The sequence below is a fragment of the Lineus longissimus genome, chromosome 11 (assembly GCF_910592395.1).
Source record: "Lineus longissimus chromosome 11, tnLinLong1.2, whole genome shotgun sequence".
In the NCBI taxonomy this organism is placed as follows: domain Eukaryota; kingdom Metazoa; phylum Nemertea; class Pilidiophora; order Heteronemertea; family Lineidae; genus Lineus; species Lineus longissimus.
This window is the reverse complement of record NC_088318.1, coordinates 13,627,135-13,862,987: the sequence shown is the minus strand read 5'-3', so window position 1 is coordinate 13,862,987 and position 235,853 is coordinate 13,627,135. Positions and strand designations below refer to the sequence as shown.

General features: G+C 40.9%; 8 protein-coding genes across 18 annotated transcripts; 3 read left to right on the top strand and 5 right to left on the bottom strand.

Moving 5' to 3' along the window:
• Positions 1-2,286: 2,286 nt before the first annotated feature.
• Positions 2,287-105,131, bottom strand: LOC135495495 (uncharacterized). Its single transcript, XM_064784209.1, has 7 exons — positions 105,019-105,131; positions 89,094-89,347; positions 86,722-86,810; positions 50,387-50,448; positions 9,491-9,637; positions 8,682-8,906; positions 2,287-8,380 (listed from the first exon to the last, which is right to left on the bottom strand). The coding sequence occupies exons 1-7, from the start codon at positions 105,113-105,115 to the stop codon at positions 8,100-8,102; spliced, it is 1,155 nt and encodes a 384-aa protein (XP_064640279.1). The 5' UTR covers positions 105,116-105,131; the 3' UTR covers positions 2,287-8,099.
• Positions 105,132-106,390: 1,259 nt separating this feature from the next.
• On the top strand, positions 106,391-122,890 carry LOC135495547 (protein fantom-like). Of its 7 annotated transcripts, none has more exons than XM_064784323.1 (38): positions 106,391-106,471; positions 107,177-107,368; positions 107,799-107,946; positions 108,244-108,314; positions 108,529-108,626; positions 108,802-108,882; positions 109,003-109,091; positions 109,349-109,420; positions 109,590-109,839; positions 110,020-110,166; positions 110,430-110,503; positions 110,617-110,756; positions 110,970-111,076; positions 111,191-111,308; positions 111,475-111,695; positions 111,930-111,998; positions 112,303-112,383; positions 112,732-112,847; positions 113,074-113,143; positions 113,467-113,596; positions 113,714-113,808; positions 114,024-114,183; positions 114,481-114,635; positions 114,943-115,161; positions 115,441-115,725; positions 116,570-116,675; positions 116,955-117,032; positions 117,854-117,964; positions 118,281-118,379; positions 118,638-118,757; positions 119,428-119,472; positions 119,719-119,741; positions 119,935-119,968; positions 120,208-120,347; positions 120,475-120,673; positions 120,793-120,877; positions 121,248-121,381; positions 121,671-122,890. In XM_064784323.1, exons 2-38 carry the CDS (start codon positions 107,272-107,274, stop codon positions 121,766-121,768), a joined length of 4,365 nt encoding a protein of 1,454 aa, XP_064640393.1. In that variant the 5' UTR covers positions 106,391-106,471; positions 107,177-107,271; the 3' UTR covers positions 121,769-122,890. The 7 variants fall into 7 exon arrangements, with proteins under 7 accessions (XP_064640393.1, XP_064640392.1, XP_064640396.1 ...); XM_064784322.1 differs by having other exon boundaries at positions 116,537-116,675; XM_064784326.1 differs by lacking the exon at positions 116,955-117,032.
• A 1,957-nt stretch (positions 122,891-124,847) lies between these two features.
• LOC135495926 (pre-mRNA-splicing factor ATP-dependent RNA helicase PRP16-like) lies at positions 124,848-134,688 on the bottom strand. Its single transcript, XM_064784953.1, has 23 exons — positions 134,036-134,688; positions 133,671-133,879; positions 133,324-133,497; positions 133,008-133,170; positions 132,598-132,710; positions 132,271-132,485; positions 131,902-132,087; positions 131,417-131,575; positions 130,919-131,077; positions 130,587-130,667; positions 130,102-130,263; positions 129,741-129,887; positions 129,292-129,502; positions 128,867-129,085; positions 128,571-128,718; positions 128,280-128,442; positions 127,792-127,956; positions 127,466-127,614; positions 127,132-127,321; positions 126,714-126,839; positions 126,446-126,541; positions 125,941-126,056; positions 124,848-125,533 (listed from the first exon to the last, which is right to left on the bottom strand). The coding sequence occupies exons 1-23, from the start codon at positions 134,335-134,337 to the stop codon at positions 125,449-125,451; spliced, it is 3,738 nt and encodes a 1,245-aa protein (XP_064641023.1). The 5' UTR covers positions 134,338-134,688; the 3' UTR covers positions 124,848-125,448.
• A 211-nt stretch (positions 134,689-134,899) lies between these two features.
• Positions 134,900-141,739, top strand: LOC135496170 (leucine-rich repeat-containing protein 69-like). Of its 2 annotated transcripts, XM_064785321.1 has the most exons (8): positions 134,900-135,083; positions 135,504-135,630; positions 135,917-135,989; positions 136,293-136,488; positions 136,877-137,050; positions 137,651-137,691; positions 139,000-139,138; positions 140,761-141,739. In XM_064785321.1, the coding sequence occupies exons 1-8, from the start codon at positions 134,907-134,909 to the stop codon at positions 140,869-140,871; spliced, it is 1,038 nt and encodes a 345-aa protein (XP_064641391.1). In that variant the 5' UTR covers positions 134,900-134,906; the 3' UTR covers positions 140,872-141,739. The 2 variants fall into 2 exon arrangements, with proteins under 2 accessions (XP_064641391.1, XP_064641390.1); XM_064785320.1 differs by having other exon boundaries at positions 139,000-140,876.
• A 941-nt stretch (positions 141,740-142,680) lies between these two features.
• On the bottom strand, positions 142,681-151,418 carry LOC135495842 (gigaxonin-like). The gene is made up of 5 exons (XM_064784823.1): positions 151,200-151,418; positions 150,122-150,427; positions 148,439-148,795; positions 147,893-148,038; positions 142,681-147,609 (listed from the first exon to the last, which is right to left on the bottom strand). Exons 1-5 carry the CDS (start codon positions 151,397-151,399, stop codon positions 146,753-146,755), a joined length of 1,866 nt encoding a protein of 621 aa, XP_064640893.1. The 5' UTR covers positions 151,400-151,418; the 3' UTR covers positions 142,681-146,752.
• Positions 151,419-153,271: 1,853 nt separating this feature from the next.
• LOC135495815 (dual specificity protein phosphatase 3-like) lies at positions 153,272-156,503 on the bottom strand. 2 transcript variants are annotated; one of them, XM_064784780.1, is made up of 3 exons: positions 156,308-156,503; positions 154,655-154,878; positions 153,272-154,200 (listed from the first exon to the last, which is right to left on the bottom strand). In XM_064784780.1, exons 1-3 carry the CDS (start codon positions 156,445-156,447, stop codon positions 153,920-153,922), a joined length of 645 nt encoding a protein of 214 aa, XP_064640850.1. In that variant the 5' UTR covers positions 156,448-156,503; the 3' UTR covers positions 153,272-153,919. The 2 variants fall into 2 exon arrangements, with proteins under 2 accessions (XP_064640850.1, XP_064640849.1); XM_064784779.1 differs by lacking the exon at positions 156,308-156,503 and adding an exon at positions 155,575-155,971.
• An 846-nt stretch (positions 156,504-157,349) lies between these two features.
• On the top strand, positions 157,350-162,105 carry LOC135495686 (cilia- and flagella-associated protein 418-like). The gene is made up of 6 exons (XM_064784535.1): positions 157,350-157,599; positions 158,950-159,016; positions 159,701-159,768; positions 160,146-160,211; positions 160,401-160,549; positions 160,931-162,105. The coding sequence occupies exons 1-6, from the start codon at positions 157,466-157,468 to the stop codon at positions 161,035-161,037; spliced, it is 591 nt and encodes a 196-aa protein (XP_064640605.1). The 5' UTR covers positions 157,350-157,465; the 3' UTR covers positions 161,038-162,105.
• A 4,316-nt stretch (positions 162,106-166,421) lies between these two features.
• LOC135495749 (core-binding factor subunit beta-like) lies at positions 166,422-214,281 on the bottom strand. Of its 3 annotated transcripts, XM_064784633.1 has the most exons (8): positions 214,130-214,281; positions 213,886-213,972; positions 204,976-205,098; positions 191,292-191,408; positions 190,454-190,573; positions 188,232-188,267; positions 183,762-183,810; positions 166,422-170,480 (listed from the first exon to the last, which is right to left on the bottom strand). In XM_064784633.1, exons 1-7 carry the CDS (start codon positions 214,265-214,267, stop codon positions 183,796-183,798), a joined length of 636 nt encoding a protein of 211 aa, XP_064640703.1. In that variant the 5' UTR covers positions 214,268-214,281; the 3' UTR covers positions 166,422-170,480; positions 183,762-183,795. The 3 variants fall into 3 exon arrangements, with proteins under 3 accessions (XP_064640703.1, XP_064640704.1, XP_064640702.1); XM_064784634.1 differs by lacking the exon at positions 188,232-188,267; XM_064784632.1 differs by lacking the exons at positions 183,762-183,810; positions 188,232-188,267.
• Between the last annotated feature and the right edge of the window lie 21,572 nt (positions 214,282-235,853).

Genomic DNA, 235,853 nt, shown 5'->3' with positions numbered 1-235,853 from the left:
ATTTACACCATTTGACCTCTGTGACCTTGAAAAGGAGGGCAAATCAAAAACCCGGAGGATATATGATGCACCTTTGCTAGAAGTACCTACCATATTTTTTTCAAAATTTCCCGACTACTATTAAGGGAGATATTGCATATTTTCACTTTTAACGTTTGGCCCCCTGGTGGCCAAACCATGAAACGAATCGGACCGAAACTTAGTCTCCAAGGTGTCATTACATAAGGGTACATGTGTACCAAGTTTCAACTCAATAGCTCTAACAGTTACGAAACGTGCCCTGCTAACGGACGACGGACGACGACGGACGACGACGACGACGACGACGACGGACGACGGACGCCACGGTATGGGATAAGCTCACCTCTGCTAAGAGGTGAGCTAAAAATGGTGAAAACTTCAATGATACTAGTACTTACTAGCCATTTATTCACACTCTTCATTGCCAAACTTCTTTTTGAAAGAATTCAGTCAAAAAAGATTAATTTAAAACTGGCAGTACTACTCGATTAACACCCTGTAGTAAGTCATGATGTGGTTCATTTGATTTGTTTGTTTTCAACAAGATACAGCTTTTGTTAATACATTAAAGATTCTTTTGGGGATTAATATCTTGGATTAAAAAATTACATGATAAATTACAAAATAATATAATCAAGAGCCACAGAAAGAATTAGAAATTAACCTTAACTTGAGCGAAACCAAAACTGTGTCGTACAACTCATGTTAATGTGATCATCTGAGGGATATGGATTCATACTGGAGATAAACTCAAGTTAATGTGGTCATCTCAGGGATGAATTAATGTTGTAGATAAACCAGAGTACTTGAATAGTTTAACTCAAGCATGAATCAATCATTCCTCTGATTACTGAAATAATTTGCCATCACATTGAATGGTTCATCTCCAGCTTGAATCCATCACTCAGATGACCACATTAACTTGAGTTACCATTGAATGGTTCATCACTAGTATGAATCCACATCCCTCAGATGACCACATTAACTTGAGTTCCCATTGAATGGTTCATCACCAGTATGAATCCACATCCCTCAGATGATCACATTAACTAGAGTTCCCATGATTGGTTTATCACCAGTATGAATCCACATCCCTCAGATGATCACATTGACTTGAGTTCCCATTGAATGGTTCATCACCAGTATGAATCGACATCCCTCGGATGACCACATTAACTTGAGTTCCCATTGAATGGTTTATCACCAGTATGAATCCACATCTCTCAGATGACCACATTAACTTGAGTTCCCATTGAATGTTTCATCACCAGTATGAATCGACATCCCTCGGATGACCACATTAACTTGAGTTCCCATTGAATGGTTTGTCACCAGTACGAATCCTTATCTCCCAGATGACTGCACTCACTAGAGTTCCCATTGAACGGTTTGTCACCAGTATGAATCCTTATCTCTCAGATGACTGCACTCACTTAGAGTTAGCATTGAATGGCTTATCATCAGTATGAATCCACATCCCTACGATGACCACATTTACTTCAGTTTACATTGAATGGTTTATTACCTGTAGGATTCCATGTACCTCAGATAACGACATTAACTTGAGTTCCCATTGGATGGTTAATCACCTGTATGAATCCATATCTCTCAGATGACCGCACTCACTAGAGTTAGTATTGAATGGTTTATCACCAGTATGAATCCCCATCCCTAAGATGACCGGTGACATTGGGTGAAATGAATAAAGACTGGCAAATGCTTTTATCTAAAACTCCATGTACATTTACACTAGGCCTTTCTGTACAAAATTGAAGTAAACGCATTTGCTAGTCTTTATTCATATCACCCATTAACTGGAGTGATCGGATGGTTTATCACCTGTATGAATCCACATCTCTCAGCTAGATGATCACACTTGATGAGTTCACAATTGAATGGTTTTATCACTGAGTATGGCTTAATCTGGCCACCAAAAACCCAACTCTAAAATTCCCCTAAGACTACTCATCCTGACAATATCAGGCCATTTCACTCGCTACATACTTACTGCGATCTGAGGACTGGACCTTGGTGGCAGTCTGGTATCAGGGACCTAGGGGGGGGGGGGACTTCAGCCAGTCCATCAAAAGCTGTCTCACCAGGGGTGTAACTAGCGGAAAGGGGGCAGCAGGGGTAAAACCCCCCTTGCAAGCTTTTTGCCACCCCCGATATCAAAACGATAGCTACGCCCCTGTGTCTCTTGGTTTAGAATCATCATGTTATAACATTACAGTTCAGCTACAAAGTAACCAAAAACAAACCACGTTATTTTGACAAAGTTTTATTGAAATATGTTAAAACCCGAATTCATTATGATACATACTCTGCCATGAAACAAGTAAGGTACAGCGCACACGGGCGACACAAGTAGTCGCCAAGCCACAGAAAATATAGCTTTTGTTGATATTGCTGATAAGTCTTCTGAAGAGTTTTCTGTCTCAGATTGTAAATTTTCAGTTGCTTCAACTGTTTCACCCAAGTCGCCCGTGTGCACAATATTTTATGATCATGAGGATAAAACTGTGATTATTACGAGATGAAATTAGGACACAACATTCATGTAGTTTGAACATGATTAAAATTTTTCACCAATCGAAATGAGAACAAGTTTTAGTAATCTTAGTGGTAATGGAGGGATGAAATAGTCGACCAAACAAAAGACACAAATGCAGTTTAACCCCTTCAGGTCGAGGCTGTGAGAAAAAGTCCAAAAATTCCCAATGCGGATAGCCTGCCTTTTGTCTCTTTCTCTGCCAGCTAGAGCAAAGCATCTTGGCATACAATGTTTTGATGACATGGACAGTAAACATGGGGTTCTTAGCATGGTGCAAGGTCCCTTATGAAGTGACACAGTAAAACGCTGAATTTTCCTGGGCGTTTTATTTTTCGCGATAATTATTGCAAATACACTACAGAAAAACACACAAAAAATTGTCTTTGGCCTTGAATTCTTAAAAATTCTCAAACTGAGATTATATCACCGAAAGTATCCACCTCAAAAGCAAAAATCTTCTATATCTTTTGTGGTCGAATGTGAAGTTGGCAAGGAGGGACACGTAATAAAAAGCAAAGTAAAGCCACTGACAGACTAGCCCTGAGGTATAGTAATGCATAGCAGGCATACAGAGAGAGAGGGTGAAAATGAAAACTCCCTATTTGGCCAAGCTAACTTTGTAGTTTCTGCGCTAGTCTGTCCGCGGGTTAAGAAACCAATATACTGCTAGCATTATATACAACAATAACGAGGGATTGTCAAATACACTTACTATCATAATGAGGTGAACATCGAATATGATTATCATCAATAAAGTTAAAGGGAAATAAGCAAAGCAGGTCTTGTTTAATACAAAGTGACCCAAACAAACATCCGAATAGAAGTTCACATGCCCAGAGTGAAATCCAGAGCAGCTTGATTTCAGGTACAGTATGGAAGTTCTTTGTGAGCACTACTGTAAAAGCGGTCAGGATCCGTTGAGGTGGTAGCGTCTGGATTATGTAACAACATACCATTTCAGATGTAGAAAGGTGTGGCTGCTTTACAGTAATTGTGTTTTTAATTGAGGCAATAGGCCAAATAATGAAAAAACGTCCAGACCGTTGATGGTTTTTCAAAAAGCAATTAATTGCTAACATTACAAACACTACTGAACACCATATTCTCTTAAAGCAAATAATACGACTGTGATTGTCAGACATTTAAACTTTGAAACATCAGAATAACCATAAATTCTGTCTTGAAATACACAGTGAATGTACAATTTACACAATAGTTTGCCTGTCGATTGACGTCAGATTATCTTCAAAACAAGACTTCACTCCTTAATTAGATGTTAGCCTAGTCCCTAAAAGGATGTGATGAAGGGCATCACAATAATGCCCCTTTAAAAGCCAATAAATTCTTCTCTCTCAGAGACCACATCCTAGCTTCCTTTCTGAAAGAATACTTGATCTGCCTTAATTTCTCAATCAAATTGTTTTCAAACTCATAGTCAGAGAGCACATCATAAAGTAACTTGCGAGTCTCTCATGCTGATATTCGAGGGATATTTGGTATGGTACCTCAGTCATCAACAGGAAAACAAATGGACGTGGCTGTTGCTCAACTATTTTTGAAAGATTAATACCACCCTGTATACCCCCTAGAGTGCCGGAGTACAAGAGAAAATGAGAAAAACTCCCAACTTATGTTTAGCAACAACCATTTCCAGGTCGCTGACGGAATTCTACAAAGGTTTTGCCATTGAATTTCTACTCCACATCTGGTAAATAGTCACAAAGTGACAAAAACTTTGCGTCCCGGTCAGCAAAGCCAGTGGAAAACGACTAATCTGTACATCGACTAAATGGATAAGCCATTGGCAAGGAATCCGAAAAAACTCAACATAAGAGCTTAACTGTAACCAATTATAAACTCTTTTCAGCCATTCTAAAACAAAAACCTGTCACTGAATAACTTAAATAGTGGAACAGTACTTTCAGAGACTTCTTCATAAAGTCAAGAGTTTTTTTGCAAAATTGCTCATACAAGTCATGAGTTGCCATACAGTTGCTCATACAAGTCATGACTTGCCAGATTATTGTTCATACAAGTCATGACTTGCCAGATAATTGCTCATACAAGTCATGAGTTGCCATACAGTTGCTCATACAAGTCATGACTTGCCAGATTATTGCTCATACAAGTCATGACTTGCCAGATAATTGCTTATACAAGTCATGAGTTGCCATACAGTTGCTCATACAAGTCATGACTTGCCAGATTATTGCTCATACAAGTCATGACTTGCCAGATTATTGTTCATACAAGTCATGACTCGCCAGATTATTGCTCATACAAGTCATGACACAACAACTTTATTTCAGATTTCTTCTGCACAGTTTTCGAAAAGTCTGTATGTATGGAAAGTATGGAAATTTATAGGTCAATAGGAAATTCTAAATGACAGACATAAAATGGCTGAAAAGAGGTAACATTAACCACACATACACAATTATCTTGAATATTGTTTTAAGTGAACCAATATACAATATTCTTCTCTATGAAATTAACAAAATGTACATTATCTTTTTAAATGCGAAATTGCAGAGCGAACATACAACATACAGTGTGACAAGATTGAGTCTACGAGTCGCACACTTAATTAGCAGGGACTGACATGATGATTTTGCTAGGACTACCAATTATATAACCCTACACTGGGACAACTGTAACTTCACTTCTGATGCTGGTGCCCTGTGAGAGATTTCCAACAGATGGTCATGTTTTTGGGTTTCTTCCGTGACCCTCACTTAGAACCAGCATCTTGGTTCCAAAATCATGTCATCAATACTGAAAGCTGCCAAATTTTTGTGACATTCCATTTGAGTGGATTTCCCAAATGACCTCAATTTGACAAATAAAGTCATCGAAAAAATATTTTTGATTTAAGATCTTTAAAACTTTTGCGATCTTTTAGAATTTTTTTTCGAAATACCCGTGAAAATTTGATAGTTTACAGTAGATTACCTTGACATCAGACATGAATTGACTTATTGTTATCAACAAACGTATGTCTATCATGCTATCTGATCATGCGCAACTGCTAGATCAATCGTAGAAAAAGACGCTCACACCCTGCAATTCCAGTTGTCGATCGCCACCAAAACAACCATGTCATATCCCGAAAAGCTACCATCTACAGCCATTTTACAATACCCTGTAGGCAAATAACTACAGCAGTTCAATTCAATTCAACAGTATAAATTAGATCATTTGCTATGTACAATATATGATAGAAAAGCAACTGCTATTTGAACTACATAATAACACTAAATGGTAACCGGCCACGTTGACTTGGGAGTCGCCAGAAGACTATGAGGGCAGTTGCTGAAGAAAAGTAGGTCAAGGTCAAATGTGAAAGTAGGTCAAGCTCATCTTTCTAGCACAATGCTCAGATGCTTTCATGATACACATCTGGTAACCCAGCAATAACATTTGGTTGATGTTTTTGTCTGTTGCAATCCTGGTTATGTCACGCTTTTTAAGATTTTAATTTCTAGTTTGGATTCTTGTCATTGATCAAATGACCTCCAAAATCATATCATATACAAAATGCCAAATTATGTTGCCTTCTGCATTAAATTTGAATCAAAAGGAAAGAAAAAATTTGAAAATGCACTTTTTTCATGACCAAAAACTTTCATCAGCAACTATTTGCCCAGAGCGTCCAAAAACTACACAGACAAGCCAAGCATTTTGTAGCCAGTTCGTCCATCCTGCTCTAATACCCTGACGTCCAACATTAGATTTTTTTACGCTTGAGCAACACACTGCAATATATAATTCTATACTACAGGAACAAAAAAATTGCACATAATGCGAGAAAAAAACATAACCGACTAAAGGCCACGTCACATAACGATCATACTGGATGTGATTGTCTACATTTTCCACTGTTTAAAGTGTTATCTCAACTTTGCCAACCTAACCACACCCAAATATGATCACTGGTATGAGATGGCCTCTATCAAAAGAATGCCGACTGCAAGATATTGTTCTTGGAACTGGTTTCAATATTATGCAAGTGTTCGGATAAACCAGTTCAGGACAGTTTCAGAGGGAACAATAATTTTTCAAGAAGAACAAAATACATCCTTCCAGTTTTACGACGGACAGCCTAGCAGAGACTGTTTTGGCAAAGGCAGGGCTGAAAAGTATTCGCTCCGTTATGAAAAGCACGAGAATATGAACTATAGCCCTCCATTAACAGTGATGTGAATTTACAGAGACAAGGTTTCATCTAAAATATTCACCACACATACAAAGTGTTATTAAATGCGTGTATTTACAGTGAGTGCGAAGTTAGCTACCACTGCACATGGAAGATGATAACAGTCAAAGAATTAGTCAACATTCAAGGCAATGACAGCCATGTCAAAGGGAGAATCCTAAATGTCATGCTTGTACAGACATGTAATGCAAATAAGACTTCTGTAGACAGCTATGAGAGACCTAAGGTGTAAATTAAGACACTTCCTCTGATCCTATAGTTTTCGCCAAAAGCGAGATCATTTGGCAAACTCTGCTAAATCTTCCTATACTGGTGTGAGATAATGTCTTGACAATGCAATCCCCATTATCTAGATCAAGAGAATCTGGAAAATAGTATGGTGTTTTTAAAGGTTGACCTGATAGGCACTGCAAATTTGGCTAGAACTTGAAATCCGAAGGCAATTAGAACTTTCAAAATGAAATCTGCCAATGTCAAGGTTGGGAGTCTGCTCCTTTTTTCCCGAAAGTCTCCCAGGTTTTTATGTGCATCCACTTCATTTTGAAGAAGTTCTAATTGCTTTAGGATTTCAAGTTCTGGCCAAAATGGCGATGGCTTTGGTAAACCCTTAAACGTGGATTGCTTGCAACGTTTTCCTGAATTGCATCAGTTACACAAAATGAAGGCTGTAGCAAGAAAAATGACCTAAGTCCTCATTAACCATATGACTTTTAGGGAATTTTGCCTAACAGTCCTTCATATGATCATCCAATTAAAGTGAATTCAAGTAATGAATTTTGATGCCACGACAAAGGAGAGAAGCGACCAATATGAAAAGAACTCTCCCAGTGCAAATGAGCTTCTCATACAATATTCTTCCCCGCACTTTCCAAAAGTCCATCCAGCAAAATACACAGGAAATATGTAATTTTTTTCATGCAGATGCACTATGACACAGTGTCATGTGCATATGATCATATGGCAGCTATGAAACGTTTGCCGTGAGGGATGTGATTGCTGATTTCAGGCTTCTGATCCTTAACCCTGTCCTTAACCTTAAAGTCAAACTGACACTTCAGTTAGTATGGTTGACCCTGATGCTCCTGTTCAGTGTGGTAATGACCCTGACACTCCAGTTCAGCGTGGTTGATGCAACACAAACTCATGCTATGGCACACAAATCATTGCGGCTATGGCACCTTAAGCCCTGGTGACAACGACGACTTGGGTTACGAATCTTGGCCCAGATGGTTATGGATTGGCCCAAAAGAAGGCAATCACATCCCTCACGGAAGAAAACTTAAAGAGTCTCTATCTCCAACTCGGATCCTATACGTGGACTGGAAATGTCACTTTTTCGTGATTTGAATTAAACTGGACACTGTTGCTCTGATTTGATCCGGGGTTTGACCGATTTGATTTCGCCGACCGACTACTCGTCGGCGTGTATGACCGATGGTAAGATGGCGGCGGGTTCGACTGTGGCGTGTACGTTTCGCGTTGCGGTACGTATGGAGAATGGGAGTATGTGGTGCTCGGCGTGTTGGGGTAGACTGGTTGCATGGGATGATAGCCTTGATGGGTGTAGACAGGATTATACTGTACAGTTTCTGAAGAGAAGAAAAGAAAAAAACCCTGAGATTGGAATGTCATCAGAAATTGCGGAACATTTGAGAGGAGAGTTTGATGAGATCAAGAATTATTAAAGTCTTTATCAAATCTTGGTGAGACTCATGGCTGTGCTGTCTTAACAGAAATACACAAATAGAGAGGTGTCCTGATAAGAGAGGTCAAATTGAATGGAAACTTCCTCTTTGGGACCAAAACTAGTGTCTTCAATAGAGAGGTCCTTTATAGAGAGGTGTCCGCTAAGAGAGGTTCCACTGGTTTCTAAACAAGTCTAATTCTTACCTTGTTTATTTTGGTAATTATGTGACGTCCCATTTTGTACGACGTGCGTCGCTGTCGATGTTGTACCAGGAGTCGTCTGATCGAGCTGATTGGGCTTCCGACAACCTTTTATGCAAAAACAGGCTACGCACGCCACACATACCACAAAGACGACTATACTCCCCACTGAAATGGCTATCGTAGCTGTTACCCCCAGGGATAAGAATTTTGTAAGGATATTATTTTCTGGAAGAAAGAAAGAAAATAAGCTTATATTAATTTAGAAATATATAAAACTGAAGGAGTTGGTTCAACAGATTTGGGATAGATGGCACTGCCGGAAAATCCATCCCTCTTCAATTTGATATTGAGTTCAGCATCAACTCGGGCCACAGTAACCTCTTCAACCTACCGTGACCTATATACAAACTCACTCATCTTGTAGAGAGTGAAATTAATGTGTTCACAGGACTTATACATTAATGACTCCCAGTGGAAGAAAAGTTTTACACAAATGGGATTAAACAGTACAGAATGTCCCGAAAGAGTTGGATCGTTATCGACTGATAAATGGTTTATCGTAAACGAATTAATTCTGCATGAAATTTACAAGGTCAATGCACAGCTGTTGTCACTTCCATTTTGTTTATCCTTGCATGAGGTAATTAGATAATGATACATTGTAATTGGCAAAATAGAATGGTGTAAGTATGTACACATGTACGTACGTGTGTGTGAGGGGCAGGGTTGGGTTGCTGGCTGTATTTGAATCTGCAGTAGGTGACAATCCCTGGATTCCTAAACAGAACATGGCTGGTTCAAATTCTTACCTTTGATATCACATGAAGCACCGCTAAAAGAAGCCTCGTCTGAGTAATCGCCACAATGGTCGATTTTGTCACATTTTAAATCCTCATCTATACATAAGGTGTTGTCGCACTGGAAGTTGGCACCACATGAACTGTGTACTTTATAATCTGAAGAGAGAAGAGGGAACACTGGTTAGAGAAGAACACTGGTAAAATGAAACTACCTAGTTGACCTGCTAGCTCCTGCCTATAGTTCCCCTTTAACTGATAACAAGCAACAACAGCCTCCCTCACTCTGCAATGATGGGCAGATGAATTGCTTTCGCTGTCAAGCTGTCATCTTTTTCTGGTGGAATCATTGAAAAAGCGTCATCTTATCAGTAACTTGCTCAATTCCCAATCGATCCAGATATGACTGATCCAGTTACGAGAAAGATATCGCCATGACGGTTTAGGGTGGTTGCTTTCGCATTGTGCTTCGAGCAAATTGGTTCCCACCATAGTTTGAGGATTGTTTCAGATTTTTCAACGCTGTACATCCAGTGGGGTCTTTCTGCTTCTCCGTTTATTCCAGTGACTGTTAGTCGTGAGCAACTTAGTTTGTGCACCAGTTTGAGCTTTAGGAGACTCCTGGGGCAGCCCATTGCCTCTCCTTTTCAGACTCTCTCATGGACTGGCCCAAATGGTAGCAATTGTGGCAGCTTGATGATAAGTAGAAAGGCGTTGCTGAAGGGAAACTGTAGAGACATTTTCTGACACCGAATCAGAATGTGCGATGTATATTTCTTCGTAATGAATAGAAGACAATATTTCCCTATATATCTTTTAGGCATGGGGGCAGGGCAGATATTGAAACCGGAAAGGCTGCCGAAGGCAACCAATCGAGAAAAGGAACCTGGGTCAATGAGTCCCCCATGAATATAAAACCAGCAAAGATTGCTGATGATGTGTTTTCATGGCTCGTTTCTCTTGCAATAGTTGCAGTTGTCCTATCATACATATTTGATGCTTGGCTGAGTCAGGCGTGAGACTGGATTGAGTAAAAAATTGCAAGGACGGGTTGAATAGACTTTGCAGAGATGTTGTATCAGACTTGCCAAAGGGTCATTTGTGTCTATTTTATGTTCCATTTGATGGGTTTGCAGGCAATTACTGCTCCGCTTAACACTTGCGGTCTTTTAATTATTTAAATTGAAAGAGGTGTTTCGATGGCTGGTTTTTCACTTTTCTTTGGGTAAGAAAGTTCTGACAAGCATGAAATGCTGCGGATCTCATTGTGAAAGGTATGATGGTGTAAATAAGAAGATTAATGCTACTATTGTTGTTTTAGACAATGGTTTAAATCCAGGAAAGCTGTCATTCGTGATACCATTTCGGGGGCAAAGTAAAAATGTCATAACATGCCACACCTGGAGGACAATTTCATAATATGCTTACAAAAGGAAATGAGAAAACTTGAAGTAAACAGAGCATGCTGACTATGGAAATGTCGCTGCAAATCCCCAGACTATAATCCGACACCAAAAAGAATCATCATAAAGTGTTGCGATCGGGTGCACACCTGAGAATCTTGGAAAAGTTACCCTCTATTCTGTTGCCCATGAGCAACTTCCTTTTATTTGCGCCTCTCAGAGTAACCTTTTAACGAGGAACTGAATAACTTGAGGCGATCAGAGCATACTGACTTCGAAAATGTGCCGAAATCTTAAATCCCCATAGTATTATTTGACACCAAGAAGCATCGTCATAAAATATTACAGTTGGGCGCACACCTGAGAACTATCGGAGGTGATGGGAGTCGCTACAGGTGAGATTAAATGAGGTGGATAAATCGTGTGCTAATACTCAAGGGTGACAAATGAATAATATTTGATGACACCATGATCTGGTGAAGCTGAGATAGATTCATGAGGAACAAGATGATAAAAGTTTGAAAAAAAGGGACCAAGGTAAGAAAATTAACAAAGCCTTGACGCGGCTTTAAAAGGGGGCAGTTTTGACAAAATATCTGAACACATTTGATCAACCAAAGTTGAAAATGATTTGGCAGATGGAGGGAGGCTTACAACCTCTTGCTTGGGAAGCAAAGGTCATCAGTTACTTTTTACTCAGTTTCAAATGAAACGCTATTGCAAACAGTAATTCACATGACCATATAACATTTTGGTACTCAACGTGATTCTGAGAAACAACACAATGCAACACAGCAACAGTATAGAAATTTTATATAATGTTGATGTTTTTGCTTCCGAAATCAGTATGTTTGTAAACATCTGACCGCATGACACTACAGGGTGTGGCCAGCGATGGTTTTCTATTGGCCTCATACTCCGTTACCATGGCAGCAACGTCCACCCATAGAATGTACCCAGCCATCCAAGATGACCACCACCAACCCTAACAAGAGGAGTAAGAGAGTGTGAAGCACATGTAATGATAACTGACCCCTGGCCATTGCTTGCCTACACAACATCAGTCGCTTTTTCACGGGCATACGTGCCAACAAAGAATAAACATGGTGGGCAATTGATCATGTCGGTTTGCAGTTAGAAAAAAATTAAAGGAACACCCCTTCTTTGCCTCAACTAAAATTTCTGGCTCTCAGAATCAGACAGTTGAAGCTATTTCCCATATTTTGGAAAGTTCCCCTTTGACCTTACGCCATGTCTGAAACGAAAGCAGCTTAGCCCTGCGCATTGTGTGATAGTGCGCTCCGGTGAAAGTGTCACCTCTGATAATTAACATGGCTAACAAACCGTGAAATGAGTCCTAACAAGATCTGGGTGTTGCCCATATCGAAGGCACAGTGACCTTCAGATGATATCATAAGTATGGATGTACATTGCCGTCAGAAACTTTGGAGTTGTATCAGGTTGATGACGAGAGTAGAGTTATATAAATCTGCAGGAATGCCGATGAGCTAAGGCAAGAAGTATGAAATGGTTTTCACCAGTAAAAATGTTGTCCTTCACTCAGCACTCACTTGCACAAAAAGGCCTATCAAATGCGTATTTCTGGTCCAATCTTCAAAATTCAAAGATCCACAGAGAGTCGAGACAGAGATCTTTCCACTCTGGCTGTTGAATTTAGCATCTAGTAAGAGAAAAAGTCTGAAATCCGCTTAAAATTGGAAATTTGACATCCCTGAATCTGCAGATTTCACTTCTCACTTTCATCTTTGACAAGTTTCAACTTCTACTCAAATACTGTAAAAGGCTAAATTTCCACAAACATTACTTTTTACTCAGATCATGAAATTTCTTTTCCAATCAAAATTTTGCTTGTTATCTGCGTCATTCATGTAATCTGAAAAATCAACCCCCCTAAAACCAGTTCACAGTGTACTACATTGGACATATCATTACCAGCCTCGCGAGGAAAGTTTCAGTCTGAAATGAGTGATATCTCTTGGGGTTGGAGCAATATCCCTCACCCATCAAGAGACTCCTTCATATCACCTGAGTGTGGAGTGCATCAGTCAATTAGTGATAACCCTCTGAACTTTCGACGTCATTCAGAGCAACCAGGGCATGAAATCAGCTCAGCTCAAACTACTCTCCTTGGAGAACAGTTTAAATGGCACTGCATTTAGGAGACATGTAGATGGGAATTTACTGCCTACGCCACGCAATAAAAATTTGAAATTTGAAGCCGATTTTAATTTTGAGATTTTTAAACTAAATAGACTGCACTAAATATTAATTTCAACATTGCTTCTGTGTGCACTGTTACAGATATACTCTACGGGTCAATTTTCATCACGTTGACATGTACAACCCCCCCTTCCCCCCCAAAAAAACTATTTCTAATCAAAGGTCAAACTAACTCCAAAACCTATATTATGGACACCATTAAGGGTTAAAATCTTCTTCCTGTCCAACTTCTGGATACATCTTATATTGACTAAACACTTTTCAAGCACATCTGAGAGTTTCATGAAGAAACGTATTCGTCTAAAACCTTTTTCAATAATTGCTTTTAGAATTTAATAAATTCTTGCGAGTCTCGATAAGTGCTTTTCTGTGGCAGTATCACATGCAGGTACAGTTTGAACCAGAGCTTGCAGCGTATCACTTTGGAGTTATGAATATGTCAATATGTACGAATGAGGAAACACCAATAACATCATAAAACATGTTATTACGACTCTTGGAGTTGTAGGGATGTTAATTTAACTTCAGGAGGGCATCGCGCATTGCAACACAAGAGTGCTGGAAGATGACATGTGTGTGTAAGGCTGGAGTTTCATAAGACTCTCGTTGTCACTTTTCGAGCTTCACTTGTCACAATTAGCTTCACTCGTCACAAGATAACAGACTTAGGCTTGAAAACATGATGTGAGGGTGAGAGGTAGACATCGTGAATCGTATGTAGCCCGCTCTTTTGAAAAGCTATGTTCGTTCTTTATTTCATGGATGAAAAGTCAACAATGTGACACGTCTCTGTGAACTCTATATAACCACTGCCTTAGGAGATTGCTGATGAGCCGCAGTGCCAGAGGATATTGCTTTCGAATCCTAGGCAAATTTTCGCCAGAGCTATGTACGTTGTCACGATATTGCCCGCAACATTCCCATTACCATGTTCTAAGAAGTAGGAAGTGTTTGTTTGAGATATACACTTTTCACCGCCTGAGCTCTCACCGTTGGTTCTCATTGGAAAAGCATCACAACTAGCACCAAGGGATTTTAGTGTGTTGACGGAAAATTACATTTGTGATATGAAGTTCCCGATAGGCTCCAAAGCAATATCAAGATACCCATATGTAAGTTTGTATGTACAACATCGTAGAAATTGACCTCTTCTCTGTAGGGCTGGCTGATTCGTTTTGTCCAATATCGTCAGATATGAAATATCATTGCTATGGCAATACATTTGGAGTAGAGTCAGTTTCGAAGGTTTAGTCGCTGGTTGCAAGGACTAAAACCGCTTGATTTCGGGATACTAAATGAAAATCATTGATTTAATAAGTCTCATTCAAGTAAGTTAAGTCTGACTTGCCAACATCACTAGGGATGTATTAGAGTTGGCGGGGTTTCAACCCACAATATTCAAGTCACAAAACAGATCTATCCTTATCAGCCATGATGATGATGAAAAAGACGACACAGTTCCCATCCCTAGCATTAATAAATGCATAATACTGGTTTATATCGTCACGATATAGGAGTCAGTGAGCTATGGTAGAGAATTAATTTAAACCTTCTGCGATGACAGGACTGATATGATGGTTAATGCTCTCGGTAATCATAGCGATTGGTGTGTGACGGACTTTAGCCATCTCCGCAGAAGAACGACGAAGTTCAACAGGTCATCTCGATCTTCTCTCGATACGATCATCTATTGGATGAATAGTTTCGTCCTGATAATTGGTTCTCAGGAGTTTTATAAAGTATAATTAAGACGTAATAACGGACCACGTTAACTAGTGATCGGGGATGAAATTATTGGATGCTTTTCCCCTGATTGACGTTGAGTTCTTTTGACATCGTCTTGATTGATGACTGCGACAGGAATCGTTGATCGCTTGAGTGCTCCTGCGCTAATGGACACTGAACAGCGGCTTGCTTACTGGAGTAACCACCGTTCATTGACTTACATGGGTGTTGGCAATGTTCTCCCTAAGGATTTCGAACGGAGTGAATGAAATCTTCGTCAATAACCATGGAGTCCTTGAATCGGGAGAAAGCAGGTCAGGCATCATGTTTCACTGCTTCTGCTCTTCTGAGCCATTTCAGTTCCTGTAACTGTCGTAGTTCCATACTTCTAGTTCCTTCAATACCCAGAAATACATGTAATATGCCTCAGGGCCTGACTGAGGAATTCATTGCCACTGTTTTGCCCTTATGAGAAATGCCTTTCATTTCGTCACTCAATCGAGGCTAATGACCTTTTTCGGGGAAATGGCAGTGAATTATCAAGTCGTTCCGGCTTCGGTGAGTCCATCAGGACTGCAGTTGTGATAGAAACACATAACAAATCATCCTGATAATAATAGCGTTTGACAGAGCGAGATGGTATCATGTCATACTCATATCATATTCAAGAACAACACGCATAATGACTATTTAGGGATCTGCGATCTATCCTTTGAATCACTCGTCAACAGCTCGGGGAGATGGTCAGCGTGAAGCGTTGATTAACATGGACAAGATAGTCGTTAGTCATCTGACAGGAAGTGGTATTGTTACGTGACATGACCAGTACTGCAAAACCCCAAATTTTCACACCTCTTTTTGCAATTTGCGGAAATTTTAGAAAATGTAACTTTTCCGTTTTAGTTCAGCCAACCCTAGAATAAAAACTGCCGACTACAATTTAGTTAGGGAAATGACTGTTGAGCAGCGAAAGTTGCCAAGTGCCATTACATGAGTACCAAAATGAGTATCGAACATTCCATGAGTATCAACCTTCTGAACATGTCCAATCAATCCACCATTGATAACATCCACTCCGTATCATCAGTCGGAGCGACAGTCATAAAGACCGTCGTCAAATGAATGGGCTGCGATGCCGATAATCTTTGATGTGGGAGGTGATGTCATGCTATAACCAATACTGCCTTTTATTACTCCAGGCTTCGCTCGTCAAAAGGTAATAATCATCTTCTGACGATGGTGACTGTTTTGACCCACGGTCAACATTCAGTGAGCCAATATTGACATGGACAGCCCGTGCTGTGTTAGGATGAAAACTTAACATTCACCAATTTGCTACATTCACTTTATTAGTTCATGGGGGTCAGCCCTGCATGGTAAACGACTTTCCAAATGCCATTATCCTTTTCCTCTACAAGCGTAGAGGCTTTTTAGCAACTACTCAAACAGCAGATTTTCAGATAAACCAACTGGACTTGACAATTCTTTAATTCTTTCTTCTCTTTTCCATGACTTTCAGTCATAAAACCAGAACAGGCTCTAAATCTGGTCATTCTTGTCATTGCCACGAAATATTTCCTCTGTAATCAGGACACTTCTCCAATAAAGACATCATTCATCAGTCCAAACGGTGTCCTCATGAGCAACGTTCAACTCTATATGGCCAGTGCACTTCATACAAATGATAAAACGATATGAAATTGTGATATTTTGTTGCCTATGTTCTAAATAACTGATGTCTCTGGGTAGATCACAAATAACCCAATGTCCGGCAAATGGACAAAGCTCAACATGTATGTATGGTATAAAGTATATTGGAATCCCCAGCTACAATATCAATAGACCAGAGTGGCTATCTCCATTATTTCATTAGCTGTTGCTGAACTATAGCTTGTTTTTGTCAAGCCGGTCAAATGAACGCATTGGAGCAAAGTATGATGGCTAATGGATGTCACCAATTTTGCTTGATAGAGAAAGGTACTGCGGTAATGTAAAAGGAATGTAAAAAAGACACAGAAAAATTTACAACCTGCTCAATGTGAAATCGACTGGATAGAAGTAGTAACACGTGTTCTCTGGTATATAGGCACAGTGAGTGGACTGGTCTGACCACCGTGTTCAAACCCATATCAGCTGAAGTCAGAGATGCGACACTGCAAGCCCGTTGAATGCTCTCTGGAGTTTCCTTTACCATTTTCTCTGGCCCCCAACCACTGCCGCAAGGCTAACCTTGTTTCAACTGTATCAGAGTCCTACGACTACAACAGGTACAAGAGGGAGGTAGTTTTCTTGCAGTGTAGAAGCTGCTTTTACCAACACTTTGAGAGCTCAAATCATGTTACCTATGGTCAATCATTATAACTGCTTGTACTGGAGGTTGAAAGGGTTACCATCCTCACGACAGTCTTACTCTAACAGTGTGTCTTTCAAGCACAAGGGTGCCCAAAACCGAATCATGACCACATTCGCCACTTCAAACAACTAAAGAAATGGATCCAAATAAAATCTGCCTGCTACGATCCCAGAGTTATCTGCAAGAACTGCGCTCTCATCGAGCTCGTAAACAAGATTAAGCAAATGTACTTACAGAAACAGATATTGAACTAAGGGATTTGTTACTCGGCTGTTGTGCCGCGCAACATGGCCAGGGGGCTGATGGGTAATACGCCAGAAACAGACGGCATATCCTGTGGAATTATGGGATTAGGTTCAATGGTCATTACGATGATAGGTCAGCGCCTGTCAATGGTAATGTTGATTTATGTGCTTCTTTAATGCACGCATATTTCTTGCATTCTTATGCGGGAATGATTCAACATGTGGTTCAACATGTGAACAGTGTACCCCTTTAAAGTGATACTATGATGTGATTTACAACTTTGCGGAAATACGTCCGTTTTTAATTGTCGATCACAAATGTAAAGCTCAAATTTTCCATTTTTGATTAGATTTATTATATAAAATCGCTAAATGTAAACCACCGCGACCGCGAAAATGTTCATGTTGTGACGTCATCAACGAAAACGGCATCGAAGCGAGCCGTCCGGGCGGGATTAAACCATCAATTTCTAGAAAATGTGCATTTCGATTCGAAAACCTTACCGATTTATGAGAAAGTGACGTAGTCATTTGTCAAAAACAGCTAAAACATTATATGGTGAAATTTGACACGAGTTACCCTTTAACAAAAAAATCTTTATGGACACTGTGAATGAAGATCAGGAAAACAGTTAAACAAACACCAAGACTGTCCTTCAAGATTCTGATGACAAAAAGACTTGACAAACAGCACCATGTAAAACAAGCGGATGACAGTGATAGCAACAAATGAGCGGAAATCAACGACAAAAACCACACTGACTGCATGCGTTATCTATTGATTAGGCATCTTCTGCTCGGGGCTATTGTCGTCTGCTCGCGCATCATTCACAGGCCTTGATTATTCATTGACAAAAACAGCGTTCAACGAGATTAGTCATGTTGAGCAGTGAATAATAGCTCATTACATCACAGGCAATATTTTAATGAGCCGTAAGTGAAGTTTGACAGTGTAGCGAATTAATTGGTACTCGATAATTAAATGTTGAGAATGGCTCGAGTGAGTTTGCAGTAGTTTGTGATGTCATTAACCATTTGTTTCATCGCATCGTCATGATCAAGGAGTGACTGAGAACTTTAAAGAATTTTTTATAGTGTTACGATATCAACAAGCTGACATGAAAAGAACGGAATTAAGTCTACCTCACCACACTCTGATTGCCGAAGCATAAATAAGTAGCGCGTATTGAAGTTTGACAATATCAATTTCACTCAGATTCAGTTAATTTACATTTTTATACGATCTAATGCGAACTTGTCATATTCATTTACCGCGGCACAGAATTATTTTGAGTCATCTGCGTCAAGTTGATCTCGGGATATCCCGCTTGTCAACATCTCAATAACGTGCGATTTTTGCATCATTGTACACTTGGGCTCGACCCTAAGCAGGCTTAATTAGATCAGAGCCGAGCCACTGCAGAAGAAAGTGAAACTCATCCGCTATATTTGATGACTCTTACTTGTTGGTGGCAAGCTATTTTCATTGGTGCATTGTGAAGTCCTCGGGAGAGCATTGCCATAATGGAACGTTACCACATTGTTGGAAATTCAATTTTGATAAAGTGTGCCCCTCTTCTCCAGGGGAGGCACAAGTAATTACTGTTATTGCGGTCGGGGAGTTGGTCGACAGCTTTGTTGTTCCCGCTCACAGTCGGCAATGGCTTGATCCGTCTTGGCTCGGCTGAGGCAGAACTCGATAAAAACGTTATTTCTCTGTTTGAAAAACACGCTGAGGAAATGACGGATGTGGTCCATGACAAGAAGTTGAGGCTGTGAAGTAGATTTGAGGGGATAATGGATGTTATCAACGTTCGGGAAAAAAACCAGCTATGACTATGTGAACTCAGAGGCCACAAGTCATTTCCTGTCTGACTAGATCCGCCCCTTTCCTAGTGCATGTACATTATCCTCTGGCCATCTAAATATCACATCCAAGTTCTGCTGAAAGGGTGGATGTCGTCCTGGGTGCCGACAAATGGTACCCAGGTTCGAGATCGACTGGACAATAAGCACCCTGGGTGCCATTACACTAGACAAACAGCACTCAGCTTCTTTTTGCCTGGCTTACGGATCTTAGGGACGAGGACGTTTCTTGCAATCTCGTTTAATCTCGGGCCGTGGTACCCAGGACGACATCCACCATTTCAGCCCAAGTTCTCCTGTAAAAAGAGTTAATCTGTCCATCACCTTGTTTAATACAATGGATCAGTAAACAAGGCGCTTTCATATTGTCCCATCGACAAAACCTATCAAATTCCCCAGCTAAATATTGACTTAACTTCAATTTAGATTTTGATATCGCGGGAATGATATAGTATGTGCGAAGCTGCAAAACAAATGAGTCATACGTAATATGATCACATTACCCGCCATACTGGATATTATCGAAGGCCTTATGATGCTAACAATAGCCATATTGTATAAAATTGCAACCTTTTTAGACTTCTGAAGAAATCTCACATTTTTGTCATTGTGCCGGCAAACCCCCTCCCCTGTGAGAGATTACTTTGAGCTAAACTCCTTTAATCGGGAAAAGAGAAAACACACTGAGCATACACATGTATATCATATACAAGTATGATCACGCAAAATTTTAAAAGGACATTCTCTATAATTTTAACTCTCTTCAGATTTTTTAAATTCCTTGAAACCAAAATTTTAATATTTCTGCCAAGAGAACTTTTTTAACTCCTTAACAACACTTTAGTTGATTGAATTACGTGCCACCACCTGGGTTCAACAGGTTAATAATAGCCATTTGAAGCTATTTCTACTTAATGTGATTTCGCCAGACCATATTCCCGATTCTCTAAATGAAAACTGACAAGCAACCATACCGGTAGCCGTTAATATGATTAACGTTTTAATGTGAAGGAATTCTAAGAGGACGTGAGAATGATGATGAGGGCCTTAGGACATTTCATGAGTCTGCATCGATTCTCTGTTGTGTTTGTATGACGGTTTACTATTAAGGGGATCTGTATTTTTGGTGTTCCTTGGTTTTTCACCTTTCACTCACCAAAGTCGTTTTTTTCTTCTAAAATTGGAAATTTTTGATAATTTTCCAAATTTCTATACCTAGTTTCAGCCCACTGACATAACCATTCATTGGAAAGGTCTCACAAAGCCCTTTCTGATGGTATTGATACTGGTTCCCTCTGTGCCAATTTCTTGATCCGCGCAGTATCAATCTTGTGATTTTTCTCTAAAAGCCACTTCATGCGGTAAAGCAAAGCCTTCAGTTAGTTTCCAAGTTAAGTGAATAATTAGAAGTGAAGGGTTGAGTTCATATCTCGAAAATGTAACAAGTCTACTATCTCCCACAAGACTCATCCGATAGAACCTGTTACACCAGAGATGCTTAATGTGTCATATCACCATGGTAACGCAATGCTTTCTAATTTAATGGGGAACCAATTGACCCAGCTGCTGTTTTCTGCAATCGTTTTTTTTGTGCGGAGGGATGTATGGAGAGTTAGGGAGCACGCAACAACCTGTGACAGATGTTATCAGTGAGAGACACGCGACTATTGTCAGATACTTCTTCTTCTTCTTCAGTGTTCGCTCTGCACCTGCAGGTGATTTTCTCCAGGGAGCATTCCTTCTCGACTATAGGTTGGAGGTCAGAGTAGGGCAGAGACAAGCATTGAACAGTTCAAGAGTCAGTTAAAAATGCTACTTTTCGACGTGGAGAGGGGCGCTTCGAGCGTGGTTTAACCACGGAAAGGCGCGATACAAATGACATTTATTATCATTATTATTTATTACACAAAGTCCCCAATATGATTCTCTCCTATCTCATAGTACATTGAAACCATTTCCGCTTTTACGATGAATATAATTATCACAGAATCAAACATGACCCAGGCCCCTAACTGTATCAACCAAAGACTACCAATTTCACCCACAAACTTCTACACCTTTTGAGGAATAGGGGTAATATTCCATCGATAAGGGCAAGCAAATTTTTAATTAATCTGGAAAGGTTACAGGTGGCAACTGGTTCAGAACATTGAAGTTAGAACTATATTTGGTAATTTGTAGGAGGAAACCAGTTCCGCCAGAAAGTTCAGAGACCCTAACAACCGTGACAGATGTTATTGGAAAGATGACCCGCGAACATCAGATGGGTGATATACCGATTAGGCAGATAGTCTGAAAACTAAGAGCAACCTCTTGTATCCAAGATATAGTCGTTCCTCTCTCATGCGTCACGTACCCAATACTTCTGAGATGAGATCTAGTTGCCGTATCAGATTGGTGACGACAGGTGACAGTTTACCCTTTTAAGGGCTAATTTTTATCGATAAGGGCAATACAATTTTTAGCAATTTGCAAAGGTTAGTGGAACATTACTAAATATATTGAATCGGAGCAGAGAATCGGTATAAAGGATATTATCAGCTTTGAAGAGAGTATTAGCCCAATACTAGCCAATACCGATTGCCTAGCAGAGAAGGCGGTCAAGGTTAAAGTGTTGTTGGTAGCTCTCTCCGATCTGCAGTCCTTGGTTAGCCGCCAGCTAGTTAAATTAAGGGTACAACTGCCTCCTGGCCAGGTGCCTGGCATTAGAGATAGGAGTTTGGAAGTAAATAGTGTCTCATGATAAGAATACTGCCTTCAGTGTCTGATCCCAGCCATCAGATCGCACTAGTCGATTTCCTCCTGTCTCAGAAAGCAAAAGTACCAAAGTTACCATGATCATGACGATACGAACCAGAGACCTCTCAGACGAAATAATTCCCATCTCTACCCCATCATCTGAATTGATTGCATCTTGAGGTTGGTATGGTAACAGACCATAGCGAGCGCGTGAAATCAAGTGTATGATGACAGCGGGTAGCTTTCACCAATCCCCGCCATTATCTCGCTAACAGGTTGTGTGTTCCTCGTGATAGAACCTCATGCCTGACGACGCACAGTCAATATCCCAAATCTGAACGCATTTTCAAGCAGCAGCCAAGCGTAAAAGATGGCTACGCCACATGCAACGACCTGCTTGATACGGACAATGCAGCAGTCTTCAGAGAGATACAGAAGCCATCATATGGCATCTGAAGAAGGAAAGCCTATTGAAAACCCATCACAAAACAATACAAAACAACTTCGCCAAGATTGAGTATGCTATTCACACTAACTCATGGGAGAAAAACATCTTGAAAAATCATCCAAGTATTTTGCTTGTCAATTTTCCAACTTGATGAAATCTTTTGAACTCAAGTCGACTATACGGAAAGTAGGTGACAGCACTTGAAAAGAACTCTCCATTACGTTTTCTTTCTCGTTTCACTGGGTTTCATCGCGGTAATTTGTCACTCTAAGATCATTTGAGCGATATTGGCTTGAGAGGTGACTTATGAATTGGAGAAATTCCACCACAGAATCCACCTGAGAAGGAATCCATTTGTGAATTGAGGAACATGGATGAACACTTGATTGGGAACATCTGTTGTAAATTTACTATACACTTGATTGGGAACGTCTGTTGTAGATCTATGCACTTGATTGGAAGCATCTGTTTTAGATCTATTATACACTTGATTGGAAACATCTTTCATAGATCTATACACTTGATTGGAAACATCTTTTGAAGATCTATTATACACTTGATTGGGAACGTCTGTTGTAGATCTATTATACACTTGATTGGGAACGTCTGTTGTAGATCTATGCACTTGATTGGAAGCATCTGTTTTAGATCTATTATACACTTGATTGGAAACATCTTTCGTAGATCTATTATACACTTGATTGGGAACATCTTTCATAGATCTATACACTTGATTGGGAACATCTTTTGAAGATCTATTATACACTCGATTGGGAACATATTTTGTAGATCTATTATACACTTGAACATCTCTTGTGAGAAATGGACCGTGCCACATGAATAAGTAAATTTGGGACAGGATTTTCTGATAATATGTTGCATGTACTTATTTTATGACTGGGACTACTGCAAGCGTCAATATTAGTGCGATTACTGATCATGGCATCAAATCAATTTTCAGGATCCAAAATCAGCCACAATGAATCGATTTGACGGTCTCTGCTCGGTATAAGGCGTCAGCCAGAAGGGTAGATTTTGAACGATTTAGATGTCTAGACGTTAATTGCCTCGGGCTCCAGCATACATTTCACAAATCACCTGGCCAAAAAGTCTGAGTGAAGACAATTATTGACGGATTTGACCTGATTGGCTGTCTTGAATGTAATTTAAACGTGGAGTGGGCCAGCATTTGAGTGTAATCTCGAACAGATCCTTTGGCTGATTACATGTCCACCATGATCCCGATGTTGTCTGGACAATACCCGGTTGATCGAGCTGAAGCCCGATGCCATGGACTTTGGATAATGGGATTAAACTGGATTTGTGAGGGAGGACTCTGTCTGAAATTCATGCTGCGAGATTTTTTTTAGAAAGGTCACTTTTGGCAGTGAGACTCATTTTTTTTATATCCCTTGCCCGTCAATTTTGCAAGAGTTGTGTAAAAAATCATATGCTGATCAACAATAACTGCGCACTTTTGGTTGAGTCTATGACCATTCATCACGCATCCAAGCTAGAATGTTCGCTAATGTAGGAGGCTGTGGTAGCAGGTGCCTCGAGCAGTAGCACTCTCTATTACAAGTCTTGTCAATTGCATTGCCCTCCGAACCACCTGAACCTGTCAGCTAAAATGGCATGTCGTGGATGGAACAAAAATAGATATGTATAAGAAATTACCCATCAGATGTAATAATACAGCCGATCGTTCGTGACCATCATGGAATGGATGGTAATCGTAATGTGACGTGTTGATACTGTAGGGTTTGATTGGAATCGTTGTAATTCGGCGATCGTGGTTTAGATTAACAGGAACTCTGTCTGACCAACACTTTCTAATCCAATGAACAGATCCCAAATTAAAATGGAACAGTTTTCACAATTCATTAAGAGAAAACACCACGTTAATGAGGCTAATACAAACACTATATGTACCCAATGTCGTTGATGATTTGCGTCAAATATGGGCGGGCATGTTTCTTAATGAATGAAGATAGTAACATTAACAAAGTCAGTCGACATGTTTGGTCATCAGTCCTGATGATTATTAGACGCTGACGAGATTTGTTTTCTGGTTGGGATTAGACGATCTAAATTAGTTTGAATTTGAATTGATCGCCAATTTCCGTTGTTAGAGCTGTTTGTTAACTTAGAGGAAGAGGTACGTGCTTTTTATTCACGACTTTTTAAAAGACTGTTGCTTGATGGATGATCAGTGGGAAATCATTGTGGGGTAGATTCAAGGAAATCTTTTTCAAATACATAGTTTTGGGTGACTTGGCTGGTCTGGCAATAATTACGAAAGTTGGTCTTAACTCTGCCCACAAGAGTCAGTAAAGTACAACAATGAACAGAGGTGATTTCCCTAGACTTGGCTCCCCGCTACAGCAGATGGCAATGAACACAAGACCCTATTTCATTAATCCAATTGTTCTGGCTCCCGATCGTGAACATGGTCTCGAGTCGCTGCGAGTTTGATTGGCAACCTGTCTCAGCGGAGATGACTCCAATCAACTATCCATGATAGTATAAAGATTAACTCCGGCTTAACCGATCTGGTCCCGTGGACGTCCCTTCCTTCATTAAATGGAGAGTTCCACTCGTCTGTGTGTCTCCCTCTTTCCGCTTCATAGACCTGCATGTATGTCAGATTATGTGTGCCGTATGTACAGCTTGGCTGTCATACTCGCAACAGTTCATAGACTATTGAAAATATGATATGCTGCTTACTCACGCGACAGTAAAGCTCTTTAGAATATCCGAATCCCGGAGTTGCCAGGGTTCATATACAAGGTCGATATCCCATGGTAGTCGGATATACTTAACCCTTTTACACAAATTTTCTTTATAATTTGTATTGTCAGTTAAACTCGGTCTTACCCAGGCATACCCCTCAAAGTGTTAATTCATGAACATTAACAGGAAGAAGAACATCATTTTGAGTCGATAATTCCTAAAATAAAGATGTAATCTCCGTAAATTAATGGAAACATGCCAACCCACTTTGGAAAATCTGACGCCCACCCTTTGTAAAAATTAGCAACAACAATTCCTTGCACATGATGCTTTAGAATGAGATGTGAAAGGATATGAAGATTAAAATTACGACTCAAAACCATGCAAGATTATTTCTGCAAATGGGTTACTTTCCTGATGAGGTTGATGACCTTCACGCTATTTGTGATCGCGACTTGATCCGTTGTGCGAAATTCACAAAAATAAAAGACATTTAAAACTGCAGACGTGTTCGTCTGAAGTGGTGGCAAAAAGTAAAATAAACATTTAGAAAAATATTTTTGGGTGACCAGGCGGTGACTAGAAACAAGTTTTGCTTTTTTTACCCGGTCTAAAGAGTCAACAGGTGTGAAACAGTAGAAAGAACTTCCATTCCCTATTCTAAATCTCAATTTCCGCAACAGGAAACACGAACTTGGGAGCAAAAACTGTCTCCCGTTCCAGCATGAATCATTGGTATTACCAAGTAATGTTTTTATCGAGGAGGCCTGATTTCTAGGTGACAGGAGCGCCCTTTGAAGACAGATGCACCTTTTCTCGCAGGAAATTACGATTGTCACCTTTTTCTCCTGCTCGATTAGGCGAAGATGAACTCGGAGGATACGGTTACCTCAACAGATTTTTGCCATTGGATGAACGGGGGAAATTGAGACAACTTTGCTAATCTGGATTGATGGGCAGGATAGGGCAAAGGGGGCAATGTAGGCTATCCCCCAATACTTCTTTGAGGAGTCTTTATGGTTGTAGCTAGCTTTTTGGCTCCCCAGAGAGCAAAGGGCATTCTGATGGGGAGGCAAAATGATACTTTAAATCCCTGTGTGTGGGGTGCTTTTTTACAGCATTAAAGAAGTAACATCACCCTATCGTGTGTGAGCCAATCTGTCTAAATTTAGTGCCATTACTCTCGGTGCAGACAACATTTCAGCTAATAGTATGCATATCGTGAGTGCAAAATATAATGAAGTACCACAAATGAAAAACATCAAGACATGGATCCATTCGTACAATGTCAAGTGAGTGACTGACTTAATTGTTTTGAACAAATAAGTCCAGAGTAACTACATTGTAGCTCCCTGCCCCCCACCAAAAAACAATAGAATAGAAATTGTTCTGTTGCAGATTTCTTTCCAAGGTGTCCTTTTCCAACAGACACTCGAGCGACCTTGACCATGACATCGCTTGTCAGCAGCTGTTGCTTGGAGCATCAAGAAGCAACAAGGCCATATCACATGCAAGCAAATCTGTCTCAATTTGACTCCATCCCTTTGCGAGCAGATGACATTTATGCAATAGCGTGTGTGCATTATTCAATGAATCCACCACAGGATGTTCACACACTTAGTCTTAACAGAAAGTGCATTAGGTGTTACACGATGCATCATCTGCTAATTTGCGTACATTTAAACTAATTGTGCACTACAGTTTTTGCTATATCTGATGGTTGATGTTTTCAGAGACCTTTAATACAGACAAAAGCACCTGTAAACGAATCATGTTCCAAGATGCCCCAATAATGGTGTCTGGGAATCGACAAGTGGTACAAGTTGCATAAGTCATGCCAACCTCAACCGACCAAACCTTATTAATCTCTTCCTGCCCTGATGCTGGTGGTATCATACGATGGCATCAGAAGATGCCTATAGTCACTGGGCAAAGACAACTGATACTTGATATGCGTTTATCATGTGATGGGTGATAGCATCATGTGATTCGCTGACAAATCGCTCGAGATGGAATGACACATGATGAGTTGGTTCATCTGGTCCGACCAAACAATCTCACACCAATTTGACATTTTACGAGACAACACCATAACTGTTAAGCAGTACAAGTTTCCATATAACGGCACTTCTAGCGTTGTATGACAAACTCATTTCGGCTTTCTCTGAAATGTAATCGCTTATGAAGACTAACTGGCTACAATTGGCGAGAAACCGATACTGCATTTGAAGCAATTACACATTTAATTACAGTGATGAAATTTTACTCCCAACAGTTTCTTCAGATGTGGTCAGTTTAGTTTTGACAGTGATTGACACCTAGACAAAATTATTAATCCAGCAAATTAATTTTCCAATTTCATCTCAGGATTTTCTGGGATTAAATAACTTGACGAAGAAGAAAACAGTGTTGCATGACAAAGTAATACAACTTGTGTTTTTTTCTTCGTTGAGACATGTAAAACATGACTCAATGGCACCAATGTTCCACGACGCTTTCTTTTAGATTTGGAGAATAGAACAAATAAAATGATGAGTCTGAGACCTGTCAATCTACTCATCAATCAACTGTCACAGAAGTGTCAAAATCCAATCAAATGCCAACAACTTGTTGAAGATTCAACTAATTATAATTCCACCGCTTGTTTTTCATCCAGTTGTGTTTTTTTGGACCAAAAAGTGGTCGAATCGTTTTAATGCTTTGAGGATTAGCAAGTTTAACATGACCTAAATACCCATTACTTAACTGTCACAAAGTGCTTCTTTCCTCACAAGAGAATGTGACACAAGTTAGTTCCCGATAATACAAAATGTGATGAGATCTAGAGGAAGTTGCAATTTGCTTCCGAACAACTTTTTTCCTCATGGACAAGATGACTAAGATAGTTCTGATTCTCATTCTAAATGAGTAACACACCCATGTGGCTTATATGCTAATACCAAGGGACTTTCTGCAAGAAATGAAAACAAAAAACTTTCCCGGCTATAAGACATGTTAAGACAATTCTGAATATTTGACAAACCACAGGCGCTTGTGAGCAAGACAAAGCCCGCCCTTAACCTAATGGAATTTCTGTGTTGCTCTCAAGCGTCAAGTGAGATTATCCCAGTGCAGGGCATGTAATGCCCCCACTCCGGGCAAGCCATCTTATCTACTCATCCTTCGGTGAAGATCTAGGATGGTTAGCAGTATTCTTCGAAAGATTTCTGTCATCTAACAAGAATACTGGTCGAAAATAACCTTTCATACTTCATTGTTTCCTACAACAGATAGGAAAGTGAAAATAGAGGTCACTGCATTTCTGCCGAATCTCAAAAGTTGCCAGCTTTTCGCTTGCTAGCATCACCATCAAATCTTTACATCCTCATCTAAATCTCCTTTACCGGAATCCGCTTCATTCAGAATGAAACTTTGATCCGTCCCCATTCGCGCTAAGTTATCTCCCATAATCCCAATCAAGACCAAGGCGGCGAGCCTGCGGTACCTCATCCCTCAGGTGATAAAAACGCGAAGTAGGTGCGACAGGCTGCCGGATCAAATGGCTCCTCTCTAAATTGGAAGAAGGCAAATGTTCGCAGATGGTTACTTAGCCTAATGATGACAAATGGCCGCCATTTCCTATCATGTGATTTGACGTCTTCTGTTTGGCTTTAACCCCATTTCATTGTTTTCACAGCCGCAACAAATAGTTTTGTTGTTACAAATGCGTGCAAGAAACAACTTCGATTTATAGCAAGAATCATTTGAACAAGTGGTCCAGTTGCCAAGAACTGGTAAAGATTTACCAATATGCTGCACCATCACAATCATTTCAGACAAATGAAAAGGATATTTGGTGGTTAAGAATTTATGCTCTATAGTATTGAGCCATATGCAAATAGAGCAAGATGCAAAAATCCTGATGGTCAAGATGCAATAATGATTACATATTCCTCCTTTAAGAAAACTAATCTAATCATCATCCATGACAAGTAGTTTTATTAAAAGTAGAAAGGCATTGTAAGGACAAGAATTTGAATAGTGGCATGGCTAGCTGGGTCCCAGGACAATGGACAATGGACACTGGACAATGGCCAAGGGATTAGATAAGATTCAACAATACAGTCATCAGGACATGCCTCAACGAATGAAAAGACTAAGAGGGTCAAATGACCTTATTAACTCAACCAGTTTTCTGGGGGGAATGAAATGGGGTTTAGTCACATGCTCATGACTTAATTAGCAGAACCACTTCTAACTGCTCTGTGCATTTGGAATCAGACAGAACACAGCTTGTGCCTGGGCTGAGGTGTGTGTAAAAAGGTGAGCGTCTCACATTTATGAGCTACAAGATCACATGTCTGTCAAACATTTGAGATTTATTTGAAGTTAAAGTGTAATCAGCATTGCCAGGAACCCAAACTGGATTTCAACACTTGAATATTTCTGTTCCCTTCTCTAATTTTTACATTCAGTTGATCATCGACTAGAGAGATGTCAGTCCACTGGTCAGCTGTACAAGAGGAGCAAGTATAATTTCAGTCTATTCTGCCTCTTACTGATTGAGCTAAAACTGCATACAACAAACCAAGATGCCTGTTTACTATATTTCCATGAAGTCTGAAGTGGTAGTTGAAGTGATAGTCGACAGCGATCATATGGCCAAGCACACAACAAGTTCCGAGTCTAGTAACTTCCTTATTTGAAAATCTTTTTCCTGATTTCGAAATTTCAAGACATAATAGTTGCCTGGTCTCTGCTAGAGCATGATTTAATACAGTCCATATCAATGTTTTTAATGGTCAGTATTCTGGTCAGAATATGTATACTATGCTTTTGTTTGCCATCTGACACGAGTGATCAGGTTTTAATCGTCTGATCAGAGTAGTTCTCTAATAGAGCAGATAGTGAGTCGAATGTGGTTTCACTGTCTAACACAGGAAACCCAGCCGCAATCCTCTGGGCGAGTCTGGCAACCAGAGTAGTTCTCTAATAGAGCAGATAGTGAGTCGAATGTGGTTCCACCGTCTGACACAGAAAACCCAGCCGCAATCCTCTGGGCCAGTCTGGCAACCAGAGCAGTTCTCTAATAGAGCAGATAGTGAGTCGAATGTGGTTCCGCTGTCTGACACAGGAAACCCAGCCGCAATCCTCTGGGCCAGTCTGGCAACCAGAGCAGTTCTCTAATAGAGCAGATAGTGAGTCGAATGTGGTTTCACCGTCTGACACAGGAAATGCAGCCGCAATCCTCTGATCAGAACAGATAATGTTTTTCTCCACTGCATAACGTCCTGACACAGGACAGCCTAGGAACTGGAACCGGAACTGCTTTTAAAAGATGTCAGCCTAGGCTTTTGGGTCGCTGATGTTGAGTCCATGTTGATCTTTCAGTGCTGTTATACCTAATACATCATTTCTTTGACTTCTTATGAACTGCCAATAAAGACAAGATTATAATCCCTCTGCTTCTATGAGGCATTTGGAGAGACTTCTTGCCTAAACAGTACCATTTCTCCACCTCTGAGGAACACAATGGTAACTTATAAACACAAGAATTAGATCCTTGTCTTGGATGGCTTTGACGGGCCTAGGCACTTCAAATCTTTATCAATGTTTTTAATGGTCAGTTTTCTGCTCAGAATATGTATGCTATGCTATGCTTTGGTTTGCCATCTGACATGAGTGATCAGGTTTTAATTGTCTGATCAGAGTAGTTCTCTAATAGAGCAGATAGTGAGTCGAATGTGGTTCCGCCGTCTGACACAGGAAACTCAGCCGCAATCCTCTGGGCCAGTCTGCCAACCAGAGCAGTTCTCTAATAGAGCAGATAGTGAGTCGAATGTGGTTCCGCCGTCTGACACAGGAAACCCAGCCGCAATCCTCTTGGCCAGTCTGGCAACCAGAGCAGTTCTCTAATAGAGCAGATAGTGAGTCGAATGTGGTTTCACCGTTTGATACAGGAAACGCAGCCGCAATCCTCTGATCAGAACAGATTATGCTTTTATCCACTGCATAACGTCCAGACACAGGACAGTCTAGGTCTTTCTTGTGGTAGGGATACCAAGGTGTTGGGGCACATTCCAGGTGAGGAAAAACTCTATTGTCGTTGTTGACTTAAGATCGATGCGAGTCTTACTGTATGTTTCTGCAGAGGGAACCTGTGGTCTTGGTAATTTTGGGATATACTTTATACATCCTATCTTTAACACTTTATGAACTACCAAAAGTGATTCGTTCCCACTCTTGTTTTTATCGGCCTCATCCTTCATCGGTGTGTGTAATATGACATAAATTTTGTCATATTTTCTTGATGGGATATATTTCAAATGATGTTATAAATCAATCAATATGGCAACCACTATACTCGCCTGTTGTGTCACACCAACTGTAACTAGCTAAAGAGGGAGGTAAGCTGTTATGGATGTCAGATAGTGGTCTCCCTGGCATCTGCTTGCAATTTTTGTTGACATTCCACCACGATCTCAAGGACCTGGCTTTATCTAATGATACGTTCGCACGGGGGGAGTGGGGGAAGGGTGGAAGAGCCAGTCACCCCCGTGGGAATTAATTATGATTCCCGAAAGGATGTCTTCGGAAAGGGTAAGCATTTGTTAGCCAATAAAGACAAGATTTTACTCCTTCAGCTTCTTTGAGGCATTTGGAGAGAGTTCTTGTCTAAACAGTACCATTTCGCCACCTCTAAGGCATACAATGGTAACTTATAAACACAAGACTTTGATCCTTGTCTTTGAGGTCTTTGACGGGCCTAGGCACTTCGAATCTTTATCAATGCTTTTAATGGTCAGTATTCTGGTCAGAATAAGTATGCTATGTTTTGGTTTGCCATCTGACACGAGTGACAAGGTTTTAATCGTCTGATCAGAGTAGTTCTCTAATAGAGCAGATAGTGAGTCGAATGTGGTTCCGCCGTCTGACACAGGAAACCCAGCCGCAATCCTCTGGGCCAGTCTGGCAACCAGAGCAGTTCTCTAATAGAGCAGATAGTGAGTCGAATGTGGTTTCACCGTCTGATACAGGAAACGCAGCCGCAATCCTCTGATCAGAACAGATTATGCTTTTGTCCACTGCATAAAGTCCAGACACAGGAGAGTCTAGGTCTTTCTTGTGGTAGGGATACCAAGGCGTTGGAGCATATTCCAGGAGAGGAAGGACTCTATTGTCGTTGTTGACTTAAGATCGATGCGAGTCTTACTGTATGTTTCTGCAGAGCGAACCTGTGGTCTTGGTAATTTTGGGACATACCTTATACATCCTATCTTTAACTTTTTATGAACTGCCAAAAATGATTCGTTCGCACTGTATTATTTTTATCAGCCTCATCCTTCATCGGTGTGTAATATGACATAAATTTTGTCATATTTTCTTGGATGGGATATATTTCAAATGATGTTATAAATCAATCCATATGGCAACCACTATACTCGCCTGTTGTGTCACACCAACTGTAACTAGCTAAAGAGGGAGGTAAGCTGTTATGGATGTCAGATAGTGGTCTCCCTGGCATCTGCTTGCAATTTTTGTTGACATTCCACCACGATCTCAAGGACCTGGCTTTATCTAATGATACGTTCGCACGGGGGGAGTGGGGGAAGGGTGGAAGAGCCAGTCACCCCCGTGGGAATTAGTTATGATTCCCGAAAGGATGTCTTCGGAAAGTGTAAGCATTTGTTAGCCAATAAAGACAAGATTTTAATCCCTCAGCTTCTTTGAGGCATTTGGAGAGAGTTCTTGTCTAAACAGTACCATTTCGCCACCTCTAAGGCATACAATGGTAACTTATAAACACAAGACTTTGATCCTTGTCTTGGAGGTCTTTGACGGGCCTTGGCACTTCGAATCTTTATCAATGTTTTTAATGGTCAGTATTCTGGTCAGAATATGTATGCTATGTTTTGGTTTGCCATCTGACACGAGTGATAAGGTTTTAATCATCTGATCAGAGTAGTTCTCTAATAGAGCAGATAGTGAGTCGAATGTGGTTCCGCCGTCTGACACAGGAAACCCAGCCGCAATCCTCTGGGCCAGTCTGGCAACCAGAGCAGTTCTCTAATAGAGCAGATAGTGAGTCGAATGTGGTTTCACCGTCTGATACAGGAAACGCAGCCGCAATCCTCTGATCAGAACAGATTATGCTTTTGTCCACTGCATAACGTCCAGACACAGGACAGTCTAGGTCTTTCTTGCAGTAGGGATACCAAGGTGTTGGGGCATATTCCAGGAGAGGAAGGACTCTATTGTCGTTGTTGACTTAAGATCGATGCGAGTCTTACTGTATGTTTCTGCAGAGAGAACCTGTGGTCTTGGTAATTTTGGGATATACCTTATACATCCTATCTTTAACTTTTTATGAACTGCCAAAAATGATTCGTTCGCACTCTATTGTTTTTATCAGCCTCATCCTTCATCGGTGTGTAATATGACATAAATTTTGTCATATTTTCTTGATGGGATATATTTCAAATGATGTTATAAATCAATCAATATGGCAACCACTATACTCGCCTGTTGTGTCACACCAACTGTAACTAGCTAAAGAGGGAGGTAAGCTGTTATGGATGTCAGATAGTGGTCTCCCTGGCATCTGCTTGCAATTTTTGTTGACATTCCACCACGATCTCAAGGACCTGGCTTTATCTAATGATACGTTCGCACGGGGGGAGTGGGGGAAGGGTGGAAGAGCCAGTCACCCCCGTGGGAATTAATTATGATTCCCGAAAGGATGTCTTCGGAAAGGGTAAGCATTTGTTAGCCAATAAAGACAAGATTTTAATCCCTCAGCTTCTTTGAGGCATTTGGAGAGACTTCTTGTCTAAACAGTACCATTTTGCCACCTCTAAGGCATACAATGGTAACTTATAAACACAAGACTTTGATCCTTGTCTTGGAGGTCTTTGACGGGCCTTGGCACTTCGAATCTTTATCAATGTTTTTAATGGTCAGTATTCTGGTCAGAATATGTATGCTATGTTTTGGTTTGCCATCTGACACGAGTGATAAGGTTTTAATCGTCTGATCAGAGTAGTTCTCTAATAGAGCAGATAGTGAGTCGAATGTGGTTCCGCTGTCTGACACAGGAAACCCAGCCGCAATCCTCTGGGCCAGTCTGGCAACCAGAGCAGTTCTCTAATAGAGCAGATAGTGAGTCGAATGTGGTTCCACCGTCTGATACAGGAAACGCAGCCGCAATCCTCTGATCAGAACAGATTATGCTTTTGTCCACTGCATAACGTCCAGACACAGGACAGTCTAGGTCTTTCTTGCAGTAGGGATACCAAGGTGTTGGGGCATATTCCAGGAGAGGAAGGACTCTATTGTCGTTGTTGACTTAAGATCGATGCGAGTCTTACTGTATGTTTCTGCAGAGAGAACCTGTGGTCTTGGTAATTTTGGGATATACCTTATACATCCTATCTTTAACTTTTTATGAACTGCCAAAAATGATTCGTTCGCACTCTATTGTTTTTATCAGCCTCATCCTTCATCGGTGTGTAATATGACATAAATTTTGTCATATTTTCTTGATGGGATATATTTCAAATGATGTTATAAATCAATCAATATGGCAACCACTATACTCGCCTGTTGTGTCACACCAACTGTAACTAGCTAAAGAGGGAGGTAAGCTGTTATGGATGTCAGATAGTGGTCTCCCTGGTATCTGCTTGCAATTTTTGTTGACATTCCACCACGATCTCAAGGACCTGGCTTTATCTAATGATACGTTCGCACGGGGGGAGTGGGGGAAGGGTGGAAGAGCCAGTCACCCCCGTGGGAATTAATTATGATTCCCGAAAGGATGTCTTCGGAAAGGGTAAGCATTTGTTAGCCAATAAAGACAAGATTTTAATCCCTCAGCTTCTTTGAGGCATTTGGAGAGACTTCTTGTCTAAACAGTACCATTTTGCCACCTCTAAGGCATACAATGGTAACTTATAAACACAAGACTTTGATCCTTGTCTTGGAGGTCTTTGACGGGCCTAGGCACTTCGAATCTTTATCAATGCTTTTAATGGTCAGTATTCTGGTCAGAATATGTATGCTATGTTTTGGTTTGCCATCTGAAACGAGTGATCAGGTTTTAATCGTCTGATCAGAGTAGTTCTCTAATAGAGCAGATAGTGAGTCGAATGTGGTTCCGCCGTCTGACACAGGAAACCCAGCCGCAATCCTCTGGGCCAGTCTGGTAACCAGAGCAGTTCTCTAATAGAGCAGATAGTGAGTCGAATGTGGTTCCACCGTCTGACACAGGAAACCCAGCCGCAATCCTCTGGGCCAGTCTGGTAACCAGAGCAGTTCTCTAATAGAGCAGATAGTGAGTCGAATGTGGTTTCACCGTCTGATACAGGAAACGCAGCCGCAATCCTCTGATCAGAACAGATTATGCTTTTGTCCACTGCATAACGTCCAGACACATGACAGTCTAGGTCTTTCTTGTGGTAGGAATACCAAGGCGTTGGGGCATAATCCAGGAGAGGGAGGACTCTCTTGCCGTTGGTGACTTAAGATCGATGTGAGTCTTACTGCATGTTTCTTGAGGAAAACCTTGGTCTTGGTATTTGGACTTGCTACGTTTTGTCTATAAGCTTGTCAGGACTTGGTAATTTTGAGAATGGAACTCCATGTCCCACTTGATCGCCCATTGTCCCAGTTATTAGCAGGACCGATACGGTATGGCCGCAATCGGGATTATGACATCAGAGGGACTAAAATGAGTTTAGGTGTTGATTAAGCAAGAAATTGTGTTGCCTATCAACCAATGGGCCTAGGCACTTCATATCTGGCCATGAGGAGGAACAGCCAAGGAAACGACCCTGACAAAAATTTAGCAAGATAACTATTCTGAATGGTGTCTGTCCTTCCATCCGTCATCATGGTGCATGTTTCTCTTTAGCACGATATCTTTTCAGAATGGTGTCAGACCTTCCATCCGTCAACACAGAATGGCGTCTGTCTTTCCATCCGTCAACATGGTGCACATTCTGAAACTGTAAGACACACGCACAGCAAATCTGGCAATGAGGAAGAACAGCCAAAGAAATGACCTTGACAAAACCTTTAGCACGATAACTATTCAGAATGGTGTCTGTCCTTCCATCCGTCAACACAGAATGGTGTCTGTCCTTCTATCCATCACTACAGAATGGGGTCTGTCCTTCCATCTGTCAACCTGGTGCACGTTTTGTAACCGTAAGACGTAGGCACTTCAAAACTAGCCATGAGGGACAACAGAAGGACTAAAACGAGTTCCAGTGTCACCTATCAACCAATGGGGTTGGCAGGCTTGTTTATTGTTACTACATGTTGAGTTGTTCTGCAGGGTTACGTCAATTGGGGATTGTAAAGTTCAGACAAATGTTTCTTTTGTTCTTTTAGGTAGAATTATGCACTTTTCCCACCAAATTGGTAAAAACTTATAATTCTTCATTTTTTATCTTCCAGTGTTTTAGTCCGTTTGAAAGTTGTACTTACTGATTTATACTCCTGCAGTGTTGATCAGGTCCAGTCTCTACATTTCGCAAGAGTTCAGGACCCCACAGAACTATATCAGTGAAGAGAGAGGAATCAATGCCACACAATGACGATGATATTGGAGCCAATTTGATACATGTAAGCGGATCAGTAGCGTTGCCTCATATCAAACTTTAGACCCTTTTCTAAACTCGATTAATAAACTCTAACTCAAGCCCTGACCCATTGTTGGTGATGAATAAAACTTTAGACCCTTTTCTAAACTCGATTAATAAACTCGAACTCAAGCCCTGACCCATTGTTGGTGATGAATAAAACTGTTGGGGCTGTGCCCAGGGTGGAAATGTCTCCTGAAGAAGCAATTTTAACAAAGTCATGGGTGTTATGTCTAAACAAGAGTATTTATTTGCTGTCTCTTCTTTTCAGGCAAGAATCAAATTCTAAGAGCATCAGCCGACCACTTCAGACCGAAGAGAGAATGAGGTTTTTTGGTTCAAATGGTGGCAAATTGGTCTATCAGCCTGGGTTACGGAGTAACAGCATCATTGGTTTCAAGTCTGGAGCCACACAGCGAGATTAATGCACGAAGTCTACCATGAAAGGACACAGGAAAGATAATCCATGGTCATACAGCAAACCTGCCCCTGACTTCAGTCACAATGCAGCTGATGGCTTTGTCAATCGTTTCAGGCCATTTCAATGCTGCACAAAAGCTTTTCAGTAAGATTCTTTCAATCTTTTTCACATTTTTCAGTAATGCATCACTAGTATTTGTATTTCGCTATATATTTGGTGGTTAAGAATTCATGCAGAGATATTGCACTTTTTACCTTTTCAGTTTTGAAGTTGAGAATCAGATCGGACCGGAATTGATTGTCCAAGGTTATCTGACGTGGGGAGTCGTGTGCACCAAATTTCAGGTTCATAGCTTTAGCGGTTAAGAAACGTGCCATATTTACACTCAAACAGCCAATTTACACCATTTGACCTATGTTACCTTGAAAAGTAGGTCAAATCAATAACCTGTATGATATGTGATGTATCCTTGCCAGGAAATATTATTGAAAATGATACACTTATAAGAGAGATATCACACTTTTTAGGTTTTCACTTTTTGCCTGCTGATGGCTAAGTCAAGAATTAGACTGGACCGAAATAAGTGTCTGAGGTCATCTGACCTGGAGGGGCCTGTGTACAAGGTTTCAAGTTCATAGACTTACTATATGCAGCAGTTAAGAAAGGTGCCACGGTTTTTGAAACAGGATACAGACGACAACGAACGACGACAGACGATGACGGAAGACTGATGACTGACGACTGACGACTACGGCGACTATGATGACTAGGGCGACAGACGCTGGACACTGCGGTATTGTACAGACTGTGGGACCTAGACATGAATTATTTGCTGTGCAGTTGCAAGAAGGAGTACCTACCGTAACAATATTATTGAAAACGAGTAATTGATAAGATATTGCACTTTTTACCTTTTCAGTTTTGAAGTCGAGAATCAGATCAGAATTCGTTGTCAGAGGTAATCTGACGTAGGGAGTCATGTGTACCAAATTTCAGGTTCATAGCTTTTGCGGTTAAGAAATGTGCCATACTTACACTCACAGCCAATTTACACCATTTACACCTCGGAATACCTACCATAAAAATATTATTGAAAACGACTCACTTATAAGAGAGATATCACACTTTTTAGGTTTTCACTTTTGGGCTGCTGATGGCTAAGTCAAGAATCAGATCAGACTGAAATCAGTGTCTTGAGGTCACCTGACCTGGAGAGTCCTAGCAGTTAAGAAACGTACCACTTTTTTAAAACCTGATACAGATGACATGGACAGTGAGTATCCTGGCTCTATTTCTGGACGTCTCATCAGAAAGATGAGATCTATGGTGGAGCATCTTCACAGTTAGAATACGCAGTCACGTCACACTTGGTAGCGACATGAGCTTCCAATCGTTCAGTAGCCAGGGTGCCAGTGATTATTGTGAATGACAGACTCCACTGTAGAGCAGTCTGCTCCTTCACTTCCCTTCAACCATGTAAACACATCTATTTTCCCAACATCAAATGATTTTTATCAAAAACAGCTCATTTCCACAGACATTTCATGGTTTCTACTGTAAAAGTGAACAGGAAGCTTCTCCTATTAAATGCCTTACTCCATTGAACATTCACTAAGTCAATGCATTTTCAATCTGTGCATAAAAACCCTCCCCATTTCACCAACTTGTCATTTTTGCTTCCTGCACTTCACCGCCGCAAGCTCTTGCTGAGAGCTAGTTCATGTTTTGAATGTATGTGTATTTTTGCAATATCTTCGTACCAGATTGTTACCTTTCTCTGTGCCAACGATGTATTCCTTTGTCTCCTCAATGAATAGTTTGTGCAGAAACCTTGTGTAATTTGTCAGTTTTTCTATACAAGAGTAGGGGTAGGAGACTCGAATTCTAATTGTATTACTTTGTTTTGTCATCTTGAGTTGTATTGCTTGATATAATAATTTGTATTATTGTAAGGGGCCGATGGCCTTAATCATTAATAAAAGTTTATTATCATTATTATATTATTATTATTATTATTATTATTATTATCATTATTATCATAGTTAGATAAGGAAATGCAATAATGCGAGCATCAAGGATCAGGGCATGATGTACGGCCGCCCAGACTGATACTGTGAAAGAGACAAAATTTCGTTTCTCCATTGATTCCTCTTGATGCTGTCACCAGACAAAGTAAAGAAAACAGAGGTGGATTGACATTCTTCATCTTCATTGTTCACTGCTATAATAGACTCGACATTCATGTCGTTAAATAAGATGATGTAAAGAACTTCTTCGGTTCAGGACCAGCACATCAGATGCCGTTTGTGTAGTTGACATTGTTTCAAAAAGAGGATTGCCGCAGTCAACGGGACCCCCTGTTCAACAACGGTTGGGTGTAATAGACGTAGATCTATCTACAGGGACGCCCAGAATTATTTTTCTTTGGACAATAGAATTCTATTGTGGATCCATTGTGTGAGGGAAAATAATTCTGGGCAACCCTGTACATCACTATACACTCAAGGTGTTAACATTCAGTGTCAATTCAGCTTTTGAACCTGAGATATCCTTGCTCCTTTACCAAGATGCCCCCTTACTATTCCACACATGACACACTTGTAGAAACTATCTCGACTGTCCTAAATACATTCTACTCTTTAGTAAGCAATTGTAATTAAGTCAAGAATCAAATCGGACCAAAATTCATTGTCAAAGGTCACCTGACCTGAGGGGTCCTGTGTACAAAGTTTCAAGTTCATAGCTCCAGCGGTTAAGAAACATGCCACTGTTTTTGAAACAGGATAATTATAGACAATGACGACGATGACAACAGACACAGCGGTGTTGTATAGACAGTGAGCCAATGAGTACAAAATGAATAATAAGGGTTTTCTAGTGGCCATTTTTGATTAATTCATCATAAGATTGGGACAATCACAAGAAAGTCAGACGGAAATATCACTCACGAAACCTTTATGACAATGAGGCCGCGATTCGGTCTCTGAGTAGCGGTCACCTAGGGGTAAATGTGTACCAAGTTAGAGTTCAAAAGCTTGAGCGGTTACAAAACGTGCCACCCATGTCTAACGACAACGACGTCGGACACTGCGTGATGGTAAAGCCTCACAGCTAGGTGAGCGAAAAAGCACCATTCGACACAAGAAAACCATGTCAACTGCATGCTGCTAACAAAAGAAGCTCCCAATTTGTTCCATGGTGTGTAACATTTGTAGCTAATTTCATGTCATGACACTGAACACTTGCACCTGGCATATGCCCTGCTGAAGTTGCTGCTGTTTCAAGGGCATGCACGATAGCGTTTGATGTTGTTCTTGCCCAGCTTCAAGGTTGAGCATGCTAGAGCACAGATTCAAGGATGAGCATGATAGAGTGCAGCAGTTCCTGCACAGCTTCAAGGATGAGCGTGGTATAGTGCAACAGTTATTGCCCAGCTTCAAGGATAGAGTGCAGCAGTTCCTGCACAGCTTCAAGGATGAGCGTGGTATAGTGCCGCAGTTCTTGCCCAGCTTCAAGGATGAGTATGATGGAGTGTTTGCACAGAATTATGAGTCTAATACAACTGCCCCACTGTTTGCTGGTAACGAGCCATTTCTTTTTCATGGCCCAACCGAGGGTGGCACAGAATCGGAAGGAATGGGGCAGATGTTACTCATATATTTGCCAATGGGTGGTGTATAGGTAGACATGTTAAAAGCCTAATTAAAATGGCCTCTGCTGCTTTTAAAAGTAAAGGACTGCAGGGATGTAAATTACGAATGAGGAAAGCACTGGATGAAGTGCCAATTCTACACTTTTCCTGTGGTTATCCTTCACTGGGCTCCTTGTGAGCAGGAAGTTACCTCTCTGTTTAAGTCTACCCGGTTTTATCGGTAACCTTGAAGAAAACGGTACAAGTTTCTTTTGGGAATTTAGATTTTTGTTTTGTTGCTGTACTCTGAAGAGAACTTTTAGTTTTAAAATATAACACAAACTTTTTTTGCACAAACTTTAAATGAGATCTTGGCAAACTTTGCGTCTGTAAATATGTAACTAACAAATCAGTTTGCACTGATTCTGGAAAAACTTCTTGTGAAAGGTCTCGCTCTAGACACATAATGATCAAAATAATTATGACAGAATCATTGCTCCCAAGTTCAACATTACCATCCCCATCTATTACTTACTAAGTGGCGGCCTGACAACGTAATGCCCGCTTGAATTTATTGCCCGGGATCTCAGTAAAGGTTGGATGATAAAACAAACATTATCGGGATGTAAACACAGTCAACAGGTGGCGGTTGATTAATTGTTATAGGGCCCCAGCAGTCATCTCGGATCATCGCCGAGATTACCAAGATTACGCCCGGAGTTACAAATTACAGCCCCCAGGGGGCAGTTTGTCACCGGGTAGAATATTGTAGCAATCTGTGTAAATGGTTCATGAATTCTGATCGCCGTTGGATGGGATTTCAGATGATGAATTGGGACGCTCAGCTAACCATAAATATAGTGTTTACGATGACGATCTTGACTTCTCTGGAGTCAAATACAGCCTCGAGGATGTTGGGATGGGTATCAGCCATGGGCCGATAATTTATTATAATCTTTATACATACTTACATTGGACAAGCTGATCTTGGCCGTGAGATGGGCGCCAACCGCCAGGATAGCTCGTGGGTAGTTCTGACCTATGACCATAATTTAGATTTATATGTATACACGGCTGTACCTCAAGCTCATCGTGATTCCAGAGACATCTGCAGGGCAGCTCTCAGCAAATACGACATGTCACACGATTTAGGTTTTCGGTTTGGAGAGGATAGATGCTATTCAGATCGACCGTTATATGCATTAGTCAAGAGTTTATAGTGATCTTTATCTGTATACAATTGTAAACCTGTGCATATTGACTTGATCCTTGAATTGAGAGACATCTGGGTAGCTTGTAGCTAGCTATGACCTGTGGCCTGACTTTAGTTCGGAATGATGATGCTGTTAAACATTGTTAAAGGGAGACTATAGGCTAGAGCTGGGTTGGCCAGATTTGGTACACAAAGTTGTCTCTACTACTGATTTGGATAAAATCAGCTATATCATACAGAATTTCCATGAAATTTGTTTTCCTCCAATACGAGCACCGAAGTTTGGTTAAAACGCGATCCCATCATCAAATGAATGGAATGCTAATTTGTACCTAGATTGTGTAATCCACGTTAATGGTGGACAACTGTGCTCTGGCGTAAATCCGACTGTGTGTAATATCAATATGATAAGTCATATTGGATGAACCCTGGCTAATTTCTGGACTCCATCGAGGAGATAAGCTGGATCTGATATCATAGAAGCTGAAATACAATCTGTCCATTTAATCCGTTGATACTTTCGCCAATGCAGGTAGAAGCCATATTGACCAACTGTTGGCAAAGGCCGAGGTCGAGGTTGGTAGCTCTTACTGATGCGACCGGTTGGTTAGCCGCCAAGCAATATGAATATACTAGCTGAACAAACTGCCCTCTCACCAGGCACCTAGCATTAGAGGTTGGAGTACATGTACGAAGTGCCTTAAATCTTGCCGGCTCTTTATAGGGTGACAGTAAATAAACGAACCTTACTCTCAAACAGTTACTTGGCACTCCTGTTTTGACCAATTTCCCGACTGAATAAGTTGGCAGCATGAAAACAGTTAGCAGGATCTCCAACTCGACCTATAGCCCTGCCAATGTTTACAAACCAGGCACCACTGCCTTCATTAATGTGATATTCATTAGCTCTCTATTGCCTATCGTCTGCAACCCAATCAACATTGATGAATCCATCCCATGATCCCGCTGCGGTGATTGTGGTGCGGAGATAAATATCAATGGTCATTCACATCAGAAAGACCTAATGATATGCAATGTTTTGGATATCAAGTACACAAATAAGTAAGCAAAGAAGTAAGCGAATGAAAATTTGTGTGAAACCCCTTTTGCACACCGTGAGCTTTGCAAGAAAAGAACAAGTTAGGGTGAACATGGTGATGCTGCAGTTGTTAGATCTTAGATCTTAATGGCCTCAAGCTGTTGACAATTGATAATAACCACTTTGGAGATCCATTCATTTCAAGCATTGTGCCCCTTTCTTTAATCCGACAATATAGAATCCCAGCATGGAGAAATCGTACCCAATTACTCTCACATCCCAGTCATCTGTAACCTGCGAAGCAATCTCCTCCGCAGTCGCGGTGTGTGTTGCATCTTGGGAAACGAAAGTGACGAGACCTGTTTACTCAAGCGACTGATGAACGATAATGGCACTGGGATGGCACTCCGGGGTGGATTGATGGGCCAGAGGTCTTTAATCAACTTGTCATCAAGGGCCTATCAGGGACCTTATTTGACCGCAAAAGCTGCCACTAGACACTACTGAGGTGAATCTATCAAGAATTGCTCAGAGGGTTGGGTTTTTAAGGTGGTGATGCTGACATGTTGAAGGTGGACTGCTGGAAAGAACTTTGGGTCCAAGTAGTGGTCTCCAGGTGACTTCTGAGGGAACTGGGTCTCGTTTGAATTACTGAGATTGCAGAGACACTTGGCGACTTTGTTTAACTGACTTTGGCTCCTTTGACTCCTGTCTAAACTCTCCATAAATGATATAATTACCGGTAAAGTTAATTCGAATGGAACGTATTTTCTTTTGAGATCAGCTGTACTTCATTACAACTGCAATATTAAAATTGCACTCACAAAATGCAAGCCCTTAAAACTGCACTTATCGATGAAGACAACTTCCAGGAAAATCACTTACAACTGCAAGTCCACTTAAATTTTACTCACTCGTGCGAACCCTATCATTCTGCCAATAAAAACACTCTAAATCTAATCAAACATGAAAACCTCTAATAAAAACTCATCCCAGGAAATTGTCTCCGAACAAACATCTCCGCTGACATCGCCGCGACACTGTTTACAAACTTCAAATGTACCTAAAATCCATATCTTCACTTGAGAAGGTCTGAGAAATTTAAACGTGAACTTTATTGGAGTTATTGAATTTCTATATTCAATATGACTGCGGGAAAATGTCACAGATGTATCACTTTAGAAGGCACCAGATGTCTTTTTTTGAATTGGTGACGGGAATAACATGAACGGAAGATAAGAGCGAGGATTTTATGCAACATTCAACAGGTTAAATGAAATGAAAGATATAGTTTCTGGCTGTTATTCTTGCATTTGTATGTCGAAAGTTCAATTTGACTTTAGAATTTTTGATAAATGCTTATTTGACAAGTGATTTAACAAATGATGTTACATTGTACTTCTGATAAGCACTGTAATATCCTCTTATTTATACAGCACAATCAAGATTAATGAAACAGTCCAAAAGCAATCATTTCAATTCTTATCACGAGTCATAAACATCCCATAACGGTCAATAAGACGCAAACCATAATTAGCAAATATCGTCAGCGACCCCTTGAACCATTGGTTACTGATTTTGAAAAGTTTCAAAGGTCGCATTATTGACTTTTGAATCTTTCACGATCCCCGGGGTAAAGCGATGGCTTGGTATAGACCAATCTCATCATGCGAGGCGATGTAACCAAAGGAAAGATCTTTATTATAGGGAATCGATAAATCTGGCGGGACCCCATGTCATTCCATCAAGTTTTCTTATTAATGGGACAAGATACACCAATTATTGGACTCCACGACACAATTAGCAAAGAAAACAAGTCTGTGAGCCAATATAAACAAATTTATCTGAGACTTAATTGAAGAGAGTCACACAATGCCCTTATATCCTGTGGAATCTTTTGATTTTGCTGAAATAGTTTCAGTTGAATTTGATGCGGGCGCACTAGTTTGATTTTTGATTGTCTAATTCTTTCATTCTGATACAGTATCGATTCTAATGACTATTACTAATCAACCATCAACAGCAACTATGAAATGAAGGCAAAGCTAAAATTTGTCAAATTTTGTTCAAGTTCACTGGGAGGCAGACTAAATTCTGCGTTTGCTACTGAAATTTAATGATTATGCTTTAGGGTTGAATTTTTAGCAGATACTGATTGATTGCCTCCAAAACGATGGAAAACAACACGTTGGCAATTACTACCCCGAAACCAACTGGCAGCATCAAAACGATCTACAATGTACCAGCCTGTTTCAAATCCTCAACTTCACATTCCCCTAAATCGTTTAAGTTCACCGCAAGAGTCAAGTTAATACGCCAACCTTATAAGAAACATTTACGATTACTATTGACGATTCCTTATTTTCCAACGGATCAGTTGACTTTGCCGGAGCAAATCCCACAGACAAGACAGACCGCTTAAAGCCTCCTTTAACTATTAATCCCACAAATGATGAAAATGCTTATCAGTTTGACGGAATTAGTAGAGGTTTTAGGTCTTGAAGATAAGTTGACATCTGACCATGATTTCACTGTTTTCCTTTGTGTTTGCCTGTGCGAGAGTTCGTTGCGGGCATGGCAGGGGGAATCAGTGATTGCCTGGCTCATGACCCAAAAGTTGAGGGATCGACTGCCGAATGGACTACTAATAGATTCAGGACTAAACTGTCCTTTTCAGCAAAGGAGGACTCGTCCGTCACAAGCTCTTCCTGCTTCCCACTTCGATTGAGTCTGCTGTGTGCCCTCTCGCTCTCTGACATCTCAGCCGATACGTATTATAACTTTACAACATCTTAATCATTAGACTAAGCTCTGGCTTCATCAAGTAATTTTGGCTGCTACAAGGTTTTATAAGCGTGAATTGAAAATGCCACAGGTCCCTATTACGAATTCTAACAAGTGTCGAGAGGGTTCTGATGACCTTCTGATGAAGGGTCATAACATGTAACATGTGACAGCATCGGTGATTAGGCACAGATTGGGTTTATCAAGGGGTAGAAAGGGGAAGGGGAAGAAGAGTGGTTACAGCCAACTGGTCGCGGCCCTATACTACTTATCACTTTGCCATCTCGAAGATGTTATGTTACCATGGCAACTATCAATTATGCCCTGATTCCACGGACAGATTATTATTTCAATGGTCATCAATGCTCGGCGCGGTTTGGAGCGCGGTCTGCGTTAATTGGGGATTTGTGCATTATGAAGCCCTGAAGAGATCGCCCGACTTCCTGGTCGCCTGTTGCCCATGTTTCGAGCACGCCGACTCCATTTGCGAAAAAACGTATCACATCGCCATTAGGCGGTAGATTAAAAGGCTATAATGGTGTTCGTGCCGTTACATGACAGAGGCGTTCCGATGAAACGTGTTGATCATGAAGTTCCATTAGTTATGTTGCTGAAAGAGGAAAGCAGTAACGAAAGCATCATTATCTTGATGGCATCACGCTCATCAAGGTTTCTTAGCAAACGCATCCTATCTTCTCTTTCTATTTTTCTTCTTACTTTCTACCAACCGTCTTCTTCTGTCACGCACACACAAGGCCTGGTGCCTGCGACTAGAATTGGTTATCACTGCGACCGACAATCAAAGACAAACCGAGCAACTGACAGCCTTAGCCGCAGATGGGCGATTTTTCTTGCTGATCACAGCAATTATTGTTGCCGCAATGAGAATCACTGGTTTGTGGGGCACCCTATTTGCAATACCTTAAACAGCTCAGAAATGTTGGAAGTACTGATTGATACAACATGAGCACTTTTTCAAGTAGAATTTCACCATAGCCACATTTCCTATCATCAAGATGCGGAACTCAGGATAAAAAGCATGTTGCGTGTCCTCTTCCGTGAATCGATTCATGGCAAGAAAAATATGGATCGTTGAAAAATCTTCTACTACATATCAGATGTTTCCATGTCACTCGAGTGCGTCACATAATGGCCAGCACATGTCGAACGACAAGGTGTCCACATCTGATATTATAGAATTGACATCGGAAATCATTATTGCGTGTATGCTGCGTATGAATGAAGAATATATGCCTTGCTATCACGCTGTGACACTGGCGTTGATAGTGTGGTATTTGACAAGGAATGCCAGACCAAAGTTTTACCCCTTTTCATCTTTGACGAGGCTCCATTGCCAGCAAGGAGATAGACTTGCTAACATGCTATGGCTGTGTTTTGTTGAAGTATCAGGGCTACCCATAATGTCTTGCAAAAGTGAAAATATCTTACCGTTTAGCTAGCAGAATGTGTCTTCCTCTTTTTATACACCTCCCCCACCCCATTTGTAAACATCTTTGAAAGGTTGAAAGGTTGAAAGAGGGGTTCACCCTACTTCCTCAGACTCCTGGTTTAACCCCTTAGCAATGAGATCTCTCCAGAGTACCATATACTATGAGCTAATATTTGTTGTCGTTTTTCATTGTAAAAAATTCCACAAAATCAACAATCAAACACAATTAGCTATCAGTTTTGATTCTTCTGACATTTTTTCTCTCCGTTTCCTCTAAAGTTTTCAGCTCGCAAGCATCGACATGAAATACGAAGAATTTGGTGACAGTTTTTCAAGCTGATGAAAGCAAAACTCCAGCAAGAAAGTGATGTTATCCTCTATTTCCCTCAAACGATGAATCGTAATCATGCCCACTGACGACACAGGTGAACATGGCTGTATCGTGTACGCATTACCATGACAACCTGAGTTTCAATCTCCTCAGGAAAGTGCAGGATGGCGCTATTTCAGCGGCAAATTGATAAAATGATTAAAGTTTGATGGAACATGACTTCGACTGCCATATCCTATTATATGCCCTGCTACAAAATCCTATTGCAACAGCTGTTCAGACGTACATGGTGGACTAAATGTATAGGAAATACAGGGAGGAATACAAATATATATAAATACAGGGAGGACATCAAGAAGATGAACAACATTTTGAACTGTGATGAATTATAGTGTATACTGGTATGCTCTGGCCTGTTAATATCAACTGAATTATAGTGTATACTTGTATGCTCTGGCCTGTTGATATCAACTGAATTATAGTGTATACTGGTATGCTCTGGCCTGTTGATATCAACTGAATTATAGTGTATACTGGTATGCTCTGGCCTGTTGATATCAACTGAATTATAGTGTATACTGGTATGCTCTGACCTGTTGATATCAACTGAATTATAGTGTATACTGGTATGCTCTGGCCTGTTGATATCAACTGAATTATAGTGTATACTTGTATGCTCTGACCTGTTGATATCAACTGAATTATAGTGTATACTTGTATGCTCTGACCTGTTGATATCAACTGAATTATAGTGTATGCTTGTATGCTCTGACCTGTTGATATCAACTGAATTATAGTGTATGCTTGTATGCTCTGACCTGTTGATATCAACTGAATTATAGTGTATACTTGTATGCTCTGGCCTGTTGATATCAACTGAATTATAGTGTATACTTGTATGCTCTGGCCTGTTGATATCAACTGAATTATAGTGTATACTTGTATGCTCTGGCCTGTTGATATCAACTGAATTATAGTGTATACTTGTATGCTCTGGCCTGTTGATATCAACTGAATTATAGTGTATACTTGTATGCTCTGGCCTGTTGATATCAACTGAATTATAGTGTATACTTGTATGCTCTGGCCTGTTGATATCAACTGAATTATAGTGTATACTTGTATGCTCTGGCCTGTTGATATCAACTGAATTATAGTGTATGCTCTGACCTTTTGATATCAACAGATTATCGACTTTCAACCCATGATATGAAAATATAGGTTGTGAAGAAAGTTGCTAGTTGACAGAGTGCAGTGTTATCGACAACTTATTGAATCAACCAGGGAATATTGACATCCGAGATGAAAGTATTGTCTTCTGTTACACACACACACACTGTATCGTGTTTGACGGTACAATTGTAAAAACATACAAAGTATTTGCAGCGCCCTTGATTGTTGAGCTTAACACCGATTCTTTTTTGGTTTTAGGGGTGGGGTTGGCAAAATACATTTACCTGATATCAGAAAACATGTAAACATAATTGCTTCTAGGCATATCCACTATGCTTAAAAAGCATGTGACTACAGATCCATTTCTACTGCTGTATCGCAAGCTTATTTACTTAAAGGTTACCACAATACTAGGCCGATTAGTTTTTGTCTTATTACTTTGCTAGAAATTATCGTTATCTTTAGCGTATCCCGATAAAAGGGAATACTGCCATCCACTTAGGGTGCATTAGCCACTAATGCGAGTCTAAAGCGATATTTTTTTGTTTTTTTGTATTTTTTTGCGGGTCGAGAATGACAGGTAATGTCACTTGTTGATTAGCAATGGACATATGCAGAAATTGGCATGCAGGGACATTTTCGGCTGCGTAATATGGATGAAAATATGGCCTAAGTACCGTTTGGTAAGAAATTATTTGGACACTAATTTAGCTGATTAGGACAAGAGAATAGGGAGATATTGGTGCATAATATGCAGAGGCATACTTTGGGTGCATTATTGGGAAGAAAATAAGGGTTAAGTACCTAATGTATAATGATGAGGAATTATTTGGTTGATAAGTGAATGACAATACGAAAGCTTTGACCTTTGATGATTGTGTTGTCAGTTTGGGTGGTATTTTAATTGATTGACTGTTTAGGTATGGTAATTGAACTATTGATTGATGGATTGATTCTGGACCTTCACGCACCTGTGGTATCATTCCTTCTTTGTAAGCTGTACCCACTTTCACACTGCCATTACATTTTTAAAGACAGACAACCAAAATTTACATTTTTACAAAATAACAAGATGTTTCCCAAAGTATCAGCTGTTACACATTGATCTGTTACCACCAGAAACAGGCTTGAAGCATCTGCTGATTTGGAAGAGATGCAGAATATTGAAGCTTTATTTTTGCTACACTATCATTGTCTGATGGATTCTCCATTAATTTACTTTCATTATTCTTTAAAAATGAGACCATAGTTAAAAATATTTTTTCTCAAATTTTGCGTGTGGTGGTATCCCTGGGGAAATTCTTCGAGATGAATTTGATTAAATTGCATTCACACATCATGGTATATGGGGCGTCTCCAGTGAATTAGAGCCACATAGTCTTGTATGATTGCTATCAGTAACACAACCCTTTTGGAACCAAACCCAGGAGCAAATTCTATCTGAAAGTAACTGGCAACATACATTGAAAGAAATGAGAAATCAACTCACCATCACTAAATGCTGTAATAATAAGCTTGAATCCTCTCCCTTTTTCTCCCTCCCCATCCGTCCTGCAAAACAAGAAACAACAACATATTAAGTAAAATACAAGCAAAATATTAGCAACAAGCGTTTTTTGATGGGACTACAGTTAGGTGCCGATTGGGGCAACTGGTAGAGTATAGGAGGTTGTTGCTTGAGTTGGGGAGTAGGAAGCTGTCACAAGTTGGGCCCACTCGCTCTTCTTCTGCCCTGGAAAAGGTATCAGGTAAAAAGAATCTCCGGGATAGGTCTTTTTCAAAGGACGTGGCTCTTCAAGTGAGGTGACTTGCTCAAGATCACATAGGATGTGTCAGCAGCAGGTATTGAACACACAATTATCAGGGGCAGGGGGAGAGGGGTACCTGTCTCGGCTTCCTGTTATCAAAAACCACCCATCCCAATTCCTGAAAGGCACTTTTTGCAAATCCTGAAGCAATTTTCTAAGCCTCCCTCCCCGATTGTTTCTGAAGCCCATTAAAAAATATCTCCCCCTCTCATATGAATCCATCTCCTTTACCATCAGACCATAGCCGTACTTACACCACCTGAAAATGGACCACCAATCTTGGTTCGGGAACCAATGCCGCACCATCGAAAATCCACCAAGCGCTTACACCAGCGCTGCAGCTAGTTATAAAATCCGGCTACAGATGGCACGCAAACAATAAGCAGAACGCGGAAAGCCTTGGCAGAAAGCGCCATTTCGAAAGCGCCGCCTGGAGCCGAACCATCTAACTAGCTAATTGCCGATCCATTTGCGCGTACACCACGACAAAGCCGAGCTTTTAACAAGCCGGGCGAATTTGGACCATCAAGCTTGGTGGGACAAATTCGTTCGGCAATTTGTATCGGCAATGGATTGCCGAACCAATTTGTCGCGGCAATGTGGTGGTGTAAGTGCAATTGGTCCACCAATATTTCGTGGTGTAAGCGCAGCTCATGTCCAACCCTCTACGAAGTATCAGCAGATCAGAAGGAGTTACCTCCTTGAGACAACAGTTACATATCGACAACCAGCCAGCAAGTCGTTAGATATCTGTAGCGCGCTAATCATTCCGTGAGCACATGTTCACCTGCCACCATTCTGACACATCGGTCACGAGTCACGGCCCTGGCGATCGCCCATCGCCCATTAATCAAACGATTCTTATAACCAATCAATACGCAGGTGATATTCACACCTGTATTCTGACGTTTGCCAAATGATTTATTCCGTTCGGGCACAAGCGCATTTGTCGAACATGGATGGCAACACTTATCTTGGGGAAACGTTCCTGTTGTTTTTTGTTGAGTTGTATCAGGTTAGTGATTGTAGTTTGGATATGACAGGCGGGAAGCCAATGGTTTGAAATGTCACACTACTGCCAAAAGCAGCCCCCTCTTTCACCCAAAATGATGCTCGGTATCAATTCCGTAGATCCGGTTTTGAATTCCGTAATCTCTAACTCTTGATACTAATTATAGTACTCTGGATGATCGAAAATTACATTAAAATCTAAATATCAACCCAATGCAGAAGTCACCCTAGCTATTGGTTATAAACGATAAATAATGGATTTCTTATAGGTCTGTGGGAATGCCTCACTCATCCCAAGATGTGAGATAATGGTGTATTTGGTATTGTATGTGGAGTTCCCATGCTCATCAATATTAACGGGAGACTATAGGCAGGAGTCAGGTTGGTTTTATTGGGTTGCACTCAGTTGCCAATAGGGGTCTCTACTTTTTCACAGTACATCAAAACTATTCATGCTTGTACAAGAAATATATTCATTGCTGAAATAAATATGATTTCCCCTAACAGTGAATATTCCATACAGTCCCAAACTGTGCATGTTTCATGAAGACCCCTAATTCGACCACCTAGCTCATGCCTGCTCCTCTTTAACAATCAAATGAACACCCAGTTCTGAGGGTCTCACTTTGAAGTTTCTCCTTCTTTTGTGTTACCTCTTGAGGACATTGTGACATGCTGGTATCCCAAAAACATCTTCTTTGCTATCCTAGCTTCACAATAAAGACTATTCCCCACCAATTAGAAAAGTCGTATGACTGCTCAGTTTGAATCATGAATTCGATCGCAGGAAACTAAAACACTGAAGTGCATCTTGGGAAGGAAATTGGCTGCTTTGCGCATCTCAGAAGTGTTGCTCTTATCACCGCCGCATCCCAAACTCCTCCATCTGTTTCAAGTGGCTCATTTGGCGGTGAATAACGACCAGACGATGAGAAAACACGCCGCACGCTCGTGATGCGCTCTCAGAAAAATACACCAAATGACAAGATTGGACTCAGATGAGCGCCTTGACACCCTAACCCACACCCAAGAGGCTATTACACGACACAGAGTGTCATTTAGAATTCATTAATTTAGCCGCGACAGGAGTAAATTCCAATATCAAACACGAAGAAGCACAGGGAGAGACAATTACGTAACATGTCCCAGAGACATTACGCATGAGTCACGACGGAATGTCTTGTGACGCGTTTAATGCCGTTTCAGAAACAGACATCAAATAGTCGGGGCAACAATCGAATTAACCTGGCACCAGGAGGTACAGCGTCGTTACAGAGGGGATCAACGTTGCTACAACTGCAGCGGATCCGCGTATGAATCACCCAATCAGAAAGCATCAGTTTGCTGCTGCTCTTTCTAATGAGTTTCTACCGTTGTGTAGTGTCCTAGTAATTCGTGAATGAAATTACTCCGCTGAATCCGTGGAAATGTCACTCTTTGAGGCTTCGTGAATCCTGCGCCCCAATTAAGGAATTACTCATTTTGAGATTTGATGGTGATTGCACCAGAATCAAGCGATCAGGGTACATGTTAAAGGTGTGGTTCCTACAAAATATTGAGTTTGAGAACAGAGTCACAACTTAAGGACATCATTAGCTCTATAAACAATATAGGGCGATTGTAATTTCGGTAGGGGGAAACTGAAGATCCCGGAGGAAACCCATGCTGTTGAAGAGAGTAACCTCTTCTATCACATGTGTGCACCAGGACTGACCAGAATCGAACCTGGGACCTCAGAGGTGCCAGGTGCAGATGTTGCCACTACACCACTCTCACAGCCCTGTGGTTTGTGGTTCCTTCATAGTATGAGGATTGCGTGTGTTCCATTAGGTTTGGAAGTTAACTATGGCCAAAGTACAAAAATTGAATGTTGAAAATTGGTAAAAAAATGTTTCAAAATGCCTTGTAACAATCTGTTTCTTTAATTTTCTGGAGGGCAATACGAGTCGTGCGGAATGGTCACATATAGTGCATGATCTATGACACATCAGGCAAAAACGCTCTTCATTCCCATGCAGCCACAAAGCAACCGCTTTCTTTAGTCCATTTGGCAAGTTTCAACACATTGTAATTAACTTGAAGACTTAATGACGCGTGAATGGCTTCGCAATGTCATCGGGGAGATGCGTCCTTTTGGTGATGTCACTAACTTTGAAGTACCAACTGAATCACACATTAACCCTCCGTCTCTTGCAGACCATTTTGGGATGCATCCTTGGGCCACTGCCAACGCGCCAGTTCCAGGTATTGAACCAAACCTTATTAATAAAGTGCTTCCACGACCACTGATTTAACCAAAGTGCTTCACAACAACTGTCACTATTTCACTTCTCTCCACAGAGGCACTCTGAGGTATCAAGCAGCTGCTGTCATTTCAACAGACACCTAACCTTGTTGTGTGTAGGAAAAACGTTGACTTGATCTATGTTTGGACGCTGTGACTCTTTGTGTGCCAGTCACCACCTAGGCCACGGATAAAACCTAGCAGGAAACAAAACCTCATTCCCAAATTAATTCCCAAGGTTTATAAACAACGTAATCAGCAGCATCAAAATAAGTTCTCAATTCTCAGAAGGCACCCGCTGCAGTGCTTAGAGCAGGAGAGTTGATAGACTTATATGCCGCTTTACTTAAGATGGATGGGCTGCAGCTGATGTCTCCTCCGGGACCTATCTATGCGATGGGGCATCGTTCACACTCACACGTTACCTAGCTCGGCGAGATAAAGGTGTGATCGCCAACACAATGCCAAGATTGAGTTTAACGGACGTGTTTGAAGTTTATGGCCGGCGGAAAGATTGTCGGAAGATGTCCAAGTTGTGGTAGTTGTTAGATGGAGAATAAAGATTTATTGAGTCGGATCAAGATTTGTCCAAATTGTCTCTATCAAACCAATCTGTGATATATATGTTCTTTTAATTTATAGAGAAGTTTCACTTAATGTCCCGATTCTCGCTCTAACTCTGAGTTAAACTCATGGCAGTAGTAGAAGTAGAGACGTCCAAAACTTAATGTTGCACTGAAAACTTAGAGAGCTGACATATGAATCGATGTGACACTTCTGTCAACTAAGGGGCCACGTTTCAACAACAGATAAATGAAATAGACTTTTCAAAAAGTGACACAATATGACATATCATGTACTGAGTGGGAGTAGGAAGGTGCTTATGACTTCAAGGCTGTCAAGTGAGTTGCTTTCATGACCGAGTTCGTTGAGGTGGATGGGAGAATCCAAAACCATCTGATGACATACGCGGATCACCTCGGAGTCCGAGTTGGAAAGGGATGGTGTGCAACTTCTCTTATGATACGGATGTAATAGGGACACACTACAACAAGCCTGAGCTTGCAGAGAAATCCCTTTAGCTCAGTCAGTTGGTAGAGCGCCTGTCGTGTCAACCTCAGGGTCGTGCGTTCGAATCGCGTTTGGACCTTGGTGTTCTTCAATGTTACACAGAACAGTACCTGCGCTGTCCTCTTGTCACAGGCAGTTTTCTACCTCGGGTCCACTGGTCCACGGACAGATGAGGGAGGGTTGGTTCATCGGACTAACACCAGGGGGCAGCTAGCATATGACATCTGTCAGTTTGTCATGGACCGAAAGGCAATTCTATCTCCAGGCATGTCAGTGATGATGAGGAGATGTCTCTGCTATTTTCTAACCTCCCTTAGCATACACCTCTTTATTATTATTATTATTTATTAAATCCAAATAAACACAAAATTACATATTGAGACAATTGCCAGGGCTTAGGCTGAAAGAATTAATAGCCCTGGTTACAATGGTATACAAAGAACAAGTACAATATTGTTGATATGCATGCTAAAAGCCAAACACTCATCAAGTGTAACACCAAGGTGCTTATGGAATGCGGACACATCTCTTAGCAGGATGCCCAGTACACTGATTTTGGCCATGAACTGGCCAATTCCATTTAGTTCGATCTCAGTAATCAAGACACCTCCTTATTAAGGACAGAATTCATCAGTAAGAGTGTCCTTTATAGGAGGTTTGACTTACTCTGCCACATCCAAGATCGACAAATAACATAACGTTGCATTGTGAGAAAAAAACTAAGAACCCAACTGAAACTCGATTCTTCCTAATTATCGACAATACTGATTCTACACATTATTGACTTGCATTGAAAATTCAAAACTGCTTTTGTATAGGCGTAACCAAACTCTCTACATTGTTCGGCCTAGCAGGGATTCTCCCTGTAGCATAATGGCCATTGTCTTCCGTAGCTCCGAGTCATAAACAAATGACTCCGGGATATTAGGTTCTGAGACCTGATGGCAGGTGGCACCACTGACATTTGGAGAATGACAAAATGTCAGAATGTTCAGAATTGCTCATGTGTACAAAACTCGAACCTTTTGTGAAGTTAGCATCAGTATCGTTGGTATCCACTACTGGACAAAAGAGCTTACAATATCCGACTCATAAAATGTCCCTTTTGAAATCCTAAACCCTTTAGCGAACATGCTATGAAATATATTGGGAAAGTATTATTCTGTAAAAACTACGAATAAGGTATCCAATAAAGGACTTTGGATAAAGCGAAGGCATTATTAGCTATGGAGACAATACTGGGGATGTATGTCAACAAAATGTGGGAGGAAACCAGATACTCTGTATCGGCTAGGGAAACCAGACAGTCCACTACATGAGTTTTGGGTACAGGATTAGTTACTGTTACTTAGAGTCCTCTAACTCTGTTAGTGTGAAATAACAGCTGTTCTGTGAGTCAACTAGGTTTGTCGAACTAAGTTAGTCTGATGTGACAGTAACATCAATATTGTCATTCAACTGGATTTGTCGAAGGACCTGGCCCAAAATAGGAAAACTTTTGATTGTTGCTCCTAATTTTGTCACGCGTGTGCAGCTTTAGTCATCATTTTAAAGCCGTGCCAACACCAATAACGTCATCATCGCAGTCACATACTGCAGTGAACATTTTGACATGTCTGACACACACGCAAGTCCCTCTACACCACAACTCTTTGTCCCTACCCCCATAACTACAGATTTCCGTGCACGGCATCCAACAGCATTGTCACACTCCCTCCTCAACATCCCCCAGGAAGTACGTTATGAATAGGGTACCCCACAGGGCCAGTGCCCGCGGGCATAGTTAACCCACTGAACTTACATCGGGTATGATTTCACGGGCTATTTTGGAGAGCGTGAGGCTATGGCAATCCCTTGAAGAAGGACCACAGTGTTACCAACCTAATTGTTGAATTAAATTAACTCATATGTGTATTGAGGCTGCATTTGTCACATTATTCCCAATGGCTTTGAATCAGATGAAATTGTCCAGAAAATAAGTTTCCGAGTCTTACACTGGATAAACTTAACCTTATCATCAGAGAATCCATGAAGATTACTAAGATTCTTAATAAAAGTCACAAAGATTCTCAGTAAAAGTAACTAAGATTCTTAGTAAAGGTGACTAAGAGTCTTAGTAAATGTCACTAAGAATCTTGATCAAAGTAACATGGCCTACTTTTTCTGAAAAATTTACAGAACTATAATAATTGATAAGCACATCTCAAACATGCACAAGTATTCGACATATCATCCTATAAATACCCTCTGCAATACCGGAGAATCAGTAGTTTCTTAATTGCGAAGAAGAACGGGACAAAAAACGCCGAGTGCACATCCGCTGCACGCATGTGCATGCACGGCATCAGCAGATACTGAATTGAGAGCCGCCCTTCTAGAAAATATGCACAATCCGCCGTAGGCAAATTAGCGAAGAGCAACAAAGATGGCAGCTAACAATGCCTGCAGGCTAGCGGAGTCTAATTTATATAGAGGGTGTAGCGAGACATGAAATTTTCAAGTCAAGATTTTTTCAGTCACGGCTGATGGTAGATATTTCATAATCTTATTAAAGGTGTTTGTGGTTCAATTTAGCTGAATTTAAAGGTCACCTGATGGACAAGTGAGCCTAACTGTCAACAAGAAGTATCGGGAGATGAGATGGCAAATTCTAACTCTCATGGCCAGTATATTGTACAGACAGTCAAGCCTGGAGGTAGACAATACTGTTGTATTTGTACGCAGAAAAGATTGACAACACTGGTTAGAAGAGAAGAAATGCCACTGTTGTTCCGGCAAACTCATATTGGTAAAAAATGTTGATTACACTGGCTACCGTGGTAAAGGAATGTTAAGGACTTATGCTCAAAATGCAATTAAAGAGGTTCTCCTCATCAATATGACAAAACCATTACTCAATTCCACTAATGAGGGCTGCACCTTCATCACCGAGGTGAGAGCGGTCACATTTAGGCTGATAACGTCCTTATGACACGGAACTGAGTAGCGGGCCTTTAAGGATTGTAATGTACACTGATGAAAAATCGAGGGTGAGAGACAGTTTCGCTATCTGTAGGCAGCTGTGTTCTTTTTTTATATCTTTTTGTCTTCACAGTCCACAATGCTTATTTCCTCTACTTCTAACGGATGCTCTGAATTTCATTGCCAGTGTGCGCTACCTTAATTTTACTCATTGATCTATCTCCCACCATCGAAAGTAAAAGTACCCGGCCTCAGGATCTTTAGCAAAAGTCGCGTCTAATAATTAGTGCACAGGAAGTTAATGTTGAAATGATAGTCGCCATTTGATGTGGCGCTTTGGCCGCCTCTGATGTACCAGTCCAGGAACGTGGCGACGTTTCTGCACCGAGATAATTAGATAGGGAGCAACTGGTGTCGTATTTGAGTCGATGATGTGTTCACTTTGATACGTTTAATTACATTTATAGATTGGTGAGAAGATTGGTAATTAGTAGTCATCAGAGATCGTCCTCGTCAGTTCTGATTTCTTCGGACACCATGACCTGATCACGTGAAGGAAATACCTATTGCCAATCGATGGCCGTGTGTCCGAAAGATTTAAAAGTTTTACTCGAATTTGAAAATGTGAAAATACGCAAACACTCATTTCATAAGAAGATGCTGCCAACAGTGTACGGCTGCAATAGATTTTCAGCACACCCCTTCAATGCCCTTCCCCATACCAACTTATTAAACTCCCTGGTCCCTTATCCTAATCAAACCCGACTGCCCCCTGTAATTCCTCACAGAGAAAGTGTCAAAACCCTTTTTAGTTTTTACCTTGATTAGCGAAGCACTTGGCCCCTGCACAGTCAACATTGCAACCCACAGTCCAAGTCATGCTACGTAGGAAAATCCTGATGAACAATATGTGTAATAACTTTACAAAATGTATACAAAACTAAACTCTTCTTATGCTGGAACCGACTACACAAATACCATGCTTTTCCTCTGCATTTCCCGATAGCTGTGAGGGTTTTCATAGCATATTTACACAGTCGATTAAGCCAGTCCCCCCTTCAGCTATAACATGTCCGACAAGAGGGGCCATTGTCTGGGTCCCTAACTCAGTTTACCCAAGCACCTCAGATGCAACTTATGGCACTTCAAGGATTTGTGGCAACATTCCTTTTAAAAGATGTTGATCTTTTTTCTGTCAATGGTCAAATATAATCACTTGAAATCTCCAGGGCAAACTGAGGCTTTAGAGGCTGCAACAGGACTGGTCAGAATTAACATCCCTTGTGGTTTTCAAATCTTCCATTGCACTGCTCCCTTAATGAGCAAGTTTTGTCCTAATTACGAAGTACAGAACCAGTCTTGATTTGAAACAGCTGTAAAGATTCAGTTTCTCATCGAATTTTGGCGCCTCATCATGAACACCAGGCTCCATGCAGTATCTATTCAAGTAATTCTTCTCATAGCACACAAAGCAACCCTTTGAAATTCCATCCTTATTTTTAGCGTTAAAGACCTGCCTATATAATACGGCTATTAGCTGTCTGTGCTAGAAATTGTGCTAGCGACAAAAGACGCTACAGCTCCAAGACCGGAACGTCTTTGTACACGGAACAATGTTGTCCACTAAGTCAATTCACGTTGTCACAATATTGTAAGACGCACTTGCCGGTATGGCGCATACCAGACCGGTTCTCATGCGGAATTGCGCTAATGCCCGGTAATGATGAGGGTGGGGAAATTATGTAATAGTTGGCACACTGGTAGGTTGAGTTAGTTTTAACCTCTCGTTATTCTCTGATACTGTTATAGAATTACGTGAAATTCGACACCCGACACTGCGAAGACCAACTGCTCCTGTCAAAACTATCTGCTCCTGATTGGCAGGGTTGAAGTATATTTAGCGTCGAGCGTTATAATTGCGGTACTCGGTGTCGCGTTGATCATATCGTGGGAGAACAGGATGCATCTGCTGAACTCGCTGATATAAACTATGGCGCACACAGGTGACTGAAGCATAATGCGATTTTTGCTGCAGCGACATGCCATAGTATTGCTGTGGTGAGTGATGAAATAATCGTCATCTCCCAGTTAGATAGGCCATTGATGGGTTTGAGATTCATCACCGGTTGACTCAATACACACCTGCATACAGTCCCCCTTTAAACAAATGAGTACACTACTGGTCACAATTAAGAAACCTCCTGCTTCACATAAGTCTTGCACAGTATTTTGACCTTCACGAACTCAATATGAACCCAGCACTTTTTGTTAACTGGGAACCGGTGTGATCTAATCACTACTAATTTCATCAACGTGCAACCACAAGCTGTGCCGCTGAAACATCCGACCCACGACACCAGCGCTACACAACTTGCTAAATGAATACACACACTTAGCCTGCCCTTGAACAAGGAATCCAGCTATGTATGCCGTCCCTTGGCAAATCATAACGCTACCCAACACCAAAAGGTGAAAATTTACAAAACCTTTTGAAATTTGCGTTCATGGTTTCTTGATGTTTCAGCTCTGCACTCGCAAGAGACGTGGTACAACTTTAAAGGCCTGAGAGCTACGTACATGGACAGCATTGACCTTTAACAACCCTACCCTTTGAATTGTGAGAGTTACAGATGATGATTTAAACCAGAAAAAACCCAAATGCATCCATTCATTGTTGTTTCAACGCTCCTTTTCCCGCTCAAGAGTGTTACAACCTTCATCGCCCTTCTTACCCAGAGCATTACATCCCCATGGGATTTCTCAATTTTCTGCCTCATCGAGAAATGTGTATGTTCTTTAATCATGCGGAATCAAAGCATGATATTTAAAGCTACACATCATAGGGAATCCCTGGCAAAGAAGTGATTGGATATGGAAGTCATGTATATAATGATAAAGCTGATACAAGTTGGGAGGTGTTATCATAACCTATGTCCTGGTAGGCCATTGGCGTGTCCAGAGGGTCCTGTAACCCCCCCCCCCCCCCCCCGGCTTGCGAAGAGTATAGGTTAAGTGCTGTATAAGTTAAAAGTATGAGTGCTGGCTCAGCCACACCTTCAGCTTTACTTCCCCTCAATCCTCGTTTGGACATGGAAAAACAAGAGGCTACAATGCCTGCCGCTCAGCTGGAAATGTGTGCAAATATCTGATTACAAGCACTTAAGACATGTACAAGTTTGCATCAAAAGTTTTTCAGGTTTCAGTGAGGAGAAGGCTTCAACACCAAGAAATCAATTATTACGACTTATAATATCGAAGTGACAGGGTCGAGGCGTCATCCAATAATAGCCATTCCATGTCCTTCTGACACCGCCATTGTCCATGGACGCAACCTGACAACTCCCCGGCACCTGGAAACTATACAGAACTGTTGAACTTCAATGTGACAAAAGTCCTTCATCGGCCCATCATCGCCATTCACGCCATGTCTATATTTGGACCCGTCAGATGAAGATGGGAGCGCAGCCTTCAATAGATAACACAAATCAGCCTAATTGCTTTTCTCATTTCAAAAAGGGGTCTTTGTCATTAGCGATTGTCCTCCTGTCAAGACATTAGGAGATGTGAGCAAAAACCAAGCACAACATATGGGGGCCATCCAATCGGGCTTTGAAATCAGAGGAGTCTCGTTCCCTGCTTTTGCCAAATTGCTGGTCGTTTCACTGGTCGAAGTAGCGCAAGGTTAAACACAATGCTTCTTGAATCTGAATGCCTATTGTGAGAGAGACCTTGCCAAGATTGATTCCAGGGGCTCTAACTATTGCGATGGTACTTGGTCTGTGCCGTTCATTAACACAGATGCTTAAGTCTTCTCCTACATCCATGCAAATATTCATCACAGGTCCACTTTTGTGGGTAGTTGATAATGAAAACTACTTCCAGTTTTAAACTTCTTATCAGATTGCAACAGCTCAACAAATCCATTTCCATCCATTGCTTTGAGGCTCAATTTAACAAGAACATTATAAAAGAAAATTGCAGATGTTCGATAAAAAACTGACGTTCCATCATTGGAAGCTAAATCTAGTTTTTTTTCCAATAGATTACTTGTTGTTATCATGCATCTTATGAAAATATAAGGACAAAATAGGCGCACTTCTTCTCAAGAAATATTGATGAAATTTTCTCGTAACCTGATGCAGACAATAGATTGTCTGTCCCTGGGGTAGAATGAAAGCGCAGATAGACGGATTAACTAGACGTCAGTATTGCCTGAACATGAAATTTTTCATAAAATCTCCTACTCGATTTACTTTATTCTAAAGCAGGTTGGCATTTCAGATGATATGCACAGAAATGCAGCTGAAATCTAAACAGTTCTTTACCTCAGGTTTCCTTTGGGCTAAATGTCGGGGGTTATCGAGATTATAACAGAGGTAACAAATGTCCCCTTAAAGGCCTAGGCCATTCCTCTTCATTGTATTTTATTGTGGCTCAGGTAGATAGAAATAAACATTGCCAGTGTGCAGTCATTATGCATGCAAATTTGCTGACATTGACAACGATAAATCTACCCATATGTGACTCGCTCTACCAAAACTAGGCACTTGTCGCATCTGAACTTGACAGGTTGATACGGACTTGTTGTTCATTTCCCTATTGTTGACCTTTTGTGAAATCTATTACAAACTGATTTGGTCACATTCAACAAAAGGTCTACAATAGGGAAATGAACAACAAGTCCGTATCTACCTGTCAAGTTCAGATGCGACAAGCGCCTAGTTTTGGTAGAGCGGGTCACATATCCGAAATGAGAGAAAACGTTTTATGTGTGAAAATATTCAAGGTTACGTACCATGCAACAAGTTTAAACTTGGCGTACTCACATCATTAAGGCAAACTATATGTTGCCATAACTAACGGAATGTTGGCGGCCTTCGAAGGTGTGGAAATATATCCGCCGTTCGCCAGAGGAGAAGTTGTCAAAACGGCATGATGCCTTGTTAGCGTCGCTACTTCGAAGATTGCTAGGAGCTAATTTGCTGCTACCAACAGTTAGCAGATTGAGGAGATACAGTTGAGGCCAATCTAAAAATAATGATTGTTTGTTTCCCCTCAGTCCTCCACTTGTTTCCAAACATAGCTTGGAAGGCAAATTTTTGGCTGTGACGTGGCACTCACTCTACTTTCAAAACCTCACTGTTAATTTCTTGAGGGACACACTGTTTAACTTCTTGATAAACACACTGTGCCATCATTTTATTAGATTTTTGCACGTCATCGTCAAATTTTTTCGTTTTTCGACTTGCAGACTTTGGAATTTTTGTACAAAGGACAACTGGACTGGATAAGACGGGCGGACGATTTCATTACGATGTGTACTGAAAGAGTCACCGGCCCAGAATCCACCTGAGTGACTCACGCAATAGCAGACGCTCCGATCTTAATTGTTACGCACAATGTACAGGAATGGTTAGATAGAGTTTGACAGATAATTTGATTGGGAGTCGGTCAATAACGATTGATAATGAAATACGCATCGTGTCATTTCTGGCCCGAATGAGCTGTCAATCGCGACCGTCTCGCCTGACGGTGCCCATTGTGTCATTGTACGATGCAACGACTTTGAAGAGCCCGCGAGTTAAGTTACAAATCGTGTACAATGCTTCTGACATAAATTTGATATTTCACAGGGAAGAATGGAGCATGCTGAATCAGTGTTTATCGATGTCCATTAACCCTTTTATATTGTTTGGGGAATGGTATCTTTTATCCAGTTTAGAGCACTGCCCTGGATTACTTTCGCCACCAACACTAATATCTTGTCTCAGTTGAAATACCGGTGAATTTTGGTTTTTTGCGGCAATCCGCTGAACCGAAACACCCACAAAAATTAGGCAGTTAAGAGGGCAAGTCATCCCAAGAAGTAATGACTAAAGTGACTGCGTTGACATAATTGAATGTTCCGGTAACGCTTAATCATTAAGTCACTTATTTCAGTCGATTGGTTACCGTGTCCCAGTGCAGCGCGCTATTGACCAGAAATAGCAATCTATGGCAGGCAGAGAATTTCCAAATTCCCAATCGGTACGATATCGTACCGATTTTGACAGCTCCGTGAAACATTGGAATATGATTTCAAAATATGCCAATGGATTGATCGCGGTGTATTGATACGTGGCACGGTTATGACATCCGTGTTCGATACGGGGGTCGTACGCTGTCAAATGTTGTGGCAACCTGCAAGCGATACGGTCGACTCGTGTCAAGAGAATTGATGGAAGCCAATCAAATATAAATGGGAAATGCTTAATCAATTGGATGTTGTTGTACTGACATAACCCGACCAATCAGAGTTATTTTTTACGCTTTCATTGATCACCCTGGCACGTTTCACCCACGATGTGATATTAGGAGTAGTTTTTATGACATGTTTTTCTTGGTTATTTTGGCTCGGGTACATAAACAGCAATGTCAAGCGGTCTGGAGTACAGTAGAACTTCCCTTATCAGACACCTCTCTATTAAGGTCATCCTCTCTATTGAGGAAACCACAATTAGTCTCAGATTTGTCTGTTTCATTGAGTTTCACCTCTGTAATCAGGATACCTCTTAACGACAGCATTTTTCAGATAGATAGAAAGATATTAGACTATAAAACTGCAACCTATTTCCAACAGATCTCTTCATTTGGAAATATAATGCAAGCCACCATAGCGGTTTCAGTATGAACATTCGTTTTCACAACAAACTATTCACGACTATACTGGCCCCCTAAAGCTACCCTTGCACACCAAACGGACGAATCACTGCTCAACATCCTGGCCGGCTGATCCTCGAAAATTATACGCTCTGATTGGCAATGGCGTTATCAGTTGAATTGTATGCTACACTAACCGGTTAGAGTCCTTAAGGCTTCTTGCTCCTGATAGCGTAGACTTAGTTGACTGATGGACTCGGCTGGAGACGGAATCCCCAGGATCAGGAGGCTATTATTCTAAAGCTAGTCATTTCATTCTCAGTAGGGGAGATGCACTGCAGACTGAGCTTGTTTATGGTAACGGGGATGGATGACAGGACTTGGTATTGGACTTGGTATTCAGACACAACTCTTGTATTCAGAGTGCTTCTTCTTCAGCAGTGGCTCTTCCCAGTCAGCACCAAAAGAGCTCCTTAAACCATAGCGACATATGAATATGAATGCACATGCAACAACAGTTGCCCATTTTCAATGGTCATTTCAGGTGCTTGTGACAATAATCCGCAATCACAGTGACCTGTGGCTATCAATCAGACCCAGCGATTACCGGTTTTACCTGCAGAAAAGACATCCTTTTGTTGCATGGGCAGAAAATCTTTGTTTCAAGTTCTCTATATCAGGGCATCCACAAACCAAAATCGAGTTCGAACCTTTCGTCATCGTAGTCAGGACCCCCAATGTCAGTGCCAGGTGGTGTTTCACCCGATATCATCCATGCAATGTTAAAATCACTCTAGCGCTGCCACCAAGGTCTCAAGATGCTTCAACTCCTTATCTCTCCAACAAGACAGATAACCTCTGAACACATGCAATGATAACTAAAACACTTAGTCGGCAAGAACAGCAGGAATCTAATTTTTTCGCCCTGATGCCCTTGCATCCAGAAAAGAACTGTATCACCTGCAACTCTATTCCACACAGGAATATACTCAAACCCCCATCATCCGAACAGCAGGTTGTCGCTTTTTTCCCCAACAAAGTCATTGTGTTTTTTACCAAGTATAGATCGGCAAATCTGCACTTGACTGACGTGATTAGATAGGTGGTGCCTAGGGTGACAGCCCACGGGCATGTGACGAGGTTCCTGTTACAAGCCGTGGGGAGACAATCGCATGTTAGCAGGGATACCGCCATTGTTTTAGGCTACAAACCCATTAGTTAGCACGGAGGAAAAAACCTGCCATATGACGAGGCTCATGGAGTGAGATTTAGCCGGCAGCTGACGCTCTATTGTGGTCAAGTGGTCATTATCCCTGGGCGCACTCAGAGGGAGGGATTGACCCTTGGGGACGGTGAGAAATCTCCCGAAGGAACCCAACAATAGGCGATGTTGAGGGTCTGCTGCAGATCAGTTGCTGCAGACTGGTTCCACTACAGTTATAGCGTGTTCGATTACTCGTACCGCGTTTTCCCTGGCGGTCATCCAAGACGAAGAGCATGCATGGTAACGACGACCTTACGAACGACGTCACGCCAGACCCATGTCAGATATTTCGAAAAACTGAAGACCAGCTGTCCAACGGCATTGCATCAGGGCTACATATTGTGCTCACCTGAGACAACCAATTTTTTTCATCACAGCAACATGCAACTTTCATCGCCACAACAAGCAACAAAATATTGCTTGTCAACAGGCAAATTCACTCTACACAGCCATCGTTGATGAAATGGAACAGACTTGATATTAAAGGCATGTCGCAGCAATCACCATCTTGTGCGACGAACCCTGCAGTTTAGCGATTTGTGACATGTCTTGTTAAAAATGGCTTGTCTGCAGTCACTGCTTAACCAATACAAAGCAAATAAACAAAATGTTAAAGGGATTTGGCTAATAGGACGACTAACCCCTGCAGCTTTGCCCTTAGTCACCACATCAGGCTCACACGAACAAGTATTCCCGAGGGTAACTCGTATGACACTACATCGTCTCTTGTTCGACAACAAGGGTCGGTGTGAATGAGACAGTGTGGGATCGCTTACAGTCATTGGGAGATCAGACGGAATATGTAAAAAGATTATTGATATTGATCACTCGGGGTATGTAGATCTTGAAGACGTTCGTCAACCTCTGGAGAGATGGCTACAATTTACTTTTCTGTACATCAGTAACATGCTTTGCGGCATGCAGGATTCACACCACAAAAAATCGAGAAACTTTCCCCAAGCTTGTTTCCTTGTGGCATCATGCAATCAGCAGTAAAACACGAAGGCAATTTTTTTGCCTTGTGGAACACTGCCCAAACTCCTTTTATAGCACACTCAGTTGCTACGTTTAGTCAATGGGGCATCTCTAAATCATATCGTTTCCTCTTGTTTCTATATCTCGCCAAGAAAAAAACGCAGAAAAAAAGCGTGAAATGATCCAGACCCCCCAAACTCGTGTCCATTGAAACGTGATATTGACGAAAAATACGAGACTCATGAGCACACAATGACCTAATATTGTGTCCGTTTTCAATAAACCTATCGCATTACATCCCATAATTCCGTCTGCGGTTACAAAACATACACATAATCCTATCACAACTCGGAAAATTATTATAGTATTTTCGATCACGATCGGATTCATTTCAACCCGCAGGGGTCCGTGCATTATTGGAACAACCCTGGTGACTTTTTCTTCTCATTCTCCCCCTTTATCTCCGGTAATGTTCAGCCGATTGCCGCGACAATAGATTCAATTGTGTCGATTCTGACTCATCCGAGGAATCATCCGGAGTATCCGTTGATGCAAAACCTGCTGAAAATGCAATTCCATTTTGCACATGGTGTCATCGAGTGTCAACGTTGTTCGAACCAGACGACATCCTCCATGATGTGTACGCAAATATTCTCTGCGAGCATGTCAGAATAATTTCGTTGCTTGTCGCAATTATTATGGACACTGGGTGTAATTTTGATTCAGTTGAGTAACCACAACACCGCGATTTATGCATTTTAATTTTGCAGATGAGCCAGGGAAGAATCTGCGGCATTGTTCTGCGCAACGTCGTGTTCTGTCCTGGGATATGTCAACTTTCTCACCAGGAAGTCCTTGGTTTTGTTACCACTAGCTTGGCCTTGTTTTCTTTTCATATCTTGCATAAAACTGATATGTGGTGCAGAAGAGGGATACCAACATCGATGGCCGTGTGGTAGAGTAAACCCTTCCAAGGGCTGAGAATTTGTCCTTTCTAAGTGTTTCAGCTCAAGGGTTTTTAGCCATCATAATATTATCATAATTTGCCAAGAAACCATCGACCTATTACATACACTGAGAATGTCTTCTTTTGAAACGTTAACAACTTATCAACGCTGTGACAAAATCAAGGTGTGGGATGTTGTGTTTTTCTGCCGCGTGTGATGACTACGTGACCCAGCTGGGTCCCAACTCCTCTTAATGTGCGAATCCTCCCAAAGCAACTGAATCAAGGCGGGAAAGCGCGATGAAAAATTCTCCGCCAACTTTCCATCAATCTGACTCATCGTTCGTTTATGAACCTCTCCTGACAGGGAAAAATCTGCAACGCGAATTCATTTCAGCGGGAGGAAACTTGAAAATGTCTATTGTTGGCGTCAACTTTCAATTCCAATTGGTTTAAAGAAAGTAGCGGAGCGCCATTGTTCGGTTTATTACTAGACTCCAGCGAGAAAATTGGTCAGAAAATCTGTATCAGATTCAATCTGGCCGAGTAAAACCAATTAGATTCTGGTTGTAGTTCCTTCATACTTGATTATCGGATTAGTTAATGCATTGACTCAGCGAGCCCTTCAGAATATGCAAAGGTTCTAAATGTTGAGAGTTAAAAGGGTGAAAGGCATTTTTCGATGAGAATCACTTCATGTAGCGACACCTATGACTGGCACCCAAAGGCCCCTGGTCACCCCACCAAAAGAGCACCATTGGCCTTTGCCCACGGAGGATACGGGATACAGCATAACACTGACGTTCATACGACACATGAAGGGGTGATAAACCCACTGAATTCATTGACTTCTTGGAAAATGAAGAGGCTTCATTTTGGCAATCAAATTCTTTAGATGTGCTATGCTAAAAGAGATAATGTTCCATAGTCTGCATAAAAGATTTCCATAATACAAGAAATGTTGTCACCTTCACTCTTGTACCGACCTTCCTTCACACACGTAGCCTTGTCTCTAACCCAGCCGGTTCAAAGCCATCATGCCGTTAGTCGAAGACACACTCAGCAAGCATCTCAACAACAAACACATACAAACTCTCACCCACGGCAAATAAACTTATGACACAGTGTGCGCCCTTTTTGATTTCTACCCATCAAAAAGCGACTGCTCTAGTTGTGAAAAACATCTCGTGAGTTAGCGCAAACGTCTCCTGAGTTTGCACAAACACATTCAAACCCGACGGCAAGTGTCACCAAGCTGTGACAATGTCACCAATCCATACGTTACATAACTTCGGCGACGTCCCAAGAGTGTCAATATGAATAATTAAATGTACAAGTTACACATGACGCGGGTGCATCTCAAACCCCGCAGGGCGTATGTGTCAGCCTGGTACAACGGCATCAAACAGAGTCGCGCTCGTCATTTTCTAGTATGTGGCTGATAAATTTCTGAAGAGTTATCTCGCAACTCTAACAACTTAACCCTTCATGACGGCTATTTGACAAGATTTTAGAAAGTTCATATCATTGTTTCTCAAAAACAGAATGAATCTCAACACAAATTGGACCATCAGGGACTTTGGGGACCTTTCCAGAGACTTTTATTTCAATAAGGGTCCCTTCATGTTCCCAAATCTGTCAACAAAGGACACCATCAACATGATTTAACCATCTGAAGCCTGATGACATAGCAGGATTCTCTACACTTTTTGCTAAGGTTTTTGAAACCTTCCTCATAAGGGCTTCCTCATGCCTCAAACAGGCAGGAATTCTGACCATTAGCACCTCCATCCCAGACCAGCAATAGATATAGAACTTCTTGAAATATTATTTTCAATACAAAAAACTATGTGGTCATTTGAAAAGACTAAAAACGACTCTGCTTTGATAAGCTGTCAGATAAACCCAATTGTCAATAATCCAGAAGAAGGAGCCAATCAGTTTAAAATTTCTTTTCATGGTTGAATTTACAGGATTTGTAAATTTCTTTGGGAACTCAAAGCAACGGTCTTCTTTATTCTTTCTTACAGAGTGATGCTCGTGTATTACGCTGATAGAAGCGCTACGAGTAGATACCATATCCTTCCCACAATGCCATTGTGAAGGAACCATTTTGATGGCAATAGCGGACGCAATCGCGCTAACAAGAGGCATAAAAGCATCAAGGGTATTAGATGGCAGTCATTGCCGGCCTTCACAAGTGCAACAACTTTTTCATTTGCAAGAAATGACTGACAGCGACTGGTTTCAAATGTCAATCAAATTGCTTAGTGCCTCCTATTAATCGTCCATCTCGTCTTAGGGAACACGCTACTTTGGCGATTTTAGATACGATTTCCCATGATTCATAGCGGAACGAATCTTCATTGCCGTCGATTGACTTAAAAACCAATAACATTGCTTGATAAGATCGTGGTCTTTCAAGGAAATCAATGAAATGTATTGAATATGTCTTTTTCTATTGAAATTGACTTGGCATGGTTGGTTCCTCGACTCTTTTCAGCGAGATAAGTTTCCAAATATCTGGCGATCTTTGCTCAGTCAGTTCTTAGAGACAATTATTATTAGAGAAACTCGATTTCTGTAACTCAATCAAAACTTGGAATAAGTTTGTCAGTATTTTGGTGATCGTTTGAAAATGTCACGAAATCTATTCAGTTTCTTGACATTTTAAGAATCCTTGTGAAAATGTGTGTGTCATCGTACAAAGTTATACGCATCCCCTTTACGCCGGGTCTTTAGAATACTTACAAGTGGCCGTCACAACCAACACAACCACAATTATAATTTGCATATCACCACAATAGCCTGAAAACAACCATCCAAGGACAAGTTAGAGGATTTTACTCCAACCGCTTAAAATCTGCAGCTGTTCTTAATTAAGTTCTTTTAAGTCTCCAATTCTAATGTAAGAGTGGATTATTGTACAAAGGCTTTCATTAAAAAAAACAACAACAGACCGCTATTCCATGCCCGGCTAACGACAACAACTAAAAGCGTAAAGTAAGAATCCAATTAAGCAACCATTAACGAACCTGCAGCATTAAAGAACAACATTACCACAACCCGAGGCGAATTTCCACCGCGTTATTACAAAATAGTGCTGCACCATTTCCCTTTCAACTTGATCACCCGCCAAATCCCACCGGAAGTATCCGACCACTTCCCGTCAGCAAATTGGTCACTTTTGCATTCTCTTCATTTGAAACAATAATAAAACAAGCTGAGATGACAACTGGTCGACAATAACGATGCATTAACATTCACTCACAGAAAACGAATCTGTCGCCGGAGTCATAATCTTACCAGTGACTAATTGCACGATTGCCGGAATATTGCCAATCAAAATGACGACATAATTGTTGCCGACGTGATTCTTACCCCATTCGTTCCCCCTTGAAAGTGTGTTATTAATGCAACAGCTACTTGTTATCAATTAGGGCAAAATTGGTGGGATGTTTATTGGAATTGAAAAGTTACAAGTTGGGAATTATTCCCACATGCTGATTCAGCAACTTCATGAAATTCTGCAACCTATTGTTCTAAAGTGCTCATATACTTGTTTGAACAAATATGGAGAGGAACTATCAACAATACGAATTGACAAGTGCACCATAAAGTATTAATGCCTTGTTATGTACAACATTCTCACGAGACATTCTTGGAAGTCATCTGTTAAAGTTATGGTTTCACATGTATGTCCTTCTGTGTCTTATCAAACACAACCCGTGGGAAGACCTTTTCGGTTTGTATATTCTGATTTTGTTTGGATTTTACAGGAATCAATGGATATCATTTATGACTACAACTGTACCAGCGAATTTCAAATTCATCTCACCTTCTCGTTCTCGATGCCACAAAAGTCATTTTTTGTCCATCTGTCGTGTCTTTTGAAATCCAGACAAAAGAATCTCTAATCAAGCTATTGATTGATCATTACATCAAAGATGGTGCATATTGATCAGGGCGGTCGTAAACCGAACACATGATGCAACCCTGTCATTATTAACCGTAAGGACAAAGCGTGTCTTCCCTTCTCGTAGAAATTCAATCACATCTTCATTGAATCCTTTACAAAGATCATCATATGTTGTGAAAGGCAAATTAACGCTGTATTGTTAATTGATTTCGACTTGGTTGGACTGTCATAACTGCAACAAAAATATCAGTCGAATAGGTTTTCTGACGAGGGCAGTGGAAACGTTGACTCGCTGCTGCTCTTGTGCAATCAGAAGGCTTGAACGACACTGGACCATCGGCCATGGCCAGGGATGACAATAAATTCACATGGTGCGGTGTTCAGTTCTGAACACAACTTTGGTCCCGACACAACCTCTTCATTGTTGACTGACTTAGTTTCTGTTAACACTTAGTGTTGGCAGCGGTAAAAACTGTTTCAGACTGAGAACGCCATGACTCCGTGTTGCACGACAATTTCTCCCAGACCCAAGAAAAGGAACCTTTTGAAATTATGTATTTTTACCCTATAAACAACATAAGATATATCTCATATGCTACCGGACCCCACAGAGATCTTTTACTGACAACAAAGGCTCTTCCTGAAACAAGAGTTGTCAGAAAAGTTATGAACCAGCGGGGTACTCATCATGCGATAAAATTGATACCGCAGCTAAGGATGTACTTTTAGAATACCAGCGGGAAGATCAACATGCAACATGTTTGTGACAATATTATTGCGGAAGCAGAGAGGCAGAATGTCTTCTGTTATGTAGAGGGGGAATGGACTTTATTGGGACATCGAGATGGACCAAAATACAACTGAGCCACGGAGATCAGACTCCTTTGCAGTCTCTGAATGATGCCTATATCGCAAGATGCAGCCCAACAATCAAAATCAAACCACAATAAATTCCAACTGCTGCAGAACAAATCAACCACCAATCCATCAAGTTCCTTTCAGTGCCTTGAGGGTTAAATCACTACAAAATCCCTGATTAGAATTTCATGACGATTGGCTCATCCAACCGACCCCCTACATTTCCCTGAATACCCCTTGCCATCGAATTACGAGCCAAATCTTCAAAGCGACTTCACAACAAGGGGACTAAGTCATTGATTACATGCCTCATACTTAAGAGCATGATGATTCATTTATAATAACACCAACGGGATTGCACCCTTTCTTTAAAGCCCTTGACAAGATACTGAATGGGTTTCAGAGATACCCAATTTACTTTTATGAAATCTTTAATTAGGCTTTTCATAATGTTCAAGATTTGGGCAGCAAATGTTTGGGTCAAAGGTCATACAGTTTATGGCCAAAGATACTATAGTACACCATTTGGGCAATTTTCTCAATCACTTTCCTTGCTTGAAATATATTGACTTTGAACCCGACTTAATCATTTTAAATCAAACCATTCAAAATTACTTTAAAATGGCTGCATCATTATTCGATTGAAAATTGGAGGTCAGAAAGTGAACCACTTATATTACTGATACGAGTGGCAAAGATGGTAAAAGGAAAGGTTGCAGTTGATTATCTAATATAAATGTGTCTGAAAAACCTTTCTTTTGATCAGAAGTTCAGTGATTTATTTGAGTTTTGCCACCAAATTTGACACTTGCATTTCCAACTTGGACATCAAAGATACTGATACTGACTGTGATCACTGATTCTCGTCTCAGGCACCGGTGATGACCACTGCTAATGAGCAACTTTTATAACATGCGATCACGATTTCAGGTCACAGTGACGAAAGAGAAAGTTTGGGGTTCCGACCACTACCACCAGGCTAACGAATCGAACACATGGTATTGAAAGCAACAACCTTTAATACCAACCTGTCACCAACTAATTTGCCAACAGCAAATCTCACCACAAATACCCTACACCACGGCAATCAATAAGTAGGGATAGCGGAACCCACGCTAACAAGTTCTCCGACAAGAGCCCAGGTACTTTGCTAACAAGGAGCCGTTTCAATTAGCGACGACAGGTTAGCTATGGGCAACCGCTGACAGCAATTCAAATTTGTCAGTCTTGATAAAGGAAAGTGTTAGTGAAGCAAATGGGAGGTAGATATTGCCTTGTTGATTAGCACTCGGCCAATAAGTCATTTGTTCTTGCTTTAAGAGACTCACTAAATAATGGCAAGACTCTATTTGAAAACACCACGCAAGAAGTCAGGAATTCACCAAGTTTCTGCATCTCTCGACTACAAGACAGTAACAAATAAGCAAATGTTCTAATTTAATCCTGTTAAAGCTTCCTATTGTAACGAGCATTGAGTTCTTACAAATGGAAGCCTTGGGAAATTCCAGATGCCAGATGCCAGATTTTGGTCTCCGCTGCTTGGCAGCCACTTTTATTTACATAGCTGGTCGGCGCACATCTGCAGCTATTAAGGGTTGAATAAAACAACACGAATAAAGAAATCTGTTCAATCATAGTATGACTGCATCAGTCATTCAAACTACTTTAATCTAATCAACTCTCTTGGACATTTCAAACGGCAGGATAACATTCACCCTTTTACTTAAAATGGTGTACCATTAGGTCCTATTTGATGATTAAAAACACCCTCCATCCGTGATGTGTCGCACAGTCAATTCACTCCTTGATTGACCTTCACTCTTCAATGGTCAAAAGCTAATGTTTTGCTTTTAATCTAATGAATATATCTATGTGAGTCAGACGTGCGTCTTCAATTCAAAATTGGTGCTAATTCAATGCCTTTAGGTCAATTAACGATCACGTCTGGGCTTATGAAATGAAATCGAGAAATTGGTTGTGACTCCTGGAGAAATTGGTGAGCGACTCCGCCTTGGTGAAGCGACCTTGGGGTATTTCATTGACAATTGTGGCAATCATGACCGCGTATCCCGAGGCGCTGTTGGCAGCAAGAAGTCCCTCTTACTCATTGTCTAAATATTAACCTCAACGGACAACAGTCAAGATGATACTTAGTATATTATCGTGAGAGGACATCAAAGGGAAAACGTGCAATGTTCACGTCATGCTAGCGTTTATCCTCATAAGAATCGCTTCAAGGTTCCTCAGTCACGTGATTGTTCGCTCAAGGAATATACACCAATGGAAATGTCAAAACAAACCACGTGGGGTGGTGACTGGTGGTTCACAACGCATGCTGATGGAGACGGAGCATAATCGTAGCAATTATTATACAACGGTTTTCATGCAGCGTTAATACTCCCCCATTCTCTAAAACCATCCTAATGCATTTTTAATGTTCTTTCAGTAAGATGAAACCTTTGATGTATCGCCGGGATGATAGACGACTGTAGCTCTTTAATGAAGGAGGTGAGGATGTGTGTAGTTCTTCAATGAATGGAGGTGAGAATGTGATGAACCTGATCCAACGAGCAGACGATCATTTGAAGTGAGATCGCTTTATTATCCGTCATTCAGGGCAGACAAGCCTAATTCTGTCTGTAACTCTTTTTTTCTCGCAATTCCGGCATTATGGATATTTATCCACTGGTTCCCAATAATTACTTGTCAAACTATCGCAAATGAGACAATTTTGATATAGCCAAGTAGGCTGGTGGTGTAAGTGGGTTCCAGTTAAAAAAGCTCAGGTCGTTTTGCAACAAGAGGCCCAAGGGCCTGGCGCTCAGCTGGATATGACCTAATAACATAGGACTGAGGGTATAAAGTAGTAAATATCGGCTTTATACTACTGTTTAAAGGTCAAGAGAACACGTTATACCACTAAAATTTCCAATGCAGAGCTGCCAGCTGGATGAAATATGATTGAACTAATCAGCCATGGTATGTAAATATTACAGGAGGCAACGGAAGATATCCCTAGTTCAGTATAGCTTTACAGAAAAAATGGGAGTAACATTATTGTGTTGCTTAAAACGTCTACTTTTTACTCGTGTAAGAATCGTAGTACTAATAATAACTTCAACTTATTTTCCAGTTATGATAACACAACACGCATCTTCATGATCATGATCTTTCTCAAACTAACTGAATGACCTATTAGTAATCGCCTTGGACGCACAACCTAACCACATATCAATCCGCCCCGACGATCGACACATCCATTCGATTCGATAACCGGGTAACCCTCGATAAAGTTTGATAAATAAACTAGAACTGAGATTTCACAGGAGCACCTGTGAATTCATGACTCCAGGGTTGTTTTGAGGGCGATATTGTAAGAGTTGGTCTTGAGTACGTGAAGGTCCGTGTGAGGCACCTGGGGAGAGAAGACTAGTTGAACGATGGGATCATGGAGGTATAAATAATTATTTATACCTCCATGATGGGATCTGACACGGACACTACTATTGATCTCATTATATGAATACCATTTAATTACAAAAAAGTGAAAACAGATCATATCATATTCCTTGGGATAAATTAAAATAGGAGTGCGGGAACAAGGTTTTTTAGCAGGAGGAAAGCGAGAACATTTTGTGCCGTCGTATTCCGATTTGGCTGGTTAGTGGTGAAATCTGCTTTTAATTTTGCAAATTAACATATTCGTTTTTCGAGTTCCAACGTTGTCTGAATTAAAGATGCTTTCCCAATGCTTGACTGGTCTGGCAATTAAAGAGACATTGCCAGGAAAACGTGACGTCATTTTGGCCATTCTTCTTACCACACGCCCTCTCTCTCCGTAAAAGTTCCTGACATGGTGTGAAGTGGGAGGGCGCACAATGGGAACCACACTGCCGCGATGTTAATAGTTTCTATTTATAGAATTCAGCGGCAGAGATTTTAGGCACGGAAAAAGTGGATTAACTCGGCTAATCTCAATGGATTTTACCCAGGAATGTTTTCAAGGCGAGAGAAACATCTGATTTAAGTACTGCGCTTATTAGATTTCATGTTCAGGCCGAAGATTGGCCTAAAACGTGGACGAAAAGAGTGCATTATCGAGTGTTGGAGAGGTCACGTGATTGGACGAGAAACCTGAACAAAGTTTTCGTGCTTTTAGCTGTCAACATCAATGGCTATAATATACTCCTACGGAATAGTAGAACTAATAGAACTAATTTCCGAAGTTTCCAATAGTTTGAACACAAATCAAAACATCGCCCATCAGCTGGACTCAGATCTGCATAAATTACGATAAATAATGATGTCGTCGCTTCAATTTCGCAAAGAAAGTTGACTCCATTCGAAGGTTGTTTTGACCAAATTCTGTTGAACTCATCGTTATGAGGGCATTTGAACACATTCTCGTTGATCTTTTCTATAAACGTGTGAAGTTTCGTACCAAAATACGTTTCCGTAAAGGCTTAAAAAAGAAAATTTGTCACTTACAAAATCATCGCTCCGGTAGAAATAAAAAGGTCACCGCCATTTTCTTGATGATCGTACTCCAGGTAACCGGCGGGAAATTTAAAGCGGGGTCATCCGGGGTCAAACAACAGTTTTGCTCACTACCGCCAACTGGTGATATAAATCCACACTAATCTATTTTATATCAAAACTTCTGTATCATGAAGACCTTTTCAACTTTATTTCGAGCTTTTATCTGCTGGAATAGAGCGTCAAAAAATTGTTTTTTCATTTACGCATTTTGCCCCCTGGGGAGCTGAATTTGAGTCGAATCGCCCAAATTTTTTTCCGTAAGCAACATTTTCTGCGGTGTTTATAAGCAAGACTAGATTTGAAGTGCCTCGGTTGTATGATTACAAAATGCCCAACTTTGCCTACAGATGGATGGATGGATGGAAGGATGGCAGGATGGGTGGAAGGACGGACACCAATCGAATAGCTATTTGACTAGCTCCGCTGACTTTGTCAGCTGAGCTAAAAATTACATATAAAATCGGAATATAAATCAAATTTTTTTTCGGAATTTATATTTCGAAATAAAACACACATGAAGATTTAATAGTTTACATGGAGGTACGAAGGCCAAGTGGCGGCTAATGCATTATGGCATTGAGGTCATATTGACCACCATCATGGCCTGGGTGCATGCAGGCTCTCACAGCCGTTATCGCATGATGCATCAAGCGCAAGGCACAGCGGAAAGCACACCAAATTACCTAGTCAACAACGCTTATGATTCCATTAGCTCTCGATCCCATAATGCATAAACTAGTGCAATCAGGGCACACTCATGTTCACCATGACAAGCAGTTAGAGAATCTATGCTACGATTCTCAACACCATGAGTACTTCAACCCTCATTTCAAAAGTTTACCGACATCCAATGCAATTTTATGGCGAGATGAAAGGAATGAAGTGACATGGTTTTTCCGACAAGTGTGGTACAACCCCTGTGTAGCTTAAACAGCATTATACGGCAATGATTAGCTCATGAGTCATTGCATCGAGTGCCGTGAGCTGGGAAGCGCTCACAAGCCTGATGGTATGTCGAGGATGAGCCAAACAATCATCCGATGACATCGCCCCAAACACCAGAAACGATTTCGGACACAATACTCAATCACTTTACAGAATGAGTATGGTGTAATTTCAGCTGACACAAGCCGATGGCACTTTAATCAACAAGGTTTTAAAGGCGGAGATCTGTAGAATGGGCATCTGACACGGCTTCTTTAATGCCGGGGATATATCTCCCACAATGCAATGGGATCTTCTTCAACGCGATGAAAGGCGGAACAGTCATGCTGGCGCAGTGGCAGGAAGTACAATAATATTGAGTTGATTAGTTAACAAAGTATTGCAATTACTTCACTAATGGGTTTGTCTTTAAAATTGCATTTCATCTTCTTCAGCGAGCGTCTGACGTGCTTATGTGAATCCGAATCAGCTCATTGAGAGCAAAGGCGGGATGAGGGTTCCATCATGATGCTAGGCCTGTTCATGCAAGCTAGCTAAAAAATTATAGTTTCGGGTTAATTGTCTGTTATCGGCAATAATATAGGTCATGAAAGTAGCCTACTAGATACTTTTTCTACATTTCATAGGTTAAATGTACAGGAGGCACCGGGTAAACTTAGATTAGAATGGACCATGTGAATCAACAATGACAAGCGATGAGAACGATGTCAAATTCCTTGCTCTGGAACACCACACAACATTCATCAATTACCCATAATGCAAAGGTTATGAGGACCAGTCGAAATCATGGTCCAGGACGATCAATCATCACTAAGAGAGCTACGCTGAAAGCAGCTGTCCGAAACGCCTCCCCGTCAATTATACTTCCAGCAGCAGACGGGCATGCTCCGTTGCCCGTCTATGGCGGATTGCCCAATTAGGCAGCGGAACCGGTTCGCTACACCCCATTATCCAAACCTAATCATTACCGATTTGGGCCAATAAATACAGTTGTCTGTGCGCACAAAGCACAGTGGGACAAATTCGGAAAATCCACATTATTTCATTTTGTTAAATTGTCAAACTTTTCACGCGTAATGGCCAGTAGCTTTTCATGCCATTCCTGGTATGCTTGAGTTGGCAGGCCAGAGGAGGCGGCATCGCAGAAGAATGGACCCAGTGCCTCCTTTTGGCTATTTGTGTGAAGCCTTTTGGTTACAGAACCAATTGCTATCAGGCTAAATTTATCCTCACGATACAAATAAACGGTGTTGAGAGGGTGCAAAAAGACTACAACAACAAGAGGTCTCAAATGTGACTTCATAACTGACCTTCGGCCATATGTGGTCTTTTTCTAATGTCATTTATATTTTTTTCACCTCTACATCGCAATCAGTAGTAAAATTACAGAATCATATCATCTAACATCTCCACCGCAACTGCTTTGTTAACCAGCTTCACTTCACCCCGTCACGTCTATCAGAATGTCCGCAACATCCGCCAAACTAATTTTTGGTCCCCGGCGTATTGTTAACGTACCTCCACATGGACGTGCATATCTCGCGATCGATAAACCATCGGCCCCAGGCGTCCATTACAGTAAATTAGGAATTTCCCTTTCATCTTTTTTTCCCTAACGACGGCATTGTCATATCCAATTACATCTTTTTGAGCAAATTTTATAGCTGTTGCAATTTTTATGTTTTTGGTTCGTAAATATTTTGTATTGAAATATCTACTGCTTTTACCCTTCTGAAATTTTTGGTTTGTTTTTGCGATGCACGAAGGGTTAAAGTGATTATGTCAAGGTCACTGGGTAGCAATCGCCGCTGGCTATTGGTTGACTGAGTCACTCTGTGACAAGATAGCGTGCCTGCACCTGAGCCGCGTTGTGGCAACGGAATGCTGAAAACGTCACCAAGAGATGCAAGCTACTTTTAACACAGTTTTATGCACATTTTTTGATACTTTAAACAGCTACATTTTTGTGGGTATGTAATTTTTGCAGCTTCTGCCAAAAAGTTTAAAATGTCCTAGGATATTTCCGGGGACAAGGGATTCTATCATGTGCTTTAAACTCTGAGATATTGACAGTCGTGGCCTCTTGTGAACCATATATCATAATCCGTCAGAATACAATAGGGCCAGACACTTTTTCTGGAGGGACACTTTCTACTGCTCCACCGGCCAACGAGACAGATTTACATCGGTCCTTTCTAAAGTAACTTCAACCGGAATATAAATGAATACGTGCTGCGACTTCTTGGAACAACCACCGGCCATTTATGACTAACTGTCCTTATAACTCCTAGTGGACGTAACCACAAGGGCGGGCCATCCATTGACAGGGACCGAGTCCCCCTTCCTCCATTCTGTGAAACATGGCGCAAAAGGCAGTCGGAGGGAACGTATTATGTCCTGGTACGAAAATGCGAAATAATGCAAGATATCTTCCAAGGTTATTGCCCTTCCTAAAACTGTTTCTGCTGAACAACTACCGACTCACTGGTGTCATTCTGTTTTGCCATTTTAGCCCATGACTAACCGCCACAATAATAGAATTCTCATCAACGACCTAATCGACAATCACGATTTCCGTCATTGCAGCTGATTTCAATTGACCCATGCCGATATCTCCTCCGTAGAGTATGTCTATTTCAATTGGTTAAGTACCGGCCAATAACGTTAAGCACTAACGAGACGTAATTGACGTAAATAAACCATTTTAATGAGCCTGTTTATTTGGGCTGCAAATTGCCTAAATTGTCACATTATTTCATTAATGTCTGCAAATTATTGTCGGGTTTGTCAACTGCTAAATGATGTATAATTTTCGGGGTAATTTTCTTCGCAAATTGGTCATGATTTTCCGTCATATAGCACACTTTTTCCTAATATAAGCTCATTCCTTAATTTATGGGGTTTACCCTTGTCAGGATATAGGTCAATCAAACAGGGCATTCAGGAAGATACTGAATACAACCACAGAGCTAATAGCGGAGACAACAAGGTTGACTGGGGCAGCACGACACCAGTGATTTTGGACATCAGGTATCTCGAACCACCCCCTCCAAAGAAATCGAATGAACATAAAACAATATCACTAATGGCCTAACGATGGATATGATACTGACGATGCAACCGTCACTGATGACCATTCCGGATATTATTCTAATATCACCATTACGGATGAGCAAAGCTGAGCAAAGATAATTCGTATGTCCGTTTCGTTATTAGTCTCATAACCTGGCCGGTCATCTAGTCCTGACAGGCTAATCTGATATAACTATTGTTACAATTAGACGATATCGATGGCCAATGATCTGACGATTTGTTATCTGTTGGTAGGGACGTGGTCCTTGGCGACTGAAGATGTGGATGTGGTGATGTCACGGTTTGAGTGGGTGAGTCAGGGGTCGAGGGCGTCCAATACCCGATTGACTTCCACCTGATATATGCTCCTCAATACTCCCATTCAATATCCCCTAAGAGAAGTCTCTTCTATACCCATGATTGTGGTTGTACTGCCTGTAAGGTCTGGGCCTCCACCAAAATGGTCCTCACCAGGTCTGCAGGAGTCTTCACAAGGTTCCATTCAACCCGCCAATTTGTCCAGCCCAACTTTGACTTCGATACCAGCGTGTCCTGGGATGAAGGCTACTTCCACTCTGGCCGGGATCTGCAGGATGAGGCATCCAGGTGCTCATATCCATCTCATGCTTCACCCGCTAACCAAGCTCAGTCAGGATCAGTGCATGATCACTGGCCTTCTGGGACAACCATACCAGATTTCTTCAGTCCTTTCACGCGTGCAACATACCCACGACTTTACTGCTGAGAGTCCCAGTGTGGTCAACTTACTCTTCCTCTCTGTCGATAAGTTCTGCTATTTTGATTGCATTCAGAAGTTTTGCACCCAGTATGATCTATCTCTCTCTAACTGTTGGTATCCCCAAACAGTGGTGAATAATACTTATAGTCACCATGTCAGCTCGAGAGGAAGCTTTCAAACAACCATTTGTTCAACAACTTGGTGTTTTTTTCACCCAAAAGTCATAGCATATAACATTGAATGACATCACCATTCTTAGGGTCCATTGCACAGATCTGACAAGGAAGAAATACCCCTCTGATTATCAGGCCGCTCCCAAGAAATGAGTCGCAGTTTTCGCTTCATACCAGATTATAATCGGATGGACAGTAAATTGATCGGGGTTTGTCTTCAAGGAAGACATATCCGAGGGGATTAAAATGCTGATTACCAATGACTGGTCATGGTCAGTGGTCAATAGGGATAGCGGTCCAAGGACAAAAAATCTCGCTAACGTTACTGCATACTCATCAACTTAAGGAGTTGCAGAAGTTAATGACATGAGCCAGCCCAGGAACAAAGAACTGATAATGCAAGCCTGGGTGGATGTTCGCCCACTTTATCCAACCTCCTAAAACAAAGGTATTATCCACTCCTGATTACCAGATTATCCAGATCCGTTGGACCCACCTCACCTGTCATCATGATGACCCTCGTTGACAAGCAAGAAGCAACAACAATGCTCCTCTCATCTCCTCCTATTATTTTGACACCTCGTTTCCTTATCAGGGCTGCAGACCTCCTTACCCCGGGGATTCTCTGACACCCTCCCTTCACTTGATCCCTTATTGTAGTGTAATCCAAGGTCGCAAGGGGTGACAAGGGTGCAGTCACCTAGAAACTGAACGAATTGCGTGAATAATGTCCCTTCATTAAATTAACTGTTTCTTTCAGTATCATTAGTGGATCAAAGTCACCAAAGTCGTACACCTATCAGATATACGGTTTCATACCCTTTTAATCCCTTCAGACACCTTTGTTGCATCAATTCAGTGCATCCTGCCGAACAATTTCATCATAGCAACCAGTGACTTGTTATAAATCAAATCTATAAAAGGGTGTGGTATTGGTGATTCGAACCTGTTCAAAAAGCTTCAGAATAAAGCTGACGTAATTGATATAGACCTAAGGCATTTTGATGGTGACTTTTAATGACTGTAAGGGAAAGTTTTCAGCAGACACAGAAGTTAACAAACAAATAGAGTCAACTCCGACACAGTTGTATTGCTAGAAATTGTTATCAAGTACTTTTCAGGGAATGGTCAAATCATTCAACCTAGTTGTATTGTGATGTATCGTTGCTTGCGGGGTCCTGCGTAGAAAGTTTCAACTTCATAGCTCTAGCGGTTAAGAAACCTGCCACTGTTTTTGAAACAGGATACAGACAACGACGGACGATGGGCGACGGATACTGCGGTGTTGCATAGACTCCCCTACGGTGAGCCAAAAATTATCAAGGACAAGTTATTTGTATGCTATCAGCAGTTAATTCGAGGCAGTATAGGCCCTTTGCCAGATACGCCGGACGACGACGACGACGACGATAATGGACGACGATGGACAATGGACGATGGACGACAGACAATGAAGACAACACGCCACAGTATCGTATAAGCTCCTCTGAACGGTGAGCTAAAAAGTGTCTTTACTCCACTTTTAATGAACAACAAATCTTGCTTTATCGCCACACCAGGCAAGATGTACAATATCATATTACATCTATTGATACAGCACAAAAGTTTCTGAACAAATAAGCCGAGGCGAAATTCAGCTAAACTCAACGTTAGAGCAAGTCCTTGAACTTTCGGTGCCTTTTCTTCTTAAAAGATTCACTTTCTTGAAAGATGCTGTCATCTTGAGAAGTTTGAATAGCATTTGTTAAGTTGATGTCACTATCGTTGTATTCTCAAGTTGTCATCTTCAAACTGTCAACCTGAAGAGGCTGGATAGTGTCTTGTGAAGATGTGGGGTCTCCGCCGGTCAGATATGGGGTGATATGAATAAAGACTAGCAAATGCTTTTATCTAAATCTCCATGTACTTTTACACTAGGCCTTCCTGTACAAAACCGGAGTAAAAGCATTTGCTAGTCTTTATTCATATCACCCATTGACTTCAAGACGTCCAAAGACTGCGGCAACACCACGAAAGGTAGGTGAGGTGGAAATGAGGACTGTGATGCACTACCAACTATTTGTACACAGAAAGTGTTCTGCGATTGTCCAGTGTTTTATTTGGCCCCATTAAAACAAACTTAGATGCAAAATAGAATTCAATTGCTCGATGTTCACTGAAAGTATCGCTCTGTTTACAAGCAACTAATGAACCAAAACTTCCAACTTCAACTTTAAGTTAATCCACAAGAAGTAGAAATCTTCTGTGTAGTCTCGCATGCTTCTACACCTGATCCGATGAAAAAATGTCAGCATCCTTGTAGACGATAGCTACTGAATCCTTTGTCGGCTAATCTGCATTAGGGAACCACATTTTATAACAATCTTTGACAAACGTAGCTTTGATCTGAATGACTTTAATCCCCCTTCAATAAAATGAAAGGGATATGTGACATTTCTTACTACTTAACTCATGGTTGCTGTCCTCCTTGGTGTTTGAGAGATGTGTATATCCCTCATGTTATTAAGGCAGCCATTTTGTTTTGAGATCGACGTCAACAGCAGGTTACAAGTTTGCCTTGTTTGAGATCTTTTACCGGCCATGTATATTTTATTGTTCATCATCATAACGCAACTACACAAAGGACATGTGGAGACATACAACACAATTATGGATAGGTCATGATAAACAAAGCGACAACTGAATCTTTAGATCAATAAATAGGAATAATTCTGATTGAGATGGAATTTGATCTCGCAAAACTCATCAGTTGGGAGAATATCACTGTTGGCGCCCCCAGACACACATGACTAACGCTCGCCTTTTGAAGTGAGCAGCCCCATCTTTGTTGTCTGTTGTAATCTAGAGGACGCACTCCGGTCGTGAAACCCTACGAGAACGCCACCGACGACGCGAAGCTGTCACTCATGTTATGACAGCAGCCGTCAGTGTCAGTCGGGGCAAGTCGACATACAATTGTCGGCCACTCTGGGACGGTCCAATTACAATACACCACATCGAGTTTCGACTTCGGACCAGTATTAGTCACAACCATTCTCGGTGATTACCATTCGAGATCTGATAAAATTTCATTCAGTTGGCAATTCTTGTTGTACACCGAGGAAACCGATCATTATCAACGAAAAGTCAAACTGCTGCACAAATCTTAAACCGAGCGCTCACAAAAGCGTCAATTTGATTAAAACTCCAAAAAGATGAGCAAGACTCAATGTTTTCTTTTGCGTTGAAGATCGTCTCGGCAAGATTAATTAAATTTCAGCGAAACAAGAGATTGCATTTTACTTGCATAATCATTGTGCAAAATGGATTAAAAGCTTCGGTAGGTTGTAGAGATTTTCCAATAAAATTTGAATGCACTGACGCCATGCTCAACTTTTGTCTTATTCCTTGCGATTTGATTAATTCTAATAGTCGTAAAAGAGGAATCCATTGTCTCAATCTAATTACATAAAAAAACTGTTTAAGTTAAATTACAGTTGGCCAAAGTTATTCCCAAAAGACTCATGCCCCCTGGCAGATGTGTTTTCTTCATTAAGGTGTGGTGCTGATACAGTGCCACTCAAAAGTAACATTCCTCAATTGTGGAGGTGATCAGTTTGTGACAGATGTAAAGTTCCTTAAAAATTGCCCCTCTACAGTTCCTGTCATAAGTAGCACCCCTCAGTACTTGATACAGTGTGTCACTAACTCAAGAACTGGTCTTATACTAGAAGGTGAAACAGGCTAATCACTGCCCCCGAGTGTTAAAGTGGTGGTCGGGAAAATGATCGAAAACGAAATGAGTCCCTAAAGAAAAAGGGTAGAAAAATGATCCTGCTTTAATCAACAATAACGGCCATATTGTGACAGCCCGATGACTGATTCTGATTAACCATCACCAACAAAGGTTCAAGGCTCCGGGATTAATCTATTAAAATCTCTATTCTACTGATTCATGCCAACCATAATATAAATGTCAACTTTTAATTCCAACTCATCTCATAAATGACACCATCCTGAGGTATGCAAATTGGCTGTTCTGTCATGTGCGGTTCCCCTGATTAATCTGCAGTCAAGTTTTGTTTAACTAGATACAGACGATGAGAAGGATACTTAAAGGCCCCCACCGTTCATTTATAATTTGAAATTTGTAATTGAATATGAACATATTCTGCTGTTCCAAGCTATCCTTTTAAAACTGCTACCCAACACATTGCCACCAAACCAAAACACGAAAACATCAATTTCACATCGTGCTAAATTGCTAGTCAAAACACATCATGCAGCTTCATTTTGCAATCAGCTTTCTTCAAGTTGAGAAGCTACTTTTATTCATGTGTGAAAGAAACAGATCTTTTAGATCAAAGAGAGCATAAAATTAATGAGTAGTTCAAATACCTCGTTTTTATCTAAATATAATTTAGCTGAGGCAGGTGTTTTGTGATATGAAATGAGAAGTCCTTGATGGGTTGGTAGGAATGCAGGGAGAGATAGCTAGTTTGGCAATATTGTTGTGCACTTTGGATTGATAAAATGGTTGTAATGGTCTACTTTTACTCAAGCCAGGATAGCATTCGTTTATAAGGTTCTTATTTAAAGAACAGAGGAACATCATGGAGGATGGGGGTTCGGTGGACTTACCTAAAGTATACTGTGAGGTAGGGTCCTGTTGAGTACATAACAGGTGGTATTTTTTGTCCACATAATCCGGTGTTACCACCAGCTTCTTTCTGCAAGAGAAGAAAAAAATATTACAATACATTCCGAGAAAATAGTGACAGTAATGTGGCTGCCATCTTAATTTTGCTACCACACTTTTGGGGCCTAATTTTCCCTAATGTTTCGAAAAGATGTTGTTTTTAAGACCCAATAATCTGATATAAGTACAGGAAAATGTCGTTTTATATCAATTTGTTTAAGTTAAGGTCTAGTCATAAACTGCAAAAAGTCCATCCCCTCTCGTTTATGGAAAATGCAGCAGACTATAATCATCAAAGCCTGTCTGACCACCATGTGAATGCAAAAAACCTGTCATCAAAATGTGACATTTCATCATCAAAGTCAACATTGGAGGGTTAAATTGCACTTTAATTTCGATGATTCTGTTATCGTAGATATAATCGAGAGAGGGTAATCATATATCATGCCAATAAGGCAGAACATTTTCCAACGTTTGATTGGGGAATAATTGCGATTTTTGTTGCCGCCAGTTTCATCTGAGCAAATTACACGAAAATACTGCCACCCATCGAGTTATGATGAAGTATTTCAAACGCGTAATTGATAGACGATATTACTTGTCAAAGAACGTAGTCATTCTACCGAGCGGTTTTCATGCCATGGTGATTTAATGAGAGAACAAATTATTTTCCATTTTGGTCGACATATGACAAAATTACTTGATACAAAAATATGTTTTCGACCTTTTGATGTTGCTATACGCGAGTCATTTGTGCATGGCTGTGCGCTCTCGATTTTTATTACATCGTAATGTGAATTTGTTTACGATGTGTTCACGCGCATTTATATCTGATTTTTCATTTGTTGCAAAACCTTTTAGGGTAGCAGATATACAGGATGCATCAGAGAGAGTGCGAGGACTGACACCCTAAACCCAAAAGATGTATGAAAATGCTATCCCCTTCTTCTGTTTTCAATATGCATTGCCTATGGACTCTATGGAACTGAGTATGAAGAAGAATTGCCAAGAACCGTCCGCATCTGCACCACATGAGGTGTGAGCAACACGCAATGCCCCATCAGATAGTCAGTTATGTTTAACTTCACCATTTATGATTTGCATCTCCTAAATATAAAATATGAATGAATATGAAATGTTCATGTCTGCGTCAGTCGAGATGATGCCGGTGATGTTGTAGTGTAGATTTGAAACTTGTCCCGATAACATCAGATGAGTGTTATTGCCTGAACTCCAATGGTAATGCACTCTCCTTCTCTGTTTCAGTACAGTTGGTCTGCTTTAGTCTTTCAAGGCATCTTGGCTTTACCTCTCACGCAAATGACTGAAAGCAATCACAGCCAAGCTTCTTGCTCAAGGTTACAAACGAGCATATAGCCATGCAGTATTGTAAAACAAGTTTCATCAAAGATGCATGAATGATAACTGCACAATGCAATTGGAGTACCCCTTTAACATGCCTGGTGGTAGGGGGATGCACTTTACGTAGCGTGTGTCTCAAATGATGTTATTGAGAGGCCCGACTCCATTCTTCTTTGCGACACCACATAAATAAAACTGTCGCCATATATCAAAATGAGGCAATTCGTCAGATACGTCTCATGCTCTCATCATTATTTTAAGAGATAGTTAATGGAAAGCCATTGACTGGAAACTGAAGTCGATGTGTTTTTAGCTATAAAACAGAGATAAATGCCACAGATATCAGCTAATGTGAAAGATATCCGTTATTATACGACAGAAATCCATTAAATGGAGTCGTTGTTAAGTTACCATTGCTAAACGGATGATTCTCGGTAGATATGTAAATATGGATGCACGGCAACCATTTTCTACAGATCGTCTGCCAATCAGAATGTGGTGAGGCTGACATGATTGATGTTGGTACGATTCTGACCTAAGCGGGCAGAAATCCTGAGGGGGCTTGGTTCGGCTGATGTTTGCAACATGTCAGGTCAGGACGCCCCATCAACTTGTCAGCAGTGTGACTCTTCCTCATTCATCAACGCTTATGCCCATTTATGCTTGTTATATCGTTGATATTCCAACATGTTGCATTAAGTCATATGCATTTCGTTTTGTACGGCCATTGAGTTCTATTAAAGATACTACGGAAGTTGTACACTCACCGATTTCCGATCCTCTTCGGTGAATAGGCCGTGAAAACAACCTGATAGCCTTGTAGTTGTACTTGTCCCCTCCTCCCCACTCCGAAGCAATTCCATGGATAGCTTTTGGCATTAAGACATTTTTTTCTCAAGAAGGTTTGGGTAGAAATATAAGGAACAAACAAAAGATAGAAGGAACCACTTACCATTGGCGTTCCTATAATAGTATTTGCATCATAAACATACAAGGCATCGTTACATATATATGAGTTTTCTGACTTGTCGGGTATGTCCAACTCCAGAATCTGAAGGCGTAGCTTCCACCCGTCATTTTCCGCTTTGAAAGTTATCCGACATTCGATTCTGTCTCTATAAAAATCGCCCTCTTGCCGTTGGTGTGAATATACTGAAGCGCCCCCTAGGTATTTTCCATCTCCACAATCGGTGTCATCCATATAATCTGAAAAGAGAACGCAGAAAACAGCAGTGAGTATCGATGCAGATTCGTGTAAGTGCCAAATTTGGCCACATAAAGCTTTAATTCCACCGAAAAGGGATGGTAAAGGAAATGGCCAGGGTCATTGTGCTCACTGGGTCCAACTTAAGTTACGATTTGATATGTTTGCCATCCGTCCCTTCAACTAATGGGAATGGCATCGTTTTGAACAATCAGCCTTTGCAGAAATCTGCTTTCAGCAGCACATATTAATCAACTTGTACTTATAAAGCTGGGATATCTCAAGTAAAGAAGGGGGACATATGGGAACAGTCAATAAAAGGAGCAGCTACAAGTGCACTATAAGCTCTTAAACCTTCGAACTCAAGCAGGAAAGGGCAATGTCTCAGAAGGGATTTGAACCCATGACCTCTACGTCAAGAGCTGGCACTCTATCAACTACACCACCCTGCTTCCCAACTGCTACCAAACCACAGATTCATCATCAAAATACTTTTGGAGATTGCAGCACCACTTCCAGTCCATTTTGCTTTTCGCACAGCATGGTTCCTGTGGTCCAGGCACAAAGCGCATCCTCAGAATCCGAGGCCGCTTACTGTAACACGCCGGGTGCCACCGCCATTGTTTCCACAGTGTCAATGATCTTTGGTATTATGACATGTTCAGTTAGGTGAAACATTTTCATAATGGTTTTTTAAGACGCTATTCAAATGCATTGACTCTTTCGATCTATTGATAATCTTGAAGCATGTGCTCATAATGCCGTTCTAATAGACTCACGGCAGTCTTCATTATCTGCGCTTCTGTACACACAATCTGGTCTAGGGGGTTTTCACGATGCTCTGGTTGGCGTCAGGACGAGCTTGCCTGCATACTAAGTGGAGACGACTTAAATCCACAGTCTGCAAGTGAAATGTTGTCATGCGAAAAGTCACAAATCTGACTTTCAAGGGCTTTCTCTTGTTTAGGGAAACTGGGAACACCTCAAATTGATAAATGATTATATAGAACCATCAGATTTTTCTTGATTGGAACCACCCTGTAGTGTACAGAGAGCAAGTAAAGTGCCAAACAAATAATGGGAAAAAAAATGTTCCTTAAAAAATCGTATCTGTTTCCACTTGTCAATTTTACATCCAAAAGCTGACGGCAAAATGTCAGCCAAAATCAAACAACGGCAGAAGCCGACTGTTACCGACACGGTCACAAATCAAAGCGGAGTAAAAATGCAAATATCACCAAGGACCACTTTGGGTAACTCTGGCCAACATTGGTGAAATTTGATCGTTTTTCACAGTCAAGTTCCCCACAGAAGAGTCCTCAACCTTTTCAAAACTGGTACGGCGTGCACGCGAGGCGGAAACAAAGAGTGAAAATATTGATTTTAATGAATTCTTTCCAGATCAGATATCGTGGAGTCATATCCGTCTATTTGTATTTTAAGGTTCAGACTATGTTGCATTCCACGATTAGCTGACTGGATTAGCGTACACATAGCCATACACTGACGCATAATCAATCTGCATCCAAGTCGACTAAAGTTTTGTAGAAACTTAATTCCAACAATCGGCTCATGAATACTTTAGTAACTGAGCCGCACAATGTTGTAACAGCACCGTGGTTTGAAACAATTTTCGGAGGAAAATGGAATTCTAAATTGAATGTTTCACGACACTGCAGCCTGGTGAAGTGCGTCTCCCAGTGACTGGACTACCAGTTCTGGCAATGGGAACAATGGCGCAAGAATATTGGGCCACGTTGATGCAACTTCAGTACTTCCAGAGGCCTTCTTTACAGGGTAGGGATCTATTCGCTAACAGAGTGGGGCTGTCAGGATGGGACGCATCAGAACCTGTCACCTCTGAGTTCCCAGGTCTCCAGTTTCCTCCTACCTACATCAAAATCTCCAAATATTGTTTATAGAGCTGATAATGTCCCAGTTGACGCTCAGCTCTAAAGCACTATGATACAACCAGCTCGAATCACAGCACTCTCTTGCACCACAAATCATCCTGACTGTCATAAACCACACCAGTATTAAACACCCATCGCCAGTATCCCATCCACAATTTGGTCCGATGTAATTGACGACAATTAAGACATGTGTGATCCAACAAACAATTATCAGTTAATAAAACTCCCATCAACAGAAGATGAGGCACACAAATAAAGCATTAACTGCCGATTCTGGACATATTTATCATCTTTTTCCTAACGATCCATGATGACGTGCCGAGTCTCTTGAAGCCATTTATCAAATTGTTGGAAGCTGGTTATGCTAAAGATTTATTGCCCCATTCCGGCGTCTGGCGATACTGGATTGGTTCTTGAGGATCCCACTAGGGTAAAACGGACATTGCTGCATACATTCGAATCGTGGGGTAGTGTGTCCTTATCGCTTTCTGGATGATTCAAAAAGAGTGCTGATTGGTCGAGAGACATGTTATTAGCCCTGTGGTGACTTGAGACGACTGGGAACAAGCTTGTAGGGAATCAACAAAGCTTACTTTTTCGTCCAGAAACAGACATGACGTCATGTAAATAATTTTTTTTTTCATTTCCAATCAAAAACTTAAGTATTTTTAACACTTTTTATTTTCAGAACAATTTACATGTTTTACATTATTCGAAACATGATGTCTGTGCCACAACAGTTACCAGGCCTGAGACGCTCGATGGCAGCAATCAAATCGAATCATCGATAAATGAATGTAATCTAAGTACAATCACGAGACAGATGAAAACACTTAGCAAAGATTCCTTGCTGGTAAAACGATGACTAATCTGTAAGAATGGGGAGGAAGACCACCATGCCAAGGCCACACGCGATGAAGTTGTTGTTTCTCATCTAAATGGACAGATATTCGTTATGGTCAACTATGATAAGCAGGAATAGGAGCAATAAGCTCCTTCAAAGCAGCAGATTACCAGCTAAAACATAGTAAAATCCTAACTTGTTTGCATATCCCAGTAATAGAGTAAGACTTTACACAAAATCTTCAACGAAAATTGTAGAACTGCAGGGTGAGGAACAACAATTTATCAACCTTTGGCCTACAGGCAAGGATGGTAAAGTTAATAAAGAGGCATCATCTAAGGAAGGTGATGCAGTCGGCAAACATGCTGACAAATATCACATAACTGCAAACTTTCCCATGATTCCGCAGAGCAAACATTTGCCACTGTTAGCAAACCAACACAGTAGGGCTGATGTTACGTTTTTGAATTGCTGAGGTGCGGAGTCCATGCCGAAGTGTAATTCTGTGACGCAGACACTTCCATCCAGCATCTCTTGGCACTGGGGTGTTGAAATGCTGGGGTGCGGAGTCAATGGCAAAGGCTCACACTTCCACACAGCATCTCTTGGCACTGGGGAGTTGAAATTCTGGGGTGCAGAGTCAATGGCAAAGGCTCACACTTCCACACAGCATCTCTTGGCACTGGGGAGTTGAAATGCTGGGGTGCGAAGTCAATGGCAAAGGCTGACACTTCCACACAGCATCTCTTGGCACTGGGGTGTTGAAATGCTGGGGTGCAGAGTCAATGGCAAAGGCTGACACTTCCACGCAGCATCTCTTGGCACTGGGGAGTTGAAATGCTGGGGAGCGGAGTCAATGGCAAAGGCTGACACTTCCACACAGCATCTCTTGGCACTGGGGTGTTGAAATGCTGGGGTGCGGAGTCAATGGCAAAGGCTGACACTTCAACGCAGCATCTCTTAGCACTGGGGTGTTGAAATGCTGGGGTGCGGAGTCAATGCCAAAGGCTGACACTTCCACACAGCATCTCTTGGCACTGGGGAGTTGAAATGCTGGGGTGCAGAGTCAATGGCAAAGGCTGACACTTCCACGCAGCATCTCTTAGCACTGGGGTGTTGAAATGCTGGGGTGCGGAGTCAATGGCAAAGGCTCACACTTCAACGCAGCACCTCTTAGCACTGGGGTGTTGAAATGCTGGGGTGCGGAGTCAATGGCAAAGGCTGACACTTCCACGCAGCATCTCTTGGCACTGGGGAGTTGAAATGCTGGGGAGCCGAGTCAATGGCAAAGGCTCACACTTCCACACAGCATCTCTTAGCACTGGGGAGTTGAAATGCTGGGGTGCAGAGTCAATGGCAAAGGCTGACACTTCCACACAGCATCTCTTGGCACTGGGGTGTTGAAATGCTGGGGTGCAGAGTCAATGGCAAAGGCTGACACTTCCACACAACATCTCTTGGCATTGGGGTGTTGAAATGCTGGGGTGCGGAGTCAATGGCAAAGGCTGACACTTCCACGCAGCATCTCTTGGCACTGGGGTGTTGAAATGCTGGGGTGCGGAGTCAATGGCAAAGGCTGACACTTCCACGCAGCATCTCTTAGCACTGGGGTGTTGAAATGCTGGGGTGCGGAGTCAATGCTGAAGCGTTATTCTGTGAGGCAGACACCTTCACCCAGCATCTCTTAATACTGGGGGAGAACAAACTTTCGCTACAAACCTGATCCCTTGTCACAACTAAAGAGAACCCTTGGGACTAACAAGTGTTGTCCAAATAGAGACGTGTCCTGATTAAAGAGATCAGGGATCAGAGTTTACATAAAGACGAAAAGCTAAGAGCACACAACATAAAGTCAAGAGCACACAGGGGTTAATTTCAATGAGATGATGTTGCAAACATCCTTAAAATCTATTATGAATGAATTACGTTGAGGTAATGGTTTTGTTCATGTTTTGGTTTAGTTCATCTAAGTCACAGTGCCAAAAACCTTTTTTCCCATTTATACAGACTTTTAACAACATGACCTGACAAACATTTCCCTCCGTATGCTTCAAGCTTTAGTTGTCATAGTCATTTTGCAGAAGCATCACATTGCCTATTACCACTAAAACATTTCGATAATCCGTAACGAGGTTTGTCCATGACTACCACCACTCCAACTGTTCCTGTGTACGTGTCAGAGCGACATCACGCATCAGACTGATGGCGTACCAGCAGGATGTAACGGACATGTCGACCGCAAGCAGGACACTCTCTGATCATGATACGCCTAATGACAGGAAGCAAAGCCAGAAGATTTAACCAACTTAACCGCTGAGAGCAAAACACTTATGTTATGACAAATTTGTGGCTTTTGCAAGTAATCTTGGGACGACCGATGGACACAAGGCAGTAATATTTGTCGAGCCATCTCCAGTATATACTATCCAGTAGTGAAGAAAAGGAAGCAACCAACCAGGATTTAAAGTTCTTGTCCCCCATTTGGATCTTTGACATTATTTGACACATTTTCTTCTTCTTCTTCTTCAGCATTTGCTCTGTTCTTGGAAATGTTGTTCTTCAGGGGATTATTCCTCCTTCGAGTTGGGATGAGCATTTTTACTTGCCACTATAGTTAGGCATTGTTTGGGTATATTGGCTTTGTGACTATGTCCTCGGCCAGAGGTTGAGTTCATGCAAGCTACTCATGATTTTCACTTGGTGAGGTATTTTGCTTGCCACAGCATAGACAGTAGATACAAGGTAGAGTGAGCCAGTAGAGCCAGGAATTTTAGCTCCTTGATTTCATGCAGGTTCATCCAGAAATACAATCTTGAGTTCTCCCCGTTATTGAACCTCAGCCCTACTGCATGCACTGGCAGTCAGCAGTGTTGACCACTGGGCTCTGAGGCTCCTTGGACAGATTTTAAAAACTAATTCTTTCATGATCAGCCTTGGCTGTTGTGCTCAAATCAGTGCAAAGGAAACTACATCATTATTATACTCTTCATAAGATGACTTATACAGCAATTCAGCTTATCGTTAGTGTGCAATATCGAGGGCTATATTGATGTCGTCCTGTTTTCATTTGTAGCCGATTATCTCCCCGCTGATTAAATACTTCGCCATGAGTGGACTCGAATGATTTACATATGACAGATAACAATGTCAGCATCGATTAATGACCAAGTCATAAATAGGAGACATTTTCTTGAATAAGAGAAATCGAAACAGGCGAATGAGTAAGATGATGCACCAGGTGACCTTTGCTTGGTGCCCAGGTTTGCTTTGTGTTGCGTTTCTATGGCGACTAATGAATGGATGTGACAGAAACTGTGACTGAATGCGAGTAATTTGATGACAAGGTGACAATAATCAGCAACTCAATCAAGGAATTGTGGAATACAGAAGGCTAATAGGTTCAATTTCGTATGTCCCGAGGTTTAAACCTCAGTGTCGCTTTCACTGTGTGATGTAGCGTAATTTTTGTGGCTTCCTTCAGTCATGCTGTGGCGGTACACAGTAGGTTAAATGATAAATCAGTCAAAAATTAAAGAGGGGTTATCAAAATCTGACGTTATTGCAAAATAGAGTCATTCGTTAAAGGAGTAACACACAATCTCAGATGGAATAAGCACATGATACAAGTAAGAGAAATATCTTATCATGTAATGCACATCTTCCTTACTAAGACAAACGCTTCTGACCCACAACACACCACCACTTCATCTTCGAGTACATCCGAAGTGCTCCATCAACAAGACCAGCTTTTTCCATCCAATGTTTTCGGACTAAAGACATCATTATCAAGGGCTTCTGTCAACACTTGCAGCCAACTGTCATCGCTTGCTTGAATACTCTAAATTGCTCACCTGAACGGTGGAAACTGAGAAAGCTGAAGCATCTTTGCCGGTACCTTTGACATAAAGGCTAAGGAATGTTTGGTGAATTGGAGAGCCGCAGAGGGAGGACATAGCGGTTGAGGGATAGGGTAGAGGCTGGCCTCCTCAGTCTTTACTGGTAGTCAGTCTGGGAGAAGGAACACTCCGAGATACAAACCCCAGTAGATGTCACTTGTTAGCCAGGGACGGCAAGACATTTGGAAGAAGCAGACACTCAATTCATCAGGGACGACATTGGGGAGACTAGCTTCCTCAGCCTTCGCCGACAACCAGTCTAGAAGGAACACTCCCAACAATAAACCTGGGTAGATGTTGCTCATAAGTCTTTGGATGGCAAGACATTAAGGAGAAGGTGACAAAATCAAACTGAGCCACAGCAGTTGATCAAAAGCAACATCTATCCACAGCTGAAGAAGTAGTAGTTTCAAGGCTGACCACTTCCTTGCACGAAGCCACCTGGACTTTTTCCAGCTTGTCAGCACTGGCCAACTTTTGTTCTGCTATCAAAGGAATGTACTCCAGGTAGCATCATCTGCAATGGGAGGCAGTGTCGTCTGCTTCGCGTTTGGAAAAGAATCCTTCTTCTCTAACAAGAAGATAAAGAACATCTGAAGAGGAGTTTTGGTGCAGAAACTTCACGGGCTGTGGAGGAATGATAGCACAGAGACATCTTGCAGGAATTGTGACAGTTTATTAAGGCTGGGATTGAAGTTTGGCTGTACAGATTGCAAGGAGGCCTTGCTAGATTATTGGCTCATGGCATCCTAGAATCTTTCGCTGGCATTGAAGTCTGGCTTTACAGATAGAATGAGTAACACCAAACGTATTAATTCAACACCTTAACCAATCTAAAACTTCCAACTCATTCAAGAAATGTTTCCAAGTGAAGAGTTACTTTACGGGCTGCATTTATTTCCTTCTTAGGGCTCTGAAGGGCCATCAAACTTGCCAAGTCATTTACTAGATTAACATTCGGTTGAGTCATAGAAAATGGGATCTGAGTTCAAGAAGTTTTCAAGATTCATAAACAGGAACCTGCCTTGTCATCAAATTTGAATTTTACCTCAAAATTTAAGAAAACCGGATGACACACTTTAGCTGCTGGTGCAATGCACTGACCCAACGTGTTCAGAAGCAATGCCCGCATCAAAACATTTCATTTCTAACCGAGCTGAAAATTCAGAGGAACTATGTTAAGGGTGGTCAATGAGAGTACGGTAGATGTTTAAGGAATCAAATTGGTTGATATCTAGTGTAGCGTCGAAAGACTTTGGAGCAGCAAAAGGAAGTTAATTCTGTCAGTGTTGTCTTTTCTTGCAACTCTGCATTTAACTCAAGACAGTTTAAAGATGACTGGCCCTCGATAAATTTCCCACTTCTCAGCCAGCACAAAATAGAGAGGACCCCACATAACATTATGCAGCCAAAACCATTTGTTCATCTCGAGAACCACTTTTCCCTTGGAGAAGTTGATGTCCACAACCACTGACATGGTTTGAGTCACGTCATGGGTCGGCTTAACATTCCTTGGCACTTAAAGGATGCGTGGACCCATTTCTCTAACTGCTGCTTAGGAAGCCACCAATCCTTGACAAGAGGCAACCATAATTGTAGCTTTCCCAATGACTTGAGTCATGGCAGTTGAAGAAATTCTCAGGGCAGAGGCTAATCTGAGGAGGTCCAAACAATTCTATCGTCTTCAGCCTTTTTTGCAAACAATTCAATATCGGATTAGATTTGTGCTAAAAGATGAGAAAGACATCCACATAATGCTGCAGAAATTGTTCCGCTAAAGCTATAAAGGAAGCTTTATCGTCAATTTGTTATTGAAGCTGAGTAGCGAGACCTCGCAAACTTGATGAATGAGTCATTGCTGTGTGCGCGAACTTCTGGTCCTCATGGTCACTTTTTACGCCGAACTACCAATAGATACATACTCGAGCAGACAGTGTCAATATGAACTAGCGTGTGAAGTACATCTCGTACTAAATTGGTATTGTTGAAGGGTGTATATTTCATCCGCGAAAAATGCGACAATTTACACATTGCGTCGAGCAACGTGTTAGGAAATCTTGTTCAAACTCTTGACGTGATCGCTATGTTTGCTCATCGCCGTGAACGAACGACGGCGGTAACGATGTAGCGATAAATAATTTAGAATCGTCGAAACATCTGTATTGGTGATTTAGTCTTGGATGAATATTTTATTAGCACGTTCGTTGACGATCGACAGACGGTGATTCTTCTAATGAAATGCATGGGAATTTGCATTGTTCTTTTGTGTGTAATCTTCAGGAGTAGAGGTCATGGTGCCTGGTGTACAGCAGCAGAATATCTTATTGGAGAAATAGCGACTCAATCTTAGATACAGATGTTTTTGAGCTTGCTGAAGAACATTTAAAGGTTTTTCAAACACTTAAAAACCTATATGGCCCCTGTTACACATGCTTATCCCACAGAACAGCAAGGGTAAGGTTGTTTATTAGGGTCAGAAGGCAGGTTGCACCACCACCAACATTTGGTCATTTCTTCTTGGTCATGGCAAAAACATGCAAACTTAATCGCTACATGTGTATCTCTCTGTGTTCTTCCCATTCAGATCCTAAAAAATAATAACGTCTTTATGATATACAACATTATCCATAATCTTTACCACTGCTGTGACATATTAATTCAGACATCCATGTCGTCAAGGGCATCCAGACACCCACTACTACAGACATTGTGAGGGACATCTTTCACCCATGATCAATAGACCAATGGTTGCCTAAAGCAAAGCCCAGCCTTGGGAGTGAGAATGCCCGTGAATTACTGGGAGGACCTCAAAATAGACAAAGAGCGCTGTCTTTGCTACACATGCTTAGCGACAACCATTCTTAACCCTCTAAAGCAAACTGTTGACAAGTGATTTTTACCACAGGAATGAGCAATATTTATCATGTCTTGCTCAAGGATACCAAGACAGAACAGCTACAGTTCTCCCACGAGCTGAACCCATGACCTCCTGACGAAGACACTCACAGCTCTAACCACTGCACCACTGATCCCCCTGGTAACTCAAATCAAAAGAATACAAAAACTATCAAAGAAGATTGAATTGAAGAAGCCACATATCTCACAGGTGAATCTCTGACCTTCTTCTGCCATTCAGGTCAGTAATTACCAAGCTGACTCAGAAAATTCACTCAATACTTAAGAAACATTGTGAGTAAATAAACATCACTGTCATCCTTAATTCACTTGCATGTGCAATATCTGAATATAATTGTCTTCATTTACTACAGGTAATACTCTACCTGCTCTGATAGGATGTTTATTTATGCAATTATTATGTATTTCTCCGAGGGGAAAACATTTATGCACCATGCATGGATCAGAAAATGAATCAAGTTTTTTCTAGTCTAGGTAGATTTACGTTTTTGGTGCTTTAAATGGGCTAACAAGCTCTTCCGGCAACAACTTGACGGAGAGCACTACCACTTGATGACAGGTGATATATTGAAGTTCTTAATTTGGCGCTCAAGATTTCTTCAGTTACGGAACTAATTTGCATAATAAATCACTGCACGGAAGCCTCTAAGTTTGCCAGCGACACCTCCAGTTTAAAGTTAATTTCACTGTGCCATATGGCAAATGCTTTTTTAGCGCGTTCTTGGGAGATCCTTTATATAATGGATCCAGGGTTCACTTTGAAACATAATAAAATTCGTTGAAAACCTATCGAAATACAACTCGACATCTCTTTGCTACAAATACATACTATATAAATGATTCTGGTAATCCCTTCCCATCTCCAGGTCGACTTCAATGCATCTGAGAAACGAGCAAATCTCCTGTTTTCAAATTGACAGTTACAGCTCGTCAAATTACTGAAATTGCAGTTGGAAAAACCTGCTGACAGATTGCTCGATACCTCGAGATGATGACTTCGACATAACACACCGACAATAGATACGCACAGATAACAACAGTCAGTAACTTGTTTGAATGCGGAGCCTCTGGCTATTTGGTTTTTGCGAAGAATCAACCTATTGTTACAATGCTATCGGATGCAAACTACATATTATCGCATATACCAGCATCAATAACGCACAAAGAAGCACGGACAATGGAGTTTTTATGGATTATATCTGCAGTGACATAACTTGAGACCGATAACTTACGTGCCATTTTTAGACATGTGCTCATCTATCTGTCGATACATAATAGCCGTAGTGCTTTAACCACATAATTTCTCTTCATCACATATTACTGTTTACATATAGAAGCTTGAGACGGAAGGCTTTCATCCAATTAATACCCTTTCCCCCAGCCAATGCCAATACATAACCACTTATTTTCTTGTTCTTCTTCAGCGTTTGCTGACTGCACTTGGAGGTGTAACCCTCCAGGTAATTTTCCTCCTCCAAGGCAGGATAATCTTTTTATACATGCCACTACAATTAGGTTCCAATTGTATTTTTTCGCTTACTGACTCGATCTTCGACTAGACCGAGGTAGAAGGATATTTTGCTTGCCCTCGCAAAGACACCATAAGGTACAGGAGTCACACATTGACATCACAAACAAATGATGAAACAGTTTAGGGTTAAGTGTCTTGCTCTAAGGGCACAAAGACAAAACAGCGGTTGTGGTTTGCATTCCTCAGCGGCAAACTCTGAGGGTCTGTAAATGTGAAAAATACAAAAATAAAAAGCATGCAAACATTTGCGTGTTTACCGTATTACACACATGACACAGGTCACAGCCTTATCACCAACATTCGGTGAAGAATTCAAGACTTCGCCCTCATCTCTACAGAATCTCGACCTCGCCCCGAATGAATCTTCTGAGCGACCATAGGAAGAATGAAAACAGCATTGTTTGTAAAATCTACACCAGATTTCACCACACAGGTCATCAGCCTGCAAAGAATCTTGTTTTCAATCACCCCCTCCGAGGCTTTTAGTGATGGAACCAGTAACTTGAAGCAATCGGTCACCCCAGGTAGTGAGAGTGCCACGTTATTCAAGCACAGAAAGCAGCAGATTCCACAAACTCAACTGTTTGAGTTTATAGTTAATAATCTCAGTTAAGACTACATTGATTGTACCGTTTACTGGGTAGATTAGAAAGGCTAGAATAGTATTTTGTGGCATGAAATTTTCAAAAGACTGAAAGTAATTGCAAGTGGCGTCAACAGGCATTTACAGGGGCAGCGGTAGCCAAGTGGAAGAGAGTCGGCCTCATGATCAGGAGGTCGTGGGTTCGACTCCCGGCCGAGTCACTGCTTAGTTCCCCTACTGGTCGAGTTCAAGTGAGCGCCTTGTGGTTGCTCCTTGAAACCCCTGATTGATTTCTGTGGAGACCGGGGTAATAATATGATATCCCAAAGCGCTTTGAGCGAGAACTATAGTGTCACGGAATTGCGCTATATAAAAGACTCATTATTATATTATTATGGTACCAAGAGGGATGGACCCCTTAATTTCAGAAAATATTTGAAATTGACCTATGTAACATTTTGAAAACTTTGACCATGAAATTCTTAAAGGCCAGGGCCCTGATGTTTTCGCAAGAGGGGGTTACAAGTGCAAACTTTTGGGGTATGACTATGTTCAACTTAATGGCTTTATCAGTGGAAAATGTACCCATTTGTAAAAATTAATGGCAGCAAAACCAGAACCGAACGTTTTCAGGCCATAAACTTGTAGGGGTGCAAAAATAAAGGTGTTTACAGTATATACACTAGAAACTCCCGGAGCAGACACCTCTCAGTGTTATCAGATCCCTCTTTAATAAAGACACTGATTTGGTCAATTTAATTGAATTTGACCTCTCTAACCATGACACCTCTGTATTTAAGACATCATTTTCCTGTCCCTGGTGTTCTTAATAGAGAGGTTCTACTGTACACCAGTATATGTTGCTTCGTGACACTGTTGACCTGTCTTAGCCACAAGACCAAGCAGCATTCCAGAGATGATGGAGATGCCCTGTGCATCCACCAACATAAAGCTACACCACGGCCAAGACAAGCTATTTGCTTTGTACTGTGCGATTCTTTCAAGAAATCCTTAGTGATGGGAATTGGCCTTCTGCCTTAGGTTGTTCTGCGCGATTCTTAAGGCGTCTAATGCGAACACACCTCCCCTTGTAGAGCAGAATGAACACATGGCGATGCAGCCTCCAGTCTGCCTGCCAAGTCCACGGGCAAAACCTTATTCTCTACGGTCCATTATACAAGACAATGACAGCGGACATTTATGCCTCGAGGGCGATTATTGGAAATGAAGAAGAATGAATTGAATAAATGTAATTTTTCCGCAAATTAACAGAAAATGTGGACAGAAGCTTGAAAAGTAAACCAATTCTGTTCTAAGCAAACAGATGTAGTTCGTTAAGCGCTGGATCCAAGAAATTCATACACGTACTTCATTTTATAGGTGGATTCTAATTCTAAAATCGCCCCGGGCAGTTTTCAATATGAAGTGGCGACTTCGACATAGATTGGTTGTGTACAGAATCAGCTCGGAGCAGGCCGTATATTTGGATAGTGTGCTCTAACATGTCTAATGTGGTGTGTGCATAACTTGAAAACTAACAATTTTTGAGGCATTTGAACCGAGAAAATCTGAAATGTACTTTATAGGTGGATTCCATATTCCAATTCTAAAATCACCCCAGGCAATTTTTCAGTATAAAAATTTGGTTTCTCTTTGATGTGAATTGGCTGCGTGCAGGAAAACCTAAGAACAAACTTATATTAGGATAGAGAATATGTACATGAAGTTGATAAGAGACCAATTTTTAAAGTGTTTTACAAGGTTCATCAATCAAGAGTTCAAGAAGCCACTAAATGTATAGGTATAATTATCTCGTTAAAACTAATGATAAAAAAAACTATTACATATAGCATTTATGAATTAATTTGTTTCCAATTATAATATTGACCTATAATTGTGGGTACAAATGCATTAAGAAAGTAAAAATTTTTAAATTTGCTCCACACCAAACACTAAACAATTTAGTATGGTCCCTGATTCATGTCACCAAAATCTTTCCTGACCACAGTATTAACCTTAACAAACATTTAAGGACCCAATTTAGGAATAGGGGATACACAAATTAGCAAAACCCTATACATTCGTATTAGAATAAGCCTGCACTTCAGTTTTAAGGCAACTGCCTCTGACAATGGAAACTTGTGAAGGGTGGAGACTCAAGTAGTGGGTAAAGTCGCAAACTTCCCAGCTGTGCAAAATAAAGCATGAATAATGTACTGTAGGAGCATACAGCGGTGAAACTGCACTGAAAAAGGGGGCTCAAAGGGAGGGGTATATGCTCGGGGTGGAATCCAGTTGAAGAAGCATATGCAAAGTAAGACCTATCTGTCTTGCTATCATCAGTTTACAAAAGCAAACTGAAATCAGATGACTAAAGAGAACAAGGGATGGATGAGGGACAAGTTCATTTCAAGATCTCATATGACCATCAAAAATTCACAAAGCAAATGTAGAACCTCTCTATTAAGGTCACCCTTGGGACTGACGGCGATGTCTTTAATAGAGAGCTGTCCTGATAGAGTGATCAAATTTAATGGAAACAACCAATTTGGGACTGCGTTGTCCACTAAGGGAGGTTCCACTGTAATGTCTGACCTGCATCATCAATAACTGACTATAACTAAGAAATGTTAAAGGTTTGAAGTCACCATGCAGTGACCAGCTTAATAGTTTTTCTTCCAGAAATCACATAAGGCAGTTAATAATAGTTACGCCTGTTGAAAAGGACAGGGAGCTTCAACCTTCTCTTCTGGTCAAGAAACAACACCACGGCGTTCATGCAAATACAGTAGAACCTCTCTATTAAGGACACCCTCGGGAGTGACAAGTGATGTCCTTAATAGAGAGTTGTCATGGTGGTTAAAGAGGTCAAATTGAATGAAAACTTCCAAATGTGTCCTTAATAGAGAGGTTGACCTTATTGGAGAGGTGTCCACTAAGAGAGGTTCCACTTTATCATGGGAGCTAAGCTGAGGCCTCTCGCACCCATGCCCAATTAATAAACATAGATCGACAATTAAGAATCAATTACATGTGAGTGCAAAGATTTTCAGGTTTCAACAACGAACTAACTAAGCAATTTAGACCCTGTTGAAGACAAATATTAGTTTACACACTTTTTCATTTTTAGAAAAAGCTTTGAAAAAAACCACCAACTTAAGTTAAAACACTAAAATGTTACATTTATTATCTTCTGAGTCACCCTTGGCATGGTTAAAATTCTGATTAATCAGACATAATCAATTAAACATGTGGCAGAGCCTCTTTTTTTATCATTTAGCGAGCTTACTTATTATAAGTCTCCCTTTCTAACCCTTTCTTGTTATCCATTGGAAAAGCAATATAATCCAGGAAAAAATCAAATAACTTATTTGGCCAATACTGAATAACTTAAATGACAAAACACTTCTAAAATAGGAAAATGTAATATTCTCATAGCTGCAAATACAATAAGGCTCTTAGTCTCATGATAGTAAGTTTTGCCTCAGGTTAAAACTGATGCTTCTTCTCTCTTAGTCCCAATAATAAGCCACACTCGACTAAACATTGAGGAAAACCTGCTATTGCTGTGCGTTCTGCAGCACCGAACCCGCTAAAACATTGATTGACGGTAAATCAATATCGGGGATAGCGACTCTATGCACACAGGACAAGATAGCTAGCTGCATATGTCACCAATACACCAACGCACGATCAGGAGAGCGAAACGCGCGAGCTATAGCTAGCAAAAAAGCAAGGAAGGGAAATGGCGGGAAAATAGGCCTTGGTAGAAGGTGTATTAAAGGGGTTGAGGTGACAGGGGGTTTACGGGTGATGCGTTGATGCTGATGTGTTCATTGTCGCCGAACAAAACGCATGCAGTCAACCAGAAGTAGTCACTAAGTGATGCGCGAAGCAAAATTCCCATAATTTCGGCGCGTTTTTTCGGAGAGGTAAAGACAATCACGGGTGTTTTTGGAAGATAGGTGGAATGAATTTAATGTTACTTACATGTCTGTGTCTTTTTGCTGACGGATTCAGTTAGAAATAGTGCAAAAATCCAAATAATGCTCGCAGATTGAAATATCACGTCATGGCCTAACGCCATGTTTCTAATACATTGATCCATTTCTAGCTTATTTCAAGTTGAGGAATGGAGCGACGCCTATCGTTTCGCGGGAACTTCTGCTATCATCAAATCGCTTATAATGCAGCTGTAGTTGGACTTGACTGGGAATCTAGCAACGTTGTAGCACCAGCACCAGCGCAGGCTGTCGATAAAAGTTTTCCTTGTCGATGTCGGTTGACCTTTAATGCGCAAATGTCCGACTAAGCGCCAAGCCGAAATCTTCCACTCTTGTGCGAGCAGACGACAGTCACCCACGTGTCGCATAGACTGACTTGATGGCATAACAGACTTTCGTAGTTCGTATGGCTTGCGAAACCTGTCTATTGTCGAAATTACGCATCAGGTCGAAACACTTGCTAAACGCATAATGTCCTAACTTTTTTACGCATATCAATAATAATCATGAGACTTATATAGCGGCTTAATCCAACTGGTTTCAGTCGCTCAAAGCGCTTCACATTATTACCCCAGCTAACTTTTTTATTCGAAAATTCTTTATAATATCAGCGAGTTTGTTCTAATTAACCCCCCCCCCCCACCTGCCAGGCCACGCCCAAAGTATAGGCAATTGCCAATGCCCTACACTCCGGACGCAGTGGACTGGCCTCGTCTTGTCACCCGAGACGACCAGGCTGACGAAACGGACTGCATCGAAGTCTGCTGATGTCCAAGCCCCCCCCCCACGATTATGAATGTGAAGATCAAATCCTCAGAAGAAGTTCTCATAAGGACTCAGGGCCCTTGGACCATTAATTGTAATTAAATGATCAATCGCATCCCTATAGGCCCTATTATGGAACGAACTTGAACTTGAACTATGGGGACTTTGAGACTGTTACACCGGCTACTTCGCTAGTGAATTTAGTCTTAGCTCTGCAACTGACCTGACAGCTGCGGAAGTTCAGTAGCCTAATAATTATGGTAAAATCGGCCAGTAGCCGTCCCAGCTGCTACGGAAGTATCGTCAATGTGCTTCTAACGTTTGAGATTCATTCCGAGAGGTTCGCGCGTAAACAGACTGACCAGGCCATTAACACTCCATCCTGAGGAAATCAGGAAATCTTCTCTGGCCCTGCACGCAGGGTGATTACACTCCGGACGCCACGGAATACATCGGAATTTGTTTTGTCGACGCAAACTCGGCATCATTTGGAATTTTAATTGTACCACTTTACCTTAGCTCCAACTTCTCGGCCACCGTACTTTTTGGACGGCAACAGCGCAATGCATGCTGGAACGTAAACTTCCGCAAACTGTGAGCATGCGCAGTAGCACTGTTAAATGGCTGTTAAATGTTTGTTTGGTTATTTTGAAGTTTTATTCCAAGAATTCAGGGTAATTATTAGCAAAAGAAACCAATTAATGATAAATCATTTACAATATTCTTATTCTTTATGTAGTCGTGCATGTTTCCAACCTGAAAAATGTGTGATCAACGGTAGATTTAACCAAAAAACGAAGAGAATTTGAGAAATAACTCGGCGTCCAACAAATCAATCGTAAATTACATTGAACATTTGGTACAACACCATAGCCTAGGCCTACTACAGCCTATATCATGATATAGCATGTATAGCTAGGCTAGGCCCAGGCCTAGCCTGTAGGGCTATGGCTGCATGGATTTAGTGCATGCAGAGTGCGAGTGTACAACCAACAGTCATGTCTCCTGTGAGGAAGGAGTCAGTCGGTTTCAAAAGGCATCCGCTTCGTGTTGTTGTAATCATACAACATGCATGTCATGAGGCGCAGGCCATCCCATCCAAGTAGGCTAACAGGTTATGATAGCTAGGCAAGGTCGAAATTGTTAGCCTTTTGGCTTGTGGCTGTGTGTAGAATAGAAGTGTGAAGCCAGGCAGGGCAGTAGGGTACCGTCCACTAGTCTAGTGCATGCCGTCCTATGCAGGGCCAGGATATTCAATTCATGGTCTTTTCAATACAGCGAACCGTCCATGGCTTAGTGTACAACCTATCAGCATCCCCACTTTTTCTTCCGATTTTAGCCTAATAATCTGCAGCTGTGAATTCTTAACCTAATTACAGATCTAATGTAGCCACTTGCCCATTCCAACATCAGTGTCCTAAAACGAAGTGAAACTTCCTGCCATTTACATTGTTGCCATAAATGATCCATCCAGATGCCAGAGATTAGACACAATATGGACATCGATACTGACCGGGTTCCTGTCCGGGATGCAAATTCCCGGAAGAGAGCAAAAATGATTGCAGAAGATGGTAAGATCTTGCTAATGCTTTGGACTGTTGTTCTTTACAAAGCTACTCTTCAGCTGAAAAAAGATGATCAGTTAAAGTTACGTTCTCATTTTGGGGCTCTTACAATTACATTGTACAGTACTGTTTATGTCTTGCTCGCCAATCGTGACACCGTACCTGACATTTTCTTGACAAGCCCAGTAATGAGCTGAAGAGTAGTCCCAGAGCAGTGCTTTCATACCTTCAGATTATGGACTCATCCTCTTTTTGTCCCCAAGATCAAGTGGTAAAAAGGTTCGCCCAGGCCTCCTATTACATGTATTTCAGCACTAAGAGGAAGGCATACCAAAGATGTTTTCTGAATTAATTTTAACCAAATTTCAAAAGGCGCTACAGTAATGTAAATACTGTTTCTCACGCATACCGAGACTCTATTTTTGACTACTTTTAGCTGATCCCTTAGCCCAAAGAGAAGCGCACACCCGTGCCACGGTGTCAAAATGGACCCGTGAAGACCTCGAAGACAAGTACCTCCGAATGTACGAGGAGAATATCGTCTTGAAAAAACATGCGAGGAAGCAGGAGGATAAAATCAAAAGGTGCAGTTTTCTTCTTCTTCTTCTTCAGCGAGTGCTCTGCACTTGGAAGCGTTAGTCTCGAGGGAGTATTCCTCCTCCAAGGCAGAATGAGTGTTACTTACGTGCCACTACGGTTAGGCGCCAATTGGGCTTTGACTCGGACTGCCTGGCTGTTTTCTGGCGCTTCCAGGATCTGTTTGGTACACCAAAATGCTGCTTACGGAATCTTGAAAGCCCTGTAATACTTGCTAGCTGTAGAAGTAAAAGGGAAATTTTGATTTTTTTGTAGATGTATTTTATTCTTTAATTCATTTACAGAATGGCCACAAAGCTTTTACGTCTTGTCAGCGACAAGAAGAAGACTGAGCACAGTGACAAGGGAAGTGGGGGTGAGTATATCTCCCAAACTAGAGCATGATAAATGTTGATCAGAATTATCTTAGATGGCAAAGTTCAGGTTGTCTTTGGACTGGAGTATTTGTCATAAGAATCTGCAGGGAATGCTGCCTATAGCATGACTTGTCTGCAGAAAAGTTTATGCGTCTTCTTACAGGTTATGAAACTTACAGCAAGTTAACAGGAATTGTGTTTTTTTTCATTCAGGCCACAAAGGACGAGATATAGAGACAGAAGAAATGCTCGAAGACCTGCATGGGAAGATCAGAGAATTAGAGAAACATAATGCACAGCTCAAAGACAAGGTGAGGTGTCATTGAAATGAGTGGTTTATTTTCGATTTGTACTCCCTTATAGTGACAGACACCAGCCATGTGGGTATTTCCGTAAGCCATGTGACCCTGAAAGTTGTATGTAAATCATCCTCATTTACCTTCAACAAAATCTAAATTTTTTAATCTATTTTCTTTGTTTTTTTAGCTTATGGTCACAAAACAACAGTTGACCATCACTGGCACCAGACACACACCGTACCCTAATGCTCAGTCAAGAATTAACACTGTAAGTATCATGTTTTGATTGTTTTCCGTAATGAAGAATCCTTCTCGTGTCAGCAGGAAAGTTACAATGAAACTCTAATGAAATAACAATGTCCTTTAACTTCACGTGTCTTTTTTGCAGGGCATTGCCAAACACCATCATAGTGATGCCAGGGTGACCAAGAATATCCGAGTGCAGGGACCATCTCCAGGACTCACCGGCACAGCCAGGTACGGGGATGTCAAATTTCTGATTTTCCTCCTGATAAGTGCTAAATTTGACAGCTAGAATGGAAAGATCTCTGTCTCGTCTCTCAGTGGATCTCAGAACTTTCGAAATTAGACCAAAAATATCATTTTCACAGCATTTTTTTGCAAGTGAGTGCTGATGAAAGGACAAGCATTTTACAAAGATAAAAATTTCAGACTTTCTCCCTTTCGCTCATTTGCATCGCTGAACATTGTAAGTCCAACGTTTCACCTTGCAGAGCTCATTCACCTACATTACCTAGATATGGACACAGCTTACTGGAAGATGCCCGCTTTGAGATCAGGAAACAGTAAGTGCTATTCAAGCAAACTAAAACTGGTTCGTGCACTGGTGGAGCCTGTCACAAATGAGGGCATTACTTAACAAGAGTAGCTGATTGCTCAACGATGGCTGGAGTTGTTAGCTGAGGTCTATTTTGTTAAATTCTCCGTTCCTCATTCGCAAATTTCTGTTTTTAGGGAAAGAACGATAGAGGAGCTGAACGAACAGATCAACATCTACGAGCAGGATGTAGAATTTGTAAAAGAGCAGATGAGAATGAGAGAGGCAGAGTTCGAGGAGGACCTGTTGAAGATCAAACAACAAGCGACTGCCGGGCAGCGGGCGACCGTCCAGGAGAATGTCGATATGATTCGGCTGCAGCGCGAGGTCAAGGAGAAGTCTATGAAGCTGACGTCATTGACGACGAAATATCAGCATATGGAAGATGTGAGTTTTGTAGACCTGTCTGTTGATGCGCTAGGATTTACGCTGTTTTAAACTGTATCTTAAACAAGTCTGCATCTTATTTTGACTTTTTGGCTGGCATCGTGCATGCTCCTAACACCTAACGCAACTCAGCATTGCGTCTCTCCTCTTTCTAAATTTCCTTCTTGTCATTTCGTACAGAAACTCCACACGATGAAGACGAGTCATGACCAGTTGCTGATGGAAATGGAACATCTGAATCATCAGTTGAACCAGGAGCAGAATAGGGTACTGACGCTACAGAATGAACTCAAGGCTGGTTCCGCCACGCAGCGTAAAATTTACGAGGTGAGAATGGGCGGATTTTCAGGGGCCTGCTGACACTTGTTTGAAACAAGATATTTGAAATTGACGAAGAAATATTTGGACACTATATCTAGAATCGATTGTAAATTTTAAAGTAAGCACTGGTTTTGTCACCAAATTCATTGTCACTGTCACTGAGTTGCCTATTGCTGCCTCACCATTGATAAACACTGTGAGTACCCCAATACTCAATTTGTCAAATTCTTTATGGACGAATTAAATTTATCGACATGTTGTCTTTTCAGCTTGAGGAGCAAGTGGAGTCGTTCAAGAGGGATAATGCTGTCCTTACGGAGGCTAATGAGAAACTTGTCACAAGGTTAGTCAATTTCTTTGCTCGAGGGCCTTTAAGTCTGAAGAAATGATTTGGAAATGTATATGCTTTGAGTTGTTTTTGGCACCCTGTAGTTATCTATTTTCTGTATGTTCCAGTGCCTTTGACCTCGAGAGGGAGAGAGACTGGCGGCAGAGAGAGAACGCCCTGAAGGTCCAGATCGCACAACTGGAGGCGACACTCAAAGCTGACGTCGGAGAGAAGGGTGGCATAATTGATAAATATGCTGAAGAGAGGGGTGAGTGCTGTATTTAATACGATAGTCAAGGAGGGTATCTGGACAGAGTATTTCCCTCGATCAACAGTGTTCCCCACAAGGGCATTTGTCAGGCTGGCCCATCCTACCTTGGCATCTTACAAACCCTGCCTTGTAAGATCCACCCCACATGTAACTTGCTCTAGAATTTTGCATCCCCGTTGTTTGAAAGTTTTTAAAATTGATTTGTTTCAGATGCCCGTGACAAGGCTGAGAAGGAACTTAGCGAGAAACAGATTCAGTTTTATGAACTGAAAGAAGAACATGACGAACTCAAAGAAAAGATGAAGTTCTTTACTAAGGTGAATAAAAAAGTTGTCTTTATTTGTGAAAGAGTTTCATCAAGTTCCTAGCCCAGTCTTCACAAAACACTTTATGCGTATGTTTTTTCATACGTAAGGCATTTGTTCTTTTAGGAAAGTGCTGTCGATTTCACTGAGATTGAAGAAACTTTGGTTCTGGTGAAACAAAAGAAGGAGAAGGGAGAACAGGAACTGGACTTCCTACAGAAGGTGGATGGTGAGACAAGAAAAGGTAGGTAAAGTGGGGAAATTGAAACAACCTTGTTTAGATTCGAACAGTCTTCTTTTTAAATTTCCTTCTCCTAAAGAGTTGGAAAACACCAGAAACATGCTGACTTCAGGTCAATTCAGTTGTAGGTTGCTTTTGACTCTTTGTTAAGGTTTTCTTCCTGTTTTAGACTACCAGAAGCAGTTGACCATGCTTCAGGCCGAATACGCCGAGACAATAAATGAGCTCGAGAAGACGCGAAACATGTTAATCGTCCAGCACAACATCAACAAAGACTACCAGATTGAAGTGGAGTCAGTCAGTCGCAAGATGGACGAGATTAAATTAGAATACGAGACAAAACTTGACGAGTACGCCAAACTATTAGACATCAGAGCAGCTCGGATCAAGGTAGGACACTTAGGCTATCCATAGGCTGTTCCCTTGTGAGCTTCTGGTGGTGTTGTTTCAATTGTCTCCTTAGCATGTTAAATTGGACAACCAATTGGAACCACCAGTGTTCTTGTGTATAATAATCATCACATGTATCTCTTCATTTCAAGCCAGCCAGTTTGTATAATAAGGGAGGACTGATCCTTTCGAAACTTACCAGGTGGTACATACATTTCTTCTTCTACATTTCAGAAACTGGAAGCTCAACTCAAGGACATTGCATATGGAACAAGGCAGTATAGAATCACAGAAGATGATGATGTAAGTCTAATCACCGATACGATTTTGGGGACTTTAATATTTCACAAATTCGTGGATTTTTCCTCCACTATTTTTTGTTGCTTTTCATTTTGATGGATTGCATGCCAATAGCGTTATCAATAATCCCAATTAAAGTTTATTGTATTCCTCCCAGGCGAATGTGCCCAACATAAATGTATTTTTAGACAGAGGGATAACTCAGAATGTGAAGAAGAATCATTTGCCAGGGTTGGAGTCGCTGATTTGTCTCTGATGTATTATCTTTTGACAGCCAGTTTCATATTTACATTTTGTATGATTTCAGGCGATGTCTGATACTGAAGAGTTTGACGAGACAGTTCACTTGGAGCGTGGCCAGAATCTGTTTGAGATTCATATCAACAAGGTAATGTCGGGAAATGGTTACATTTCTACCCCTTAGGGTTAAAATCGTGTTCATATCTATATGTCTTTGGCAACTTGAGGTGTAATGAGGCCTTCCTAAAGCCTTCCAGTCATGCCCATTTATACCCATAGGTTGAGGCAGTTTATGTTCTACTGAGGGTTGAACCCACGACCCTTAGTTTATGAGTTCGATCCCCAAACCATACTCACTGGACCCCTCTTCGCTGTTGGCAGCCTCTCTGTCAAAAGCCTTATTACCGTACATAGTTTTCCTTGCTTAAGGGTCTGATAGTGATAGTCTTCCTTTCATGATTGCTTTGTCAATTTTATATGTTGTTTCCATCTGTAGATGATGCTGTCTGATGAAGGCCTGCGGGCCATGGGGGATGAGGAACCAGCCGTCTTCTGTACCTGGGAGTTCTACGAGTTTGAAATCCAGGCAACAACTGTGATGAAGAGTGGCAGGTAAGGGTACAAACTGCATTCTCTCCCGGTGTCTGGCATCAGAGATAGGAGTTTGGAAGTAAGGGGCATCTTGTAGCCATATCTGGCTGGGCATTTCAGTAAGGGCGACACTGTGATGAACACAGTTTATTAAATTGATAACATTTTCGACTATCAATTTCTGTCATGTCTGTTCCTCAGCCTCAGCATGTGTTTCGGTCTGATGACCTTTTTCTCTCTGCTTCAGACCTGAGTTTGACTTCACGTCTCAATATATTGTCAAGGTGGATGATTTCTTCCTTCACTATCTACAAAAGGTAAGATCATTATTGTCTTAAGAGATCGCCAGTCTTCACTCATCAGTGCTGTACATTGGATGGTATTTTCATGATGGTACAGTTTTAGGTGCCAACTACGAGGTTATTTCAGTGCTGTAAATATCAGAGTTCTAATCTAATGGTTTCAGGTAGGCTTCATAACTGATCGACTGACTTTTAAAATCAACATCACTTTGCCATTGCCTTGATAAAGAGATTGACTTTCTTAGAGTGTAATGTTGCCAACTCAATTCTGAAAATCAAAGTCGAATTAAGTTCAAACCTATAGAGGAATTTGACATTTTTGTGATGATTTCTTTCAGGAAACTACCACAGTTGAGCTGCACCATGCCTTTGGGACAGATTATACAACGGTGGCAGTCTGCCAGTTACAGTTCAAGGACATATTTGACAAGACACACGGCCGAGTCCATGGGGTTGCGCAGCTCATTGGTAAGTAAAGTGACGATTAAAGTAAACTATTACCCAGCTATTGTACTCGTACAACTCTATGTCTATGGAGTGTTTCTGTCTCTTGCAACCTTTTGAATATGGAGTTAACCTTTTCAGGTACGGACAGCGGTACTGTCGGTCTGAATTACGGAAGCGTCGAGTACTGGATAAGGTTGAGGGTCCCAATGGATCAGGCACTGCGCTTGTACAAGGTCAGTCTAACATCATACAGAAATGGAAAATCTCCGTTTTAAGGCACTTTTCCTTTATTTTCCTCTTGTGATAAGTTTAAGTTGGTAGAAGGACCAGACAGTGAGCTCATTTTGCTGTGGAAAAGTTTTCAGTCTTTTTTCTCTGAGCTCACTCTGAGTTAGTTAAACTACCAGCCAGAGGTCAAATTTTAATTTTCTTTTTCTGGTTTCTATAGGAGCGTACTAAGGCCCTGGGTTACATCACATCCAACCTCAAGGCAACAGACCAAGCCCTTCAAGCCCTTGATGAGACAGCCAGGGGCAGACCAACGGACAATGTCAATGAGATGCATGTCAAGTTGATCAGGTGCACGGGTGTCAAGGCCAGGAGAGAAGGTACAGTTGTTTCTCCCTTAGCAGACACCTCCCTATTAAGGACAACCTCTCTTTTGAAGACAATAGTTTTGGTCCAAATATGGTTGTTTCCATTCAATTTGACCTCTCCACTGCAGTCCACCAAGCACCACTGAGCTCCGATTGGAAATTACCTTAATTCTTAAGAATGGGTTCAGATAACCCCCCCCCCCCCCCCCACCCACACCACCATCTCAAACTGTGTCAAATCTGTGATCTATCAGTTAACAATAACCCATTCGAAAATCTCTGGTGAATTTTAAAATGATCTCTTTATAGGTACCCAGCCATCGCCGTACGCTGTGTACAGATTCTTTGACTACCCAGATCATGACACGACCATAGTTCAAAACAGTAACAACCCTGAGTTCAATGATCACAAGTCCTATCCTATCCCGATGACGGTCGACTTGGATAAATATCTGAAAGGCCAGGTTAGTCTTCAATAGGGGCCATGCAGTTACGTCAGTGGGAGTTGTATCAGGATGGTGTTGGCTCAAATCCTCGAACATTCCGAAATAACAATTGGTTGAAGTCAGGGTCAGAAGGCCTGGATAGCTCTGTAATTCAAACACAGAAGAAAGAGGAAGGCAAACTAATTGAAATTGCAGGCCTGTTAGTGACTGGTCTGCAAGAATATTAGACCTGATATTGTAACAAATACAATGCCTACACTTGTGCCATGAGTCTTATCTTCATCAATTTATCCTTGCAAATTATCGAATTTTACTTTCATTTCAGTCGTTAATGGTTTACGTGTTTGACGACACTGACCCCGAGGAAGCAGCCTACCTCGGCGTGGCCACTGTCCCCCTGCTGCCCCTCGCCCACGACAAAACAGTCAAAGGAACGTTTGAATTGAGGCAGGCTGATGGTTCGGTCAATGGTAGCGTGGACGTCCAGTTGAAGTGGCAGTACTCGTATATGCCTCCGAAGACTTCCACCAAGACTGCAGCACAGGTAATATCAATTTTTTATTAGGGTAGAATAATGCCAGATTGATACATCGTACATGTCACCCAAACTTAAGCAAGCACGTTTTTGCCAGCGTTTTATTTGCGCCGATTTTGTGAATAACCAGCTAGTTTCTTTGCGAAAATAAAACAACAAGAAAATAAGCGCATGGAAATTTGGTAGTTTGCAGTATCTCATTGGGTCAGAGGTTGAACATAACGATTTACATACTGGCACTACAGTTGGTTTGTCACTGCTATAAATGCGTTTTGTCCCTTCACCCAGCTCCTGGCCAGTGGTCCGGCCGAAAAGCCTGGGCACCCGGTCCTCATGCCAGGTGAGGACTTGTCCAAGTCACCAGACGCCCAGGCTACGAGCTTTGCCCTGCCCGCCCCACAGGCAGCGTCAACCCCCATGAAGTCAATGGCAAAGGCTAAGGCCAGGCCGCAGGAAATGAGGGTGACGTTCCCACCTCCGTCGTTAGAGCAACCGAAAGAGGGTCCGGTACAACCGATAGAGGAATACATATCACCAGCCCAGGCGGCCCAGGCAGCTTCAGAGGTACAGGAGGTGGGTACAGATCATCATTTGATCATGAGTAAATGCAATAGATAGTACCTGCCAATGAGTTACCTTTTGTTGAGAGTTTTAATACTCTTTCAAGGTGCAGCTGAAAGAGCCCTTTATTAACTACCTTAGGGACAAAGCGATGACTTGGCCAGATTACCAAGCCACAATCAATGTAGTCCCATTGTACCACTGCGCTCATCAATAGATAACTTAACGGAAAATTAGTTGTGAGCTTTGAAGGTTGTATTGTACAGGGTGTATTACAAGCGTTTACCCTGATTCAAAGAGTAAACTGAAAAAGATGCTGCAGCAAGCTAACTTGTTTCTCTATTCTCTATTTTAAAATCACCACTATCTTGGGTCTACCTTGGGTTTACCTTGGATCATACCCATGTTTATTGGTAAGTTCAAAAAAAGTGTTTGCATGTTTTTTTTCGCTTTGCAATAATTTTGATTTCACCTTTTCGTTTCTGTAACATTTCAACTGTTTGAGTGAAGGGAAGGAGAGTGGAGAGAGGAAATTACAGATGCACTCACAAGCACTAACATCTCCATTTGCGCTTCTGATTATTTTTACTAACAAAAAGTTATTATTTGACCTGAGGCGTTTACTATTTGAAATGCTGGTGCTACGATGCCACATACTGGGGAATGAAAAATGTGAAGAAAGATCTGTGCCAAACCTTCGAGGCCTCACAGGCTATTTCAGGGAGGGGAAGGGGACTGGCACTGACTGCTTCAGCCATAGTGACATTGTTTAAATTGGCGCTCTGGTTTCATGCCTGATCCTTATGTTCATTTGTTTTTCCAGGAATATGTCACTGAAATGCGTTTGGAAAAGAAGAAGCCGACAATAACGCTGACTGAGAGCTCTAAAGACGGCCTGACGGTGACGTACGGTGAGCCAGAGTTTGGTCAGCCACAGAGACCAGTCCCTAAGCCAAGAACAGGTAAATACAAGATTTTTTAATGGATCTTGTCTGTATTTTGCTGGCAATGACGCTTTTGTCCAGTTGCATGTCGGATAGAATTGTCAAGTGTTTGTGCAAATGAGTGTACATGTCTGTGTTCAATCTGCATGCTAGGTATGTTCATAATGTGATGTGGTGCAAACATCTTGTGTACTTCATGTGAGAACAAGATTCAGGTTTTGCTGTCTGTCTCTATGAGCACTTATGCTGGTCCCAGCTTGGCCTCAAAATAAACACATTATTTCTCATGGTATCTAGATGAGAATGAACTCGAGGAGTTGGCTGCAATCGCAGCACGCCTTGAACCCACCCCGCCGGAGCCTGAGAGGATGGAAGGTGAGAAGAGCACAGCACCTATAGGGGAAATTAGCAGTTGTTCCTCACCCTAACACAGAGTTTTGCCCCCCCATAATCCTATGCACCAGCGATATGACGATTCCAATTTTCATTTTTTTCTCCTGAAAGCTACTTGAAAAAGTTGTTAGTTAGTCACATCCCCGAGGCATGTTTATATCTCATGAGGGATCTTTGACATCTAGTGGTGCTAACATAGTTTTAATAGATTCTCATAATTTCAGTAGTTGTTTCTCCCACATGGCCCAGTGCACTTCTAATTTTGTTTTCCTATAACTTGTTTAGTTAAAAGATTCATGGAGATTGCTGCCATACTGGGTGATTTTGACGGAGATGTGACACTTCTCCCTGACAGTTGTTTCCCCCCTTGACCCCTTGCACACTTCTAATAGTTTCCTATTTTGCTTCTCCTTAATTTTAACCCCTTAGAGTGCCAGGTAATAACCCCTACCCCTGTACCAGGCCAAAATATGTTGAAGAAAAGTAAAGGAGCATAATATTTCATTACTCAAACAACTTTTATAACGTCATGAAAAAGACTTCCAGGATATATCACCCTCGAGGAGTAATGTGGATAACCTGTCTAATAAGAACACTAGTTTTGGTCCCAAATCGGTAGTTTCCATTCAGTATTACCTCTCTAGTCAAGACACCTCTCAATAAAAGGACTGCACTTGTCAGCCCCGAGGGTGTCCTTAGTAGGGTTCTACTGTACTACGCTATCGTGTGTGATGTTTAGCTCTCTGTTGTGTTTGTTGCTTGTCGCATGCTGTATGTAAGTGTCTGTCTCCTTGCTTTCCCAGTGGCGGCGCCACAGCCTGAGGTGGAGGAGGAAGACGTGACGAAGGCCAAGGGGACAATCGCTGCTGCCATCAGGAAAAAAAGAGAGGCAAAGGCAGCACGGGAAGAAGCTGGTAGGCACTAAGTTTACTCAAAGTCCTCAGGAATAAGATTATCCTGAGAACCTAGATCGAAGCCTTCCAAGGACTTTGTAATAACGGAGTCATTGCATCATCAAGTTAAGACTTGATTGAGTCATTGATTCATCACTTCATCGAGTCATTTCAGCACATATTTGAGTCATTACTTCATTGAGTCATTTCAGCACATATTTGAGTCATTACTTCATCGAGTCATTTCAGCACATATTTGAGTCATTACTTCATTGAGTCATTGCTGCATTGAGACTGAGTCATTGCTTCATTGAGTCATTTTTTCTCCCAATACCAGCTAAAGCAAGCTTAGAGGAGCAGGAGCCTGAGGCTAGCTTTGATGCATCCGTCACCCCAGAAGACACCGAGTCTGCTCTATATAGTGATATCGTGAAAGGTGATCCATCTGTCATTCATTCAAATTCTTAACAACATTTATCACTCTAGTTTCATTTTTTTCATAACCACATTTGTTACAGCAGTGGTCTTGGTGCCATTTTATCTAAATGTTTTCGGTTGCATGCAAATATCGTTGCTTGTTCATCAAATAGCTGTTTAAAGGGTTAACCATCGGCACCATGATTTTGGCTAGAACAGACTAGAGAATGGCACATTTTCCAAAGCTTGCTTACAAATGACCTCCATGCTTATATAGGTAGCAGCACGGCTGACAGTCATCCTGAACCTGAGGTGGAGGACGAAGATAATGTAGACGGTGGTGAAAAAAGTGATAAAAAGAAAGGAAAATTCTCCCTGAAGGGGATATTTGGGAAAGGTAGCGAAAAAAACCTGATTCTGTCACCCTAATCCAGTTTCGTCATAGTTTGTTCTCGAAAATGTTCAATAACCTGTTTTCACCCTCACCGCTCGCCTGTCAGTGTCACCTGCTTGTCATTCTAACCCAATTGTGTCATCCTATTAACTGAGTTGTGTCAACCAAACTTGATGATGTCACTTTAAAAATGTGTTTAACCCATTTGACGTCATCAGGAGTTGGCGATATCATAAAACCTCACCACTGACTACTTCACATTTCACTTTCCTAGGTACTGGATTTCAAGTTGCCTAATGCACTCTGTTCTCGTCAAATGACCATAGTATTCTTTTCCTTCAGGATTCATCGATTTTTCCCAGCTGAAAAATTGTGTCCCACAAGCCTCCACCCCCTCCCGAAATAGATCAGAAGCTTAATTCATTAACCAACTTTTCTTGTGAGATAATTTGAAAGATTGTGTGAATAGTTTCTTGAACCAATGAAAGTCACTTCCTATGTTTGCATAGAAAAGTTGTTATCATTGACCTTCCCCCCCCCAAAAAAAAATATATGCATCAACAACAAGAGGTTGTTTGCTTGTGTGTTTTGCCCGAGCAGATATCATCTTAAATGAAAATTTTTTATCACTTAAATCAGGCGAATCGTAATTTGATTCAATCATTATTTTCAGGAAAGAAAGAAAAAGAAGAGAAGAAGAAGGAAAAGAAAAAGAAAGGTATGTGTTAGAGTAATGGACATTTCTCGAAAAAGCACTCTCGAACCAAAGCGCTCCATGAAGATCTCCATGATTCAAAAGCTTTGGGAACACAGTTGATATCCAGAAGTGCCGCGACACACAGTTGAAGAGTCTTAAGCTCTCAAAAGTATTAGATTGTAATGTATGAATTGGTTTAATGAACAAAATATTTTATTTGGCAAGAGGCCTATAGCTAATGTTCCTTTTCTGATTTTGTTTTTTCAGAGGAGCCAGTTAAGGAAATCACGGTAAGAGTGCAAAGCTTGTTTGTCATCTTCATTTGTTGGGCTAGGAGGCTGACGTGAGATTATGCAGCAGTAGTTTTTCCAAGAATAACTCATAAGTCTATAAAAATGGCTATCTTTCGAATTCTATTCAAATATGGCAGTTGTTGTTATGGTTAAAGTATAAGTTGTTGACGTGTTGTATGTTTGTTTACAGCCTCCAGTGGTTAGGGTTGAGGATGACGATGAAGGTAAGAAGAAACTTGGTGTGAGGTTCATGCATCTACTAGAGATAATATGCACCAGATCTGGACCTGAAATTGCAGTAATCAAGAAAGATATGAACATTTTCATGGGTTGCATTTTTTTGGGTCTCCCTGTACAAGAGTCTCGCAAATGACCCAAAGCACTTTACAAACCAGAAGCAAATTGGGAGGTCGATAAATTTTGATCTGTGAGGTGTTTCTTATCTTTGTTGTTATTCCTTCAGACACCGAGATAGAGGAAGAACTCGAACATGATGACGTCACCGAAGAGCGACCGGCTGAAACTGGAGAGTCGAGTATGGAGTCGGACAGCGAGGGATTGGTCCTGATTGGGCAAAGGAGTAAGAATAAGTCGGCCAGCGTGGTAAGTGCCTTACTTCTTTCTATCTGTTGTGGCCATGAAACTTCCACTTGCCTGATGCATGTTTATAGGCTTTCTGTCCTCACCATGGCTCTTTACAAACATTTGACAAACTTATCCTCTCTTACAGAAACAAGCCGACTCTGTCACAGTGACTATCGCGTCGTTCAGCCTCGAGGAAGGAACGTCCATTTTCACGGAGCCAAGTGTTCAGATGCTTTTCGTTGAATACCGGTTCCTTAATTGTCCACCAGACGAATTAGAGACGCCGTTCTCATTACCAAAGCCACAAAATCCACACATGCCTATCGTCTTTAACTTCCAGAAAAGTAAGTTTTCAACATTCATGCTACTCAATGATATATTTCAGCAGACATCAGTCCGAACCTTCAATTCAATATTCTTGTCGATATTTCATATATCTTATTGGCATTTCTTTGGGTTGCAGTATTTCACGTCGACATGGAGAGAAACTATGAGAAACGCCAACACCTGGCGAGCATGTTATTGCCAGACCATCCTGATGATGGACGGTAGGTCGACTTTGTACATCTCTTCTCTTAAATAGGGTCATGCTAGCTATTTTACAATGAGTCTTTCCCTGATCCAAATTGGGATCCAGACTGCCCAGTCTATATTAGGTGCGGGTCAGGGGGTACGGTCACACTTCAAGACCACTGCAGTTAGCGAAAGAGTTAGGCGTGAAATGTCCACGAATTATGTTTTAGTTTAGAATACCTCAATGTTTTTGGTTGTGGAGAATGAGCAGGCCGGACCGGCCGAGGACAACTAGAGTGCCAAGTGTGATGGACATCTGGTCAAATTTCATCAGTGTCTGTAATATTCTGAACTTTGTCGCTGCAAGGCTTGTTAATCATGATTCGCATTTTTCATTACCTTCAGGATCTGTTTCACTGTTGTGAGTGAGCCCACCGAGGACAACCAGAGTGCTGAGTGCGAGGACATCGGGTCAGCTTTCGTTAGTGTACGAGATATTCTCAAGTCGGGCAAGAATATCTATGAAAAGGATATTCCTGGTAAGATACTCACTTTACAACATTTGCTCTTGAACCGTTGGCTGGCGGTCACAAGGTCCCTGGTTCAAATCCCACAGTAGGCGTGAGATTCTAGGGTGGTCTCTTTGTCGAAATAGCCATACTCCACCCAGGTGTATAAATGGGTACTGGTCAGAAATGCTCGAGTTTTAAGAATCTGGATTACATGTAGTTATTCTAAAAACCATATGCTACGACACACGTTCTACCATTTTCAATCTTTGTAGGTATTCATACTGATTTTTGATGAAATTTTTTTCTTATCTTTCAGTGTTTGATGTTCGAGATGGGAAGAGTGTGATCGGATCTCTCAATGTTACTGTCGAATGCCTTGAAGCTATGAAAGCTGTGCAAGAGGAACTCCAGTAGTCTTTTTGATGCCCCACACATAGGCCTACAGAACAGTTTTGATAGTAGATAACCAACATGAGGTTTTTACGGTCTGGCCCTTCAAGGGAAGCCGTGAGTTCCCTTTTTAATTTACGGGATTGCATGGAAAATGAAATAAGAAAGCTTCAAACAGGATGCACAACCTGACTTTTACCTTTGCGAATCAGTTATTTGCAAAATAAAATGTCTGCCAAGATTTGGTGAGGGAATCTATCTGATGAAGACTTCAAAGTACACGTCCAGAAATGTTTTAATATTTTAACCAATCTTTGATCCTGCCCAAGTAATCCTTGTGTAATGTGCTTCTTACTATTTGAGCCATTTTTCGCTTCGCCAAAAGTACTTTAAGCGCAATTTTATATTGAAGCACGTCCAAAGGTATCGTTAATGTTATTTCCGTCCATTTTGATTATTAGATAGTCAGTATTTAGTTTTATTGAGGACAGTAGATGTTTCAAATGTAGTTCATTGCTGTAATGAAATGTGACCCACCATGACAAAACAGGTCGCATGTCGCTCTGAGCTTGACAGGTTGAGACAGACTGGTTGTTCATTTCACCATTGTCTGCCTTTTGTAAAATCGGAGCATATCAATTTCTTCTATTATGTCCTGGTGTCATTTTAGGCTCCTCTTCTGTGCGACATGCGACTCATTTTGTCGTGGTGGGTCACAAATGTATGTATTGTGTAAATGGTAAATCTTTGTAATCAATAGCTGCTCGTTTTTAGTACATATCATTTGAGGGGAGCCTCTTAAAGGCCCATTTTACCTGTATATGCATCTCAACCTGCTTAATTGTGTTGACACAATATATATTCTTTCATATGAAACTTTGGAAGTCTGAAGTATCTGAACCCTCACTTAAGCGCATGACCAAGAATGAGTGATTTGAAGTGAAACTCTCTCAAATTCTCCAAGCCATTTTCGTGCTTATTCTTGCAAGCTCAGTGCCTAGTGCATATATACCGGTATGCATGCTTTTAGATAGATATTTATTTCATTTTGTACTGTAATGTAGACATTTTACTCTCCAGATCATGTACATGAATGTTTATGTATATAGAACCCAATTACATCATGTAGATAAAGAAACATTGAAATAAAATATTTTACCATTAAAACTTGATTTTTGTTTGTCTTTTATGCCTTGTATTAGACGGTGAGAATGCAAGAGGTGGACCCGTAGGAACAGATTACCACAGAAATGAAGCATATCGCTTAATTATTTCAAGGAGAAAGGAATCTGATGCTTTCAAACGAGTGAAGGTAGCATACAATCGTCAAATGGATGTCCAACCATAATCTTGACTTTTCCAGACACAGACACATAACATGCGATAGGACAGTGCTATTCTCCACACTAACAATGGACTTGAAGATTTGGTGTTGACATTGACCTCTAGTTGACATCTCTATGGCTTCCTCTGACTGGTACGAAGTCGACCAATAAAAAAAGTGATTTGATCAAATGAAATTAAATGCAGAGGTTATGCTCCATCCCCAATCACGTTTTTGCTTTCTGCATCGTCATTGTCTGGAAAGCTACAAAGTTTTAAGTCCCATCCTACTTTGGTCCAATTTTAGGGACTCGTGTCATTTCAATGGGCCTTTTCGACAAAGATGAATCGGAGACATAACAAATCAAATGCGCACACTCATCATGTCAGAAGGCCTAAACCGACTTCGGGCAATGCCATAACCCACTGTGACACTCTGTTCCAGGTGAAACCCGCGACTGGTCAGCACCCAAACAAGCTTCGAAAAGGCGTATTTGTTCACGTTGTTTAGGAAAACCACACTTATAAGATTCCGGGGTTCAACTCTTGGACAGTGCACAACCTCTTCAATATTTTAATAATGACTTACCCAGCAACCATCAAACAGCAAGCTCCCTTGAAGGATCCTTTCTTGTTCCAAGTCACAGTCCCAGATTGACATGGGGCAATTCCAGGAGGCAGAGTCGTGTCCTGACAGACCTTTGGCACTGATTGTGGTGGTAAATCAAATAGAGTTCCAGCTGATGCCCGTCAGGTTACTCTTGAGACACAACCAGACTTTACTGTCAGAGCCAAGACCATTCGAAGGTCTTCCAAGACACAGTTAGAAATCTCAGTTCTGAACAGACGTCATAAGTTATACAAAGACTGATGAAGAATTGCATCCACGCAAGGAGCAACATGTATTCCAAGACTTTTCGACTTCATAAAGGCCACCAGTAATCCAATCATCATGAACTACAACATTGCGGCAGGGGGCATTTCCGATCCATTAGTTCCGTGGTCTCCACACTCCAGCCATAAAGTGGCAAGACATTCCCAGATACACAGAAAGTTCTCAAGAATTTGGCATCGATGCTGAGGTTTGTTCAAGGCTACAAGTAAAGGATTTTGGCACCAATTCCAAGATAGACATCAGATCCAGTATTGGGAGATATTCCAGGTGAAGGTCTGAAACTTACATTTGATCCATAATCATGAGAATACTCCAGGCAAAAGTCGGAAACTAATATTCAAAGGGTTTTCAAGGGCAGTCAGACATTGGCACATGCCAAATTGAGCTCTCGGGTGCAGTAGGCCCCTGCTAGGCCTACTGTCTGGTTATGTTTCTCACCTAGGCCAATCAGACTTAAAGTCACAGATCCTCCATTCGATTACATGTCAAATATGACACAACCAAGAATTCTTTGAAATGACTTGTATTAAACTAAAAGAGTTCAATTCAAATGGACACTTGACATGGGATAGGTGTCACACTTGTCCAGTCTGTCACACTTGTCCAGTCTGCTTACACCATCATTGACAAATTCAACCAAAATTCCAGTTTTCTAATGATGTAATGAATGACACAGTATGATGGGTCATAATTGAGGTTTCTTTTGAAATTTTAACGGCCCCATTGAAATGGACACAAGTCTCTTAAAGGGAGAAGATAGAGAGCGTAAAAATCATCTCTGGCTTTGGAGACATTTACAGGGTTAGAAAAATGCTCAAAATCATTGACTAGGCCATCAACAATGAAACAAACCAAAACCAATAATTTGACTTATTCATTCATTTATTTACAAAATAATATCACAATTTAATTTTACATGTGCGTGTATTTCAACCAGAACTACATATATACATGAACATGCAAAAAATAAATGGATCATGATTTTGAATGTATCGAGGTACCACTGTCAGACATTTTGCTGACACAAAAGACAGTCTTTTTCTCATGTCATTCAATGGAGAACACTTACACATCTACGAGTACACAACAGACACAGACCTCTCTATTAAGGATACCCTTAGGACTGCCAACCCTGTCCCTAGTTGGGAGATGTCCGCTTTACAGAAGCGTGTGCAAAGTGAAGTTTCACTGTTTTAGCATTCATGTTATTAATTGCCAAAGTTTTGATGTTTTGTTTATAAGGAATGAACACATTATGGATACAACTCGATTTACAATATATTACAATGATTTATGGCAGTACTGGCAACAACAACATGATTATACATGTAGCTTAATGTGAACCTGAGACTTGTTCTACCAGCATTTTTCAGAGATTAGTCTCCAAATATTTCATTCTGGTGCGTTTCCCAAAAACACTGGCTTTCGTGTACTCAACATGAACCATCACAGGAATGATACACGCACAGACGTTAGAAGTCTCCTCTCACAATCCGAATTTTGCTCCCGACTTCAATCTTGGGGTCGACGGCGTACCAGGTTCTACTCTACCAGGGGTCAAGATGTTACTCCTGAAATATACACAAGTCAATCAGTTAATGACCACAAGTATCACAATAGATGATTCCCAGGATGTTATGGCAACACGACGTCAGGAACAACGTTGCTGTCAAACACAGAGTCTTTCTCAGGTTGCCAGAATAGTTCGGAATAGACGCCCATAAAGGGAATCAGGAAAATTCCGAAGGGGAAAGAACTGTGTCGGGATGCCGAATTTGCAAGTCGGAATTTGCAATGGGTCTTTTTTGTGACAGGACAGATACCTTCCTCCCAGCCAAAATGGATAAGCGTGTTTTGGTACCGAACTCAACATATCATTGCAAGAGTAGTCCTATTATTTCGAATCCCACACTACCTCACAACAAGAGAGACTCAACAGTAGCCTACTCTGGAAAATCCGGAGTTGAGTTCAACATACCTCTTTGATGAAGGAGCTCTAATCTGCTCCTCCTTCCTCACCCGGAGTTGCTCCTCTGCCTTCCTCATCTCCTCTTCCATGATCGTCATTTCTTCTTTGGCTTGTTCACGTTTTTCCTGGGTAAAGAAAGTGTTATAAATCAAGGATAATCACTGAATAATCATTCTCAAAGCCCTTCACATCGTACATTTATTCCCCAGTCTAAGCTGAAACCTCTCAGTAGAACTCAGATGAGCTGCTCAATCAGCACTACAACCTGAGCTTTTCGGACTGATACCCATTTGTACACCGGGGTGGAGTTTGGTATGTAAGGCGAAGAGACCTGCCCACAGTCTCATGCGGCCAGTGGGGATCACCCAGGGACTTCTAGTGGTATACAATGCGAAGGTTTTCCCTGTATCGATATGGTTGGCCCAAATGGCCTGTCCCTTCAAAATACACAACTGTACCAAATCAAAATCGATCCTTCTCCGAAGGTTCAAATAAAGATAGAAAAGGTCCTCACCTGTCTTGACTGTGTCGATTCTTTCACGCTGTAGAACATTGGGCCAAGTTCCGCCAACCATCGACCGTCTACTGCTGTTACACACTGCATGTATTCCTGGACACAAACAAAGATATAGACAGTTCATTATTATTAGGCATGCAAAGGTCTTCTTAAATAGCGAGTCAGAATCTTGGTATGATTTCAGTTCTAAAAGGCAAGGTGTTTTGCCAAAATTTATGAAATTTTACCTTTAAGTTTTCCTCAATGAAATCGAACATATTCTTACCTTTGAGGTCATGACCAATTCGTGGTAAACAATGTAATCTGGGGTGTAACCCATTCCAAAGAGAGAGCTAGTCGGGTGAAGATGGCAGGGCATCCCTGTTCTACAGTTCACGTACTCGCCTAGGCCCTGTAAAATGAAAAATAGGCAATGGGTGATTGGCCAAATGGTCGTAAGCATGTTGCGATTAGCAGGTGATGGAGCTACCATGCTCTACAAAAGGATCTGAGTCCGGGCTGTCTTTGGTCCAAATGTACCATAAACGATGTATGATGCCAAGCAGGAGAGTTAGGGGGGTGCCACAGCCTAGTCTAAAAGGGCTTGCTCCGCACCTTTAGGCTGTCTTTTTGTCATGCACACATTTTACCAGGCCATCCAGGCCGCTCGGTAAGCAGGAAGGCCTACTTTTGTATATGTTTACCTTCAGTCTCGCAGCTTGATGGAAATATGCCGAACAGATGCATTTGCGGATGACGTCCCACTCCGTACCGGAGGAGACGATTCTCATCTTCTGCGACTCCATGATCTCCTTGAGCTGCTGGCGTACCTCACGAACCTTCCTCATCGCCTTCACGTGGATGAAATGATCCTGGGTCCAGGAGGCGGAATAGCTAAAGAGGGAGAAAGAGATCATATAACAGAGAAGAGCATCAGACTTGTGATAGGAAGGTCATGGGTTTGGGACTTGGCCAGTGCCACTTGGTACCTCCAGCTGGTCAGGTACCCCCTTCCCCACCTTATAAAAATCAACTCACTCATTTCTCCTCCATTGCTGATAAACATTCAACAAGGTGAGATGGTCGCTCTCCGGCACCTGGAACTTCTCCCTGGCTGCGTCCGACTCTTCCTCACGACCCTTCGGCCGGAAAAATATGGCTGGCACAGACAACATGGAGACAATAATCTGGAAGAACAAAATGATGAGGGCAGTGAATGCATGCTAACAGACAAAGGTATCAATTAACACTGTTATCTTCAAAGACCTGGGTCTGTCTAGAGTTTCCTAACTGTGAGTACGACCAGATGTGGTATTGTATGTTCGAAGGATCAATTATAGCATCAGACAGACCAACAAACTTACCAAGACTTCTGAGCTGCACTCCATATCGCAGGACACAATCAACATCTTGGAGAGAGCAGGATCGAGCGGGAACTCCACCATCTGTCTGCCCATGGGGGTCAGCGAACCTGTGTTGTCTAAGGCACCAAGAATCCACAACTGATACATCGAGTTCAAAATGTTGTCCTGGAAAACAATCAGAGGAGTGGTTTTAGCATTAACACTGAGTGTTAAGGGTTAACTATAGGCACTGCCATTTTGACTAAGAACTCCTTCAAAAGGGAGTGAATGCCAATTTCAAGGGTAAGAGTCCCACCCAACTGCCATCCATGTTTTGTTGCCAAACCTAGGAGGGTAATTTTGACATGAGTTTTCCCCTGTCTGACATCATGGAATCACACACACACCCTCAACCTGGTACCCACCACTGTGTTTGACATCACCCAGTTCCTACTTTCGTTTGGCCATAATGTCTTGGGAGACATCTATATTACAAACCTATGACTAACCTCAGGGGGCGGGTCCATAAAATGGAACTGTAGCAAGTCCTGCACACCCAATGACTTCAATAATAGCACCACATTAGCAAGATTGGTCCTCTGGATCTCTGGAACCGTCGTTGTCAACAGCTCGTTCTTATATTGTCTGCTTGTGTACAGCCGATAACATTGCCTGGAATTTTACAAAAGATTATTTTAAGTAAAATTTTCATCCTTTTTGGGTCATTGGCATTATAACCCAAAACATTCATTGTGCTAAAAATTCCTCGAAATGCCCTTAGTTTCTAAGGTATTACTTACCCCGGTCCAGTCCTCCCAGCTCTGCCTGATCTCTGATTAGCATTAGCTTGGCTAATAGGAAAGACCGCCAATGCATCCATACCAATCTTTGGGTTAAACACCTTCAACTTGCAGTAGCCAGCATCAATTACGTACATGATACCATCAACTGGAAATAGATACAAAATCATCTTTAGTTTACAAAGCACAAAATGACGTCATATCATGTAAAATCCAAGATTTGGTTTGGGTCTACATTTTAGCTCCACCCTTCCAGTCTTGATTACGAGACTCGAGACTTTTCCTTTGCAACATACCTGTCAAAGAAGTTTCTGCAATATTCGTTGCCACGACGCACTTTCTGATTCCGCCCGGCGCCTTCTGGAAGATCTTGGCCTGAAGATCGCTGGGGAGTTGAGAGTAGATGGGTAGGATGGCCAACTGGGGAGCATCATCTAACGACCCTAAGCGCTCAGCTATCAGGTCACAGGTCACCTCGATGTCTTCTTGGCCGGGCATGAAGACAAGTAGATCTCCTGAAGAGAAGCGACAGTTGAAGAGAATACTGCAAAGGACAAATTTTCGCACCTTTTTTCAGGGATTTGTGCAAAAATCGAAATTCTAGAAAATCTTTCAGATTTATGATTTATTTTTTTCAGGAATTCACAGGAACTTATCTCAGTTTTTCCAATCTTTATTTTTCAGTTGTTTACTTTCAAAAAGTTTTCATTTGTTCACGTACCTCCTGGTGCACTAAGATGAACCTGAATGGCCTGTTTGACGGCGGCATCTACGTAATCCTCCACCGGATTCTTACTGTACATAACATCAACGGGGAACGTTCGTCCCGGGATCACATACACTGGCACGTTGCCAAAAAATTCGGAAAATTTCGACGCGTTCATGGTAGCAGACGTCACAATGAGTTTGAGATCATGTCGTCTGGATATCACCTGTAGGACAAAAAGAAAGAAGAATTTTCTAAATACTTGTTACGGTGGAACCTTCTTTAGCAGACCCCTCTCTTTTAAGGACAGCACTTGTCAGTCCTGAGTGTCAAGCAACCCAGTATGGCCAATCCTCCTCTTATCAATTAATGCTACCGAACATTTGATTAGGACCAACAGCTTATCTGATAGCCCAAAAGACCAGCAAGTAAAACGTTCTATAAAAGCCACCATTCTGACTTACCTCTCTTAATAAACCAAATAGTACATCAGTATTAAGCGAGCGTTCGTGAGCTTCGTCCATTATGATAGCGCTGTAATGGTCCAGGTCAGATTCACGCAGCGACTCTCGCAATAAGATCCCATCCGTCATATACTTGATCATCGTTCTCTGTAACGAGAGAAAAATCACAGGAACTTTTGAATTGCAGGATTAATAAATATAATATCTCTACTTGTACACCTCCCTGAAGTCATGTAAGTCCTTATTATACGTTTAAGCAGTTTTTTTTTTCTCGTTTCATCATCGCACAGGGAAGTGTGAAGTGGTCAGCAATGCAAAGGTTAAGTGGACACATCCACAAAGACAGAGTGGGAATACTTACATCGGAAGTACAGTCTTCAAATCGCATGGCATATCCAACCTCTTCGCCAAGTTTGACGTTCATTTCTTCCGAGACTCTCTTTGCCACAGACATGGCAGCCACACGCCTGGGCTGGGTACAGCCGATCATACCGTAGTTAGTATAGCCATCCTCGTGGAGATACTGCAACAGTGACAATACAGTAATGAACAATTGAGTTATTGGGCAGACTTTACATTCGATCTTTACTTAAAACCTCCAGCCCGGCTGGATTCTCTCTCACTGGCACCCGATCACATGCCAGGCCTACATTCGATCTTTACTCAAAACCTCCAGCCTAGCTGGATTCTCTTTAACTGGCACCCCATCTCATGCCAGGCCGACATCAGTGACCCTGAAAGCGGGTTACACATGGCAATAATTCCCTGCCTTTAAAATGCTAAAGTAAGGTCACTTACCGAAGTTTATTTCAGCACAAATCCAGATTGTAAACTTCTTGAACTTACCTGTGTTAACTGTGTTGTCTTTCCTGAACCTGTCTCTCCGACTATGACCACGATGCTGTTGTCCCTGATTACAGTCAATAACTGGAAAGGAGAAGAAAGCAAAGCTTAGTACAGTTTCCAAAACCACTGTTGCTGTTAGTGGTCTTGGATAGCAGTGTCTGCTTAAGTGGATAAAACTATTTTGGAACAAATTGAATTGAAGAAACAATGTTTAGGTGTTTGATATGTTCAACATTTCTTCAAATGTTTTCCCATCTGCAACTTCATCTTTGAGAAAATGAGCCTCATGGATGCCGTCTGCTCATGACTAGGGTTGCGTACGTTGATCTTACCTCACTTCTTGTTGCAAAGATTGGCAGGAACTGTCTCTGAGACTGAAGTGACCTCTTCTTGGCAAAGTCACTGACTGCCTCCGTCTTGTCTTTCATGTGCTCTGAGAATTTATGGTCAGCTTTGAAGTCGACGTCACCTTTTGAGTCAACGCTCGTATCCTAAAGATGATATTTTAAAACGTATCAGACAACAGAAAATTTGGCTGTTCACTGGCAGAGGGAGGCTAACAGACTTCTGCTTCCCTTTTCATCCAAAAGCTAGCCAGTGGCGATAGCTTGAAGCAAGGAGAGTCATGAAGCTTCTGTTTACCCACGCTAAGCACGAGACTTATCTAGACCGCATCACTCCACCTTGCGACCCGGCCATGTGCCCCTCCCAAATTCTAAGTCACCGCAACAATATACCTAGAATTGGCACCCAGCAACAAGGGCAAGCAACATACACTTTAGCTTGAGAACCAACCAAAAATAAAAAGGACGAAGATGACAATATCGTACCTTTTCTTCTTCTTTCTTGACACCCATGATGTTACCCAGCTTAGTCCCGGCAAGCTCCCAATGTTTCGCCTGTCCTTTCTTCCTCTCCTTTTGCTCTCTGTGAGCACGGACAACCAGGCAACCTTTCCTTGAGACAACGGCCATGTCTGAGGTTGGATCCTGTTTGAATGATGAAATATACACAGATGAACTTTCCTTCAACATTTTAAACTAACAAGGGGAACATCTTTGGCACAATTGACAATATCTATACTCAACTTCAACACTAATATCAAATCGTATGTATCAACACTTTTTTAATCAAAAACAGTTCAAAATTACACTTTACATGTATGGGAGAAGTTGGCGTACACGCCAAGAATCCCAAAGGTTATGTGATTTTGGGATAATTGAACTCCTACATCTCCTTTGCATCTAAAGTGGGTATTTTGGCTCTTCATTTGGCTTTTTTTTAACATTTCAAAATGAAATCTTATCTGACCTACCTTGATGGGGACAACAGGTTCTGGCTGCTTCGTAAAGACTATCCTACCATCCAGAAATGGTGGCACGATATTGTGTACAAGAAGATGAATCCTTGCTTCATTTTCCTCTTCGAAGTCTTCATCAACGTTGACCTGCATCACAACCCCGCTCGTCAACATGCGATTCTTCTCCCACATTTCGTTGTCCTGTAATGAGACAAGAATATTCAATAAGATTAAAAACTCTAATGACAATTGTAATACCAACTTCAACATGATGCAAAACCATCTTATTTGTTAAACTTTGTACAACAACAAAAAACTTAGTTGCAGAAAGCAGCACCACAAAACAACTGTGTGTCCTTGAAATATACTTTGAAGAGAATTCACCTTATTAATCTGTCGCTGCTGCGCCGACATCCGCTTCTTCTTTTTCTGTTCCTGCTCCGCTTCCTTCTTTCTCGTGTACTCCTCCGACGTGCCGGAGAATGGGTTATGTGTCTCGTCGTAACCTTCGTCCAACGAGTACCATTCTCGATCCAGCCTCTTCTGCTCCTCTTCCCACTGTTCCTGATTTCCTTCCTCATCATAATCGTAGTCTTTCCCTGGAGGTGTCAAAGAATAAACAATCGTGAGCAGTGCAGGCGATAAGATGAAACAGTATCACACTGGAGAACCAGAAAAACTATTTTGACTTATACTGACTGACTGACTTACTTCTGTCCGTTCCTCTCGGAGTATATTTGATCTTTTTCCTGTCGTCCATCCACTCATTGTACTTATACGACGGTGTTGGCAGTGGTGTGTCTTTGCTTCTACGATATGATTTGCTACAATATAAAGGCAACAACAAAATATCAGTGTTGTCTTCAAATAAATTTAGTTTTCATTCATCATTACCGGCGTCGTAACCCCATTGGATTTTTGCTGCAGGTATGGGGCCCGAGTCAACTCTAGGCTACTGTCCACCTGTGCGTGATGTTAAACTTGCCTTGGCATAGATACTCAGGTATAGTGTACAACGAATTACAGCCTTTAGTCCTAACCAACAGATCCTCGAATATTCATACATTTCAAATATGCTAATCCTTCAAAATCTCATTGGGTTATTATGATGGCAATCCTACCTTCTGTCGCTCCTTTGTGAGTTGCGCTGGGACCTATGGCTGCGGTCACTCCTGTCGAAGTCTCGATCACGGTCTTCATGCGGAGACGGTGTGGGCAGATCCCAGCTTGATCTCTTTGCTGGGGTGTCATCATCATCTTCCCAGTTGGTCCGTGATGGAGTGTCTAAAATGAACGATGGTAAAACCTACATGTAATGAACCCTTTAGCTAATAAGCGCCTAAATTGGTCTGTGTTACATTATCCCCGATGCAACTACTGAAATTTTCAGCACCACATATAAATAGCAGTCTATACGTAGAATAAAACTCTCCTCACCTTTCACCCTAAATTTTGGCGTAGCAGGCTCATCACGAAATCTCGGTGTTTCATCCCAATCTCTAGAACTCCTCTCGGATCTGCTGCTTCTTTCCGACCTATCATCCCGACGTGAACCTCGCTCAGAGCGATCATTATCTGAGCCTCTAACTCCATCTCTGTCACGACCACGATCTAGAATCCAAAGATATAGAATAAGATATGATTAGTCTTTGGACAACATCAGCTTGGTTGAATTTAAAGCTTTCTGCACATTTTCTGCACGATAACTCACGGCTAATAGCGTCGCCACCAGTGGCAACTCGGGGTGAAAGGGTGTATTTGACAGCCTCATAAGAACAACCTACCGCCATCTCTTTCTCTGCGCCCTTCTCTACCCCTGTCATATCTGTCAGGCTCCCGCCTACCCCTCTCCCTCTCTCGTTCTTTATCCCGAGATGATGTGGCATGGACACCTCTGTCGCGATCTTTTATGTGTTTCTGGTATTTGTCTTTCGCTTGTGAACTAACCCCACCAGTGTGTGTAGGCGTTTCTATTCTTGCAGCACGGTATTTTCTGAAAAAGGGCAAAATTTGTGTAAACTTTCAATTTTCATACCAGACTTGCCAACTACCTATAAAGTGACCCACTCCACAAAACTTTAACACGTTGGGATTTTCCATTTCAACAAACGCCAATTGATGATGTTGCCAATTCTGACTATGCCCTTACCTCTCTCCATGCGATTTGTTTTTAAGATCACCATCATCAAACTCATCCACCTCCTCATCATCATCTCTATATGACGTCACACGAGATTTTTTCGATTCCACTTGCTCCTGCTCTTTCTCTTTCCGTTTGACAGCAGCCAATCTATCCAACCCAAGCAGAGATGGTTTCATATCTGGCCTCTTGAACTGGTGTTTACCGGTATCAGCTGCTGGTCCCTTTTTCATGATAATGAGTCCGCCTTTCTCTTCTTTTCCGATCGTCCCCTCCAACCGATGAAGGGAGTCATCTTGTGTGACATCCATCGTCAACAGTGTTAGATGGAATTTTGGTTTATCCTGTCCGATTTTTGAATCAATATCATTGGCTAAAGCATTGACAGAAAAGTAAAATGTTGATGCTGGAGAGGTAGGGCCTAACCTACGTACAGAAAACGCTCTGAACAACTAGGCTACTCAACACGGGCTTTCGATTGTCGGATAAGACAAGACAAGACCTATTCTTAGACAATTATTTCAGGCAGTTTTCAGCCAGCTGTTCGCCTTCGGACCGTATTTCGACTGATATTTTGTCAACAGGTAACCTCTTTCTTATACATAGAGAGATTCTTCTTTGATTATTGACATAACAACATTTTTTCAAAAAAAAAGAATTCTCGCGATGTTTAATATTGAGCCAGAAATTTATAACATCGATTCAATTTTAAAATATGATGAATCAAGCATTTAAAATTATTAATTTGACTAGAAAGTTAAACAACTTGTCTAATAGTATGCACGTATTTTTGTCTCAGCAATGTAGGCATTTGACAAAAAATGTATCGCGAAAAAAAAATTAACGACCACTTACTGACTTAGCAACCAAAATAGCCAAAATGGCGGACACGCTTCTTCTTCGAGCCTTGAAAAGTCAACCAAAACTTCTAAATCTGAATAATAAGAAGCTCGACAACGTTCCAAAGTTGGTGGGAAAGTTAACAACAGTTAATCACATCCAACTGAAAAGTAATAATCTGAGAACATTGCCGAAAGAGTTCTCCACACTGCTTCAGGTGCGTGAAAAAGTTGATTATTTTGACCGAAGCGCCCCCTACAGCAACTTACAAATACCGAAATTGGCATCTAGGCCTATTTCATATGTTTCACAACTTAGAATAAGATGTCTCCTAGTGTTTTCAAAATCGTAATTATCGAGGAGACACCATTTCACTGACAAAAACATGGTCCATGACTCGTCTCAACTGCAGAGCCTGCATACAGGGGGCAGAGTTGACAGCTTCTCATTCTGTCTTTCGATTTTATCAGTATCACCTTGTCCTTGCTTCCCTTTAAAGGCTTATAGCATGGCATTGTACTGCTTAGATTGACTCATACAAACAATACAAGACAATTTTAGACAATTTTAGACAATCACTTATTTCAAATATTCTTTCTTTCCATTCCAACTACTCTCTGTACATTCTATTTTACAGCTTGAAATTTTAAACCTTGGAAACAATGTCTGTGAAGATTTACCAGAGGTCCTGCAATATGTAGAAAGTTTGAGGACATTGCATATTTTCAACAATTACTTAGTGAGATTGAACCCATCTGTTGTCAGTAAGTATACCACAGTTCACACATGTACAATGTTATGTTAAAACCGAGTACTTGGATAAAAAGTACCAGGTCAGTTTTAAAAAGCATGCTAAAAACCCCGCAAATCTAAAATAAGCGAGTTGGCCACCTTATCTCAGTTAGAGTGAAGACAGCACCTTACTGAGCTGGGAGTAAGACATCATGTACAGAAGATGTAGACAATCAAAATTGTCTAATAAAACACTAGTTCACTAGTTCACTGAGATGGTGTAATAGAGACATACTTATCCTTTTTTTTTCCATTCAGGTTCCCTAGTGAATCTTACAGTCTTGAATCTCAATAACAATAAATTAGAGACATTACCTCCAGAAATATGCCGGTAAGTAAAAGTCTAATCAACATTTTCACACTCTTTTTATGGTTTATAAATATCAGTGGTGATTCCAGTGAATACCGGTACTCTCCTATGCAGTCAGCAAACTTGGTGACCAGGTGTTATCTTATGACTAATTTTCCATCCATATACCTACCTCCCTCAGCCTGGTAGCATACTAGTCACACTGGTGCCCCATCCAAAATTTAAGGACACAGTTTCATATGCAAATGTGCTAATTTTGTAAGCCAGGTTGGTGGCATTTTTCCTCTACCTTTAAGAGACCAGCTGTACATGGTTTTTTTTCAGGTTATCAAGTTTAGAATACTTGAGCATGGACAACAATGAGATGATTGAATTACCAGTTGAGCTTTGTGCTGTTACGACTTTACGAGAGATGAGAGCAGCTGGCAATAAACTAAACGGCCTTCCATTGGAGTTTGGCTTCCTAATCAATCTCGAAAAGTTATATCTCCAGAAAAATAGGATCAAAGAACTCCCAGAGGTACGAATGAAATATGAGGGGTGGAATGGTTATAGCTTTTAACTTAAATGTGTTGAACTCCTGGTTCGATACAGGATGACAGTCCACATGGTTTGAGACCTTAGGCATGTCACTTTTTTCTTTGATTGAGATGTCAAACCAAGGTTTCTTTTATTGTACCTGATGCCTTTGCATTGGCAACTTAAAAGGAAATGTCCTGGGTATCGAACTATGACAAGTGAGAAAATCATAAGAAGATTGTGATTAATTCCTCCTCCCTTGCCAAAGACTAGCTTGTCCTGATGCAAATAACTCAATGAGGATCCAATATTGGCTCACAACAAAGGCTCAGAAGACCAGATGCAGAAGAAAAAAGGTGCAATGAGAGTGTTTTCTTGGGTTTTTTCAGAGTTTAGGGAAGATGTACAATCTTCGAGTATTAGACATTGCCGCCAATCAGTTGAGAATCTTCCCTACTGAGTTGGCAAGTTTGCCGTTGAAAGAGCTCTACTGCGAGGAGAACCCATTACTTGATAACATTCCGGTTCATTCAATACAGGAGGAAGAAGTCTTGTCGTTAAAGGTTAGTGGTTGGTCATCTTGATTGAGGTTAGGTTTGTTTTAGCGAAATCTGTAAAAAAGTTAACATTAAACAACAGTAACTAGGATATTCCGCTTGATTAAAGGGAACTGAAACCGCCAAGCCAGTTCGTATGACCTCGTTTTCATTTCCCGCGTATCGGGTGATCAGAACGAGGCATGAATGAAACATGGCGCCTAGCTGTCAATCATTGAGTGACGTCACTACTATGGAATTTACTACGAAAACTCATGAATGAAAGATCGCATGACTCACGTGATTCTAACATGATTCTCAATAATAACAAATTGAACTGCGCATGCTCGGGCACTGGGGGTGGAGCTACAAATCTGAACTCGAATAGGAAGTTGGAAGTTTGACTTTCTCGGGCGGTGAAAGTCGAAAAGTTGAATAAATCGCTCGGCGGTTCCAGTTCCCTTTAAGATGATCATGGCAATTAGGAAATTAAACACAAAATAGGGTTTGTATCATAGGAGCCATGTGTTATTGGTCTTGTTCTTAAAAAGCTGAATTAGCTTTTAAACTTATATTTCTAAGTTTATCAAATTACGTTGTGACAGATTTTTGATCTCTTTCATCCAGGAGATGTGTGCAAGATATGTAATGAAAGAATTAAAAAACAGGTATGTAGTGACATAGATATACCGGTATGGACAACTAAGTAGCAGACAACTGTATTCTGCATAATTGCTATTCTATGGCTGTGCTACAATAGTTTTCTACACATAAAAAAGAATTCAGCTATGAGGAGTTGATTTAAACATGAACTTGTTTCAGAAGTATATTAGTACATGTATGGACATGTTTTCTTAGCAAAATGAAAGAGTTTTACAAGTGTGAGGTAATAATTCTCGCTGGCTTTTCATTAACTTTTGACATGAAAAGGAAGTTTAAAGAGAGACAGGCTAAAGAACGAGCAATGGCACAGGGTAGGAAGCCCCCAGAAAGAGCCCTGGCTCAGGGGAGGAAGCCCCCAGGTACAGAATGACAGACTAAGGGTGATGAGTGATTCAATTATTTGATTACGGTTTTTCATGCAATTACTGGAGTAAAACTTTTCTTTTAAATCCTCAGTTTCTTTTTCTGAACATCTGCTTTCGATATTCAGTGAGTTTCGTTGTCTGATTTAAGCAAGCAGTCTCAGAAGGGTGAATTCACTTGGGTGATATTGAGCCTGAAACTAACTGTGACGAAGAAGCAGCTTGCTTTGTGTTGTTATAGGTGTCATTGAACTTAATGTCTGGCCCGACGATGGCTTGGGTGACAAATTGTTACTACAATCTAGTTTAAAGAAGTATTTAAAAAGATTAGGTAGCCCACTGTATGCTGTGCTTTGCAAGTTTTATGCAGAAATTTGTTTTGCGTGGTGACATTTTTAATTTTTTATGATCAGAAATGTTGGTTTGTTTGATTCTTGGTTCACTTGCAGTTGCTCATGATTAAATGACATTTCTTTCAGATAAGCAGAATACTTACATTGCCTGTGATTTGATTACGATAACACTAACTACCTGTTCAGCAGTCACTTGATTAAACAAGCGAGGGAACATCTTTGCCGTTTAATATGATTTCTGTGTCTTGCATCCTTTTAAACTTTGATAATTAGTTCCCTAACTAATAATTGATATTCTATAGCGTTGTCTGTAACTTTTATCACTTCATGTAGACCATAAAGGTCCATATAGTATCCCTGTTGATTTACATAATGTACATATATTTATATACCCTCCTTTCCCTGACCCACTTATATAGACTTATCTTCAAGCACTCGTTTTTACACTTGTATGAACACCCAGATTCCAGTTCTAACTCTGCTACTGTTAGGAAATAATATGTTCAGTATTTCGTTTTCAAGAAAATGTTATCAATTGACTTTGTGTCTTATTCATTAATCAAACAAAACTAACACGTCATCATTTATGTCACGGTAGGTGGTCCTACCTCAGAAGGAGTATCCGCCACTTCCCGCAGATACGTGAAATGCTGGCACAATCTAGCCGGTGTGCAGTTTGTGGGGAGTCATTCCTCAACACGTGGCTCGAGTGTGTCCAATTTATCGACGGGAAAAAGGTTTGTATTACGCCTTGCTGGTGCAGGACCCTTGGCAGATTTCACTTTCTACTTTTCCCGACGTGCCGTAATCGCATGTCGTTACACTGTGTGTCGAGCTTTTGCTTGGGCTTTTTGCCTTCTGAAGCATTCCTGTATCAGCCTCTCTCCCTCCCAAATATAAAACGTCACATCCCATGATTTGTTGGAGGTAGCTGTTAAAACCCATCCCCTTTAGAGAACAATTATCCACTTGATCTTTACGGTGTGGGCGGTGAACCCGTGGTTCCCTGGATCTTCCAAGGTGTTGGTGATTGTGGTTAATAGCATGCTGTCATGTTGTGGCTGAATCTTATCTGGTGATAGTGACTCAGGTACACTCTAGGTCTCTTGAAATCTGCACAGTGATTCTAACTGAGAGTTTTTTATGCAATATGCATGCTCTCAGTCATGATAATAGTCTCCCCTCTTCCATTTGAAAGATCTTCTTAGACCTTGTATGTTATGAGCCAGACTCCATTTTACATCAAACTAAATTTTTCGAAGTAAATTCACGCTGCATTATCTGGATTATTAATCAAGATTTTAAAGTAGGCGATATGAATAGCTAGCTAAGCGATCTGCTTACGACTGTCAAAGCTTGTCCTCGCTGTTTGTCCTCGCAGTGTAAAGTTTGCTTAGTGTGTTGCATTAATTGTTCTATCAAATCATGTTAGAATTAGTTTCGCTTCTCAAGTTCTATTTGCAGTATGTTTCTGCTGCTAAAGTCATTTAGATGCTGGCGTTATCTATTGGGATGCTGTCAAGCTCCATTCAAAACATGCTGCGAACATGCCTTGAACGCATCAGCTGTGTTTTCAATCTGTTTGCAGCTGTTGCTGTATTGTCTACAGCTGTTGCTGTGTTGTCTACAGCTGTTGCTTTGTGACACTGGATGACATTTTATCACGCTTTATACCGATGTTTTTATAAAGGGCTAAGCAAAAGCTCCCGTACCAGGTTGGTGGAAAAGGGTTGGTGAAATATGCCTTGAACCGTACGATCAGTTACTTCTATTTTTGTCTCATTCTCATATTATTAGTTGTGAGATAAACCAAAGTGTGAACTGATCCTATTCCTAACCCTACCAAACGATGTCCTTTGCTAAATCAGCCGATTAAAAGGGGGAGCTTGGGAGTGAGATGTAGGTGGCCAAGAGAATAATGTGCATATTGGCCACCATGCGCTGCCACATGTAACATCACACAAAAGCTGTAGATCACCTCTGATGAATGATGATCTTTTCCTGTTTAATATTCTGCTGAATTGGCATAGGCCACAGTTTTGAATTCGTTTGCACCACTCCAAAAACTTTATTTAATTCCCAAGATGCTTTGTCTTTTTTTCAGTTTTTCTGTAAGTATATACAGATTTGTTGTTAAAATCTAATTTTCATGTTGCATTTAAGATATATTGTCGAAAAACTCATAACTTGTTACTTGACGTTTAGCAGAAAATGTCTATGGTCAGAACTTTTAGTGCTAATTGAGCTAATTAATGGCATAGATTGATGTTATTATGTAAAATGATGTTTTAATGCCATGCTTTAGCATGTAAAAAACCTCTATCGGCATATTTTCATTATACTTTTGAACTTTTTTCAGGCACTAAAGACAGCAAATGCTCCAGGAAGCCTCCCAGTCCGAGCCCTACTCTGCTCATACAAATGTTTTAACAGCAAAGGACATGGTTATTACGGGGTGGCATTTCCGTGAGACTCGCACACTCTGTGGATTGTACTACTTCTACTGTGATAGGCTATATTGGCATGATATGATATGAGATTCTGAAAAAAACTGTGTTTTGCTCACCATACGAACACTTCTTGCTTGAGGATTGTCTATTAACATCAGTGTGTTTCACAATCCTTTCATTGTCAGGTTGGGTTTGACCCATTTTGTTCCCCTAGTCCTAGCACAAATCATTGACAAATTGATATTTCATATACCAATATTTTAGTTTAACCTGAAAAACCAATCCCAGCAAGCTGTTGGATCTACCCTGCATACTCTACTTCACTTGGGATATTTATGTAATTCTGTGTCAAGAAGTTTGAATCATTTGTGTTGTGATAGTTAAGAAAGACAAAGTTCACTGATATTTATTCACCAGGCAGAAGGGGGTAGGGATGGTAAAAAAGAGAGTGCAATATTTTGGATTCATCTAAGCCAACCTTGTGTGATATACTTTATAGGCTTGATTGAGATTGAGTGCAGAGGAGTTTCAATTTGTCAAATACTATCCATCCATAACGAACTGTATCAATGTGTTTAAACTGGTTGAGGAGTGTCTGTAACGTTGGCCTATTTTACCTGTTACAAGCCAGTGTGAAAGACAGCTCTCCACCGGCTTAAACCTTTCGACACATCAGTTCTCACTTCTTGATATTTAGTAGGTTCAATTTACCAGAAACGTTTTAGGGGAAGTACATACTATTCTGTTGATGTTCCTGAGATTAGAAAAATTGTTTTCCAACTGTCCCTTTTTATAAGATTGAGATCATTTTTATCATCGTCCTCAATGATTGGGTTGACGTTTATGGTTTATGTAAATAATAATTTGAGTATTTACTTTCAAAATAAAATATTATTTTGAAGGAATTTGATTTGTTCACTCTATATAGTTTTACTCTCTTGAAAGATTGGAATGTTTCCAAAGATGCTAAGTGATGAGCACACTCTACGGTCATTATAGGACACCACCACAGGACTTAAAAATTTTTTGGTCTTTGAATTCATGCACATCCCTCCAGATGACATCCTCGCCAAGGACTACGAGGACAACACTTCCTGATAACCTCCCTCATACTCCTGTAGCGTTCTATCATACTCCACAGTAGTGTCTATACACTGTTCTCAGCTTTGAATGACTTGGGGGGGGGAAATGGTGAAGTGGACTCGTCGTGGATCCTGACCTTGCTAGAGTGCACATGCTTTTGTGTCCCTGTGTCTCCAAGGGCTATGCTGGCAGGTCCAACCATGCCAGACAAGGGTCCAGACTAAAGCTGGAGCCAAGCATTGGTGATGATGCTTCTAGGAACACCAATTCCCTTGCCCCTATTTCAAAGGTCTGTCTGTAAGCTCTTTACAATATCTATAGCCATTGAAAGTTCGGCAGAGGCACTCTTGTCAAAGAGGTGTTCATTGAGCACTCGGTCGAGTTTGACAAGTGAAGAACGAAGTCACAACAAGGCCTAAGTTCAAACCCATGACCCTTGGATTTGTGAGTCGGCATCCAAACCAGGCACTCTTTGCTGTCAAGGAACTGTCACTCGAGTTTGCCAAATCACCAAGTCCCGACAAGACCCCAGTTCGAAGCCATGACTTTTGGATTTGAGGGACGACATCCTAACCAGGCACCCTTTGGTATCAAGGAGCTGGTCATACATGCCAAGTGAAAAACGAAGTCACGACAAGACGGGAGTTCCAACCCAAGTCCCTTGGATTTGAGAGATGACATTCTAACAAGTACAACGTGGCACTTGATCCACTCAAATACTTAATGAACAAGACAAACGACAGAAGTAATTGACTTGCAAGTAATTTTAATACTCAAACAGTGAAGACAACTATTTTTCAACAAGAATCTGAATACATGTTCCAAAACTCTGTTGTAAATAAGAATTTCAAAGGAGGAGCATCTTGAGATAATGTCAGGTTGGCACGAGCTACTCATGCTGTTTTACATTATGAGTGATTGTGTGGGAGGCCTGTCTCCATTTTCTGATACATTTGAGTAACGCCCTCTATAGAGGAACGCAGACAACCTCATTAGTGATTGGCCAACATCATCTCGTGACGCTACCCCTTTAAAGAAATACAAAATCAAGACGGGCAATTTCAACACCAAGAAGTACAATACAAAAGCTCCCAAAAGAACTGACAGCTGTTTTTTTAGGTTAATTTTACTAATTTTTTTCCACTCCTTTAAACACTGTTTAAAGGACTTCCTCTTCTACACTGATTCAATTCAAATTTAGACCTCTTGAAATTAAAGCATGTTTTGGGTGCCAAATCATAGGATTTTTAAGAATTAAACACAGTATCTTTTCTTGCACTGACAATGTACCAATCCCAACTTCCAACTCTTCCATGAACTTAAGATATTGACCAATTAAACTAACTGACCTTCGTACCAGTTATCACAGATCTGGTTTCAATCTGCCAACTCCAATTATAAGAGTTAATTCATTTCCACCAACTACATCACAAAAAGCAGAACTGATTACCTAAACTTCTGAACTGAGTTCATAGCGCATTTATGCCTCTACAGTTATTAGTCATCACATCCACCTTCAAACAAGGCTGCACACTTGTCCAAGGACCATATCTACTATGTACAAGCGTACAGTGCTATACATACCAAAAATGAGTCCATTATTCTCTATTACCTTCCTCTGTCCCAGGGGTGATCTTTTTTGATATACTGACACTCGCTACCTAATCCTTTCTACAACTCCAGTGCCTAAACTGAAGTGTCAACTATCCAGAAGCAAGCATTGCTTTTTGAAATGATACATTTCGTTGAAATATGACAACATTTGAACTATTTGATTCATCTCTGCCCTCATTCTACATTGTATATTACAAGTAACCCCCCCCCCCCCCCCATTTACCAAGGCACATTTTCATCAGCGAAAACGTCGTCGGCGTAGCACAATTTCAACGGCATCGAAGCGAGCCGTCCGGGCGGGATTAAAACCATCAATTTCTAGAAAATGTGCATTTCGATTCGAAAAACCTTACCGATTTACGAGAAAGTGACGTAGTCATTTGTCAAAATCAGCTAAAACATTATATGGTGAAATTTGACACGAGTTACCTTTTAAGTTAAGCCAGTAAAGTATTACCCTTCACGACCCGGGTTCAGTGAGTGGGATAATGTTTTAATTCTATCGAAAGACAAACAATAGAAGACCTACCTGGTCAGACAGTCATGAACTCAATGCCAATGGAAGTGTTTACAGCAACAATGCTGGTATAACAAGGCTGTTTGTTAGTTTAACATCAATAACAACATTTTGAGGGAAGTTATTATTTTTTGTCAGGTTGATACAAGTTCACTTTTTTTCAATGTGACAGGCTAGGGTATATTAAGCATTTGCTTATAGCCGTCTACATTCTGTAAAGGCTTGGGAAGGGTAAAGGCTGTGGTTTGAATTTTGAATAGCATGATTTACAGAATTGGCTGATAGATCATGAAATAACCTCCTCTTTTCAAATTGTCATTATTCATTTAATTTTTTTTAAAGACAAGTATGAATCACCACAAGAAAACTTACAATAAGCCAATAACTCCTTTCTTTGGCCTTTAGTAAAAATTTGTAATATTGTATCAAAAACGAGAAGATAATAAGGTGAACTTTTGGCCTCAGTTTGCCTGCTCCAAGTGCATCCACTAATTAGGTAATTTACAATAATATTAATTAGGTAATGTATAATAATATTAGCTCCGAGCCCAGTTGTGTGTCCAGTTAACCTCATAATTCGTCTGGGTCACTAGAGCAGCATTTACAAAATCAATCTTCCTAAAACAACATTTTTATAAGCAAATTAGAGACTTCTCACAAAACATTTATAACATAGCTTTTTATATTGACCTGGTGAAAATCTGGTTCAACTTTTAATGACTTATTTAAGCCTCAACTGCTCTTCCCAGAACATGGTTTACACACAGACAATTAAGTTTATGAATGGGAGGGGGGGGGGGGGGCGGCTGGCTGAGGTATTTCATGTTAAACATGCCTTTTCTTCCTTATCTTTCTACTTCAAATACATGTACGAATTTGTGTTAATGTATCATTTTCAAATAGCAATGCTCTTCCATGGATTTCAATGAACATATCACTTGGTCAAATCAAAATCACAAAAAGATTGGCATCAAAGATAGCATTTAAAACAAAATTTAACAGTGTACAAGACTCCAAACACAGACAAGTTCGAGAGAGACAGCCAGAGTCATTTTTACTACAGTAAGTCCATAATAGGCAAAACAAAGTCCAAGCAAGTGTCTTTCAAATGGTGACTCGATAGGACCCCAATTGATGTATGAAGTAGTCCATTCGGTAATGAATAATGTGGATACAAGTGTAATTCTTTCTCATTTTCTTTACCCGAACACCAGAAAGATAAAAATGTTTGATCCTTCTACTAATATTGTTCCAGACACTCACCACGCATGCCTTTCTCGAACTTGTCTATTAGATGTATGTTCATGATCACATTCACTCTAGTCAGCAGCTGCTATTATCTATACCAGAGCTGGAACCGGATATCAGGCAAACATTATAGACTAGTTTCCAATGTTTCACATGGACAAATCAGTCTCTAGGTTGTGCCCATTTTCTTTAATAATTCAAAGACTTATTCCCAATTTTGGGCACCGAGGCACTGACCTGGTGGTTCAAGCTAAGGTTTAGGCATCCAACTACTTTACTCATTGCACTACGAATATTATTCCTCAAGTTCCTCATCCCGATTCCTTTAGAGGGCTTCAGAAAATTCAGAAAGACAAATTCAGAGTTAGAAAATATGAATTCGGAGAGAAATTGAAATTCAAACTTCGCCAGTTGACACTACTATTCCATTTGTGGGAACACTGAAATATAATCCAGAGTGGGAACACTGAATTATAATATCATAATTATATTCTATGGCTACGTTCGTAACACATTCAACACTCGACTTAACACTTTCACACTACTTTCTCAATTTTTTTAAATTATCGATACAATACCTCAAACGTTTATTTCGAATAAATATCTAACTCTGCTCAATAAGTTTGGAAACCCTATAAATCGTCAGGGCATTCATTAAATTGAGAATTCCTAATAAGAACGATCAAACTTTTTCACTTCGTCTTCCAGTCAGCATGTCAGACACTGACATGCTGGCCTTCGGATTGATACACTCACACAAAGACTTTGATTAAAACCTTACTCCAGAAAGTAATCGAGCTGATATATCTCAACAGATCAAGAAAAATATGTGGAACATGGACAATAAGTCCTTCATCCCACTGTTACCAGTAATAACAAAATTAGACAGGTTTTTTTTTCAAATCATTTTAACTGCAAATACAGATATTCAAAACAACATCAAAAGACATCAAAATTTTTTTGAATTTTTTTAGATTAATTTATCAATTTCAATTAACCTACATATAAATATATGGAGTACATTTTTATCAAGATTACAATTAATTCAGCTATTATACTTTTGATCAAAATAAGTATTTGCCTACAGACCTAAATGCTGAATGGGAGTAAAAACATATTTTTTTGGTTTTAGATTTAATTAAGAAAAGAAGCATATTGCCAGCTCCAGCTAATCTTTAGGCAAAACAGAATAAACGCTTGCTTCTTTTGATTGGAAAATTTTAAAAACTTTTGAAATCAATCAAAACGAAATTTGCCAAGGAAAGATATTTTAGAACCAACAAGATGTGAAAATGAATACGAATACTCGAAAACTACAAATAGCACAGGCTTACAAATACACTGTGGACTTAGAAGTAAACAGGGCATTTCCACACGATACATCGGAAAGCCTGGTTATATTTTACAGCACACCATGTCCTAGGTCTCCAAGGCACTCCCTATACTGTAGCAGGGAGAGACGATCTGATTTTTAGATGCTCGTGGTGTTCTTCTAGACAGCGTATAAATGCATTTGAAAGTTTCAACATGCACATGGCACCATTACTACGATTCCAAGATGGCCGAGAACCAATCACTGGACGCCATCTATTGGTATTCAAGTTCAGCGCACGCAGGAAGTTGTAGCTGCCATCGCCAGTGTCAAGGTCACCCATAATATATATCTCATCTTTATCGTTTAAAGCTGAATCGATATGAGATGTCTCAGACATGGTGCACATACCGACGCTTGCCGACATCATTGTCGACCACAGCTTCTGACTGGCGGTAAACACCTCCGTACCACAGAACTTCATCCCGGACCCGTGGTGCATAGCACTTGGACACTCTAGCCTGCGTAGGCCGCCAAAAACGAAAACATTGTCCCCAACACCGACAGCTCTAGCGTCAAATCGGCGCTCCTTCATTGGTGCAACAGACGTCCACGACTCACGCTTTGGATCAAAACATTCCACCGCCTCGTATAATTTTCCCATAATTCCCCCACCGATCACATATATTTTCTTGTTTACCACGGCGTAAGCTGACCACGCACGTTTCAAGCTCATTTCAGGAAGGGTTCGCCATTTATTAGTATAGATACAGAACTCCTCTAAACAAATCATTGGATCCGACATGTCATTGCTACCCCCAATAGCATATATCTTATCATCAATGGCTACGAGTCCAAATCCGACCCTGGCGTGTGACATGGGTGGGATTGCTGTCCACTGGTTGGTTGCTGGGTCGTACTTTTCGCCGGAGTTCAAGATGTGGCCAAGGTGGTCTCGGCCTCCAACAACGAATAGACAGCCACCTAAAAAAGAAAACACAATTTCTGACCTGTGAATGAATGAAGATAAATGATGATAGATAAATGAAGGTGCAAACACATAATTTTTCATGGAGCAACCGCAAAGAATTTCAGATTCCGTTTTACTGTAACTTGGTCATCTCTTTTTAGGGAGTATCAGACCATTTGGTTCAGGTTGACATATACATGTACATGTAGTTAACTCATCATGTCTTCATCTCTGAAAACACTGTTGAGACGAAACCGTTGTACACTTCCTGAATCAGTGTTAACCCTTAAGCTTTACCTGCTTCGACAAGTCCATGATTTACTCTCGGTGAGAGCATCGGTGGTAAATCAATCCATACTCCATCTTGGCACTGACTTTCATGTGGCACAACGAATGACACGGTACGTTTCACCTCACCCAGATCACCTGAACTACTGTCGTCTCTGAAAGATAAGATCAGAACTACAGGTAAGCATTCGAATTGACTAGGTTTATTAAAGGGAGGTCGAATCTGGGCCCGAGTTTACCAACTAGTCAATAAGCATGATGAATTTTTTTCCCCGAGGGGAGCTGTCATTTTCAATAACATGTACATTTTCAGCAGATGCAAATCACCCTCTAGCTTTTTTGTGCAAGGATGCTCTACACACATCTTCCAGACCGACACCTAAGATTTTTCATACTAAGTGAAACAGAACACTATCCTGCCCCCCCCCGCCACACACTTTAGTCTGACACCTGCCAAGGTGTTAACAAATTCCATTTAGCATGGAAAAACAATGACAATTTGCCCTCTCACTTCTCAGGAACCAGGATCAGATCAATAAGGAGGGATACACTTACTGTAAACACGGCCCCTCTCCCCCAGCCATCACAACAACATTACTATAACCCCGAAGTTTAGTTTCTTGGTCTTCTTGCTCCTTCTGAATCTCGTTCATCAATCGTATGATATCCCAGCGATTCATGCCGTCCAAACTAGGCACGTGAAGTGCTTCATAGTTCAACCGCGACAGCTGGATTGAGTTCCTCATGATTTCCTTCAGATATGCAGTTCGGTTGTGAGGGTCATGATTGGCCCAATGGAACAAAGAGTCGATTATGATGTTTTCTGATGACACTTTTAGACTGGCACGTTTCAATATTTGTGATATCCTATGTACTGGCAGCATGACGTATTCCTCTGTGTATCGAACTTCACTGAAAATAGAGGATGAAAATACAAAGTGCTGCCAACACAGCAAAAATCAAAACCACTTTTTACCTTTAGGGATCGTTCACACATGCCCTGACCATGGTCAGGATGACCACAGGTCAGTGGACTTGAAATTCAACAGTGAAGAAGTCTGATTGTGAAAAAGTTATTAAGAGGTCACTGATGGTTTAATAACCAGTCATGTATTACATGAAAATATTAAGTTTTTCATGGCATGCCTTTATAATTTCCAGATGCCTTTTTGAAATAAAATTTCTTACTCCATTTTACACTTCACAACTGAGTGAACTTGACCGGAAAATGCCCTTTTCAGGGAAAGCTTGTCCAGCCATCTCAGCTGTCAAGATTACAAGTGCAGTCGGAAATATGATCTTATTGGTTGAAACTATCAAATAAAATTCCATGACTAGGGACGAAAATTTGAATTTTAGCAAAAATTTGATGCGGCTGTGGTTTTTAAGCAAATTAGCTCAAGTCTGTGTCATCATTCAACCAAACCAGTCCCCAAACAAGTCAATACAGCCAGGGCACCGCTGAGACAATATTGACCACAAGTGAACTTCGTCACAATAGGAAAGCAAGCACTTGGTGATCTTGTTTTAGCTGATGATAATCTAGGGTGACCCTCGGTCTAGGGGTCACTATCAGGGTAAACACAATCTCTAGACAAAGTCAATATTTACAATCCTGGCTGCTCTGAAGTGAGTCCTGCTTGTTTACACTGAAACTGAATCTGCTTCAGATTTTCTCAAAATCAGATAATCACATATGTGACCCGTCATAGCAAAACCAGGCGCATGTCGCTCTCAGCTTGGCAGGTTGAGACGGACTGTTTGTTCAATTCTCTATTGTCTGCCTTTTGTGAAATATGAGCACATCAATTTCTTCCATTATCTCCTGGTGTCATTTAGGCTCATCTTCTGTGCGACATGCGCCTGGTTTTGCTGTGACGGGTCACATATGGGTAATTTGGCGGAGTTTTATTCCATAAATTTTACTGTAAAACATGAAATTAGACTAAGAGTTTAGTGTTACTTTTAACTCCAATCTGTTTAACGTTATTAGTGTAACTTTTTACTCCGTGACAAATAAAACATCTGCAGAGAGAAGGGGGCATCTCAAAATTGACAGACCCGAGGAAATAAAATGTTTACATAAGACACATACAGCGATTGATGACGAGTTAAACTTCAACGTAGTCTAATTTCATGATGTTTCCAGAGGAAAATGGGTTTTGGAAAAAGGTTTATATTTTTTAGCAACACAGAATTTTGATATGGTCCCTCAAACAACAAGGGAATACGACTTACTTGAAATGCTCATCTAAATAATCTAACGCTGTGTGTAGTACCCGCAGGCAACTGTAGGTGTCGCTGAATTCAATTATACCAAGGCAATTGACCGCCGACAGGCACTGTTCGAGGTAGTCGCAGCAGAGTTCTTTGAGGTCCATGAGAAGGAGCAGATCAGAGGCCTGGAGGACATCTTGGATGTTCTCTTCGCATAGTACAATCTCGGAAGTATAGATGTAGTCAAGCACAAGGCCGAACACTGATGGGCTAAGGTGGTTTAGACAGATAACAGACTTGTCTTTACTCTCATATTGGTAGACCGCCCTGAAAGTTAAAGAGATGACCAAATATTATATGTTGCAGAGTACAATCTCGGTACTCTGTACAAATGGCTTATGGCATTCTCCAAAGTCCGCTAAGGCCTTCTGGCGTGTTCGGAAAGTGCGCATTTGTTTGCTTTGGGCTCTAAATTCTAAATCATCTTTGTCGAAAAAGTCTATCAAACTGACTAACTGAGATTATGTCTCTAAAATTCAATTCAAGTCAAGTAGAAATTCACACATTGCTACACTTGAACATCATCAGCGCCTTCATTCACATACAGAATTCCACATATTTATTAAGTAATGTGCTGCAGCCACAGCAATGCCAGCCATAATACACAGATGAAGTGATAAAGAAATACAGTCAGCTAGGGGCTGGTCTAGGCTAGGCCTACAACACGGTTATGCGGTGTATGGTAAAGGCTATGCTGTCAAATGTACAGACTACAGTGACAGATGAAGTGATAAAGAAATGCAGTACAACATGGTAAAAGCTAGTGCAATTGTACAGCGAGTGACCGACTAACGGATGGATATGATTGATAGTGAAATACAGTGTAACATGGTAAAAGCTAGTGCAAATGTACAGTGAGTGACCGACTGACAGATGGAAATGATAGAGAAATACAGTACAACATGGTAAAAGCTAGTGCAAATGTACAGCGAGTGACCGACTGACAGATGGAAATGATAGTGAAATACAGTGTAACATGGTAAAAGCTAGTGTACTGTAAAATGTACAGCGACTGTAGTGTAATGCTGTGTGTACTCACCTGAAATAAGGACTGCAAGCAGCCAAAACATTTTTCTGGACGGGAACTTCGGAGTTTTCAACTAAGACTAGGCCATCACATAAAGCTGGATTCTTTCTACTTTCATTTAGAGCATTTAGGAGATTGTTTGCATGAAGGGAATGGGATAATTTCATGACATTTGTGCCAATATATTCGCAAGGGAGCCCGAGCCCGTCCATTTCTGTCCCGATCTGTGTCTGCTCCTTGGTGTCTGCTCTCATTCCAGTTCTCGCGATACGCATGTCGGTCAAGTCGACACTCTCGCGTCCAGGAACACAGAGAAACCTATGCACATAAAGTGCGTATTCCGATTCTAAAATTAGACCTGGGCGCCTGTTTGACCTGACCGCGGATTGAACCCCGATGCTTTTCTTGGATCACTTCGTCAATAAAAGAATATACAATGTATACCAAAGGTTTGAGCGGAAAAAAATCGATCTTACTCTCAGCATTGATTGACTTCGTGAGGGTCAATTGTCTTTATGCTGTATTTAGAGGATGAAGAAATGAATTATTCCTCTCCGACATATGCGGTTAATAATTAATAGTCACTGATTTGCTGATCTGGTTAATACCCCGTTAATACGCCGCCCAGGTGGTGACCCAGTTCCCCGAAATCAGGTCAATGGTGTCATTATTCATTGTGAGGGCCCAAATATAGAAACTTGACACGAAAATAGAGATTAAAGTGTTTGTAGCCCTGTAAGATAACTAGAAACCCAGTGCTCAGCTAACCCTGGTAATGACATTAGGGGAAAGACACGAAAAGACTTCCTGAACCAAAAATGGACATTTTAAAGGGACAACCTTGGTATTGAGATACGTTGGGTTTTTCATGCACAAAGCGATCCCTGTAGGACCGTGACTTCTCCGAACATGATCACTGAACAATCGCTGAACTGTAATAACAACTTTAAATCTCCTCGCAACTAGTAAATACCATTGTTGGGCTCAGCATCAGTGTGTTAAATGGCGGTGCATGGTGGCAAGTATAGGAACATTATGCTACCCAGTGACCGCCTTAATCACATACCCAACGGTCCCTTTAGATTAGGTCTAGAGCCCCCGTAAGAAGTCCTCACATAACAGGGTCAGTCATGTTAACTCCTCCCCTCGCACGCACCTCTTTATTTTACAGTCAGGAAGGGAGGTCGCCTTTACAATAGTTTAACTTTGTCAATAAACTAAAAAGTATCCAGTAATTGTTTGTTTTCTGAATTCCGCACATAGGCCTATATTTATGGCGTACCAATAAGGTCACAATAAATGTATGTAAATAGTGTACATTAGTTGTTATATGTTGCTTTGAATTTTTTGTAATCTTCTATAATAGGAGGAATAAACAGATATATATATTCCCGTTCACCGTTATCTTTCCCGTTGAACTTGAATTGCATTCCTGTTGATCAGCATTTAGTTTCGTTAAACAGTAATTCCTTTAAGTAGATATTCCGTTAATATCTATTTAACGCTTATTTGACCTCTATATTGACCATCTGATAGGCGAGAGGAAGCTCGCGACCATTGTCCCTTTAAGCGAAAGACAATTTTCATTGTTTTTTATATGGGCATAAATGATTATCGATCACGGGTCTATCAAAAACTTGCCATTTTGTAATTACCCTGCAGACATAAAAGATAACGAGCAATTTATCCAGCTCTGACTGCAGGCAGGGGTAATTAGTAGCACATAAAACTGATGATTCAATTTTCCAATTAATCCTGATGTGTGTACGTGCAGGAGAACTTTGTATGGGATATACGGCAATGTATAAAACCACATGTATTTACAGTCGATAAGCAGGAACAGTTGGCGTAGACTTTCACTGCTCACGGAATATTTAAAGTTGCCTCGTTGTAACATTTTCGAGTTTTTCCGATTGAGTGTTTTCCCCCATTGTTTGGAACGCTGAAAGATGGACATTTTTCTGTGTTTACCCCTGGGAACACTGAAATTGATGGAGAACAACCACCCGGCGCCATAGGACAACTCAAACCCGTCAAGACGAAAGTAGTAACTGCGACACTATATATTTTACAGACAGATATTATTTTATTTCAGCATTGTCAAACAATTATTTTTCCAAATAAAAATATTTGTTCTGTACAAACAATATGAGTAACCACCATATAAAGAAAGTAACATAAATGTTCAACTTCCAGTAATGTTAAACACGCCACCTACACACCCTTTCTATGTGCAATGTCCGCATTTTTATATAAATGGTCGCTATATATATTACGTGCACTTTGAAGAATGCTACGTCTACCAATGACGCTGGTGATACTTATTTCATATGCCTAGCCTGGAAAAGTTGGCGGACTTTGACGTGCAACACATTCCAGTATCACTGAAAGACACTCGGCCTCAAAAGTGTATTCCAAATCGTCCCTTTAAGGGCCGCTTTCGCTGTCTGATCGATTGAAGACGGTCAGTATAGATTATGCGGCCGAGATTGAGCAACTGCATAGATAGTCAACGATCCTGACAGCACTCTCATTGAACGCCCGAGGCTCTGGCGGGACCACTGGCAGGCTACCGTAAGAAGGGGAGGTCTCGTATAACGGCTTCATAGTTTCGCCAAGCCAACCGCCCCTGCCTCGAGTTGCACGAATCTACGAGCGCATGGCCCCTGAGACGTATAGATCAAACGTCATATAAATGCTACAAATGATGAAAACATATTAATCTAGACACATCACTCTACGGTCGCATTTTGCACAACTTCGTCTACAACTGGTGTTTCCACATCACAGGAAATTCCAACAGCGTCACTAACAGCATTATTTGTTTTATTTTGCAAGTCATAGTTCAATTCGCACAACCTCCGTATGAACCCATCGTTTGGGGACACCTCCCGTTTTAAGCGGACTGTCTTCATAGCCTCCTTGACCGTCATCCCTTGGTAGAGCATGAGGTAGCTGAGGACGATCGAGGCAGATCGACTCCGGCCTTGGTGGCAGTGGACAAATACTTTCCCTGGAAGAGGTAATCGGCAAATTATGTAGAAGTTGACATCATTAAGAAGTGTCACATTGTCGTAGGTTGCTGTCTTCACTATCGATGAACAGTTGGATGTGACTCGATCGGACGGGCTCATGCAAATGTGTCAAAGGATCCAATAGTTACTTTCACCATACGTCTTTATCGATCTTACATATAATGTGCCTTAATCCAGGGCTCAATAACCATCTATTAGGTCAAAAATTAGAAATAAATGTTACATGTTGCCACAACACGAGTCAACCCTGTTCCAGGCATGGACTCACGCTGCGCCGTCCTTGACATTGTCGTCGTACGGCAAAAATCGCCTGCGTTGTCTAATTCTGGTCGAACCCTTCCTTTGAATGTTAAATGTTTAGAATCTGTGGAATCCCTGTTTTTTGGGTGTACACCACCACTGCACTTTGGATTGACTCGGATCTTCACCTACCTCCTTCCTTGAGTGCTTGGTCAATGAAATCAGCCGTCCCCTGGAAGTGTTTCTGGATTGGGTATGTCATGACGTCCATCGCCTCAAACCCGTAGAACTTTATCTTAAATGGCTGGTAGTATTCCTCATTTGTGTTAATCTGGGTGAATTTCTTCCCCATTGCGGTGTTGACGACATGGGTCACCCCAAGATCTCGAAGCTTCTTGATGTCTTCAGCAACGGTCCTGAAATGACGAACATTTCAAAATACAAATGTAACATGAAACATGACCAGTAGGACAAATTAGGAATATACTTTTCTGTACAATGTTCCTGTGAAGTCTGTCAGCTGGGGTCTGTCACTGCTTGCAATCCTTACGGCGCATGGCCATGGAAACCAATGAGTCACGGGCATTTCCACTATGTCTATACTATGGACTTGCAAACCTCCCTTCTGTTGGACGCCAGTCGACTCCGCAGTCAATTTCGTCCTGATCGCCTTTTTTCTGTACTGGGCGACAGAACGATCAAGATGACGAAATGGACGACATAGGAGTCTAGATATACAATATTAGTACGGTGACTTGTAAAAGATATAAAATAGCGGAATGATTAGCAGAAGCCGAGGATATGAAGAGGACGATATTCCAGCGCCGGCAGAAAACAAGACCTGAACGAGGGACCAACATGCTGCCTACTGTTAGATCTATCAGGAGCGGTTGCGACCGATCGAGGTGGCGGAATCGTCGGCCGTGCGCTGTCCGACCAATATTTTTTTACAATTAAACGATATTAATCTTCAAATTTACCGCGAAAAGTGACGTATGTGACGCGCATGTTCACGGAGGTTAATTAATCTCGATGAATTAACCACAAGTAGGTTGTTCCAGCAGCAAACAAACGCTAACATCGTTGAGAGGCGAAGATCAAGAACAACCTACCCTTGCCCAAGAAGTATGTTGGGATAGACTTCATTGAAAGGTTCCAGATCGGCTATTAGTCCTTGATAGGTAAAAAGCCAGGGCGTGGGTCGGGCTCCCGCCCTTGACGGTCCGTCGTCTGCTTGCGACCGAACACCCGGCGGGCGCACGTCCTTCACAACCTGTTTTATCTCCGCCACGAAACCAGCCACGGCCGTTTTCTTATCCTCAGTCATTTCGGAATGTTTAAAAATTCTCCCACAGTCCAGTGTCACCGATATTTTTAATCTATGCTAGTGTAGCATCCAAAGAAGCACAGCTTATTTATTGATTCGCTAACAACATAATGAGCGTATGACGTAGATGTGGTTTCCTTTACACCCAAATAAGGACAGGGTGGAATACGGTGGCCGGTGAGGTGGCCGGTGAGGTGGCAAGACAACGTTATAGGCTCATGTCCTAGTATTGCGAATGATAGGACTGATTAGAAATGACCAATTATGGCATTTTAGTGGCTCTTACGATTACGATCATGCATTCTGAATCTCCTCAGCAATTTCTGAAACTACGGTATAGCGGATACAGTGACACCTACCGACTGACGCGCACCACTAGCTAGGCATATAAAAGTGCTATAGTCTAAGTATGTATGTATACATACTTAGACTATTACAGGCCTACCTATTAATAGCGTTGCACTGCATGGCAAAATCAAAATATCGGCCCATGCGATTGAGAAATAATCATGACTCACCCTTGGCCTAAGAAGAGATTTGGAAAGACCTCAGTCGGGAATAACGCGTGACGAACGGGACTAACCCCTTCTGGTCGACATTCGTCAATTATCTGAGTCAGTTCTTGGATACCCTTTAACACTTCTTCCTCCATCGCCATGTCGAGCCACTCTCCACGAGCAGAGGTTACGATTTAAATAGCCGTTGTATTATTTATTGTATTGGGAATACTGACTCACCATGTCGAGCCACTCTCCACGAGCAGAGGTTACGATTTAAATAGCCGTTGTATATTGTATTGGGAATACTGACTTTCACAAGTAGGCCTATACCGGCGAAGATGACGTCATATGAAATGAGTGGTAGCTCTTACGCTACATGAGTCAATGTACATGAGCGGGGGTGGGGATGATACCTGTCAACTTACTTTTGGCCAATAATCACATTAGGGAACACCTCGGTATACTCCGTCGGTTTTAGCGCATCCCGAACTGTCGCCACCCAAGAGGGCCCATCCTGACTCTCATGCGTTTGCCTCACCACTATCGAGCTTAGGGTCTCAAAACATTGCGGGTCAAGATGAGAGGGCCCAGAGTTCGAGGACCGAACGATGGGCAATTTCTTTGGTCTGTATTCCTTTAGTATCCGTGACACTTCCTCAAAATATTGACTAGTTTTGATACATCGTTCACGTTCTTTCTCCCCCTGCATTCCGGCTTCATTCATATTCTGTCCGTCAAGCATTGATATTGACTAGGCGATAAGAAAATATACAGGTTATCCTTGTCTATAACGTCTTCTATACCTTCTTGGGCAACTGAAGATGTACCATACATTTAATTAGGCCCACAAAGGGGTATCAACAGGAGTGGGTGTGAATACTCAAGAAATCTTTGTAGTAAACTCCGCCCTCTAGGCCTAGTATTGCTCGATCGCGTATGATTTATTCAAGAACCACTATCATGTGCCCAATCGGGCCTCATTGCAAATGCCACCCAAAGACGTTATAGGCAAGAATAACCTGTATGTCAAGTCGCTTTTCGGTAAGCACGGAATCGGTGCAAGCAATATTATTGCGACTGCAACAACAAGAAAAAAAACAACGAAAATGTTCCTTGGATTCCTATCATAATATTGATTTTCTTCATTCAAAGAGAATTCCGATTTTAATAATCACAATGGCAGATGATTTAGATGACCTTCTGGATGAAGTAGAATCCAAATTCTGCAAGCAAACCTCAAATAAACCTCGTGAAACGAGCCGGAATGGAAGGCCGTCTCCACAATCAACAAACAACAGTCAATTTTCAAGGTGCATGCCATAGGTGTCCAGATTAAAATCCGGCAAACGACCACCGGGATGTACACTATTTTTGTGTTTGATTGGAGGGGGGGGGTGGGGGGGGGGGGTAGCACGGATCTCCAGTGGATTAATATGTAAAGTCAAGAACTTAGTGAGCCCCCCTTTAGGTCGGGGGAGCTCCCCCGAACCCCCCTACGAGCATATGTTAAGTGCAAGCTCTAACAACTACAGCTGTTACAATGGGGGGACACCCCCCAAACCCCCTCCGTCGACATAGGTTTTTACCAGTGCGTTGGGGGGAAGCTCCCCCCAAACCCCCCCGGTGGACAGTCAACTAGCCCTTCTGTGTCATACTGCTGGAGGGGGGGGGGTGCGATGGGACCATCCATATAGTTCCTTCCGACACATTTTTGTTTTGGTAATGTAATACATTGTGATTGACCTTATTCACGGGAATCGGGCGTTTCCAGTGATATACGACACAAATGGGTTGTCCTCATGCATTCACTTTCGAAACGCATTTTAAAATAGATGTTACGTCCTGTTAATGGGGCACGTCATCATCGCGTACATTTGGGAAAAACTCCCTAACGAGACCGGAGCAGACGGCTGAAAGTAGTTTAATTATTGGCCGCTAGGGTACAGAATGTACGTCGCTCACCCGAATTTTTCACGCAACTATAGCTAAATAGAGCTAGTTCTAGTTTGTGATTCAATTTGATACTTCAGATTTGGGCAGTAGACCAATATAACTTAGTCGTCAGTGTGGTTTTAAGCTGGAAAAACGTATTTGTTTTTCTTAAAGTGCCTTTTTTGGACGGGTGTGTGCGATTGTTTTGTTTTTATGTCACGTGACCTCGATCATGTCGACACAAAATTGAAATAAACCACCCTTTTCTGTCATTATTTAGGACGGATATTTCTCTGATAAAAATATTAATATAATTGGCCAATTTCTTAGGCATATGATGTAGCGAATTCCCATGAAGATTTAAATTAATTTCAACCAATGGGATAGCAACCACCACCGGAAGATCGCGGAGAAATCGGTAAACTCAACGGAGTTAATTCAGAAAAATACCAAAAAAAATTGTTTGTTGGATATACAATATTTACTCTCTTTATTTCACTTCATTTACATTATATACTCCCGCACACACGTGTATCTTAAGAGCCCCTCCTAAAGGGGGTCTTATAAGGGGCCAGAATTGAAAATATCCTTGTGTATAATGATAGTGTACTGTAAGTGTGGAGGAGGGGCCGCAGGGACTTTTAGTTTTGGGATCAAGATACATTGTTGGAAATGATCCCCAGCCATAGTATAACCAAAACTTAGACAGAATTGTTAATTTTTTTCAGGAGAAAACCTAACAATGATCTGGATGACATGATTGATGATATTATGGGTCTGCCAGAATCGAACCAGGTTTGATATTTTGTTCCCACTGCAAGTATGGTGCAGTTGGAAGTACATACTAATACTTGACTTGCCAAACTCAGCTCGACGCTGAACTGCAGTGCCACTCGCGGACAAAGATAAAACAACTCGACATTTTTTTCACCGGGTTTCTCGCTGCGCATGCGTACCAGCGTCATCTTTTGTTGATTTCCGCTGGTACGCATGCGCAGCGAGAAAACCGGTGAAAAAAAATGTCGAGTTGTTCTATCTTTGTCCGCGAGTGGCGCTGCAGTTCGGCGTCGAGCTGAGTTTGGCAAGTCAAGTATTGTACCACCTTACTTTGCAAAACTTGAGGTCTTTTTTCCTATCTTAGATAAATTTCATATTATGAATAAAATAATTCACGGCCACTTGGCAGTTGTGGGAAATCACTACAGAAAGGAGGAACTTAATTCCCTCAATCGAAACTACATGTACTGTAGGAGGGAGGACACCATCTCAAGGAGGCAACCAATTTTGAGCCAAAATTTGTCATATTGCCCTTAGTAATCTAGATACAGTTTGTCAGAATCCTTATAGTTCTTAAAGTGAGAGCTTCTACAGTACTGCAGTGATCACTTTGAAATGACAGATCTTTGGAGGTATTTTTTGTTTTCAATCAAAGTATCTTTATTTCAAACCCATGATTCAGCGATCATTTTCTTCTGACAGGACATTGACACGGACTCTCCTCGACTTTCGGGTGGTGAGACGAGGTTAGTGACATCTGCAACAAAAAAGTAAGTCTACCAGTTTTTTAGGACAAACCCCTTCAAAGGATAGGCTTCCGAGAATCTGCTGGATGTGAATGTTAAGCTGGAGACCAGACTCCAGCTCTTGTCTTCAGAGACCTTCTCCCTAGTGACCTTCTCCCCAGTGAAGAGTAGAGAGAAATACTGGCCAAAGGACACCACCCTGACCAAAAAACTGTGTTGCGGAACACTCTAGGACTGCTAAACTTGGTTACCAAAACAGACAACACTGAAAGTTTATACATTAAAATCTGATTTGGATATCATTTCAGGATCTGAAAGTTTTGTGGGCTTTTCCCTTTTCTTAAAAATACAATTTCTACAGCGATCTGTTTGATTCATTTCATATCCATTGACTATTTCAGATGTTTTCCATTGTATCTAGGAGGGAGTCAATATGCTCAGGGATTAGCAAATTCTATGAACCAAAGGTATGGCTTTTGCTCAACTATAGACATTTTCCTTTCGTTGATGGCCCGTGTGCCACGAGACATCAACAAGTATTAAAACAGTACAGGGTACTCTGCTCAAAAAGCTTGTGTTGAACTCCATGCACATTTGTAACAACTTTAAATATAATGAAGGATTAGGACAATACTTGGCCGTATTTCTCTTTTCAGAGTATGTGATAAGATACGCTGCACTGACTGTGATTTTAAAGTGGTGTCGTTTGATGATTTCATCTGGCATTCGTCCGTTGACTATTTATTTCTTCGCAATAATGTTCCTGACTTCAAGAGACTGCGAGACAAGCTTAAAGTGAAGAAAGGTGTGTATTCATCAGTAGAGCTTTTGTGACAAAAAGATATCTCATTTGTGGGTTAAAAATCGATAATCACGCGGTTTGATGCCTGTTCTTTGATTCTTGTCACAGGCACTTGCTGTGACTACCACAAACAAGTAATTTTTGTTGCATGTGATCATGATTGCAGGTGACAGCCATTTAAATTGCTTGTTGCTGGGAGCTTAACATCATTATTTTGGCTAGTCCGTGAGATGTTATTGTTTGAATTCCATGCCTATGAGACGTGAAAAGCTCTGTAAAAAAAAGCTATGTAACCTGAATGACTGTCGGCAGGAATGGGCTGAAATTCATCTAAACTTCAACATTTCGTTTTCTGTAGCGTAACCGACACTTTTCTACTTGTAGGACATAAAGCCTATGCCTGCCAGTGTAAATGGACTACAGCTAAAGAACTTGTCAACATCGCCGACTGCAAGGATCTCAACTTGAAGTGGGTGTGTGGAAAACACTGACTGACGATGACAATCTTTTCCGATTCGCTGTGAACAGTGTCACTTCAGTGACGACCTCAGTCTTTTCTTGCTGAAACCACCGTGTGATCTAGATCGTCTTATTTGGTTTTCCTAAATACTGAAGAAGTACCAGTACATATTCTGAGACAAAATTTCTTTTTGGTCTGTACGTTTTATGCTGTAAGTCAATCATATCAGTCAAGAGGCAGTTCCAATAAAAAACAAAGTGAGGTCTTTATTTTTCCTTTTATACTTGGGGCCAAAAGGGGGTGTAGCTCTGCACAGCTGAGTTGTTGTAGTTCATGACTTTTCTCCTTGTCATCTAATGATGATATAACTCTTGCTTATTCAAACAAGTTGTGCTTCTGCTCATCGTCGCTAATTTCGTCTTTGTCCTTTCCTTGCACTGCCAGATATGTGGTGGTAGCCTCTCCACATTCAGCAAGTTTGAGCTTTAATGTGTACATGTTATTCTCTCGTGTTAATGTAAATATGTATGTTTGTGCCAATAAGCAAAAAGTCTGTAATTTTGAGCTTTAATCGTTGATAGAGGAGATAAGGGCCAAGTTGAACAAAATAAGTTTTTACTAACGACTATGTGGCAGCATGTCTTATGCTAGGATTTTAACCAATGTGGACCCCTAAGACTGTCTCAATATTGTGAATTAGTCCTCTGTCATTTTCCTATTGTTTGTTGGTGAAATCCAGCTATAAATTTTGTAAGAGGCTGGGGGAAACTATACATGTTGGAGGAATCTCGGGTTCACTGGGGTTCTCTGTACTGCTCCTAATGTCAGCACATACATGATGATGTACTGTTTTAAAATGCACCAAGTCGTTAACGAAAATAGATTGCCTGTTCTTTATAGAGATGACAAGAGTGCTAGAGGACTACCATTAGAATCCAGGACTAAACTTTTCATGGCCGTCAAAAGTCAAACGGTTTCTTCATTAACTCCTTGAAAGTTTGACTAACTATTGATTTGGTAGTTTCCCTTAAATGCTGCACTGTATCACTACTGTTCTATTCCACTTTGGAGTCGCAAAATAAAATGGCTTTCAAAATAAGTTTAAAGTTTTCATTCTTGTCGGTAGATTGATTGTTTGTTCCCCAGACAATTAGACTCCTATGCAGTTCCTTTCGTCATCCTGAACGTCCTTCCGTCAGGGTGAGGAACGAGGCCGGTCCACTGCGTCTGGAGTGTGGGGACAATCAGAAAGTGCCAGTTCCATGACATTCTAGTAGATGGCACCACGGTAGCGGCTAGAGAGGATGGACCTTGCTTGAGACGCCAGAGAATCAAGGATGTTATCCCGGTGTAAAAGGAATGGACGTCCTAGGAATGCAGGACCCCATACAATAGCTGTGTATTGTCAACGAATGTGGTTAATGGTTTGGTTAGGGTTAGCTACATAATCTTAACAAAGGAACTCTGCTACTCTATTAACTTGAACAAAAGGACCGGACTTGGATTCCGGGGGACTTGCATTTCTTTTACACCGGGATATTTTGATATTAGCCAAATTTTCTACAATTCGGGATGGGGGAAGTTGGAGGAGTGTCACGAGATAATACCGGGCTCGTCCATCGTGAGACTTCTGTAAAGAGCCCCCTCATCACGTCCTGGGATGGGACTTGTTACTCCAACGTCATTAAAATATCAAGAGCGGGCAGAAACTTGACAAATTCACTGCAATTTTAAAAAAAAACCCTCTTCCTCAGCCTCAGACTGTCCTCGAACGAAATATGTGGCTTTTAATTGTTTATAATTGGAGCAAAAAAGGGGCGGTAAATTCGTCAGTTCGACCAAGAGGCATCCTGGTACAACGGCCAGTCAGTGATTTTCAATATACATCATGCCTCTCGTACCACACAATACAACCTGCATTTCAGGATGGCCAAGAGGAGAGTGTGAAAACCACTGGTATGATAAGAAAACTACATGAGTGACTGATCGTAGTCACCAGCTTGCACAAGATGATTTTCTCCGGTCTAAAAGCTCGAGACCGCGGGTCACCTCACCCTAGTCCTTTGTAAGGACACCACATCATTATTACACTGGACTTGGTTGTTCGAAACCGATTCTCAGGTTGAGCCGACGACACTGCCAGGGCATAAAGACCAAGATCACGTTGGGATTTCAATTATTCTGGTACCGAAAAGAGGCTCAGCAGACGACACTACCATGACGACCAAGATCAAGTTAGGATTTAAAATGTGAATTGTCTCTACACTTCGAACGCACATTGGACAGCGGCCTCGTCCTGTCGCATGAGGAGACCAAATCAGGATGACGCGATGGGCTGCCCAGGGAGTCTAAACGATTGTTATTCAGCGTCAAAGTTGAGATTGAGTCGGCTGAGTTGTAAATGATAAAGCCCTTCTATGTTGAATTGTTCATTTCTATATTCATCATGAGCATGCCTTCCAGCATCTGTAATGAACAACAGAATATATTATGTCAATTGCCTCGCGTGCAGGTGAACAACATGAATCAAGAAATGACCTGGCTCTGTTGCGACAAATTGTAAAAGGAGTTCAATTGAGACCCTATGCCGGTTGTGTCAGTTGGCATAATAAAACATTTGAATTCTACAGGTCATACTGGGGCATTTCAATAAGTCGAGGATATCAATAATTGTATGTTATCATATTATTGCCCCGATATCACCAATTATATCCGAGTAGTGTTAAGTTGTATAAAAGAACCCTTGGGGCCAATGCAAACAGTTTCAGATTTCAGAAAATATGAACTTTTGTTGTTGCACATGCGTCCAATTTACAGTTACAGAAATACTATGCGCACCAACTGATATCGAAAAATACTTTTTCTGATGAATTATGAATGGAACTGACCTTTGAAGGTTCAGTACAGTTGTGCATTTTCCATTAACCTGTGACCGACTCATCAATATTGAAGTCAGAAGTGCAGAAGAGGGACGGGGGGGATGAGTCTACAAACGAATTGAAAGTTTTCTTTTATATAGACTGGAAAACAAGCTAGTACATGTAAGTATGATATTCCTCCTCTGGGGTCCCAAGGAATCATCAGGCAGCCAGACACTTTTATCTGTTATTGGGGAAATACTGTCTGATGATATGATAGTCTACACTGAAAATGTCATAGGTTGCATTCGATCACCAACAAAACAAAGTAAGTGTCGTCTTCAGCAGAGAACCTCTCTATTGACGACACCCATCTCTAAACTGGACACTGGCTTTCGTCCCATATGTATTAGTCATTTTCAGGAGGAAATAACGTTACTTCTTCCTGGTTCTTTCCAATAAATTAGACAGGACACCTCTCAATCACCATGTCAGTCAATGGGAGTTCTTAATAAAGAGGTTCAACTGATACATACTTCTTTTTTCCTTTCTCTGGCTTGGCTCCGACTTGAGAAAAAGCAGGGTTCTGTGATGTTGCTCTTTCATGTATACATGTAACTGATATTTGAAAATCAACACATTATTGGAATTGTCAAAGGGTACTTAGTCTCTATGGTGTTATTCAATGCTTTCTCTCTGATACTTATTTCAATCTTCCTCAACTTAATTTTCTCCAACCTGACCAAGATTTAGGAAAGTGTTTGAAAATTTGTTTGTCTGTTCAATTTTTTTGTCGCTACCCCGCAGCCTGACGCATCTTAACGCTACAGCATCTTATGCTACAATGATCATCTTAGTGACAATTTTAAGATGTCAAACCCCTCCAGTTGGCTAAGGCACTTTATGCCAGCGTCCCTAACCCCAGGACATACAACGACAGCTGTGTGTAAAGAAAGCAAGGAGGATAGTCAACGATACAGCCGATTTATTCAATAAATTATGCTTTGACCCCGAAACTATTTGATATCCCGGCTAATAAAATATTCAAGTGATTTGTATAACGACGTATGCTACTGATCATAAAAGGTCACATGTCAACATTGCCTAGGGACGGATGATACTGGTGGTAGCCGGTGAGATTTGAAAGCGTCTTGTGCATATCCCTCACATCATCACCACCACTCCAAAGGTGCTTAGGCTAAACCCCTTATTTTCCCAGCCCTAAATCCTGCAGGTCACTTAATCGGTCTTATGAGCAGGCACCGCAGTCCAGTATCGGACAATTATACTTCTACAGGTCAAGACAATGCACATCACATATTATTCGGACAAGACACACTATCCAGCCCATATACTCCGAGCAGTGATAGTACGTGAACCATAAACCGGGGGCGTATTAATGGTGTCTTTGGAGAATGTTTTGGAGAATGTCTCCAGTCATCCTGATATCGTATAGTAGGCCTAGCCTATATTGAAAACCACTGGTGCCAAGTGTCGTGAGTACTGTTATATCGGGACAGAAGTTTGGCCCGTCTCCATACAGATTAGTAAGTAGCGCTGCAGTGATGGATGATGCTAATGAGCTACATGTATAGGCCCTATACTGTTATGTAGTGAAGAGCCCCGCCCGTCACCAAGTGCGCTGCGGCGTCTTGACGGCCACGTGACCCTTAAAGAATGAGGTCAGGAGGGTGCCGCTGAGAGAATGTTGGAACGAAGCTGATGTGGTTTTTGTGATCTGTGCTTGAGAAATACGCGGAGTATCGGTGGAACACGTGCTCAGGCCCAAACATTGATGATTGCAAAAGTGAAAATCCTTTTCTTCACGCTCTTGCAAGTCTAAAATGCTCATTTTTGGTCCAATTTTGGCAATTCAAAGATTCACAGAGAGTTGAGACGGATATCTTTCAATTCCAGCTATAGCATGGAGAAAAAGATGAGATAAGTCTCGGACAACTTTTGCATCCTTCGTGCTCCAAGGTAGGCCAATAGTAAAGTTTGATGAGTCTGACAACTTCGAAGTCCACAGTTTCATAAGTGACTGGTATCTGGCAATACGTTTCATGAAGGTGGGTAAATGTAGGCCTACAGTGGAACCTCCATTGGCGGACACCTCTCTATTAAGGACAACCTCTCTATTAAGGACAACCTCTCTATTAAGGACAACCTCTCTATTAAGGACACTAGTTGTGGTCCCAAATTGGTTATTTCCATTCAATTTGACCTCTAATCACGACACCTCTCTATTAAGGACAACAATTGTCAGTCCTGAGGGGGGGTCCTTAATAGAGAGGTTGTACTGTATATTGGTTCACCTGGCAACGCAAAATAAACCAGGCTTTTCTATCATAGTGTTGGAGGGGTAGAATGGAATAAAAATTTGAAATACATGGGCTTGTACATCCCTCAAGATGAACCACTCTTTTGTCTGTCTGTTTCTTTCATGTAATTTCCTCTTCAGGTTAGCATGTATATCATTACAACAACCTGATATCTTTACCCACTGTGGACTAGAACACAGAAAAGAAGCAAGAACACAACTTCAATTTTACTCTTTTATAATTTTATTCATATCATCTTATTTTCATTGATATTTGTTGGAGATCAACAAAGTAAATAACCTTTACAAATAAATTAAATTGAAATAAATACTGCTCCAGAACAATATATTAAGACTTTATGCCACATAACATAGTCATGGGAATCATTTTAACCCTTTCAGAACAATGTACAATATAAAATGTGGCCTTGTCTTAGACGAAAAATCACTGTTGAGAGTCTTTGAAAATTTCCCAACGGATCTACAGTGTTAGCATGACTCTTCATTTTGAAATCTTGGGCGAAACCTTTTTGAAATCTTTTAAAAATAACTCTTACTCTGCAGATGACGATGCGAATGTGTTTGAGGAGTGGTCCAAGCGCGAGTCCAATCCCCCAGAGGCCAGACGCTGATTACTGAAGGTTAGAGTCCTATAATCCGCAGTCCACATAACGTCCATAAATCATGATGGGTCGTCGTGAAAAGTGTGAGTAAACTCATGAATATTATCGCTCCAGACTTAGTCAAATAAATGTTCGCTGCCAAGGGGTGAGAAAGCACGCCTAGCTTTACACTAAAACACCTCCCCGGGTGATAACTGGACAATGTGTCAAGGGTTGGCACGACAAATTATGTTTGTTTACTCGAAAAAGTGCCGAGCAGTTCCATAAGTCCACCAACTGCTATTATAACCTCTCATACACCCCGAGGTGAGACGCTGTAGTGTTTTTGACTCACCAGTCATCTTAAAGATGATTTCTATCCATTTTGAAAGAGATAAATCTTTTGTCCTTTTTTTGTTTTCTTTCAAATTTCTTAGTTGGCATGGTTACATGGTTTGGCTCAGTAACATCTCGTGTTCTGAAACAAACTGGAGAATGGACCAATCCTTAAATCAAGATTTACACATTTTTTTGTATTTATCCAAAATCAAAGAACCTTGAAACACTTTTGATTTCTCACTTACTAAAAATGGCGAATGTTCAAGACCAACAACTGGTGAATATGCTCATTCTCAATCAGAGTTAAACTTTCTCGCTTTCTCAGTTCACATTTGAAAGTGGGCGAAAATAAAACGCTTGTGAATATTTTTAACATTTATTGTGTGCTAAGTAAATGAACAGCCCTTCTATCGACCAATCTGTTTATACCAAGTTTAGATGTTTAACTCCTTTATTTCTTGATCTTTCCAGCAAAAAATCTATATTGTCCTGTTTAATCTCTAAATGTACAGGCAAGCATCTTCATCTAAAAGAAATGATGCTATATTGAATATTTCATCATCAGATAATATATACACATGTTAGTATTGCTACTAACTCAAATTCGTTAATACCATTACTAACTCAAAAATGTCGGTAATGCTGCTACCGGCTTATAAAGTTATTATAGTATCGATATAACTAAAATATGTAGTTAGCACTATTACTAACGCAAATCAGATTCACAAAGCACTATTATCAAGGGATGCAGCACAACTGGATTAAATTATTGTGACCTCATAAATGGAATATTTAGAGAAACCCATTGTATCTATTTAAAGGTGACAATTTGAGCGTGAGATATGTTGGTTTTTCATTTGAAAAATAGTTACGACTGCATTCTGTTTGAAGGTAGGTGAATCATGGAATGCTCAGTTAAAAGATTCAATGGGCATCATCTACTTAATATTCCTGTTTTCCCAATAACACTGCATCCTTCGATAAGCCAAAATAATCAAAATAATCTGTAAACATGGTAAGCAGTATCTACATTATAAAATTTTGCCCCAAAATAATTGGTTAGCGACACCGTAATTGGCACAGTTAACATGGGTATCTTCGCCCACAAACTTATAAGACACAAAAATAACATAACTCAAATATCCAATTTCTGAACGATATGGCTGCTAATGACAAATTGTGATAGCTTGGTTCCAAAAATGAAACAGTGGTTTGGTAAATCGAATTTTTCAGTGGAATACTACATTTTAAAACCATTTCAAAGAAATCTTGAAAAATGAAACGGGCAGCGCTATTGTTGTATTTACACTTAAGGTGATTTACGAACATTCATGTCTGGTCCAATCTGGTATATTCAAAGCAGAAATATATATACACGTACATACAAAATGGAATCATTTTAATTCATAGTACTGCTCTCAACATAAAGTGCCCTTTTATTGGCATCAGGCAAATGGCAACCTTTATACAAGGTGTATCAAAAATGCTACAACCACCACATTTTGCCAACCATTAACGGTATAAAGTCAGAAATAAAGCAGGTGACAAAAGGAGTGACTAAATCAAAGACGACTAAAGTGTTACCTCTCTTGGTGGACACTTCTATTAGCAGGACACCCTCTCTATTAAGGACACTAGTTTGGGTCCCAAATTTGGTGTTTCCCTATTTGACCTCTCTAATCAGGACACCTCCTTATTAAGGACTGCACTTATCAGTCCCGAGGGTGTCCTTAATAGAGAGGTTCTACTGTACTTTCCACTCAATTCGGGTGTTCTTGAATAGAGAGGTTCCACTGTATTTGCCCTTACTTTGTACTGTACTTTCCCTTTGCATCATGATTTATAACCATGTGAAAAATATGCTGGTTGGATTTTTGGCTCACCGGTACGGTGAGTCTACACAACACGGCAGTGTCTGTCATCTGTCGTTGTCATCCAGTGAGCACAATGGCCCCTGGCCTTTTCATTTAATACACTCTTTATAGCGAGAGTCTATCTTGTTGTGACCTTTGGAAAACACGAGTCTGGAGTACTGCTAATTACTGATGGCCACCACTAATGTATAGTTTACAGTACAGAACATCCAAAAGTGTAGCCATTGGTAGAATGTTTGTGTACCTTTCTTATTCAGCAAGATACTCTCTTTTTTTGGAACATTATGATGGATGACCGTCAATAGTAAGAACTGAATGGGTCGAAAAGATGACTAGATGAGGTAAGCTGCACAAAACGGTTAAGAGTCTTTCTGGTAGTAAAAACGTCATGATATTTTGAGCCAATTACCTGAGCACCCCCACAGTGTGAAAACATTTCATTTGCTAAATAAAATTTTTTGTGACCTTAGTTAATCCATTAACCATTTATAGTATGGCCTGGGTACCATCTGTAGAGGGCTTGACAGATTAGCAATATTTGTTGCAGTCAGAGCTGCAAATCTTTATTGCAACAAACAATTTCTAGTCTGCATTAGTCCTTATAATTCATAATCTCAAACGCATGGTTGCTTCAACAAAAATCACTAGTCCGCAGAGGGCTCTTCACCGCGCTGCATAATTATGAGAAATTGATTCCACTGCTCAGAATGAGCGCACAATACGCATACTTTCGAAATGCACGCTCTGCAAATAAAACTCATGGAATGCATCGCAACAGAAAGAAACAGCAATATTCACTTAGTTCACACATGACTTCAAATTCAACACCAGAAACTAAATCACAGTCACACCCAAGAGATGTCTTGTGAATTTTAACTCTGATGACGAACATTAGCTGAGCAACTGGAAAGGTTAATATTGAAAATCGTGGAATATTTCTGACACTTTCTGACAGTGTTTTATTTGAGAAGACACAAAATTCTGGCTATTGCTGTAAGTAATTTTGATTGAATGGTCTTGTCAGTGTTTACCATCAATGATTGATCACAAAGAAATGTGTTAAAACACACACAACATCTCAGCTTATAGAATTTGTCTAACCTATTTTGACATATTGTGAAAATATCTGACACTTTCTGTCAGTGAAGATCAGCATTTGTACAAACATCTTTGAGAAGACAATTTCAAAATTCTGACTCCTCATTCAAAGAGGATACAAAAGACAAAGTAAATTTAATCAGAGTTTTGTCAGTTTTTTTCCTGTGGCTGATCCCTGCTTTATCATCATTAAGAAATGAAAATCCATATTCAACTCCACGCTCAAATGCTCTTCCCTTGACTGGTGATTTTGCATCTTGGCGATACTTTAATTTATACACTATTTACATATGCGTTGCCATGGCGATGAAATGTATGTGAGATCTTTAGTCGCTACTTCCACTTGTACAACTCGGACTCGGCTCCGCCAATTTTCGCCGTATCTGGAAAATATGAATATAAACATGACATTATAAAATGAAGAAATAGAGAAGCGATAATTTGTTTTCTAGAAATTAAAATTGCCTTAAAGCTGCATTTGGAAAGGGCTCTGCAAAAAGATAAAAGGATGCTAGGATAGGACTTGTGAGGGTTCAAAGGGTTAAGCTTTCTTATCAAGCCAAATGCTAATTGATCTGCAAGAGCATTTTCTGTCATTTTTTGCCATCCGCACCTGCACTGAACAACATGATAAAAATTCTAATCAGCACATAATTTTTTTTCAATTGCACTTTTTGAGTGGGAAAAAATTCTAATCTGTTTTGAAATCTTTAGCTGAAATAAGTCACGTCAGATATCGAGAAAAGTGACTTAAATCATAAAGATAGTATAAAACCAACATCACATTAACAAAGATTGCTATTGAATGTGGAATAGGCACTGCCGCTATTGGGCGCCCAGCAATTATCAGCAAAATCAACGCGATATCAAGAACACTCATTGTTTAATTCACTCGGTGAAAACTTAACAACCATTTGGTTAACCGATTTATTAAAACATGTTTTGTTCCCCCATTACTTTTCTCAATTAATGCAAAGAAAAATGCATCCAAGGGGAAATGGACAAAAGGCAGCTGAAGAGGACGTAAATTGTTCTTTTCATTGGCGTAATTTCAGCATGAAATTTTTATTTGACCGAAAGATAGCTGTTTAATCAAAGACCTATGACCTGGGCGCACTCACAAGAGAGACTGAGGAACTCTCTCTCCCCGTCAATGTGTTAACTCGGGTAGAAAATCTTGGACAAACTGGCCGGTGCAAGAACACAAGGGTGTAGACCACGAGCCCATGGTTTAATTAAAATCCATATACAGGGTCCATGAAAACTTGTCAAAATCACACCCGCTACAATACAGCACTAACAAACAAAGAAGTGGAAACATTCAAAAAATCATGTCCTGCTTCCGAGGAACAACCTTAAATGAATGTGAATTAAACACAAACAATGGTCCAACCAGCTGTTCTTGATTTTACCTCACAAAAGATGATGACTTTAGATCAAAGAAGTTTGCCAGATATTTCATCTCTGGTCAATGCTGCATTGTGAGGTGTCAACCGCAGGCTAAAAACCTGACTGCGCACTATAGAAAATGGCCATATTCCAGTCTTAACTTCCCACCTAATGTGCCCCGATAAGCAAAAAGAATGTCAAACGCCCGATAAGTCATAATATTCTGTGCAGCGGGGATAAAAACGAGGCGCCAAAAAAGGTTAATTGTTTAGTACATCATGCAAAAGATGACAGCGACACCCCCTGCTGTGCTTCGTGGCGTGAAGGTGATCCCTGGCACACGGGGCTTCAGCAGCATGCTGGGTAAAATCAGATTGCTCCTGAATTTCTAGAGTTTCGTATTATAGGTCAGAAACAATAAATAACTCTGACATGAAAAGGACAAAACTGGTTTGGGCCTGTCACGGACAGATTAGCAAGCTTTAGAAATTAGAAAAAAGATAATGGGCACAAAATTGGAACCTTTGACCCTGATTAACTAATGGTGATTAAGAGGCCTCCGAGCAATCTTTGGTACAGCAGGTTGACACCATCTTGAAGAAGCAAGGGTTAAAATTCACAGAAATCTGATGTGCTCAGTTGACCAATTCATGATTGTAGTCAATGGGTCACTGAATGGTGAAAGGGAGAATATGGCACCAGCCACAGAATCAGATATTGTTATGTGGCCCTATCCACAGCATCTGGTATTGTTATATGGCTCTAGCTACAGAGTCAGGTATTTGTTATATGGCCCTAACCACAGAGTCACTATTGTTTTAATGCCCTAGCCACAGAGTCACTATTGTTTTATGGCCCTAACCACAGAGTCAGGTATTGTTTTATGACCCTAGCCACAGAGTCACTATTGTTTGATGGCCCTAGCCACAGTCTGGTATTGTCATATGGCCCTAGCCACAGAGTCAGATATTGTTTTATGGCCCTAGCCACAGAGTCAGGTATTGTTTTATGGCTCTAGCCACAGAGTCGGATATTGTTTTATGGCCTTGCCACAGAGTCAGGTATTGTTTTATGGCTCTAGCCACAGAGTCAGATATCATTTTATCGCCTTGCCCACAGAGTCTGTTATTGTTATATCACCTTGCCCACAGAGTCAGGTATTGCTATATCTCCTTGCCCACAGAGTCAGGTATTGTTATATCGCCTTGCCCGTAGAGTTTGGTATTGTTATATCGCCTTGCCCGTAGAGTTTGGTGTTGTTATATTGCCTTGCCCGTAGAGTTTGGTATTGTTATATCGCCTTACCCATAGAGTCTGGTATTGTTATATTGCCTTGCCCGTAGAGTTTGGTATTGTTATATTGCCTTGCCCGTAGAGTCTGGTATTGTTATATCGCCTTGCCCGTAGAGTTTGGTATTGTTATATCACCTTGCCCACAGAGTCTGGTATTGTTATATTGCCTTGCCCGTAGAGTTTGGTATTGTTATATCGCCTTGCCCGTAGAGTCTGGTATTGTTATATCACCTTGCCCGTAGAGTTTGGTATTGTTATATCGCCTTGCCCGTAGAGTTTGGTATTGTTATATCGCCTTGCTCGTAGAGTTTGGTATTGTTATATCGCCTTGCCCGTAGGGTTTGGTATTGTTATATCGCCTTGCCTGTAGAGTTTGGTATTGTTATATCGCCTTGCCCGTAGAGTTTGGTATTGTTATATCGCCTTGCCTGTAGAGTTTGGTATTGTTATATCGCCTTGCCCGTAGAGTTTGATATTGTTATATCGCCTTGCCCGTAGAGTTTGGTATTGTTATATCGCCTTGCCCGTAGAGTTTGGTATTGTTATATCGCCTTGCCCGTAGAGTTTGGTATTGTTATATCGCCTTGCCCGTAGAGTCTGGTATTCTTATATCGCCTTGCCCACAGAATCAGGTATTGTTTTTGGCCCTAGCCACAGAGTCTGGTATTGTCATATGGCCCTAGCCACAGAGTCAGGTATTGTTTTATGGCCCTAGCCACAGAGTCAGGTATTGTTTTTTGGCCCTAGCCACAGAGTCAGGTATTGTTTTATGGCCCTAGCCACAGAGTCAGGTATTGTTTTATGGCCCTAGCCACAGAGTCAGGTATTGTTATATGGCCCTAGCCAGGGAGTCAGGTATTGTTTTATGACTCTAGCCATAGAGTAAGTTATTGTTTTATGGCTCTAGCCATAGTATTAGATATTGCTTTATGTTCTTGCCACAGAGTCAGGTATTGTTTTATGGCTCTAGCCACAGAGTCAGATATTGTTTTATCGCCTTGCCCACAGAGTCTGGTATTGTTATATCGCCTTGCCCACAGAGTCAGGTATTGTTATATCGCCTTGCTCACAGAGTCAGGTATTGTTATATCGCCTTGCCCGTAGAGTTTGGTATTGTTATATCACCTTGCCCACAGAGTCTGGTATTGTTATATCGCCTTGCCCGTAGAGTTTGGTATTGTTATATTGCCTTGCCACAGAGTCTGTTATTGTTATATCGCCTTGCCCGTAGAGTTTGGTATTGTTATATCTCCTTGCCCACAGAGTCTGGTATTGTTATATCGCCTTGCCCGTAGTGTTTGGTATTATTATATCGCCTTGCCCGTAGAGCTTGGTATTGTTATATCGCCTTGCCCGTAGAGTCTGGTATTGTTATATCGCCTTGCCCGCAGAGTCAGGTATTGTTATATTGCCCTAGGCACAGAGTCTGGTATTGTTATATGGCCCTAGCCACAGAGGCAGGATATTGTTTTGAGAATTCACATTGACCCAAACATGGAATTCGTGGATAATTTGTAATGCCAGATCGTCAAATTCACTGAATGGTGAAAGGGAGAATTTGGCCATAGCCACAGAGGCAGGATATTGTTTTAAGAATTCACATTGACCCAAACATTGAATTCGTGGATAATTTGGGATGCTAGGCTGTCCATGTTGCTTTGGTCTTCAAAAAGGGAGAAAACATTCTGAAGGGCGTAATGTTGCAGGACCCAATTAATCGAGACAAACACTAGTGTTAGCTAAACAAAGTGTTATCTTTTTTCGACTTACCAACATTACCGCTCACGCCGCTTGAGCGACCAGGCCTAGAGGGTTAACTTTAAAGTTCTACAAGAGCCTGAGTATGAACATTTTATTACTCCCGCTCTTGTCAGTCGCAAACCATAAACGGAGACGCAATTAAATTGTACCACCCTCCACTTCTATGGCTTCTTCCTGGTGGCACCATCACCCTTCAAGCTGTCAGCCCCCAATAATAAACCCATCATAACCTGCCCCAATAAAACTTATATTCATACCGACTTTGACTAGGTTTTCGTCACTATTTGTGAAGTTGTGGTATAGCAGGGGAAATGACTCCGGCCCAGATGGGACCCCTAACCAAAACACAGAATTTGCACCACTGGCATAGTGGCACATTGTTTGGATAAAAATCACGGGAGGAATTTTCCAACAGCTCAGCATTGAGTGAAACACTCTGATTTTTGCCTTAATCAAACTAAAAAGTGTTAATGATTTCATAAAAAAGCAGTTTGGGTTCCTGATCTTTTGCAATAATGAACGACTAAAAAACTTGAGTCATGAGATAAGGAGATTTATCATCTCATTATATTACTCCTCTCTTGATTCTGTGCCAACCCCACCCTCAGATTTTACTCGCCTTAAGATTCTTGCCAGTTGAGTGCCTCCTGAGGTTTTGATTTTATTTTGATACACGTTTTGAAGGATCTACGGTGGATGCCGGGACGCGAGATCAAGGATCCACAATTTGTGTTAAGTGCCGTCAGCCTGTGGTTTATTGCCATTCAGCGGCTGCTGTGGACGCTTTACAATTAATTACGACTGGTACGTTTTATATTCTAAAACGCCCTGGTTAAAGTATACCACCGTTGTATGATACATGGTGCCTTGTTTTGGTGGCAGAGGTCACGGTCGGGCAATCAGAACCACTGTGGTTAGTCAAAATAGTAGTTTGAGGTGTTTTAAAATAGAAATTGATACCTCAGTATCAGCATTAGTTGTCTGACCAAACAATACTCGGGTAGAGCTGTCCTCAGCAAGGTGCCTCAACTTCGGCCTATATTTCAGTGCCACCGATACATTAACGTATTTTTATACAAAACTTAAAGAATGACCCCATAAGCTTGCAAGGCCAGGTAAAATCAAAGATGACCAAAAAGAAACAATAACCAATTATTACAAAATCCCATGCAGTAATAAGCTGGTTTTTTCAAAGGATTTCTCACAAAGCGATCCGAAAACGCTCATTCCTCAAAAAGATGCTTATCTCAGAGGTGTCGTGGCGTCTTAACGTGCAAATTAGCGATGAGCAGCTTAGTTAGAAGATGCTGCGAGATGAATGGGGATGGCATGACACTTGAACTTATACGGATAGAGTATCATCTATTATTAACGGCGTCGATATGGGAGGGAGTCGACAGAAACTTAGACGAATTCTCGTGAAATAAGATACGAGTGAAGCGGTTGTCGACCTGAGCGTGGAGAAACGAAACATTGTGGAAATGATGTTAAGCAAAATGACCCACGGATTTAATTGAACAAGATTCATCTATAACGCTTGGTTATTCCTTAGCTTCATTGACAGAGCAATAGCATGTATCACTGAAGATTCTTACCCTATCAGATAGTGTTTTAGACTAGCCGAAACCCCACAAATGATATAATCCTGTCCTGAAACAAATTAACCTAATTAATACCCGCCAAACCTATTCAATTAATCACTCTACTCTGAAACATTTTGTTTTTGACAATCGGTCCAGATGTGAGCTTGTAGTGCCCTGATCACTTCAAAAAAGGCAAAGTGGCCTCACAAAACATTGCAATATTTTTTGTGCAGTCATGAAGAAAATAATACAAACTCGGATAGTCGAGCTGTGGGTAGTTTCTTCTCTCAGACTTATGCGTCTGGACCTTTGTCGCTAAACATTCCAAATTTAAACGTTCCAAATTTGTCATCTTGACAACTGAGACTGAGGGGAAGACTTGGTGCCATTGCTCCTGGTATTTTTTACAAACTGTATAGTAATTGAGTTTTTTTATTCACCAGAGAGGATTTATCAGGAATTAAGGGTAAATTGACGGCCATTTTGGATTTTGGCAGCCATTTTGAATTCAATTCAGGATTTGTGATGGTTACTTAGCTTATCCGAGTTTCAGAAGAAAGAATGTGCTTGAAAAAATGGCTTGGATAGTTCAAGAAACCTTATGTCAATAATTCTTAGCATGTTAGGGGAAATTTCTGCGGTCAAACAGCAATATGGAAATTGAAACTGTCCAAAACGACACCTTGTGGGATGATATCTCTTTATAACTACCTCCCGAAATGCGCACTTAATAGCAGCAGAATAGACCACGGACCCCATCAAGTTATTGTCATCATATGACAGGCCAGATTGAGGTGTCAAATTCTCCACTGTGACACGTCAAACTTAACCAAAAGACACCAAAATGAAACTATGAGTTTTTTTACCAGTTGGCAACCATTCACTGATTAAGTACACCTTTTGTGTCACTTTTAAATCCTTGATAATCAAGACAACTTTAAATTAGCATTTTGAATATGTGCGCTAGGGTTTCATTGTTATGAAATTCTTACGACATCAGACTTGGCTCCTTAACCACTGATAACTTGTCTATTATTAAATAGCTCGAATACTTCTTAGAGCCCTCCCCCTAGGGCTGATAATACAAGTCAAACATTGGAGGTAATAAGTTACGGATACTATGTACACAACTTAATAGAGTACCGACTACATGTTGCCCATTTCTGAAACCCTTTTCATTGTGTTCATGACAGCCTAAAGACCCTTTCTTAATTACTACATGATTCTGGAAAGTTTGCAGGGTAACTATGCCAACACAGGGTCGAAACTGGTCGGGGGCCGGCCCTCCGTTTGCTGCCTCATTAGTCTTGGGGTGTAAGAGAGGATATTCTAATGCAACCGATTGCGAGCTATTATGAACGTTGGCCGCGAAAAACGTGCCACTCTGCCACCGCAGTACGACCACTAAGCCCTGCCGCGGTTTGAAAGACTTTTCATTGAAATGAAATCGTGGACGTGTTTTGCCAGCTTACATTGCTCCACCCGTGAGAAAAGATATTCCGACGTGAACTGATCATGACGGATTGGTTAAGATCTTTACTCACTGCGCTGCTCTTACTTATAGCATACAGGGGGAGGGTCCAGCATAGCTTCTTGAGATTAAACACTAATGTGGTGACAAAGCTATGAAAACATCTGTTACTAAAATTTACACAACCGCGTTATAGATCTGCATCAATATTGGATAAAAAGTCTAACAAATTAGATGACATAATCACAGGATTTAGTAGGATATTTATTGGATAGAGTAAATTTTGATATATTGAAACTGAAACAAACTGTTTACAAGCTATTAAGTAGCAGAACAAGTTTGCTTGAAATGATGTAAAGTTCGACAAATTCAATTTGTTTTGTTGTTTTTAGACAAAGGCACACACGGTTCCTTGCCACAAAAGCATAAGTAACGAAAGAAAGATTGCGAGAAAGACGCTGTTTGATACTTCAGGTGACCCACAATGCATTTGTATATCAAGGACAATTGGCGCTTTTTGGGTGCATTCCGCCCAATTTCGACCAGATTAAAGAAACAACAAAGATTTATTTCAGAAGTTAAATTGACGAACAAAGGCACGAGTTTGGCTGAGTTGGTTGATATTTTGTACGGATTGATTGCAACAAAGAGCAACACTTTGCAGAAAATGTGAAATTTCACGGAAAATTTCACAATTTTTTTAACGGGAATATTTAATAAGATTGCCAGAACAGTTCTGTAGAGAGTGGTGTTGAATAAAAGGAAAATTCTGTGAATTGTGTTTTAGAGCAGGTTGAAATATTGGGCAGGTTTGTCAGAATGGAACCAGCCCCACATCTGTGCATGCAAGAAAGTTAGTTGAAAGTAAATTGAATTTATCCACATCAAAAACCTTTTCTTATTTTCATCGTGGACGCAGTTAGTCCACGACCGCTGTCATCTTTGTTGGTCTGTTGAATATAACCAAGAATACAAAAAGAACAGTCTTTATTCTCTCTTGACATAAGCGATGCTGACAATCTCAGTAAATCAAGCGGTTTCACAATGATATCTTCGAGGGCAACATGTTGTATAATGCTATCTTTGCATCAAACCAATTTTATGCAATTTCAAATCGATTGCCAAAGGCATTTCCCCTAAACTTGCAAACATGCATCAAAAGGTGCACATAACTTCAAACATGTTCAAAGAGTAAACGATTCTAAATAAAACCAGGGAGTGGTGATTTAGTTGTCATTTGAATGTTGACCTTTATAAAGTAGGTCATTAGCTCCAAATTTAAGAACGAAATTAAAAATGTTGTAAAGATGATATGAATTATAACCTTTAACGAGGACGAATCCAATTGTAACAAATCTAATTGTACGTATTATGACGCCATTATTACAGCACTCCTCAAATTTGTCGATTCGGGGAAACGGACATATTCACATCCTCTTTTTTGTCTCCGCAACCAAACCGTGTAACAAAACGACGATTGTCATTTGGTCCTCCCGACTCCCACACATACTGATATCAATGGGATATTTCATTGACAAGGATGCTATGATGCTCAATTTTTGAAACGGTGTCCATGGCAGGTGACAGATGTACTCTTAAAAGAGCCTGTCCCATTGACACTAATGTTTTGGACATTCACAAATAATGTCAAAGCGCCCCCGCAAACGAGCGCTTTTTGTCGACATGACCTGCGATAATGATCGCTTGTGACCAACAATCCATGGTTTGTGTTTGTCATCGCAGGTGCCTTCAACAAGAATCTGTGATCACCGAACCTGCAATCAACATCAAACCCGGCCATTACCGGTTTTATCCGCAGTTGAGCAATCTTTTTATCACTCATCGCAGTAATAATTGTCACATGTTGCAGCGATAAAAACTGCCTGTTTGCGAGGTACCTAATATTTCATTCACAAAAGCCTTCAGCCTAATATAAGTCTTTGCAAGCCGGAGTAACTTGGACCCACTAACACAGTGCTCACCTGACCTGTATCAGTTTTGGGTGCGAGCCCAAAACCTGTCTGATGCTTTTACCAGTACACAATCGCGGCTGAGAAATTACTAACCAATTTTTCTCCAAGACATAAGACTGAACCACGATCCTCAATCTAATCATTTTTCTTTCGTGAGATAGGTCCCGTAATCCCTAGGAGAGACCATTCTACCAACGAACTAATGAAAGTTTTAACCACAGGATCAAATCTTTTCTAGGAGACCTCTCATAAAACATTCAATTTTACACACGAATGAAGGAATTGAAAAAAAAACGCATGTCAAGGAAGACCACTAAACCTCAAAGATAAAATCATAATGTTTTTGCATCCGCATGGTCAGTTTAGAATGGTTGGCTCTCATGTCCTTGTGGTCAACCAATCAGAATTAATTAGATGAGCGCAGAAAAGGTCCGAAGATCTGGAAATCTCTGCCGACTGAAAAAATGGGCACGTGTATGAACACCTGTACCGGGATGATAGGTGGCTGTCTTGGGTGGATGGAAGCATGGGGAGAATTGTGACCTGGTGTCACAACCAAGTGGCCACTGGTCGGTTAAAGACGCCCTGGGGGACCTAAGGTACAAAATTGTGGGTGTACCGTTGCAGAGAACCGCGGGGGACACTGGCCATACTGGTCAATTGTTCGCCGGTAATTACAGGGCGAGCTGGGCAGCAGGGCCGGGCGTGTGGGCTGACGGAGGTGGTTGCCACTAACGCCATCGAAAAGATTAATGGATATCGGAAGTGTCCGTGCATTTTGTTCCCAATTGGGCGCACGGTGGAACAATACTGACCAGTGTGGCAACTTCTGGCCGGGTAAACGTCCTGTCAATGACGGTGAGTCTCGCACTCATTCAATAAAACTAATTTGTCAAGAATTGACCATATTTCCTTTTAATCTGACTGTTAACAAACGGAACAATTTATCGGGTGAACGATATCACATCAGATTTGTTTCACCACAATTTGCCGCTATATGAAATACAGGAACATGCACGTGCATAATCATTTCATTCCTTTCGAATGACAAACAATGACATTAAAATAGACATAGTTTACAATAATGCTTTACCTAACATACACTTTTAACATTTCTTGTAGTTTTTAACTCAAATCGTTAAATCTTCTTATCAAAACTAGGTCAACTATTTTCATCTTTTAATACTATTTCACTCGTTGATTCTGAGCTAATTTGAAATTGATTTGTGGTCCTTTAGAGATGAGGGCTATTAGGATGTAGATGGAAGCTTATGACAGTTTGATGAGCTTGTATTGCATTGTCATCTCAACCGAATGCAGCTGGTTAATAGGCTAAGATTTGCACTTAAAAGTTGGAGTTTATAATCTGATATCAACCACGGCAGAGGTCATCATCCAACTTCACCATTTAACCCTCTATCCTGAAAACAATAAACCTCAAATGAGCTGCTCAATCTAGACTATACAACCTGAGCATTTCTGACCCGTACGCATTCATACACTCGGTGGAGTAAGAAAAGTTAGCCAAAGTGATCTGCCTCGAGTCTCACACCGGTCAAGGAATCTAAACCAGGGACCACTTGCCCACTAGCTGAGAGTCTGTGACACTAGTCCGCAGCAGCCCCTGTTTGGCTATGACCCATCAAAACTGAAATTTCATCTTCACGATTCCATCAACTTGGTGGTCCAAATTATTTCAAGAGGGATCTAAAATTACAGAGGGAACTAAAATTACAGCTACTGAAATACAGCACTGAGAATATTGGGCTACTATTATAATTTCAAAGTGTTGGTAAAATTTCACGAAATAATTGTTGAAAAATAATAACTTGGTGTGGTCAAGGCGACTCCCTCCCCTGAGGCCATTGTTCTTTGAATGCCTCATGGGGTCGAAAGGATGGGTCACTGGTACCACAAACAGGATGGACACCAACGCATCTTTACAATTCACATCTGTCTTTTGCAGCTAAGACGATCAGTTATCAAACATGGCATCATTTCATGTTAGGTTGATCAGAATCACAGTAGATGCTGAACATCTATGTGTATGTCAATGCACAGTAGCACACAATCAACTTCTGATGGACAAATACAATTATATGTGACCTTAGACCATTTTGTTCCACCCTGTCAAATGCTGTAAACCCTATAATTTTCACGATGCTCAGAGTTGGAAAATTTGCTCATTTGAAATAGGCAGTAGACTAAAAATAGTGACTGCTGCGAAATTTAATGCCAAATGCATTACATTGATAATTCTCGTACTTTTTATTAGTTCCCATTTGCAATCTCTGAGCATTTTTTTTCAAAAACTGCCCATTGCTGCACCAAAATTGCTTGTCTGCGACGGGGCTATGCACAGCAAATTTCCTAATCGATGTTAGATAATCAGATGAGAAAGTGAGACCGCCATCATTTAGAGTCTCGCCCTGTAAATGAAGAGCCAATTCATCCTGTCGTCTGCTCATCTGTTTACAAATTGCTTGCTTGCACTTTGATCAGGTCTTCTTGCCATTGTTGACCCTCCTCATTAACTTGTGTCACCGGAGCCTCGGGAATGTTTCGTGCTCGAGTGTCTCATGTTCTGTAATATTGCATGACAACACTTTTACTCTTGAAGTAATTAGCTGATCATTTTCTTGTCCTAACGAGGAAGATTCACTCTGCATGTCATCTTTCTTAAAAGTTAGTCTATCTCCAGGCATTTGATTGGACTGACAGAGGTATCAATGCTCGGTATTAATGTCTGACAGTAATTAGGGTGTTTGCCAATTTATATCGTGCTTCCCCACTCTTCAGATGTATTTATTTGAAGCTGTATTGGAGTTTTGAGGTGGGGATGTTGTCTAGTTTTTGGGATGCATATGAAACAGGCTCTCAACATAGCTCCAAAAGGCAGCGTTGTGCAAATGTGTTGCATGATGGCAGGCAAGGGTACTTCTGGACAGAACTGCATTGTTGTTGTTAAACAAGCATGCAGACGTCACACAGCATCAGGTGAACTGGGCGTAACAGGAAGTCAAATTACAACAGTAAACAATAAACATGGCCAACAAACATGGCCGCCCTGACAAACGGACTTGATCTCACACAATGGCCCAAGTCGACAAATAAGATGAAAAAATTGAAACACACAGATTTTATTCATAATTTTATGAATGGGGGACAAAAACAGGTATTATTATATTCATGAGGAACAAAAAACCAGACCGCAGAAATATTGAATGAAAATCTGGTGAAATACTGCAGAAGTATTCAAAATTTTTGCGGTGGGATAATTTACCAGGATATGAATGAGGCAGTTGTTGTCGCGTGTGCCAATGTTTGCTCCCAAACAAAACATAGCATGAAAGGGCAGAAGACTCACAAGAAGTTGTTTGTGTCACATGTTCGGGGAAGAATGGGCCCCCAGACTTCCACCCAGTGGTAAGGGTGCCAGGCTATTCGTATCAGTAGCCTCCTCACAGACAATTAGGTAATCTACCCCCAACTGTCTTGGGCGACCTCCCCATTGTGCGTCCCCGATCAGCAGCATGCGAGGTGATAGCATAAACCCTTCAGCATTGTGCCCTCGTGCGGCAACCTCAATGTACTTCTTATCATAAATGCTTCGCAAACTGTTTGACCTCAGGGCGCGACTTGGCACCCCTGCCAACAAATGCTGGTGGTAAACACACGCTTGAAAATTGATCACCCAATTTCTGTGACGTTATTGTCAAAAATATCGCAGGCTCCGGATAGTCCATATTTTACTCAGCAGTGTTTGACTGATAAAAAGTAAGGTGCCAGAATTTACAAGAGAATTCAAGCGAACCACAGTTCCTTCATTTACTTCAAGTCATAACTTAAACGAAACTCCTGCGATGAGCACTGCACTCTGCATATGCCCCGTCTGATCCGAAATATCAATAGGTGATTACCTGATGCCATTTATCGATCCCCACAATCGTCCTGCCCCTCCCTTCCCTACTAACAAAATAAGCAACACGTCACCACCAGCCAAAGACAACAGGAAGCCAGAACACATAAAAGGAAATTGAAAATAGACAGATTGGTTTCGGGTGCATGATAGGCTACTACTCAAAACAATAACAACAAAAAACAAGAAGAAAATACAAAATTCCAAATACAGTGGTAGAAAACGTGCTGTGTGATGAAACCATATTTCCATGGATAAAATAGGTCGACTCTTACCTTGACTTTTGCACGAATTTTAACCAAAAACCGTTCAATTTACGCCTCGCTAAAATAAAGCAGAAAGTAATGGCGTGGTTAGCTACAATTTTCATTTCCAACAAATATTACAAAATTAATTTAAAGGTATAAATCTATAAAATGACAACTGTGGTTTTGTCGAAATATAATTCAACATGAAAATTTCCTCTTTCTGGATGCTGTTGCCTTTGCTGGTTTACTTTAGTGAACAACAAATATAATTGAGAGGGCATGACAAAGCAGGACTTGGTTTACATCTGGCTGTGTCAAATAAACTTTATTTGTTACGGCAAACCGCATCAATAGACTTCCATCTTGTGGTTCACAAATTAAAAGGCAATCTAAGGTTAATTTGATCGAGGACAATAAGGGCACATCTGACTTGTTCAGGTGCCGGCAAAAAGGGTAATGTTGGCGCCCTAGATGGCCTGCTGCGTTTTTAAAATGCGGTGGCGTTAAGGTCAAATTGCTACAATCTGCCTCATTCAGTTCGGCGTGCTACCAGCGGGCGGTGGAACCACTGTAACAAGAGAATTCACTGAGAAATCAACACATGCGTGGAGAATTTATTGGCGGAATCATCATTTGGTTAATCGAGTTTAAAATTGGCCAAAAATAGAGATCATCTGGTCGACCGTGGATCAAGGGACATGAAAGCTTGAAAACTTCAAACAGTCGTTTGTAAACAATGAGTTCAGTTTGAGTTCATTATGGGATACTTTATCGAGGCCCAGGTCAATCAGGTATAACACAAAGCGGAGACCAGCGAGGTGATGGGCACCCAATTTTGTCTGCCCCCTGCGAAGCGAGGCGCAAGATGCCGCCTGAGAATCCGACAGATAGGCATTTGATGTTTTGTGTTGCTGTTTAGAATTCAAAACATCTTGAGTGGATGCTTACAGCTTGTCAGTGACTTGTCTTTCAACTTGTTCATGTTTCAAGTGGTTGTCCTCCTATCCGGATGCTGGGTGCTCCAGCCAAGATGGGTGATTATTGGAAGCTGATGTGAACACGTTGATCTTTCAAGAGGTTTTCCTGGAGATGCTGGGTGAAACAGCGCATATTTTAAAAGGTTGTCAAGAAGGGTTCTTTGAAAAAGACAATCATTCATAACCACTCTGGTTGATTCTGTCACATAAAATACTGTGAAATATTGATGCATGTCATGGCTTACATCTGTCCAAACCTAGGAATACAGTCCATGTTATAACAATAAAAGTTTTTGGTATCTTTAAATCTTTTAAACTTGTCAATTTCTAGGAAGACAATTCCGAATCATCCAGGTTCTTCTAACAGAGGAACACAGAAAAATCAACAGAAAACGCCTCCGCGATTTTAGCGAACTTTTAGGCCAGAGGCAGATTTTCATTATTAACATCTTGATATACTTGATGTCATTACGTAGGAAGATGATTTGAAAGACAATTTATGGATAAATGCCAGGGTGCAGAATTCGTACACCCACACAGCGAATTAAGTTGTTTTAACATCTTCTTGGCCGTCAACTGGGTGACAAGTCGGACAAAACCTAATTAGACACCGACAAATGCCTTCAGCACCCTAGAAGCCGGTGATGTGCCTAACAATGAATCATTAGCACTAATGCCCTCAAGAGAATGACCCCCACCCACATAAACTACGAGAATTCCATCTGAGCAGATCTAATTTATAAGCTTGTTTACTCTCTTGTTCTGATGTCTTTAAGAAAACAAAAACACAGAATATAGCACCTTATGCATAATTTTCATCATCGAAATCCACACTTTCATTTTGGGGATTTGGAAAATGATCCATTTGAAAATAATGAAAAATTGTCGAAGTGCAGCGTCCATATGTGCTCCCATAATTCCCCTCCTACGTAGCCCCGGTAGTGTCCACAACGGAGCCAATTATCCTTAAATTTTAAGCAACCTCTCAAATTTTATTGTTCGTGCATCGTGATCTTGGTCACGAGAGCGGGTCTTGGCGCGTGCCAGCAACTTGTCATCAACCTACACACGGCGAATATAAAGCCTTGCATTATGCAGTGCACTGTTTTAAATAGCTAGAAAAAGCACGAGTTTTAATCCATCCACACGAAATGCCAAAATCTCCGCCATTTGTGCTCAGCGCTATTATCCATGCCCCGGCTGGAACCCAGGATGAATAGGGGTAAAGGGGATGATGAATGGGGGCCCATGCGAGCACTCAGGGTCCACCCACACTCTACAGCTTTCGACGGATTCTGCCGTTGTCTCTTTCCCTCATTATCGTGTTCTGCGCCCACACATTCCTGGCCAAAACGAGACGTTTATTCAGGAGACAAAACCTGCCGTGACTTTTGAAAGACACCTATGAATGTTTATATCAACCTGAAACAACTAACTTAAATTTACAGGAAGAAGGAAAAAAAAGTTAAACTTGAGTTTAATTGTTTAACTCGAAATATTTTTAACAAGTCCATAATCTATTGATACGGCACGTTCTGCATGGCGTGTTAACATTTTGCAACATTTTTTTTTTTTGGGGGGGGGGGGGTAAATTGTCCTCATCACTATCATCATCATATTCCTGTAGATTGCGATGTTTTCAAAAACATCTCAGGCAAGGCAAAAAGGGGTTAAAAGGGCCCAACTGTACATGACCCTCCCTGCAGCTAGCCATTATCAAGAGGTAGAGCACAAGCTGCTAGATTAATTGTCCTGACATAGGAAGCCCGATATGACAATATGAAAACCCTCGTAGGCACAAACATGATAGTACGATCCAGGCTGGCTGTAATCAGACGTCCATTTTGGCTAGCGACAGAATAAAAATCGGGTAATCACTCATCAAGCCCCAAGTTGATAATTGGTCAATTTTCAGTCATGATTCCTAAGGTGGTGGCGGGGAAGACCCTGACATATTTTTCAGCGTCTTTTCTGTGGTGCTCCAAACATATCAATTTATCTTCGATCCTTCCTAAGGGATCAAAAACATAATGCCACCAATTTCCACCTACAATGTTATCACATAGAAGGGCCGAAATGCCGGAGGGTCGGTAACATATTGTCAAGGGGCAATCGAAGAGTCATTGGGTGATGATCTTGGGGCCCTTGCTCAAGGAGTCTGATCCGTTAATGACCCTGTTTTGAAAGGGTGCCCCATAATCTAATGAATTGTTTGGTATCAGATGAAGTGAGAGGGTGACAGTGACACCACCTGCATCCCACTTACGAATAATTGGCCATGTTAATTGCTCTATGTGGTGATAAAATTTAATTAATCTCTAGAAGATTTTCTTGGCAGGTCATGTTGAAAGTGAAATATACTGCAAGGGATGTCAACTATTTCAGGATACTGGCGATGTTAAGTTCTATCCTGAAAATCAGGCCTTTTCCCCTTGCAACCTCAAATGGCACTTTTCAAAAAGGATTAGAAACGTGTAAGAGGAAGGCGTATACTGGAAGACCCTGGAGTAAGAGTATGAGAAATTTCCCGAAAAGGTATGATTACACAAAGGTCGTATCAGGCCAATGAAGTGCTCTCAAAGGAATGTTTAGATTTTTTTTCTTCAAACTGTTGTGACAAATTTGCACTTTTGGGGAGAAACTGTGAGTTTTGCACTTGGTGAAATGTGCTAGGGTGTGAGTTTCTCCTAAGTCACCCACCAAATTACCCAACACAGTTATCAAATTCAGTTTAAGTCCCCTAACCCTCACAAGGATTAATCCGTCAGATGGATAAATCTACATCTAATAGCCTCTTAATAAAAATCTATTAGATCGTTGTGCATCACATTAATAAAAAGAGATGATTCGATTAAGGATGCAATGAGGGAAATGCCCACCCGGAGCAAGTTAAAGCTATTCTTCCCGTCGCCGGAAAGATGCTGCGAAAATACGTCGTAATAATAAGAATTTTAAAAGCATCCCGCTAATATACAGGTCTCGTTCGCGACCCCTACAATGTTACCATGCGTTTAAAATTTCAAATAAGAAATTAGCTGCGTATTTATTCAAATCGACAAATCATCGCCAAGACGTATGAGGGCACCGAGGAATAATGGCGGGTCACAAATAAAAGGCGTCACGAGCGCAAATCCAATTACCCCGTTAGGAGATAATACGATATTAGCGGGTTGGATGTTATCCTGGGACGATTTGAACATCAGCGGGACAGAGTCGCTCTTGGCGTTTATGAGGCCATCGTTATAAAAAATGCATGATGCCAGCACTTTCTGTGTCAAATACCGACAAGGGCGTAAGCTTGACGTGCTGTGCTGGATTCAATAGTTTGACTTCTGACATTCAGAGAGAGGGTATTGTGTTTTTTTCGAAGAAGGAAGACAGGAAACTTCATGTCTTCATCAATGCAAGAGAACATCTTTTAACCAAGAAAAACACCAAACAATGACTTCCCAATAAAGAAACATACAAGGACAATATTTTTCAACATCGATTGAGAAATATAAAATAATGGACAATTTACCTTTTTTAACTTATTGAAAGCACTTCCACTGAATGGCTTAATAAAAAGAAAGAAAAATCATTATTGCACCATGCAGTTAAGGAAATAATGTATCATAAAACCCTAATAGTAATTATAACATGTTGCTGTTTTATTTTCATCATCTACTACTTTTTTTCGTTATTTGATATTCCTTCATTGTTTGACCGTTGTTTGCTTTATTGCAGAAGACTTGAGAAGTCCATAAGGCTTTTTGTAATGGCTTTTAAAACCAACAAAAAAGAATTTGTGGAGAGGTAGTCTGAGGTATAAGCATAACAAAATTGAGTGTGACTTGTGTCCAACTGGGCTCCAATGAATTGTGATGAGCAACGACGCGGAAGGTCAAACTTAAAAAGTGAGCCTGCCTTCACAAAGCCCATTATAGGAAAACAAAGACGAAGTAGTGTAAGAAGAAGAAGCTGAAGACACGGAAGACCCAGGAGAGAAACTCTTCTTCATTGTGTATGATTTACTCTTAATTGAGATAACAATTACCAGCGACTGCCCTTTACAGATTTATATTGTCAATGCAGTGAGATTGAGACATCAAGATGGCAATCTTTCGACATCGCTTCAGTCATCCAAACATAATGATGTCAAGACGATCGGGACGGAGTCATCATGACAGATGCGAGTCACGCTCATCTTGCGATGAGAGAGCAACGCCCACATGACATCACACAATGTGAGTCTCAGTTTATCCCTGAATCAGATGCAACGGAGAGATAGGATTGTCGCAGCAGATTTTTGTGCATCTATCTATTCAATGTACTTGCCTGGGCCCTTCAAGAACACTATAACTAAAAGACCACGCCCGATATATCACGAGTAGCCTTAGTCATTCTGGGTATCTGATGAATGAATGAAAAGAATACCAAAATCGCGAGGATAGAAATGCGACAACGTTCTTCTGTTTCGACTGCAATCTGGATCTCTTTCTTCTTGGAACAAACTGAAGACAACCCCCAACCAGGAGAAGAATTTCAGAGAAAGCCAGCTCATACAGATATTGGGACCATTGAATTGAAGGGAAAACAAGGAAGGTCGGGGGCAGACCAGGAAAACCTCGGCTCATCTTCATAATTAATATTCGATAACAATGCACATAAGTTAGCTGTCTACATGACGAACTTTCCACTGGACAGTCACGTCGTTAATAAAAGGGAGTAAATCGATTAACGGACGACATTGGAGCGCTATTGTGATTGACAACTGTTTAATAGAACAGGTCCAATCTGCTAGCTGTACCGATGACATTGTGCGAGATTGTTAAACGGATTGTTTAGCGCTCCCTAGGCCGTCTGAAAATAGTCATCATATAAATTGACTGCGATTGACGATTTCTCTTTCCATCATCCCGCTCCGCGAGCATACCCACCCCCTGGGATAGGGACTCGTAAAAATCTGGTGAAAAACTCAGCACTGCTGGTTGGAGCTGCCCACGGGCGTGACCAGGACTGCCCACCACATTCAAGTGCGATCGACAAAAAATGACACCAGCTGAGTCAACCGGCTACTGCAGACAGTCGATGGACGAACACTTGGAGAAAATCATAAATTATCATGAAGACGTTACTGAAATCTTTTTGCATTGAGAATGGGAAAACGCCGGGCATCATAGAAGAAAGATTTTGTACCTGGCCATATGTTGAACCAAGATAATTAAGGATGGTTCAGGGTTTTTTTTACCGTCAGTATGTCATTATCTTCGGCTGCTTGTATCTATGTCACCATGTTACATTTCATCTACATGCAAAAACTAATCTGGACCCTCTATGAATTTCATTCAGAATATTGCTTACTCAATCAATTTTCAAAAGTACATTATTGGTTTGACATTTTGCGAGGTAATGGAGTTATTTTTATCACTGACACTGACTGAGTGAAATGACTGATATTTTCCATAATTTCAAATAATTTGGTAAAATGTTGATTGATAATCTCAGACTCTTTGAAGTGTCATCCACTCAAAGAAAAAAAACTGCGTTAAAATCATAATAATTAACACTTAGCAAATATCAATTATTAACACCCCTTTCAAAGCAGAATTCAATAATATGACAGAGGCATCTACCCCCAGGCTGTATCCCCAAAATTCCAAGTTTGGTACTTAAACTTGCCCAGAATCTTTTCCATATCAAAGTTCATGGTCACATTCAAAGGTCAAGGACACAATCAAACGTCAAGGTCAATCAACATACCTCAGCTTCTGCTTCTGCTTGTCGCTCCTGCTCTTCCCGATATTGTCGTTGTCGCTCTTCAAATTCACGTAACCGTCTATTATATTGTTCTATTTGTTCTCGTAATAAAGCATCTTCTACCTGAAAAAAGCAAAAAGTCTTTTTTTGAGGGAACAGGATGTATTTTCCACAACTACTGATCACAAACATCTTTGATCATCCCTAACAACAAAAGGTAATCAATTTTACCAATTGCAAAGCAAAAATAAGATTGGTGAAGTTTTTTTTGTTAAAAATATTTTTAGAGGACAAAGACTGTTTGTGTGATATTTGAGTAGACGTAACGTGCTTAATGTATTGATCTGTAGAAGATTCTGGAAGATGACTGATGATATGTTGTGTATATTCTAACCAGCTGAAAATTCATTGGCAGTGTATTGGCAGTCGGCTATACTCGATAACCAATATTGAAATAGTGATGAATACTGTACAGTCAGTAGTTGTTGATAATGATATAAAAAATCTATATTTTGATGATACCGGTATATTCTCTTATAGCCTAGGGTTGAACAGCTACAGCTAGGTCGCCAACAAACAAGTGTGACTTGCAATATTTTCGAGGGCATTTTATTTACACATTTGCGAGTGCAAGTACATCGATATTGATTTCATTTAAAAAAACTTTAAGAAATTTCGTCTAATTTTTTTTAAAAAAAACTCAACATTTTCTGCTTTTACAGTACATGTATATATAGTAATCTTACTCTTTTGACAAATACGCAATAATTTGTTTCCGATTGTTCGACTGCTGCCCTTGATTTACTTGCTCGTGTTACCACTGACAACAGCTTACACTCACCTGCGCCCTTTCTTCATCATATTCTAAGCACCCTGTACCATCTAACCGCTGCAGGTCTATCCAACCTCGCCACGCCACACAAACACCATTCATTATAAATCGTGATTTCAAATGCACCTGAAGAAAGAAAGCAAGGAATATGGTCACAATCAGAGTAATCATTGGGAAAAAAGCCTGACGCCCAGTTGAAAGCTTGGGCACTATATTTCAAATGTACATGTACTCCAGCGTAGAGAAATTTCTGAGAATTTAGATAATCTTGCTGAAGAACTAGAGGCCAGGTTCCAGAGCCATTTACCTCGCTGAAAACAAGAACCAACACACCTAAAAGAATTGGAGAACTAGTGGCCCAAGAGTCTGGCACTAGGCTGAAAACAAAAAAGTCTTGACAACAAGAGGCCCAATGGTCTTGAACTCAGATGAAGGATTGCCACTACAGCCAAACAAATTTGGAGATGAAAAAAATTGTTAAAAATAGCTCACCTTTGGTTTGAATAGTCAGGAAGAAAAATATTTCGGCGTTTCTAGACCCAGGTAGACATATGCACCAATCTTTAGGCCTTTCCAAAGAACTCGGATACCCTTCCTAAACATAATTCAATGCTCCATTTACCAAATGCCAGGAACATAAAGCCCCAATATGAAAAGAATTCCTGGCCCTTTTAAACAGAATACAGTGTATTTCCAAAAACTCCTTCCTCAACCAACCAAAGTAAACAATGTAAGCCTAGTGCATATGATGTTAAGGTCTACCCAGCCACCACATCTCCAACACAATGCGCTCTGCAATTGGATTAAATACAGAAAAAAAGATAAAACGCATTGATATCGACAAATACACATTTCGACATGAACAATTTACAACGTATTTCTGTCGCTCTGTGGCTAGAACAGCATCACTATCATCCATTGCTCAAGGCAAAACCGCTCCCAGAAGTAAAATCAAAATGAAGATTATTCCAGAACTTTCTATCATATATTCATTATCATTGTATTACAGAGGGAGGTATACAAAACAACCAGATATAATTTTCAAACACTGTTTTTTCTCTCCGCAAAGCTCTTTGTAACCACAGGTTGTGGAATTATCTCGAATTCCAACAAGTTCATCCATTGCTACATATAGGTTTAACAAATCGGTGTATATTGATTTTTTGAAATATCAATGAACAGTAGAGTTCAAACATATATCCGCAGTTTTCTGGTCTGTGATATTTTTGATGCGTAACGATATCACATGCAAAGTTGTTTTGCGAGGTTTTGTGTTTAATAAACGAATATGTGAAGATCATGCGGGGTTGGTATTAATGATGATGGTCCTGTAGGGACTAGTTCTCACAGGGGGCTGTTCATTACTTACAGGACTGATAGCGAACTTGACGTATAGGTTTTCCCACCTAAAACCACAAGGTGGAGCTGAAATGTAGGCCAAAAACAAAGTAACCTCGCTGAGGTTTTTGTAGAAATGACGGCTCGACCCGAGCTGTGTTTGGTGATACAGGGTCTTATAGGGTTAATGATCCAGGTGTTTTGTGAAATTCATTGGCCGGTACAGGAGTACTCTCTGAATGAACGACTAATTCTTAGAATTGGAAAAAAACTGGATGAGTGGGAGGAGTGAATCACTTGCACATGAAGCGGTGGGGGCCATGGGGTTAAGAGCAGGATGCGATCGAAGGCCTTCTATTCAGCCATGTCCTGTTGGTTGTACCATCCTGTTTATTTGACAAACTGGCAAATGTCAAATTATCAATTATCATTAACCCTTTGTGAAGAAGTGATGGCAAGAAATAATTGTTGCCAAAGATGGGGCACAACATTATCCAAAGGACAGCATTTCTCAGCCCAAATGATGTCCTTGATGGAGAGGTTCTACTGTATATCTAGTTCCAGCAAACAAAGTTTCGATCAAGACAGTTCTTACCCATAAACAAACCCTGGAGTTGTGGTAGGGTGTGGTAAGGACAAAGTTATTTTGATGCAATTTTACATTTTCAGCCAGAGAAGGGTCAGGGTTTATGGAGTATGTGCATATCGAACCATAAAGCACCTTTAAAGTACATTGGGCCTGACCCAGACACTGTAGAGAAGCATAGGTCTAAAATGTAGATCTAGGCTTAATTGCTAGTTAGTTGCTAGGCCCCTGTCATACATGACCCTTCGTGATATATTGATCCAGCTATCTATAGAGCTGATATTTTATGACACATTTTTACATTGCCAACATTTATGAATAATTCAGAACAGCTCATTTGCCTGTCGTTATTAAAATCAGGAGATCCAACGAATGTTAAGTGAGTGTTTGCTCATTGTGGAATTGAGGCATGAGCTCATTTCATTACGATATCCTGTCTCGCGTAACATTTCTGCTGCACGGTATTCTACAATTTCCTAAAGATACCTCTAGTCTTATGAACGTGTATTTTCTGATGTTGTCACATCTGACCAGTACAGTTCCTGGATCACTTGAGTGTGAATCACCATCAAACGGGATCTTAACAGTTGACACTCCCTACAGTAGGTCTGCATTGTTTTTAGAATGTGACCTCATTTGCATATTAACCTAATCGTTATTATTCAGAATAAAATGTAGGCATCCACATGTGTTGTATATATGCTTTGTTCAATTTCCTTTTAGCAGGCACCAGTGATGATTATTGTCGCTTTGAAAGCTTGGCGCTCTACCAAAGGAACCCACCAAATTGCAACACGCACAAATATTTTCGACACAAGCTTGCCGGAAACAATCAATAAGCCACAACATTTCATAAAGAAGGGTGACCCAATGATGCGTTTTTCATTGGGGGAAATTTGTCAAAAAAACTCGTTAGCGAACAAAACATGATTGATCACTTATGTTGGCAATTAATCATTCTCTGACAAACGATGAGCGCCAATATCAATCTACTTCTAACCGGTCTTTTTTCCCAAAATATCTGTAATTTTTATCTCAATAAAAAAATGCCTCATGAGTTTCACTCTGCACCTTTATATCTCACTAGCATATACCCGTGGCGCGGGCTGTTCGAGGTATAAAAATCGGATTGTGTGGGTGCTGATATGTTGTGGGTTTGGTGTAAATGGGGTGATGGTTTGTGAGTAAAATCTCCGGGCGTTATCTATATTTACGTCAATGGCGACAGTGGTATATTGATATTGATAGATGATATGTTACTCAGAGTCATAAAATTTCCACTGTTTTTCTGTGTAAAATGTCTCCAGAGTTGTTGTTGTTGCTAACAGTAAACTATGATGCGGCCTTACTGGAATCCCCTACTTACTTATACTTCTAACAACAACAACAAACAACTACTGCAACTACCAACTACTGTACATGATGTGATCATGAAAACTGGACTACAAAATGCATGATATTGTCGCAATGACTTTATTCCCAAAGTACTCAAACATACCTATTAACCTCCCTTGTGTAAAACTACATCATGTCAGTTGATAATGGATGACAGTAGAGGTAAAACCAGGCTTATTAAGGCGTTCAACGCTAAGTGCAACTCGTCAATTATAATAGTGATAGCGTGCCAAGGTTTTTCAAATTTATGATAAAATACCAGTTTCAGTTTCTACAGCTTTGAATAGAGAGGGGAAGATATACCAATAAATTCTTTCTAAGAGAAGATCTCAAATCACCCAATTTACCTTAACTAACTACCCTGCTGTCATTATTTATTTCAAGCACACCCAACACACGGAAGTTATCTGATTTCCGCTGTAACGCTAAGGAAAACACCGCCAAGTCGTGATCAAAATACTGCCCAGATTGTCACGGGATTGCAGCTAAGAGCGTAGCTGGTAAATCCGGAGCTGCAGTCTGCATTCAATGATGAGAAATTGTTTCAATAGAGTTAATCAGAAGCTATCTTGGGCAGTGAGTATGAAACGATAGGATGAACGAGACAAAAGCATGTAGAATTTCTATTTCAAGAGAAATAAAAACAATAAGACCCATCCACCAAGAAAAATTGTCTTGGACACACTAATAACAGTCACTAAATAAAGGACAAACCGTGTCAATTTGGCAGACTTTGTCTAAATAAAAGACAAAGGGTGAAATAAAAAGTCTGCTTTAAAAACCTAGCGGCATCAATGTTAGAATAAAGCAACGACCAATCCTTTCAAAATCAAAACACCTCACAAATTCTTCTTGTTTTCCTCAAGTTTATCATTATTGTCCTCGAATGTTTTCAATATTTTAAATAATGGATCAAGGTTTGAGTGACCGAACAAAATAATGACGTCCTACAGCTTCTATTGCTATCACAATCAGCATCTCCCTGTATTTATATTTCTCATTATTTACCAAGATTTCTCTCTCATTGCGATTCTTTTGATGGGGTGTCCGACACCGATTTGAATCTGCGATCGCGTTTTATTGTTACAGGGATCACAAAATCAGGTGGAAAATTTGCCATTGTTTCGATACGCTCAAAGACCTGACAAAAATGTTTTCATAATTTTCTCAAAGAAACCTCTTTAGTGATTGATAATACTTGTTAGTTTTGAAAGAATGGTGCCCGCTTATGCCTGTCATCTTTAATTGAATACCGACTGTCACTGACCGAAGTAATTACAATAGCAAGTTTGCCAAAATCACAATTGTTATAAAATTACTATTTTCGAAATTGTACAATTTGCATTTTGACAATCAACAGTTTTGACAAGCCGTGGCTTTGTCAAATTAAATTTTTATGAGATGCTAAAATATTTCTTTCAAGTCTAAAGTGGTCTTGGATGCAGGCGGCATTGTTTTTGACAATTTGTTTGAGTATTTGGTTTTAAGGCTCGTGTCCGACCAAGGTCAAAACCTGATTTTGGTTTACCAAAGTCAATAGTCTTTGTCCCCTTTTGCTAATATTTTCATTTCATAATCATTTCACCCGTCAAATGTCAATTTCTTATCAACACTTCGTTAGTGGGGCCCCTTAAATATCATTCATGTCAGTTAGGGAAACCATTGTTATGCCGGCGGTTTTGGCCAGGCAACTGAAGTGTTTTTGGAGCTGTTGTATTCTCAATATTTCATAAAACTTGTCAAAATATTCTATTCAGTTTTTCAAAATTCAAGGCTAAACACACAACCTTGATCTTGACATGTTATCGGAGTAACTCCGTTTTTCATGCGGTGCATGGCTGCTGGGTAGGGGAAAGCCTCTGGAATAAAGACATTCAATCAATAAAGAATCGAGAAGCAAACTGGGCATTCAATGTTGAGCAGCATTCATTCTTGGCAAAAGGCACACATTATTGCCACAGTGGCTCATCTTGGTAAGCAGGGTGAATTGTGGACAGTACCTCCCTCATTGCCAAACCGTTTGTCGCAATCCCCCACATACCATTTAATTCAAACCTAATGAAACAAGATGAGCAGGAAGTCACGATGCCTGCTCTCGACATCAGCAAACACTTGTAAACATGGAAGAGGACTGTCCACAGCTTGACGAATCGGCACGTCTCTAACGATTCTTTAATGAGCAAGTGATAAATGTCAGTAGAAAAGACACTCTGCTCTCAGGAGGGCCCTTTATTCTCGAACATGACTATTCAGACCCCCACTTCTCGTCGATAATAAGTATCCGAGACATAACTGGACACATTCATTCAAGCGTCGCGTCACATCCTTCTCCAGAATCACATCCTTGTCTTCTAAAACTACGCTGTGAGACCATTGTTGTCAAAATCTCGGGAGTCACTTTTAAACCTATTTAAATCAAATACGTGACGTACTGGTGCTGTTGAGTGCAGCCCACAGGTGAAGAGTGTCAACAAATCGCACCATGCCTCACTCTTTGTGTGGTTTGATTGCAGATTTCGAAAATCTCGTCCACGTGAACAAAATGATTTAACAATAGACTGTTTGGTTGTAGAACGTGATGCATGTATCATTTTTAAATTTGAGAAAATATTCTATGCAGGTTAATAATGGAGGGAAAGATATCGGGCACATGCCACGATTTGCCTGAAAAATAGCGTGTGCTGAGCTGAGGTTTTTCCTGGATGATCAAAGCAACATAACCAGTCGCTGGACAGGAAAGTCCATGCCGTTTTACACTTCCATGCAACAGTTGGGTAAGCTTTGTGCAAGCAAGCTGTTCAAGAGAGTACAGAGAGCTTTCTCTACTGTCATTACAAGTATGAGAATATGCCAACTGTGCTCACTTTCATTCAAATGTTCGATATTTATCACAGACAAGGGCATTTAGTATTTTGAAATAGCAACTCGAGATCAATTTAGGTATAATATTAAAGTGATTTTAAGGGCCTTGAATTGTATGATTGGTTCGGCTGAATTGGTTCGGCGAAAAGTTCAAACAGTGCTTAAAAACCTGAAAAACAAAATGTTGGTATACATGATCAGTCACATGGTGGATTTCAAAACACATAGTTTCGGTTTTATTCAGTACTTAGTGTTTAACTTGGATGCAACAAAAAACATAATATGTAAAAAAACAACTGACGAAACTAAAACTTTAATGTAGCCACAACTGACTTGAAGTTGATTAACTCAGTGAAATGGGAATCAACCAGGTGTGTGGTATGCTAAAAAAGAAACTAATAATCATTGTCGCTCTTTTGACATTTACAAAGGTTAGTCAATAAAGGATGGAATTTTTAAAAACTTAAGAAGTCATGGAAAATTTTAAACTTCCTGTTTCCCTAAAGTAATTTTTTTCATCGGGATTTGATGTAGGGAATGGTTTGTTGAACGTGGACACCTGTGCAGAATTCCATTCATATTATTTGTGACCCCTAAGCATCTGCTTCAATGATAGCCAGACACTCTCCATTGTACAGCTAAAAGTTTCTAGTAAGCTTTTGGTAATAGGAGAGGGCAAAACACCTCTTTCTGCCTCCACCAAAATTGGCCAATTCAAGACCAACACATTTTTTGTGAGGGGTAGGCAGCCCTGGTATTGGCACAATCCAAACCACGAAGCCTGCCAGTACATATTTTGATCACGGTGAAAAACAGGTACGCCACTGGGCTTTTATTAAAAATCCATTGCTACAAAGTCTTCAGATGGTCTGAACACTGCAACTAAAACATGCTTCGGTTGAGCATTCGCCAAGGTGCATGCTAACCTGAAGGCTTTTCCAGGAAAAGCGCCCATGCTAGCTTCTACATGACTAGTGCTGCTAAAGCTAGCGGTGAGTAATGGCAATAAGTTACCTATTCTTACTTGGTTAGCTTCAGGGAAGACAACTGAAAGTAACCACAATCCTCTTGGCACTCGGCCACCATTTATAAGTCTATTGAGATCTCGCCAGGTTTCAGGTTAGCTTGGGGAAAATATGAAGCAATTTAAAAAAAGGTCTTTGTACTTGAAATATTTTCGAATACCCTCCGCCGTCACCGAGGGAGGATATTTCAGGAAGACTATTGTGGCACCTGAATGTCCTACATGGATTTAGGCTGGAGACGGTTATTTCAGAACTGATTACAACATTTACTTGAAGTATTTGCCTGTGTTTCTACTTGTCCTCCTGAAAGCACAGAATGGCAGCACTACTCAAAGGGTAGTAGCATAAATTTACCAAAAGACAGATAGTTGGATTATACAGGCATCGACTATCCAGCAGACGCTAAGATGCCCAAGTGACACAAAACTGTATGTAACAGCCATGTATCTTCTAATCGAGTCAGAAACGAGATGGTTAAAGCATGTAACAGCACCAATCCTTCAGCACGCTATCAAAGAATTCTCCAATGGTTAATCGTGTTACAAATCCATCCGATTAGGCTGATACCCTTCTTGATACCTGGCAACGTAGGGTAATTTTACAGTCTTTTAAAGAATAGCGCTATTGACATCAGACAAGTCAGTGCGTCCTGATGGGAGCCGTTCTATGGCGATAATGTGATGTGTAAGCTCCGTATTCTCGCAAGCCGAGATCGTTCGGCCCAGCGCTTCTTGCTAACTTGTTTGAATTATGACACCTATTGCATTAAAACCTCAGGAGTGTGCTGTCACATTGAAAACTGGTGTTAGGAAAAGCGTAGATTCACGTATGTCTTGGCAGTGTCACAGATTTTATCACCAACTTGCCGACCATAAAACCATCAGTTCTGATTATGAATGATCAAGTTTTATGATGCAAAATTCTCTATAGAATCAAGAAATTTGAAATGTTTTGATAGGATGACCTTCATTTGGAAGCATTCACCTCTGACATGACTGAGCATTGGAATTTGGTTTAACTTTAGTATGTTTCAATGACAAAACGTATGAAAGCTATCTTACAAAAGCTGAAGTTCGACTGAAATTGTGAGAAAGAAATTCTTCTTCCAAAATCTCTGTACAGTCATTGCATACAAAATGTACAGCAGATTTAATAGTATACAGAACCTAAATATTTCTTCATCATCATTTACTTTGTTATTATTTATTCCATTAAAGTTTCATCTTCGTTTTTTCACCAAAAAGACCCCCGCGGGACATAAATCCTTTGGTAGAACTGAAACTGAAATCTCAGTATCACAGTCTATCGCGCCACTATCGAAGACCTCACAATAGAATCGGATACCCTCCATTTAATCCATTGTCAGATTTCCATTACGCATTCCTTCGGGAGGCAAATACTGAGGAAATTTGTAACCCATCATATCAACTTTGACATAAAATGTTTTATCTACACGTTCCTATTGACTGTTTCCTGCGCTAAACCAGATCCTAGCTCGGGATTCCAGCCTTCTGGGACGGGAGATTTTTCCTGTAAAAAGCTTCAAAGCATTGTGAGATCTGTTTGAAGTACACAGGGAATCCTCGCAACCTTTGAAGCATTAACACGAGATTTTTTAGCCCGCTCTAACAAATAAGACGCATGATAATTTGCGCTAAAGAGCATATTGTCGGAGCGTCGATGGACAAAGGGCGTCAAACGCCCAATACTCACGCTACACTGGGTAACATCCGTTGTCCTTTCCGTGGAATGAGTACTGTAGATGCCTGTCCTTTGTTTTCGGTTAGCTATCAGATTCCACAAACCCTCAGCCAAATAGTTTGCTAATCACTTGCCCCCTTTGTCCCAAGAGGTCAGGAACTTTTGTTAGGTCAAACAAACTCAGATTAACTCTTTAACTATATATGGTATTTTGATACTATCATCCAGAGCTATCAATAAGTGCTTTGTACCAGGGCTGAAACTCCAAAACTGCTGTACAGCAAAAATGAGACACAGTGTAAAACATATTACAACCGAGGCATTACAGAATTGTAAACCAATGTTCTGACTGCACCAATTGCTCCACCTTAAAAACATATTTCACTATCATTATAAGACAACAGATGTCAATATTCATTATGATTTTCTTAACAAATTATGGTAAGAGTCCATGCTACTTCAAAGGCTACGATTATAACTTTTATAACTTGAGTCAAGTAGCCGTATTTATGGGATAGACCAGTTCAAGTTGGCAATATTGATAATGCAATTGACAGTCTCAACATGGCCGACTTAATGGTACTTCGTCTCGTGCAAGCAGGAAGCGCGGAGCTTTTAGCGCTGTTGATAGATCCCTAGAATTAGTTAGATTGGCAAATATTTCATAGTAAATGGTATTTAAATGACGTGAAGAACACTCGATTAATGTAGATTTATCGCCCCATCAAAACAGTGTCTAATTTCATGATCTTTTGACACTGTTTAAGCGATCTTGACTATCAGACATTTTGTTACATCCATTTTATGTTTGTTTGGTAGAATGGCTCCATGTTGGAGTATTGTTTTTGGATGAGGGCAGTATATACGCTACTAAAACGATTTTGACAACGATAACCTTGGTTAAGTGCTTAATCTGTTCAACAATTTATCATACTTTCATGTTTTTTTCTGGCCGATTAAAGGCCATTTTGAATTAACATGCAGACTTATCTACAACCTGTTCGAAAACTCACGGGCTGCCCACAAATTTGGTTGCTGGCATAGAGTAATTTTCTATCAAGATAACAAATTTGTCATCATTCAGACTGTTCCAAACAAGTTCAGGGGGATCCAAAATCTGAGAAGACTAAAGAATGGATTTTTTACATCAACTTCCCAAAATTCATGGCAAACCTTTTTTCCTGAAGAAAGATATATTTGTGCCGTACCTTTTCTATGAGTGCCTAATTTCCAGTTGCTCGAAGACTTAAATTTTCAGGACATACGACCAGCCTCCAAATTTCAGACTAACAAATCTGTAAAGTCCACACACATGAGACGGTTGTAACTGACTCATATTTCATACTGCGCCTCTGAACCAGAAGACATCGGAAGACGCCGGTAAAAACCTGCGACTGACAGCGAATTAATTGACAAGCTGCGACACCTTCTCCGCATACGAAATAGATTAAATCCTTTATTGAATTAAGGCGAGGTGATAATCTTCGCGGAGTGTACTCCAGCGTGCGAGGCGATGATGTCATAGCGACAGGAGTTTCATTTTAAAGTATTAGGAATGATTTACACGAAGTTTAAATTTGCGACTGATTCATGGTGCTCTGGCGAGGGAGAATGAGTGAGCTGGTGTCATTAGTTTGAAATAGAGAAAATGAACACTTGGTAGGTTTATGAAGAAGATTGGAATGGCTGAAGATAGATTTCTCAAATTGTTCAGCAAAATGCAAGTCACTGCAGCAGTGCATGTGCTCACATTGGGAGAAATTTCTTTTCGTCAGCGTTGCGCTGCGACAAACGATAAAATTTAAATGGTTTGGACATTGAACATCACCTATTGACTTGTTACAGGCACCAGCAATGACCCTGCGAACAAGTGATTTTTGTCTCATCCACTTTATTATTGCATATCTCTGTTTAGGTACAGATAATATTAGTTTTGATTTTCTACTGAAAGTACATTGATGTGGCAATTGTGGGTCAAGTGATTTGCCAAAGGTCAGAAGCAAAATATGGGCCATTAGAAACCAAACCGATAATCTTTCGAGCTGCTGGCTTATGTCAGCACAAGATGTCCGACTAACGTTCTTATATTTAGATAAAACAGAAACACACGATGGATTAATCTTTTTTTATTTAAACTATTGAAAAGGACAAAATCGACTTTTATTGGAAATACTTTCTGAAGAAAAATTGAAGGGCCAAAAAGGTGCCTAGTAACACTCGCAGCAGAACATCAAACAAGCTAGAATTTGTAGAGTTCATTCTTTATCGGTATATCACTCATATATAACACTCATATTATTCACTAAGTACGGGTTACCGAAAACCTATAAGTCGCTTTGAAATGCTTTCGATCAAAGGCAGAAAACCTGAACTGTGGAAGAGTAACCCTCAAAAGCGGGTTTTCGTAAATCCACAGCAAACACGCAAAACCAAAATAACTTGGAAACACGACGCTAACATTTTCTCAAATGCAGTGTGCAGTAGGGCCAGTGAAACCGAATTATTTGCTTCTTGTCAGAGCCAGCATGTGATTTTGGCACCCAACAAAAGAATTCATACAAAAAATGTTTTTTCGGCAGTGTTTTGGCAAAAACTGCAAGATATCCAACAAATATGCTCATTCTGCACTATGTCAACTTAGCAATGTTGTAAATAGTCATTTTTTGCACGGTTTGCCTTTAAATAAATAATAATAAAAGCAATCCTCCACAATATTTTCAAAAATAGCTGACAAGAAACAAGTACACCAATTTCATTTGCCTCAGTGTGAAATTCAAGCCAGTGAAAGTCGCTTTCTATAAAGCGTGACTTTTGTTATTTGGTTATACTAATATATCAAAGGAGAATGAGCAACGTAGATTAAAGGTAATGAAGAGAAGGTAATTGAAGAAATTGAGGTACAGGGAGACTGGAGTTTCTGCACAGAGTCAGTGTCTGCTTGACCAGGGCATATCGGCCAGATCTGTTCGGGTATGTTGTTTACATACACACTGGTAACTAAAACATGGCCGCAGTGCAGTAAAACGACACTCCAGCACAATGAAAATTGACATGTATAGCGTTCATTGTTGAACACAACAGCATTGCTAAAATTTGTCATAATCTAACGTCGCTGGTTTGAATAGACATGCCAGTATCATCAAACAATTGATCAGGACTAACTTTCCAGGGAACTAAATTTACTTTCACATTAGCATTACTACCCTGGCACATTTCGCACAGCTTGTTAGGCATCATTTATTGACTTGCAACTGACTTATTTTCTCGTAAGCATGTAGCAAATGCAGTTACTGAGCTCAAATTTAAACTATCGATAGATAAGTTAGTCCAAAGCAAACATGAAGCACTATATTATTGTAACTGACACGAAGACCAGCTCCAGGCAAAATCACGAGAGGCCGATTTCTCATATTTACTTAGCTGCATCAAGTGTCATGACAATGGCGGAAACGATCCTCGTGCAACTCAAGTGAAAAGACAACAATGGCTGCCTGAGATGCACGACGATGTTTTTCTACAATTATATCGTAATCTGAAACAATACAGGGTAAGAGTAAGCAAAATAACACGACCGTGTGATCAATTGGAACGAATGCGACCTGAGGAATAAAAGATTATTAATTATCGCAACAATTTCGACCTATGCGCCCTGAGGATCTTCGTTTATTCGATACAGTAAAAATCGAATACAATCACTGCACCGCTTGATCTTTTTTTCGCCAAATGTCCACGTGCAAAATGCGGCGAAGTTGCAAAAGTGACATCGAACACTTCCGCGGATACAATTGCATCCACGCCAATTAATCTGCTTGTTATGGATTTGACCTGTGTACAAAGAATCTGAGGAAGTCATCACAAAGCGTTTGATGGCGACAAGGGTCGGGCATGAAAATGGCAGATTTCCTGAAAGGTGAATCGCTTTAATAATACGATTTGATTTTTAATTCAAGGAGGATCATGATTTTAAGTGAAAATTGCAACAATATCCTGAACAATTTGCACAGCAAATTTCATAGTAGGGTTCCAATCAGAAAATCGTGTATATGAATTTCATAGCAAACATTCCGTACTATTTGTTATATAACATAAAATTTCATTCATAGCACTGGTTACGTTTTATGGTCTGCATCATGAGAGGACCCCTTTAAGTCGTCTTTGTCCGCAAAGGTTGAGGTGTGTTATTGTGATTTGAGTCGCAGGGATGGTCATCACTTGACCAGGAAGAACTGGTGTTTAGCTAAAGCCTCGCCAAGCTAATCAAACGCCATGAACTCTGTAAAAGTTGACTTCCAACCTTCCAGCAAGCGAGAAACTGACATTAAATCTTAAATAATCAATACTGTCCCCTGACACTTTCTGACTAACACTAAAAAACTCTCATAGAGAAATCTAGTCTTCTCGCATTAACGAGATCATAGCATTTATCCCCTGTCACTTCCTATTTAATTATCAACAATCCATACTCGTTCGTAGCTAATTACCTCCCGGTAGCAGGTCGTAATGAGACAGTTTTCCCTGGGCGGCTAAAAACATCGGGAAAACTTCATTTCGAAACATTCTTTATCTTAACAGCCGGTTATTTAATCAGAATAGATGTTAAGTGATGTTCCTTGTAAATTTTATTGAATCTTAACAATTCTTATGCTGTCAGAGATTCATTTAGAAAAGTAATTTTAGTGTTTAAGTCGTTGATGAAAATAATTGGCTGACTAATTATTCGCTATATTGCCCCGTAATTTCAAAACACACATGAAGAAAATAAATGATCCAACAGCGAGGTACATACCTTCCCTGGCTCTCTGTCAAAGTCGACTAAATCTCTGTCTCTGGAGGATGTCTGTGAGCTGTCGTTCCATGTGGAATTTGAGGCAAACGTCAACTGTAGGTTGGCGCCGACACACGTGAAAGCCTGTCGAAGAGAGGGAAACGTCATTATGAAGATTTTACACGAAGAATTCCTGAAACCAATGGCAAAATTTCTGTCATCTAACCGGATGCCTACATATGAGAATAAACTACATTATGGGGTAAACACCAAGGGTTTAACAATGAGAGCTTGTCCAACCAGAGAGCATTGACTGGGCTGCTCAAAACCTCCCATCTTATGAGGGTTTTTTCATAGACTTTCCTTAAGAATGACCGAGGTCAACTTATGAAGTAGGAGAGGGATATCTTCAAAACATTTTGTTTGGAGTGCGAAATCAGATAAGATTTGATTAAAGGAGCGCCTATCTAGAGTTGTTTGATCACACTTATGATACCTTTGAATAACATATTACCTGGTGTGAAAAAATAATCAAATGCCCCTCCCGTGCTCAGACCAAGTTTGATAGCTGGACACTTGGCACAGAAACAATAGACGACACACTCGTTACACCTCCGGTGAGAGTCAATCCAAGAATTACGCCCCGGAAAAATCAAGGTGTTTTTTCTGGCAAGTGTTTGAAGAGACACTTTAGATCAGGTCATAAAATGTTCGATATTTCCGATGAGATTGCCTTTTTTGATGTATCATATGATCGGATCATATGATCGTTTTGTTTAAGATGATACACCTGAGTTGTTAAAGAAAGAGTTGGTTTTGTAACGAAAGAACGATGGAAGCAGTTCTGATGAGATTTTCCCAAGCTTTTAAAAATTTAGCTAGAATCTTTGAAGAGGTAGCACTGAGACGCAATACTTGCAAGATGAGAAAGGGTTCTAACGAAAAATGCAGCCGCTATAAGACCAGTTAAACACACAACTCCCCACTCATGCACCTTGCATGTCAGGTACTAGCACAAGCAGATCAAGGGGGGAGGAAAAATCTCACTCCTGTACTCCCCCCCCTTTAAACATATCTATTATCAAAGCTGTTGTTATGCTAGATTTACACTTGGTTGCGAGTCGAGATTTGTGGCCAGTGAACCGTGGGTCATTTAACGCGGGGCAACGGTGAATGAAATGATAAACTACTCCCTGATGGAGATATAAATCTTTCCCTCAATTCCTCGTAAATTAGTTACTTGATCGCTGTAGAATGAAATTTGGAATTGTCACATTCAGATACATGTATAGTGTTTCCCATATCGGTAATCTCTCACTAGATTTTAGCACAATTTGATGTATTAAATCCCTCTTCTGAAATCTCACCGTGGAATTGCAAGTGCAGAATATTTTTATCCCGCATAAAAATTTCTATCAGTTTTCCGGTCAATATTTATGAAGGCGATTGTGAATGTTGTTGCTCCATTGAAATGGTGTAAGTTGTGGGAAATTGATTTAGTCGAAACAGAAGCGATATAAAGGAAAGCGGTGTGATTTCTGCGAGAAGGTAGCCTCAATAAGATGTACATTATTCGTCACTTTTTTATCGAGACAACTCAGGTTGGATACATGAAGCTTTGCACTGAAATGATGATTTAGTCGAAACAGACGCGATATTACGGAAAGCAGCGTGATTTCTGCGAGAACATGGCTTCAATAACATGAACATTATTCGTTATTTTTTTATCGAGACAACTCAGGTTGGTTACTTGTAGCTTAGCACTGAAAGGATGACATGTCTGACCCAGCACTGTGCTGGACATGCTTTGAAGGAGGAAGGATACTATGGAGCTGGTTACATTGGGCTGAAATGTTTACAAGGAACTGTAACTACTGTATGACCATTCATAAGACATAAATATTTTAACTAAATTGTTTTGTGCCTCCTTTTCCTCGGACAAGGCCATGAAATTTTTCCCACCCTGTTGGCACTTTGCAAAATGTGAGAAAAAAGTAAAAAAACTAGATTGATAATCTTAAACAAGCAATCTTAATGATTTCTTATTATTTAAAAAGACAGCAATGTTCAAAGTAGTATCTTCTCTTAAGAACTTAGAACTGTTTCAGGTGCTACGAAGTGGAAAAATAACACAGGAGTAAAAATACCTGTGATTTCTTTCACTCATTTGTCCCATGTTCCAATGTTCAAAAACCCGTTCCCAGGAAAAATATTAAAAAAAATTATCCAAGGTACAAATCTTTTGAAACTGTTTACTAAAATAACTAAAGGTGTTGAGGAAGACTTTGGCACATCATAAAGCAATGCCATTTCCCATGAGAGAATTTTCTTGGATTTTAGCTCAATGATTTTAAACTCACTGATATACCACCTGACAATGTTTTCTTACATATCTTCTATACTTTCATATAAATATTAGCCAAGTACGATATGTCATTTCATCATATCAAATATCATTGCTGACACCTGGGAAAAGATCATAGCACACATGATACAGTTCTGTTAATAAGTAACCTGTTTTGCCATTTGCAATATTACAAACTGCAATCGTGCAATTAATCACATCTCGATGTAATGGTGGTCTTTAGTTTGCAGATTGTGAAATCAGTTTTGCATTATTGCTTTTCGACATGGAAATATATGCAAGGTTTATGCGACACTGCTGCTGAAATCAAGTGATAAGGCCTACTTACTAAGCTTCTGATGGGGTTCTGAATGCATAAAATGCTTGTTTTAAAGATTCTACGGTTGATGATGAGTCAAGTTAATCAAGCGATCAATTATGAAACAGCTCATTCAGAGTCAATCACATAAAGATTTAACTATGAAAAATAAACAATTAGTATCAAAGAATGAAAATTCTTGCTGTGCTGTTGCTGTTGTGTATACAGTACACAAATTACAAGTACTATGTACAGTGTATAAGTACCATTTTTGGCAAAAACATGCATGCATGTTAACTGCATTCTCGCATGGTGGATTTATTTCCTGAGCCACTAGTAAATGCAATAAACGGGAAAAGCGTACACCTTAAAGTGCACATGATCTGTTTGCACATCAAGCCTACATGGGGGGACTAACCCAGATGTCTTGGCTAACATATCTGTCCACATATTCTGTCTGGTCACATCCCCTCACCCATATTAAGGACAATACAATTTGGACTCTGTGACCTCCATTTCTTTGATTGGGGGAAGTACTTTCATACTTTTGATATGTATGTCCTGTTAACCCTTTCAAACATTCGGATTATGCTCATGGTTTATCATCCTGAAGCTCAGGCCAACACTCGGGCACTATCGACCGAGCAGTAACGTGTGCGAGGGGAGGAGGATACGACTGACTCTGGATTTCCGAGGATGATGGTCTATCAGATCGCAGAGATGCGTCTGTAACAGGCAGTAAAGGTCAATAATGTAGACCGCTAAATTTTTGCAGGCACTTTGTCAACAATTTTTTTAAAGAGAGGCGCTGGATAACAGGTTACAGTACAGGGTATCTTATGATCCTGTAAAAATCCAACAACCAGGAAATAAAGTCAGTGACCCCATAGACTTCTTATGTGTAAAATTCACAGATTAGAGGAAAGTCCCTCAACTGAACAGCCCTTTTCCTCAAACTAGCCCCATGTGCATAATGGTAAAACCTAGTTTGCTTTTGGTCGACTGATACTTCATGTGGCTGTGAAGTCAAAGATCAAGACGATCATGAAAGTGAAATGAATCCCAGAAAAGACACTTATTGCCTTATCAGCAATGAGGATTTCATCATGCTAATCATGCGACAAAGATGACAACGGAATAAGAAACGGAAATAACATAAAGAGGCCAATAAACGCTGAGATCATCAAGAGCAGCTCGAGCAATCTGTGCACAGCAAAGCGGATTGCGCATCTCACAAATAAGAGCAAAGGGCATCGGCCCGTTTGAAAAGTCTTTGTCGCGATTGATTGCTAACTAGATAATAATAAGTGTAACAGGATTGCGATGACTGTCTCGATGGAGAGTCGTAGCGCGATAATGGCCTGATCTCTAAGGACTCATCTAATGGATTGGTCATTAATGTTTTAACCTCTCAGAATCGCTAATCACTTTTGACGGCTTTAAATCACGGGTGCGACATCACGCAGAAATGTGGAGACTGAGGTGGGCGAGTCCGGCCGGTATCGGTTCCTTAAAAATTATTTAAAATCGCAGTTTACTGCAGGGTCTGGGTTGTTGCGAACTTACAATAAACTAATGCGAAAAAAACCTCCAAGAATATTCTCAGGATCTTTTAGTCATAAAAAATTTACCTGAAGCGTTTTTTAAATTGTTAGAAAACCTCCTTCAAAACTTCCAAGACACGGCATACAAAACTGTTGGGTGATAAACATTATAACATAAATATGCCACTATCGCTGCCACGTATGTTCCAAAACGTGCCATACAACTATAACACCATTCTAATAAACAGCGGTGAAATCTTTTCCTTTCAATCTCCGAATTCCAAAAACATACCGTCGAAATAGTGAAAATCTGAAAAAGTGTATGTCAGCCCATCCTCATTAGCTGCAAACACTGCGTTTAAAAATCTAAGGATGTTTTGCGGGTTAGGGCGACACAATAAGGGTGAAACTGGTTCTCCCCGATGTCAACGTTTGGCACGGCAGGGGGCCAACTTTCAGAAATCACAGCATTGTGGCTGAAGGTAAAGTTTCAAAATGGGAGCAGCTGATGCGGTCACACTCGAACAATACAAACAACCTTCCACTGGTTAGGGATGCTGCCCGACAATGCAGCGATTAGCCTCAGACAGACTGTCAAAGCATCCTCTGTCACGATGCACAAATCCTTCATTTATACAACCCCTACAAAAATTTCGTGACAATGGCACGTCGTGTCGAACCGGGCGTTGAGGTTTCGAAATCTTGTCGCATTGCGCTGGAATAATAGCATTAGTAACCCAGCAGCATACCGGGAATGTTTTCTGCATCTCTGAAACCAAGAAGCCCCAAATGGACATGATATGATTTTTAATCCAAAGCCTTTTGATATCATGCACCGAGCAGCGACCTAATACTTATCGCAGAAAAGAAGCCATTTTCTGTTCTTGACTGCTAAGGACTGAGTGGAGTAGAGTCGACACACAAAGTGTGATGGACCAGGACTTTAAAAGATGAAATACTGTTCAAAAAGCGTGACTAATGGACAAAAAGTATTGGAGGTAGAAGCCCTCAAATAGCTCAGAGGGCCAAAAGCCTGCAGTATCTTCATTTTGAGAATATCGCACATGATATGCGCAAGATTTTTAAACATTGCTGAGACAAAGTGTCGTTTTAAAAGGCTTCTATTTCGCTGAGGGAATGGTTGTTTTAAAGAACATCCAATATGTTTCCGAGGAGCTGTAAGCAAACGAAGATTTCAAACAATACAATACGGTATGTTTCAGGCTGACTGGCTCCGGCAGATGATTACATTCTGGATACAATATGGATAAGGGATTTGTGGAAACCGAATCCCTATCCCTCCCTACGAACCTAATCAGGTGAAAAGTGCTAGTGGCATTTGGGGTGACATTGCAAACCCTTTGTCTGAGTGGCGGGTGTATCTTAGCACGAGGGAGAGGGAGGAATTGAGGACAACACTTTTCCCCTTTATGAGAAAGGCAGTTTCAAGTTGTAAACTGGGCCTACGTGATGCTTTGCTAAAAACAGCAACGATACGAGCAAATGCAAAAGAAGAAGCAGCAGACATATTGAGTGTCATTACTCTTGTTGTTTACTGTAAGATATCAAGAGTGCGTCATATTTTCATCTGGGGAAAGTATGGTCAGCTATAAAGGAACTTAATGTCTCTACTGTGCCACAGGACATGCAATTTTGTAACCATCACATTTCAGAGTAAATATCTGTTTGGCCTTTAGCTCAGATTTTGTGAGCTGAGCAGGAAAATTTATTTGGATGCTTAGATCAAAAAATATTTTACAATTTTGTAACAATGGTATACCGTACATTTCGGCTTGCCGGGGAGTATATTTTTCTGTAGAATGGTTAATTTTTTCTCAAGGTGGCAACTGGTGAAGGAATAAAGGGTTAACAGAAATCTCACCTTGCCCATAATTGAATTGACCCTCCCTGCAGGGGGCCCAACCTCCCGACACAGGGTCTTCCCATTGTCTCCCCCCAACCCCTCAACAAGTAATACCTCTGTACCCTAGCAGCATCGCCGGTGTATTATCCAACTTGGATGAACAAGACAAATGCAGAAATAAAACATTTCGCTTTCTGATCTGATAACGAGAGCGAAAAGTATCATTTTATGGTGTTGCCTTTCGATAATGACAGACTTGATGACGAAGCAACATTGGTCATGCCTGGGGGGGACATGGGTATCTGTTGCGGGTAGCAAGGGTCTGGCCATAAAGAAAGCTATCAGTTGTCCTCCTTTGAGGATTCAAAATATCAACAATCATTTTATTCTGAGGTTACAGGAGACCCGGTTGCCTCCAACCTACAGTTCTGTCCATAAAAAAACTCCTTGCAGAGCGGACATTATTTCATTAAGTATCACAGACAAGCAAATACATTTTTAGCAAAAAAAGTTTAATATTAGAAAAAAGCAAATATTATAGATCTTCAGATGCTTCTAGTAATGCAGAAATAGAAATGTGGATGTGGTTTTCATAAGTATCAATGATCACAAAGCTATGATTCTCTCTGAAAAACGTAAATGAAGTTTTAATTGGGAGAACAAAAGCCAAAGTAATAGCTCAAAGGTAGGATTATTCTAGAATCAATTTGACGCCAAGAAGTTAGATTCAATTAAATGATTGAAGAACAATTGGAGAACAATGGAATTTGTAACAAGGTGGATGCATCCTCTGTCATGATCTTAATCGTGGTTTAGAAATCCGATTGCCATTTGTAAAATGCTTGACTCGATCTGAGATTTATGATTTTGATATTATAAACCACGACGGCAACACATTGTGAAGATAATCAATTAGAGAATGAACAATAAAAGGATTGCCAGATTACGTCATTAGGCAAATGATCTTATAGGTTAATTCATTTTAGTTTTACTTGAATAAACTGTGCGATTTCTAATAGTACTCTCAAAAATGCATTGAGGATTTTGTCAAGCTTTAATAGAGTGAAGCAGGATGGAGAGAAAATATTAGTATCGGCATTGACCTTCGTGGCTCGTGCCAATTGATATGACTACCCTTAACGACCAACAGCATTGAAAACCCTGAAACACATTAGACACCAAACCTTTCTTAAATATACGTCTGTAAACGGTGGGTTACCATGACCTCTGCGATTGCTGGTAATCATGAGCTGGCGCTACAGGTCGCAAGGGCGTGTCGTGATGTGCGGCGCACCGTCGTTTACTTTCCAAGATTAATGAAAAGATGCAGTTCCTGATAGTTCACTTCCATGCTCGTTCATCAATTTCTAAATGCCATACTTATTGAGTAATTAGGGAAGGAATTTTCATATAAAATCTTGGGTTCTTTGCCAACAATATGCTGACAATATCCAGAGTGTTTACCATAAAGATATTATGATTAATTACACCAGGACGTACAATCAAGCAAGTGTACCTAAGGTTAGGCTAGAGGCTATCCATGGAACAAAAAGTGTGGGGGTGTGGGAGCACAAAAGGGTATAGAACAGGTTGTCAATGATAATTTTCTATAATCATCATACAACTTTGTTAAAATTCAAACCAAGAGGTCTCAAAGCTACTTAAACATGGTTAAGAGGTTTGACAAAGGTCAAACAACAGAGAGGTCAACAGGGACTTCTCGGAAACCTTTCTAATCTGGGAGGTCGACAGATTTGGAGTATATACAGCATCGTCGCAAAATGACCGAAAGGAGACGGTAAAGAAATCAGTCATTTGGTCTCCTTAATATTGTGAGCTGATAACTTTATTGTCAGGATTGATCACTTTGGTCACCAACCCGACTTGTTCGAATGACAACTTTCAATCATGTAGTAACATCAAACCGTTATATCAGGTATTTAGGTCCTACATCCTGAGACACTTACCACTTGCCACAAAAGGGTTCCTGAACGTTCTCCTTAAATTATTCATCAAAGGGACGTTATACATTGCTTTGAACAGGCTTTGTGTAGGCCTACGTTTTGAATTAACTAAATTAGTCATGTATCGTACTACTGTGAATATCCATTGCTGAACAGAGGCAGTTGGTTGTGTATGGGTCGGGCTGTAAACAGGGCAGAATGATGCCTCGGCCTTGAGGTCATCAGGCCCAGGCGCAGTTCAATAATCATCTCAACAAATACTAATTAACAGCTCATTATAGTTAATGCATACAATAATCAACAGCTCATTATAGTTAACGCAAACAAAAAGGTCAATTAAATTTACATCCTTGTTGGTTTTAAAAGTCAACTATCAACAAGACACTTTGATAAATCCGAGAGTAATTGTCAAGTGGCAAACCAAGATAATGATATATTATCAATCTAAAAACGGACTGAGGCCAGGTCCTACGTACTATCAAACATGCTACCTCAACGACACCTTCAAAGTGTACATGTAGTATGCCTGGCCTCATGACCTTATGGTATGTGAAGTTGTTGTAAAGTTGTGAAGTGTAAAAAAGACGAATCGTAGAAACAGGATACACCATTAATTTGTGTATGTTAAGATACCGATAGGCCATAGGGGGTTAATAAGTGAGTAAGCACTAACCAGGATCTAAAGATTGAAAACATGAAAACACATATGGGAGTGGGCAAGTACAATGAGCGAGGCACCATATAAGAAAGAGACCCCCCCCACACACACACACACACTCTTCCTCCAACGCATTCCTGAGAGATTTGGCACCTGACCACATGGTCAGCGCCTAAGGTGGGCGGTAACTTTCGGTTTCAAAATATTGACGCAAAAGTTAAAAGATAAAACTACTCACAACATCAGCATGACCCTCCCTGCAGTCCGTTTGGAACCGTAACTGTCTTTCCTCATGAGGCCGGTCCCTGAATCCAGTGTATTTTATCTGAAATTACCAAAGAGTAGTCCAAAATCAGGTAAAAATCACACTAGGCGAAGCCTTAACATGTGGAATACACACGCGTAAGCGCTGGTAAGCGCACAGGTACGCGAAAAATTCCGAGAACTTCCGGGAACAAAAATAAACCACATAGCGCTTTTACCTCCGATTCTCGACTTAATTTCCTGAATAATTCGTCGTTTTCAAACTTCAAACGCTGGTCAGGTACCACTCTTGGCATATTTCTGGCGAACACTCTGAGAACTTTCCCGTGCACGACGTGAGCCGCGTCTGGCAGCATGCTTACTATCGTTGATCCATTCATCCGCGTGGTATACAATGCGAACTTTTCCACGTGTAATAGAAACTGCGCTCTGATTGGCGGGGCACTTCGGCCTTCGGGAAACTTCGTGGAAAGGAATGACGAGGATTGCCTTATTTGGCAAATGCTAATCGCGGCCTTGTGACCAGTGGGAGGAGCCACGTGCGGCCATTCGTTGTTCTGGGCATATTATTGACACGAGGTATCCCATAAATGGAACCACTGTGGAATAAATTACAACTAATTATCTACGTGGTGACCATATTTGGAGGGTGCCATGCGCAACCTGTTAAGCTTCTTCAGTGATTTTGTTGAAAGAAATTGATAAGATATTATTACACAGGTGCCCCGTTTATGGTGGGGATATTTTTGGGCGGTGTGGCTTCACTAAGTGACCAAAATTGTAATTCATTTGGCTGCAAAAGTAAAAACTACCACAACAAAAGAATGGTTAGTTTGATACTTCAACAGGCAACAAAATGTGGTTGCCCATATGAACCACCTCTGCCAGCTAGTTTTCAAATATTTCGGAAATATAACGGGGGGGGGGGGGGTGGCTTTGAGTATGCAAAAGAACATTAATTCTGCAAGCTTTGGCAGGTTTAGTGGTGACTGCGTAAATGGCCCATTCCATGAAATATTTCAACCCACTGACCCACTTTCTCATGCTTGTTTACACATCCGGGTGCGTAACTCCGTCGTCTGCTGAAAAGAACTCTTTAGAAAAATCAACAATAGGTTTACTGAAGGTCGACGGTCGGGGCTTCTTCAGAATTGTGATGAACGTCAGTGTAAGCAGGATACCAGAAATTGATGATAATAGATATACCTTGGAATTTCATTTTTTATGGCCTACAGATGCAACAAGAATTATGAAGTTTACAATACGTCCAATACGATGCATAATATGGGATAACTCTTGCTCCATTTTTAAAATTAATTCGTGCCGGCACATATTTTGAAAACATTTCGTTGATATTCCGACAAATCGACTTGTCTGTGTTGTTTGAAAATTGATTTTACACTAACAGTGTCTTATAAGCCTATACTTGGCCATACTGAAACTTCCAGCGGTATTGCCTCTTATCTGTTTATAGCTGAGAATGTCATACATTGAGGGTCAAGATGTTATTTTAATTTGTCTTCTGCCAGATGCAGATGAAAAGGTCCATAGCCTGGGGTGGCGTATGCTCAGAACAGGTGCATTGCCCGGCGGCAAAAATACAAAAATGTAAGAAAAATGCCCAGGTTAAAAAATGTCGACCGAAAAAGGACAAAGAATCTTACGATTTTTTTGGTCTGAAACGTGTAATTGTTGATTAATGAAACCAATATTTGATATTATGATGATAATGAAGTATAGGTTCTGCTTGATTATTGAGCTGGCGTCCCGTTTGCATAATTGAAATAAAGCCCGCCCTCTGGCGGCTTGGGGCACGTAGCCAGGGGCAAAAGTCATATCGCCCGCAGCTTCCAGCCGAACCTGTTGAAAGAAACATTCATGTCGGCAAGGTGACCTTGGGGATTTAAATGTGCCCGGTGGCCAAGTGCCCAAGTCTCTGCCTTCCCCTTTGCTTGCAAACAGAGACCTGGTCATGGGACCTCCTGCCATTTTCACTCATTTGCAATGGCTCTTGCAGCTGGGAACCCACACTGGACTGAAAATAAGCGACTTATAAATTGCCAGAAAGGTCACGCCCCAAACAACCTGTGTCGTATCGAAATGCACCTGTTGTCGACTAAACGGACATGTTAAAAGAGGTTCTTATGGGATGCAAATACTGTTGTTGTTGTTGTTGTTGTTGTCGAACCTCGAACTTGAATACCATGCGGGCTTTTTCGTATTCCTTAAATTAAAAAAATTCATTATCACCGTTTTATGATACGGGAGATTTAAACAAAACCACTTTTAGTGATTTTAAATGTAAAAAACAAAAATATCATACATGTAGTTCTCTTATGTCAATATAGAGGGCTTGAGCGAAAAAACAACATACTTGTCTTGGATACCATGTACAGGCTACATTTGCGACAACGCGGTTCTTAAATTCTTTGACAAGAACAGAGCTATCACCCGGGCTAACCACTGAAATTTTCATTAATTTTTGGAGGCGATGTTTTTGGTGGGGGGGGGGGGGGGGAGTTTAGTTATATTCGTCATGTGCGCCACCTGGAAACGCGCACCGTTACACTAATTATCCTCTCTGGGGCAACAACTCCACGATAACATTGATGTAATTAAAAAGATGAACAGATAAGCGAAGATGCGACTGCGTTAATTAGTCACTTAACTGAGAGAATATAATTGATTAGACAAATAATGACAGGGACATCCAGGGAATGGAAGACGACCCATCATGGACGTGAACCTACTCTCTAAAACGTGAATGCTCATCATCGACGCAATCATTGATTACATTTGGTAATTAAATTTAACCTGGATGCAAATATGTTAAAATGACACCCAAGATCATTTGAAATAAATTGCACAAAAAAACGGATAATTTTACTTAATTTAAGGATCACGGGATGTGGCTCCTTTTGAAAATTCGCGTGCGTGATGCGATCCTTGCCCCCGCCCGTTGCGTTTTGGCGCTCTCAGCTGTATATCAATGGACCGCCGACTGAGGACGCGTTGTTTCGGCCTGGGCGCTGTCTATTCATGGGCGTGGTCGCTTCTCACCGGTACCCAACACCCCCTAGGCTCAGGTCATCGCTTCTGTATCGGATTCACGAACCCGGGATCAAAAATGTGAAAAGCCCGGGCGGGGGTGATCGGTTTACTCAAGTGATCTCTCGACCGGGACGCCCCAGTGAGATGTCTCTATTGATACTGCGATTCCGTATTGCTCATTATTGGACCATTCAGGAGATAAACGTGTTATCTTCATTAGATTCTGAGCAGCCTGGCTCAGGTGGCCCGGGGGACGGAGCAGTTCCGCTGAATTAACTCAATCCTCCATTACGATGCGTTAACCCAATTAGGACAGCGGAGATGCGAGACGACAGAATTACATCACTGTCGAATGGAGACATCCTGCACTACTCACTGGCGCAAGAAGTTCCAACTCAAACAAACAATCAATAGATCGATCTCACAATTAATCGATTAACGCTCCCTAGAGCAATTTATGAGTATCGCCAAGTTTGGGTGGCGCTTTAATCGATTGAATAAGTGATCAACTTTTGGTTGCTAACGATTCTGGATCTTCATGTGCCTCTGCACGACCCCCCCCCCCCCCCCCCCCGACAGTCTGTCAGTTACATGTCGTCAGTCAGTCAGTCCGCCAGTCCGCCAGTCAGTCAGTCGGTCAGTTCACCTGTATTGAAAACAACTGGTGCCAGGATGCTCATACTCGTGAACTTGGCGACATCAGAAATACTCCAGCCTCACCAGTCTGCTGTTCCATGCGATATTTCAAATAAATTATTCGAGTTGCTTCAGAGATCCGATTTCCACTCACCGATAACTCAGTTACTCGAAGCATGATGATCTCTTGCAAACACATTTATTATGTTCAATTAATTCGCACGGGAAGTTCTAACAGTGAATGCCGTTTCATGGGCAAGGAGTCGTCCCCTGTGATAGCATTTCAGTCATCCACGCTGCATTACTAATTCCGAGTCATTAAGACCTTTGTCTATTTGATGTATCGCTGTAAAGGTCTGCTTCTTCTGGACCAGTTGACTTCATATACTACTCCGCCTCCTGTGATCAGGTATCCTTCCGCTTGGGTACATTTTGAGAGCGTACATGTAATTGCTTTATTTCGTGTAGTGGTGGAAACGAGAAATTCCGAAGAAAGATTCAACTTTCAACTGAGCGGGGTGATGGCCTCTCTATGCAACCACGGTCGAATCTCCCTCCTCGCCTTGCCCTGCCCCTACCACGGAATAGACTTCTTGACCAAGTTGATACGAAACCTTTACTGGCTCTACTACATTGCCGGCAAAGGAAGGGATCTGAGATGTCAAGACCTTTTGTCACGGGCAAGACGCTTGAAAGACTAGAAAGTGGATCAGGTGGAACTTTGTCATAACCTGCACGAGAAATATTAAGCGCCAGAAACGGGTGGGCGAGAGATTGTGTCGAGGACCGAGACACCAACTGAGCTGGACAGGTTGCTCGTGGGCGTTGGCTCCGGAGGCACAAGGCAGGCAGATTTGAAATGAGTTTACGATCCGCTGAAAACACTTGAGCGTTGTATCGAGAGTTGCGGAAAAAGCATTGATTGTCCAGACTCTGCTGGGCTGGTTGAGAAGGTACAAAGCGGATCGCATGGCAGACGGGCCGGGGAAGCCGCCCGTCATAGCCGTGACGACGGCTACGGAGGCGGGGACGTACAATGAGGCAGATTCACGTGGGTGGAGGAACTTTAGGTCTTGTGTTTTTGTATAATATTTCGCACCGACGTGTTTGAAGATAGACTTTTGTTTAAGCCGCTTTGCAGAGCCGACAGAACACGTATTATCAGATTGAAAACAAACATAAGATTGAAGAGGGTGAGCAACTTGTGCTTGCTGACGATGACGCGTGGCCATGCGGGTCTTGAAGAAACCGAAACATAATTCCCGCCTTTTGAGAATTTGACCAAGACTGGAGGGCATTGAGACATCGCACATCAATTACTGTTAGCGTTTAAAAATCTCATTCGATAAGCATACCACAACAGCAAACTTGCAGTGAGCAAACTACTCCACATGGTACTCATTATTTTGAACGAAACGTACTAAAAAAACGGAATGGAATATTGTAGTATACTATTCTTACTTTCAGATCAAATCTTACATTAAAAACAATGCTTCACTGCAACCACTATGTGTTAAACTCTTAAATATTGACTATATACACGAACTACATGTAGGTAGATGAAATTAACGTTACACGGCGTCGCCAATAAAGGGTCTCTCCCATGTGACAGTAAAAACAAAACTCTTCATTATTGCATCCTGAGGTAGTCGAAATGTATGGGTATATTCCCCTCTGTATCTGTTTATATACAATCACGTTGCATATAGCATGTTCTATTTATCACACTGTATATTTTGGTCGTGCCCTTCTGAAAGCCACATTGAAAAGTTCGTAAGTCCAAAAGTCAACCACTTCCATCAACACCTGCGGTTTTTCCTCATATTTCAGTGTTTCTATACTTTAGACAGCTGAAGACCATGACTTTTCAATAGAAGGAAGCGCAGAAAAACGTGCAATATATCTTTCAGCTTTCCCAAACAATAAGGGGAAACACTGAGGAATGGAAAGACTTAAAAGCGTTACACTGGCAATACACGAACTTGGATAGAAGACATACATGTAACCATCCCACTTAACGTTACACCGGCAATGCACAATCAACGTTAGATCGGCAATGCATGAACTTGGATAGAAGACATAGTCATCCCACTTAACGCTACACCGGCAATTCACGAACTTGGATAGAAGACTCAGTCATCCCACTTAGCGTTACACCGGCAATGCCTGAACTTTGAAAGAAGACACAGTCATCCCACTTAGCGTTACACCGGCAATGCCTGAGCTTGGATAGAAGACTCTGTCATCCCACTTAACGCTACACCGGCAATGCCTGAACTTGGATAGAAGACTCAGTCATCCCACTTAGCGTTACACCGGCAATGCCTGAACTTGGATAGAAGACTCTGTCATCCCACTTAGCGTTACACCGGCAATGCCTGAACTTGGATAGAAGACTCTGTCATCCACCTTAAAGTTACCACGGCAATGCCTGAACTTGGATAGATCCCACTTATCACACGAGATTACTTTATCATGAGTTAGTGCACTTAAACCTTGACTCAACTAACAACTAACTTTTGGGAGGAACTCAACACTTAAAATATTCCACTCGAAATCTGCAACAGTCAGCCTGACTCACCCATTTCTCGTGGTGATACAGCTGCCGAGTCCAACAAGTTTCATCACGTAAATTCCGACACGAATTCTGACTCCATTGATACGTCGACTTCGATGAAGTACATGGAAATACTATCCTGTTCCTCCCGAATAACGCATATCATGATGACCTGCTCCTCCTCGAAGACTACGAAAGGTTCAAGAATCGAATCAAAACTTGTTCCTTTCATGATTGCACCGTTTTAACTTTTGATGTGTTCTTCTCAGCTTAAATTGGATGTCCCATCAACCCCTTTTTCAAGTCTGTGCTGATCCTAAGTAAATTCTGAAGTGTTCCACTGGAGTTTCGTTGATATAATAATACAAATAATCTGGTGTTGTAAAATTCCAAATTAAGTTTGAAGTGTTCAACAGGCGTTTCGTTTAGTCATATTTAAGCTGGTGTTAATCCCAACAAGTAAGTTCAGAGTGTTCCACTGAAGTTTCGTTTAATCCAATGAAAGGTGGTGTTAATCCTGAATTAAAGGTCGGAGAGGTCCACTGGCGTTTCGCTTACTTCCTTCTAAACTCGAGTTAATACGGTTGTTATATATGCCATCCAGTTCAAACGGACTCTGTAATCCTTCCAAGATCAAATCGTAATTAAGAAAAGTAACTTCTATGGGGGAAGTATTATCTTACGAAGGGCTATGGACTCCACGGCATCAGTTTTGGTCCAGTCCGTTTGCGTTCGCGACTAATCAGTAACTGAAACAGGAAAAGGAGTCTTTTATTTAGTTTGTACTTGGAAAATATGTGTGGGATTTTTTTAGCGGGAATTATCTAGTTTTTCTCATTAAACCAAATAAGGTAGGAGGGTACAAGATGCCTGGTTGATAATCTTTTAATATGCTAATCAAACGTGCCGTGCGCGGGATCTTATTGTTGCGAGTTACAGGTCAGCCTTTTATGCAAAGAAAGAGTCTACTGCTTTCAATTTCTCAGCAGCGGGGAGACAAATTGTTGAACAATGGTCATCACTTCAGCGCGCATTTCCCCCGCCGGGTTTACGCCTACAGTAACCCGCGACCGGACCGGGCTAAAAAAGGTGCCGAGTCCCTAACCCTGAGCCGAGCTTTCCTGAATTACGCCCATAGAAGTACCATTTGAATTGTAGCCGACAGCTGACCGGCGTCGGCTGACGACAATTTATTCGCTCTTCCAAAATGTCATACCCATACCATAGTATTGGATGTTGCAGTTCGCTTCCTAAAAGTGGTCCCCTTCATGAACTAATGTTTGTTCTCTCAAAAAAGATCATCTATTCGATGTAAAACATGGTGAAGCGGGCCTCAGAATATAAATTAGGCAGAGGAAGTCAAAGTGTCAAATGTAAATCTGTGATGCCAGGGTGGATTTTGCTGTTGTTTGCTACCAAAACCCATAAGGCTAACCACTACCGTGTGCGGTAACCTGTGCCCTTCCTGGTCCTGGCTACTGGGCTTCACACAGCACCGGAATATGGTCTCCACAACCATCTTGGTCGTGATTTAGTTACCTCATAAAGTTTTCATGCCGCATATACCATTTCGCTGCTTCTTCAAGAGCTCACTTGCAACCGAAGCTTAAAAAGAAGAGGTGGAGTGCATGAGATGAAAACGTCAGCTTTTATATTTACAAGTGCTTCGGGATCGAAAAATCCATTCTCCAGTCAGCATTGTTGAAAATGATATACTGGAATATACTTAAGGTATCGACTAACATTACGCCAATAGCTGGGTCTTTTATATATTGAGAGGTTGTGCTCGGGAAGTGGCGTAGGACCTCTGGGTCAGGGGTGAAATTTAAACGCCCCTTTTGATAACTACACGTAAATTCAATGGCTTGGTCGAATGGGGTATTTCACCTGAAGCCTGTTTACAAACTACAAATGATTACATTAATCGAATGTCAAATTATTAATTTATTCTGCAGGTGAACATACTTTTACGAAGTGAATTGTTCAGTGTGTATAGGAGTTGTAGATACAAGTGTCCTCAATTATTTATAAACTTAACGTCCAGGGTTTTAATGAGAAAACATTTTGTATGCCCAGTGCTTTATAGTTTGAAATGATTACGACATATGAAGAATATCAAAATATACACTTTCATTTGAACTGATCGTAATAGCCTTTGTCTCATATGGCGGACCAGCCATCATTGAGATACCTAGAGCTGCCTGTACGGTCAATCGTCCATCCCCTTGAGGCCATGACGAAGGAATGATTATGACATCTGAAACAAACGCCATAAACGGGAGGTTGTGACTGATAGGGTTAATCTTATAGAATGCAGATCAAATTTTAGTGTAATGTAGCTTGAAACCAATAGGCTTTCAAATGTCCACCGAAGACAAAAGGGAGGCCAAGACAAAAAATGTTTAACATAAACTTTCTCAGAGTTCAACGAGACCTTGAATTTGATATTTCAAAAGTGAAAATTCATCGTAAAAAAGACAAAGCGCCCACCTGTGAATGTTAAACGTGAAAAATAATGACAAGGGCTATTATATGCGAAATTAACGTTGACGACATAGGCAAATAAAATGCCGATTTAATAAATAAACGCATGTCATTCACTATAACCTAGAACATAATGAGTAACAATGAGTACCTGTCCGTTGATGCATTATTCAAAGGTTGCCTTTTTGGATGCTGGTATATTTTTCGGTGATTTTCTTTCAGCGGAAGGTCGGCCATTTTGACTGATTTGCATAACTGCGTCGTAACAGGTGTCCGCCATTTGCAAATTGGAGGTTGGGCGGGGAACCATGGTGCAAATAAATAGGTGTTAAAGCAAAATGGATGATTTTGGTATTGTCTTGGTAATGTGATAGGGGTTTTGTATAATTACTACTCTGTTTTTTATTTATCAACAACTTGATATTCTTACGACGTAATAATGTCCGCTGACCAATGTTCGACATCTTGAACATCGTAAACGTCATAAACTACTGGGAAATACATGCAACATTGTCGCGGGGTTGCATGCAGAGACCATCATGCTGGAGAAGAAAAAAGGAAATGATCTTGCACTTTTGCGGCTAAAACATAAACTAACGAACTGGACCATGCCGGTGACAGCCAAATCGCTTCTTCAACATATCTGATCCGGACACGTGACGATGAATCAATTAAATTAAAATCAGGTTAATTGAGAGATCTCAATGATGCGTTCGGCATCACGCCGTCAGTCCAAACAATTTGTTAAGTATATAGAGTCCCTTTATTGCCTCTTTATACTTGGTGACCTTGGATGAAAGCATGTAATGACCGTGTTCATGATTTCTGAAGGACAATTTTATGGTACGATTAATTAAGGGAGGGAATCGGGAATTTCCGTGTGTAAATAGTGCACATCTGTTGGTTACGGACTCTGACACACCGCAGAGATCATGGAGGCACCGGAGTATAATTTTTGGCCGGGTCTATTTGGCAAGCGGCTCGCCGAACAGGCATCTTTTTTTGCCCTGCTTGGAGAGCCGCTTGCCAAACAGCACTAAAATCAACTCTGTTCGGCAAGCCGGTTACTAACTCGGGTTTTGGTCAATAATCCATGAAGAAGCATGTACATGTACATGACTGTATGGATTTACAAAAAAAGTCATAAACGTGATTTAACTGATAAGCATGTTAAATGCATTAGTGTGCATTTCTAAAGGCGTTTCACTGTAACTCCAGTGTTGCTGACCGTGTTGCCACGAATGATAATGAGCTCCTGGATGGTTGAATATGCATAAGTTCGGCTCTCCATTCAGGACAAGAAAAAGTCGCTGTTTGGTAAGCCGGGCTTGCCAGGTAGTCACTTCCATAATTTTTACGTGGATTTGAACGCAAATAGATGGCAAACATGATCAAACAAAAGTGATATACAGCATAAAGCGCTTTCTATTAAAGTCTACGCCGTAAGTAAAAAATAGAAACTTGTGTAATTGAATTTGAAAAAGATTCCATTGCGCATATACGTACTGAATTAAATTCTAACATTGCCGTTGTGGAGACGAACGGCGTACCCCTATTTTCATCTTCACTTGCATATTTGAAGGTCTATAACACCGTCACCGTCACCGTATATACGTCCAGTTTGCTTCTTAGCTCACCGCTATGTGCCTCCATGCTCTAAAAAAACAGATACGGTGTGTGTGTGTGTGGGGGGGGGGATAATGTGGAGTACACGCTACACAAACCGGAACCCCCTTGCCTTCAGGAAAAAATTAATTCTACAAGTGAAAGACTGCGGGAGCTAGCACCGCCCCGCGGCTCGCTTCAAACGATGAATATTTACGCAAGACTTACAAACAATTCTCCAATTAGTTAACTAATCTTGTTGCCTACTGCCCTAATCATTTCCAAATTCATTTCTACCTGGATCGGGGGGTCGGTTTCACTACATTACACGTCATGCGATAGCAGTGGTACTGCCCACTTCCTAAAAGAGGACGATTTAGTTCCGTGCAAAAAAGGGATTTATTTCGGGTTAATCCCAAGAATAAGAGTATCATTTGTTCGATTAATCAGGCTAAGCCAGTGTTCCAGCCTTAATAATATGTTCAACTTCTTTTCTCGTATCAAGTAGTACTAGCAGCAGTGTGGTACTAGTGTTAGTTTCTCCGTGATATGAGCGACGCAATAGTATTGAATTTGTCATGATACGTAATGGCGGATACCGCATCAGCTCGAAAACTGAGCGGTATGCAAAAATTTCGGCTACATCTGTGCAGTTTGCGAACAACTTGGGGAGTAAAAACTGTCCGCACTTTTTGTAAGAGAAAGAAAATATTTCATTATCTTAGAAAATATTTCATCATCTTAGAAAATCTTTACATGTGGGATGTTGATCAAAGGATTTCAAATCAGACAGATTTGTGGGGAGTGGCACTTTAGTGATATAAGTGGCAATTTTGTTTCTTTCTTGTTCAGTGTTAAACGGTTTTGCAGTATTAATATTAGGCATGTAAAATTTCGTATTTAGTAGATTCACTTGAGAGTTCTATATTATTGTAGCAGATCCCGTGTCATGTACATACTGAAGTAGTATCGTAGTATCGTATCAGAGTGAACGGGAGAAAATTACATTATAGATCCGTCGGAAAAACTCATGAACTCTTGTTTCGTCTAACAAAGAAAATTAGACAACAAAGGAGAAATGCAAGCCGGGTTTTATCCATGTTCATTAAGACAACGGCTTTGTTTTTCTCATCTTTATACCGAAAAGTCGTGGGCGAAATCAACGGAGGCAGTATGATTGCGACACCAAACATTTCACGTTCAGCCAACGCAAAACCGAGCATGCGCCAATTTGACTCCCGATTTGACAGCTGCACGCATCGGAGCAAACGACTCGCATTGTTGCCGTTTCCATATAAGGAGTGCGCGTCACACTCAATGCCCATATTTGGAAGTGAAGTGGGTATTTTGGGTCGTGTGCGGGACGTACGAATTTTCACTCGCGAGATGGCGAAGCGCACGTGTTTTCCTCTTGATGCGCCATGATGGCTTTTAGAGTCCAATCATTCTGAACTTAAAGCGCTTCAGGCAAAAATTGATAATTGACAATTATTTTATTTACTTATTTGAAAAGATCTGCGATTGTCTCGTGCTTGGCGCGGCGTTGCTAAGTCATTAGCCCCGTAGTTATTTTTCCCAGTTAATTAGCATTTATGTTGAATTGAAGTCTACGAATCTTTCTGCTTCATTTTGATAGAAATTAGTTCCAGGGAATTGTTCAGCAAATCAAGTGTGTGTTTTCTTGCTGGAAGGTTTTCGCGTGGGTTGCAAGTGAGGAAACCCTACTAGAGAATCAGACATGTCAGAAGACAAAGACACTTTAAGCCGGCAAACACCATTATTGCTGGCGTTTTACTGCAGAGCCCTCGGAGATAAGAAGAAATTTAGGTGGCAACTAGGTGTAGGCGTTGAAGATATCATAAAATTGCTGAATTCATGAATGAATACGAATTTCGTAAATGTGGTCATCTCAATTGTTACCGAACTGGAGCTTTTGGTTGTCTCACCGAACACCGCGAGCTCAGTTCGCCAAAATCGAGCCGGTAGCGGAAGTTTTGGCCGGGTGATGACAGCTCTTACCTCGCGGTAGCAGTAACGTTAACGTCACGTCCAATCGCTATGATCGTAAACGAAAATTACTGAAAGAGATAATGCTTAGTTGAGCTAATGCTGGCGTCTCTCTTACGCCGATTTGCAAGAAGTGGGCCTTGTTATATTCAAACACTCATCTAGGTCCCGTTCATCCGAATCTCTCTGTTTTATATTCTTTCCTCACAAATTGCGATTTCGCTTTCTGATGCCACTAAACTGGCATGACGGGAAAATAAAAGCCCTGATAAAGTGTAGATTTCTATGGTCTTAAAACTCATTGGGATACCATTTTCCTTTGTTACCTAATTCTCCCGTTGATACCCCAAAACCTTGGCCAGCAACCCACTCCTTTTCAGCCAGTAATGTGTCTGCTGGAACCAAGATATTCAAATGATATCCCCCTGATTCCAACTGAGCGAATTTTACAACTCCAGCACCATTCTCCGAGTTAAACCAAGTCAGAGCGAAGTTAGCTTTCCACTCCCGGTGTTATGTCAATGTACTTTTAATTTGTTAAAACAGCATTATCACATAGTCATTATGACATATTTGGTCTTGTCGCGGATTTATAGCTTGAGTAAGCTGGCGCATTGGTTGCTTTAACGCGGATGGTTTTATGGCCCTATTCGATATAGCACTAAACCTCGCCCTTATGTTACTGTTGGACCCTCACTACTTTATGCTCAGTGAAGCTGAATTTCTCGTGGATACTTTAAGGTATACGACGGCCACAGACAATCACGTGTTGTCCCACTCATGTCAGAAATGACACATCTTTTATGCAGGCCATTTATGTCCGTACACAGGTGCGCGTAACGACTTTTTTTATTCATATCATATTATATTATACTTTATACTTCTGATTTCATGGACAGTTCCATTCAATCATCATGAAACAAAAAATTCTCATTTCGGTCTTCATCGCATCCTGAAACAAGAGTGGCTGATCGCCGCGATCTGCGACTTTCAAACCCAGCGATTGATAACTATGCGTCCAGAAGGAGTGTGCCACAACTTGGATTTGAGGGACTTCTTCATACATGGTGCTTGTCTTGCCTTCAAGTTTGCATATGTATATTGATGTCGTACATGTAAACCTATAAAACTGCAGGATTAATCCAACAGGCGGACGTGCGAATGTAGCGAGCTCGCCTTGGGTGTGGATCCAGGGATGGACGCCACCATTAACTAAATGGTCGTCGAGATGACTGCGGTGTGACCCACAACCGAGGGGCCACCACAAAATAACCCCCTTCACTGTCGGCTTCTTTGGGGCAACACCCCGAGATTGTTATGGAGCACATTATCAAAAGCCACAGGGCCCCGGGCTAATTTCTAATTCGCTACGTATAAGAATTTCAAGTTTATTAATTGGTGACATCTAGGTTTTGGGTGTTGTTGATGTGATTATGACAATGCCTCGAAATCGACCCTACCTTAGGCAGCTGGTGACCGTGTGTTCATCTCCAGCGCCAACCGTACATTATGGCAGAGGCTGGGGACTATCCCGAAGTATCTCAATTGTTGCGTGTTGTTAATGGCAAACAGCAATTTTCAAATGCCGCAGATGTAAAACAACGATTTCGGCTTGAAAATGCTGGTTACTCAAGGTATTTTGACCAAATGTACGCAAATCCAGTACGGGTCCAATGCTTCCTAGAGTGTTGTACACGGCTGACACGACAGGTTCTGCCGAAAGCAAAGCGTTACATGTAATGTACCTCAAAGCGAGTGTGTGAAATCTTGACTTTACTCAGACAACGCGTGTGGAGGCTACGTAGGCAATACCACTGGAAGTTCAGTATGGTGTGTGACGGCTGGTGCAAATTGGGCAAATTCTTCCAACAGACGATTTATCAAAAATATGCTTAAATTTAAACTATCTATTATCTGTGCATACGAACAGTTCTCACGAGCATAAGTAAGAGTAACATTTACCGTTCTCAATAGAATTCCAAGCCGTCTGTTACAAACAACCAAAGGTGAAATCTGGTGTTAATAATTATTTCCCTTTACGAAAACTGACAGAAATTGATTAATGTCTTATGGCAACCATTCGATAGGGGGACTCATGCAGAAAAAGACAGACTAAATAAAACATACGTTTTATACATGTATCGTTGCCTTATCTCCCAATGAGAAAAGACCAAATGTTGATTTTAACAGCTCGTTTCAATATCATTAACCGAATGAGGTGCGAACATTTCGTTCTCATCTTTCATTATCTCTCTTAATTTCTATGAATGCGTTGAAAAAGGCATTGTGTCTATGTTGTTGTAACCTTGCGACGGCTACTGTGTTTAATGAAAGTAGCCCGTCGCGACGGGAAACAATTAGCGCTGGCTATTGTCGATTGCAATACAATTAGTTATCGGGAGAATTCGCCATTATGATTTCTGCCGTATGACCTTGGGCCTTTCTTGTAAGCATCCGCTCGCTGTGTCGAGTTGACTTGATTCTGTGACTGGGCACTGACCCTGAACGTGTTGTCGTAACCGGCCGGATGGGGACCAAGGTGGAAACAGTCCATTCGAGCGACATCTCATGATTTATATATTTTGACGCAGAAATGATAATTGTCAATCGACATGATTACGAATTACCGTAAATATAATTCTGATTATTTTTTTCTTGTTTTCGACCGTTCTTGTAGAGAACTGTGTTTGGTCGAAGTACTTGTTACTTTGTTTTTACAAAAAATTATCTGAAAATTATCACTATAGCCATCGCTAATTTTGAGAGGGCAAGTCACATTATGTCTTCTTAGTGTTTCAATATCGATTCTCCATTCTGGTTCCATCATCTTTTTCTTCCATTAGCTTAAAGCGGCGAGCTGTAACTCGTATAGGGAGGCGCATTAATGACGTGTCACCTGACTAACTGCTTGTAATGAATAATCCATTATGAATCACAGCAGGTGCAAGGAAACAGCGCAAGAAATACCATCACAAATGATTGTCTTAAAGGGACTCTATATTTAGCCGCTAGGTTGGCAAGCTAAACTCACGCAGAGCTTCCAACAGGGGTCTCTTCCATCTCTTAGTATGTCAAAATTATTCACGCTTGCACGAGGAATGTATTAAGTTCTGAATCAAAAAAGACTCTGTGCCCTTACTGTGCATATTAGTCAATTGAAGATGGCCAATTCGAATCCCCTGCTCCTGCCTATAGTCCCCCTTAAATTGACAGGCAATGAACACAAATCATGTCCAACAATAATCAGCATGTTAAAGGTACTGTCAGTGTTTGCAAGTGTCATTAGACCATGCACTTTCTTCTTGTAGTCGCGTGTTCGGGCCACTTTCGTTAAGATATCCAACGCTCTTAGACACCATTATCTCTATAAAATCTAGGAAGCACCGCGTAAAACACGCCAGGGAGTCACAAAGTCAAAAGCAGTTGCGTGCAAGCAACAAACCATTGCTTTCACCCCATCCCTAAAATCTGCTTAACCCAATGAAAACAATCACTAAGAAAACTGTCGCCTATTGACATCAGCGACATTTGATACAACAGGCGCGTAATATTGCGAGTTCTCAACCAAACCCAAGATGGCGGCCGAGATAAAATCCGATGTTTACAATTATTATCATCTGCTGTGAAAGGAATCATTATCTTTTTTGATGAGGTTCGGACCTATCGAATTTCTCGGCGAGAACAGTTGGTATGAAGTAGAAAGCTTTGGCGAGATTGCGAGGAAAAATTTCTGATCACGTGATGGCAAATCGTCTGCGCGTGTGAAAATATCGTTTTGATCTTCCTATTGTTGGACGTCATAGCAATTAATTACTATTGTCCGATATCAGTAGCAGTTAACTCTTGTAACGAAGGAAAGTGATGCAGCGCTTTTATGACAGTTAACCTGTTCGTTACTGTCATAATTGAGGGCGTCAGGCAGTCAACATTGTGATATTCTTGCAGCAATTACGAAAGGTCATGAAGTTAGTTTCTTGGATCGTGTGCGCTAGATGTTTAGGAGAAGAAAGAAGAGAAGAAAAAGGATATAAAACCAAGGTGTTGGACTCTTTACCCTATTCAGTAGGCTCCTACAGAAAAATCTGAAATCATATATATAAAAGTTTCAAGGGCAGAAGATCGAAATACAATGTACATTGTACATGTATCACAATATCGAGTACAGAAGATCTAAATAAAAAGATATCAAGTGCATGATTTTACAATGAAAACATACAATACCAAGGTCTGAAAGTTAAGATATCCTGCCGACAAAAGATTAAAACGTCAAACTGTCAAGATAATGATATCTAATATGATATATCAAGTGCATTGATAATGTAATTTTGCATTACCCAATTTTGAAAATTGCAAATAGAAGGCTGCATTATCAATGAAACGGTAACTCCAATTGAATGGTAACAATGGTAATGTTAATGCAAAATGGCTAATAATAATCTCTCACAAATGTTATTCCTCAACGTAAGAAATATCTAGCAATGGCATCCAATGCAAAAAGAGAATAATTTACGTATTGCAGTCACTATTTTGCATCGGGTTCCTGTCAACATTGTGAAAAGAAAGAATTTATTGAATCGGTGTTCCTGACTTCTTTCCTGACAGCGGTAATGAGGCCAATAACATCGATCGAAAGACAAAGAATGTTCTCAAAGACATCCATCTCAATGCGTAAATAGAATGGGCGTTATTCTATTATAGTGAACGCATTGTAATTTTATACAGTGTACTTGTATTTTACATAGTTTGTGTAATGATAATTAGCATGTGAGTTATCGTTGCGGGTCCTTTAGTACACTAGACAGCGTTTGGGTTAGTTCTATCTTCAGGAAGATATCAATATGTGACATTCTTGGTTTCATCCTCAGTGTTTTTGAGCGTGAGGAGGCAGCGCAAAGCTCTTCACGTAATTTGCAACAAAAATAACTCCCAAGTAACTGCAATCAAGACATCTGCGAAAAAAAACTCCAATGAAGATGAAAAGAGTTTCAAATAAAACAGCCCTTAAGCATCAGAAGTAGTGTCACGTCTGCTGCACAAACAGAACAAATCACGTCTGCCTCGACATAAAAGCGCGCCAAATAAACGGAGAGTTTAATCAGAAATCCAATTGAGCAGGTCCTTCCGGATTTCGCTAGTCAGAGACGGCAATCCGTCACTTCTAAGCAATCAAACGCTCAGCTAGCGTCCCTATTAGTAGATTACAACTCTAAGGAGGATCAATCGCAGCAATCTTCGGAGATAAATTGACATCAAATCAAATGAAATAGCTGAGCACACAGGGAGTGATATTTGCCGTTAAAGCACCGGGGGCCATTGATCCAAGATGGCCACCGACGGTTCATGCGAAAAAGCAGATTTCTCAGGTTCGCAGAGGAAATGATGTTGTTGTATTGCGACAGGATGTTGCAGGATTATCACCGTATGAAATCTACACCATCGAATTGTACCAGAAGATGAAAGTAAAAGTGTGTCTGAATAAAAGCACAGCATAAAATAACCATGATACTTTTCCAAAAGATTCAGGAAATTTCATTGACAGCCCTTTTTATACATACTACATGTACGTTCTTTTGGAAACGAGGACCGCATTTCCTGAAAATTGATCCGCTAAGCGACAGAATACAATGTAGGAAGACTAGCTTTGAACAAAGAAGCATTAAAATATGTTGATGAATGTACGCTTTGTTGCCGTTTGGAACTTGTATACTTTCATTACGTTTTCCAAACTAGCGTTCAGATTTGCAAACCAATAATAATCCCTCGCAATAATAAGAAGTTGGAGTATTTCGTGCTATCTTTGTTCTTATATCCGCCTTAAAAGGTAGGATGTCAATTCTCCCCGAATCTCCGTTAGTGTTATTACAAGTTTGGGGCGAAATCATATGGTGCAATTCGGTCACGTCACGCCGGTTTCATTCGTCATTGCAGGACTGACGAAAAATTCATCTGTAAATTTTTACATAAACAAGTTTATTTCCGATGCATTAAAACTTTTTCTTCAAAGTCATCGTCGTGATGTTTCTGAACCTGGAAGCCCATTGGCCCAAATTCATGTTTTCGTCCATAACCGAGATTTGCAATACGTCTGCCCGAGCATGAGCTGTAATAAGATATTGATTGGACTGCTGACTTGCAGGGCGACCAAATGACAGATGTCGACGCAGGCAAATCAAGCATTCAAACGCTTTTCGGTTTTGAAGAAGTTAGAAGTCACGAGATAGTCGGCAGGTCAGACTCCGGCTTTGTCATGAAGACTGCTTCTGATTTCCCGGCAAGGCGTGCACAATCCCGTACGCTGTACCTCGAAACGGCAGCCATGTTTGCACGACCAGCGTTGCGTGAAAATGTCGCGTGCAGGAAGGACAAACAATGCGGAAGTGAACTGTGTCGCGTGGAAAAAGTGCCATCTCAAACCGGAACGTTTTTAGCGGAGATACCAACGCGTGGATGGCGGGTGCTACAGCCATTATAGGCGAATGAATCTAGAAGATTAATAAAGATATATAAATGTTTCAACAGATGGACAAAACTTGTTCGAGCCAGTCACCGACGTCGGGCAGACGACAGTCCGCAGACGTCAACCAGACAAGACATAGAGTAACCGCCGATTCGCACGATTAATTTCAAATGCATTTCTTTTCTTATTCTGTGATCATAACTTTGATAACGAGGAGGGTTGAAGCAAATAGTGCCTTGAAACCGTATGACAATATGCGGCAGTATACAAGTAAAAAATGGTACCAGGTGGTAGTTTGATCTCCGGCATGACCGAGGCAGGCAATCAAGGGACGCAGGGCTTGTTACAGTAACGTATGGATGAAAAAACCCGTTCAAGTTTGACTAGCCCTTTCCGTTCATCCTCTGTGATGACGAACGGACGGACATGAATCAGAATTGTAAAACGCAGTTCAATGTAACAACACCATATCAGGATATATGGATTGAGGAACTAAGGAACTTTAAACATGAAATCTGTTTAAGAGCCTCACTTCGATTCAGAGTTGGAGAAGCAAGCAAGTTGGTGATGCGCATGCGTCAACCCAAGGCGCTCACGCGGAAGAAGGCCTGGAAGTTTGGTTTCTTCTAACAAGAATCTCGCGTGACTGAGTGATATGTTATAACCCGCTTTTGATAACATGATACGGAGAATCTCCATCCGATCACCAATGCCATTGCACACCTCTCGGCCTATCCAGGGTAGACCATTTCGCGGTGGCAGAGAGCAACAATAGGACTCGCACAGGAACCCTACTGATCTTGGTGTCGGTGAAACCCATCGCGTGTGTTCAAGATCACCATGCATGCCTCAAGATTTTCGTCGAAGTCGCACCTGTCACTTAAATCTGTTCTCGAGAGCGAAACCACTTTTTTCTTCTGCTTACTTTTTCGCCTCCTGATGTTCGAGAGGTCATCGACTTCCAGCGGCGTTCCAGCCATTGCACATACGTATCTCACAATGGGAATAGCTCCGTCTTTTAATAATATACAGAAAATCTTCTCTCCCAATAAGCTACAATGATAGACCGCAACGGAGGCGAAACAAACTTCGAAGATATCCGACCAGTAGTACGCCATCCAGAGCCCCAAACGGTGCGGACTTAACATTTACGAATGGACTATAGTTGTTGTCATTAATAAATTGTGAGAGTGTAGTGTTGCTCAACAGCACAATATTTTGATGTACTTGATGTACTGAGGCGTCCACGTTGGGGGGGGGGGGGGGCAAAAACTCCCTAATATTGAAATGCTGAAACGCAAATTACATGAATAAGGGTTCTTTCTTTGCAGGGGAAATGATGTGGTTCAACCAGAGCGACCTCTCACGTTGGTCCTACTTTCAAAAATTGTCCGCTTTTTACGACATCTTTAATAAGGATGAAGACCCCCTGAAGTACCCCTTCACGTCTTTCTATGGTGACGGCACTGAAATCGAGCTCGACGTGGTCCGGCACATTCGCGAAACAATGTGGCGATGCACGAAAGTTGGCCAGCTCAAACAGGGTGATGTGCTGGTGTTGGATAATATGCGGGTAGGCCATAGCAAGCTTGGCTTTACCGGAGAGAGGGTGATGAGAGTCGCATTGTCCATGTACACAGCCGAGGAATGACATGCTGGGACTTGGAATTGAAATTAAGTTAATTAGCCTACATTGTAAACACCGTCTTGTACATCGGGCACGAATATCAAAATAAAATGTACAATTAAAACAAATACAAAAAAATGTACTAACATTGACGTGTCATCAATTTCTTCACGGGAGTCGACCAGTTTCAATAATGTAGAGCATTGTTGAGTACTTAAGTTTTTAGCGACAAGGGATGAGACGTTAGCCCCAATCTCTTGACTCCATATTGAAGTAACAAGACCTTGGAGTCATATGACACGCCCATCGCATTGTAGGAATACGGGTAATATATATGGCACTCGCGTGAGAGGTCGTCATAGCCATCTCAAGTTCGCATCAGTAGATCAAGACCCTATCGTCTTCGCCGAACATGCTCAAGTAAGCGAGGAGATTTATTTTAACTTCGCTCACGGATTAAAGATAACAATGCCAGTAGAGGAAGATGGTCTCACTTTAACACTAGGATCAGGTTCTCATTATTGCTAGAATGTCATTAAAGAAGCTTGAGTGTCTATTCGCTTCTTCGCTCGCTTACGGCGCGCTGGTCAGTGAACGGGGCTGTTTTGCGTTATCACTTCAGTTTAACCAGATTAACACCATGTAAGAGATAACACAAATACAGTAGAACCTCTCTATTAAGGACACCCTTGGGACTGAAAAGTACTGTCCTTAATAAAGAGGCGTCCTGATTAGAGAGGTCAAATTGAATGGCAACAACCAATTTGGGACCAAAACTAGTGTCCTTAATAGAGAGGTTGTCCTTAATAGAGAGTTGTCCACTAAGGGAGGTTTCACTGTAGCACGGGCCTATGCACGCATGTAAGGAAGTCGTGGCACCATTAGTCTGTTTTCCTGGTCTGTTTCAACCGGGCATATATAAAGGCTTTTAGGGCCTATATAATGACGATACAAAAGTCTTCATTCATCGGTGATAAAAGTATACCTTTAAGAAAGCGCAGTCTTTTGAAGTTAATTCAAGACTTGTCAGATATCGTGACCCGTCACATAATGGACCGTATCTGGATGTTTCAACCTCGCTGGCTTATGGCCTCTAATCGTCGTCTAATTTTTCAATTTCAAAAGTCTTGGACACTTATTTTCTCTAAATACCCCATTTAATTTAAAGTTAGCCAAGGTCATGTGAAGTCAATTAAACTTTAGAATAATTAGCCATGAAATCTGGCCATTTATCCAAGTCACAAAGCAACAGTATCCGATGAAAAGCTTGGAGCATATGTTCAGCATTTCAGTCCCCTCCCCATATCGTGCAATTTTGTTTGATAACGCGGTTTCGACATAAATTTCCGAAAATCAAATATTTCTACAGCAATTTTCTAAAGGTTTCCGTGCATCTTATTTCCTTCTCTTGGGATGTTTTTTTATATTAGTTTAAAATTTGTTCGTGACTCAGATTATTATGACCCCCGAATATAATGGGCCTATTTTCTATCAAGATGTCGCACATATGCCACTTCT

What these genes read in the sequence shown, in the direction of transcription:
- LOC135496170 (XM_064785320.1), top strand. Translation starts at nt 134,907, where the DNA reads ATGGCGGACACGCTTCTTCTTCGAGCCTTGAAAAGTCAACCAAAACTT. An exon ending in TTACCTCCAGAAATATGCCG is followed by an intron (nt 135,990 to 136,292) that starts GTAAGTAAAAGT and finishes GTTTTTTTTCAG; the next exon opens with GTTATCAAGTTTAGAATACT. An exon ending in ATGAAAGAATTAAAAAACAG is followed by an intron (nt 137,692 to 138,999) that starts GTATGTAGTGAC and finishes ATGTCACGGTAG; the next exon opens with GTGGTCCTACCTCAGAAGGA.
- LOC135495495 (XM_064784209.1), bottom strand. Translation starts at nt 105,115, where the DNA reads ATGGCGTTAGGCCATGACGTGATATTTCAATCTGCGAGCATTATTTGG. An exon ending in TATTACAGCATTTAGTGATG is followed by an intron (nt 9,638 to 50,386) that starts GTGAGTTGATTT and finishes TTCTCTCTTCAG; the next exon opens with ATTATAAAGTACACAGTTCA. An exon ending in TGCTTCATGTGATATCAAAG is followed by an intron (nt 8,907 to 9,490) that starts GTAAGAATTTGA and finishes TCTTTCTTCCAG; the next exon opens with AAAATAATATCCTTACAAAA.
- LOC135495749 (XM_064784632.1), bottom strand. Translation starts at nt 214,267, where the DNA reads ATGCTGCCAGACGCGGCTCACGTCGTGCACGGGAAAGTTCTCAGAGTG. An exon ending in GGGAGGGTCATGCTGATGTT is followed by an intron (nt 205,099 to 213,885) that starts GTGAGTAGTTTT and finishes TCTCTTCGACAG; the next exon opens with GCTTTCACGTGTGTCGGCGC. An exon ending in TTGACAGAGAGCCAGGGAAG is followed by an intron (nt 191,409 to 204,975) that starts GTATGTACCTCG and finishes TTCTTTCTTCAG; the next exon opens with GTGCATTTGAAATCACGATT.
- LOC135495686 (XM_064784535.1), top strand. Translation starts at nt 157,466, where the DNA reads ATGGCAGATGATTTAGATGACCTTCTGGATGAAGTAGAATCCAAATTC. An exon ending in GTGACATCTGCAACAAAAAA is followed by an intron (nt 159,769 to 160,145) that starts GTAAGTCTACCA and finishes TGACTATTTCAG; the next exon opens with ATGTTTTCCATTGTATCTAG. An exon ending in CAAGCTTAAAGTGAAGAAAG is followed by an intron (nt 160,550 to 160,930) that starts GTGTGTATTCAT and finishes TTCTACTTGTAG; the next exon opens with GACATAAAGCCTATGCCTGC.
- LOC135495926 (XM_064784953.1), bottom strand. Translation starts at nt 134,337, where the DNA reads ATGGATGTCACACAAGATGACTCCCTTCATCGGTTGGAGGGGACGATC. An exon ending in GCCAAAATTTAGGGTGAAAG is followed by an intron (nt 133,171 to 133,323) that starts GTGAGGAGAGTT and finishes CGTTCATTTTAG; the next exon opens with ACACTCCATCACGGACCAAC. An exon ending in AACCTGTTGTCCCCATCAAG is followed by an intron (nt 131,576 to 131,901) that starts GTAGGTCAGATA and finishes TCATTCAAACAG; the next exon opens with GATCCAACCTCAGACATGGC.
- LOC135495547 (XM_064784322.1), top strand. Translation starts at nt 107,272, where the DNA reads ATGCCAGAGATTAGACACAATATGGACATCGATACTGACCGGGTTCCT. An exon ending in CGCTTTGAGATCAGGAAACA is followed by an intron (nt 109,421 to 109,589) that starts GTAAGTGCTATT and finishes TTCTGTTTTTAG; the next exon opens with GGAAAGAACGATAGAGGAGC. An exon ending in GAAGGAAAAGAAAAAGAAAG is followed by an intron (nt 119,473 to 119,718) that starts GTATGTGTTAGA and finishes TTGTTTTTTCAG; the next exon opens with AGGAGCCAGTTAAGGAAATC.
- LOC135495842 (XM_064784823.1), bottom strand. Translation starts at nt 151,399, where the DNA reads ATGGACGGGCTCGGGCTCCCTTGCGAATATATTGGCACAAATGTCATG. An exon ending in TATTTAGATGAGCATTTCAA is followed by an intron (nt 148,796 to 150,121) that starts GTAAGTCGTATT and finishes CTCTATTTTCAG; the next exon opens with TGAAGTTCGATACACAGAGG. An exon ending in GGAGAGGGGCCGTGTTTACA is followed by an intron (nt 148,039 to 148,438) that starts GTAAGTGTATCC and finishes CTTATCTTTCAG; the next exon opens with AGACGACAGTAGTTCAGGTG.
- LOC135495815 (XM_064784779.1), bottom strand. Translation starts at nt 155,789, where the DNA reads ATGACTGAGGATAAGAAAACGGCCGTGGCTGGTTTCGTGGCGGAGATA. An exon ending in AACATACTTCTTGGGCAAGG is followed by an intron (nt 154,879 to 155,574) that starts GTAGGTTGTTCT and finishes TCGTCATTTCAG; the next exon opens with GACCGTTGCTGAAGACATCA. An exon ending in CCAAGCACTCAAGGAAGGAG is followed by an intron (nt 154,201 to 154,654) that starts GTAGGTGAAGAT and finishes TACCTCTTCCAG; the next exon opens with GGAAAGTATTTGTCCACTGC.